Source organism: Lithobates pipiens, unplaced genomic scaffold (assembly GCF_037356315.1).
Source record: "Lithobates pipiens isolate NorthernLeopardFrog02 unplaced genomic scaffold, aLitPip1_a1.2 Scaffold_25, whole genome shotgun sequence".
Classification (NCBI taxonomy): Eukaryota; Metazoa; Chordata; class Amphibia; order Anura; family Ranidae; genus Lithobates; species Lithobates pipiens.
The window spans coordinates 169871282-170159639 of record NW_027507787.1 but is presented as its reverse complement, the minus strand read 5'-3'; the positions used below and the strand labels follow the sequence as shown (position 1 = coordinate 170159639).

Below are 288358 nucleotides of genomic sequence, written 5' to 3'. Positions count from 1 at the left end.
GACTCTGTTCTCAATTTTACAGAATAAAAAAATAAATCTCCCATGTTCATCCATCTTAGCCTGCATAGAAGTATAAGTCTTTCAAATAAGTCTTTAAACCATTTTTCCAAAAATATAGTGGGATCTGATCCCTCACTACATTCCGGGACTCCCACTATCCTCACATTATTCCTTTGCATCCTGTTCTCCATTTCGTCGATCTTTATCTGGTAGTTAGGCATTTGTTCCCTTATAGTCTTCATTTCCCGTTTAAGAGGGTTCAAGTTATCCTCTAATAGGCTAATCTGCCCCTCGAGGGCAGTGGTCCTTTCATGCACTTTTTGCATATCATGCCTAACGAGGGACAGTTATTCCCAAATGGTTTGAAGCTGGATAGACATTTCATTTATGGAAGTTTTACAGGCGTTAATTGCATTCAGTACTACCCTCAATGATGGTTCCACCTCCCCGAAAGCTAGCGTTTTAGATGGTGATGATGACCGCTTTTGCTAGTAAAAGTGTATTCCTGTGCTACCATGTAATCAACAAATTGATATAAGAACTGCTGCATACACCGAAATGGATCAAACCGTATTCGCTATACATATAAATGAAAAATATTGGTGTTGCGCTATTCTATCACTGAATCATCAATATGGGCAATATATTTCTATGTCCCACCTCTAGCACCAATGATCATAAATGTAAACATACACAGAATAAGAGGTAGAGAATTGTGCAAAAAATATAAATAAAAATCTAATACTTATTAGACGGGCTTCGTGACCAGAATATTAAACAAATAATGGCATGAGTATGCTGTAAACAATAATACTTCAATCAGGATCCATAAAGTGCAAAGTGACCCAATATTAAACAAATAATGGCATGAGTATGCTGTAAACAATAATACTTATATCAGCATCCATAAAGTGCCAAGTGGCCCAATATTAAACAAATAATGGCATGAGTATGCTGTAAACAATAATACTTCTATCAGCATCCATATGGATCCAATGGCATATCTTGACTTTGGTCTCATGCACATTTCAAGCACCCATAAAACAGACTTATGACTGTCGGGAAGAGCAGATGGAAAAGGCTTTTTTGCCTCCCATTTTTTGTTTGAATCTTCAAAATTGTGGAAATAATAAAAATATAGGACCCTACAGTCATAACAGAGGGTACAAAACCAACCAATGAGCCTATTCCAAGTATCCCTGTCTCTAATTTGAGGATATTGGTGCAAGAGAGCTTAATAAGAGCCTTCAAGTCACAGAATAAATGGTTAATTTGATTTATAGAATGTGAAAGAGGATATGAAGACAACAAAGAGAACACCTTCGAGAACACCCAAAATCCAAGATATTCAAACCATGCAGGTGCACACTCTGATGCCCTGTACACACGGTGAGACTTTCAGATGGAAAATGTGCGATCTGATTGAGTTGTCAGAAATTCCCATTGTATGTGGGCTCCATCTGACTTTTTCTGTCAGAATTTCCAACACACAAAAATTGAGATCTGGATCTAAAATTTTCCGACGACAAAATCCGATCGTTTAAATTCTGATCATGTGTAGACAATTTTGGCGAACAAAGTGCTATGCATGCTCAGAATAAATTATGAGACAAAAGCTATTGGTTACTGGCCTCTTTATAGTCCCATCGAACTTGTTGTATGTCACCTTGTTCTGAACTATCGGATTTTCCGACAACTTTGTGCGACCATGTGTATGGAAGAGAAGTTTGGGCCAAAATCCATTGGAAAAAATCCAACGGATTTTGTCGTCGGAATGTTCGACCGTGTGTACAGGGCATAAGACTCATGAAATACGAGTATCGTAAAGGGACACAAATTACCATGTATAAATCGTAAGCCATGGATTCCAAGATAAAGTATTCTGCTACAATAAGCACTACAAAGAAATATACTTGCAAAATGCATCCATCATAAGATATATTGTGATTTCTGGTTAGGCAGATGTCCATCAACTTAGGTTGTACCATTGTAGGACAAAATCAGTCACTGTCAGATTTCTTGCGGCCATTTAGAAGAGACAACACCAAGCTGCATTTCAGGTTGTGCAACAATGTTTTGAAACTGTGAGGTTTGCAGTCTAATCTATATTATTATTATTTTTATTATTATTATTATTATTATAATACACGATTTATATAGCACCAACAGGTTACGCAGCGCTTTACAATGTATATATTATTTATTGGATGCATGGGTGCTCCAGAGATTTGATTCCAGGGAAAACATCCCAGGTGTTTGTGGCACATAATTGGAACTCATATCTTTTATTGTACCTCATGAGATTTAGTCTGTTTTCATAATTAAACTGTTAACTGGATTTAATCAAATTAGATGGATTAGATAGAACTTGAAAAACATGGTGAAAAGATTTCAAGTTGCTTATAAACATAGATTAAATTTTGGTTGTGTTGGCACTGTTAAATTAAAATCTCTTTTTTAATGTTAAAGTGCAGTAAACCCTCCCATCATCTTCAGTCAAGGAAGCTGCCATCTTGACCACCATTTAATCTTCACCTGCCATGGTGCTGCACATGTGACCAGTTATGACACCAGCCATTTGATGGCCTGACAGCTTGGTTGAGAGCACAACCAATGTGACAGTTACATTTCCATCACATCCCAGGAATGTAACTGTTTTTTTAAACCGTTTAATCGATGGGTTTACTTCCACTGTAACTGTTAACTCTTTCATTAAAGCATGTGCCAAAACTATCGATATTAACGTATTTTGCAATCCAGCAGTAAGGAGATTTAAAGGGTAGTGCCGCGTAGACACGTAGCCTACTATCTGGCGGACTTCCCGCCGGACTGTCCGTCCGACTTTCCGAACGGTCTACTTGCCCACACACGGCACTTTTTCAGCGGACTAATACGGCGTACTAAGTCCGCCGTACTATCCGCCGTACTTTTGAAATGAACGGACTCGCCCACACACACGGAGGAAAGTCCGCTCATTTTGAGCGCGTCTCCCGGTAGGCGGGGCCCGCGAAGGAGACGTCGCTGGCCCCGCCACCTGGTATGGACTTAAAGGGGAACCCCAATGCCGGAAAAAAATCGGCGTGGGGGTCCCCCCAAGGTCACACATCAGACCCTTGTCTGAGCACGCTACCCGGCCGGCCAGGAAAGAGGAGGACGAGCGAGCGCCCCCCCCTCCTGAGCCGTACCAGGCTGCGTGCCCTCAACATGGGGGATGCCTTGGGGAAGGGGGGGCCGTGTGGCCCCCCCACCCCAAAGCACCTCATCCCCATTTTGATGAGGACAAGGGCCTCTTCCCGACAACCCTGGCCGTTGGTTGTCGGGGTCTGCGGGCGGGGGGCTTATCGGAATCCAGGAGCCCCCTTTAAAAAGGGGGCCCCCGGATACAGGCCCCCCACCCTATGTGAATAAGTATGGGGAACAATGTACCCATACCCATTCACCTGTGAAAAAAAGTACAAAAAAAAAACACAACACAGGGTAAAAATAGTTTATTGCACAGCTCCGGGGGTCTTCCGTCTTCGGGGGTCTTCTCGCCAGACTCCTCTGCTATCTTCTGCTAGCTCTTTTACTAGCGGAGGAGCCCGGCTTTCTTCCTCGTCGCTGGCCTCCTCTTCCGACTTCGGGGGTCTTGTCCCCCTCTTCGGTTCTTCTGCCGGGCCACCGCGCCTTCTTATAGCTCTTTTACAGGCGGTGGCCCGGTCTTCTGTCGCCGCTGTCGTCGTCGTCGTCGCCGCCGCCTTCTGTTCTTCTCTTCAGATGTTGACTCGTCGCTCCCTCCGCTCACAATGATGGGGACCAGGCGTGCGGCGACTTATATAGGGACATCGCCAGATGATGTCCCCACCCATTATGATGTCACAGTCCCAGCATCCTCTGGGACTGTGACACCATAATGGGCGGGGACATCATCCGGTGATGTCCCTATATAAGTCGCCCCGCGTTGCGTCGGAGCCACTGTGAGCGGAGGATGCGACAAGTCAACATCTGAAGAGAAGAAGAGAAGAACAGAACAGAAGGCGGCGACGATAGAGGCGACAGAAGACCGGGCCACCGCCTGTAAAAGAGCTATAAGAAGGCGCGGTGGCCCGGCAGAAGAACCGAAGAGGGGGACAAGACCCCCGAAGTCGGAAGAAGAGGCCGGCGGCAAGGAAGAAAGCCGGGCTCCTCCGCTAGTAAAAGAGCTAGCAGAAGATAGAGGAGGAGTCAGACGAGAAGACCCCCGAAGACGGAAGACCCCCGGAGCTGTGCAATAAACTATTTCTACCCTGTGTTGTGGTTTTTTTTGTACTTTTTTTCACAGGTGAATGGGTAGGGGTACATTGTACCCCATACTCATTCACATAGGGTGGGGGGGCCAGTAATAAGGGGGCCCCCGGATTCCGATAAGCCCCCCCGCCCGCAGACCCCGACAACCAACGACCAGGGTTGTCGGGAAGAGGCCCTTGTCCTCATCAACATGGGGACAAGGTTCTTTGGGGTGGGGGGGCGCACGGCCCCCCTTCCCCAAGGCACCCCCCATGTTGAGGGCACGCGGCCTGGTACGGCTCAGGAGGGGGGGCGCTCGCTCGTCCCCCCCTTTCCTGGCCGGCCGGGTAGCGTGCTTGGACAAGGGTCTGATGTGGACCTTGGGGGGACCCCCACGCTGATTTTTTTCGGCGTTGGGGTTCCCCTTTAAGTTCATACCAGGTGGCGGGGTCAGCGATGTCTCCTTCGCGAGCCCCGCCTACCTGGAGACCCGCTCAAGATGAGCGGACTTTTCTCCGGGCGGGAAAAGTCCATTCATTTCAAAAGTACGGCGGACTGTCATACGCACGGCCGGATTGTCCGCCGAAATGCTAGTCCGGCGGGAAGATTGGAGTGAAAAACTACTTTCTAAGTCTGCTGTACTTTCGGGTCAAAAAAGTCTGCCGGAGGCTACACACGGGGGGATTGTCCGGCGGACTTGAGTTTGCTGGACTTTTCCACCCGATTGTTTGATCGTGTGTACGTGGCATTAGTTCACCTTAACAATCAAATTGGCTATGTGCTGCAGCATCACAAGTACATTAAAAAAACATTGCTTAGGTCTGATAAATGAAATTTCTTCTCAATGGCTTACCCTTCAGCTTATTCTCAGACTGTCCCAAAAACTCCCAGATAGACGATAGAGATAGCCGCTCAATCTTTTCTATATGACAAGACAGGCTGACCGCTGCAAGCACATGCTCAGCACCATGAATATGAGGGCTGAGGCTTGTGTGAATCCTGTATATGCCCATTGCACTAGTAACACTTGGCCCATCTTGAAGAAATCACATGTGTTGTGAAGAAATGCGTTGGAAGGAGCCGGTTGACGTCACTTCTGTGTCACGGCCAAGACCAGAAGTCTACATACTGCACTCAGCGCTTATACCCATCTAAGGGTGTTTTTACCAAAACGTGAGTGTATTACAGTTGTTAAAGCAGGTTAGGGAGTCTCAAAACAAGACATTCAGATGAGATAGTAGATCTAGATCTTAAGATAATATCACTAGATGCTTTATTGTATACACTGCAGTGGAGAGACACAACACATACCGATATTCAGCACTACCAGGCCGAATAGAGAAGGAAGTGTCTCTGACTTAAAAACATCAAGTTTAACAATATATACTTTAGGAATATGCATAAACACTAGGCATGTTATAGGTGTGATCGTATAGTTTAGTCCAATCAGCATTAATTTCTTCTTAGTAGCAAGAGACAGTTAAATGGGTGTATACATCATGTGATTTGCAAAAAAAAGACATTTCAGCAATATTTGGTTGATTCAAACTGGTTTTGATAAGGAAGTCATTTTGAGCAGCTTTCTGGATTCTTATCAGTAGTTTGTGTCATCACATATAGTAGTTTCGATTTCCCAGGAATTGAAACACAAGTGAAGGAAAAAAAAGAGAGAACGTCTAGAAAAGAAAGAAGTTAAAAAGTGTATTACCAATTCTTAAAGTGATATTATATATATATATATATATATATATATATATATATATATATATATATATATATATATATACAGTGGGGATCGAAAGTTTGGGCACCCCAGGTAAAAATGTGTATTAATGTGCATAACAAAGCCAAGGAAAGATGGAAAAATCTCCAAATGGCATCAAATTACAGATTAGGCATTCTTATAATATGTCAAAAAAAAGTTAGATTTTATTTCCATCATTTACACTTTCAAAATTACAGAAAACAAAAAAATGGCATCTGCAAAAGTTTGGGCACACTGCAGAGTTAATATCTTGTACTGCCCCCTTTGGCAAGTATCACAGCTTGTAAATGCTTTTTGTGGCCAGCCAAGAGTCTTTCAATTCTTGTTTGAGGTATCTTTGCCCATTCTTCCTTACAAAAGTGTTCCAGTTCTTTAAGATTTCTGGGCTGTCTGTCACGCACTGCTTTTTTAAGGTCTATCCATAGATTTTCAATAATGTTGAGGTCAGGAGATTGTGAAGGCCATGGCAAAACCTTCAGTTTACGCCTCTTGATGTAATCCCGCTTGGATTTTGAGGTGTGTTTAGGATCATTATCCATTTCTAGAAGCCATCCTCTCTTTAACTTTAACAGCTTTTTCACAGATGGCATCAAGTTACCATCCAAAATTTGCAAATAAATGATAATTTACCATTTCTAAACAAAGTGTAATCTGGGTTTGTCATATTCCCTATCATAATGTCACATTGTTTACCGCTTTCCCTTACTAAACAAGAGGAAATGGCCCCAAGGGCCTTAAGTTATATTTAGCATAAAATGTATTTTCCCAACAATAAAACATATGTGGTGTTTCTAGACATACTGGTATATTAGACAGATTTGCATGGCTTAAACTCAAAATGAAAGTAAATGGGTACTCATTTCCCTCCTCTTGACCCCTATTGTGGGGTCACTTCCATATCTTCCCTACCTAGTATGATACCAGAGTGTTCACAGTTCTACTTCACATCTATGTGGAGCAAAGTTATTCCTAGGGTGTATGTGGATACATATCTTTACTCATTCGTATCACCCATCTTGGCATCATACAAATCTGCTAATTTGACTATCTGATAACACTCTATCTCTTCCTTGGTGTCATCTCCCTCAGTTCTAACTGTCATTGTAGTAATCCTTTGTATTCCACATTTAGCACACCTGAAAAAAAACAAATAAACAAGCAATCCTATAACGATGATTCCTATGAGGACAACAAAAATATCTTTTGAATCCATGATAATTTACATTTCTAAACAAAGTGTAATCTGGGTTTGTCATATTTCCTATCATAATGTCACAGTGTATATCTCTTGTATTTTCCCAATAATAGAACACATGTGGTATTTCTAGACATTTTGGTATTTTGGGCAGCTTTGTATGACTTAAACTCAAAATGAAAGTAAATGGGTACAGGTGTGTGCCTTTTTTTGAACTGTCTAGCCTGTGTGAACAGATCTATTAAGTACTCAAATTACTCTTTATGTCTGTTAGGATGTGTAATTTGTACAGGTGATTTTCCTCTATAGCCTTGACTGCTAAGATCAAGAAAAGGCATAACAGTAGTTTATAAATGGTAAGTGATATAATGAGACAGTTCAAAACGGAGAGATGGTTCTGAGTGTAGACTCCAAGGTATAGACAGAAAGTGCACCTGTCACCGAGATGTAAATACAGTCCACCGCATGCTGCACACTCCTCCAGAGGGTTAAACTCACCAGACTCCTCTGGGTAAATAGGCATTCAAGACAACCAGCTGTCACAGAATAATGCTCTATTTAGTCTAATAGATATATTTTTTGATCATTTTATTCTTATGGGGTAGGGGTAGGGACTTTTGATTTGAGTTTTCCCTACCTGCTCTTCCCCATTTTTGTGGTCTGGTTGTCCTGTTCTCTCCTCCTATGAATAATCTGCCCCTTCTTTTTAACTATGTTATTATGGCTTCCATTTTAAAATGAATATCTTTAAATAAATACATGTCTCAGTGTGCTTTAAGTTTTAAAAAAAAAAATTTTATATGATTATTTATATCTGAGAATTAGCACCTTATTATTGTGTACTGCTGCAGTCGCACCGTTCCGTTTTTTTACTATGCAGTCTGAGATATCCACTGGGTCTGTAAGGGTTGCAGAATTATGGATGTTGGTAGAGGATGGTAAACACTCACCTCTTCCCTAACCGTGCCTAATGCTCAGCGAGGTAATTTTGTGCTACACTCCATCCATGAATTTACATGGATGGGATGGCAACACAATTAAAGCTGCCTTCATTTATATATGTCTAAACTCTCCTTTACTCCGATTTATTATATGTATTGGGAATTACGTATATCATTGATCTTTATTTACCTGTGATTTTAGATTGACTGGATGTATTCTCATCCCCAGTATATGAAGATGTGTATGCTCCGATTGTCCCATTAGGAATTGAATAATTAATGTAACCCAAAAAAAGAACCGCGCTGTCCTAAGAGTGAGCTTAGGGTGTGTGCTTCCCCTAAGAGGAATGTGAACATATAAAAATTAAAATACAATATCATCAAATGAATTATATCAGTACCCCATACCTAGAGAAAAATTTCAGTGTTGCAATCACAAACATAAATATGCATTAACAACAATAACACATCTTCAAATATGTTATAAATGCTGCAAAATTACAACATCTACACCCTTATCACAATGTGTGCAAAACAGTGATTTAACTGCATAGAAAAATTAGCTAAAAAAACTCTCAATAATAAGGTGTCCACTTTTCAAATTGAAGTGTCCAATTTTTTCAATTAAAGAAAAGTCCATAAAAAACTCTAGAACCACCACGTGTCAAGTGTAAAATATATCAACTCTCCGTATCCTGTTCGAAGTCTTGGCATATATTATAGTGCACCACCACCATAAAGTGAGGAGTGGCTCCTTACCAAATATCTCTAAACAATACGCTCTATAAGATCAGGCCAAGTTGCGTGCATCCCTCACTCGTCCACAGATTCCACCCACAAGCCAAATCACATTTCAGTCAGGCTCCAATGATTTTGCAATGCATGGTCCACCATAAGAAGGAGGAGAGAAAAACGCTCCAAATAGTGTAAAAACGTTTATTTAAAAATAAAATAAAATAAGAAATGCACTTACAAAAGTACTGCAAAGTTAGGCATATCACAGTGGGAGGCGCCGGCCGAACGCAATTCTCCACGACAATACCCTTTCACCAGCTGGTCTATTCAGAGGCAATAAATGGCGTGTCTCGCCGCCCGACGCGTTTCGTGAAATGTCACGTCGTCTCAGGGCTCGCGAGGAATATTTTTACTAATGTTTTGACTTTTTTTGATCTTTTAAACAGCTGCTTAATCTTTTTTAAATATTCCGATATTTTTTAAGATTTATTTTTGTGTTTCTTCCGCTGCTGATTTGTTTGAGGACTGAACTGGCAAGTTGGTGTTTTGTATAGGCCTTTTAATACACCTTTGCTTTTGGATAACAGTAGTTTACTGGCTAGCATGTATTCACATCAATATACAGCTGTAGCAGTTGTCAGGAGCAGTTGGTAGGGTCCTTCAAACTTTGGTCCCAAAGGTACTTTTACGTGCTCTTTTAATAGGACCCCATCACCTGGCTGTAAATCATGTGTTCCAGTTACTTGATCTGGATCTGGAATTGAATCAAAAACAAACTTGTGCATCGCAGTTAGTTGCTTGTATTAGACAATTACATAACAAAACAAAATCATTATACATTACAGCAGTCTGATGTGAAAAATACAACTCTGTCTTAGGTGGGTCCCCAAACAAAATCTCATAAGGGCTCAAGTCATCTGACCTATAAGTAGGGGTAGTCAGGTTCTGGTCATTGTTTCTTTACTGACCCATCTTCCCGTTTCCTGCATTGATTTAGCTTGGAAAGGAGCTTCTTTGCTGTTGTCTTGGCATCTGCCTTAGTCACCAGGCAGACTTCTATTCAGCTTGAAAACATGTCTATGCACATCAAAATATATTGACATTGGCCTGACTTGGGCAATTGGATTTAATCAATCTGAAGTCATTGTAAAAGGAAAAGTGGCTTGGCCAAATGTCTTTGTGTTACTCTGGTATGTTTTCCTGGGTTGTTTTTAGCACAGATTATGCATCCCTCAACAAAGACTTGACATGAATTTCTGAAGTATTGAATAAATCATCCAGCCTTTCTTATGTTTCTCTCCATTGTCTTAGGGCCTACATGACTCGGGCGATGGGTTGGTTGGTTGCAACATCTTCTCTGTTTAAGGTGGGACACATATTCCATTTTCCTTGCATAAAAGTCCATCTTGATCCTTCTTTTCTCTGTTCCTTTACATGTTTGTATTCGAATAATCAGGTGCAGATTCTTGCAATTACTTAATCAGTTCCTTTGCTTTCTGTATTTGTTCTCTTCCTTTTCTTCAATCTGTTATGGGCTTCTTCTTATTCCTTTGCAAAAATCAGTAATTAGGGTCATGATTGCTTCCATTGTTGCTTCAGCAGTCTTCCTGGCAGAATGATCAGACAACTGGTTTCCTTTTTCTTTCATGGGTTGTCCTCCAGTATGTGCCTTGACCTTCAGGATGGCTACTCTCCTTGGGAGGGTGACTGATTCAAAATGTTCTTGAACAAATTTCCAGTTTTGAATTAGTTCTTCTGCAGCAGTTGTGAATCTTCTGTTCTTCCTTATGGGTTCATAATCATGGACTACTGGCTATCAGTGTAGATGTTGGCTGTTTGATCCTTTGCAGCCTCACAGACTCTGTGATACCACTTTGGCAACCTGCACTGAAAGTGATGAAGGGAGTAGCTGGGTCTCAATCACTTCCCCCAATGTTGTCAACACATATGCCATTCTTGGGTACTCCATCTTTGTACAGGCATGAACACTGTGAAAACAGGATCAGAATTTTCAAGAGGAGTGGCCTTTACTGGGGAGAATTGCTGCATTTCTTTTTTCATACGTTTTAAGCAGATGTAGTCACCCTCCTCTTCGAGGTCTTCTCTCTCTCTAGGAGAAAGCTGGCAGAATTGATTGTAGTACATCTTTTTACTTCTATTTTTCCTAATTCAAGCAGTATTGCTTCATACTTGCTCAGCCTTGCTGCTGACAAATGTTTTGTCCTTGATCTTTTCAAGATTTTATTTGCATATTTCTTCATAACATCCGTTCTAAAACATATCTTCTCTTTTGTACAGCACCACTGGCATAGGTTGCAGCTGCAGTTTTTTCTTTTTGTGTTCTTGCCACAACATGGATTTTGGTGCATTCACTAACTGGATCTATTTTATACATGGTTTATACATGGTTTAAAGGGGTTTGCTATGGGGTTAAGATCTGGAGACTGGCTAGGCCACTCCAGGAGCTTGAAATGCTTCTTACAAAGCCACTCCTTCATTGCCCGTGCGGTGTGTTTGGGATCATTGTCATGCTGAAAGACCCAGCCACGTTTCATCTTCAATGCCCTTGCTGATGGGAGGAGGTTTGCACTCAAAATCTCACGATACATGGCCCCATTCATTCTTTCATGTGCACGGATCAGTCGTCCTGTTCTCTTTGCAGAGAAACAGCCCCAAAGCATGATGTTGCCAGCCCCATGCTTCGCAGTAGGTATGGTGTTCTTTGGTTGTAACTCAACATTCTCAATCCTCCAAACACGATGAGTTGTGTTTCTACCAAACAGTTCTACTTTGATTTCATCTGACCATATGACATTCTCCCAGTCCTCTTCTGGATCATCCAAATGCTCTCTAGCAAACCTCAGTTGGGCCCGGGCATGTACTGGCTTAAGCAGGGGGACATGCCTGGTACTGAAGGATCTGAGTCCCTGGCGGCGTAGTGTGTTACTGATGATAGCCTTTGTTATGTTGGTCGCAGCTCTCTGCAGGTCATTCACTAGGTCCCCCCGTGTGGTTCTGGGATTTTTTCTCACGGATCTTGTGAACATTTTGACCCCACGGGGTGAGATCTTGCATGGAGCCCCAGATCGAGGGAGATTATCAGTGGTCTTTTATGTCTTCCATTTTCTAATTATTGCTCCCACAGTAGATTTCTTCACACCAAGCTGCTTGCCTATTGCAGATTCAGTCTTCCCAGCCTGGTACAGGTCTACAATTTTGTTTCTGGTGTCCTTTGACAGCTCTTTGGTCTTCACCATAGTGGAGTGTGACTGTTTGAGGTTGTGGACAGGTGTCTTTTATACTGATAACAAGTTCAAACAGGTGCCATCAATACAGGTAATGAGTGGAGGAAAGAGGAGCCTCTTAAAGAAGATACAGGTCTGTGAGAGACAGAAATCTTGCTTGTTTGTAGGTGATCAAATACTTATTTTCCACCATAATTTGCAAATAAATTCTTTCAAAAATCAGACAATGTGATTGTCTGGATTTGTTTCCACATTTTGTCTCTCATAGTTGAGGTATACCTATGATGACAATTATAGGCCTCTCTCATCTTTTTAAGTGGAAGAAATTGGTAGCTGACTAAATACTTTTTTGCTCCACTGTATATTTTTTTATTCCTCCGGGCTATACACAGTAGCCGTCAAATTGCACTTATTACACTTGGCCAAACAGGCCTCTACACTTGCCACATAGGCATTACTCGCCACACAGGCTCACTACTATAGTCCTCTGGTCAGACCTTCTCACAAGTCTCATAAATCTATTGACACCCCAAGCATAGAAACAAAACATCAACATTGATAATTATTATCGGCTCTATTATTTCTGTAACAGATAAAGTAAAGGAGTTATTTGGGTCAAACTGTGTAAAATAAACATTACTCTAGTTCACACTTAATTTTACGTTAATCACACCATCACATCAACAGCATAAGGCCCCTTTCACATGAGCGGATCCCTATCCAGCCACCCGCTTGCTCAGCAGGGAATCGCTCCGTTGATCCCCACTGATCCAGTGGATAACAAGTCAGTCTCTGCACACTGTGCAGAAATGGACCTGTCAGATCTCCGCTCTCCTCTATGGGGGGATCGGATGAAAATAGACCGTCTGCCGTTTTCATCCGAACCGATCCACCAAATGGATGGAAAATAGGGTTTGCAGATCGGATCAGATGTTAGACATGTCACCGCTGACATCCGTTGCTCCATAGAGATGTATGGAGTGACTGTTCAAGTCCGCTGAAAAAACTGACGGGCGGATCTGAATGGTTGAATGAATAGATGAGAAAGTAGATCCAGATCTTAAGATAATAAAAGTAGGTGCTTCATTGTATACACTGCAGTGGAGAGACACAACACACAACGATATTCAGCACTACCAGGCTGAATGAATAACGAAGTGTCTCTGACTTAAAAACATCAAGTTTAACAATATATACTTTATGAATATGCATAAAAGCACTAGGCATGTTATAGGTGTGATTGTATAGTTTAGTCCAATCAGCATTCATATCTTCTTAGTAGCAAGGGAACAGTTAAATGGATGTATACATCATGTGAATCGAAAAAAAGACAGTAATATTTGGTCGGTTCAGACTGGTTTTGATAAGGAAGTCATTTTGAGCAGCTTTCTGGATTCTTATCAGTAGTTTGTGTTATCACATATCTAGTAGTTTTGATTTCCCAGTGAAGGAAAAAAAAAGAAGGTCTAGAAAAGAAAGAAAAAAAAGTGTATTACCAATTCTTAAAGTGACATTCTATATATATATATATATATATATATATATATATATATATATATATATATATATATATATATATATATATATATCAACATTATCAGACCCCTATAATTCTACTTACTGTTGTTTTTAATAAAATAATTTGTTCACCTTTAATCTGAGCTGACCTCTGCAGTACCTTTTCTTGGTGTTTGTACTGCCCCATTCCCTGAGCATGGCATCCTGTAGAAACAGTTTATCGATGATGTCATCACATTAATGCTGCTCTCTGTACTACCTTGACAAGAAAAGAACCCAGCTTTAACCTTTTGCTGATGTCTTTTGGCCACATGACTGGCCAAAGGATATCATAAAAAGGTAAGCAAAAACAACTACTGCTTGGGATGAGGGAGATACCTGAGAGACAGTATTCATTTTGACATCACATTTCAATCTAGTGTTAGTTTGACTTAAATGTTATTTTAGTCATCTGAATTGTTTTTGTTTTAGTCGTATTTTAGTTTTCCAGTACATTTTAATTGGCTAAAATCAAATGGGTTTATTTAAATTGTTATGCATTATTTAAGCATTTCTCCAGAGTTGACAAACTCATTATATACTCCTGGAGTGAAAATCTAATGTTATTTTTTATGTTATTATTTATGGTATTATTTATGGTATTAAGGTTTGAACATGCACTACAGACACAGATTTGGCTGCTGTGATTTAGAATGTCTTTATAAATAAAACCAAGTTTCATAAACAAACAAAAATATAGTTTTTTGACAAACTGAAGTGCAACTTTAAAATAAAAAAAAAACAAAAAAAAAAATGTAAACTCTATTGGCTGTAATGCCAATGCACATATTACCTGAATACAGTGGCAGCCCATCCATTAGGGGTGCCCCCTAATCCATGCATCCAACCCCTAATCTACATGCAGGGCACCGGAAACATGGATTTCACAAGCCCACCAACTTGTGTGATGGGTGCAGCGGTAGCTGGAGCGGATAAGCAGCGGAGAGGAGGAGTGGAGGAGCAGAGGAGGAGCTGGCGGCAGCCAATGAGTGTGCAGTCTCCAGAGGTGACGTGCAGAGGCAGAGTTGCCATGTACCACCCTGACAGAGAAGAGCGAGTGCTGTACACAGGAGAACATGGAGGAGTCCAGGAAGCCATGCCTGCATGAGAGGGGGCTGCTGCTGGCCGGGGTTCTGCTACTGAAGATGGTGATAAGGATCCTGCAGGTGCTGATGTGATGTCTGGCTGGTGGAAGAGAGATCTCACCCGGTATGGGCTCTGGGCAGGTAAGTGGAAGGGGGGGGAGGGGAGCACTGTGTTCTGACCCACCCTGCACCCATGGATGAGCTGTCCCTAGCTAACAGTCGGGACGCTCGGTGGGGGCAGTTACAGGCACCTATCTCCGTGTATACCTTTCAATCAAGCAGCTGACAGCCACAGGAGGGAGAGGAGGAGAAGCTCCTCCTCTCCACTTCTCATCATCTCTTTCCTGTGGCTGTCAGCTGCTTTATTGAAAGGTATACAGGGAGATCAGTGCCGGTAACTGCCCCCACCGATCATCCCGACTGTCCCCCTGTGTCCTTCTTTGGTCCACCCTCTTCCCCCGCAGCAAACTGTCAGGATAGAGTGCAGAGGAAGGGGCCAATAAACATGTAATTTACCTGCCCCTTCCTTTTCTGAATGCAGAGTCAGTAATCACTGACTGTCCATTCATAACGGAAGCATAGTGAACTGTGTTTATGATGCTTCCTTTTATAAATGAATAGGAGCCTCTGTCTCCAGCCAGGGAAGTCTCATGTCCTTCTATAATGCCATGTGTAATCAATGGACTGCAACGACCGTGGATGGGGAAATTGTGGACCCGGTGGGGGGGGGGGTGTTTGCCGCCAACCCCAAAAAAATGGAACATCAGCCGCCACTGCCTGAATATATTACTAACATTAAATATTAAGGAATAAAAAAAAAAAAAACCTTTTTCTTATTTTTTTTATTTCTTTCAGCAGCTTAGTAGACGTCCCATACTTATTCTTATGTGGTAGTGCAATATATGCTATTATTATAGGCTGGGGATGGAATTTAGTTGCCGATTTAGAAAAGGCCATCAGAGGGCAACCAAAGGAGGAGTGTGAATCAGTGTTAATTTTGGAGTCAAATTTTAATTTTGTTTTAGGCATAGTCTTTTGACTAAAATTCCATTTCAGTTTTAGTCGTATTTTAGTCATCTAAATTGTTTTTGTTTTAGTCGTATTTTAGTCAACTAAAATCTCCAGTACCAGTGTTAATTTCATTGATGAAATGATTTTCATTAACAAAATTACCACTGCTGAGGTCCTTTGGAGGTAAAGAGCATAATAACTAAAACAAGCCCTCATTGACCTTTGTAGCTGAAGGCACTGTGAAATAATCCTAAAATATCACAGAAGATACGCTAAAGTTGGGTTTCAGGTGGGTACTAATACTGTGCCGTTATGCATTTATAATAGCCTAGCAGGTTGGTAACTTCTTTTTGCCACAGAAAAAGATGAAAGAGGAGCTGTGATTTCAGTACCTCTGTTGCAACTGATGATTCATGAATCCCTCCACAATGCCTTCAGATAAAAATACTGGGATGTCCATAGTCTGGGCACAGCTGCACTTTAACATGCAGGCTTTAACTAAGTATGCACTGAGCAGGGATTGTGCAGAGACTGCTGGAGCTAACCTTATTTTCGGGAACCAATAGCGTTTGCCAAGATAAGCCAGCCTAGAAGAAGAGCTATTTATCTGAAAATAAGTATGGTAGCCATATACACTATATTGTCAAAAGTATTGGGACACATGTATTTACACGCACATGAACTTTAATGGCATCCCAGTTGTAGTCCGTAGGGTTCAATATTGAGTTGACCCACCCTTTGCAGATGTAACAGCTTCAACTCTTCTGGGAAGGCTGTCCACAAGGTTTAGGAGTGTGTCTGTGGGAATTTTTGACCATTCTACCAGAAGCACATTTGTGAGGTCAGGCACTGATGTTGGAAGAGAAGGCCTGGCTCACAGTCTCCGCTCTAATTCATCCCAAAGGTGTTCTATTGGATTGAGGTTAGGACTCTGTGCAGGCCAGTCAAGTTCCTCCACTCCAAACTCTCTCACCCATGTCTTTCATTGTTCCAGTGTTTCACAGTCCTCACTTATAACCTACTTTAATTTTGAAGTCTTCTCTTCAACCACTTTTGTCCCTAATTTCGACACTCCTTTTCTACACATGTTGCCTGCCATTGTATCTTGCACATCCTTCTCCTGCACATGATGCCAGTTATTTTACCCTCTGCTCTTCTATCTTGCACATACTGCCCTTTATCATATTCTGCATAATCCTCTCCTGCACATACTGCCCCCCCTCCCTTTATACCCTCCACACTTCTCTCCCGCACATACTGCCCACAGTTAGATTCTTCATATTCTTCTCCTACACATACTGTGCACTGCCATACCCTCCATACTCCTTTCCTGCACATACTACCCACCATGGTACCATCCACACTCATCTCCTGCACATACTGCCCAAGTTATACCATCCACAGGCTTCCCCACAATTCTGCCCACCATCATACCCTCCATACTCCTCTCCTGAACATACTGCCCACTGTCATACCCTCCATACTCCTCTCCTGCACATACTGCCCACCATCATACCCTCCATACTCCTCTCCTGCACATACTGCCCAAAATCATAACCTCCACATGCCTCTTCTGCACATACTGCCCCCCATAATACCCACCGCCATACCCTCCACACTCCACTCTTGCACACACTGCCCACTGTCATACCCTCCTCTCACCTCTTCGACACGTACTGTCCACTGTTATACCCACCATACTCCTCTTCTGCACATACTGCCCACCATCATGCCCTCTACACTTCACTCCTGCTGGCAGGTTAATTGGCTCATGTCTAAATTGGTTCTAGTTTGTGTATGTATGAATGTGAGATGGGAACCTCAGGTTGTAAGCCCCTTGAGGGCAGGGATTGATGTAAATGTACAACATGCAAAGCACTGCTGGGGAAATTGCTGGTGCTATATAGATATCCTTAATAAATAAACAACCAAATAAATGTTTTATTTGAGAAAAAAAAATAGTTGCCAAGTCATTGAGATAATTATGAGTAACCTACAACTAAACAACATGTTTCAATTATATACTTATTTCCTCCATCAGACATTTTCAATTGCAATGTATATACATTTCAGTTACACATATATATGCCTCTTATTCTAGAAAGAGCCATCTTGACCTCTCCATTCTTTAAGCTGTAGATTAGTGGATTGATCATTGGAATGATTCCAGCATAGAAAATGGCAAGAATTTTATCTTGGTCTATGGCATAACTTGATTTTGGTCTCATGTACATTCCAAGCACCGTCCCATAAAACAGAGTTATGACTGTCAGGTGGGAAGAGCAGGTGGAGAAGGCTTTTTGCCTCCCATTTTTAGTCCGAATTTTCAAGATTGTTAAAATGATACGCATATAGGACCCTAGAGTCATAGCAGAGGGTACAAAACCAATAACTGCACCAAGCCCAAGTATTGTAGTCTCTATTGTGAGGGTATTGGTGCAAGAGAGCTTAATAATCGGCTTCAGATCACAGAATACGTGATTAATTTGATTTGATCTGCAAAATCTGAAAGATGACATCAGGATAACATAGAGGACCCCCTCAAGAACACCTACAATCCAGGAGATCCACACCATGAAAATACACACCTTGCGACTCATAAAATACAAGTAACGTAAAGGATAACAAATTGCCATGTAGCGATCGTAAGCCATAGCTGCTAAAATAAAGTATTCCGTTACAATAAGAACAACAAGAAAAATACTTGCGAAATGCATCCATCATAGGAAATTATGTGATTGCCAGTGAGGCAGACATCTAGCAACTTAGGCAGGATCATTGTGGTGAAGGACACATCTAAGATGGACATATTACATAAGAGGATGTACATGGGGCTATGAAGATGATGGTCAAAGCAAATTAAGCTGATGGTTAGCAAATTTCCAAAAATGGTTGTTATATAGATTACCAAAAATACTAAAAAGAGAAGCAATTGCAATCTTGGATGTTCATAAAAACCGAGGAGGACAAAATCAGTCGCTGAGAGGTTTGTTGTGCCCATTTATGAAGAAAAATGCTACTCCAAGTAACATCTCTCATGAGGCAGATATCTAGAACTTTGGCAGGACCATTGTGGTGAAGGCTACATCTAAGATGGACATATTACATAAGAGGATGTACATGGGACTATGTAGCTGATGGTCCAGGAAAATCAAGCTAATTGTCAACATTAAAAAAAAAAATGGTTGCTGTAAAGTTTACCAAAAATACTAAAAAGACAAGCAATTGCAAGAAGTATATTGCAAGATACACATATTACATAAAATGATGTACATGGGGCTATGATAAGATGATGGTCCAAACAAATGAAGCTGATGGTCAACAACAAACAAGGTCCAAAAATCTGTCTTGGAAAAAGTGACCTACACAATCTAATCTGTATTATTTATTAGAAGCGTGTGCTCCAGAGATTTGATTCTACATGGCAAAGGGAAACCACAATGGGGATTTGTGATATATAATTGCAAATTCAAATCTTTTATTATACCGTTGATGATTTATTCTCAGTTTGCAAATGTAAGTTATTCGCTGGATTCGACAGAGCCAAATACAACTTCAAAAACACCAGATAAAAGCCAGATGTTGAGGCAAAATAAAATTACTGACTAAAAATAAAAATAATAATAAAATATATATATATCTATATATAGATATAGATCTATATAGATATATATATATATACATCATTTTGAAGTGGAAGAAAAATGATAAATGTTTTTCAAACTTTTTTACAAATAATAAAAAAAATAAAAAAAAATAAAAGTGTGGCGTGCATTTGTATTCAGCCCCTTACTCTGATACCCCTAACTAAAATATAGTGGAACCAATCGCCTTCAGAAGTCCCCTAATTAGTAAAGAGAGTCCACCTGTGTGTAATGTAATCTCAGTATAAATACAGCTGTTCTGTGAAGCCCTCAGAGGTGTGTTAGATAACCTTAGTGAACCTAATGCCGCGTACACACGATCGAATTGTCCGGCAGACTTAGTCCGGCAAACAATCCGCCGGACTTTCTAACGAACGGACTTGGCCACACACGGACACGTCCAGCGATTTCTAACACGATGACGTACAACACGTACAACGGGACTAGAAAAAGGAAGTTCAATAGCCAGTAGCCAATAGCTTCCTTCTCGTACTTGCTTCTGAGCATGCATCATTCTTAGTCCGCCGGACTAGCTCACTGATGAACGGATTGTCCGCTGAAAGCCAAGACCGGTGGACAAATTGTGAGTCAAAACTACTTTCTAAGTCTGCTGGACTTTACGATGCAAAAGTCTGCTGGAGCCCACACATGATCGAATTGTCCAGCGTCATGCGGTCCGGCGGACAATTCGATCATGTGTACGCGCCATTAGTGAACACAGCATCATGAAGGCCAAGGAACACACCAGACAGGCCAGGGATAAAGTTGTGGTTAGGTTATAAAAAAATATCCCAAGCTTTGAACATCTCCTGGAGTACTGTTCAATCCATTTTCCAAAAATAGAAAGAGTATGGCACAACTGCAAACCTACCAAGACATGGCTGTCCACCTACACTGACAGGCCAGGCAAGGAGACCATTAATCAGAGAAGCAGCCCATGGTCACTCTGGAGGAGCTGCAGAGATCCACAGCACAGGTGGGAGAATCTGTCCACAGGACAACTATTTGTCATGCACTCTACAAATCTGGCCTTTATGGAAGAGTGGCAAGAAGAAAGCCATAGTTAAAAGAAAGCCAAAAGAAGTCCCGTTTGCAGGCGGAAAACTAACACTGCATATCACCCTTAACACACCATCCCCACCTTGAAACATGGTGGTGGTAGCATCATATTATTGGGATGCTTTTCTTCAGCAGGGACAGGGAAGTTGATCAGAGTTGATTGGAAGATGGATGGAGCCAAATACAGGGCAATGTTAAAAGAAAACCTATTAGACTCTGCAAAAGATAAGGCTTTTGACACTCCTGAATGTCCCTTTCTGTGGGAAGTGCTCTGCAGAATGGGCTTTCCTATGGTATTTATAAAATGGTTGAAGGTCCTGTATAGACATCCCACAGCTGCAGTAAAAATGGGGGTAGGATTGTCAGTCTAATTTTTGTTATTCTGGGGGAACTCGGCACGGCTGCCCTCTGTCTCCAACCCTCTTCGCTATTGCTGTGGAACCTGTGGCGAACTTTGCCCAATATTAGGGGGTTGAGGATTGGTTGGTTGGAGGAGAGGGTAGCACTCTATGCAGATGATCTTTTATTATTTTTGAATGATGCTGGACCCTTTCTTCAAGGAGCTTTACAGATATTGGATTCTTTTTCAACCGTCACTGGGCTGAAGGTAAATTGGGCTAAGTCCTTGCTGTTGCCAATAGATATTGAGGCCTGTAGTATGGCTTTAAATGATATTCCATTGCAGTGGGTGGAGAACTTCAAGTACTTAGGAGTGATAATCTCTCGCCAAGCCTCTGAATTTATTTCCTTGAATTTGGCTGCGATCCTAGGAGATATAGGGTTAAAGGTGAAAGTGTGGAAGTCTCTACCATAATCCTTATTGGGACGTATTAACCTTTTAAAAATGAAAATTATACCAAAACTTATGTACCCTTTTAGACACTCTCCTCTGTGGCTCACTGGCTCCCTTTTCACAAGATTAAATCAACTTTTTTCATCCTTTATATGGGGATCAGAAAACCCCAGATATAAATTAGCCACCCTGATGCGACCTTGTGATCATGGTAGGTTAGCGTTTCAGGATCTACATAAATATTTTTTGGTCACTCAGCTGGTTACGGCCACATGGTGGTTGAGTGTGGATTTAACCAACTCCTCCACTCTGCTGGAAGCAGCGGTGGTGGGCTCTATAGAGCCTCTTTAACCACTTGCCGCCCGCCCTATAGGGAATTGACGGTGGCAAAGTGGTTGCATAATCCTGATCGGACGTCATATGAGCCCCGGGGGCGCGCATCGCGGGGATCGTTGTTGCGGGGTGTCAGTCTGACACCCGGCAACTACGATCTCGGTAAAGAGTCTCCGACGGAGACTCTTTACCACGTGATCAGCCGTGTCCAATCACGGTTGATCACAGTGTAAATAGGAAGAGCCGGTGATTGGCTTTTCCTCACTCGCGTCTGTCAGACGCGAGTAGAGGAGAGCCGATCGGCTGCTCCTCTGACAGGGGGGGTCTGTGCTGATCGATTATCAGCACAGCCCCCCCGAGGATGCCCACACTGGACCACCAGGGATGCCACTAGACCACCAGGGATGTCCAACAAAAGGTAATCCTCCCTAGACCACCAGGGATGCCAGTCAGTGCCACAATGGATGCCAATCAGTGCCCATAATGGATGCCAATCAGTGCCCACAATGGGCATCACTGATTGGCATGCATTATTGTTTGGCACTGATTGGCATCCATTAGTACAGTATAACAATACAATGCCGCCTATGAGTGCCCACCTATGCCGCCTATGAGTGCCCACCTGTGCCGCCTATCAGTGCCCACCTGTGCCGCCTATTAGTGCCCATCCGTGCCGCCTATCAGTGCCCACACATGCCCATCTGTGCCGCCTATCCATGCCCATCTGTGCCGCCCATCCATGCCAATCCGTGCCAGCTATCAGTGCCAATTTGTGCCACCTATCAGTGCCCATCCATGTCGCCCATCAGTGCCGCCTGTCAGTGCCCCCTATCAGTGCCACCTATCAGTGCCACCTATCAGTGTCCATCAATGCCACCTCATCAGTGCCACTTCATTGGTGCCCATCAGTGCCGCCTTATCAGTGCCCATCAGTGTAGCCCCATCAGTGCCCATCAGTGAAGGAGATAACATACTTATTTACAAAGTTTTGAAACTGAAACAAAAAAAAAAATTTTTTTTTTAAAAAAATTGGTATTTTTCTATTTGTAGCGCAAAAAATAAAAACCGTAGAGGTGATCAAATACCACCAAAAGAAAGCTCTATTTGTGGGAAAAAAAATATAAAAATTTCATTTGGGTACCGTGTAGCATGACCGCGCAATTGTCATTCAAAGTGCGACAGTGCTGAAAGCTCAAAATTGGTCTCGGCAGGAAGGTGTTTAAGTGCCTGGTATTGAAGTGGTTAAGTACTTGTATCTAGGGGGCATAGGGCATATGGTATCTAGGGGGCATAGGGCACCCTACCAGTTGACTGCTTCAATGCTCTACATTATTCAGGCTTGGAAGGCTGGCCTTAGATGTGAACTACTTTCTCAGGTCATTACTGATCAGAAAATATCCCCTCTCTATACATTTGCCTCAACTTTTAGCTTGTCTCGTTCTCAGTTAATTAGATATCTTCAGCTTTCTCATGCATTTTATGCCCAGTTTCCACAAGATAGTTTAATGGCTACACAATCCACTCTAGAATTAGTGCATAGGTCTGAATGCATGGAGAAGTCCACCTTCAGGTTGTATTCCCATCTTAATCTAATTTCCTTATTGCCATTGGAGGGTCTTAGGGGTAAGTGGCTGCAAGACATACCAGATCTGGACATGGAAGATTGGAGGAGTGTGTGGGATTTTTCCCTTGCAATCTTTGGTGTCTTTGAGTGACCGTATGATCCAATTTAAATTGGTACATAGAGCTTATCTTACACCATCCAGACTCCAGAAGATAAATCCTGAGTGCTCTTCTGAGTGTTGGTGATGTGGAGTGGTTCAGGGTGATTTCTCACATATCTTTTGGACCTGTCCACATATAGCTATCTTTTGGAAAGAAGTGGTAGATTTGTTAAATTCTATTGCCTCTGCTGCCTTGCCGGTTTCAATGTCTGTATATCTGCTGGGTCTGGAGGAGGCTATTCTTCCTACAGTGTCAGAGCGAGAGTTTGCTAATGTTACATTATTTTATGTGAGAAAAGCTATTGCTTTGTATTGGAATAAACCTTCTCCTATGCTCTTATACTCTCCCATTGTATAGAGATACCTACAGGAATAGGGGTTGCCCTAGTAAGTTTGATAAAGTCTGAGCAAAGTGGCTGGATAAGCCATATACGGCATCTAATGCGTATGGGGGAGACTTAAGATTATTGTTGAATGGTTAATTTGATAAATGGTATAGTTTAGATCTGAGCCAATATATATATATATATATATATATATATATATATATATATATTGTGAGAGTGAGAGCCCCTCCTGTCTCTGTGAAAATTAGTGTAAAATGGACATAGGACTCTCAAAAAAGCAGTTTGAGAGGTTCCAGCAGAAGATTGGTAAGCAGAGAAAACTATGCTTTGGGTCTTCTCTGGATTTTGTAAGTTTGGATTGGAGCTGGAAAGTTGAAGACTTCAAAGAGCTTTGGGAGGGATGCACACACTCATTATAAGGCAGATCTGAGCATAGCTCAGGGGAGTTGGTGTTGGAGCAGTTGCTGCAGCCCAGAGGGAGGTTTGCTACCGTTTAACCAGTTGCCGACCAGCACACGCCGATGTACGTCGGCAGAATGGCACGGGCAGGCAAATGGGCGTACCTGTACGTCCCTTTAAATTTGCCGCCCTGCTATTGGGAGCGCGCCGCCGGAGCTGGTCGGGACCCCCGTGAGTCCGGTCGCGGGACCCGCGGACTCGATCGCCGCGGGCATACCCGCGATCGTCTCACAGAGCGGCCAAATGAAGAAATGCCGTTGTAAACAGCATTTCTCCATTCTGCCTAGCAACTAGTGACGCTGATCTCTGCTCCATGTGATTCGAGCAGAGATCAGTGTTCACTAAATTAAAGCCCAGTCCCCAACAGTTAGTAACACACCCCTAGGAACACTTAACCCCTACACTGCCACACACTGGTTAACCCCTTCACTGCCTGTGTCATTTACACAGGAATCACTGCATTTATATAGCAGTGATTGCGGTATAAATGACAATGGTCCCAAAAATGTGTCAAAAATGTCCGATATGTCCGCCATAATGTCGCAGTCACAATAAAAATCGCTGATCGCCGCCATTACTAGTAAAAAATTTTTTTTATAAAAATGCCATAAAACTATCCCCTTATTTTGTAAACGCTATAACTTTTGCGCAAACCAATCAATAATCGCTTATTGCGATTTTTTTTACCAAAAATATGTAGAAGAATACGTATTGGCCTAAACTGAGGGAAAAAAATGTTTTTTTATATATTTTTGGGGGATATTTATTATAACATAAAGTAAAAAATAATGCGTTTTTTTCAAAATTGTCGCTCTATTTTTGTTTATAGCGCAAAAAATAAAAACGCAGAGGTGATCAAATACCACCAAAAGAAAGCTCTATTTGTGGGGAAAAAAGGACGTCAATTTTGTTTGGGAGCCACGTCGCACGACCGCGCAATTGTCAGTTAAATCTACGCATTCCCGAATCGCAAAAAGTGGTCTGGTCTTTGACCAGCAAAATGGTCCGGTCTGTAAGTGGTTAAGAACCCAGGCGATATCCTTGAGACAGCTCTCCATGTGGGAGAGGTTCCAGGTCAGTGGACTGAAAGAGTTGGGCCAGCTGAAAGAGTCAGGGAGACCATAGCTGAGACAACTGGAAGAGAGAGTCCTGGGGACCAGAGGGGACTGTGAGTCTTGGAGGAGTGTGAAAGCCTGGAGTGTCAGGAGAGCCCCCTCCTAGAGGCCAGGAGTGGCCTGTGCAGCAAGGTACTGCGCCCAAGGCTGAGTTAGCCTTAAGAGCCAGGTGGATTGGCATTTTTCATTTAGTGTATTTCTGCTGGAGAAGAACCCCTGTGGGGGCAATCCATGCATGTATGAACTTTTATTTTTTGGTACTTTCAATAAAAGTGGACTCTACGCCCTTAAATTTAAGTTCCTGTTGGCTGGGAACTCACTGAAAACGCATCTACCACTGAGCTAGACATCCCCCAATATCACAAGTGGTGGAGAATGCGGGCATACAAATGGTGAAATCCAGGTCTCTGCTCCAGCAGGGAGTTTGTCAAGGAACTGTCAGTGGCTGTGCGTAGAAGTGCAACCAGGCAATGAGCATTGTGTGCAGGTAGTGCACCTGTAAGATTTTTTTTTTTACTGCTGTGAACTGTGTAACAATCTGCTGTGCATGTGGCTGCAAGGATGAAGCAGTCAAAACACAAGAAGTTCACGTTAAATCAAGTTAAAAGGAAAGTGCCGGCTGTTGTTCTGCATCCTTTGTCCCTGGCTGCAGAGTGGGAAGTTGACATAGTGGTGTCTATGTTCATACGGCCAATACTGCCTACAGAGGAGGCTGAAGGTTTCCTAATGGAGTTTGAAAGAGTTGCAACATGGAGGGCATGGCCTAGAGACCGATGGCAATAATTGCTGCAACCCTTGCTGCTGAATCGGTTATGGATATCCTTCCAGCAGATAGGTCCAACCGAGATGATTATGACCAGTATAAAGCTGAGATTCTGCTTGGGGAAATGTTCCGGTGTGAATGGGAACACTAGCAATGCTCCAGCAAAGGGAAGTCATCACAAGTTGCAATGGGAGCGGCATCACTGGGACAACAAAGCACCAGTCAAGCAATGGCTCAGGAGAGCATGCGTGTGCATCAGTGTATCAGCCCTGGGTTTTCTGCAAGCGTATAGGTTGTCACTCCTGGCAACAGTGGCAAGAAGACTGTGTGGCCAGCAGGAGGTATAGCAACCATCTTTGGCATGCTGGTCTGCAGTTACCCCTAGCAACAGGGATCCTGTGTTGCCTGCTGGGAGTGTCGGTGGGTCTGGCAAGGCTGCAGTGTTGCTCCATGACCACATGAAAGAGTCAGCCTGTGGAGACACTACAGATGAGAGACAACGCACTCAAATGAAGGTTATGACACTAACTACAGTAATTTGTAAGACTGTTGCAGTTTATAGGACAGAACCTAATGAAGTGGAAGTGTGTCCAGCGGGGAGAACCGCAGTACAGGTGGACTTGTGGCAGTGTGCTACAGTACCCGGGGTAGTGGGGAGCCACAGGGTAAAGCCCAACTGGCAGCAGGACTAAAAAGAATATGGGGACTCTGTATGTACCTCTGCCTTGTGTAACAAAGCATTGTCCCAATGTGACATACTGTAAGTAAACTTTGTACAATGTGATGCGTATAGCGATGCCAAATGTACAGTATTGGTTAATGAGTTCCGGGTTCCTTTGGGGCCTCTTGGAACAGGTGATGAAGCGCTGCAGAATGCCTGCCAGGTAAGCACTACAGACTGGGAAGCATGGTGCAAGGAGGCAGTCGCAACAATAAACAAAGTGACCATGAGTTAGAAAGCTATGATGTGTAACAAAGATTGGACATAACACCTGCTGTGCCCAATGGAGGGATTGCAGGGCAGCCAGTGCCAAGGGTGCGTTGGCCCTGGCAGAAATTGGTCTCCTCCAGTCAGAAGGACTGGTTAAGGGAGCACACATGGCAGTTGTGTTATCCACAGCCCAACTGCTGGAAAATAGTGAGTGCAAAAATGGCAATGTGACTTATGACCTGCAGCGGCTCACTGATGCTGTGGCAGAAGGGATAAATGTGAGACGAACATCTGACAGCGCTCCAGTTGAACAACAGGCTGTGTAGGAAGTTACCCCTAGTGAGGTGGAGGTCGCTGTAAATGTCTCTACCTTTCCAACTTCAGCGGATGAGCCCCTCCACGTCTTTGATGATGGAAAAGTCCCTCATCAAGGACGTGGAAAGAAAGGACGTGAAAGAAAGGTCTTGTATGTAGATGTGGATAGCATTAAGATGACTAATGTATTGTTGAAAATGCTTGAACTCCAAAAAGCACTTTTGCTGTACATTTGGGTGTCTCCACCGTGGTTGGACAAGGTGGTACTGCATAGTACCAATAGGTGGAACCAAGTAGTACAAGCTATGCTTGATGATGTTAATCACAAGGGGAACTGGTTGGTACCATATTTATTAGCAGAGTGGCAAATGGCCTCAAGGGTTTCTGAGAGGGTGCTTCCAGTTACCAGTTTGGATGAAAGGCGCTCAGAAGAACATGTGAAAACATCAGAGGTCTCTCCGCCTGATGCAGTGACTAAGAAAACTTCTGCTGGTGAGGTCCAAGGTGCAGCTGAGCAGTGATTATTAGAGGGTCCAATATAGATCCTTGTAGTCTCCATAGCTTTGTCATCGAGCGTGAGCAGACCCTAGCTACGCGCTGGGTCAGCCACGACATGCCCCTTTCTGGTCCAGGGGCGACCGGTGAGTTATATGCTCCGGCGGACACATATGACCGGGCTACTGCTGTCTGTGTCACAGTGTACCGTGGCCGACAGCCACCCTGTACTGCTCAGGTGATGGGTCTGTGGTGGAATGCGTTCAGCAGTCCCGACAGGAGGGGTAAGTACGGCTCCACCTGCTTCAGTAGGATGGACCAGCTGGGTATTCCCTGGGAGGTCGACTAGGGGGTCTCTCACCCTTTCTTCTCTCCCTGTCCCTCATTCCCTCCTCCCCATGCTGGGGTCGCTGTGTGACTGGGCATGAGGTGCGGTGCATGTACCTGGCCGGGGGTCCTCCGGGGGGGCTCCGAGCCTTGGTGGGGGGGCTGAGCTGGCTGTCAGGGTCCACTCCTTCTTTCCCTGTTTTTTCTGGCCACAGTGAGGTGTTCCGGCTGTTTGCCATGAGGGGAGGCCGCCGCGTGGTCCACGGCAATTTTTCTGAGGCAGCGGCCATTTTCTTGTAGCCTTAGTCAGTGTATTACTGTCAGCAATTTTCTAGAAGGTTCGTTAGCCATTTTCTCTGAGGTTTTTTTGGTACAACGGCCGGAGGGTATTTTCTTGTAGCCCCAGCATGGTTTACCTCTAGTGCTGGTGACTGTATGCTTCCAGAACAGCGTGTTTTTTACTCAGAACACCTTGTGACTGACACAGGGGAGAGTGGATGGTGGCAGCAGAGCGCAGTACCTGGGTCAGAGTGGAGTCCTGCAGGGGGCCCCTCAGTATGCGAGCAGCTAGGAGGGCGGGATTTTGTGTACCTTGCCTTAAGTCTCTGAGTAGTGACAGGCGAGGAGGGTCAGCATGGCGTCAGAAGCTGGCGCTTCTTCCCCAGACATACCTGTTGTTGCAAACCCCTCACCTTCACAAAATGTGGTGCCTATGGACGCTTTGTCAGCGGTTCTGGAGTCCTTTGTTGCCATGGTGGAGGCGGCATGGGGGTGCAAGGGGGTAAAAATGCCCCCTACCCCCATTTTCTGGGGAAAGCTCAGGCTGCTGTGACAGGCGGCCCCTGTTCTGATGTGTCAGAGGATGCGGACCAGGACCGTTCGGACAGTGAGGATGACTCTGTGTCTGGGTTAGCACAGGAAAAAGCACTAGTAGGAGCACTTATCACGGCGGTGTGGGATACCCTGGAGATACGGGATATAGCAAACCGGCCCACGCGCCTAAGGTGTTTCTGTATTTAACTTATTTTGATAAGTTAATTTACAAGGAATGGGGAAGCCTGCAATGGGCCTTTTCAGTCCCGGGAAGAATGGCGGTGCGGTGCGTTACCCTTTTAAGGAGAGCCTCCTGAAAAAATGGGCATCTCCTCCGGTCGTTGACCCCCAGGTATCCAGGTTGAATAAAGTAACCACGATTCCGGTAGAAGGGACTCCTGCCTTCAAGGACCCTGCCGACAGGAGGGCCGAGGCAGTGGTAAATGGTAAATGGTCCATGTTTACGGTGGTGGGGTCAACGTTACAACCTGTGTTGGCCACGGCCTTGGTGTCGCAGATGCTTACTGAATGGGCAAAGTTGTTGCACCGTGAATTGGAGAAGCAACAGACTTCCCCGGTCTGCGTAGAACTGCCAGATCAGTTGGTGCATGGCCTTAAGTATGTCTGGCATTAGATACGGCCCCCTTGCTCTCTAGAGCATCAGTATCAGCAGTGGTGCTACGGCGCCTGATTTGGATGAAATGCTGGTCTGCAGACCAGGCATCTAAAAAAGCACTGGCGGATTTGCCCTTCCAAGGTGAGAGGCTATTTGGAGCCTCGCTGGATGACATTATTAAGAATGTTACCAATGGGAAGAGTACATTGCTCCCACAGTCCAGGAAGGGTAAGGAGCCACGGCGTAGGCAAGGGCCCTCTTTTTCCGCTCAGAAACGGCTTTTTCACCTGCCCGGGTCAGCGCCCCTGGTTTCACAAGCCAAACAAGTCTGCGAGCAAAAATGTTACCGCATGAAGGTTTGCCCCCGCCCGACTCTCAGGTGGGGGGTCGCCTTCAGCAGTTTGCGGATCAGTGGACCTCCCTACTGACCAATGGGTCTGCAAACTAGTGTCATCGGGATACAAGATAGATTTTCTTTCTTGTCCACCAAACAGATTCTTTCCCTCCAACCTTCATCTGCTTCCGGCTCATCGGGAGATCTTGTTTGGGGCAGTACAAGACCTGCTACTGTGTGGGGTGATAGTACCTGTACCGACGCTGAAAAGGTTTCAGGGATTCTACTCCAATCTGTTTGTAGTCCCAAAGAAGGAAGGGGTCTGTCCAGTCCTGGACCTCAACAGCTTTGTGAAAGTGCAAAGGTTCAGGATGGAATCAATTCGTTCCGTGGTGATTGCACTCCATCAGGGGGACTTCTCGGCGTCCTTGGACGCAAACGTACATGTACCCATATGCCTCAGGCATCAGAGGTTTCTGCAATTTGTAGTCGGGGAAGAGCACTACCAATTTGTGACACTCTCTTTTGGCCTGGTGTCAGCACCCCGGGTCTTCACCAAGGTGTTAGCCCCAATTCTGGTGGTTAAGGCAACGTAAGATCACAATCGTGGGTTACCTAGGCGACCTACTTCTGAAAGCAGCTTCCGCTTCAGAATTGAGGAAGGATGTGGCGATCACCATGAAAACTCTTTGGGAGTTTGGTTGGGTACTGAACCTAAAAAAGTCGGTGCTGGTGCCGACTCAACACCTGGAGTACCTGGGCTTACTGCTGGACTCCTCAGAAGCGAGAGTCTTTCTCCCTTCGGACAAGCTGCAGACTCTTCAAGCTGTGGTGAGGTTATTGGTGAACCACAGGTGGTTGTCGCTGCGTTTCTGCATGCCAATCCTGGGTCTTATGGTAGCCACTTTTGAGGCGGTACCGTATGCTCAATTTCACACTCGAGTCTTGCAGAAAGAGATTTTGTCAAAAATCGGACAAATCTCTGTTATCCATGGATTGTCAAATTTGGGTGAGCCAGTTAGTCAGGGATTCCCTGCTCTGGTGGCTGCAGTCTCCAGCCCTTCGGTCCAGGAAATTGTTCCTTCCTCTCCATTGGACGCCAGCCTGACCAGTTGGGAAGGAGTTTTGGGCATACCTTCGGCCCAGGGCCCTTGGACACGGGAGGAATCCCACCTGCTCCCGCTTCGGGCGATTAGACGGTGCATCTCCCCATGGTCAAAGAGGCTGCAGGGGCGTCCGGTCAGGATGCAGTCGGACAACACCATGGTGGTGGCGTAGGTCAACCATAAAGGAGGAACAAGGAGCTTGGCTGCAGCATGGGAGGTTGCTCGCATCCTACAGTGGGCAGAGCGGCACGTGCCGGCCCTGTCGACCATATACATTCCGTGTGTAGAAAACTGGCAGACGGACTACCTAAGTCATCAGATGATAGACCAAGGGGAATGGTCTTTGCATCCGGATGTATTCCAGCTCATTTGCCTAAGGTGGCGCACACCAGATGTGGACCTCTTTGCCTCACGGCTTAATCAAAAGGTGCAGAGGATTGTGTCCAGGACAAGAGACCCCTGGGCGGACGCGACAGACACGTTGGTGGCTCCATGGGGGCAATATCGGCGGATTTATGCCTTCCCCCCACTAAAACTCCTGCAACACCTGCTACGCAGAGTGGAGGCCGTGGGGATTCCGGTGATTCTGATTGCCCCAGATTGGCCTCGGCATCCTTGGTACGCCGACCTAGTATGACTGGTGGCGGATGTTCCCTGGCGGCTGCTGATGGGAGAGGACCTTCTATCGCAAGGTCCAATACTTCATCCCGCTTTACCATCACTGGTTTTAACAGCATGGCTGTTGAAAGCCAGGTGTTAAGGGACCGGGGTCTGTCAGACTCAGTAATTTGCACTATGCTGAGTCACCTTTGTGGAAAATGGATCATCGTACATGAAAGGCCTACAGCTCCATGTGTGAGGAAATGGGGTGGCGTCCGCGCACATACTCAGTTTCCAGTATCCTGCTGTTTTTGCAGTGAGGAGTGGATCAGAAACTTGCTTTAAGCACCATCAAGTGGCAAATATCAGCCTTGGCTGTCTTCTTTTAACATTCCTTGGCGACTCACTCATTGGTGAGTACATTTGTGCACAGGGATCGACACGTAGCCCCTCTGGTTCAACCACCGCTGCCTCCGTGGGATCTGAATCTGGTGCTATCTGTTCTTCAAAAACAGCCGTTTGAGGGAGACTCGCTTGTTGACTCTTGTCGCTACGTCCACAGCCCTCTTTTCTTCCAAAGGTGGTTTTGGCTTTTCAAATGAGGACATCGTGCTACCATCCCTATGTCCTAAGCCAACACATCCGAAAGAAGTTGCTTTACATTCCCTGGACATGGTCCAGGCTCTACGGGTGTATCTGTCTGTTACGGAGGTCAGACTGTTTGTTTCGGTTGCTGGTCCGAAAAAAAGGTCTGGCGGTCTCGTCGACGGTGGATCAGACAGATCGTGGTTCAGGCTTATGCCTTAAAGGGGTGGGTGCCCCCCTTTCCTGTCACGGCACATTCCACCAGGGCAATTGGAACCCCTTGGGCTTTCCGACATCAAGCATTTGTCTCCCAGGTGTGTAAGGCAGCGACTTTGTAGTACGTTCACACTTTCACTAAATTTTACAAAGTTGACGTGAGCGCATCTTTGGATGCTTGCTTTGGCTGCAAGGTTTTGCAGGTGGCTGTGTAAGGTTGTAATTCACACTTTCATTTAAGTTACAAGGTAGTTGTGAACACATCTTTGGATGCATACATTGGCTGTAGGTTTTGATGGCGGCCGTTTTTAGGTAACAACTCCTCTTGTTGTGGGTGAGGTTATTTCTTGCTGTTTCCACCCCTCGTTTTTTTACACTGTTTGGGGACATCCCTAAGGTCAAAATTTAAAGGAGCTGTGGCCATCAATGAACAAAAGAGAAAATAGGATTTTTATACTTATCGTAAAATCCTTTTCTCTGAAGTTCATTGATGGACACAGCACCCACCCCTCCTTTTTATGTTTGTACTACTTTTTGACAAACTGAGCTGCAGGAAGCAGAGTGAGGGGCTATAGCCAGTGGGACCACCCCCTGGGCGGTGCTGTGCAGTTTTGCTGTTTTTACATGTTCTGCCTAGTCCTCTCCTGAAGGTGGCGATATAGCCCTGAGGTCAAGATTTAAAGGAGCTGTGTCCGTCAATGAACTTCAGAGAAAAGGATTTTACGGTGAGTACAAAAATGTAATTTCTTCTTTAATTCAGGCCAATACGTATTCTGCTAGATCTTTTTGGTAATAACTATGGGATATTTTTCTATTTTTTTTTTTTTTTAACTAGCAATGGAAAGTGAATAGCAACTTATAGCAGCACTGTGATATTGGGGTGGACGAATCAAACACCTAACTGACACTTTTTTGGGACCAGTGACACTAATACAGTAATCAGTGCTAAAAAAAATATGCACGGTTACTGTACATATGACGCTGGCAAGGGAGGGGTTAACATGGGGTGATAAAGGGTTAAACGTGTGCCTAGGGAGTGCTTGCTAACTGTGGGGGGTGTGCTTTGATTGGGGAAAGGTAAAGATCAGTGTTCCTGCTTAGCAGAAACACAGGATCAGTACATTCCCCTCTCACAGAACGATGATCTGCCTTGTTTACATAGGCCTTTCTGCCTGTCTCCTGAACATTTAGCTAGTCCCAGCGGACCTGCTCATTGGCTTCTGCTGTGTCCAATCACAGCGGGAGTGGGTCACCAGCAGTGCGCGTGCACGCATCCCAGACCCCGAAGTATCAGAGCACAGAGCGGCCACCCTGCTGAAGTATATGTGCGTGGGGTGGGCCGCAAGAGGTTAATTTTTATTATTTAAAGAAAATTCCATCCATCCATGTTTCCATGATTTATTTTGATGAAAAATCACTCTGAAAAACACACCCCCGAAGTATTCCTGACAGTGGCCATCTTGAGAAAGGGCAGATGATTCATTTGGATTGACTTCCTGGAATCTATCTGCCCCTAGCTCAGGCATGCAAGCAGGAGGGTGTGCTTAGCTGGGAAAACTCCTCCTCCCCTCCTGAACACTCCTGGAACGTATCATCATTTGCCTAGGCATGACACCAGGAAGTAACTAAAAAAAAAAAAAATTTGATTAAAACAAGTAAGTATATTATATCTTCCTATTTACTAATATAATATAAGGATTAAAAATAGTCAATGCTGATCGAGAGAGTGAAATTCCACTTGAATAATAAAATATATTTCAGAAAATAATTTTTTTCCTACCATGTGGGATTAAGCCTCATTAGAAATCTCAATGGAGTTATTTTCTACTGAGAAATTCAAATTATTAGTGTAACCGATCCAGTAAGGAATTCTCAGATGACCCATTACATGTATTACCCTGAGAATCCAGTTATAATTACATTAGTCTTGCAGCATTCAGCACCAAACATTATTATTATTACAGGAAGGTTTATTAAATCTGACCTCCGGCCTTCCCGTTAGTCTTGCACAGTAGTACCAACACCTCTCCTGTACTGAAAAAAAAAAATCCTGGAAGCGGATTGGTTTCTTTACAGAGCTGAACCAGATTTGGCAATCTTTCGTTTTAGTAAATCAACCCTTGTGAGCCTCTAGATCAGTGTTTCTCAACTCCAGTCCTCAAGGTGCCCCAACAGGTCATGTTTTCAGGATTTCCCTCAGATAAGATGGCTGTGGTAATTACTAAGGCAGTGAAACTGATCAAATCCCCTGTGCAAAGTAATGGATAGCCTGAAAACATGACCTGTTGAGGCGCCTTGAGGCATGGAGTTGAGAAACACTGATCTAGCGTCTCATACTATGCCCTAACTCAGCTAGAGTTGACCTAATTTTCTTGCTGGAGGATGTCCAGCATCATCTAGTGCTTTCCTCTTCTGCCATCGCCCTCATTCTTTGGATTTGAGCCAAGGGGGTACAGCATCATATGTGGACACTACCAAGTGCAGTCGGCGTGTAAATGAAAACGGACACCCACCTGTCAAGACATTTTGATATTTGTATAACCCTTTGCATTGCTCCTCCCACTGCTTGCATCAGGACTGAAATCTCTTGAAAGGAGCACTGAGGCAAGGTGCTGTGATGTTTTCAGAAAGCTATGTACCGCACAGTGGTGGCTGGCAGTTTCTTTTTTTGGGGGGGGGGGGGCAAACAACCACCCACCCCCTGTTTGACAGTCAATCCGACACTTACCCCATCGTGGCGGGTGGCAGACAGCTGCTCAGCTCCGAGTCCTCTCCTCCATGGTAGCTTCCAGCTCCGAGTCCTCTCCTCCATGGTAGCTTCCAGCTCCGAGTCCTCTCCTCCATGGTAGCTTCCAGCTCCTCCCCCTAGGTGTTTAATGGGATCGCCTGTCCATTCAGCCAATCGGGAAACCGGTGTCAAAACCGGCTTCCTGATTGGCTGGGAGGAGGATCAGTGTTACGACAGTGAATATTCATTCGCTGACGTAACACACCTTGGTGGGCTGAGAGCGCACACACTCTGTGACCTTAGCCCAACCTATATTGAAGCCTAGTAAAGCCTCTTGCTCTAATCGGTGCTTCAGATAAACAGCCCCTCCCAGTTGGAATTCATACGCCAATGTCCTGAAAGGGGCCGGTGCCCGTCATGGATGTATCGCACTCCCTGTCAAACTCACCCACCGAGAACAATGGAGTTGCAACGCAACTGCAATCCAAACACAGTTTGAAGCAAGGTCTTTTTCAAAGGACAGCCAGCATTACCACAAGATTGGTACCACCGGTGGGCATTGATAGGTGGCACTGATTGCCGACACTATTATGTACTGATTGGTACTGGCAGGTGGCACAGAAAAAAAAAAAAAACATCACAGTGATTGAGTGGGAAATTTTCAAGTTGTGTGGGGAAAGTGGAACAGGCAGTGATGAGGTGACTGGAAATGTGAAAGTTGTGTGAATAAAACAGAAAATGATAGTGACAAGTAAAACATAAAAGGAACGCCTTGTTATCTCTTCTTGGTTTCAGTGACAAGTGTGGACTCTCATAATTCCCTTTTTCAGCAGTGTGAGTGTTCACCTGGCTGTTGGCATGAGGGGTTCCATGTCAGGTTCCTGCCAAGCAGTCTGGATCCTTGAATGATGCTTCAAGGCATACATCCTACTGCTGTCAGTGGTAATTATATATACTACTTGTGAATCCATGTGTTACGATATATACATTGTTTAATATACTTACTTATACACTATCTTTTAAAAATCTGTAATGCATTTCCCCTGAAGAAGACCAACACTACATATGGTCAAAACGTGTTGAGGCTCTCCTACATGGTTTCTCTGATAGATTATGTAATATTTTAATGTACACCGTTTAGCAGCATTTTCTATGTATGCCAAACTTCATTACAGAGCTTATATTTGAATTTGAAACCCCACAGGGAAATCTCCTCCATTTGCTGTATTTGTATTGTATTTGCATCAGGACATGGAGCTACTCTAACTCATTCTAGGCACCACCTTCCTTTTTTTTTTTTTGCAGGAGCCAAATAACTTAACTTGATAATAAATGTAAATAAATGTTTTCATATGATCACTATACTTAAATAAAAGACAGTTTTTTGGCATGATCAGTCAGATTTCCAATGCCAACTATTTTGCGATTTCTGCCAGGGTATACAAACTTGAGCACAAACGTAATTGAATAGAATTTTTGGCACATTACCCTAAAAGTCCCCTATAACACAGCAGAGACCTTCACTTAACCGCTTCAGCCCCAGAACATTGGACCCCCTTCTTGACCAGAGTACTTTTTGTGATTTGGCACTGTGACGCTTTAACGGGACGTACTAAAAGGAATGACAGAATGGAATGCCCATAGACTTTAACAGGGAGATGAAATGCCCATAGAGAATAATGGAACAAAGTGGAATGCCCATAGAGAATAATGGAAAAAAAATTCAGTTTGTGACAGACTCTTTTGACATATAAATGTTTTTTGTTTTTTTTTTAAAGACCTACTTTTAAATATCAGTGGCCATGTTTAATATTGAGATTAGATGGGATTAATGTTTTTTATGGCATAACAAAGGTAAATGACAGAGTGGAATGCCCATAGAGTATAATGGGAAGTCAAATATAATCTCATTTGTAGACAAATCTGAGTGACATAGCAATTTATCCTTTACCACAGCTGTTCATGTAGAGTAGCAGATTGTAAGATTGAGATTATTTGGGATTACAGCTGTTTTATATTGAATTACAAACATATGACAGGGTGGAATGCCCATAGAGTATAATGGGAAGCAAGGTGTGACCTGGAGTCAAAACCATTGGTCATATCAGATCATTCTTTAGCAAACATACTCTCTATGTCCAGTGGTGATGTCCAAAATTCACATTAAGTTGGATTATTATTGGTTTCTATGGAATGACAGATAAATAATAGAAAGGAATGCCCATAGAGTATAATGGGAAGCAAGATGTGTCCTGGAGTCAAAACGATTGGTCCTATCAGATCAATCTTTAGCAGACATATTCTCTATGTCCAGTGGTGATGCCCAAAATTCACATTAAGTGGGATTATTATTGGTTTCTATGGAATGACATACATATGACAGAGTGGAATGCCCATAGAGAATAATGGGAAGCAAGATGTGACCTGGAGTCAGAACCATTGGTCATACCAGATCAGTCTTTAGCAGACATACTCTCTATGTCCAGTGGTGATGTCCAAAATTCAGATTAAGTGGGATTATTATTGGTTTCTATGGAATGACAGATAAATAATAGAAAGGAATGCCCATAGAGTATAATGGGAAGAAAGATGTGTCATGGAGTCAAAACGATTGGTCCTATCAGATCAATCTTTAGCAGACATATTCTCTATGTCCAGTGGTGATGCCCAAAATTCACATTAAGTGGGATTATTATTGGTTTCTATGGAATGACATACATATGACAGAGTGGAATGCCCATAGAGAATAATGGGAAGCAAGATGTGACCTGGAGTCAGAACCATTGGTCATATCAGATCAGTCTTTAGCAGACATACTCTCTATGTCCAGTGGTGATGTCCAAAATTCAGATTAAGTGGGATTATTATTGGTTTCTATGGAATGACAGATAAATAATAGAAAGGAATGCCCATAGAGTGTCATGGGGAGCAAGATGTGACCTGGAGTCAAAACCATTGGTCATATCAGATCAGTCTTTAGCAGACATACTCTCTATGTCCAGTGGTGATGTCCAAAATTCACATTAAGTGGAATTATTATTGGTTTCTATGGAATGACATACATATGACAGAGTGGAATGCCCATAGAGTATAATGGGAAGCAAGGTGTGACCTGGAGTCAGAACCATTGGTCATATCAGATCAATCTTTAGCAGAAATATTCTATATGTTTGTTAGTGATGTCCAAAATTCACATTAAGTGAGATTATTATTGTTTTCTATATAATGACAGATAAATAATAAAAAGGAATGCCCATAGAGTATCATGGGGAGCAAGATGTGACCTGGAGTCAAAACCATTGGTCATATCAGATCAATCTTTAGCAGACATACTCTCTATGTCCAGTGGTGATGTCCAAAATTCAGATTAAGTGGGATTATTATTGGTTTCTATGGAATGACATACATATGACAGAGTGGAATGCCCATAGAGTATAATGGGAAGCAAGGTGTGACCTGGAGTCAGAACCATTGGTCATATCACATCAATTTTTAGCAGACATACCCTCTATGTCCAGTGGTGATGTCCAAAATTCAGATTAAGTGGGATTATTATTGGTTTCTATGGAATGACATACATATGACAGAGTGGAATGCCCATAGAGTATAATGGGAAGCAAGATGTGTCCTGGAGTCAGAACCATTAGTCATATCAGATCAATCATACCCTCTATGTCCAGTGGTGATGTCCAAAATTCACATACTCTCTATGTTTGTAAGTGATGTCCAAATTAGACATTAAGTGGGATTTTTTTTTTCTATGGAATGACAGATAACTAATAAAAAGGAATGCCCATAGAGTATCATGGGGAGCAAGATGTGACCTGGAGTCAAAACCATTGGTCATATCAGATCAGTCTTTAGCAGACATACCCTCTATGTCCAGTGGTGATGTCCAAAATTCACATTAAGTGGGATTATTATTGGTTTCTATGGAATGACAGATAAATAATAGAAAGGAATGCCCATAGAGTATAATGGGAAGCAAGATGTGTCCTGGAGTCAAAACTATTTACTTCCCATTATATTCTATGGGCATTCCACTCTGTCATATGTCTTGTCATTCCATATAAAACAAAAATAATCCAATTTAATTTCAAATTTGGACATCACTGCTGCAAATAGAGAGAATGTCTGCTAAAGAATGATCTGATATGACCAATGGTTTTGACTCCAGGTCACATCTTGCTTCCCATTATACTCTATGGGCATTCCACCCTGTGATATGTATGTCATTCCATAGAAACCAATAATAATCCCACATAATGTCTAATTTGGACATCCCTAACAAACATATAGAATATGTCTGCTAAAGATTGATCTGATATGACCAATGGTTCTGACTCCAGGTCACACCTTGCTTCCCATTATACTCTATGGGCATTCCACTCTGTCATATGTATGTCATTCCATAGAAACCAATAATAATCCCATTTAATGTAAATTTTGGACATCACCACTGGACATAGAGAGTATTTCTGCTAAAGACTGATCTGATATGACCAATGGTTTTGACTCCAGGTCACATCTTGCTCCCCATGATACTCTATGGGCATTCCTTTCTATTATTTATCTGTCATTCCATAGAAACCAATAATAATCCCACTTAATGTGAATTTTGGACATCACCACTGGACATAGAGGGTATGTCTGCTAAAGATTGATCTGATATGACCAATGGTTTTGACTCCAGGTCACATCTTGCTCCCCATGATACTCTATGGGCATTCCACTCTGTCATATGTATGTCATTCCATAGAAACCAATAATAATCCCACTTAATCTAAATTTTGGACATCACCACTGGACATAGAGGGTATGTCTGCTAAAGATTGATCTGATATGACCAATGGTTCTGACTCCAGGTCACACCTTGCTTCCCATTATACTCTATGGGCATTCTACTCTGTCATATGTATGTCATTCCATAGAAACCAATAATAATCCCACTTAAGCCGCGTACACACGGGCGGACTGTCTGTTAAACTTAGTCCGCCGAAACACATTTCAGCGGACAGTCCGCTCGTGTGTGGGCTTCAGCGGACTTTTTCAGCGTGCAGTCTGGCGGACTAAGTATTTCGGAATTTCCGTAATATTGTCCGTCCAACTTTGGTTTCAGCGGACAGTCCGCTCGTGAGTAGGCTAGTTGGACAGACTAAGTATGGCGCATGCTCAGAAAGGATTTACACGGCGGAAGGTTGCATTGCTGTGTATTGGACGTCCTATTTCTAGTCCCATCGTACATGCTGTACACGTCATCGCGCAAGCTTTCAACGGACTGTTTGTTCATCGTGTGTGGTCAAGTCCGTTCATTCGAAAGTAGGACGGACTGTCTGTCGGATTGTCTGACAGACTTAGTTGGCCAGACAGTCCGCCCGTGTGTACGCGGCTTTAGTGTTAATTTTGGACATCACCACTGGACATAGAGAGTATGTCTGCTAAAGACTGATCTGATATGACCAATGGTTTTGACTCCAGGTCACATCATTCTCCCCATTATACTCTATGGGCATTCCTTTCTATTATTTATCTGTCATTCCATAGAAACCAATAATAATCCAACTTAACCACTTGAGATCCGTGCTATAGTCAAATGACGGCTACAGTGCGGATCTCAATTTCCGGGACTACGTCTATTGACGTCGTCCCCTTTAAGAGCTCCCCGCACGCTCCCGGGAGCGCGCATCGGGGAAAATCTGTGTTGGCCGTGTCCCCTGGACACAGCCAATCACAGATCGCTGTAAACGGCCAATCACAGCGGCCGTTTACAGAGCGATCGCCGCCTCCAATGGGTGATCTCAAATGTAAACAAATGAGATCATCACCCATTGCCGAATGTGTCTCCTCACACAGCGATATCGTGTGAGGAGACAGATAGAGCGAGTGAGTGTTCTCTAGTAGTGTAAACGTGCCAGTGCCAATATAAACCCTGCCAGTGCCCAGATCTACCCCGCCAGTGCCCAGATCTACCCCACCTGTGCCCAGATCTACCCCACCTGTGTCCAAATCTACCCCACCTGTGCCCACCTGTGCACCGCCAGTGCCCACCTGTGCACCACCAGTGCTCCATCTATGCACCACCAGTGCCCGCCAGTGCCCATCTGTGCACCGCCAGTGCCCGCCAGTGCCCATCTGTACCAATCGGTGCCCATCTGTGCCTCAGCAGTGCCCATCTGTGCCGCTTCAGCAGTGCCCATCTGCTGCCTTATCAGTGCACATCCGTGCAATAAATCAGTGCACATCTGTGCCGACCCATCAGTGCCCATCTGCCGACCCATCAGTGCCCATCTGCCGACTCAGCAGTGCCCATCTGTGCCGTCTCAGCAGTGCCCATCTGTGCCGACTCAGCAGTGCCCATCTGCTGCCTCAGCAGTTCCCATCTGCCGCCTCATCAGTGCACATCCGTGCAATAAATCAGTGCACATCTGTGCCGACCCATCAGTGCCCATCTGTGCCGCCTCAGCAGTGCCCATCTGCCGCCTCATCAGTGCACATCCGTGCAATAAATCAGTGCACATCTGTGCAATAAATCAGTGCCCATCTGTGCCGCCTCAGCAGTGCCCATCTGCCGCCTCAGCAGTGCCCATCTGCCGCCTCAGCAGTGCACATCCGTGCAATAAATCTGCACATCTGTGCAATAAATCAGTGCACATCTGTGCCGACCCATCAGTGCCCATTTGTGCCACCTCAAAAGCGCCCATCTGTGCCACCTCAAAAGCGCCCATCTGTGCCACCTCATCAGTGCCCATCAGTGCTACCATGGCTAAACGTGTCTTTTCCGCTGAGGAGGCGTACCAAATTATTTCCACGGCCGACGAGAGCAACGGGGAGCTCTCCTCTTCAGATTCCTTTTCGGATTCGGATTCTGAAGCCGACGTAAATTATGAGCCAGTCCTCAGCAGTGAAACACTGACTGAATCCGAGGAGGAAGATATCCGGCCCATCAAGCGAAGGCGTTCTAGTGAGGCAGTGCCGTCCACCAGCACCGCAGTGCCGTCCACCAGCACCGCAGTGCCCCAGCAAGAAAGGCCAAGTACCAGTGGGGTGTTATCTCAGCCCCAAAGGGTTAGGAGCCATGCTGGCCTTCCCTATGACCTTCAGAACCCCTTGTGGCTTCCTCATAATTCAGGAGAGGCCAATGTTCCCCCTTTCACCGCCCAGCCAGTAGTCCAGGTGGACACGGAGAATTTTAGCCCTATAGATTTTTCTAATTTAATTTTTACGGAGGACATGTTGGCGTCAATTGTGGCTCAGTGCAACCTGTATGCACAACAATTTATTTTTCAAAATCCGACCTCCTATTATGCCCGTCCCTACGAATGGAGAGACCTAACGGTGGAGGAGTTCAAGCTTTTTTTAGGCCTCACATTTAATATGGGACTCAACAAAAAAAATCAATTACGTACCTACTGGTCAACCCACCCCCTCCACCACTCACCGCTCTTCTCCGCGGTAATGCCCAGAACCAGATATCAGATCATCCTGAGGTTCTTACATTTCAGTGACAATTCCCAGTGCCTTCCACGAAATGATCCAAATTATGACCGCCTTTACAAAATTCGACCAATACTAAATTATTTTTCAGAAATATTCCCCAAATTGTTTACCCCGGACCAACACATATGTGTGGATGAGTCCCTTATTAAATTTAGTGGCAGGCTTAGAATGAAGCAATTTATGCCCAGCAAAAGGGCCCGCTATGGGGTGAAGGTCTACAAATTATGTGACCGAGCCACAGGGTACACATATTCATTCAAGGTGTACGAAGGGAAGGACATCCAGCTACAGCCCCCTAATTGTCCGGACTACTTGGGATCCAGCGGAAAAATTGTTTGGGACCTCATATACCCCCTACTGGATAAAGGCTACCACCTCTATGTAGATAACTTCTACACATCTCTGCCCCTGTTCCACAACCTTCACCGGAAGAAGACGCCAGCATGTGGCACTGTAAAAAAGAATCGGAAGGGCTTTCCTCAAAGTCTGGTGAACAAGAAGCTGCGGAAAGGAGAAACCACAAGTCTAAGAAACAAGGAGGTTCTGGCAGTGAAGTGGAGGGACAGAAGGGATGTATACATGTTATCTTCTATCCACAACGATACCTTCGTGGAAATCCCCAGAAGGAATGGCCCCGTAAAGAAACCCAAATGCATTTCCGAATATAATTTGTTCATGGGAGGAGTCGACTTCAACGACTAAATGATGGAACCATATCTGGTCACAAGACGGACATACCATTGGTACAAAAAAGTAGCAATTTATTTTTTTCAATTGGCCATTTATAATTCATATGTCATTTACCGCAACGCCACCCAAAACCCCAAACGTTTCTTTGGCTACCAGGAGGAAGTTTTCACTGCCCTTATTTTCCCAAACGGCCCACCAGAAAATATCAGATCAGACGTTGTTAGTCGACTCTCCGAGCGCCACTTTCCGGATAAAATCCCCCCCAAACCAACAGGCAAAAGACGCCAAAAAAGATGTAAGGTGTGTACCAGAGCAGGAGTCAGAAGAGACACATCTTATTATTGTGCACAATGTCCTTCCCAACCAGGCCTCTGTATAGGCGACTGTTTTCGGCGTTACCATACTTCAATAAATTTTTAGTGAAGTATGGTAAACATAATCCTCAGTTCCTGCCTTCATACACCTTCACACCCCTTATGCCACTGCCTGCTCTGTAACTGACCCTGGCTTGTTATTTGACCACTCTTATGCCTGCCGATTCTGTACATACCGCTGCCTGATCTGGAACTGACCCTGGACTGTTATTCGACCATGCTTCTGCCTAACGATTCTGTACATACCTCTGCCTGATCTGGAACTGACCCTGGACTGTTATTCGACCATGCTTCTGTCTAACGATTCTGTACATATCTCTGCCTGATCTGGAACTGACCTTGGACTGTTTGACCACGATATTTGCCTGCCTCTTGGACTGATCTTGTATTCTGCAACTGGACTAGTGGGATTCAACACGGGGTCTCACATATGTGAGGGGCTCCAGTATAGTTTTTCTGGAAGAAGAAAACAATTTTCTTTGTTTTCTTATTCCTAGATTAGGGTCTGGAGACTCGGAGGCTTCAAAGAGATTTGGGAGGGAGAAGCCTCTACCCCTATCCCCATTCTGTCCTGAACAAGGCTCTACTTCTGTCTGCTGCCTGTAGGACTTACTGCCATCATGCCGCACTGACCACACCACAAGGACCTGCCTACTACCAGGACCAATATTTTTGGCACTGCTGACATCTCTGCACTGACCCTGGACTGTAATATGCACAGTATCCCTGCCTGCTGCCTAAAAAACGGTGTTCGCTGTTGCTGACCAAGTCCCTGCCTGCTGCCTGGACCAGTGATATCCTCCTGTGGACAACTGCGCTTCTAAAACCACAGGTAATCTTTTCTTTACCCTTTGCTCAGCATAATGTATTTGGGGGTGTAATTCTTGGCATGTGCAGGCTATGTGTCCCTGGAACGCCGACGGTGTTTCTTGCATGTTGCGCCTCTGTATGTGGTCAGGCTGTGTAAACGTCTCACACATGTGGTATTGCCATACTCAGGAGGAGTAGTAGAATGTATTTTGGGGTGTTATTTTTGCTATGTAAATGCTATGCTCTTATAAACGGACAACTTTGTGTAAAAAAAAATGCGTTTTCATTTTTTTCCACATTTTCCAAAAACTTCTGGAAAAAAATGAGCCATTGAAAAGACTCATTATGCCTCATAGATTATACGTTGGGGTGTTAGCTTTCCAAAATGGGGTCATTTTCTGGACGTTTCCATTGCCCTGGTGTTCCAGGGCCTTCAAAACTGTAATAGGTGGTTGAGAAATGAAATGTGTAATTTATGCTCCTAGAATGCCTGAAGGTGCTACTTCAAAATTAGGCCTCTGTATGTGGTCAGGCTGTGTAAAAGTCTCACATATGTGGTATCGTTATACTCAGGAGGAGTAGGGGAATGTATTTTGGGGTGTTATTTGTGGTATGCACATTCCGTGTGGGAGAAATAAGCTATTACAACGAAAATTTTGTGGGAAAAAAAAAAAAAATATTTAATTTTGCAAAGAATTGTGGGGAAAAAATGACAACTTAAAATAACTAACCATGCCTCTTACTAAATACATTGGAATGTCTACTTTCCAAAAAGGGGTCATTTGGGGGGCATTTGTACTTTCCTGGCTTGTTAGGGTCTCAAGAATGGAGATAGGCCTTAGTACATCAGATGTGATCTTTTTTTGCAAATCTTTATGATTTGCACCATAGCTTGTAGACTCTATAAATTTCACACAGATCATATAATATGCAAAAATTTGGGTTATTTTTACTAAATATGTGTAGTAGTATAAATTGTGGCCAAAATTTATAAAGAAAAATTGCTAATTTGCTAAATTTTGTCACAGAAACGAAGAAAAATTCATTTTTTTTCAAAATTTTCGGTCTTTTTTCATTTATAGTGCAGAAAATAAAAAACCGAGAGGTGATCAAATACCACCAAAAGAAAGCTCTATTGGTATGAAGAAAAGGACAAAAAAATCATTTGGTTACAGTGTTGCATGACTGAGTAATTGTCATTCAAAATGTGAGAGCACTGAAAGCTGAAAATTGGTCTGGGACTGAGGGGGGTTTAAGTGCCCAGTAAGCAAGTGGTTAATGTGAATTTTGGACATCACCACTGGACATAGAGAGTATGTCTGCTAAAGACTGATCTGATATGACCAATGGTTTTGACTCCAGGTCACATCTTGCTTCCCATGATACTCTATGGGCATTCCTTTTTATTATTTATCTGTCATTCCATAGAAAAAAATAATAATCCCACTTAATGTCTAATTTGGACATCACTTACAAATATAAAGAGTATGTCTGCTAAAGATTGATCTGATATGACCAATGGTTCTGACTCCAGGTCACATCTTGCTTCCCATTCTCTATGGGCATTCCACTCTGTCATATGTATGTCATTCCATAGAAACCAATAATAATTCCACTTAATGTGAATTTTGGACATCACCACTGGACATAGAGAGTGTGTCTGCTAAAGACTGATCTGATATGACCAATGGTTTTGACTCCAGGTCAAATCTTGCTTCCCATTATACTCCATGGGCATTTCTTTCTATTATTTATCTGTCATTCCATAGAAAACAGCTGTAATCCCAAATAATCTCAACCTTACAATCTGCTACTCTACTTGAGGAACAGCTGTGGTAAAGGATAAATTGCTATGTCACTCAGATTTGCCTGAAAATGAGTTTAGATTTTATTTCCCATTATACTCTATGGGCATTCCATTCTGTCATATGTCTTGTCATTCCATATAAAACAACAATAATAATCCCGTTTAATTTGAAATTTGGACATCACTGCTGAACATAGAGAGTATGTCTGCTAAAGATTGATCTGATATGACCAATGGTTTTGACTCCAGGACACATCTTGCTTCCCATTATACTCTATAGGCATTCCACCCTGTCATATGTTTGTAATTCAATATAAAACAGCTGTAATCCCAAATAATCTCAATCTTACAATCTGCTACTCTACATGAGGAACAGCTGTGGTAAAAGGATAAATTGCTATGCCACTCAGATTTGCCTGCAAATGAGATTATATTTTACTTCATTATACTCTATGGGCATTCCACTCTGTCATTTACCTTTGTTATGCCATAAAAAACAACATTAATCCCATCTAATCTCAATATTATACATGGCCACTGATATTTAAAAGTAGGTCTTTAAAAAAAAAAAAAAAAACATTTATATGTCAAAAGAGTCTGTCACAAACTGAATTTTTTTTCCATTATTCTCTATGGGCATTCCATCTCCCTGTTAAAGTCTATGGGCATTTCATTCTGTCATTCCTTTTAGTATGTCCCCGCTTTAACTGACTTTTTTTTTTTTATATCAACAAAAGTAGTTATGCTTAAAAGGAATAAGGTAGACTAGCACACATCTGGAAAACATTTAGAAGCCCTTTATTGTACAGAGCAGGTTTGGCAATATTACATCAAATTGTTGTAGATGAAAAATATATTCGTACCATTCTGAAAAATTACATTACCATCACAATTGCTGCTGGAGTTTATCCCATCAAATACCTCCAATTAAAAATATTCTTTACAAAAAGAAATCAAAAAACTCGAAATTTTGAAGCAGCAATTACATTGAAAGTAAAAAATATACTATCTAAAATAGTGTTATCAGAAAATTGACAATTGTTACACGATCCATCACACATTGTTAGAAAAAGTTTCCTTTCCCTTCTAATGTTCAGCTGCTAGAATTTTAATAAAACTTTCACAATTTATTTTATTTTTTGTTAGTGTGTGCGTTTCTAAATATCGGGGCGGCACTTGGTGTCCTGGCCACCCAGGCGAAGACCTCACTGGGCAATTCCCACTGACTACTGGGATATTGGGCATACTCTATCCCGGGAGTCTTTGGGAAGCCTAATGCCGGGTTCACATATGTGAATTGGAAGTGGCTTTCTCCACATTACAGGAGTGTGAGACTGGCTCTCAATGAAGCCGGTTCACACAGCTCCGGGGCAGCCACGCTCTACATTGAAGGGTCCTGGGCATCTTCTGGTCCGATTCAGGTGTGAATTCAGGCAAAAATTTGTACCCAATTCACACCTAAAAAAAAAAAAAAAAAAAAAAAAAAAAAAATATTCAGTGAACAGGGACGCACCAGATCCCATGCTGTGAGCCGCGGCATATGTGAACGGAGCCCACGACCCCTTTCAAACCGAGGCGTTTTTTTCCAGGTGCTACATCGCTAAAAATAGCACCTGTAAAGTGCCTCAACTACAAACCCAGTGTGAAAGCACGAGTGCTTTCACACTGGGGTGCTACTCTGGCAGGGCGTCACAAAAAGTCCTGCCAGCAGCTTCTTTGCAGCGGTGAATACACCGCTCCTCCCCACTGAAAGCAATGGGGCAGCGCTGCTATACCGCCGGCAAAGCAGCAGCATTTTACGGGCGGATTTAACCCCTTTTTGCCCACTAGCGGGGGGTTAAAACTACCCCGCTAGCAGTCGAATAGTGCTGCTAAAACTTCGGTAAAATGGCGCTAAAAATAGCTTAACCGATGACGCCCACGGCGGCTCAGTGTGAAAGGGGTCTTAAAATTAAATCTTGCAGTATTTGGAAATGAGGCAATCAAGAGTTAGGCACCTTCAGGGTTGCCATACAAACAGGGCAGGAACTTTCACCTGTAATGAAAAAACGGCCCCATGCAGCGTCGTTACTGCACAGACGCAAGATTGGGAGGTGAATGATGGGTAGACAGCTGCATCTAATCCCAGAAATAAACAGGAGCGCCCGTCAGATGCCCACATCCTTGATGGTGGCTGCCTGCTTCCCAGATCAGGTAAAATATTAAAGATTTAAAAGTAACAAGCATAAAGACAGTTCTAACAGTGTCCAAATAAAAACTTACAATAATCAGAGGAGCTTTTATAACAAAAAAAAAAAAAAAAGAAACCAATTATGGGGACTGAGCTTCACTTTAAGTTCAATACAGATCAACTACTTCAGCCCTAATGAAGGAGGCATTTTTCCCCCCCGATACCCTTTGTCAAATAAAAATTTGGATTAAAAACTCTTAAGTGTTACAAACGTTTATACTGGGTACCCCTTAACACCACCCTAAAACTTTGATCTCTACTACAAGTCCACTTTTGAGACCATCAGAGTGATAGCAGCCCAGGACCGAAACAAGGTCAACTTCTACACAGCACAGACCCTTTGATGGAACCCAAAAGCACCAATATCCCACTTCCATTAGATCCCAAGCTATCACACACACGCACAAGTTATTACCCTGTGTAAGCTCTGATATGTAAGCTTACTCTCCGCGCGCTTGTTGGCGAGTGGGGCAACAGGGAATTTGTCAAACCAAAGCTAAGGCACCCTATCAAGAGAATGTGTCACTTTGTGCTGATTGGGCATGGTCACCATTTTCATCAACCATGAGGCCAATATATATAAAAAAAAAAAAAAGCAAAGAAATGTGTCTTTGTGTCCACAGCAGCCAATCAGAATCCATCTGTCCAAATAGTAACTGAGCACCAACCTCTAGAATGTCCAGAATCTTCTATTCAGGTTTTTGGCCATCACAGCAAGAGCTTTGGGGGGCCATTCCGGTATATTTGGAGAACAAACCACAGCAAAAGTCACAACTCAGTGCAAAAAGCCTAACTAACCAACACACTACTCTACCATTACAATATGATGCAAGACATTCTACATATGTAAACAGTACAAAATTTTTTTTTCAAATTTCAAGTACAAAAATATATTTGGCACTGCAAAAAAAGGCACTCGGATACCTATAGATCCATCTATAGATATAGGAATAGTTTTACAAGCCATTACCAACTGGTAATTTAGTTATGGTAGGACAGAGAAGGGCTGAATCCAATCACCAGCTTTATAGAGGTCTTGCAACAGGGTGCTGAAACCTTTCTTCCCACCTCCACAAATGGTCTTTAATTGCCCTCACGGCTGGATTCTAAAGTAAGGAGTCAGGGACTTGAGATTTTGCTGCATAACTCCCAGAGAGATATAAGAAACTGGTGGAGAGCTCAGCCCACCATTGTCCATCCATAACTGAAAAACGAAGAGACTCTTTACACCTTCTATCCACATACAATTCTTGGATTTACATATATTATACAAAATATCCACATCAGTATGGTTGATTTACTAAAGGAGTATATCCAAGTTCATTTTGCAAAGTGAATGAAAATCAATCATGTGCAAGGGAAGTTAAAAATAGGATTTTATTGGCAGATGATTGAAGTCAGCAGAGCTTCATTTAGCAAAGTGAAAGTTCCCATTGGAACTGAACATGATCTACTCCTTTGAAAATTAACCTCAGTGTAGGTCAGAATACACAGACTGCAGGGAATCATTTTCTCAGTTTCTTGTTGGCTGGTTTTATGGGAGTTAAATCCTCCTCCTCTTCATCTTCATCTGAGTCATCTTCATCCTCCTCCTCCTTGGAATCCAAGTCCAGCGGTACTGCAAGGGGAGTGAAAAGTAAAACTTAACTAGTTAAAAAGAACATAAAAAATAAAATCTAAATCTCCCTCATCCCAGGCCCCTCCTAGCTCCCATAGTGCCACCCAAACTCCCACAGGGCCTCGCCGTGGCCCCTCAACCTCCCACAGGACCTCCCAACTCCCTAGTGACCCACTGTGCCCCTCAAATTCTCACCGAGCCTCCAAGCAACCATAGTGCCTCCCAACCTCCCATAGTGACCCAATTTGCCCCACAACCTCCCACAGTGGTCCATTGTACCCCTCAACCTTCCACAAAGCCTCCCATAGTGGCCCACCATGCCCTTCATCCTCCCACAGAACCTCTCATAGTAGCTTACTGTGCCCCTCAACTCTAAACAGAGTTGCCCAATCTCCCATAGTGACCTACTGTGTCCCTCAACCTCTCACAGAGCCTCCTAGCAACCATAGTGACCACCGTGCCCCTCAACCTTCCAGTGGTCCACTGCACCCCTCACCTCTCACAAAGCCCCCAAGATACCATAATGGCCCACCATGCCCTCTTCAATCTCCCACAGAGCCTCTTCGTTCCCAAAGTGCCTCCCAACCTCCAACAGTAACCTACCGTACCCCTCAACCTGCCATGAAGGCCCACTGTGCCCATAAACCTCAAAGTAACCATAGTACCTCCCATAGCGGTGCACTGTGCCCCTCAATCTCCCGCAGAGCCTCCCATAGTGGCCCACTAGGCCCCTTAACTCCCACAGAGCTGCCCAGCTGCCATACTGCTTACCAACATCCCATAGTGGCTCACCGTTATCCTCAACCTCCCACATGCCATACTGCCTCATAACTTCTCATAATGGCCCATTATTCCCCCCGACCCCACCAATGTCATCAAACCTTCCCCCAGTAACCTCAGGCCTCCTGAGAGCCCTCAGCCCCCAAAGTTTACTGGCTAGTCCCAATAAGTTTTAGAAATACTGTTCTAAAAGCGGTGGGGCATTTATAGTTCCCACAAGCCTCTGAAAGGCCTTGCCACTTCTGAAACATGAACAGAGGGGCCTCCCTTGACTCTGACCTCAGTACTTCATCCAACATATCTCAATGAACTTATCTATCCATATATTCCTATCGAGCTGAAGTGAGGTCTGAATCCAGTTCAGAAGATCCCATGGTAAGCCCTTTAAGAGCTATGGGCGTTTTGATGCCGCTTCCGCCCTGCAATGATATAGAGACCGGTGGGGGCCATCTTCCCCTCACTTGTCTCCATGTCAAGCCAGGAGAAGGATCCAATCGCCTCTGCCAACGGCTCCGGTAAGCGGCACCAGAGCACAGTGGGAGGGAATCCGCCGCAAAGACCACTTATCTAAAAGTGAACCGCTCATTGAAGAAGAGGATACCGGGATTATGGCAGCTAGCTGCTGCCAAAATAACAATATTCCTCTTCAAAGTCCGTAAGTGGTTAAACAATGAAAGTAAACAAACATTCTATTTTTTAGAGACAAAAACTTTCACTTGTAAATGCCTTACCAACAATCACTTCCCCAGAAAGAAGGACAGGTCCGGAGCCAGACTTCAGGCGAAACGTCACCGGCGGCTCAATCACAAAGTTGTTCAAGTTCACCTGAAAGGGCCAATAATTTAATAAAAAAAAAAGGAAAAAACAAAAAACAAACAAAAACACCACCTTTGGGAATCCGAACACACCCCATGCAGCTGTCAATTACCATATTACCTGTCCAGTGAAAATGCCCATAGTATTTCATGCCAATTAAAATTAAAGGTGACTCTGCATGAAATCGCAAGGTCAGCTAATTAGCTAGCCTCCTACCTCAAATAAAAAACACCAGGATGAAAGGAAAAAAATAAATAAATAAAATCAGAAGTAAAAAATACTCAGATAGTTCTTATTAAAGAATTCACAGAGTAAATAGCTCAGCACCTGTCACAAAAAAATCCTTGTAAAATGTCCAATGTTTAAATTATAATCATCAGTAGTGCCATCTAGTGGCTACGGCGCAATACTGCGAAACGTGTAGAAGCTGTGGAGACATTTTTTCTTTAACCACTTGGGATCCGCGCTATTGCCAAATGACGGCATTAGCGCGGACCTACATTTCCGGGACTACGTCTATTGACGTCGTCCCGTGTACGAGCGGCCTGCGCGCCCCCTGAGGGGCACACGCGGCGCGCTCTGTGATCGGCGAGTCCATGAGACTCGCCTGATCACCGATCCGTGCAAGGGGTCGATCCCGACCCCTTATCACGTGATCAGCTGTCAGCCAATGACAGCTGATCATGTGATAGAACGGAGCCGGTAATCGGCTATTATTCCTCCTCGCGCTGACAGCGCGTGGAGAAAAAAAAAAAGCCGATCACGGCCAGCAATACAAGCAACCACCTGCCAGTGCCCACCTGCCTCCCGCAGTGCCATCCTGAATAAAAGTAAGTGCCCCCCGTCAGTGCCACCCACAGTGCCCACAATCTGCCTCAAAGGTGCTGCACCCCAGTGCCGCCCTATCAGTGCCCCCCTATCAGTGCCCCCCTATCAGTGCCCCCCTATCAGTGCCCCCCTATCAGTGCCCCCCTATCAGTGCCCCCTATCAGTGGTACCCATCCGTGCCCATCCGTGCCACTTATCCGTGCCCATCTGTGCCCATCCGTGCCACTTATCTGTGCCCATCTTTGCCCATCCGTGCCACTTATCCGTGCCGCCTTATCTGTGCCCATCTTTGCCCATCAGTGCCCATCAGTGCCGCCTTATCTGTGCCCACCAGTGCCGCCCACCAGTGCCGCCTAATCAGCGCACTTCAATGAAGGAGAAAAATGACCCGTTTGCAAAATTTTATAAAAAACTATTAAAACATGATATTTTTTTTTTTTTGCATCTTTTTTTGTTTGTTTAGCAAAAAATAAAACTCCGAGCTGTAACTAAATACCACCAAAAGAAAGCTCTATTTGTGGGAAAAAAATGATAAAAATTTCATTTGGGTACAGTGTTGTATGCCCGCGCAATTGTCATTCAAAGTGCATCAGCGCTGAAAGCTGAAAATTGGTCTGGGACTGAGGGGGGTTTAAGTGCCCAGTAAGCAAGTGGTTAAAGGAATAGCCAGGAACAGGTTGGCCAAGTGAAGGGAGGAGAGTACCACCTGCGGAAGACCTTTGGCTTGCCCGTTTTCATGCTGTTTTTATGGCTGGATAAGCTTGGTGTCGGCATATAGACACACTGAAATGTGAGTGCAAAATTTTTTTTAAAGATTTTCTTAAATTAAAAGAAAAACGGTTTTACACTATGTCGGTTTCATTTACCGTATATACTCGAGTATAAGCCGAGATTTTCAGCCTCTTTTTTGAGGCTGAAAGTGCCCCCCTCGGCTTATACTCGAGTCATCGCCGTCTGTCTGCCCGAACAGCGTGTCGAGCAGACAGACAGCGGCCATTCTAACTTTCAAAAGCCGCGCCTCCCTGTCTGTGATAGGCGGAACACAATTTCCCAGCAGTCTGTGTTCCGCCTATCACGGACATCCGCTCATCATCATACTACGGACGAGGATAAGAGGATGTCCGTGATAGGCGGAACACAGACTGCTGGGAAATTGTGTTCCGCCTATCACAGACAGGGAGGCGCGGCATTTGAACAGGGGAATGGGCGCCGACGAAGAGCGGTGATCCTGGGACGGGACCAGACGGAGGCTCGGCTCGGGACGGGACCGGACGGAGGCTCGGCTCGGGACGGGACGGGACCGGACGGAGGCTCGGGACGGGACGGGACCGGACGGAGGCTCGGGACGGGACGGGACCGGACGGAGGCTCGGGACACAGGTAGGCTGGACACACAAGGCCACACACACACATTATGTGCCATCTGCATACTTTGATCACTACCACACCTGTTTGGCAAGTGCTGCTGACATTCCTACTTCCTCCAGTTCCACAGTCCACTGCCTTAATGTCCCAGGAACTCTCAACTTCATGCATCCTCCCCCTATGCAATGCTTTATTTGCATGTTCTCTCTTTTAGGGAATGTAGAAAATGTACACACACACACACACACACACACATGGATGGACACACACACACACAGGGATGGATGGATGGACACACACACAGGGATGGATGGATGGACACACACACACACAGGGATGGATGGATGGATGGACACACACACACACACACAGGGATGGATGGATGGATGGACACACACACACACACAGGGATGGATGGATGGATGGACACACACACACAGGGATGGACAGGCATATCTCACCCTCGGCTTATACACGAGTCAATAGGTTTCCCAGTTTTTTGGGGGTAAATTGGGGGCCTCGGCTTATACTCGGGTCGGCCTATACTCGAGTATATACGGTACCTTTGTATGATCTCACGGAAATTGAGGAATTGCCAATAGGAGAGTTGATTGAGGATTGGTTATCCGTTGAATGAACCGAAGGCTCTATATATGGTAAAGTCTGGGGAGTGGCCATTCTTTAAGGTGGTGGTGGCACGAGTTTGTTTTTCTTTGGTGACACTTGTGGAGGATACACCAGAAGAGACACGGGAACTGATTTGAGAGCGCGGAATCTGACTGAAATTATCATTGCATTATAAGGACTATGATTTAATATTATATAATGGTTTATATTATGTAGAACTTTTTTTGGACTTTAGTAGGATGTCATTTTGTGTGATGATTTTTTATTGAAAGCACTGAGTGATTATTTATAAGTGAGTAAGCATTAAAATGTTTCACTTAGGAGGGAATACCATAAGGAGGCGCAAACCCCAAATATTTATAGTACACTGATTTTTAACCCACAAGGTGGGGAGATCCATTTGGGTTTGCAGCGCACCTAAAAATAAAAGTGGGGGGGGGGGGGGGGGGGGGAAATAAAGTATAAAGGTACAATTGTAGTATTTTTTTATATTTTCACGATTTAGGTATGTCAGAAAAATACTGCAATATGGCCACTAGGTGGAGAGGACGATCATGGGAAATAAACATATTGGGCAATGTACAGGGATTTCTCAAGGGGACTATGCAAATGCTGAGCCATTCATCCAAAAAAATGTTTTAAAACATAATGACTACCATGACCACAAAAAACACAAATTGATCCTCACACATGGCATCCTGCCACCCAGTCCACGTGTTACCGGCTTCAAGGCTCTCCCGCGGCGCTGGGGAAGAGCCGTGGAGCTGATAATGTGTGGACTGGGTGGCACGATGCCGGGAGTAAACGGAAAGACTAGGAGGTAGCCAGTCACCATCTGTATTATAAAACATGCCCAGCAGGGACCGCCAGTGCCCAGTTATTGTCACATGTTGGCTCTGGACTGACCTTTGCAGGCAGCAAGATCGATCCCTTAAGAGTACCCAGCATGTGAAGTGGGTGCAAACAGCTGGAAGGTGGATCCTCAGAAAAATATTATAATATTATATTTAAATATTATAGCGCATTGGGCATATATTATAGGTCATAATTTAGGGTGGGCAGGCACTGCACCTAAAGCTGGCATGTCGGTGTACTTTGTTCGGCACTGAAGCACACTTATGCTCTATGGGATCACCATTGATGATTGCACTGCATGCCACTAGGTGGAGACAGATCTATTTTATGGACATTTTGAGTTATTTGTCTTGCTGGGAACACATCGTATTATTATTAATATTAATATTTATGGCATTTAAAACACTGGAAGGCATTATTTTTCATTAGTTTCTATACATTTTGGTAATGTGTTATTACTTTGTATGTGTATTTAGTACACACATTATTGTTTTATTCACATCCTAACTACCTCCCACCCGCAGTATAGACAAATGACAGCAGGCGGGATCCTCTCGTTCTTGAGTGACGTCACCCCAGTCTCGGTGCGCCGCAACACCGATCTCGGTAAAGAGCCAATGACATGGCTCTTTACCCATGTGATCAGTTGTGTCCAATCACAAGTAATGTACTGACAGTGAGAGGAGAGCTGATCGGTATCAACACATTAACCCCTTCAATACCGGGCACTTTTACCCCCTTCCTGCCTAGACCAATTTTCAGCTTTCACACTTTGAATAATTGCGCGGTCATACAACACCGTACACATAGGAAATTTTTTTGGAGACAAATAGAGCTTTCTTTTGGTGGTATTTAACCACTGGTTTTTTTTTTTTGGGCTAAATGAAATAAGACCGAACACACACACAAAAAAAAAAAAAAAAAGGAATCTTAGTTTCTGTTATTTCGTTTTTATTTCCAAAATTTGAAATTTTTCTTCGGCACTGATGTGGTCGCACTGATGGGCACCAATGTGGCCGCACCGATGGTTTGTGATCAGCTGTTGGAGGAACAGATGTGTTCCCCCAACACTTCAGGCCTGGGCTGTAGCCATTTATCAGCTATTGCGCGGACGGGAAGTAGTTAAAAACACATATGCTTTTTTGATGCATTTTCATTGCGTTTCAGATGCATTTTCGGGGTGCCTGACTCCCAGCATGCACCTGTGAACCATGGACATGCGACTGCATTATTGGTGCAGTTTTAAAAAGCACACCATAGATGCAGCATTCAGGACTTTATGAAACGCATCGCACATGCAGTGCAGAGTCCCATAGGATTTCAAGGGAAATATTTTTATTGTGTTTTCAGCAAAGTAGCAAAAACACATCACTGTGAGAGCAGCTTTACTCTCTCTCAGTATAGGTTACAGAAGGGGGGAGGATAATGTCGGCTTTCTAGCTGTTGCAGGACTACAAGTCTCAACATGCCTCTGGGAGCCATCCTTGTAGCTGTCCTGCAGTTCCCCATGGGATTTCAGAAAAACTGGAGGGCTGAAGTTTGCCTATCCTTGCGTTATGGCTGGGGGAAGAAAAAAAAAAAAAAAAACACTTGTATAGATATCAGCCTGTTGGTCTGCCGTTTCCCTAGTTGGTGCTTCTGAACCCCAGAGCCTGGTGCTTCCAGGCCACCCTACTACCCATTTCATTAATATAACCCTTACCATAGTCTGGCAGGAGAGCTTCAGCGTGGCGATGGGCACCGTGATGTCCTCATTGGTATGATTGCGGGCTGTCACTTCTACAACATTGTATTCATCCCGGACTCCCTCCCCGAGGCTGATCTGAGAAAAACACCAAACCACCATCACATCCATGCATATCAAGTGTATAGAATACCTTCCTTTGTCCCAATCAACGTGCAATTACAGTTTTGCAATCAAATGATTTTATTTTAATGAAATATCACATGAGACCCAGTGATGCCCTCACCGCGTCTGTCTGCTGGTCTTGGGTGAGATTGGCCAGCAGGCTCCAGTAAACACCACAGCACCCTGTCTTTGATGGTCTTTCAAGATAAAAAACAAAAAAAAAAAACATGTCCAGCGTCCCTTTAGACTTGCATGCTCTTCCCTGCACGCCACTGACTGCCTATTAGTTACTTGAGTATGCACATCTAGAGGGATGCGTTTTCATGTATTGTTCAGAAATGTCCCTATTGATTCAGGGAACATCTGGTTGCCTTAGAGGAATGGGAAAAAAAAAAATTAAGGGAAAAGACAGAAAAAGACAGGGAGGGTAAAAGAAAAAAAAAAAAAGAAAAAAAGGAAAGGGTCGCTCACCAGCCACCTGGGAGCTAGAGAGAAATCTTGAGGTGAAATACCTTATGAAATTGACCCCCATCCAGTGCACAATGCTTCCTCCCATCTGTCCCTATGTTCTGAACCTTATATAGTATTTGGGGGCGGAGTCAGTGGAAGGATCCATTAGGCACAGTGGGGGAGGTGCTCTGTACTGCAGTTATTTCTTTTTTTGCAAAATTATTTGGGAGACATTTCTCCGCCAGTTCCCGGGACAGCTGGTGCAGTTGTATCAACCAATCACTGAAGGCCATGGGAAGGAAATCACATGGTCCACTCTACGGAGGATGAACGTCTCCATCACTCAGATACATAATAGAAAAGGGTGGGAGGTCATCAGGGGAGAGGAGAGAAGGTTGTGGAATGTGGGACTTACGGAGCAGAGGGACAGGTTGTGCTCACAGTCATCGTCCTCCTCGCCCCGGAAGGTGTAATGGGAGATCTTTGATGACAATTCACAGCCTGGAAGATACAAAATGTTAGAGACCGATCCACCAATAGCTGATCACCACCCACAGCACATGTCACCCCTCCCCCACCATGTGACCATCAATATGGAATGCTGAGCCTTGTAGTCCTATAGAAGACCCCCCCATGTGGCCATCAATAGGGAATACTGAGCCTTGTAGTCCTATAGGATACATCAATATGGAATGCTGAACCCTGTAGTCCTATAGGAGACCCCCCATGTGACCATCAATGTGGAATGCTGAACCCTGTAGTCCTTTAGGAGACCCCCCCCATGTGACCATCAATGTGGAATGCTGAACCCTGTAGTCCTATAGGAGACCCCCCCCCCCCCCATGTGACCATCAATGTGGAATGCTGAACCCTGTAGTCCTATAGGAGACCCCCCCCCATGTGACCATCAATGTGGAATGCTGAACCCTGTAGTCCTATAGGAGACCCCCCCCCCCATGTGACCATCAATGTGGAATGCTGAACCCTGTAGTCCTATAGGAGACCCCCCCCCATGTGACCATCAATGTGGAATGCTGAACCCTGTAGTCCTATAGAAGACCCACCCCCCCATGTGACCATCAATGTGGAATGCTGAACCCTGTAGTCCTATAGAAGACCCACCCCCCCATGTGACCATCAATGTGGAATGCTGAACCCTGTAGTCCTATAGAAGACCCCCCCCCCCCCATGTGACCATCAATGTGGAATGCTGAACCCTGTAGTCCTATAGAAGACCAATGTGAAATGCTGAACCCTGTAGTCCTATAGAAGACACCCCCCCCCCATGTGACCATCAATGTGGAATGCTGAAGCCTGTAGTCCTATAGGAGACCCCCCCATGTGACCATCAATGTGGAATGCTGAACCCTGTAGTCCTAGAGACCCCCCCTATGTGACCATCAATGTGGAATGCTGAACCCTGTAGTCCTATAGGAGACCGCCCCATGTGACCATCAATGTGGAATGCTGAACCCTGTAGTCCTATAGGAGACCCCCCCATGTGACCATCAATGTGGAATGCTGAACCCTGTAGTCCTATAGAAGACCCCCCCCCCCCCCTATGTGACCATCAATGTGGAATGCTGAACCCTGTAGTCCTACAGAAGACCCCCCCCCCCATATGACCATCAATGTGGAATGCTGAACCCTGTAGTCCTATAGAAGACCATCAATGTGGAATGCTGAACCCTGTAGTCCTATAGAAGACCCCCCCCCCCCCCATGTGACCATCAATGTGGAATGCTGAAGCCTGTAGTCCTATAGGAGACCCCCCCCCCATGTGACCATCAATGTGGAATGCTGAACCCTGTAGTCCTAGAGACCCCCCCATGTGACCATCAATGTGGAATGCTGAACCCTGTAGTCCTATAGGAGACCCCCCCCCCATGTGACCATCAATGTGGAATGCTGAACCCTGTAGTCCTATAGAAGACCCCCCCCCCTATGTGACCATCAATGTGGAATGCTGAACCCTGTAGTCCTACAGAAGACCCCCCCCCCCCATATGACCATCAATGTGGAATGCTGAACCCTGTAGTCCTATAGAAGACCATCAATGTGGAATGCTGAACCCTGTAGTCCTATAGAAGACCCCCCCCCCATGTGGCCATCAATGTGGAATGCTGAAGCCTGTAGTCCTATAGGAGACCCCCCCATGTGACCATCAATGTGGAATGCTGAACCCTGTAGTCCTAGAGACCCCCCCATGTGACCATCAATGTGGAATGCTGAACCCTGTAGTCCTATAGGAGACCCCCCCCCCATGTGACCATCAATGTGGAATGCTGAACCCTGTAGTCCTATAGGAGACCCCCCCCCCCCATGTGACCATCAATGTGGAATGCTCAACCCTGTAATCCTATAGGAGACCCCCCCCCCATGTGACCATCAATGTGGAATGCTGAACCCTGTAGTCCTATAGAAGACCCCCCCCCCCATGTGACCATCAATGTGGAATGCTGAACCCTGTAGTCCTATAGAAGACCCCCCCCCCCATGTGACCATCAATGTGGAATGCTGAACCCTGTAGTCCTACAGAAGACCCCCCCCCCCATATGACCATCAATGTGGAATGCTGAACCCTGTAGTCCTATAGAAGACCCCCCCCCCCCATGTGACCATCAATGTGGAATGCTGAAGCCTGTAGTCCTATAGGAGACCCCCCCATGTGACCATCAATGTGGAATGCTGAACCCTGTAGTCCTAGAGACCCCCCATGTGACCATCAATGTGGAATGCTGAACCCTGTAGTCCTATAGGAGACCCCCCCTATGTGACCATCAATGTGGAATGCTGAACCCTGTAGTCCTATAGAAGACCCCCCCCCCCCCATGTGACCATCAATGTGGAATGCTGAACCCTGTAGTCCTATAGAAGACCATCAATGTGGAATGCTGAACCCTGTAGTCCTATAGAAGACCATCAATGTGGAATGCTGAACCCTGTAGTCCTATAGAAGACCATCAATGTGGAATGCTGAACCCTGTAGTCCTATAGAAGACCATCAATGTGGAATGCTGAACCCTATAGTCCTAGAGACCCCCCCCCCATGTGACCATCAATGTGGAATGCTGAACCCTGTAGTCCTAGAGACCCCCCCCCCATGTGACCATCAATGTGGAATGCTGAACCCTGTAGTCCTAGAGACCCCCCCCCCCATGTGACCATCAATGTGGAATGCTGAACCCTGTAGTCCTATAGAAGACCCCCCCCATGTGACCATCAATGTGGAATGCTGAACCCTGTAGTCCTACAGAAGACCCCCCCCCCCCCATGTGACCATCAATGTGGAATGCTGAACCCTGTAGTCCTATAGAAGACCATCAATGTGGAATGCTGAACCCTGTAGTCCTATAGAAGACCCCCCCCCATGTGACCATCAATGTGGAATGCTGAAGACTGTAGTCCTATAGGAGACCCCCCCATGTGACCATCAATGTGGAATGCTGAACCCTGTAGTCCTAGAGACCCCCCCCCCCATGTGACCATCAATGTGGAATGCTGAACCCTGTAGTCCTATAGGAGACCCCCCCATGTGACCATCAATGTGGAATGCTGAACCCTGTAGTCCTATAGGAGACCCCCCCATGTGACCATCAATGTGGAATGCTGAACCCTGTAGTCCTATAGGAGACCCCCCCCATGTGACCATCAATGTGGAATGCTGAACCCTGTAGTCCTATAGGAGACCCCCCCCATGTGACCATCAATGTGGAATGCTGAACCCTGTAGTCCTATAGAAGACCCCCCCCCCCCCATGTGACCATCAATGTGGAATGCTGAACCCTGTAGTCCTATAGAAGACCCCCCCCCCCATGTGACCATCAATGTGGAATGCTGAACCCTGTAGTCCTATAGAAGACCCCCCCCCCCCATGTGACCATCAATGTGGAATGCTGAACCCTGTAGTCCTATAGAAGACCCCCCCCCATGTGACCATCAATGTGGAATGCTGAACCCTGTAGTCCTATAGGAGACCCCCCCATGTGACCATCAATGTGGAATGCTGAACCCTGTAGTCCTATAGGAGACCCCCCCATGTGACCATCAATGTGGAATGCTGAACCCTGTAGTCCTATAGAAGACCCCCCCCCCCATGTGACCATCAATGTGGAATGCTGAACCCTGTAGTCCTATAGGAGACCCCCCCATGTGACCATCAATGTGGAATGCTGAACCCTGTAGTCCTATAGGAGACCCCCCCATGTGACCATCAATGTGGAATGCTGAACCCTGTAGTCCTATAGAAGACCCCCCCCCCCATGTGACCATCAATGTGGAATGCTGAACCCTGTAGTCCTATAGAAGACCCCCCCCCCATGTGACCATCAATGTGGAATGCTGAGCCTTGTAGCAGACTTGCAGCCAGTGCCACCCGCCCCCCATATCCCAGCTGGTCCCATGTGCCTACCAGCAGTGCATGCTGAGTCTTGTAGTTCCATAAGATGGCCACTCCTCACCCACCACGTGATCATCTATAGGGCATGCTGACCCTTGTAGACCTATAGAAGACCCCCCATGTGACCATCATCAATATGGATTGCTGAGCCTTGTAGTCATATAGAAGACACCCCCCCCCCCATGTGACCATCATCGATATGGATTGCTGAGAGTTGTAGTCTACCAGCAGTACATGCTGACTCTTGTAGCCCCATAGGAGACTATTCCCCCTCCACCATATGAGCATCACTTGGACATGCTGAGTCTTGTAATCCCCCCCCAGTACACAGTCTGAGGTCAATCCCCGGACATCTCACCGAACATATAACTCTGCATCGGCCTGTCCCGGACGTCCTCCGACTCATCGTGCGCGAAACTCATCCCGATCAGTAGAGCGAACACCGGGAACACAAAACACACACACACGTGGGTACACAGTGACTACCGGGCCCGGGCAGGAAGAGGAGGGGATTACAACCCTACCACACCGCCACCTAATGTCCACATAGAGAACTGTAGGCGCCGCTCTCACACCCACCATCTGATATACCTGGAAAGACTATATATAATATATACTACACTAATATACTATGTATACTACACTAATCTACAACATCCACTTGAAGACCAGGCCTTCTCTGGCCCTTTTTGTTTACAAGTTTAAATCAGTATATTTTGCTAGAAAATTACGTATATCCCCCAAACATTATATATAGGGATATTTTTTTTTTTTTTAGCAGAGACCCTTAAGAATAAAATAGCCATCATTGCAGTTTTTGCATTTGTGCAGAGGTTTTTCAAATGCACTTTTTTGGGTCAATTTCATACCGGGCCAATTCTGACACTCTGCTCCTACATGTAGAACCACCAAACGTTATAAGTGTTTTTTTTAAAGCAGAGACATTAGGGCGTAAAATGGTGGTCGTTGCAACCTTTTATCTCGCACGGGATGCATAACGTGTAAGATGATGTTACGCCGAGTAAATAGATACCTAACAGGTCACGCTTTAAAATTGCGCACACTTGTGGAATGGCGTCAATCTTCAGATACATTAAAATCTCCATAGGAGACACTTTAAAAATGTTTACAGGTTACATGTTTAGAGTTACAGAGAAGGTCTTGGGCTAGAATTATTGCTCTTGCTCTAATGTTTGTGGCAATATCTCACATGTGTGGTTTGAACGCCGTTTACATATGTGGGTGCAACCTATGCATGCATATTTTATTTTCCTATTTAATCACTTTTATTCCTATTACAAGGAATGGAAACATCCCTTGTAATAAGAATAGGGCATAACAGGTCCACTTTATGGAGAGATGTGGGGTCTATAAGTCTCCACATATCTCCTCTAGGCTGGAAAGCCTAAAATAAAAATAAAAAAATGATCTCGGCTTCCCAGCCGAGGAAACGGCAGTGTTTCCAACTGCCAAGGCCGGGTGTAATGTCATAACGCCGCACTTGGCCTCTGAAGGTCGTAAAGACAGCCAGGGACCATGTGGCCCATGGTATTTTCTATGGTGATGGCGGATTCCTTCTCCAGCTCGCTGATTGCACGGGCAAACCAGAAAAAGCACTGGAGGGGGGGTACCCCTTCCGCCGCCTGTAAAAACAATCAAGTGGCTGAACAGGGAATCACCTGCTGTAAAAAATGATATCTGAATGATACCTGTAACTGCACCCATCGTTCAGATATCCCCACTTAAAGTCTGTTACGTCATATAATGTCACTGGGCGGGAAGTGGTTAATGCTAAAAAAAAAAAAAAAAAAAAATAGTTACTCCAATTTTTTGGTAAATTATAAAAGATGAAGTTATGCCGAGTAAATTGATACCTAACATATGATTTAAAATTGCGCATGGTCGTGGAATGGAGCCAAACTATGATACTTAAAAAATCTTAATATGCAAAGCTTTACATTTTTTTAGAGGTTACCAGTCTAGAGTTACAGAGGAGGTCTAGTGCTAGAATTATTATAAAATAACTCACATTTGTGGTGCGAACATTGTTTTCATATGCTCATGCGACTTATGTTTGCGTTCAACCTCTGTGCGCAAGCTATAGAAAAATGGGAAGGTGGGGATGAGGCTATACTCAAACTCTTTCTATATACTCTGTGCGCAAGAACTGAGGGATGGAGTGCTTTAAAATTTAAAATTTTATTACATTTTTTATTTTTACACTGTCCCTATCATTTTTTTTTTTTTTATCATTTTTATTTCTAGTACAGGGAATGTAAACATCCCTTGTAATAGAAATAAAGGATGACAGGTCTTCGTTATGGAGAGATCTGGAATCTAAATAGGGTTGCCACCTCATCCCTTTAAATGTGAACACATATGAATTACACGGGTTCTGAGGCTGATTTAATGCAGATAAGGCACCAAGTGAGTTTCATCACCACCTTAATCCGCCAGAGAACCTGTGTAATTAATGTGTAGATCTGTAAGACCCCACATCTCTCCTCTACCAGTGAAAACAAAAGATCAAATATACATTTAAAAAAAAAATTGTTTACTTCTGCCCTAGACCAGAAGTGACATTGCTCCAGTCCTCCTAGATCATAAAGGTGTTTAGAGACAATCTGGTCTCGTGCACCTCTGTGACCAGCCGCGCAAACATCCAAATCAGTTCCTGGGTGCATTGGTAAGAACAGTAATGCCGTGTACACACAACCAGAATTTTCGACGGACACCAAAGTCCGACAGATTCGAACGTGATGATGTACGACTGGACTAGATTAAGTTAGTTCATAGTCAGTAGCCAATAGCTGCCCTAGCGTCAGTTTTCATCCGTCGGACTAGCATACACACGAACGGATGCTAGTGAGGAGGAGGCGGGGCTTTGTTACAGTGGATGGCCGCTGAACAGTTAAGACTGCAGCTACATGACACAGTGGGAGACACCCCCAGTAACAGGGCCCTGGACAGCTGCCCCATTTGTCCTGCGGTAAAGACGGTCCTGCTTGTGCAGGCCACAACTCAGCCTCCGCACAGAGCCCCTGCTTGCAGATCCAGGCCGGCATCCGAAGAGAGAGATCTAGGCCTAGCCCAGTCTTTTTATAAGCTCTCCCGGAAATCTGTTCTTCTCGGCCAGCCAGCTGGTAGTTGTAGTTCCCCAGCAGTTAAATAGAATGTGGAGCCCTGGGACTACAATTCCCTGTATGCTTTGTTCCCTGGTGGTAATCACCCTGCTGGCAGGATGTGATGACACAGAGTCTTAGCTGGCACTAGAGGGAAATAGTCTCACTGCAGCAATGTTGTAGAGTGTCTTCTGATATTGCAGGTAGGAGAGTCAACTCCCTGCTATATATTGATTGCTGGGAAAGATCCATTGTTATTGGAGGGATCTACTATTGATGGGAAGGTCTCAGGTTTCTGGGGAAGATCCATTGTTATTTTTGGGATCTATTATTTTTGGGAGGGTCTATGGTTGCTGAGGCAGATCCATTGTTGCTGTGGGGATCTATTGTTGCTGGGAGAGTCTATGATTACTGGGGAAGATCCATTGTTACTGGGGGATCTATTGTTGCCAGGAGGGTCTCTGGTTGCTGGGAAAGATCCATTGTTATTTTGGGGAGCTATTGTTGCTGGAAGGATCTGTGATTGCTGGGGAAGAGCCATTGTTACTGGGGGATCTATTATTGCTGGGAGGGTCTGTGGTTGCTGGAGAAGAACCATTGTTACTGTGGGGATCTGTTGTTGCTGGGAGGATCTATGGTGTCTTCGGAAGATCCATTGTTACCGCGGGGGGGGGGTCTATTGTTGCTGGGAGGGTCTCTGGTTGCTAGGGAAGATCAATTGTTACTGGTGGGATCTATTGTTGCTAGGGGTCCGTAGGCAGGTTGCCTATTTTAGCACGGTGGTTCTGTGTGTTTAAAAAAAAGGGACAGGGGTCCTGATCCCAGAGAGTTCTAAAGTTTCTGACTACTGATGCCATTGCCACAGTCCGTTCTGCCAGCCTGCTGTAACATGCCGAGTCCAGTGTGCCTATTAGCATAACCTTCTACATCTTAGGGGAATGCTGGGACCTGCAGTCCTCCCTGAAGATACCAACCCTTAATATTTCTACATTGGACTGCCAAAAATGGACTCAATCCTGTGCAGGTATGCTGAGACAGCCACAAGCCTGAGTTAGGGATTGACTGTCATGCCAAGTTATATAAGCAGTGGTGGCCCGTCCATGCAGGGTGCAGGGGTACCGCCCCTGTTATCCATGCGTCTGTCCCCTAATCTACATGCAGGGCACAGGAGTGCATGGACTTCAATGTTTTTTTTGAAGCACATGATTAAAGCCAGAGGCTCTAATTGGTTTAAAAAAAGGGTTGGCTCGGGCGCGCTGATTAATATTCGCTATTGTCTTCCTGATTCTCCTCCTGGTCAATCAGGAAGCCCCGATTGGCCAGGGTGTCTTAGGATTGGTTGGGAGACTCCTGGACTGTTCGGACAGGAGGAGAATGTCTCTCTATGTGCTGCATCATATAGGGACAATATTTTTGAAGTCCAGCAGGGAAAAGCCTTCAGAGTGGCCTCGCTCTTCCTTCCCCCTGCCTCCTAAAGTAAGGCATCCCATTTCCGCATTCACGTCTGTCTCCCATGGGGGGAGGATTGCCGCCTCCCATCTCGGCGCCGTCCATCTCCCACGCGGTGGAAAAGTGGGGAGGTTGGGCTGATCGCCGCCGTCTGTATCCTTGTTCTGGAATCACTGCTGTCCGTTTCCTGTGGGGGGAGTCTGTAATCACTGCCGTCCGTCTTTTGCAGTGTGGGGTGATCGCTGCTGCCCATCTCTCATGGGGGGAAATCGCCGCCGTCTGTCTCCCACGCGGTGGGAAAGTGGGGAGGTTGGGCTGATCGCCACCATCTGTCTCCTTGTTCCGGAATCACATCTGTCCGTTTCCTGTGGGGGGAGTCTGTAATCACTGCCGTGCGGTGTGGGGTGATCGCTGCTGCCCATCTCCCACACAGGGGGCAGGTTGGGTTGATCGCGGTTGTCCGTCTACCTTTTCCGGAATCACCATCGTCTGTCTCCCATGGAATTGGTGATCACCGCCGACCATCTCCCGCAGGGGGTGGAGAGTTTGCCGCCCCCCCCCCCCCCCCAAAATATTAAGCACCAGCTGCCACTGTATTTATGTTAAGCTTTTGAAACTTTGCCTTTGCCTGTTCTGAAGCACTCTTTTAAAGGGTGTATGAAGACACAAGTGGTTACCAAGGGTAACGGAGGGCAGCCTGTCATAAGCTTGTACAAGTGACAGGTGGGACAGTTGTTGTCGGCACTCTCTACGTGACCGGTCTGTATCCCATAACAAGAGGAGCAGATCAGCACCGCAGAGGTCCTTAGCCTGTACACCACAGGTACGGAAGAGGAAAAGTTAAGTGAAGTGCATGCATGGAGTCCACAGTAGGCGCATGACAGGACCCCATTCCGTTTCTGGGAGTGAGGTAGCAGAGGCACAATGGACAGGTGAGGAGAGGTTATTGGCTCTGCGTGTCACTCCTAAATGCTACAGTGACAGTAGAGGTGTATATTAACATGAAGAAAGTCAACTTGAGTTCAGTTGTCTGTTCAACCAAAGGTACCCCATGTGTAAGATAGTGACCCAGTTAGTGACCCAGTTCAAGGTGACTAGAGTAGCCCAAAAGGCCTCCTATGTGACCCACACTTGGCACCCAACGAGGAGGGGAACATGGAGGAGGTGCCACCCGCCTACCCCATGCATGACTATTGTTGGGAGGATCTACTGTTACTGAGGATCTATTGTTGCTGGGAAATCTATTGTTGCTGTGGCAGTCTATTGTTGCTGGGGGATCTATTGTTGTTGGAATGGTCTATTGTTGCTGGAGGATCTATTTTTGCTGGGGGGGGGGGGGGTCCATTGTTGCATCCACCACTACCACAGTAGTATTTTCTGTCGTTCGCCCCACTGCATACATTAGTGTCCTCTTCCTCCCCATAGCAGTGTTTTTTCACAGAGCAGCCCAGATCCTCCTCTTTGCGGGTCCCGACTATCTTGGCCCCTCCTTCCTTCAGAGTGACTCACAGCAAGCAGCTTGCTATGGGGGCACCCGAGCCGAGCCACTGTTCTGTGTGTCCATTCAGCTGCTCCTCGACTCTGCCCCCTCTATCTCCTCATTGGCTCTCTGACTTTGATTGACAGCAGTGGGCGCTAGATGAGGTTCAGGTAAGTATTAGGGGGGCTGAGGGGGGCTGCTGCATACAGAAAGTTTTTTTTATCTTTAATGCATAGAATGCATTAAGATTAAGAAAAAAAAACCTTCTGCTTTTAGATCCACTTTAAACCTTAAACCTTAGACATTAGAGACCTTAGACCTTAGCGAGCTTAGACCTTAGAGCTTAAACCTTAGAGAGCTTAGACCTTAAATCTTAGACCTTAGAGAGCTTAGACCACCTTAGAGCTTAGATCATAGACTTTACAGGGCTTAGACCTTAAAACTTAGGTCTTATAGCTTAGACCTTATAGAACTTAGACCTTAGAGTTTAGAGCATAGAGCTTAGACTTTAGACACTGCAGAGCCTATAGCGTCGGCGGTCAGGCACTTCAAGGCAAAGAACTCTCTGAAGATCTGAAAAAAAGAATTGTTGCTCTACATAAAGATGCCTACTGTGATATACTGAAGTAGAGCATTATCCTCTCCCCTCAGAGTAATCCAACATGATAATGACCCCAAACACACTTCCAAGAGGACCACTGCCTTGCTAAAGAAGCCGAGGGTAAAGGTGATGGCCTGGCCAAAAATGTCTTCAGACCAAAACGCTATTGAGCATCTGTGGGGCATCCTCAAATGGAAGGTGGAGGAGCTCAAGGTCTCTAACATCCACCAGCTCGGTGATGTCATCATGGAGGAGTGGAAGAGGACTCCAGTGGCAACCTTTGAAGCTCTGGTGAACTCCATGCCCAAGAGGGTTAAGGCAGTGCTGGAAAATAATGGTGGCCACAAAAAATATTGACACTTTAGGCCCAATTTAGACATTTTCACTTAGGGGTGTATTCACTTTTGTTGCCAACGGTTTAGACATTAATGCCTGTGTGTTGAGTTATTTTGAGGGGACAGAAAATTTACACTGTTATACAAGCTGTACACTCACAACATTACATTGTAGCAAAGTGTAATTTCTTCAGCGTTGTCACATGAAAACATAGAATAAAATATTTACAAAAAATGTGAGGGGTGTACTCACATTTGTGAGATACTGTATCTTTTGTGGCCCCAACGAATCCCCAAGCGCCGCTCAGGACTTAGGATGAGCTTGGGCGTGTTATTTGGATATACTGTATTTATCGGCATATAACACACACAGGCGTATAACACGCACCTTTGCCCCACCTTTGCCATGAATGCAGCCTCTCCATTGCCATGAATACAGCCTCACCATTGCCATGAATGGAACCTCATCATTGCCATCAGTGCAGCCTAATCAATGCTGATCTTTAGCCTCGGAGGGGGCGGTTATGAGCACCAAGAAATTACATACAGGAGAATCTCCTGTTTACCCTGCAGCCTCTTTAATACAAAGTCCCGCCTTATATGATAGACAGAACAGTCATCCAATGGCAGCCCAGGAGAGGGGGCTCCCTATTACAGATGCCGCAAAGTAAACAGAAGATTCTCTTGTATGTAATCTGACCGGGCTCATCCCGCCCCCTTCTTGCCCCCTATGAGGCAGCCCCAATAAATACAGTATATATACATCCAAATTACATGGAGGGGCACATTAAACTGAAATGCGGGCCGCAATTGGCCCACGGGCCGGTCTTTGGACATGCCTGCCTTAGACCTTAGAGAGCTTAGACCTTAGACTTCAGAGAGCTTGGACCTTAGAGAGCAGTAGCACGCTGAAATATTTCATTTCGGAATTTCGGTTTCAAATCCAAAAAATACATTTATTTACTTACTCCCGAAATTCGTTTTTATTTATTTTGTTTAATAAAAAAAATGCATTCGTACAAAAATCCAAATTAATTAAGGTCGAATCTGTCAATTGAAGGCTAATGGTGTCTGTCAGATGTTCTAAGAAGATTCGATGAAGCAGCTAAACTGTTCAACGCCGCGATCGTACATTTCCAGTTGAGTCCTCCACCCACAAGCTATACAGGCTATTCAAACACTAACAAGAGCTTAGCTTAGACCTTGGAGCTTAGATCTTAGAGATTAGACCTTAAAGAGCTTGGAGCTTAGAGTTTAGACCTTAGAACTTAGAGCTTAGATTTTAGAGCTTAGATCTTAGACCTTAGAGAACTTAGACCTTAGAGCTTAGATTTTAGACCTTAGACCTTACAGAGCTTAGACCTTAGATCTTAGAGAGCTTAGACTTTAGAGAGATGAGATCTTAGGCCTCGGAGTGCTTGGACCTTAGAGAGCAGAGAGGTTAGACCTTTTAGCTTAGAGCTTAGATCTTAGACCTTAGAGAACTTAGACCTTGAAGCTTAGACTTTAGAGCTTAGACCTTACAGTTTAGACCTTAGAGCTTAGATTTTAGAGCTTAGATCTCAGACGTTAGATAGTTTAGACCTTAGACAGCTTGAACCTCAGCGCTTAAACCCATCTAAGGCCGCGTACACACGCGCGGACTGTTCGCCCAACTTTGTCCGTCCAACAGTTTCGGCAAACAGTCCACTCAAACTTAGCATGGACGGACATGCCCACACACGACGAACGAACAGTTTGCTGAAACCGTGCGCGATGACGTGAACGGCACGTACGACGGGACGAAAAATACGACGTCCTATACACTGCATTATAGCTTTCGGCGTGAAAATCCTTTCTGAGCATGCGCGCAACTTTGTTTGACGAACAAGCCTACACACGGGCGGACTGTTCGCTCAAACAAGGTTTCAGCGGACAGTTTTTCGGAATTTCCGAAAAACCTTGTCCGTCCAACTGTCCGCTGAAACTGTCCGCTGAAAGCCCACACACGAGCGGACTGTCCGCCCAAACACTGTTCAGCGGACAAAGTTGGGCGAACAGTCCGCCCGTGTGTACGCGGCCTTAGAGAGCTTTCCCACCTCTCTTCCACTTAGGGTTCTCCCACCTCTCCTCTTATTTCTTTTTTCCAGTGGCTACCTTTGAGGTTTGTTTCTTTCGACACATCACTCTGAAGACCACCAACCCACAGACTCTTTTCAGTGGGGAGGAAAGAGGTCTGCCACAAGTTTAAATCTACCTTTGGTGACAGATGTCTCTGTACAGGAAATAAGTATGTAAACAATTTATCAAATCTGAAGAAGAGATTTATATAGAACAACAAAGGGAAGTAAATAGACTGGCCTCAACTCCCAGGAATGACTCAGAACCGACCTCCTCTACAGATGGTTATCACTGATGCCTCATATCAGGACGGGTGATAATGATGATAATGAGTGTGTGGGTCACAGGTGGATTCTCACAGCTTTCAGGCAAACAAGTTTTTACATGTGACGGATGCCTTTGTTCTGCCATCTGTTCTAAACACTATAGTCCCAAACCAGGACAGGTCATTATATTGCTACATCCTATTGTTTTTGGTATGTTTTTTTTTTATTGATGAAAATGTTGAACTGAAGCTGGAAATGTAAATTTAGAAGGACTTTAATTAGGAGCTCACTCACACTTGCAGTAGCCCTTGCCACCTCTCTGAAAATGAATCAACAGTGAATCACTTTTCAGAGGGCAGTTAAATGGTGGCTGGGAGGAAATATCATGAAAGCTTACTGTCATCCACCTTTCTAACTGATCTGCTGTTGCTGCCCCTCTGTGCCAATCCCTGCACTGGATTTTACTCTCCTAACATATAAAATTTAAAATATGAACAACCTACAAAGCCATCTACCCCCTGCTACATTAGCAACCTCGTACTAAAATATCATCCACACCATCTTCCCAAAAGCTCCCTACATCCTCCCAAGAGCTCCATAAGAGGAGGTGACATCATCACCTCCTCTTATGATCGCCTCCAGGACTTCTCCAAGTTCTCTCCCATCCTCCAGAACTTCCTACCCCAATCTATCCGCCTATCTCCTACTCTGTCCAGTGATTTCTGAAAACTCATCTTTTGAAACACTTCCCCCTCTGTATTAGATTGTAACCTCCCACAAGCAGGGCCCACCTAATCATCATGTACCAAACTGCATTGTTACGGTATTATATCTCTTTATATTGTAAAGCACCATAAAAACAGTACTATATAAATCCTGTAGAATAATAAGTGTTTGTTCCTATGTGCTTGATCTCTGATGAGAGAGCTGCTTTTAATCCCTCTTCAGAGAGCATTTGACAGGCAGAGAGGGAGCTTTTATCACCTCCTTACTGCCTGTTTTAACCTCCTGATCCCTGCACGAACACATTGCAACCGCATGCATTGCACATGGTTGTGGGCCACTTGCAGAGTGGCCCCATTCATTTGAAGCAACACAATATAATTCTTGCTGCAGCATGGGTACACCCCCAGCCAGGGGCATATCTAGCATGAGACAAACAAGGTGTTTGCCCTGGGCAACATTTTTCAGGGGGGTAGAGTTGCCCCCAGGCAAAAGGAATAGTACAAGGACTGCAGAGAAGCAGTGACATTGCTACGAGGGTGGGGGGTGCGAACTGCACCCTGCTGACACCCGCCAGAACCTTTCAGTGACAGGGGAGAAAAGTATAAGCTCTCTCTCCCCCCACACATTTCTCCCCTCCCTCTCTCTCTCTCTCTATGTATCCCAGGCTCCTCAGGGTTCTCGGAGGACCCCTGCTCAAAATGACTATATCTATATACCTACAACTCATGATACATCAGTGCAGGGCTCGTCAAACCCTTATTGCTAGGTGGCAATGGTAACAAGATGCCTGGGCTGCTGCCCTGAATGCTCCACACTACCCCCCGCTATGTATCCCAGGCTCCAGTTGCCCATCTACAGGCCTGGGACTGACATAGCAGATAGACAGGAGGGAGGAGAGCTCCTCCCTTTCTTGTTGTTGACTTGGAAGTGACGTGGGATGTCACTTCCAAGTCCCTGTTGACAGTTTCCATGGCCATCAAGGCTGGGAAAGAATGTAATGCAGTGCGATGTGCATTGCATTACATTCAGTGTAGCAAAGAGGAGACAAGTTAGAGTCTTTTAGACCCCAGTCTTTTAGGCACCATCTCTCATAAGAGAGAACCTGTCACCAAAAAAATCATCACATAGTGGGATTTTTTTAAGGCGACAATGCTAATCTTTGTTTTGTATAATGTGTGTGGGCTACATACACCTACGAAAAGATTTAACATACTAAGAGAAATCAAGCAACTTATGGTAGAGGTTGTCTACTTGCAGGAGACACATTTCTCCCATGAAACAAATCTAAAATGAACCTCAAAAGACTTCCCAAAATGGTTCTATGGTGATTCTACAACTAAACAGGCAATGGGAGTAGTCATAGGATTTGCCAGAGGTGTAAGGAGGAGAGATGGGCGGACCCGGATGGGGGCTATCTTCCTGAGGGGAAGACTATGTGAGGCTGATTGCACCTTGTATAGACCGCACTTCAATGTGGGCTGCTATCAAGCCCCAACAGACAAAGTGCAGAGAACCAAAGCTGTATTGTTGACCAGAAACGACCCAACGTCAATTCCGGTTAAACCGGAAGTTGACGCGCCTCAAGTCTCTCTTTGAATGGATGCTATCGTCACTTTCGGATGAAAACCTTAAGTGGAATCGCCTCAAGGCTCAATCGTTTTAGAAATGAAGAGCCGTCAAACGGCAAGACGGAATGTGATATCATCACACGCATCAGCCATTACAGTGACCCAAAGGCATATAAGACTGGAAATGGACAAAATATAGAGGGATGGGGAACCAACCACGATATGTCCATAAAGGCGTGATGGAACGTGATATCATCACGCACGTCAGCCAGTACAGTGGCCCGAAGGCATGTGATAGCAGAAATGGGCAAAATATAGAGGACTGAGGTGCCGGCCACAATGTCTCCATAGAGACCAATTCAAACTGAAGCCACATCTAAAATATCATTATAGGAAAAACGATAACTCGACAGAGAGATCGCCCATAAATAACTAAAAACATGAAAATGTTAAGATAGTGCCAAGTGTACATAGCTATTAAAACATATACAACTATGGGCTTATATTACACAGATTAGGTAAAACATACATATCTGAAATATAATAAGGAAGGGTACAGTAATAGGCTCACATGGAAAAATCTCACATAGGTAATCCACTATGAACATATAAATATCATGCTTTATTGATAAAGGCATTAATGTCCCACTCCACATTCATACCAAATGGGGAATGGGAATGTAACTGGTATATCAAGAAGGTCTCCAATCTAGAGACACCCCTAGTAGATGCATCCCCTCTCCATGTAGGAATAAATCTGTCAATAATCATAAATTGCTCGGCATAGAAGACATCCTCCTCCCACTTGGCCAATAGATGACATCCTCCTCCCACTTGGCCAGAGATGACATCCTCCTCTCACTTTTCCGAGTGTGAAGGGCTTAGACCTCAGCTCATTTTGTGGTCTAGGTACATTGACGACATCCTCCTCCTATGGGATGGTACCCCAAAATCTCGGTCTGAATTTTTCTCGTCCCTCAGTAGGAACAATAGATATATTGTTTTATCATATGAGTTCAGCCAGGCCAAGATACACTTTTTGGACTTAGAAATAGAATTATGTGCACACCAATTCAAGTTTAATATATACTTTAAACCTACGGATCGCAATGGATTTATTCCAAATGACAGTTGCCATCACAAATCCTGGTTGCATTCAGTCCCTAAAAGTCAATTCCTGCACTTACGCAGGAATTGTTCAGATATCGATACTTTCAAGAATCAAGCTAACATATTAAAACAGAGGTTTCTTGATAAGGGTTATAGGATTAAGTAGATTCAGACTTTCAACAAGTTCTAATCATTGGTCGTGCATCTTTGTTGGATGTCAAGCCTCCAAAAGATCGAGATGATTCTTTCAAATGGTCACTATTGACATCCTTTTCAATACTATTGACATTCTTTTTAAATAAAATCTATTGTCGATCACCATTGGGGTGTGTTGAAGAGTGATCACATTTTGGGATCTTTGATTAGTGTGATGGTCATAGACTCGCTGATCACAGAGCGTGCCGTGTGCGCCCTGCAGGGGACGCGCAGGCCACTCGAGCACGGGAGGACATCTATGGACATTGGAGGTCTACCACCATTCCCCATAATGTTGAATTCTGCCTCTTTATGAGAATAGAAGAACTTTCCTCAGTGATACTCAGAATAAATACACAGCTTTGTGAAACCCCTTGGTACTCTATATCGGCACGTAGACAACATCCTGTTTTCCTGAATAGGCATATGCCCCAAAACCTGCCACGGCTTCATATGGGATTATGATGAGGAAAATGTCACACTGCATCATACACAGGTCCATTTCTAGTGCTTCTCCCCTTTACTTGTTCTATTAGCTCGCTTCTCTGCTTCTCATGGTACAAGGTTGGTAGTTGACCCCTTCTGCATCCTCATCATATTGGCCTAGACTGAAGTTCACCATCATGTGTAAAGGGAATATTCTTCAGCTTTCACTAATACCCAGAAACATGTAAGCAATGCCTGCCTCTTTTACCATAACCATTCTTTTTTATTATATAATTCAATAAAACTTGCACATGCACACTATGAGCATAAAAAATGAAGGAACCTCTGGCAGAAAAAGCAGCAGAAACAATGCTCATAGTAGCTTATATTGCACAAGAGATTAGAAGAGTTTAACCACTTGACCTCCGAAAGGTTTACCCCCCTTCATGACCAGGCCATTGTTTGCAATATGGCACTGCATTATTTTGACTGACAATTGCGTGGACATGCAATGCTGTACCCAAATAAAATTGATGTAATTTTTCCCTACAAATAGAGATCTCTTTTGGTGGTATTTGATCACCTCTGTATTTTTTATTTGTTGCACTATAAACAAAAAAGACAGTCGATTTTGAAAAAAAACTATATTTTTTATTTTCTGCTATAAAACAATAAAAAAATTACAAAGATCTCTTTGATCAATTTAGGCCAATATGTATTCTGCTACATTTTTTTGGTAAAAGAAATCCCAATAAGCGTGTATTGATTGGTTTACACAAATGTTATAGCGTCTACAAACTATGGGACATATAATAGAATTTGTGTTTATTTAATTCTTAATACTTTTATACTAGCAATGGCGGCTGTCAGAGACTTATTGTGGGAGTGGGGTATTGCGGTAGACAATCAGACACTAACTGAAACTTTTGACACTTTGCAGGAACTAGTAAGACTAATACAATGATCAGTGCATATGCACTGTCACTGTACTAATGATACTGTCTGGGAAGGGGTTAACATCAGGGGTGATCAAAGGGTTTACTGTGTGCCTAGCCAGTGTTTGTGTTTACTGTGTGTGCTGCTTTTACCGGGGGAAGAAATTAATTATTGTCGCTGCTTTGCAGGTACACAAAATCCACCCCCTTCCCCCCCTGTCAGAACGGAACTCTGCCTTGTTTTAATTGGCAGAGCTCCATTCTGAGTCTCAGCGGACATCAAGTGCCCGACACCCGCAGTTTGGCTTCTGCCGTGAATATTCACAGCAAAAGTAGCGTTCGCGCCCCCTGCAGGCGGAAGGGCAGAATCAGTTAGGTATATGTGATTCAGCACACAGCTCCCGCCCTGTAGCAGTAAAAGTGCTATAGGGCGGTCAGCAAGTGGTTGACAGAGTTTATGGGCGTTTATAAGCGTTTTTTCCCAACAATTTCCACTTTGCTCATTTTTCAAAGTACACGTAAACACGTTGAACGCTCCTAAATGCAAGTTTATGAACGTTTAGCATTTTTTTCTGTCTGAAAACTCCTCTTAAAGCGGACCTCCACCCTAAAGTGGAAGTTCCGCTCATCGGAACTCCCCCTTCCGGTGGCACAATTGGCACCTTTCAGGGGGGTGCAGATACCTGTATAATCCAGGTATCTGCACCCACTTCTGGGAATAGCTAGTCGCAGATGCCCCCCCCCCCCCATTGTGTTCTGGAAAACATACAGTTCCCAGGACACAACGGGGACCAGTGAAGACACGCAGCGCGACTTGCGCATGCGCAGTAGGGAACCGAGCAGTGAGTACAGCCGAGAGACGATCGATTGCTCGTCATATGCCGACATCGCTGGACCCTGGAACAGGTAAGTGTCCATTTATTAAAAGTCAGCAGCTGCAGTATTTGTAGCTGCTGACTTTTAATATATTTTTTTAAGGTGGCCCTACTCTTTAACTACCAACCGCCCATCATATAGACAAATGATAGTGGGTGGGGTGCTCCCTTGTTCTGGAACAACATCATATGTGATGTTGCCCCAGTCTGCTGGGGGCACAGCGCGACCCTGATCTTGGTAAAGAGCTGATGACGTGGCTCTTTACCCATGTGATCAGCAGTGTCCAGTCACAGCTGATCACATGTAAACAAGGAAATGGCGGTTATTGGTTTTCCTCTCCTCACACCGACAAAGTGTGAGGAGAGGAGAGCCGATGAGCCTCATTTTCTCACAGGGGAGATCTGTACAGATAATCAGGGCATTGGTCATCAGTGCAGCCCCAGCAGTGCCCAGCAGTGATTCCAGCCAGTGCTTAGAAGTGATGCCAATCTTTGCCCATCAGTGATGACAATCTGTACCCATCAGGGATGACAATTTGTGCCCATCAGTGATGACAATTTGTGCCCATCAGTGATGACAACCTGTGCCCATCAGTGATGGCAATTTGTGCCCATCAGTGATGACAATATGAGCCTATCAGTGATGACAATCTGTGCCCACCAGTGATGACAATTTGTGCCCATCAGTGATGACAATCTGAGCCCATCAGTGATGACAATCTGAGTCTATCAGTGATGACAATCTGTGCCCATCAGTGATGACAATTAGGGATGAGCTTCGTGTTCGAGTCGAACGTACGTTCGACTCGAACATTGGCTGTTCGGCCGTTCAGCGAATTCCGAACGTTTGGGCCGTTCGCGTCAAAATTCGAGTGGCGTGCGCGGACCACAATGCACTGCGGTGGCGCAGTGCATTGCTGGCTCATGATTGGCCAAGCATGCACTGTGACCCCGCATGCTTGGCCAATCGTAGCGCCAGCAGCGAGGAGAGCCATGATTGGCCACAGGCATCCTGCCTGTGGCCAATCATAGCTCAGGCTGTGTAGTGCATGCCCCACACTATATAAGGCCGCCTTTGAGGCGGCCTCGTGTAGTGTGTTAGCATCTGAAGCAGTGGGTGTTCTGTGTACCTTCAACACAGTTACACACCAATCGTTTTTGGCTGATTTCCTATCCTATCTACTGCTGTGTAGTGGTTGTTGTCTGTGCCCTGACCGCAGTATACACCACTATATTCACCTCACCTATATAGCTAGTGATCTAGCTTTAACCACTTAACAACTGCCCATTGCCGATTAACGGCTTCAGGGCGGTTGTTTAACTCTGAGAGGCCGTTAATTAACAGCCTCCCAGAATCCTGCTCTCGCACGCCCCCTGGGGCGCGCACTCGAGAGCATCCGTGACCGCCGGGTCCACAGGACCCGGCGCATCACGGTAAACGGCCGCTCGTCGCGGCCGTTTACCACGTGATCGCTCCGTCAAATGACGGAGTGATCACTTGTAAACAAACCGGCATCATGTTATGACGCCGGTTCCTCCCTCCCCTCTCTGTACCGATCGGTACAGCGGAGGGGAAAGAGATCGGTGTCAGCAGCGATGTGGGCTGCATCTGCAGTGCCCACATCGCTGCTCACCGAATTTAACCCCTCAATTCCCTGCCAATACTCTGCAATACCAGTGCATACTCTGCAGTACCCTGCCATTACTCTGCAGTACCCCGCCATTACTCTGCAGTACCCCGCCATTACTCTGCAGTACCCCGCCATTACTCTGCAGTGCAGTACCCTGCCATTACTCTGCAGTACCCCCCATTACTCTGCAGTACCCTGCCATTACTCTGCAGTACCCCCCATTACTCTGCAGTACCCCCCAATACTCTGCAGTACCCCCCAATACTCTGCAGTACCCGCCATTACTCTGCAGTACCCCGCCATTACTCTGCAGTGCAGTACCCTGCCATTACTCTGCAGTACCCCCCATTACTCTGCAGTAACCCCCATTACTCTGCAGTACCCTGCCATTACTCTGGAGTACCCCCCAATACTCTGCAGTACCCTGCTATTACTCTGTAGTACCCCGCCAATACCCCGCCAATACTCTGCAATACCCTGCCATAAATTGCCATACCCAGCCATACTCAGAGATATCCAGCCATACTCGGTGATACCCTGAAATACCCAGCCATAGACGCCCCCCACCCCTCACCGCCCTCCGGTGCTTCTACCAACTCGCCAGTACGATCAAAGCCAGAATCTTTTTTTTTATTTTTTATTTCAGGCTTCCCAGCCTAGAGGTGAGATGTGGGGTCATATTGACCCCCAGATTTCACTGTAAAGAGGACCTGTCACCCCATATTCCTATTATAAGGGATGTTTACATTCCTTGTAATAGGAATAAAAGTGATCAAAAATATATTTTTGGGGAAAAAAATGTCAAACTAAAATAAATAAAGTAAAATGAACAATAAAAAAAAAAAAAATATTTTTTAAAGCGCCCATGTCCCCATGTGCTCGCATGCAGAAGCGAACGCATGCGTAAGCCCCGCCCACATATGAAAATGGTGTTCAAACCACACATGTGAGGTATCGCCGAGAACGTTAGAGCGAGAGCAATAATTCTAGTCCTAGACCTCCTCTGCAACTCAAAACATGTAACCAGTAAAAAAAAATTTAAAGTGTCGCCTATGGGGATTTTTTAAGTAGCGACGTTTGGTGCCATTCCACGGGCATGTGCAATTTTGAAGAGTGACATGTTTGATATCTATTTACTCAGCATAACTTCATCTTTCACTTTATGCTAACAGTGGGCTAACTTTACTGTTTTTTTTGTTTGTTTTTTAAGCACAAAACTGTTTTTTCCCCCCAAAAAACGCGTTTGAAAAATCGCTGTGCAAATACCGTGTGAGATAAAAATTTGCAACGACCACCATTGTATTCTCCAGGGTCTTTGCTAAAAAAAAATATATATATAATGTTTTGGGGTTCTCTGTAATTTTCTAGCAAATAAATGATGATTTTTACATGTAGGAGAGAAATGTCAGAATTGGCCTGGGTGCTCCAGAACGCCTGATGGCGCTCCCTGCATGTTGGGCCTCTGTATGTCGCCACGCTGTGTAAAAGTCTCACACATGTGGTATCGCCGTACTCGGGAGTAATAGCAGAATGTGTTTTGGGGTGTAATTTGTGGTATGCATATGCTGTGTGTGTGAAATAACCTGATAATATGACAATTTTGTGGAAAAAAAAAAAAAAAAGGAAATAGGCCGTCAGTACTTCAGGTGTGATCAATTTTCAGATATTGGCACCATAGCTTGTGGACAGTGGCGGAACTACCGCCCTAGCGACACACGCGGCCGCTATGGGGCCCGCAGCTGAGAGGGGCCCGTGGGAAGAATGAGGAATGCATACTGGGGGGGGGGCGAGCACCGCCCGCACGGTCCCCCAGACAGCGGAAGTGAGGAGAGGAAGAGGCAAGCTGTCTGTACGAGCAGTGAGCTGTAATAGCTTTCATTTGAATGTCCTGTGTTCCCGGGGCTCACCGTCACATAGCCCCACCTCTTGGCCCGGTACCTTTGATAGACAGAACATCGGTCCAATGCGGGACATGTGACGTCATCAAAGGCTCCGGGCCAAGAGGTGGGGCTATGTGACGGTGAGCCCCGGGAACACAGGACATTCAAATGAAAGCTATTACAGCTCACTGCTCGTACAGACAGCTTGCCTCTTCCTCTCCTCACTTCCCCTGGCTGGGGAACTGTGCGGGCGGTGCTCGCCCCCCCCCCCACCCTGAGGCAGCCCCACGCTTGCCAGCAGCCATTTGAGGGCTCCAGTATGCATTGGCTCGCCTCTTCCTCTGCTCAGGTGAGGCTGCATTGTGACTGCACATTCATTCAGCATTTCTCTAGTTTCTAAATTCTAACATTAGTCATTGGTTATATAAAGGAAAATTACCAGATCATTTAGATCTTTACAAATGCTGATCTTTTAATTCGTGCTATATGGTAATTTTTTGAATTGGCAAAGAAACCAATGTTTGAAAAAATGTTATGTCTAAAGAACATGTAATGTATAGTGCATTTTTGCATGTAGGAAATATCTTCACTACATATTTCAGATTTTTTTTTTTTTTTTTACAGCTATAAAAGGTAGCAGTATTAGTGTTTGCGTTTTTAAACGATAACTTAACCATTTGCAGACCGGACCAATTTGCTGGTCAAAGACCAGACCCCTTTTTGCGATTCGGCACTGCTTCGCTTTAACTGACAATTGCGCGGTCGTGCGACGTGGCTCCCAAACAAAATTGACGTCCTTTTTTCCCACAAATAGAGCTTTCTTTTGGTGGTATTTGATCACCCCTGCGGTTTTTATTTTTTGCGCTATAACCAAAAATAGAGCGACAATTTTGAAAAAAACACATTATTTTTTACTTTTTGTTATAATAAATATCCCCCAAAAATATATAAAAAAACATTTTTTTCCCTCAGTTTAGGCCAATACGTATTCTTCTGCATATTTTTGGTAAAAAAAATCGCAATAAGCGATTATTGATTGGTTTGCACAAAAGTTATAGCGTTTACAAAATAGGGATAGTTTTATAGCATTTTTATTAATAATTTTTTATTATTTTTTTACTAGTAATGGCGGCGATCAGAGATTTTTATTGTGACTGCGACATTGTGGGGGACCCATTGGACATTTTTGACACATTTTTGGGACCATTGTCATTTATACAGTAATCACTGCTATATAAATGCAGTGATTCCCGTGTAAATGACACTGGCAGTGAAGGGGTTAACCAGTGGATGGCAGTGTAGGGGTTAAGTGTTCCTAGTGGTGTGTTACTAACTGTGCTTTCATTTAGTGAACACTGATCTCTGCTCCAATCACATGGAGCAGAGATCAGCGTCACTAGTTGCTAGGCAGAATGGAGAAATGTTGTTTACACAGCATTTCCTCCATTCGGCCGCTCCGTGAGACGATCGCGGGGATGCGATCGGGACCGGACTCACGGGGGTCCCGACCAGCGCCGGCGGCGCGCTCCCGATGGCAGGGCGGCATTGAATATTGGACATACCTGTACGCCAATATGCCTGCCCGTGCCATTCTGTCGACGTACATCGTCGTGCGCTGGTCGGGAAGTGGTTAAAGCGGGAGTTCGCGGTTTTTTTTTTGTTTTTGTTTTTTAAAGCCAACAGCTACAAATACTGCAGCTGCTGGCTTTTAAAATAATGACACTTACCCGCCCAGCACGACCGCGATGTCGGCACCCGAAGACGATCTCTCGATCGTCTCTCGGGTGCTGCCGCCGCCATCTTGGGTATGGGAATCAGGAAGTGGAGCCTTGCGGCTTCATTTCCCGGTTCCCTACTGTGCATGCGCGAGTCGCGCTGCGCAATAAGGATGGTCCCCGCTGTTCCTGGGATCCGTGTGTTTCCCAGCAGACAGTGGGGGACCTTCGGAAAGGGGCGTAGATTCTGCGGAAAGGGGCGTAGCTTCTGCAGATATCTATGCTGGAAGTGGGTGCAGATACCTGTACTGTACAGGTACCTGCACCCCCCTCCCCCCTGAAAGGTGCCAATTGTGGCGCCAGAGGGGGGAAGGGTTCCAATGAGCGGAAGCTCCACTTTAGGGTGGAGCTCCGCTTTAATTTTTCACTTAGAATGAAAATGAGGGAAAGAAAAAAAATCGCTGGGTTGATTGGTTGAAAAGGGACAGTTGGTAGATTCAACCCTATAATGAAAATTCTCACTTTTATTCTATCCAAGTAAAGGTATAAACCTCTGCCAAATACAATGGGGCTGATTTACTAAATGAGTAGAGAATGTTTACTCTCAAAAGTGGTTATGCTAAGCCAGCCTTTCTCAGCCTTTTCAACACAAAGGAACCCCTCAAATAACTTTTCAGTTTCAGAGAACCCCTGCTAGAAAATGACTATATCTACAACTCATGATATACTAGTATGATGGTCAGTGGGATGAATGCTCCTTACACTTGTGGTCATTGGGAAGAATTCCCACCTTACAGATAGCTAAAAAGATCAATGGTGTCAGTGGGAACTTATCTGAGGCAGAAATTAATCAAGGAACCCATAGCAACCTCTGGAGAAACCCTAGTTGATAAACCCTGTGCTAGGCTACGGTTTAGTAATTCCTTTATTAATATTATAGTGTAGCACCCTCTACCTTAGGTAGGCACGTGCTAGGTGTAGGTTTTGTGTAAGCTGCCAGCGCAGGTAAATTTAAGAAGGCCTATGCTGTGAGCTAGGTCTGTTTGTTTTGATCTGGGGGCAGGGGAGTGGTTTAGTATAGCAGCAGGTGACTGATATGTGCCTCAGTTCTTGGGTGCCTCCTCTGTTTCCAGGGAGAAGGTTCTGGAAAAGGGGCATGGCAGAGAGCTGGAGTGCCATGAGGTGCATGTGGGAGCTCTGACCAATCCCCAACTAGGACTCCTTCATATACCCATGGTCAACCTGCTGTGGGAGGAGTTGTCAGCTGGATAAACTGGATGATGGAGTGTTAGACTGTTGTGTCTGAGGGAACCCCCTTTCTTGGGGGGGGGGGGGGTGTACCTCAGGCAGGGTGCTCGGGGCTGGGAGGGAGCCTCTCCTTACATGGTTATGGAGAGGTGTCTGGGAACAGGAGCCAGAAAGGACAGCTGGTCAGCACGTCCTGAGTAAAGTCATTCAGGAGGGATCCAGGCCAGGTATCGGTGAGTGGAAATCACAGTGGAAAGCTCTGGAAGAGACATGCCAGAAGTTGGATGTAGAGCCAGAGCCCCCCACTCTGAGGCAGTCCCACGCTTGCCAGCAGCCATTTGAGGGCTCCAGTATACATTCCTCATCCTCCCCGGTAGTTCCGCCTCTGGCTCGCCTCTTCCTCTGCACAGGTGAGGCTGCATTGGGCACCGGTCACGCTGCATTGGGCACCGGTCACGCTGCATTGGGCACAGGTGGGCACAAGTGAGACTGCATTGGGCACAGGTGAGGCTGCAATGGGCACAGGTGGGCACAGGTGAGGCTGTATTGGGCATGGATCACTATGCATTGGGCACAGGTGGGCACAGGTGAGGCTGTATTGGGCACGGGCAGGCCATGCTGCATTGGGCACAGGTGAGATCACATTGGGCACAGGTGAGGCTGCATTGGGCATGAGACATTCTGCATTGGGCACAGACAGGTCATGCTGCATTGGGCACAGGTGAGGCTGCATTGGGCACAGGTCACGTTACAATGGGCACAGGTGATGCTGCATTGGGCACAGGCCACACTGCATTGGGCACAGGTGAGGCTGTATTGGGCACTGGACACGCTGCATTGGGCAGTATTGGGCACAGGTGAGGCAGTATTGGGCACAGGTGAGGCAGTATTGGGCACGGGCAGGCCACGCTGCATTGGGAACAGGCAGGCCACATTGGGTACAGGTGAGGATTATTGAAGCGCTAACACCAGCTGTTTGGAGTATCTTTATCTGTTGATTGTTAAACTTTCTGGAATACGTATATTGCTATTGTGGTGTAGGATCTGGGCCTGTTGTCCCTCCATCCCTTTTCTTTGCTTCCTTCCTTCCTTCCTCATTCATCTCAGACTCGAACCACACCCCCTTTGAGCCACGCATTTTAAACCACGCCCACTATTTAATTTAAGCCCCACCATTTTTTGTGGGGGTGGGCCCCATACAACATTTTGCTATGGGGCCCTGTGATTTCTAGTTACGCCCCTGCTTGTGGACTCTATAACTTTCACAAAGACCAAATAATATCCACCAATTTGTACTTATTTTTACCAAAGATATGTAGTAGTATGAATTTTGGCCAAAATTTATGAAGAAAAAATTACTAATCTGCTAAATTTTATAACAGAAACGAAGAAAAATTCATTTTTTCGCAGAATTTTCGGTCTTTTTTCTTTTATAGCACAAAAAATAAAAAACTGAGAGGTGATTAAATACCACCAAAAGAAAGCTCTATTTGTGTGAAAAAAAGGACAAACATTTCCTATAGGTCCAGTGTTGCATGACTGAGTAATTGTCATTCAAAATGTGAGGGCACCGAAAGCTGAAAATTGGTCTGGTTATTAAGGGTGTTTAAGTGCCCAGTGGTCAAGTGGTTAATAATAGAGCTTGCAGTCAGTAGTGTTAGGAGATAGTGCGTGCTGTCTGCGTGCTCTGTACCCAGTACATACCGCTATAATATAGGGCAGGCCCCTACTTTCAAACATCCAACTTACAAACATCTCCTACTTGCAAACGCAAGGAGACAGCAGCAAGTGAGATACCTGTACCCAGTACATACCGCTATAATATAGGGCAGGCCCCTACTTTCAAACATCCAACTTACAAACATCTCCTACTTGCAAACGCAAGGAGACAGCAGCAAGTGAGATGAAAAAAGATGGACGACAAAACAAATTATACAGGGGTGATAACCCTTCCCTATGTTTTCCAAAAAGCTTAAAAATCGTTTTTTTGACTGGAGCTACACTTTAAAAATGTACCGGTTGAAAATTACAAACAGATTCAACTTAACACAACAAACCTACACAGTCCCTGTCTTGTTTGCACCGCCTGTATACTGCTGTTCTGAGTATATAGGGCCTGGGGGCCACACGCATTTCCTTTTTTTAATATGGGTACGGGGTTCCCCTTAATATGCGTACAAGACCCAAATAGGCTGGTAATGGGCAGGGAGGGCTACCCATGCCATTTTTCTGAATGATTTTCAACCATATTGCAGGAACCAGATATAACATTAAAACCGCAAGCAGTTTTAAATGGTGTTATTTCCGTTTAATGTCATTTTGTGCAGGGACTGTTCTAAACACGGGAAACACGTGGCACTTCACAGGCATACTACAGACACCCCCCAGGCACCATATTTAAAGGAATATTTCACTTTTTTTTTCACTTTAATCGTCATTAAAATCAGTGCTCCCGCCAAAACTGCCGTTTTTAAAACCTTTTTTTGCATTGACCCATGTCCCCTGAGGCAGGAGTCAGGTCCCCAAACCCTTTTTAGGATAGTATCTTGCATATTAGCCATTAAAATTAGCACTTTCCATTTCGAACGTTCGAGTCCCATAGACTTCAATGGGGTTCTAACGTTCGTTTCGAACGCGGGGTCCGTTCGAAAGTTCTGGTGCGAACCGAACCGGGGGGTGTTCGGCTCATCCCTAATGACAATCTGTGCCCATCAGTGATGACAATTTGAGCCTATCAGTCATGACAATTTGTGCCCATCAGTGATGACAATCTGTGCCCATCAGTGATGACAATCTGAGCCTATCAGTGATGACATGCATACTAGCTCATTTTGCCTTTGTCCTGCAGGGTTTTTTTTTTTCTTTAATTAGAAAGGGTTTACTTTTTCTTTAACCCCAGTGTGCATGGACCCAAAGAGTCGGTTCACACCAGAATGGCACAGGAATGCGGTCTGCAGTGTGATTTTCAGCCATTCATTTGAATGGGCTGAAATTGCACCAGATTGCAAAAAAAAAAAAAAGCATGTGCACTACTTTTGAAAAATGTGTCGTGGGGCGTGACCGGAAATGCTAGGGAGAGGTCGCATCTCCGCTGAGCTCCGCCGGCCGAGAACGAATCCTCAGCCATCTGCCGCTATTAGGCAGGATTCTGGCCGGCGGGCACCTTAGCCTGTTCCCCGTTAGTCCTCGGAACACATCTGGTGCCGTTTTGCGGCTCCGGGCGGCCGCGTGATCCCGCGATCGGGCCCAAGGCCTACAGCACTCAGTGAACGTCGGCCGCCATCTTGCGGCCTACAACAACACCGAGGCCTCCGCGCTCGCGTACCGCGCGCCGCGCGGATAGCGGCGACACACACACATCCATCGTGTGTCGGAGGTGCCCCCCTGAGGCCTGGGGCAGGATTCAACAGAGGAGACCGGAGTTTACAGGCCATGCGCTGCAGTAAAGGACTAACTATATGCTGAGGTAACCGGTGGCCATCTTGGTACACCCGGTCCACATTTGCAGGCCCCTCGCACTCCCAAAGGCAGATCCTGTTCCCCCCCTATACTACATACCACCCACCCTGTATACAGTGGCCCTGGAGGGCCAAAAGATGGACATGTAATTACATAAAACTTGACTGAGGGTGCATACGCGGTCGCAGGGAAAATGGCAGCATAATTCCCTAGCACCGCGCCGTCGGAACTTTCCACTTGGCAGATAAGGCATATCCAGCTCTCTTCTCACATCTACCCCAACCACTGCATGCGATATTGAGCAACCGGCGGGTATGTATAATACGCCCCGGAATCGTCCCCGCAACAGATCACAACAGAAATCCTCTCCGATCCGGGGGAAGGCGAAGGGGAAGGGCAAGATGGCGCCAGAACCGCCGGAACCTGATGACTCCACACAGCATTCTGACGATAGCCTGTCACAGTTTCCCTCTAACCTAGCAAGCCCTATGGATGCTAACTCTGAAGCTTTGCTACAGAAATTCCGTACCATAGTAAGGGACGAGATCACCGTAGCCTCTCGCAAACTGTCTGCTGAACTGGTGAAGGGTCTTAAAGAACTAGGCCACCGCACTAATCAGTTGGAGGAACGGATGGACCTGACAACCACGGTACTGGAGGGTCATGAGGAAGAGGTGGAGAAATTGAATGCGGAACTTACAACTCTTCACGACAAACTTGAGGACTCAGAAAATAGGGCTCGTAGAGGTAATTTGCGTATACGCGGCCTCCCGGAGTCCATCACAGACCTCCAGGGCACAGCTACAGCGTTCTTCCAGGAGCTTGCACCCGATATTCCGACGGAACGCCTGGAATTTGACCGTATACACAGGTCCCTTGCTCCCAAGCCAATTGAGGGCCCCCCTAGAGATGTGATCATAAAATTTCACTTCTACAGAACCAAGGAACGTCTTCTCCAAGCGGCCAGAGAGCTGCCGGACATTACATTCCCTCCAATTGTTTGCAGACCTTTCCCCGGTCACTATCGCTAAAAGGCGGAATATGAAGCCCTATCTGCAAATCCTGCAAGCCAAAAACATCCGCTATCGGTGGGGGTTCCCCTTTAAACTCTCCTTTTATCATGTGGGACGTCAGTTTCATGCCTCATCTTTGCCGGATCTGAGGCGACAATTCCAGGAGCTGCAGTTTGACCTCCCTCCTTCTCAACCCGAAGTAGCATTGGCCCGCCCGGGTCCCTCCCGGGCCCTACCGAGATCCTCACAATCCTCACAGCATGGATCCCAAGCCCTCCGCTCTCTCAAGGCTCAGAGGTTTCAAGAAGTTTCTACGGACGGGCATCGTTAGAAAAGTGACTGCCGCATCCCCCCCCCCCCCCCGATTACGTAAGCTTTTTCGATTCCTCACTTCCTTTTTGCCTTTTTTAAATATTTCCTTTTTTCTCATGGTGTGAGTTAAGAGTGGGTACATGCACCTTGGACTTGGCCCCCGCCTACTATTGACCGGATGGGGTGAGGCCTTATGCCCATCCCGCGGTTAAAGGGCACACCTGTTTTTGGGTTCCACTCAGATGACGCTGGGTTCATGCTGTTTATTCATGGACAGGGGGTCACCACATGCTCTGCCTGTTTTTGGGGGGGGGGGTGGGGGAGGGGGCAGATGGTGAAATTTTTTTCTTTTTTCCTTTCAGTTTTTCACTTGTTCTTGGGGTTTGCATCTATATGCCATTGTTGACATGTTCTTTTATATTCTTGGTTAATGTTTTAATTAAGCCAAGTGGTCTCCGACGGACCACTGCACCCTCACGTTGGGGTACTTGATCTGAACCGACGTTCGAGTCAACACCCGACCAGGTAGTGGGATGTTCAACCCACGACCCAAAGCAATCTTACGGTTACAGAGTTATATGTTCGCAGCATTGCATGATTCTACTACCTTTTCAGATGTGATACATTACTTCTCTCTTACTTCTCTCTTCTTTCTCCCTCTTCACTGCCTCTATCCCTTTCTTTCCCCTCTGGGTTCGCAGGGTGTGTACTCTGGTTCAAGGTTGATGGCCGCCCAGTGCTGTCCCAATGACAATTAACTGGTTGTCTCTGAATGTTCAGGGCATGAACTCTCCCCATAAAAGGGTGAAGGTCTTTAAATATCTGCACAAACGACATGTTGACAATGCTTGTTTACAGGAGGCGCATTTTTCTGAGACCTCCCATCCTAGATACTTCGATGCTCAGTTCCCTCAGGTATTTTTTGCAAATGCTTCAACTAAACAAAGGGGGGTTCTCGTGGCTTTTCGCAAATCTTATGTCCCACTGCAAGGGCACCCTCCTTCTTGCGGGTGACTCTAATCTTATATTAAATCCCATACTAGATAAGCAGCCGCCCGAGAGAAACGGACAGTCGGCGGGGGCCAAAAAATTCATGTCCTCTTTGCAAACGCTTGACTTGGTTGATCTGTGGAGGGAGTGTCATCCTCAGGGTAGGGACTACACCCATTACTCTCATCCCCATCAGGTTCACTCAAGGATAGATCATATGTTTATGCTCAGGCGTCACCTTCCGTTAGTGGTATCGGCCTCAATCTTGGCTGTTCCTTGGTCAGATCACGATCCTGTGCTAGTTGTCTGTCACTCTATTCTAGATAGACCTCGATTTTCTCCCTGGGTGATGAATGATTCCCTTGGGAATTTGGGCTCGGTGCAGTCTCCGGTGGTCCTTTGGGAGGCTTATAAAGCGGTGTTACGGGGTCGGATAATTGGTCTGGCTTCGGCCCGTAAGAGGGCTAGAGAGATAAAACAGAAAGAGCTTGAGTCCCGATTGGAGTCACTATCTGAGAAGTTTAAACAAATTCCCACCCCGGGCAACCGTAAGTTACTGGAACTAGCCAGATCGGAGCTTGATCTATGTCTCACTGAAGGTGCTGAGCATATACTACGCTGGTCCCGCCAGCGGTGGTATGTGAGAGCTAATAAGCCAAACCGTATGTTAGCTAACAGACTTCGAACCTTTGCCCCTAAACTGAATCCGATAAACCTGCGAGACCGGAACAATGTCCTATCAGGGAACCCGAAGCATGTTCTGGAGGAATTTGGGTTTCGCCTTGCGAAGCTATACGCGGCTCCGGAGGGAAATGCGGCTCAAGGCACGGCAGACTTCCTGGAAAGTCTCTCGCTCCCGTCCTTAACGGGGGCCCACGTTACCCTCATGGATGGGAATATTCGGCTTTCCGAAGTTCTACAAGCAATAAAAGAACTTAAGGTTGGAAAACGTCCTGGGCCTGATGGGTACACCACGCTCTATTATAGGAAACTGGCACCGGTAGTAGCTCCCCACTTGGTGGCAATGTACAATTCGGTGAAAAATGGCTACCCTCTCTCCCAAGATCTTCTGACAGCAAATGTGGTGATGATTCCTAAACCGGACCGTGACCACTCCTCTTGGGCCAATTTCAGGCCTATCTCGCTCATAAATGTAGACATGAAACTCTTGACAAAAATTTTGGCGACCCGACTAAACTCTTTTCTCCCCCGTTTAATAAAAAAAGACCAGGTTGGCTTCGTACCACAGAGACAGGTGGGAGATGCAATTAGACGTATAGTTCAACTCCAACATATAGCCCAGGCTCGCTCTCTGGAATCCATGCTTCTCTCCCTTGATATAAATAAGGCCTTTGACTCCTTATCTTGGCCCTATCTCATGTCTGTCCTACGGCATTATGGCTTCGGGACTTCTTTTATGACTTGGATGTCTGCCCTATATGATTCCCCCCGAGCAAAAGTTAAGTATTACGGATTTGAATCCCCCATTTTTAATATCCGCAGGGGAACCCGCCAGGGGTGTCCGCTGTCACCCCTTCTCTTTGTGTTGGCACTGGAACCTCTGGCGGAGGCAATAAGAGCTCATCCAGATATCAGGGGCATAGAAATAGCAGGTTGCCCCCATAAGATTTCCTTATTCGCTGATGACATTCTTCTTTCTGTCACCTCTCCTAGAACTTCCCTGACAAACTTGCACACACTGTTGCAATCCTTTGCAGCTCTCTCAGGACTCCAGATTAACTCATCTAAGTCAAAGGCATTGTCGACTAACCTCTCTGAGGAGTTACTGGGGGACTTGCAGTCGGCCTTTCCTTACCAGTGGGTTTCCTCTTTGCCTTATTTGGGTATCCGTCTCACATCGACATATCAGGCATTATATCAGGCGAATTATCCTCCACTATTCAAACAATTAACGGATATGTTGTCGGCGTGGTCCTCCTTACCTCTTTCATGGTTCGGGAGAATAACGGCCATCAAAATGGCATATCTCCCAAAATTACTTTACTATTTTAGGGTTCTCCCCATCCCAATTCCCTCCCACGTCCTCAGTACCCATCAGCGTAGGATCCTGCAATTTATCTGGGGATCGTCTCGCCCTTGTATTAATAAACAAGTCCTGTTCGCCAACAAAAGTGATGGGGGCCTCTCGGTCCCGAATATAAGGGACTACTACGTGGCTGCTGCCATTGCTCCGCACTCTCACCTCCACGAGACATATCAACTCCCGCTCTGGGCGACTATTGATCTGCTAGAGACTGACTCCGTCCCAATCTCTTCATTACCGTGGCTCCACCTATACATCGCCCTAAGATTACAGGGCCTTGTCTGATTCATACGCTACGTGTGTGGGACTCGGTGAAGTACTCGGCGGGGCTGGCTTCTCTCCATCTTCCGCTGTTGCGACTTTTACGTTGTCCACTTTTCCCTCCGGGCCTTGATGACCCCGGGCGCAATTCAAGTGGTGGACCATGAATGGCTTCAGCGACGTACACTCCTTGCTTACTCCCACTAAGATCTTACCGTATGATGTTTTGCGCTCATCACATGACATACCTCTAAGGCCGCGTACACACGCGGGGACTGTTCGCTCAACTTTGTCCGTCAAACAGTTTCAGCGGACAGTCCGCTCAAAATTAGCATGGACGGACTTGGCCACACACGACGAACGAACAGTCCGCTGAAACCGTGCGCGATGACGTGAACGGCACGTACGACGGGACTAGAAAACGACGTCCTATACACTGCAATGCAAACTTCGGCGTGTAAATCCTTTCTGAGCATGCGCGGAACTTAGTTTGACGAACAAGCCTACACACGAGGGGACTGTTCGCTGAAACAAAGTTTCAGCGGACAGTTTTTCGGAATTTCCGTAAAACTTTGTTCAGCAGACTGTCCGCTGAAACTGTCCGCTGAAAGCCCACACACGAGCGGACTGTCCGCCGAAACACTGTTCAACGGACAAAGTTGAGCGAACAGTCCCCGCGTGTGTACGCGGCCTTAGAGAACATTTCAGGTATCTACAGATCCGTCATTTTCTCCAGAGTCTCCTTAAATCTCAGGACGCCCCATACAGGTTGATGCCGTTTGAGAGCATCTGCAGATCCAGACCCCACTCTCCTGGCCTGATATCTATGATATACTCAGCTCTAATATCTAAGAGAAGGCCCCCAGTGCGATCTTATCATTTGCAGTGGGAGAGAGAGTTGGGGCAGAAGCTGGATCCGGAGGATTGGCAGGCAATGACCCTAGCCTTATCCAACTGCTCGCGCAACGTAGTGATTCTGGAAAATGCTTATAAGGTGTTATACCGGTGGTATTATACCCCGACGCGCCTGGCTCGCTTTGTCCCTACCTGTTCCCCTCTTTGTTTTAGGGAATGTGCCCAAGAGGGCACTATGGCCCATATTTGGTGGACGTGCCCTCGGGTGTGCAGACTATGGGTCAGGGTGTATGCATTGCTCCGTAGCCTACTTAGAGTAAATCTTAAAAAAGACCCATTTGAGGCACTCCTTGGCAAACCAATTACTGCGCTGTTACGCCCGGAGTGCCAATTGGCGCAACATCTCTTTACTGCAACTAAGTTGACAATAGCCAGAGCATGGAGAACCCCAGCCCTGAGTTTCGAGGCAGTCAAGAACCGACTGAATGATGTTATGGTCAATGAAAAATTGTCTTCTGTTCTTACTGACACTCATACTAAGTTCCTACGTGTCTGGCAGCCCTGGATCGCATATCATTATTCTCCTAGATTTGATGTCGCTCTATTGTCCATGTAAGGACCGGTGGTGCACACCCTGCGAACCTATTCTCTTCCCCCCATCCCCTCTCTCTTCTTCATCCCCCTTTCCTCCCCCCCCTTTTTTTTTTTTTGACCCTCACTACTTCTCCCCTGCTTCTCATTCTTCAACCTCTCTTAATCTACTCTTGATTCTTAGTATATCTTCCTCTCTTCTTCTTTCTTTTGTCTTACCATTTAACAGTGGATGATTACCATGGGCTGTCAATGCATTATACGACACGCTTCTGTTGCAGTCATGTGAACACCCGGGTTCACCCGGACACAGTATATGTTGGCATCACTTGGGCAACAGCCTGCTTTACTCATTATTATATTGTAACACACCTGAACTGTAATTTGTATAAAGCCTATTGTATTGGAATGTAAACTTGTTAATTAATAATAATAAAAACTTTTGTAAAAGAAAAATGTGTCGCAACGTATCACATGGTATTGGAGTACCATGAAATTTGGTGCCCAGAAATGCACTGTATTTGCAATCTGCATTTGGGGTGCCATTAACCATGTATTGCCACCCACAGCACATCGCAAAGGCAGTGCATTTTAAACAAGGTGCAGAAAAAGTGCCTTTCATACACTACATTCTTCTATATGGCCCCTTTTTCTTTAAAAAAAAAAAGTGTTTTTGAGACATCAGCACAAGTTTATTTGCTATTAAGATGCTTTTGCTCACTTTTATAGCCAACATAATTTTTTTTTTAAAAGCTGGGAAACTAGTAAATTATAATAGACACAAACCAGGGTTAAAATATTGTTATATTTATTTATATGGGTTATATGTACAATGGATAATTTTCTGCAAATTGTAACCAAACAATGTGAAAAAAAGGAAAATATATACAGAAGGAAGTTGAGGATGACAGAAAAGAATATTAGAGAGAACACATTGGGGGGTATTTACTAAAACTGGAGAGTGCAAAATTTGGTGCAGCTGTACATGGTAGCCAATTGGCTTCTAAATCCAGCTTGCATAATTAAGATTTGGCAATAAAACCTGGAAGCTGGTTTCTATGCAGAGCTGCACCAGATTTTGCACTCTCCAGTTTTAGTAAATCAACCCCTTGATGGCAGCCTTTAGGGTTGTAACTGTTATGTTGCAATATGGCATGGCAATGAACAAAATTTACATTGGTGTGCTTTTATATAATTCGAGACATATTGGGAGTTGATTTACTAAAGGCAAATAGACTGTGCACTCTACAAGTGCAGTTGCACTCATTTTCCTTAGTAAATGTAAAGTGGTGAAATGTCACTTTGTATAGAATGCCCAGTCAGGTGCAAAGAAGAAAAACATTTTTTTGCTTGCACGTGGTTGGACGATGGAAATCAACAGAGCTTTACCCCAATCACTAAGCTATGGGGAAAATGAGTGGCACAGTCTGACTTTAGTAAACCAACCACAATGAGTGTTAACATGCAGATGTGAATCCAGCTTTAAGGATGAAGTCAACCAATAAAAAAAAAATCATAAATGCACCTGCAGTGGTAAAAGAAAACAATGTGCATTTATTAAAGTGTTACTAAACCCACAACAGTAAAATCAGTCTGTATATGCTGTTTGATCCTGTCTTCTCTGCCCCCCCTTTTTTTCCACTGCCCCCAATCCATCTCCTGATAGTACAGAGCCCTAGGAGGCACTCTGCACATGCTCAGTTGTATGCGTATTGCTAGAGAGTTTTTTCTTGTTTTCTTTTTTGGAGGGTGCATGTGATCGGCACATGGCCAGTCAGCACTGTCCAGACAGAGGGTCAGGCATCCTGCAGTCTCATAGGACAGTCAGAGGAAAATAAAATCTCTTCCTACAAACTTTAACCAGACACTGATAAAAGTCACAAGACTGCTATACACTGCTGATGAGAAAAGGTATTTAGCAGTTTATATTTACTAAAATAATTGCATTGCCATGTTCTGTACACTGTGGGAGATCAGATATAGTGACTGCAGAGTCCTGGGTTTAGTGGTCAGTGCAACGCACAGGCTTCTGCAGGCTCTTACCCTAGTCCTAGGTCCATACCAAGGTAAGGGCCTACCGTTATGGGACTGGAGGAAGTGATCAATGGACTACAAGGACAGCAACATCCCTACACTTGTGCTCCATTGAGCCGTGGCAGATGGGACTTTTAGTCTTCCATTCCCTGCGAATGGTTCTGTGAATAAATGATGGAAACAGAGCCATGGCACATTCAAGATAAAACAGAATTCTGCAAGGAGAAGAACCCTGGGGTTCAAGGTAAGTGTGGGGCTGGTTAAAAGGCGGGGGTTGGGGAATGTGGCCATGTTTATTCTTACACCCTAAACATGAGTGGAACACGTAAACATGGTCACAAAGGTTGACTGATCCTTTGAGCTCTGAGCACACAGACTTGAGACAAACACAGCCACGTGGGAACATGCTTTTATGTATATTGATGGAGAAGTGGGTTGCTTGGCGATGCGTTCCCCATGCATTCTTATACATGTGCCTGTTTCTCCCCTGGTGTCATGTCTTTGCTCATATTTCAATGATAAACCCCATGGAGGTTTACATATTATTTTCAGATTCCATTTCTTGGCAAACATGGCTGCCAGCTTATTTCTGATTGGCTGCTGTGAGTGACGACACATGTACACCATTAAAGAAAATAAATATACCACACTAAGTGCCAAAAATATTAAATAAATATCACATTTGAAACCGGTGCGACTTTGAAAAAAATTGCTAAAAAGTCCCATGCAGATAATTAGTTGCAAACATCAATGACCCTGAAGTGATAAAAATTCCAAATCCCAAGTAAAGTTCTCGTGCTCTACAAAGTGGATACGAATCCGTGCTTGATAAGTGCTTGACATGTGCTCACAAGACGGCGCCCTCACATAGATGTGATCTCACCCCTCAAAATGGACCAACTATTTCTAGTTTGGTCAAACACGCATGTGGGGCAGTCCCTGTGAATTTTCTGTGGGCTGATGTGGTTTAAAATAGTTGTTTCCTCATATGACTGGACGTATTAAAGTGTCCCTTATTCCTCTATGTACTAGCGTTGTTTGGGGTAGATGTTCCTCATAAAAAAGACAGAAAAAGCCTCATTGAGCAGCAACGTTTAAAACATTTATTCCAGATAAAAAAAAACACCTAAAAGCCTGGCACCCGGTGTGAACAGCAGGTAAGTTCCCAGGAAATCTTCCCATAAGCAGTGGTAAGCTGCCGACACGGTATACTGGTTTATTTCTGAGACCGGAAGTGTGTCACAATGACGCGATAAAGCGGGGCCAACCTCTACGCGTTTCAGCCAATCAGACAGGCCGTCTTCAGGAAGTTGGAAGAAGGAACTTCCTGAAGACGGCCCAAGCACTTATCAAGAATGGATTCGTATCCACTATGTACAGCACGAGCACTTTACTTGGGATTTGGAATTTTTGTTGCTTCAAGGTCATTGATGATTTCAACCAATTATCTGCGTGGGACTTTTTACCTTTTTTTTCAAAGTTGCACTGGTTTCAAATGTGAGATTTATTTAATATTTTTGGCACTTAGCTCAGTGTATTTATTTTCATTATCAGTACCATTTTGCACTTGCAAAGTTTTATTCACTGCAGCTGTCAATTGTTAATTTTCATGTTATCACCTACTCATATCAATATTTAGATTCCTTTGGCACTTTGATTTTTTTTTATTTTTTTTTATTTTTTTTACATGTACAACATTGATTTCTATCTGCAGGCAGCCAAAGGTGGGGATGTGGAACAGCAGGTCAGATGAAGACATGAAATTGCAGACTGATAAATAATGAAGCTATGTACATTTTATAATGCTACATTAGGATACTAGGAAGCAGATCCTAGATGTACAATGTATAAAAAAACAATAAAGATGATAGATACTCATATAAAAAAGAGCTCTGTTCTCTGTCCCTCCTCAAGGACCCCTGTGCATGTGGCTCTGCATTTAGCAAATGTTTTGCTCCCTGCTGAACTACAGGTCTGACACAGCAGGGAGGGTGGTGGACCAGTGCAGAGAAGCCACTGCTTCCATATAGAGAGCAAAGGTCCTTCTATGCAACATGCTGGCAGGGGAAATGTTATTTTAATCAGTTTGTGGCCGCTTACTATGGAAAACCAACTTTATTGTAAGATTTTGTAAGATTTTGCATCTTGAATGTTGGTTTAATGCACCTGGAATGTATTTACTTCAGCCTCTCTCCAAATTTTTTCCCCCGGAGAAATCCCTGAAATAGGACTCAGGAAACTCCTGCTAAAATCAGTTTACTGGGGGACAGTGGGCCAAATGGCCCTTACTTTGGTGGTCATTTGGAAGAATGCTCCTTATATTGGTGGTCAGTGGGAAATTCCCTTATATTGTGGTCAATGGGAAGAATGCCCTTACATTCGTGGTCAATAAGAATGCCCTTAATTTGGAGGTAAATGGGAAGAATGCCCTTACTTTGGGGGTCAATGGGAAGAATGCCCTTACTTTGGAGTTCAACGGGAAGAATGCCCTTACTTTGGAGTTCAACGGGAAGAATGCCCTTACTTTGGAGGTCAACTGGAAGAATGCTCTTACTTTGAAGGTCAATGGGAAGAATGCTCTTTCACTGGTGGTAACTGGTAAAATACCTCTTACATTGGAGGTCAGTGGGAAGAATGTCCCCTACATTGGTGGTCAGTGGGAAGAATATCCCTTACCTTGGAGGTTATTGGGAGTAATGGTCTTACATTGGTGGTCATTTGGAAAAATTACCCTTACACTGGTGGCCACTAGTAAAATTCCCTTTACATTGGTGGTCATTGGGAAGAGTGATCTTTAGATTGGTTACCAGTGGGAAAAATACTCCTTACATTTGTGATCAGTGAAAAGAATTCTCCTTACACTGGTGATCAGTAGGACAAATGCCCACCTTACAGTGATAATAAGAAGCTAAAAAGATCATTAGGGGCATTTAGTTGAGTCTACCAAGTGGTATTGGACATGGAATTATTTAGATGAGTTCATGGAATTTCATCAGATGAGAGGTCAATCAGACACAGCTCAAGCAACCCCTTGCAAAATTAGGAGGAACCCCAGAACTCCACTGAACACTGGCTAAGTATAGTTCATTTGGGCTTGAAAAAAATCCTCATCCTTAAGTCAAGTTTGAGAATCAAAAGGTAAATCTTTGATCTCTACATAAGCACTAACTAAAAAACATTTCTATAATACTGTTACACTGTATTTATATATAAAATGGTTGCAGACTTCATTCACCCAGGAGCTTCTCCAGACTGGATTACAGTGGAAGAGCAAGCATGGGAAGAGTGGAGCTTCTATTTGCTACGCAGGGTGCCTAAACCAGAAGGGTGGCAGACAGGCTAGATATCTGGCTATTATAACAAACATGCAGTCTGAACTCCTGAGTGCCATGATTGCTGAAAAGCAAACGGCATTAAAAGTGCTGGATTTGTATGGCAGCCAGGGGACCAGCAGTTTTCAAAGGAGGTAGCTGCCATCTTTCTTTAGAGAGGGATAGAAAATCAGGAATACTCACCCGCCATATATGCAAATGATTTGAGAATTAAACATTCTTACTTTATCTGTACTGACTGAAATCCCTGAGCAATATAAGAAACTAGTATGTGGTCCAGCTTGTCAGCTGCCATGCAAAACCAAAATAGCTATTTTGGTTGGACTTGGCATTTAAGACCAACTGAATGCTGTCTCTACACTTCCCCATTCTTGGTAAAAAAGGAGACATGTGAAAGAGATGAAGTGCAGGTTGGCCCCACACAGAGAACTGTACATTAAACTGAGATTGTTCCCAACACTGATCCTGTGTTAAAGGACATCAAGGTTGTATGAGAGAAGAAGACACCATGGTGGTCCAGTCATGTGAGCAGAGCCTAAGTCACATCTTTTACCTTCCTCAGAGTGAGTTTTAGGTGTGCACCTTGCAGTGTATAGGTTAAGGTCTCAGGTTTGAGGAAACCTCATTGACCACTGCAATGCTTCCTACAGTCCCAGAAGGTCAAAGGCTTCATGCAGATCTTCCATATCGTAGGGAGGCTGTGAATAGACAAAATGAAGCACAATGTGAACAAGACAAGAAAATGATTCACCATAAAAGTCTTATTTACTATAAGGGCTAGTGTGGACCAGCTTTGGGCTTTTGTGGGTGGCATCACCATGGCATAATTTTGAGATGCCTCTGAGATTATTTTTTTAACTCATTGGCAGGTGAATTTGACTTACAGTTGACCTTGTTCTGACCTGCATTTGACCTACTTCAAGACAGTTTTGCATTGCCATAGACTTGTATTGGAATTCAAAACTCAAACAAAAGCCCATCAACACAAGAAAGGGATCAACCTAACAGTGGTGACCCCACTGAAAGAAAGCAGGAGAAATAATGGTTGGTTATATCTATCTATCTATCTATCTATTAATTGCAGTTAAACCCTTGTGTTCAATTCCAAAATGATTCTTGGTAGCCATAGACTTGTGTTGGCATACAAAACTCGAACAAAAGTCCATCAAGGCAAGAATAAGATCAGCCTAATGGTAACCCCACTGGAAGAAAGTAAGATAAATAATTGACTATCTTTCTATCTATCCATCTATCATCAATCTATCTTTTGGCAGTTTAAACCTTGTGTTCAGTTCCAAAATGACTCATGATCAAATACAATATCTTTATTTTCAAGCACTGTTTTTTTAATCTGCTTACACGCACCTCTAGAATACGCTTCAATTTTCTTGACAATCGGACAGAGTTCTCATGCAGTCCATCCCAAGCCTCGAATCTCCGCTCTCGGTTCTCTACGAAAGTGTTCCAACAATAGAAATAATCTGTGAAAGAAATATACATTCATATTCTTGTTATTTCCTTTGTGCAAGTATAATTTGATTAATTATGGTATTTGCCTAAGGCATGACACTGAAGAATAATCATGCTACTCACTAAGAAGTGGTTGGGCAGCACACTGCTTAAGAAGATGACCTCTAAGCCCTTGTACACACGGTCGGAAATTCCGACGGAAAATGTCCGATCGGACAGTGTTGTCGGATAATCCGACCGTGTGTGGGCTTCATCAGACTTTTTCCGCCGGAATGTCCGACCAACAAAGTTTGAGAGCTGGATATAAAATTTTTCCGACAACATGATCTGATCGAACTTTGTCTGATCATTTGTAGAGAATTCCGATCGGACAAAGTGCCACGCATGCTCAGATCAAATTCCGACCATGTGTACAAGGGCAAACACAAGTAGAATTGTACCTACTGGATCTTCCGGGATTTACAGGATTCCCAGGACCTCCAGTACTCACAGAATCCCTGCCAGGTCTTATAGGATTCCTAGGATATCCAGTACTCACAGAATTCCTGCCAGGTCTTCCAGGATTCCTAGGATCTCTAGTACTCACAGGATCCATGCCAGGTCTTCCAGGATTCTTAGGAGTTATAGTACTCACATAATCCCTGCCAGGTCTTCCAGGATTCCTAGGATATCTAGTACTCACAGAATCCCTGCCAGGTCTTTCAGGATTCCTAGGATTTCCAGTACTCACAGAATCCCTGCCAGGTCTTCAAGTATTCCCAGGATCTTAAGCACTCAAACACTCCCTACTAGGTCTTCCAGGATTCCTAGGATCTCCAGTACTTACAGAATCTCTGCCAGGTCTTTCAGGATTCCTAGGATCCCTAGAACTCACAGATACCCTGCCAGGTCTTCCAGGATTCCTAGTAGCTTCATCACTCACATAATCCCTGCCAGGTCTTCCAGGATTCCTAGGATATCTAGTACTCACAGAATCCCTGCCAGGTCTTCCAGGATTCCTAGGATTTCCAGTACTCACAGAATCCCTGCCAGGTCTTCAAGTATTCCCAGGATCTTAAGCACTCAAACACTCCCTACTAGGTCTTCCAGGATTCCTAGGATCTCCAGTACTTACAGAATCTCTGCCAGGTCTTTCAGGATTCCTAGGATCCCTAGAACTCACAGATACCCTGCCAGGTCTTCCAGGATTCCTAGTAGCTTCATCACTCACAGAATCCCTGCCAGGTCTTCCAGGATTCCTAGGGTCTCTAGTACCTACAGAATCCCTGCCAGGTCTTCCAGGATTCCTAGGATTTCCAGTACTCACAGAATCCCTGCCAGGTCTTCCAGTATTCCCAGCATCGTAAGCACCAAACACTCCCTACTAGGTCTTCCAGGATTCCTAGGATCTCCAGTACTTACAGAATCTCTGCCAGGTCTTTCAGGATTCCTAGGATCCCTAGCACTCACAGATACCCTGCCAGGTCTTCCAGGATTCCTAGTAGCTTCATCACTCACAGAATCCCTGTCAGATCTTCCAGGATTCCTAGGATCTCCAGTACTCACAGAATCCCTGCCAGGTCTTCCAGAATTCCCAGGATCTTAGGCACTCAAACACTCCCTACTAGGTCTTCCAGGATTCCTAGGATCTCCAGTACTTACAGAATCTCTGCCAGGTCTTTCAGGATTCCTAGGATCCCTAGCACTCACAGATACCCTGCCAGATCTTCCAGGATTCCTAGTAGCTTCATCACTCACAGAATCCCTGCCAGGTCCTCCAGGGTTCCCAGGATCTCTAGTACCTACAGAATCCCTGCCAGGTCTTTCAGTATCCCCAGGCTCTCCAGTACTCTCAGGATTTGGGTTTTCCAGGACTTTAAGGATTGTACAGACCTCCACTACCTCTAGAACTTCCAGAAGGGTATTTAGGCTTCAGCCATTGAAGTGGCTGGTACTGTTTTGTAAACTGATGGGTAAAGCACAATACTTGCCTGTCAGTTGCCTGACTGTTGCTGACCCAGATTGACCCAACAACTCTCTTGCTTGCTACCTGCCAAGACTCCTGCCTGAACCTGACTACTCTCTTGCTTATTGCCTGTGTTGACCTCCACTTGGACCTTACTATTCTCTTGCCTGCTGCCTGCCAAGCCCACTCTGTCTGCAGCCCTGTGAAAAATATCTGCACCATGGCCTTTCCCTTCCAGGCATGGTGGGGAGATTCTAGGAAAAATGGGACCACTAGGGTTCCCATCTCCATTTTCAGGAGCTCTGGTGAAGCCCAACTGCCTCTGCCAGAAAACTCAACATGATTTGAAAATTGTAATTGTTATAGATACATCTTGTATTATATTGTCATTAGTAAAATAAAGATTTTAAAGTGATTCAAAAAATATATAAAACGGCAAAAAAAGGGAAGTGAAATGAACGAACTACAATTGTACTTTTTTCAGTCCATTACCTTTATAGCTCATGACTGCCAGTCGCACCCCAGCCTGCTGCAGTTTCCGCAGTGCTTCTGGTTCCGCATTTTGTTCTTCGCAGAAGTAAAGTCTTGCTGAGAAGATGCGCAGACTCAGGTTGGGATGGTTAAGTAGGAAGTTGGCGATGCGCCGAGCGCAGTCACAGCAGGGGCTCCACGAACTGAACCAGGTGACTCTGAACAGCCTGTTTGGGTCATGCCCCAACCAGATCGCCAGGTAGCGCAGAAACAGGATCTCTGCATGGCAACCGCTCCGATTACGAAGGTAGCCAAAATCCATGGCGGTGGACACGGAGCTGTATCGCCTTTTGACTAAGTAGCACAGATACGTTTCATGGCGGCCTCGTGCCCAGCGCAGATTCTTATAATTGTACAGGAACTTATTACGCTTGAGGAAGACGCTGTAGGGAAACAAGTGAAAGAGTCAGTTACCAAAAAATGTAGAAACATATCTAGAGACAAATTTGGTTTAATTAAATTCTGGATTTTGGTCTGGATTGAGGAAGTGTGGAGTTTTGGGGTGTTGATGTGATATGATATCTATTAGCTTTCCGGTGAGTGTATGGTGGTGGAGGATTTACATAGCAGGCACATTGTAGTGCCTACTGCACTGAGAATCACTATTATTGGAAGCCTTAAGTGGATACCTTTGATTTTTGGGACCTTTATTGGACTTTCTGTATGTTTAATAGCACTGGCACTTTATGGTTACTTTAGTGTCGCTTTTATACGTTTTTCCATATAGATTTATGTATTTTTTTACTCTTTATGTATATATACACTAAATATACACAATATTGCCAAAAGTATTGGCACACATGCCTGTACACACACATGAACTTTAAGGACATCCCAGTCTTAGTCCGTAGGGTTCAATGTTGAGTTGGTCCACCCTTTGCAGCTATAACAGCTTCAACTCCTCTGAAAGGGTTGTCCACAAGGTTTAGGAGTGTGTCTATAGGAATGTTTGACCATTCTTCCAGAAGTCAATTTGTGAGACTAGGCACTGATGTTGGACGAGAAGGCCTGGCTCACAGTCTCCACTCTAATTGATCCCAAAGGTGTTCTGTCAGATTGAGGTCAGGACTTTGTGCAGACTAGTCATGTTCCTCCACCCCAAACTCTCTTATTCATGCTATATAGCCAAAAGTATTGGGCCACCCCTTCAAATCACAGGGGGGATTATGGTGTGGGGTTGTTTTTCAGGGGTTAAACTTGGCTCCAGTGAAGGGAACTCTTAAGGCATTAGCATCCCAAGACATTCTGGACAATTTAATTCTCCCAACTTTGTGGGAACAGTTTCCAACATGACAGTGCACACCAGTGCACAAGGCAAGGTCCATAAAGACATGGAGGAGCCAGTTTGGGGTGGAGAAACTTGACTGGCCTACACAGAGTCCTGACCTCAAATCAATAGAACACCTTTGGGTTGAATTAGAATGGAGATTGTGAGTCAGGCCTTCTTGTCCAACATCAGTACCTGACCTCACAAATGCACTTCTGGAAGAATGGTCAAACGTTCCCATAGACACACTCCTAATCCTTGTAGGCAGCCTTCCCAGAAGAGTTGAAGCTGTTATAGCTGCACAAAGGGTGGGTCAATTCAATATTGAACCCTATGGACGAAGACTGGGATGCCATTAAAGTTCATGTGTTTTGCAAAGACAGGCATCACAATATTTATTGCAATATAGTGTATATTTATGCGCTGTTGATTGTATGTATCCTTGATGCACTTTATGTTTATAATCTTATAAACATACGTGTGTGCAGGGGGTGTGCCTGAGCACACCCTAATCACTAAGTTCAGTGCTGATTCCCCCTACTGACCACTCCCCCCTTTGTTGGCCCCTCCACCCTGCAGTGCAGCTGGCTTCCCTCCTTCCCCCACCCCCTCGGTTGCTGCGGGGGATGTTTCACAACGGAGAGCAGAAGGGGCTAGTAAATATGTAATTTACTGGCTCCTTCCTTTTCTAAATGAACACCCTCACTCACTGTGCCCATTCATAACTGAAGCATACTAAACTGATTACTATGCTTCAGTTTGTAAATCAACATTCCCAGCATATTCATTCACTGTCCAGTGTAGCTGAGGCTAAAGCAAAAGGCATGTGTGTTTGAGGTTTGGGGTGCACACCCTAATGCAATAGGCTGCATACACCTATGCTTCAAATGATGCGCTTTTTTTAAGCTCTGTACTTTTTTCGGTTTATTTTGATTATTAAGCTGGTCACCCTTTTTTGTGTAAGCTGCTTTCTTTCTCTTATCGCTCACTGTGTATTGTTTTTGAGGTTTAATTCCATTCTGTTAAAATTTAGCCTCTGTGCTTCTCTATGCAATGCAGGTAGATCATGGCTACTGGGAGGGGTCAGCAGGATGTACAAAGCTTCCTAAAAAACATCCCAGCACCCTTCCTCAGTACTCCTCTCAATTGCCCTCAGTCCTGATGCAAGCAGTAGGTGGCTCTTGGGAGGAGTTATGCAAATAACAAAATGCCTTGATGGGCAGAGGTCAGTCTGGAGGAATGGGTATAGGCAGGTTGTATTTGGATACAGACCACCGTAGGCAACACTTATATTACAACATGGATTACTGAGCCTCTATCATTGAAAGATCTGAAATCTGATGAAGGAAAGGGGCGGGCCAGGGGAAGTTAGGTGGAAAAGGCAAGATCAGGGGTAGGTAACCTATTGAGCACAGTGTGCCGAAAAATGTTTTCAAAAAATTGAGAGTGCGGATTTTATAACAAAAAAATGTCAACTTCGTACACTCAATCACAAAAAGGATTTTTTATTTTTTCTGTTTCACCATTGTAACCCCCTGCACATCTGCCCCACGTCTGTACCCCCTGCACATCTGCCCCACCACTGTATCCCCTGCACTTTTGCCCCCCCCCGTACATCGGCCCCGCCACCGTACCCCCTGCACATCTGCCCCACCACCGTACCCCCTGCACATCTGCCCCATCACTGTAACCCCCTGCACATCTGCCCCAGCACCGTACCCCCTGCACATCTGCCCCACCACCGTACCCCCTGCACATCTGCCCCACCACCGTACCCCCTGCACATCTGCCCCATCACTGTAACCCCCTGCACATCTGCCCCATCATTGTGACCCCCTGCACATCTGCCTCTTCACTGTAACCCCCTGCCCATCTGCCCCGCCACTGTAAATCCCTGCACATCTGCCCCACCACTGTAATCCCCTGCACATCTGTCCCGCCAATGTATCCCCCTGCACATCTGTCCCTGCCAATGTACCCCCCTGCACATCTGCCCTGCCAATATACCCCCCTGCACATCTGCCCCACCACTGTAACCCCCTGCACATCTGCCCCACCACTGTAACCCCCTGCACATCTGCCCCATCTCTTTACCCCCTGCTTATCTGCCCCACCACTGTAATCCCCTGCACATCTGCCCCACCAATGTTCCCCCTTCTCTTCTGCCCCACCATTGTAACTCCCTGCTCATGTGTTCCAACAATGTTCCTCCTTTCTCCTATGCACATCTGTCCCACCAATGTACTGCCTTTCTCCTCTGCCCTGCCACTGTACTCCCCTGTACATCTGCCCAACCTCTGTACCCCCCTGCTCTTCTGCCCAGCCACTGTAACCCCCTGCTCATCTGTCCCACCAATGCACCTCCTTTCACATCTGCCCCACTGCTGTAACCCCTTGTCTTCTGTCCCACCACTGAACCCCCTTCTCATCTGCCCCAACACTGAACCCCCCTGCTCATCTTTCCCACCACTGTAACCCCCTGTACATCTGCCCCAGCACTGTACCACCCTGCTCTTCTGTCCCACCACTGTAACAACCCGGGTCATCTGCCCCATCAATGTACCCCCCTACTTTTCTGTCTCACCACTCCCTGCACATCTGTTCCACTGCCATGTGCCCATGCTCTTCTGTCTCACTACTGAATCACCTTCTCATCTGTCCTAACACTGAACCCATCTACTCATCTGCCACACCACTGTAACCCGCTTTCTCATCTGCCCCACCACTGTAGCCCGCTTTCTCATCTGTCCCACCAATGTACCTCCTGCACATCTATCTCACCGCTGTACCCCCTTGCTCTCCTGCCCCACCACTGTAACCCCCTGCTTATCTGTCCCACCAATACACCTCCTTTTTACTTCTACCCCACTGCTCTAACCCCCCCTGATTTTCTGTCCCACCACTGAACCCTCTTCTCATCTGCCCTAACACTGTACCCCCCTGCTCTTCTGTCCCACTGCGAACACCTTTCTCATCTCTTCCACCACTGTACCTCCCTGCACATCTGCCCCACTGCTTGTAGGGAATTTCAGCTTCTAGGACCCTCCAGGTAGGATTAGGTAATGCAGGAAGAATGCTCTTCTGTCCCATCTCTGAACCCCTCCTGCTCATTTTCCCCACTGCTGTACCAGGGGCGTTGCTAGGTACCACTGGGCATATGGGGTTGTGTGGAGGAGGGGGTACCTGACCCACACTGACCTACCTGACATATATTGACCTACCTGACACACACACACTGACCTACCTGACACACACTGACCTACTTGACCCACACTGACCTACCTGACACACACTGACCTACCTGACACACAATGACTATTACACTGACCTACCTGACACACACACACTGACCTACCTGACACAGACTGACCTACTTGACCCACACTGACCTACCTAACACACAATGACCTACCTATAAAACACAATGACCATTACACTGACCTGCCTGAAATACACACACTGATTTACCTGACACACACTGATCTACTTGACCCACACTGACCTACCTGACACACAATGACCTACCTGACACACAATGACCATTACACTGACCTACCTGACCAACACTGACCTACCTGACACACACTGACCTACCTAACATGCACTGACCTACCTGACATGCATTGACCTACCTGACCAGACTTCAGATGACCTCCTCCTGCCGCTCAGCCATAGTGTGCGGCATGCCCATCACAATAGACAGCAGGCAGCCAGAGCCAGAAGAGGAGAGCCGCCCGTCCGATCGCTGAGTGGGGATCTTCTCATAGTGATGCAGACGCATTGTAATTCCCACCTTCTGGAGCCTGCAGCGCCTCTGATGGACATCACACGTCCCACGGTCCCAGCATTGGACCAGTGGGACGTCCATCATAGGCGCTGCAGGTTCCAGAAGGTGGGACCTGCTATGTCACTCGGCTGCACTCTGAGTCAGATCGGTCCCCACTCGGGCTTGGAGCTAATAATAGAGTTGTGAATGCCTGAGACCCGGGGCTTTTTGAGGGCCCGCTCAGGGCTTCAGCCCCCCTCCCGACGCCACTGCGCTGTATCCTCCTGCTCATCTGCTCCACCTCTGTACCCTCTTCTCATCTATGATATATGTGATATGAAGAGTGGTGAAAGGAAGCAGAGATGAGACACGTCTACCTGTCCTTGCACACTCATCCTGCTGATCCACCCCTCACATCCAACCCACGTGCTTGTATATGATGTATGTGATGTATGTTATGTATGTGATGTATGTTATATCACATACAAGCATCTGGAATGGATGAGCTCAGGTCAGGGGCATTTTCTGAAAGCAGTGGGCCTGTGTGCAGGATCATAAGTTGGGCCCCCACAGCTGAGAAAAAGTGCAAGGCAGTGCAAACGTTGGGTGTGATTTTCATTGCTCTGAATACTGGCTGTGGCTTAAAGGGACACAGAGTGCCGGGGTTCAGTAATAAGTGACACAAAGGATCAGGAATAATTTCAACAAAGTTCTTAGAAGCTCAACAGTAATTCCACAAACTGTGACATGATTGTGGTTTTCTCAATCAGTGAAATCCATTATTTCTGAGATTGGTAGTGCCAACCAAGCGAGTCATCTTCCTCCAGATGGTGGGTGGGGCTAGCAGGACTGTGATTGGCTTTAACAGTGGCCAATGACAGTCCTCCTCCTGGAAACAGGGACCGCCCCCTAGCAGAATTACACCCAATCTCTTCCCTATCACAAAAGCTGACAATCGCAGCTAACAGCTGACACTTCCCTGCACTGCTCTGCTGATGGGGGAGGGAGTCCAGTGCCGGCAAAAGAGGCTTTGTGGCACCTGTGTCGGGGGTTGCCTACCCCTGGGCTAGATGATGATGGATGTCCTTCAGCCAGGAAATGAGGCTGGCTCTATCTCACTTGTTGCAGCTTCCATTTTGAGAAGCTCACAGTGTGCAGTGAAATCAGAGTAAGCCATTTCAGTCCTGGAGAGGAGCCGGTACAAATGTGCAAGACTGAAGGGAAGGCTGGAGTTCAGGAGCCAGGCTTAAGTTCCCTCTATTTAGAAGGTGAGCAATCACTGCTTTAAAGGCTTTACGTGCACAGAGAAACTGGTTTCAGAATTACATAAAAAATCCATACCCACCACCTGCAAATAATGGAAATTCTTTATTAGCAAACTTTTTACGGAGAGGAAATAAAATAATGATACAGCATTTCCTGTATAACATCTGATACACCACAGGAACGTGATTGGGCTCCCTCGGGGGGAACCAAAATTACATGAATAGTAGTAAATTACTGTACTGTACATCCACAACCCCTTCAATATATATCGTATTTTATATTAATTATATATCTATTATTTATTATAAATACTGTATATTAGTAATGTAATCTATTCATCATATAATATATTTATGTAATAATGTATAATATAATAAGTTATATACATTAATTGAAATTACATTTTATATTAAATGGAGATTATTTTATAATAATTCTATATCTATTATAAATACATATATTAGTAGTGTAATGTATTAATTATATTAAGTTCATATAATATATAATCATTTAATATATTGTTATCATAATTTATATATTAATATAAAATAATATTTATATTAAATGTATATTTTGTAATAGTTATATTTACTTTCTGTAATCATTATGCTCAGGAGTAAAAAAACACTTTTAAAAAGTATTTTAGGCAGGTACCGTGTTTCCCCCGAAAGTAAGACCTACCCTGAAAATAAGACCTAACCTGATTTGCAGTCCCAGGAGGGCTGCAATATAAGCCCTATCCCGAAAATAAGCCCTAGTTTAAAGTGGTAAACTGCTAGAATCATCTCTGTTACAGTATTATATGTAAAAGGTGTGTGTTTCTGTAATCCAATTGAGTACAATACCTTCTTAAAGCGTCGCTCGGCGCTCAGCCAACCTCCTGCTGCTCTCCTCCTCTTCTTCCAGCTGTCAGGCCCCCCTCCCCCCCCCCCCCCCCCCCCCCTGCAAAGCTCAGAGCAGGTAAGAGAGCTCAGGCGGGCCAAGGAAGAGTCCAGGTGTGCTCAGCTGATCCCCGCTGCTCTTCTTTTCTGCCAGGTGTCAGTGGGTTATCTCCGGCCCCCCTCCCTCTGCAGTGCTTGGGCTGGAGAAGACCAATCAGGTGGGTCACAGAGGCGCTGAGTGGTGCTATAAAATGGTATGTGACACAGTTACAGAAACACATACCTTTTACATTATATTCTACTGTAATAGCGAGGGTTCTAGCACTTTTACTCTGTTCACACTGGGCATTAAATAGCAAGCCCTACCCCGAAAATAAGCCCTTCTGTGTTTTTGGTTGCCAAAATTAATATAAGACCCAGGCTTATTTTCGGGGAAACGTGGTATATGTAGCATTGCATATAAATATTTCACTTATTTCCAGCCAGAATATGAAGTTACTGGCCCCTTTTAGATTTTTTATTGTCTATTCTTAACCCCCCCAAACAAAAACTCTGTGTACAGAGTTCCATCATTCAAGCTCTGATCCACACACTACTGAATGACTCCTGACTGTGGGATTCCTTCTACTTCCCATTCTTCCTGCCTCCTTTCTGTTTGTATGGAGACTCAATAGGAGACAGACAGTCTGAAAGAAAACAATTTTGAGTGTGCTCTCCCTTCAGATAACCCAAAATGTATTTATATATATAGTAGAAAAAGGCAAAACATCAGTAACAAAAACCATAATAGTTTGCCTTTAATATAGGAGGTGTAATATACTTATAATGCCACATAGATATACATGTGGAATGTACAAAGTTTCAAAAGAACACAAAAATGATGGAAGATACACAAGTGACACCAGCTGTACTTGTATACGGAAAACCTTCAGCATGAATGGTGTGACGGCGTTTGTAGAATCTTGCGGTATGTAAATGAGGAGTTTTATGTTTGTGCAGAGTACAGGAGAGTTATACACTGTCTATCTATCTATCTATCTATCTATCTATCTATCTATCTATCTATCTATCTATCTATCTATCTATCTATCTATCTATCTATCTATCTATCTCATGTTGGTCTGTTAATATCTATCTATTTATCTATCAATAATCTTTCTGTAACTATATATCAATCTATGGGACATTTGTCTACCTAATAAAATAGTTATTAGAAACAAGAAACTAAATCACTTTCTATCTTTCTCTCTTTCTTTCTTTTCCCTTTCTTTTTACCTTTTTATCTTTCTTTCTTTCTCCCTTTTATTTCTTTGCTTTTCCCTTTCCGTCTTTCTTTCTACCTATCACCCTTTCTCCCTTTTCTTTCTTTTTTCTTTCTTCCTTCCTTTTCCATCTTTCTTTCTTCTTCCCTTTCTGTCTTTCTTTCTGTCTTTCTTTCTTTCTTTCTTTCTTTCTTTCTTTCTTTCTTTCTTTCTTTCTTTCTTTCTTTCTTCCTTTCTCCCTTTCTTTCTTTCTTTATTTCTTTCTCCCTTTCTTTCTTTCTTTCTTAATTTCTTTCTTTCTTTTTTCTTTCTTTCTCCCTTTCTTTCTTTCTTTTTTTCCTTTCCATCTTTCTATCTCCCTTTATTTCTTTCTCCTTTTCCGTCTTTCTTTCTTTCTTTCTTTCTTTCTTTCTTTCTTTCTTTCTTTCTTTCTTCCTTTCTCTCTTTCTTTCTTCCTTTCTTTCTCCCTTTCTTCCTTTCCATCTTTCTTTCTTTCTTTCTTTCTTTCTTTCTTTCTCCTTTTCCGTCTTTCTTTCTTTCTCTCTTTCTTTCTTTCTTTCTTTTTGTCTTACAATAATCTATCTTTCTTTCTCCTCCTCCATCTTTCTTTCTTTCTTTCTTTCTTTCTTTCTTTCTTTCTTTCTTTCTTTCTTTCTTTCTTTCTTTCTTTCTTTCTTTCTTTCTTTCTTTCTCCCTTTCTTTCTTTCTTTTTTTCCTTTCCATCTTTCTATCTCCCTTTCTTTCTTTCTCCTTTTCCGTCTTTCTTTCTTTCTTTCTTTCTTTCTTTCTTTCTTTCTTTCTTTCTTTCTCCCTTTCTTTCTTTCTTCCTTTCTCTCTTTCTTTCTTTCTTTCTTTCTTTCTCTCTTTCTTTCTTTCTGTCTTTCTTTCTTTCTTTCTTTCTTTCTTTCTTTCTTTCTTTCTTTCTTTCTTTCTTCCTTTCTTTCTTTCTTTCTTTCTTTCTTTCTTCCTTTCTCTCTTTCTTTCTTCCTTTCTTTCTCCCTTTCTTCCTTTCCATCTTTCTTTCTTTCTTTCTTTCTTTCTTTCTTTCTTTCTTTCTTTCTTTCTTTCTTTCTCCTTTTCCGTCTTTCTTTCTTTCTCTCTTTCTTTCTTTCTTTCTTTCTTTCTTTCTGTCTTACAATAATCTATCTTTCTTTCTCCTCCTCCATCTTTCTTTCTTTCTTTCTTTCTTTCTTTCTTTTTTTCTTTCTTTATTTCTTTCTTTCTTTCTCCCATTCTACCTTTTCAGCTTTCTTTCGGTCTATCTTTCTTTCATTCTTTCTTTCTATTTCTTTTTCCCTTTCCGTCTTTCTTTCTCCCTTTCTCTCTTAATTTCTTTTTTCTCCCTTTCTTTCTTCCTTCCTTTCTTTCTTCCTTTCATCTCCATCATACCTTATTGAATAAACTCCAAATGATACATTATGTTGAGCAATGTGCAAACATACAATAATCTATCTATCTATCTATCTATCTGTTCTGACCTGCATTTGACCTACTTCAAGACAGTTTTGCATTGCCATAGACTTGTATTGGAATTCAAAACTCAAACAAAAGCCCATCAACACAAGAAAGGGATCAACCTAACAGTGGTGACCCCACTGAAAGAAAGCAGGAGAAATAATGGTTGGTTATATCTATCTATCTATCTATCTATCTATCTATCTATCTATCTATCTATCTATTTATCAATCTATCTATCCGTCTCATCTCTATCCGTGTCTCCCTATCATTCTGTCAGGCTACTTTCTTTCTTTCATTGATTCTTTCTATAACATGACATTGGCACAGACTATTACTCACTTTCCCTCTCTCTGATGCGGTTTTATGTTACTATGACTCTAATTAGCATAGACATTTGCATAGCAGATTTCAAGATTTAAAAAAAATGTAAACCACAATTGGAAAAAAAGCAAATTAAAAATGAAAAAAAAACTATTAAAAAAGCTGTCTTTGCCGGCAGATCTCAGTCTATTCCCTGGCATATGAATACACCCTCAGACGTCTTACAAGAATAAATCATGTATATTTTTATAATCAGAGGATAAAATCATTTTGCAACTATGAAAAAAAATTCTACACCTTTTAACATATGAAGAAAATTCCCTCTAGAAATCAGCAGCCCCACATTGTGCAATGATCTGTAAATCTTGGGTTTGAGTCAGTAATGAAATGACTGCGGAGGACCATTCATATAGAATCTACACAATTCGCTCTATTTTGGTGGAGGGTTCTGTACAGTAAAGGCTGATTAAAAACAAGAGACACCCACAAGGTAAGTCCTCACCTGTCCATTTTGCTGGCTTCTCGTTCTGCTTCTGAGCCAAAACTTCGCCTGCAGCATCATTAAAATACCCCCTATGACGTCACCCCCCCTCCCCCCCTTTTGCGTGTTGTCACGGTCAACGGTTGTCCAAATTCAAATCTATACACAGTATACTGATGACTGTTTACTAACCCTCAGTTCCTCAACCAGCATCATTGTAATTCTGAGAAAAACAACACACTTACAAAGATGAAAAAAAAAATCAGTTTATCTAAAAATCTGACCTTTTTTTTAAAGCTGAACTTCGGGCACAAATTCTCTTATTTTAACATATTCTTCAATATCCACAAAGGATATAAATCCACGTATTGAGCACCAAATGCCTTTGCAACCCTGATATTACCTTGTAAAAGTAGCAGTGACATCATCACTGTGCTGTACATAGCCTGTGCAGAGAGCAGAGCTGTAGGAAGGATCCAGCAGGCTCCGACCCAAAACAGTTTGCCTGTAGAAATCTACAGGAAGGGGCGGAGACAAAACCAGTCACCAGAGCAGGACTTAGGGTGGTGGGGGCCCCTGGGCTTTAGTCACTTTCGGGCCCTACCTTCTATACATTATTGTATTTATCGGCGTATAACACGCACCCCAAGTTTAGAAGGGAATTTTAAGGACAAAAACTTTTAGGAGGGAAGTTTAAGGGAAAAAAAATGTCCATCTGCAGCCTTGCCCATCCATTTGCAGCCTTGTCAGTGTCATTTGCAGCCTTGTCAGTGTAGCCTTGTCATTGCACTCTTGAATTTTAAAAATGGCGCGGGGTCCTCTCGGCAGCTCTTGGGTCCTCTCGCAGTTCCGAGCGGAGCCAAGAGTAGCCGTGTGTACTCGGTTGGGCTCACGGTCACGCCCAGTCCCTGTGTTATATCCATCATAGGGCGGGACTGGCCGCGACTGTGAGCGGAGCGGAGCCGAGTTCACTTGGCTATGTATCTTGGCGGGGCCCCCTATTGGGTGGGGCCCATGGGCTTGAGCCCAGCCAAGCCCAGTGGTAAGTCCTGCCCTGCCAGTCACCCTCACAAGGGGAGAGAGCTGCCATGGCCTGTCTTTAATACAGGAAGCTCCTGTACAAAGACTGTTGGGGGTTATTTACTAAAGGCAAATAGACAGTGAACTTTGCAAGTGCAGCTGTGCCAGAGCTTAGTAAATGAGGTGAAGCTTCACTTTGCAAAGAATACCCAATCACATGCTATACATTTAAAAAAAAAAACCTGAAGTTTTTGCCTGCACGATTGGATGATGGAAGTCAGCAGAGATCCTCTTATGCCGCGTACACACGACCGGACTTTTTTTCGACGGACTAGGTCCAACGGAATAAATTATATTATGATCGTGTATGGGCTTCAACTGACTTTTTTTTCTCAAAAGTCAGATGGACCTAGAAATAAAGCACGTTTCAAATATTTCTGATGGACTCGAGTTAGGTCGAAAAATCAGTTTGTCTGTATGCTAGCCGACGGACAAAAACTGACACTAATGCAGCTATTGGCTACTGGCTATGAACTTCCTTATTCTAGTCCGGTTGTACGTCATCACGTTCAAATCCATCGGACTTTGGTGTGATAGTGTGCGGCCAAGTCCATTCATTCAGAAAGTCCGTCCGAACTCCGCTGAAAGTCCGTCGGGAAGACCGTCGGACCTAGTCCGTCGAAAAGTCCGGTTGTGTGTATGCGGCATTAGACGTGCATCTGAGCCCATCCGTTCCCACACCGGAGACGCACACACCCTCTCTGGCCAGGGTCTCGGCTCTTGATTGGATAGATTGCCGGACTCGGCGCCGGGGGGGCCGAGTCTGGCATTCTGTGTCTATGGACGCAAATGCTGGACTCAGGAGCGTGCCGCACGGTAACCCCCAGGGAGAGAGCTTCTCCTATGGGATTTCCTGATGCAGGGAGGAGCCGCGAGCGCCATTGGGGGACCCCAGAAGATGAGGATCGGGGCCAAAACTAACTGCACAGTGGGGGTAAGTATAATATGTTTGTTATTTAAAAGAAAAGAAAAAGAGGGTTTACTAAAAAAAACTTCTGTGTGTAGCAGCCCCGTCGGCACCCCCTAATTACTTACCTGAGCCCCCTCTTTCTCCATCAATGTCCACGAATGTCTAAGCTGTCCAGGACACTCCTCCTGATTGGATGAGACACAGCAGCGGCGCCATTGACTCCTGCGACTGTCAATCAAAGTCAGTCAGCCAATCAGGGTAGACAGGGGGCGAGGAGCTGGGTTGGGGCTCTGTTTTTGAATGGACACATGAAGCTCTGACTCAGCTCCAGTGCCCCCATAGGAAGCTGCTGGCTATGGGGGCACTTGATAGGAGGGAGGGGCTAGGAGCAGCAAAGAGGGACCCGAGAAGAGGAGAATCCAGGCTGCTCTGTGCAAAATCAACCGCACAGAGGAGGTAAGTATAACATAGTTGTTATTTTAAAAAGAAAAAAAACAAACCTTTCCAATCACTTTAATTTAGTTATTTAGTTTAGTTAAATTCAGTTGATTCATTCAATTCGTATTCAAAAAATGTTTTATGTCTCGTTTCAAATTTTCTTCAAATTTACATATTTTTTTTTCCGATTCAAAATTATCAAATCGATACATTTTAAATCGGTCGAATCAAAACTTTTTTAATGTGGCAAAGTGAACAACAAAAGAAAAATCTTCATCAAAGGATTACAATTGCTCTTTGACCGAGCCTATTTTTCAAATCATTTTCTTTTTTGCTAGAAAATGACTTAGAACCCCCAAACATGATATATTTTTTCTAACACCCTAGAGAATAAAATGGCAGTCATTGCAATACTTTTTGTCACACCGTATTTGCGCAGCGGTCTTATGCCCTGTACACACGGTCGGACTTTCCGACGGAAAATGTGCGATCGGATCATGTTGTCGGAAAATCCGATCGTGTGTGGGCTCCATCTGACTTTTTCCGTCGGATTTTCTGACGCACAAAGATTGAGAGCAGGATCTAAAATTTGATCGCATAAGTTCCGATCGTGTGTAGACAATTCCGACCGACAAAGTGCCACGTATGCTCAGAATAAACTAAGAGACGAAAGCTATTGGCTACTGGTCCATTTATAGTCTCGACATACATGTTTGACGTCACCTCGTTCAGAATGATGGGATTTTCTGACAACTTTGTGCGACTGTGTGTATGCAACACAAGTTTTGGGCAAAGTCCCTCAGAAAAAATCAGACAGATTTTGTGGTCGGAATGTCCGACCGTGTGTACAGGGCATAACAAGCGCACTTTTTTTGGAAAAAATTCACTTTTTGAAATGAAAAAATAATTCCGCGTACACACGACCGGATTTCCCATCAGAATAAACTCTGAAGGTTTTTCCGACGGAGTTCCGTCAGAGTTCTGCTGAAACTGTTGTGCGCACACACAATCACACCAAAGTCCGATCATTAAGAACGCGCTGACGTACAGCATGTACGAATGGACTAGAAAAAGGAAGTTCAATAGCCAGTAGCCATTAGATTCTGTCTCGTACTTACTTTTGGTCTGTCGGAACAGCATACAGACGAACGGTTTTCCCGATAGGAACTGATTCCGTCGTAAATATTTAAAACATTATATTTCTAGGTTATATTTCTAGGTCCGTCAGAATTTTCGTAAAAAAATGTCCGATGAGGCATACACACGATCGAAATCTACGATGGAAAGCTTCCGTCTGACTTTTTCTGTCAGACATTCCGCTCGTGTGTACACGGCATAAGACAACAGGGTTGTCCCAAGTTAGCCCAATTTTTTTTATATTGTGAAAGATGATGTTATGCCGAGTAAATTGATGCCCAACATGTCACGCTTCAAAGTTGCACCTGCTTGTGGAATGGCGACAAACTTTTACCTTTACAAATCTTCATATGCGATGTTTTGAGTTACGGAGGAGTTCTAGAGCTAGAATTATTGCTCTCACTCTACCGATCGCAGCAATGCTTCACATGTGTGGGTTGAACACCGGTTTCATATGCGAGCGCTACTCACGTGTGCATTCGCTTCTGGACAGGGTGCGTTTAAAAAAAAAATTTTTTCTTTTCTTATTTATTTTACCTTTTATTTTTAAATTTTACACCGCTCTTTAAAAAAAAAAAATTGTGTCACTTTTATTCCTATTACAAGGAATGTAAACATCCCTTATAATAGAAAAAAAAAGCATGACAGGGCCTCTTAAATATGAGATCTGGGGTCAAAAAGACCTCCGATCTCATATTTAGACTAAAATGCAATAAAAAAATAAATAAATAATTAACTGTCATTGGAAAAGAAAAAAAAGTTGCTTTAAGAGCTATGGACGGAAGTTACGTTTTGACGTTGCTTCCACCCTGCAATGATATGGAGACGGGTGGGGGCCATCTTCCCCTCACTCGTCTTCATACCTAACAGGGAGACAGGACACGATCGCCCGCACCGCTTCCGGCGGCTCCGGTAAGCGACCAAGGGCACCGGCAGCCGCCCCTCCCGCCGCCGATAAAAGTGATCTGGTGGCAAATCTGTCCCAGAGACCACTTTTATCTGAAAGCGGACTGCCCGATGAAGAGGAGGATACTGGGGATATGGCAGCTAGCTGCTGCCATAACAACAATATCCCTCTTCAAAGAGTCGACATATAGCGACCTGGATTGGTTAAATCACCTTTGGTTTAACAAAAACAGCATTTTTTTAATAAAATTGGAGAATGCAAAATCTGGTGCAGTTCTGCACAGAAACCAATCAGGTTTCAGGTTTTATTGTCAAAGCTTAATTGAACAAGCCAAAGTAAGAAGCTGATTGGCTACCATGCACAACTGCACCAGATTTTACTAAATCTACCCAACGGTCTTTGATTTCAGCAATATGTGTACAGTTAGAATTCTATGTAAAATTAAATTCGAATTTCAGCCCGAATTTCCGAAATTCTGATGAGTTCGGTTTTGTTATCTTCACTATGGGCATCCAGCTGTGGCAACTTGTGGCTTCACAGCCAGGTGCCCACTGTGCTCTGTGATTGGTCCCAAGGTCTTCTGGGACCTCTCATGCGTCCCAAAAGACTTCTGGAGGGAGGGGGGAAGGAGGAGAACTTTGCTGATCGTCTAATGCCATTGAAGCAGAAGTACCTGTCAAAATTAGGTACTCAAACCCCCCCCCAGGAGCTGGGAGGAGGCCTTAAAGCTGAGCTTCCCCTTTTGGGTGGAACTCTGCTTTAAGTTTTAGATTGGGGAAGGGTTAGAACCTCTGTCAAGTTTTGTTGCGATGCACATCTGTCAACAAGCATAGATCATGCTTAGTTAGCTGCTTCCCTACCTGTTACTGCCAAGGAATGACAGTTCTGAAACTGGAAGGGACACAATCCTTGTTGCTTCCAGGTTATTCATCATAGAGGATATAGGGGAATGGATGTTCCTCCATCTCTTGCCTATGGGAAGCTGTCTTGGGTGCTCAGCACTGCCCTTGGCTTCCCGGAGGAAGGGAAGGGCGGCTGTGGGAGCAGGGATGACCCTCCACAACCCTGCAAAACAGGTAATCACTGGCTAACAAAAATGGTACGAAGATCATGGCTGCAGCTAATCTTGGTATAACCACTTGCTAACAGGACGTTTTTTATATGCATACCCCCCAACTTTTTGAGATGAGAACGAGGGACACCTATTAACATTAGTATGTAGGCATAGGACCTACCCCCTGACACGCCCCTTTAACCACTTCAGCCCCGGAAGATTTGGCTTACACACACACGATCGGCCATGAGCATCGGCACCACCCCACAGTGCAGCGGGCGCGTCTGCGTGCTTCCGGTGGATTGCGGCGCCTGCTATCCCGATCCCACGAGCCGATGTATAGCTAAGATGGCTGGCGGGATCATGCCAACCTGGTACAGTATAATGATGGTGGCTGGTTGGTAAGCGGTTAATGGCGAATTATAAAAAAATAAAAAATAAATAGTTAAAACCCACAAATGTTTTTTTTTACCACTACTCTTCCTTTATATTGGCTTTTGAAATTTATAAATGCAGAAATATAGAATTTAGATGAAAGGTTTAACGTTGGGAAATACTTTTTGAAAGATAAAAAGTGCATTTTATATACAACTATATATATCAGACCAAAATGGGGGACAACTGAGGAGCAAAGAGTGACAGAGGGACATTGTTCCAAATCGGGGACAGTCCCTCAAAATGAGGGACAGTTGGGAGCTATGTATATGTACATTGGTTAGCAAGTGGTTAAAAGATTTTCTGCATCTAAAGAGAAATGCATAAAAAGCACAAACCTAACCTAAATCATCATGCACGGTCCAAACTACCCAAGCTAAAAAAACAAAGCTTTCTGATTGGTTGCTAAGAGCAGCTGCAATTTAAATGCTAACATTGGTCCCTGTGTTCATTTGTAAATAAGCCTGAACATACTTCCTTTAGATAAGAAGTATGGGGTGTCTGTATTTATTTAAATGTGGCAAGCCACGGTGTATACACAGAAGCCCGCACTCAGCGGGGTGCAGAATACAGAGCTCATGGTTTGTGGGTCTGGTTTCCCGTCACAGAGTTTGTATATCGCGCCCGGTGTTCTCATTGGTGGAAAACCTCCCCCCCCCCATTACCCCCTTCTCTCCGCAGAAACATGCTCACTTTCTCTCTGAACTAAAAATAGGAAGCCACAAACAACAGCCGGGTTCTGAGTGCAGCGACGGGGAGCAGAGCATGGCTCCCTACTGTCCATCACATAGAGAGACTTTCCATCGCTCCTTCTTCCTTCCTCAGTTGTCCCTCTTTTTGTTCTAATGAAGGAACCTCTATAGCAAAGTAAACTTTGGGATGGATTTACTAAAGGCAAATAAACTGTGCACTTTGCAAAATGAAGTTACTCCAGAGCTTAGTAAATGAGGGGAAGCTTCACTTTGCAAAGAATAACCAATCGCATGCAAGGAGAATTGAAAAAACAGCATTTGTGCTTAATTCTGATTGGATGCTGAAAGGTAGCAGAGCTTCTGCTCATTTACTAAGCTCTGGAGCAACTGCAGTAAATATACCCCCATATATAATTACCAAAAAGTGACATGTCATCCATCCTCCAAATGATCATATACCACGTGCTATTTTAAAAAGTCATTATAAAGGAAAAGTAGTGGTGAAAATGCAAATGAGGGTGTAGACAGGGCTGGCCCAAGACATTGTGCTGCCTGGGCCCAAGAATTAAATGCTGCCCCCCCCCCCCCAAAAAAAAACAACTACACCCAACAAAAGCCCCCACATACATTATTTTATATTATGAAAATTAAAACCAAAAAACGAAAATTGTATTAGGCAGTTAAATTTACATGCAACAGTGGTGGTGGTTGGGGGGTTCCATCCAATGCAGCTGTGGTGATGGTTGGGGGTTCAGTCAGAGGCAGCAGTGGTGGTGGTGGTAGTGGGGGGGGGGGTCAGACAGAGGCAGTGGTGATGGTGGTGGTGGGGGATTCAGTTAGAGGCAGATGTGGTGGGGGGTTCAATCAGAGGCAGCAGTAGTGGTGGGGGGTTCAGTCAGAGGCAGCAGTGATGATGGAGGTGGGGGGTTCAGACAGAAGCAGGGGGGTCAGGAGGGCACACCCCAGGGAAGGGTCAGAAGGGTATACACCAGGGTGGGTCAGAAGGGTATACACCAAGGATGGCCAGGAGGGTACTAGGGAGGGTCAGGAGGGCACACACCAGGGAGGGGCCAGAATGGTACTAGGAAGGGTCAGGAGAGTATACACCATGGAAGGGTCAGGAGAGTATACACCATGGAGGGGTCAGGAGGGTATACACCAGGGAGGGTCAGGAGGGTATACACCAGGGAGGGTCAGGAGGGTATACACCAGGGTGGGTCAGAAGGGTATACACCAGGGATGGTCAGGATGGTACTAGGGAGGGTCAGGAGGGCACACACCAGGAAGGGTCCAGAAGGGTACTAGGAAAGGTCAGGAGTGTACACACCATGAAGGGGTCAGGAGGGTATACACCAGGGAGGGGTCAGGAGACTATACACCATGGAGGGGTCAGGAGGGTATACACCATGGAGGGGTCAGGAGGGTATACACCAGGGAGGGGTCAGGAGGGTATACACCAGGGAGGGGTCAGGAGGGTATACACCAGGGAGGGGTCAGAAGGGTATACACCAGGGAGGGGTCAGGAGACTATACACCATGGAGGGGTCAGGAGGGTATACACCAGGGAGGGGTCAGGAGGGTATACACCAGGGGGCAGTGAAAATCTAGAGACAGTGACTATCATTTAGCTAAATTTTCAGCTAACAGGCAGCACTTCCATGCTAAACTGCAGTAATCCAGCAGATTTAGCATAGAGGACAAGCTATCCAAGGCCCACTCAAACAGCAGAGGCCAGGAGGCTCCAGCTCAGGGATGTCACGGTACTCCTGCACTACAGTGGCTGTGCCTCAAAAAAATGCTGGAGGAGCGAGGTGGTGGGGAGGTACAGGGGGTAGAAATTCCAGTCCCCATCTACAGCTATGTGATTAGCAATAAAAGTAGTGGCTGTAATCTGTCCCGGGCCGCTCCTGTTACCTCTAACAGCAGTAGTTCCGGGCTCCTTCACTGTGGAATAAGCAGTGGATGGGTTAGCTTGTGGGCCGCACTTTGCCGCCCACTGAAAGTGCTGCTCGGGACCCATGATACCACTGGGTCCCATGGTAGGGCTGGCCCTGGGTGTAGCCAATCATTTTTAGCACATTAGTCAGTGGCAGCGGGTAGGGTAGTCATTGGCAGTGCTTTGGCTGCATTCACGCTTGAATGTAGAGTCTTTGAGCGCTTTTCCGGCATTTTGTCACGCAATTTTTGTCAGAATTTGCAGTTTGTATGCAGAATTTTTGGGCTTTAAAGTTTTTTTATAAGGCCAATAGAGAAAACTGTTATCTGTTGCATCATTTGTTGCTAGGTATTTCAGCTTTTTTAGCTTTTTCATTAGCTTTTATTTATTCTTTTAGTATTATTCATTTATTTTAATGTTTTTCGTTACGGTAAGGGGTTCGAGTTCAGTTTAGGTTAGGGTTAGAATTAGGAGTTTGGGGTTAGAGTTATTTATTATTATTTTATTTTATTTTATTTATTTATTATTATACGAAGAATAATAAATTCATAAATGTATTTAAAATAAATACACAAATAAATAAAAATCATAAATAAATAAAAAAAATTCTATAAATGAATACTAAGTAACAATAAATCAATAATTAACTCTTACCCCTTAAAAATAATAATAATAATAATAAATAACTAAACACCCTAACACAAAATAAATTATTATTATTATTATTATTATTATTATTATTATTATTATTATTATTATTAATAATAAAGTATTTTTTTGCTCAAGTCTAGGTTTTTTTTTTAATTATTATTATTATTATTATTATTATTATTATTAATAATAATAATAATAATAATAATAATAATAATCATAAAAATTAAAATAATGTATTTAATATGTTTTAAGGTTAGAGGTTAATTTTTATTTATTAATGTCTTATTACATGTTATTCATTTATTTTACTTATTTATGATAATTTTTATTTATTTATGTATTTCTTTTACATTTATTTATTCATATATTATTACTATTTTTTTTCACTTGAGCAGAAAATCGTGCAAAAACGTGTGCAGAAACGCAGAAAAACTGCCAAAATTGCCCTAATGGAGGCACCAGGAAAAGCTTCAGAACTTGTCTGAGCTTCAGGCGTTTTGGAGTGGAGATGTGAACCATCTCCATAGAGAATCATTGATTTTTTCCCCCACCAGCATTTTGGAGCTTTTTTGGCATTTTGAGTTACAAAACGCTCAGGTGTGAATGCAGCCTTCCTGCGGGGTGCTGGCTTTATCCTGCGTCTTCTTACTCCTGGGCTTCACAACGACTTCCCCTGCATCTCCTCCCTCCTCATCCTCGGCAGCCAATAGGATCACTTCTCCTGTTGGCCAATCAGGTGACGGGTCTCAGGAACTGCTTCCTGACTGGTCAGAAGAAGAATCATTGAGACAATAGCGACTATTAATTCGCTATTATCACACAACTGGGTGGGCTCAGGACACAGTGCTCTGCGCCCCTGAGCCCACCCTTTTTTGAAGCCAATTAGAGGCTCTGGCTCCAATCATGTGGCCTCCATGCATCTGGCTGTTGAAATGGCTATTAAAGGTAACCATCCTCACCTGTGATCTGTTTGCTTGTAATTAGTGTGTGTGTATAAAAGGTCAATGAGTTCCTGGACTCCTGACAGACCCTTGCATCTTTCATCCAGTGCTGCACTGACGTTTCTGGATTCTGAGTCATGGGGAAAATAAAAGAATTGTCAAAGGATTTGCAGGGAAAGGTAGTTGAACTGTATAAAACAGGAAAGGGATATAAAAAGATATCCAAGGAATTGAGAGTGCCAATCAGCAGTGTTCAAACTTTAATCAGGACATGGAAAATGAGGGTTGAAACCAAACCACGGTCAGGTAGACCAACTAAAATTTTAGCCACAACTGCCAGGAAAATTGTTCGGGATGCAAAGAATACCCACAAATAACTTCAAATGAAATACAGGACTCTCTGAAAACATGTGGTGTAGCTGTTTCAATATGTACAATGAGGCGGCACTGGTCAAGTCGCCAGAAGAAAGCAAGTACTACACAAATGCCACAAAGTATCCTGCTTACAATACGTCAAACAACACAGAGAGAAGCCTCAAACCTTCTGGCACAAAGTCATTTGGAGTCACAAGACCAAAATGTAGCTTTTTGGCCAAAACCATAAACGCTTAATTTAACATGGCCTATGATGAAAGGTTCGCCATTCCTACTGTGGAACACAGAGATGGATCGCTGATGTTTTGAGGATGTGTGAGCTACAAAGGTACAAGAAATTTGGTCAAAATTGATGGCAGGATGAATGTTATCAAAAAATAGTGTAGGAACATTTGCATTCATCAGCCAGGAAGCTGGACCTGGGAGGTACTTGGACATTCCAACATGTCAATGACCCGAAACACAAGGCCAAGTTGACCTGTCATTGGCTACAGCAGAATAAAGTGAAGGTTCTGGAGTGACCATCTCAGTCTCCTGACCTCAATATCATTGAGCCACTCATTCATGCAAGACAGCCCAAGAATTTACAGGAACTGGAGGTTTTTTGTAAAGATGAATGGGCAGCTTTACCATCTGAGAAGATAAAGAGCCTCATCCACAAATACCAGGCTGTCATTGATGGTAAAGGGGCAATACATGATATTAAGAGCTGGGGTATGTAAACTTTTGATCGGGGTCAAATGGTTTCAGCCAAACACTAACCATGAGTGAAAGAAAAGTTTTTGTGTTATCATTCATATTCTCTGAAATCATAAATTCTGCCAAGGTATGTAAACTTATGAGCACAACTGTACATTGGAAATTCGCTCGAGCACATATTTTTTAGTTCACGTAAGACTGGCTAATATTTTAGGCAATTGCACGAGTGATATATGTTTTTTGAGGCAGCGCTGCACTATTAGAATAATTGCTTATTGTTTGGTGTTGTGATTCACTGGGAGTATTACAGCAGCTTTGGATAATTAGTTAATCATATAACTTTGCACTAGAATATTTATTTATTTATTAGCAATTTATTTATAGGAATTGGTGACGCTGATTGTTACACATATTTATTTAAAGGGGTTGTAAACCCTCGTGTTTTTTCACCTTAATGCATCCTATACATTATTAACATAGAGATTTACATCGAGAGACACTATTTTTAATTTTTATTTTAATTAAGGACTTGTCAAAAACAATTCTTGTGGTTTTTATCTTTTGACACTTTTTTGGTGAATGGGTAGGGGTACGATGTACCCGATACCCATTCACATAGGGGGGCCAGGATCTGGGGGGCCCCTTGTTAAATACTTGCCGACCAGTGCACGACAATGTACGTTGGCACAATGGCACGGCTGGGCAAATGGGTGTACCTGCACGTCCCCTTTAAGATGCAGCTTAGTGGGCACGAGTGCGTACTCCGTGAGCATGCCCATGGGTCCTGCAGACTCGATGTCTGCTGGGGGCCTGCAATTATGGCACAGAGCGGCAGAACAGGGAGATGCCTATGTAAACAAGGCATTTCCCTGTTCTGTCTAATAAACCTGACAGGGATCTACTGATTCCTGTCATAGGGAGCAGTGATCTCTGTCATTTTGTAGTGAGCCCATCCCCCCACAGGTAGAATCACTCCCTAGGATACACTTAGCCCCTCTTTTACAGAGATCGGGGTCGAGCCGTGTCCTAGCAACAGTTCTGGGACACCGTCATATGACGGTGTCCCAGAACTGGAGCAGCACAGCCCCGTCATCAACTAGTTAAAGTTTGAAGGACTGTAAACTGGCCCTTTGTTTAGAAAGTTTAGAGACCCCTGGTCTGGGGAATGTATTTTCTAGCAGAGCATTACATAAATGAACTAATTGCAGCTTTTGGTTTTTAACCCAGCGGGTAAGTCCATTAATAACGAAAAACAGCAAATTTTTTATTCCAGTTATCAATATTTTATACATAGTTACATTGGTCTTGGACCAACCATGCAATAGACACCACTACCCCAGTTATCTCCATTTGCTTCTGGGTCCCATGCTGAGTGGCTGCCCTGCTGCATTGTGAACCTAGGAAGTTGACTGGTGGGCATGGGTGCCATTCAGAGAATGCTTTGCATTTTCTCAATGAATGCAAAGCATTCTTGGAGTGGATGAGGTGGAAAGCGTGACATCAACGTCCCACCGTTACACCTTGTTCAATCAGAGAATGCTTTATATTCTTTCTGAAAGGTGCCTGTGGGACAGGGCAGGACAGCAAAGTGAACACAGGAGGCAGGCAATCATAGTTGTAATAGACACCTGTCAAAAATAGGTGGAAGAAAATGTGTAACCCGTGGAGTCCAAATCTGATCAAAACTGGTCATTCTATCCAACAGCTTTGCCGTCATTTTCTTGTAGACTTCTTGACAAGGCTCTTGAGTCTCCTTGACATGGCTCTTGACTCCATGAAAATTTTGGGTGTTGAACTTCCAACATTTGTAGTAGACTTGTTTGGTCACAGTGAAGATGAAAGATTTAAGTTTGAACTGGGTCATAGTGATGGCATCTGTTTTTTTATCAAGTAGTGCAGGGGTCTGTAAACTTTTAAACAAAGGGCCAGTTTATTGTCCTTTAGACTTTAGGAGGGCTGGATTGTAATGAGAGGAAGTAGAAAATGTCCTGGCATTAGCGCAGGAAACAATGTCCCATCTTTAATGTAATTAGGAGGAATAGTGCCCCATCGTTGGTATCAAAGGAAAGAGTTGTGCCCCATCATTGGTGTCCTGCTCCCAACAATGAGGCACAATTCCTTTCTTTGACCTTTGTTCATTCGTGTAAGTGGGTGGAATATTTATGGGGTCAGTGACAGGAATTATGTCTTGTTCCTGATGTCAGTGGATAGAACAGTGCCCCAGTGCCAGATAAAGACAAGTAAAGGGCCACATCCGGGGCCGCAGTTCAGAGGCCACTGAATTAGTACATTGCAGGGGCAGGAGGAAAACAGATGGCTCAAGGATATAGCTAAGAGTCAGTATCCATTGGGCCAGGGAGGGTGTGCTTTTTAAGCAATGCCACCAAAAGTGCTGGGTTCTGGTTAGCCTTGGAAGCATGAGGGACAATATCCTGGGCAAAATATAGCAATTCTTGCTGGACTAGATAGGAAGCACAACCAAGTCTTGAGAGCAGGATTTGATCATGGACCATATCTGCACCCATGTTCCACCGCCCAGAGAGAAAACTAAGTATGTTTCCCATTTTGTGACATATGTTGGGGTAGTATAACAATAGAAAAGAATGTATGCAAATGAGGCCTGGACAGTGTGGGTCATCATTAAACATACTTTATGTATGTACGGGTGGAGTGTTGGATATCACCAATTGTTGAGGAAAAAACTTTGCAAAGACTTTTATAAACTTTTATAAACTTTGCAGCAGATTTCCTCAATTTTTCTGTTCTGAGGGAAAAAAAATCTGTTCTATGTCCTCTCCATACTGATTCCTGAATGGGAGGGTCTGCACTCATTATAATTACCTGATGCATTTTCACTGTTCTAATGAGGAAAGGTGCAGTGTCTGAATCCCTTTAGAAGTAGTTAACCCTTAGGGGACAATCTGACCAAAAATTAGAGCTCCTATTGCAGGGAATGCCTAAAATGTTACTTTTATCTTAGAGACACACATTGCGTTTCTGTGGGCATTCCTCAGGGCTGTTTTTACCGCAAAGCAAACAGGGCATCTGGCCAAGGCCCGCCATTGTTGAGGGGCCCAAAGCAGCTGCCCCTGGAGCCTGTGCTGCCCGCCTGCTTTTTTTCAGCCCAGTTCCTCCACCTCCGGGATTTGGCGCTGGTTGGTGAGCTGCCGCTATTGTCACTTGTGGTGTGCAGGCAGTGAGGAGATGATGTGCTGTAACCTTCAGCAACCAATCAGTGAGCAGTATTGATGTGCTGTGACCTCTAGCAACTAATAATTAAGTGGTAATGATGAACAGTAACCTCTAGCAACCAATCAGTGAGTGGTAACATGTAACCTCTAGCAACCAACGAGTGAGCGGTAAACATGTAACTAGCAACCAGTGAGCGGTGAGGACTGTCCCCATTAGAGTCCCCATTTTCATCAAATGTCCACATTAGCTTGCCCCCTTACAAAAAATGTCCCCATCAGACTGGCTCATGGATCAGTGTATGTACTCTCATAGACCCTGGGGAGCGCAACTAAAATCTGCGAGGACGCAACTTATCTCAGCACCCCATGAGATCCAGGCCTGAGTTCCTGCCTTGTGTGTGCATCCATGTGCTTTACAATTGGGCCCCATGCATCTGTATGGAAGGCAGGCTTGCAGCCAGTTGGGTTGATCAGTGGTGCTGCAGTGCAATACATTGGTGGGACTTGTGATACTGGTATGGCACCTGTTGCTGATTCAGTGGCCTGTTTGTGTCCCAAAGGTGTCTGGATACTCTCAGATCCATGCTAGCCAATGCAGACTATGTGATCCAATCCAAACATAGACCCACCCTGACTGACTCTGATACCGGACCTGCGGGGCGTTCTTTCTCTTCATTGAATTTCCTCTTTTAAAGAAAAACATTTCTAAGAGAAAGATGTCCCTTTCAGATCGGACCAGTTGTACAGTAAAATCTTCTCTTTTTTTTTTGCGTGTCAGTTTCGATTTTTATCATCCTTCTGTTATTTTTTGCTTTTTCGTTATTTTTACTGCTATTTATTGAAAAGCAGTTTTCACATGTGAAAGAAAGAATCACTTTATTAAAGTGTATCTCAACCTAAGGCCTGGTTCACATCTATGCAGGTTGCAGTTTGCATATTCCAGGTGCATTTTGCTTTTTTCAATACACATTTTTGATCCATTGAAGTCTATGGAAACAAAAAACAGAAAAAAGTCCCAGGCCCTTTCCATAAAATGCACAGAAAACCATGTTAACTGCTTGCCGACCAGCCGCCACAGTTTTACTGTGGCAGAATGGCACGGCTGGGTGAAACAACGTTACCTTACATTGATTCGCCTTTTGGCCACTAGGGGCGCGTGCGCATGCCCGCAGTGTGTGTCTGGAGCCGATGCTCCCGCCGGGCACCCACGAACACAGAGCGAGAACCAGGATCTGTGTGTAAACAAATCCCAGTTCTATCAGGGGAGTAAAGACAGATCGTGTGTTCATACTAAATATAACATCGATCTCTCTCTCCTCCTAGACAGTCCCATCCTACAGTTAGAACACACATAGGGAACACAGTTAACCCCTTGATTGCCCCCTAGTGTTAACCCCTTCCCTGCCAGTGACATTTATACAGTAATCAGACCCCACCAATCTTAACAACTTAAGACCCATCTCTTTACTCCCTTTTGCCTCCAAACTCCTTGAACGTTTAGTCTATAACCGACTGAGCAACCACCTCATTGAAAATAACCTTCTTGATCCTTTTCAGTCTGGATTTCGCCCACAGCACTCCACAGAAACTGCCCTTCTAAAACTCACTAACGACTTACTAACAGCCAAAATCAAAGGTCATTATTCCATACTCTTACTTTTGGACCTTTCTGCTGCCTTTGATACAGTTGACCACCCCCTCCTCCTCAAAAAACTCAATTTGCTTGGTCTCCATGGCTGCACTCTCCGTTGGTTTGAATCTTACCTATCTCATCACACATTCAGTGTCACTTACAACTCCACTTCCTCTTCTCCAACTCCTCTTACCGTTGGGGTCCCCCAAGGTTCTGTCCTTGGACCCCTACTATTCTCGATCTACACGTCCTCCCTGGGTCAGCTGATAGCCTCCCATGGCTTTCACTACCATTTATATGCTGATGACACCCAAATCTATCTCTCTACCCCTCAGCTCACCCCATCAATCTCCTCACGCATCGCTGATCTACTAACAGACATATCAGCCTGGATGTCACACCACTTCCTCAAACGTAATCTATCTAAAACCGAGCTCTTAATATTTCCTCCCCCACGTACCCCTTCGCCTGACTTCTCTGTCAAGATCAATGGCACATCTATCAGTCCATCCCCACATGCCAGAGTGCTAGGGGTAACCTTAGACTCCGAACTGTCCTTTTAGGTGCACATACAAGCCCTGTCCAAATCATGCCGCCTTAGCCTCCGCAACATTTACAGAATACGCCCCTTTTTAACTAATGACACCACCAAGCTTCTAATTCACTCCCTGGTCATCTCTCGCCTCGACTACTGCAACTCCCTCCTCGTTGGATTACCTTTACACAGACTATCCCCCCTCCAGTCCATAATGAATGCCGCTGCCAGACTCATCCACCTTACCAACCATTCAGTGTCCTCCACCCCTCTCTGCCAATCTCTGCACTGGCTTCCACTCACCCAACGAATAAAATTCAAAGTACTAACAATAATTTACAAAGCCATCCATAACTCTACCCCCAGCTACATCACTGACCTAGTCCCAAAATACCAACCAAACCGCCCTCTACGGTCATCCCAAGACCTCCTGCTCTCTAGCTCCCTTGTCACCTCCTCCCATGCTCGTCTCCAGGATTTCTCCAGAGCTTCCCCCATCCTTTGGAACTCCCTACCCCAATCTGTCCGACTGTCCCCTAATCTATCCATCTTTAGACGATCCCTGAAAACCCTTCTCTTCAAAGAAGCCTATCCTGCTTCTAACTAACACTATTTTACTTCCTCCATCAGCTCATCCCCCACAGCTATTACCTTTTGTATCAATTGCCCCTTCCTTTTTAGATTGTAAGCTCTAACGAGCAGGGCCCTCTGATTCCTCTTGTACAAAATTGTAATGTAAATGTAATGTCAGCCCTCATGTTGTAAAGCGCTGAGCAAACTGTTGGCGCTATATAAAACCTGTATAATAATAATAATAATAATCAGTGCATTTTATAGCCCTGATCGCTGTATAATTGTCAATGGTCCCAAAAATGTGTCAAAAGTGTCCAATTTGTCTGTCTGTCTGTCAATCTGTCAGTCCCAATAAAACTGAGGAAAACTGGGATATTTATTATAGCAAAAGTAAAAGATATTATGTTTTTTTTCAATTGTCGCTCTTCTTTTGTCTATAGCGCAAAAATTTAAAAAATGCAGAGGTGATTAAATACCACCAAAAGAAAATACCATTTGTGGGAAAAAAGGACATCTCACCAGGCCTCAGCCCAGGGGAAGGGAGGAAGAACATGGCCTGTCCCAAATATTTATATCCTCCCCCATCATGCACTAGCAACCAAAACCTCCTGATGGATTGGCTAAAGGAAATATAAACCAAACACCAAAGGATATGTCTAGCAAAAATTGAATACAGTTCACCATCCAAATAACACCATTCCTTCAGTAAGTCATGGAGGTAGTAATATCCTGTTATAGGTGTGGTAATATCCTATTATGGAGGTGTTTCCCTGCAGCAGGGACTGGAGCATTTGTTAGGATAGAAGAAAAATGGATGGGGCAAAATACCATCAAATTATTGAGGAAAATCTGCTGCCCTCTGCCAAAGCACACAGCAAACGTGACCACACAGTGTGTTTCTAAAAAAAAGAATTTCTTTTATTATTACATTTTATTTATAAAAAATAAATTTCTCGCTCTGTCACCGTCCCGGGTCACCACCACACCAGTTATATGATGCCGCTGCACTGCGTATGTACAAAAACGAATTGTGAAAAATGTTTTTTTAATTTCTTAATTTTCCAAAAAATTATGACAAAAAATTACAACTTTAAAAAACCTGCCATGCCTCTTACTAAATACCTTGGACTGTCTACTTTCTGAAAAGGGGTCATTTGGGGGGTATGTGTACTGTCCTGGAATTTTAGGGCCTCAAAAATTAAGATAGGCCGTCAGTACATCAGGACTGATCATCTTTCAGATATATACCATAGTTTGTAGACTCTATAATTTTCACCCAGTCTAAATAATATACACAGATTTTTGGGTTATTTTCAACAAAGAAATGTAGCAGAATACATTTGGGCTGAATTGATGAAGAACAATTATTTATTTGCAAAATTTTATAGCAAATTCAAATTGTTTTTTTTCACAATTATCAAAGATCTTTTTTCATTTATTTAGCAAAGAATAAAAAAAACAGTAGTGATTAAATACCACCAAAAGAAAGCTCTATTTGTGTGAACAAAATTATAAAAAAGATTTAAGTTGGGTACAGTGTTGCATGATTGTGCAATTGTCAAAGTGCAACAGCACCGAAAGCTGCAAATTGGCCTGAGCAGGAAGGGGGTAAAACTGCCCGGTATTGAAGTGGTTAAAGGGAAGTGATTCTTTCCTATTCCTACTGTATATGTTACACCAGCAAGAACGGGTTAATAATAAGAGATGTGGTGCCTCCTATACCTCTCTATGTGATGGGGTGTTCAGGCAGCTGTGTGTGGGGGCGGCTGGTTCAGGCTGCACAAACACATAGCAGGTGCACGGATGTGTGCACGGTGTTGACATTGTTGTGTGCACAGACCTCGTCTGGGGGATGTGAAAGTAGGCTGGGGTGGGCTGTTTTGCACTTTCATCAGATTCTCAGGAATAGAGATCGTACTTAGTCATTGTTCGATTTCATTCACAAAGAGGGATTTCACTTGCGAATCTGTAAAGGAATTCTTTTTACCAGAGCCATTTTTTTATGCTATAAGTGAAGAAACCCAAGGCTGAGTTCTGCATAGCTCATTCAACACGACAAATGATTCATTCATGGATTTCTGAATGTAACTATTGGCAAAATAACAAAATTACATAAAAAGGTGCAATCTGTCATTAACATTACATTAAAAAAATAGCACAAGCATTTGCCCAGCTGTAAGGAATTTTGGCCATTTTTTTGTCTAATATGATTATTCCCAGCTCCGCCTAGTGGTCATAATGTAGTATTTTTTCCGATTGAGATATTTCAGGATAATGCCACATTATGACCACTAGATGGAGCTGACAAATCTGGTACCTGCTAGGCTTGTGACATTTGTCCATAGAATTTATTTTTTATATAAAGATAAGATATACGTTTTTGGTTGTTCAGAGTTTCCCCTGAAATACAGTTTTATTACCAGCTGGTCCTGGGAATAGATTGCTTATTTTTCCACTTCCTGTAATAGGGTGAGAATGCAACTCATTCTAAAGTAAGGTCAGTAGCATTGTCACCTTGTGGACAGGGTAGCTTTTACACTTGCTTCAAAATGTGGCATTGGACACGCTTTTTTAAGACCCCTTTCACACCACACCGCCCTTTGCGTCAGCGGTAAAATGCCGCTATTTTTAGCGGTGTTTTACCGCCGGATTTGTGGCGCATTTAGGCCGCTAGCGGGGCGCTTTTACCCCCCGCTAGCGGCCGCGAAAGGGTTAAAACCGCCAGCAATACACCACAATAGCGGCGTTTTGCTGGTGGCATTACAGCGATGCCCCATTGATTTCAATGGGGAGCAGCGGTGGAGGAGCGGTAAACACACCGCTCCTTCACCGCTCCAAAGAAGCTGCTGGCAGGACTTTTTTCTGAGGTCCTGCCAGCGCACAGCTGTAGTGTGAAAGCCCTCGGGGCTTTCACACTACACACAATGGTGCAGCTTCTTTAGGGCGGATTGCAGGCGCTATTTCTAACGCTATAGCGCCTGCAAAACGCCCTGGTGTGAAAGGGGTGTAAACCACTCTGAATGCCAATCAAAGACCCTGCCACTCAATAAAATGGTCACCTTAAAGTCCTGTTTACATGTTGTGTCTTTTTTCACCTCAAAAATGATACCCCATGTCACTTTGTTGGTGTTTTAAAGTGTCTCCAAAGCCTCCATAGAAGTCTGTCAGAATGCTCACTAACGGCGCCTAAAGATTTTGAAGGACTCTTATTCAGAGATAGTTTTGTTTTGGAGATATTGCAGGCATGAGATATCCCAGGATGCACTGAAAAACCAACAACCGGAAGGAAGTCATCAGCAGTCACTTCTGGTTCATGTGTATATTTTGTGGGAGTGTCTGGTGCAGACATCACATCTGGTGTGCAGTGTGGTTGCAGCGGGAAGGTAAGAGGGGTCCAGACTGGAACAGAGCAACTAGCAGAAGGCACACATGGTCTGCGGAGTGAGCTGGGACTGGAGTGAGAGGTCCAAGCAGCAGAGGATCAGCAGAGCTGGGGAACCGGAGCAGCAGAAACTAGCAATGTCACACATGGTGCACATTTTAGTAGGTAAAGCCTGTTGTTCTGGGTCAGCCCTTGACTTTTTATATGTCTTGGAAACTCAAACGGTGAGATCACCAGACCATAATTTACACCTCTGCTCTTGTCCACTTGGGAAATGGCGGCGTTCCAGCTCCCCCACTTATCCCCTTAACTCGCAAGTGGAATAAAAGTTTACATTTCCCTAAAATTTGGGGGACAAAAATCAGTATATTTCGGTAAAAATTTGCCATTTTACTAAAGTAGGGATGGCAAAACGAAAGTGCGTTTAAAGGATACAAGTGACTTTTACTTACTCCCAATTGTTGCGAAAGCTGCTTTTAAGGATCCTGGACCTATTCTTCTGCCAAAACAAAAAAAAAAAACAGTAGGGGCGCATATCTGGGAACTCAGAAAAGGGATGCTGCTGGGATTCCCTCATAATGGGTACAGCAGGTGTGCAGAGCTAGGAACTCAGCACAGGGAAGGCAGGAGCCCCTCATAATGGGCAGTGAAGGAGTATAGACCAGGAAACTCATTGCAGGGATGCTGGGAGAGGGAGCCCCTCATAGTGGCCACATCAGGTTTAACGACCCAGGAACTCAACACAGGAATGGTGGAAGCCCATCATAATGGGCATAGTAGACCCAGGAAGCCAACATGGAGCTGGTAAGAACCCCTCATAATGTTCACAGCAGATGTCCAGATGTCCGGACCCAGGAACTCACCATGGGGTTCTCACCAATAAAGTCTCTAAGCAACAAAATACACTCTCAAGGGGTATACCTCTCTAGCGTCTACCAAACAGTGGGTGGATTGACCCTTTAACAGTACTTGACCTTCCAAATGCTATGAATAGGTACAAATTCCTACAGACACCCTCCAAAATCTGGTGGAAAGACTCAGAATTGTGGAGGAGTGTTATAGCCAGAAAGGAGAGTCAACTTCAGCCAATGGCCATGATCTGAGAATGAGATGTCCATCAAGCTCCTATGATGGTCAAGGGGTTCATCAACCTTTGGCCACTGAATGTAGTTGGTACATTGTGCCATAAGGCTATCTGCCCAAGATTGCAGTGATTGCAGTTGATAATACTGTAATGGTGGATATGAGTCAGAGTTGCAGCAGAAACAAGTAAAATATAGAGGCTGTATGCTTTAAGATAATAGCATGCTGAATAGAATACATTTCTAAGCACATAAAGAGACATGACAGCATTGGTTTTATTTTATGTCTTTATGTGATAACTGTAGCATTGTTACGTATATTGGGATACAGAGGAACAAACACAGCGACAGGGAAATATCAAGTTCCATCTACTGCAACTCAGCCATTGCTTAAAGGGTACCTGTCATACATACACAGTGGAGGATATTTTGCAGGTGCGGTACATTATTTATCGATAGTTTTAAGCACAGAGCTCCTAGTGCCAAGAACAAGCGTAAATGTAAAGCACCCCCTAATACTTCACTCTCCCCATGCCTGAACCTTTGACACAACCTGAACTTTGGTCCCCCAATATGTTCACCCTGCCCCTCCTCTTCCATGCCACAATTTTATATTATCTTGTGTCAGGTCTTGCAGAGACAGCAGAATAATGGCTGACCTCAACACTCCTCAACACCTTTAGAGTTAACTTGGAACAATTCTGAGCGAGGTATTCTTGCTCAACATCAGTACCTGATCTCACAAACGTTCATCTAGTGGAACAGACATAAATTTCCACAGACCACCTCCAAAATGTTTGCTTTCCTGCATAACACTGGTATCTGGAACCTTTATCCTCATGGCATCTGCGCACATGCATGGGAAACTGTTGCAGCTGTGCAGTCTCTGTTAGATCCCGAGGACCTGTGGCATATATGCACATGTGCAATGGGGGTTGGGGGTGGCTACATCATCTAGAAACCTTAAAAAAAAAAGTAATTATGGGGTTGGGAGGGGGAGGAACAAGGAGGTCAGAAGTAGTTTTATTGGGTGAAGGTCCCCTTTCAAACTTCCACTACTCCCTATAGTTGCAGGGAGTGAAGAAACTACTGAGTACTTCTAGGCATGAAGGAGCATGCAACATTGTTGGTACTTATTGAAAGGATCAGTGATGCCACATACAGACACAACAGACACACATCCCAACCGTGTGGTACCAGTTGGGTGAAGATTCTTTTCTGCTCCATGATGACTATGTGCAGAGCCATCTCCATAAAGAAATGGTTTGTTGACTTTGGCATGGAGGAATGGCTAACCTCATCTCTACTGAGCACATTTGAGTTAAATTTGTGCACCGATTTTGAGCCAGGTCCTCTCACCCAACATTGATACCTGACCTCACAAATATTCTTCTGGCAAAATGAACACACATTCCCATAGACACACTTCAACATTTTGTGCCTTTCCAGAGGAGTGGAGTCAGTTATGGCCACATAGGGGGCACCAGCTCCATATTAATGACCATGGTTTTGGAATAGGATGTCCAACAAGCTTATATGTGAGGGTCAGGTGTCCACATGCTTTTTCCCACATTGTGTATGTACTGGTGGGAAAGGGGGCCTTAAAGTAAACCTGTTGCTTTACCTTGCATTATAAATCTAAACAAAAGTCTGGATGAATACATCACTGACTTGTTACAATATATGTCAAACATATAATACATATATAAAAAGCTTTACTGTTATCTTTACAAAAAACATTTTGAGCCCCAACCCAGAGTGTTCAAGCAGAGCATAAAACCTTAGGGAATCATGCCATGAGTCTGTTGCAGACAGGTGAAAAAATGTCCTCAGTTTCCACTCCCCAGTGATCATTCTGACTGTACAAGGTAATCTTGTAACACTGATCAGCACAACAGCAAGGGAGCTAGCATTTTAAGAAGGAGGTCAGTAATGGAAGCTTACACATTTCAGAAGGTGGGCATACCCTGCAATCAAAAAATCCCCATAGGCCTCTCATAACAGGTTCCCACTGTGTGTGAATGATCAAGTACCAGTCAGCAGTACTGTTGGTACTATCGGTCATGATTGAACGTGACTCCATAAAGAAGGCTTTTGATGAAAGGAGTTGCAGGATAATGGTCTACTCCATTGTCAACCCCATATTGCCACTGGTTGTCACTCAATGCCAGGCTGGCCACAGTAAATAATCCACAACATCGGCTTAATACCACTACTAGGAACAAGGGAGTGTAAGGATATAAAAGTGGCATTCTTTAATCTAAAGTCAGTGCTCTTTAAACTGGGGCACAGGGTTGGGCTTTATAATACTGGGTGGGGTTATAATTGAGGTTCATTGCAGTTTTAGTTTGCTTAATTTCCATCCACGGTCTCTTCCTCTGGTGGCGGGAGGCGCCGTGGCGGAAGTCCGGCTAGCTGGCGACACTTTTCATCTATGTTGAAAAAAAACAAAAAAGACAGGCAGTGAGGTGTTGATCAAAACTGGTGGTAATGCACCCCACCAGCAGACCATTCATGGTGATGCAGACTGCTCCTCATGGGCTGTACATGCTCCTCCTCAGTCAGATGCATAGCTACTCATACCTCACACGTTGAAAAACATGTTTCTACATTTTATCAATGTCATCATATAAAAGAATTTAGTCCAGGTACAGTATAAGCAGTAATTCAGGCTGCAGGAGGTGCTCGATAACAAATTAATACACACAATAAATTGTTACCAACCAAACCTAAGCTCCTGGGGCCCTATTAGAGGAGAACACAGAGAGGAAGGAGTGGATGACCAAAGACAAAGGAGGCTTTCTCTTTCATCCATTATCATCTATAAAAAAATCGACCATAAACTACTGGTTGTAACAAACAAACAGCACTTACCTTGTATAACTTCGTCCTCCTTACACATAATCCGCTTACAGATCTCTTTGTTCACCATGTATACACGACGTACACTGCCAAAAGAAAACAGAAAAGTCAGTGTTGATACAATCATTGATAATTGGTCCCTAATCTACATAATATTTAAAAATGAACTCAACACTCCTACTAAAAACACAAATGATGGCAGTTCTGAATTTATTAATAGATCTTTTAATAGAGTGCTCATGTGCTAACAATTCCGGGGGGGGGGGTGGGGGGACAGCGCTGGACTTGTGCGGCTGGAGACTGCCTGGAGACAGGATTCTATGTGAAGGGTATAGAGGGAATTGCTTCCAGTGGGTTGTATCCCAACTGTAGCTGATCGACTCTATTGGGGTCTAGGGCTGCTACCTTTTTGATAATGGCAATGTGGCTGTTACTGCTTGGAACACTTGGGTGATTAACCGCTTGCCGACTGCGTCATGCAGATATACTGTGGCAGAAGGGCTTGTACAGGCAAACTAACGTACCTGTACGTTGCCCTTTAAAAGGCAACCTGTGGGCACGCCCGCGGCAAGCTCCGCGAGTCGGGTCGCGGGTCCCGTGGACTCGATGTCTGTGGGGATACCCGTGATCGTCTGACGGAGAGGAAGAAAGGGGAGATGCTAATGTAAACAAGCATCTCCCCATTCTGCCTAGTGACAGTGTCACTGATCCCTGCTCCCTGTGATTGGGGGCTATGGTCAGTGATGTGTCACATGTAGCCACGCCCCCCACAGTTAGAATCACTCCCCAGGACATACTTAAAGTGGTTGTAAACCCTTAAAAACCACTTTGACCTACAGGTAAGCCTAGATTAAGGATTACCTGTAGGTCCAAGAAATATATCCTAAACCTACACGGTTTAGGGGATATTTACTAAAAGACAGTCACAGCTGTCTACGGTGCATGCGCCGTTAGTGGCATGCCGCTGCTAATGGCGATATGCCGTTAGTTGCGGCTCCCATGCCCATGCGCGGGAGTGATGGCATCGCTGCTCCGGCGCTGTGAGTGGTCAGAGCAGCGATACCCGGAAGGAAGATGGACGCTCTGGACTACAGGGGACAGCGGTGACATCGCTGGCTCCTGTCTCAGGTAAGTGACACATAATGGGCTACTATGCGATGCATAGTAGCCCATTATGCTTTACCTGTGCAGGGAGACAAAGAGGAAGTAAACCCATCAGGGTTTACTTCCTCTTTAAACCCTACACTGCCCCGTAGTGGTTAACCCCTTCACTGCCAGTGTCATTCACACAGTAATCAGTGCATTTGTATAGCACTGATTGCTGTATAAATGACAATGGTCTCAAAAATTTGTCAAAAATGTCCGATGTATCCACAATAATGTTGCAGTCACGATAAAAATCGCTGATCGCCGTCATTACTAGTAAAAAAATTATTAATAAAAATGCCATAAAACTATCCCCTATATTGTAAATGCTATAACTTTTGCACAAACCAATCAATAAACGCTTACTGTAAAAAAAATTTACCAAAAATATGTAGAAGAATGTAAAAATTTCAAAATTGTTGCCCTTTTTTTGTTTATAGAGCAAAAAATAAAAACCCATCAAATACCACCAAAAGAAAGCTCTATTTGTGGGAAAAAAAGGACCAATTTTGTTTGGGAGACACGTCGCACGGCCGCGCAATTGTCAGTTAAAGCGACGCAGTGCCGAATTGCAAAAAGTGCTCTGGTGTTTGGCCAGCAAAATGGTCCAGGGCTTAAGTGGTTAAATAAGAGCACCCTGTATCCAGAAAAATGGCTCACTTGGTGATTTATTATAATTGTTTATTTAGGATAAAAGAATACAAGTAGAAGCAACGCGTTTCAGGGGAACTGCCTCCTGCTTCTTCATGGCTATATTTGATCGAGAGCGGTTAGGCTCTGAGAGGGTAAAATAAATTTGATTAGCGAATCTACAGCATGCTGGCGTGTTGTGGAGCAGAGGCCCTGAAGAAGGGGAAGGCAAGTCTCTCGAAACGCGTTGGTTCTACTTGTAAAGGTTCTGCACTGTATATAAGGACATCACGGGTTCTTCCGGGGCTGCAGTGGGACTGGAGGATAACACCGGCTGCTGGGGAAGTGAGATCAAGTTAAATATTTATGTTCTCTTTCTGTTTTATCCCCCTTATATTAAAGTGGAACTTCACTCTCTCAATCAACATTGACTATAGTTAATCCTTATGCTGCTAGCATTAGTAAGGAAGGTATATCATATTTACTAGTTTTAAACAAATTTTTAAACACATTTTTTATGTTTTTTTCAGTTTTTTCCTGGTTTCTTGCCTAGGCAATTTATGTCATACATCCTTGGATTCTTCGGGAGGGGAGGATGGGTTTCTCAGCTAAGCACACCCTCTCCTGCTTGTATGCCTGAGCTAAGGGCAGATGGATTCCAGGAAGTAAATGCTACATGAATCATCTACCCTTACTCAAGATGGCCACAGCCAGAAATGCCAGGGCAGTGGCGGAACTACCGCCATAGCAACCCACGCGGTCGCTATGGGGCCCGCAGTCACTATAGGGCCCGCAGCCTAGTGGGGACCGCTGCCGAATGGGGCCCTCAGCCAGAACCCGCTGCCGAGTAGTCCGGGGCTCGGCATTGGCAAGCTTCTGTCCTGCCTAGAACACCGGCGTCAGCCCCGTCCCAGCGTCGTGACGTCACTCGGCCGGAGGCTCGATGGGCGGAGCTACTGAGCTATGCTATGCTGAGCTACTGCAGCCTGCATACAAGAGGAGCCAGGCAGCACCGCCGAGGAGGAACCAGTCAATGCCCTCACTTAATTGCAGAATTTGCAGACTACAGTTCCAGAGGTACCGTACAAACTAAATTAAGCTGATGCAGTGATGGGGCCAGACTGCATTCTGAACTGTCTGTGAGTTTGACTGATTTTTCTAATATACAGCATGGCGGGGGGGGGGGGGGAGGGGGTAAATGTCCTACACTGGTCACTAGGGATGAGCCGAACACCCCCCGGTTCGGTTCGCACCAGAACTTGCGAACGACCCCCGCGTTCGGTACGAACGTTAGAACCCCATTGAAGTCTATGGGACTCGAACGTTCGAATTGGAAAGTGCTCATTTTAACGGCTAATATGCAAGATAGTGTCCTAAAAAGGGTTTGGCGACCTGCCTCCTGCCTCAGGGGACATGGGTCACTGCAAAAAAAAGTTTTAAAAACTACCGTTTTGGCGGGAGCACTGATTTTAATGACGATTAAAGTGAAAAAAAAAAAGTGAAATATTCCTTTAAATATGGTGCCTGGGGGGTGTCTATAGTATGCCTGTGAAGTGCCACGTGTTTCCCGTGTTTAGAACAGTCCCTGCACAAAATGACATTAAACGGAAATAACACCATTTAAAACTGCTTGCGGTTTTAATGTTATATCTGGTTCCTGCAATATGGTTGAAAATCATTGAGAAACATGGCATGGGTAGCCCTCCCTGCCCATTACCAGCCTATTTGGGTCTTGTACGCATATTAAGGGGAACCCCGTACCCATATTAAAAAAAGGAAATGCGTGTGGCCCCCAGGCCCTATATACTCAGAACAGCAGTATACAGGCGGTGCAAACAAGACAGGGACTGTGTAGGTTTGTTGTGTTAAGTTGAATCTGTTTGTCATTTTCAACCGGTACATTTTTAAAGTGTAGCTCCAGTCAAAAAAACTATCTTTAAGCTTTTTGGAAAACATAGGGAAGGGTTATCACCCCTGTATAATTTGTTTTGTCGTCCATCTTTTTTCATCTCACTTGCTGCTGTCTCCTTGCGTTTGCAAGTAGGAGATGTTTGTAAGTTGGATGTTTGAAAGTAGGGGCCTGCCCTATATTATAGCGGTATGTACTGGGTACAGAGCACGCAGACAGCACGCACTATCTCCTAACACTACTGACTGCAAGCTCTATTATTAACCACTTGTTAGCCCAATGTTTGCATAAAGTGAAAGATGAAGTTATGCTGAGTAAATAGATATCAAACATGTCACTCTTCAAAATTGCACATGCCCGTGGAATGGCGCCAAATGTCGCTACTTAAAAAATCCCCATAGGCGACGCTTTAAATATTTTTTTACTGGTTACATGTTTTGAGTTGCAGAGGAGGTCTAGGACTAGAATTATTGCTCTCGCTCTAACATTCTCGGCGATACCTCACATGTGTGGCACATGCGAGCACATGGGGACATGGGCGCTTTAATTTTTATTTTATTTTTTTATTGTTCATTTTACTTTATTTATTTTAGTTTGACATTTTTTTTCCCAAAAATATATTTTTGATCACTTTTATTCCTATTACAAGAAATGTAAACATCCCTTGTAATAGGAATATGGGGTGACAGGTCCTCTTTACAGTGAAATCTGGGGGGTCAATATGACCCCACATCTCACCTCTAGGCTGGGAAGCCTGAAATAAAAAATAAAAAAAAGATTCTGGCTTTGATCGTACTGGCGAGTTGGTAGAAGCACCGGAGGGCGGTGAGGGGTGGGGGGCGTCTATGGCTGGGTATTTCAGGGTATCACCGAGTATGGCTGGGTATCTCTGAGTATGGCTGGGTATGGCAATTTATGGCAGGGTATTACAGAGTATTGGCGGGGTATTGGCGGGGTACTACAGAGTAATAGCAGGGTACTGCACTGCAGAGTAATGGCAGGGTACTGCACTGCAGAGTAATGGCGGGGTACTGCACTGCAGAGTAATGGCGGGGTACTGCACTGCAGAGTAATGGCGGGGTACTGCAGAGTAATGGCGGGGTACTGCACTGCAGAGTAATGGCAGGGTACTGCACTGCAGAGTAATGGCGGGGTACTGCACTGCAGAGTAATGGCGGGGTACTACAGAGTAATGGCAGGGTACTGCACTGCAGAGTAATGGCAGGGTACTGCACTGCAGAGTAATGGCGGGGTACTGCACTGCAGAGTAATGGCGGGGTACTGCAGAGTAATGGCGGGGTACTGCAGAGTAATGGCAGGGTACTGCAGAGTATGCACTGGTATTGCAGAGTATTGGCAGGGAATTGAGGGGTTAAATTCGGTGAGCAGCGATGTGGGCACTGCAGATGCAGCCCACATCGCTGCTGACACCGATCTCTTTCCCCTCCGCTGTACCGATCGGTACAGAAAGGGGAGGTAGGAACAGGCGTCATAACATGACGCCGGTTTGTTTCCAAGTGATCACTCCGTCATTTGACGGAGCAATCACGTGGTAAACGGCCGCTATGAGCGGCCGTTTACCGTGATGCGCCGGGTCCTATGGACCCGGCGGTCACGGATGCTCTCGAGTGCGCACACCTCGGGGCACGCGAGAGCAGAATTCTGGGAGGCCGTTAATTAACGGCCTCTCTGAGTTAAACAACCCCCCTGAAGCCGTTAATCAGCAATGGGCAGTTGTTAAGTGGTTAAAGCTAGATCACTAGCTATATAGGTGAGGTGAATATAGTGGTGTATACTGCAGTCAGGGCACAGACAACAACCACTACACAGCAGCAAGATAGGAAATCAGCCAAAAACGATTGGTGTGTAACTGTGTTGAAGGTACACAGAACACCCACTGCTTCAGATGCAAAGTAACACACTACAGGAGGCCGCCTTAAAGGCGGCCTTATATAGTGTGGGGCGTGCACTACACAGCCTGAGCTATGATTGGCCACAGGCAGGATGCCTGTGGCCAATCATGGCTCTCCTCGCTGCCGGCGCTGCGATTGGCCAAGCATGCGGGGTCACAGTGCATGCTTGGCCAATCATCGGGCAGCAATGCACTGCGCCAACGCAGTGCATTGTGGTCCGCGCGCGCGTCACTCGAATTTTGACGCGAACGGCCAAAACGTTCGGAATTCGCCGAACGGCCGAACGGCCAATGTTCGAGTCGAACGTACGTTCGACTCGAACACGAAGCTCATCCCTACTGGTCACAGTAATTTTTGTATTAATGTCCTGCACTGGTCACTGTCACTGATGAATGAATTTACTGGTCACGGTCACTGATGAATGAATTTCCTGGTCACGGTCATTGAAGAATGAATTTCCTGGTCACGGTCACTGATGAATGAATTTCCTGGTCACGGTCATTGATGAATGAATTTCCTGGTCATGGTCACTGATGAATGAATTTACTGGTCACGGTCACTGATGAATGAATTTACTGGTCACGGTCACTGATGAATGAATTTCCTGGTCACGGTCACTGATGAATGAATTTCCTGGTCACGGTCAATGATGAAAGAATTTCCTGGTCACGGTCAATGATGAATGAATTTCCTGGTCACGGTCATTGATGAATGAATTTCCTGGTCACGGTCACTGATGAATGAATTTCCTGGTCACGGTCACTGATGAATGAATTTCCTGGTCACGGTCAATGATGAATGAATTTCCTGGTCACGGTCATTGATGAATGAATTTCCTGGTCACGGTAACTGATGAATGAATTTCCTGGTCACGGTCATTGATGAATGAATTTCCTGGTCATGGTCACTGATGAATGAATTTACTGGTCACGGTCACTGATGAATGAATTTACTGGTCACGGTCACTGATGAATGAATTTCCTGGTCACGGTCACTGATGAATGAATTTCCTGGTCACGGTCATTGATGAATGAATTTCCTGGTCACGGTCACTGATGAATGAATTTCCTGGTCATGGTCATTGATGAATGAATTTCCTGGTCATGGTCATTGATGAATGAATTTCCTGGTCACGGTCACTGATGAATGAATTTCCTGGTCACGGTCATTGATGAATGAATTTCCTGGTCATGGTCACTGATGAATGAATTTACTGGTCATGGTCACTGATGAATGAATTTCCTGGTCACGGTCACTGATGAATGAATTTCCTGGTCACGGTCACTGATGAATGAATTTCCTGGTCACGGTCAATGATGAATGAATTTCCTGGTCACGGTCATTGATGAATGAATTTCCTGGTCACGGTAACTGATGAATGAATTTCCTGGTCACGGTCATTGATGAATGAATTTCCTGGTCATGGTCACTGATGAATGAATTTACTGGTCACGGTCACTGATGAATGAATTTCCTGGTCACGGTCACTGATGAATGAATTTCCTGGTCACGGTCACTGATGAATGAATTTCCTGGTCACGGTCATTGATGAATGAATTTCCTGGTCACGGTCACTGATGAATGAATTTCCTGGTCATGGTCATTGATGAATGAATTTCCTGGTCATGGTCATTGATGAATGAATTTCCTGGTCACGGTCACTGATGAATGAATTTCCTGGTCATGGTCATTGATGAATGAATTTCCTGGTCACGGTCACTGATGAATGAATTTCCTGGTCACGATCATTGATGAATGAATTTCCTGGTCATGGTCACTGATGAATGAATTTACTGGTCACGGTCACTGATGAATGAATTTACTGGTTACGGTCACTGATGAATGAATTTCCTGGTCACGGTCACTGAGGAATGAATTTCCTGGTCACGGTCACTGATGAATGAATTTCCTGGTCATGGTCACTGATGAATGAATTTACTGGTCATGGTCACTGATGAATGAATTTCCTGGTCACGGTCACTGATGGATGAATTTACTGGTCACGGTCACTGATGAATGAATTTACTGGTCATGGTCACTGATGAATGAATTTACTGGTCATGGTCACTGATGAATGAATTTACTGGTCATGGTCACTGATGAATGAATTTACTGGTCATGGTCACTGATGTATGAATTTACTGGTCAGTCACTAATGAATGAATTTACTGGTCAGTCACTAATGAATGAATTTACTGGTCACGGTCACTGATAAATGAATTTACTGGTCAGTCACTGATGAATGAATTTACTGGTCATGGTCAAATGATTTTACTGGTCACGGTCACTGATAAATTAATTTACTGGTCACTGATGAATTAATTTACTGGTCACGGTCATTGATGAATGAATTTACTGGCCACTGTCACTGATAAATGAATTTACTGGTCACGGTCATTGATGAATGAATTTACTGGTCACTGTCACTGATGAATGAATTTACTGGTCACTGTCACTGATAAATGAATTTACTGGTCACTGATGAATGGATTTACTGGTCACGGTCATTGATGAATGAATTTCCTGGTCATGGTCAAATGATTTTACTGGTCACTGATGAATGAATTTACTGGTCAGTCACTGATGAATGAATTTACTGGTCAGTCACTGATGAATGAATTTACTGGTCACGGTCACTGATAAATGAATTTACTGGTCAGTCACTGATGAATGAATTTACTGGTCACGGTCAAATGATTTTACTGGTCACGGTCACTGATAAATTAATTTACTGGTCACTGATGAATGAATTTACTGGTCACTGTCATTGATGAATGAATTTACTGGTCACTGTCACTGATAAATGAATTTACTGGTCACTGATGAATGAATTTACTGGTCAGTCACTAATGAATGAATTTACTGGTCATGGTCACTGATAAATGAATTTACTGGTCACTGATGAATGAATTTACTGGTCACGGTCGAATGATTTTACTGGTCACGGTCGAATGATTTTACTGGTCATGGTCACTGATAAATGAATTTACTGGTCACTGATGAATGAATTTACTGGTCACGGCCATTGATGAATGAATTTACTGGTCACTGTCATTGATGAATGAATTTACTGGTCACTGTCACTGATAAATTAATTTACTGGTCACTGTCACTGATAAATTAATTTACTGGTCACTGATGAATGAATTTACTGGTCACGGTCGAATGATTTTACTGGTCGCGGTCACTGATAAATGAATTTACTGGTCACTGATGAATGAATTTACTGGTCACGGTCATTGATGAATGAATTTACTGGTCACTGTCATTGATGAATGAATTTACTGGTCACGGTCATTGATGAATGAATTTACTGGTCACGGTCATTGATGAATGAATTTACTGGTCACTGTCATTGATGAATGAATTTACTGGTCACGGTCATTGATGAATGAATTTACTGGTCACGGTCATTGATGAATGAATTTACTGGTCACTGTCATTGATGAATGAATTTACTGGTCACGGTCATTGATGAATGAATTTACTGGTCACGGTCATTGATGAATGAATTTACTGGTCACTGTCATTGATGAATGAATTTACTGGTCACGGTCATTGATGAATGAATTCACTGGTCACTGTCATTGATGAATGAATTTACTGGTCACGGTCATTGATGAATGAATTTACTGGTCACGGTCATTGATGAATGAATTTACTGGTCACAGTCAAATGATTTTACTGGTCATGGTCACTGATAAATGATCTTACTGGTCATGGTCAAATTCATTTACTGGCCTGGGTACTGTGCCACATGAGTATGGTAATCTGTTTTTTAATGGAATTAGTTAATTTTTTTTGTGGGGGGGGGCTGTTTGCAGGGGGGCCCCATACAACATTTTGCTATGGGGCCCTGTGATTTCTAGTTACGCTCCTGTGCCAGGGGGTGGTTTTTCAAGGTGATTTCTCAGCAAAATAAAGCATAGAGACATGGATGGATGGGGGAGTCTGTTTTGAATATTAAAAATGAATTAAACAGCATTTTTGCTTTGTGGTGCTCAGATGCTGTGAAGGTCCACTTTAAGCAAGCATCAGATCTCTTACTATATGGGGGGGAAGGGAATAAACCATCAAAAGGGAAATTTTTATCAGCTGGCCAGCATTCAATTTTAAGCCTGGGGTCTTTACAAATCTAGAAGCAATTGCTTGTTCTCCTAGCAGAACTGGATTTAAAGGGTTTGGTCGTACCTGGTGACACACAAGTAGCTGATGCATTGCTTGACCGGCTTCTGTACAGAGTACACCCGAGTGCAGGGATACTCCACCTCCTTACAGTCTGCCAGAAAAAAAAAGAGAGGATGAAGATCGGGGGGTGGAACCTGACGAATAGTACAGACCCCCCTCAGCTTGTGAGTCCCATTCAAACATGGCAGCAAAAAAAGAAATAAATAAAAATAGTACTTGAAAATGTTTTCAAACAATTGCGAAACCCTCCAATTAATATATTGGCTGCCATTGCTATTCTCCCAGTGAAAAAGATAACATTTCTGTAATATTCTTTTCTCAAGGGACACCACTTTGATTAGAACCAGAGGATTATAGTACCATCTGCATGGGGGGACACTAGGCAAAAAGTGACCAAGGGGATGGCTCCATCTGGTGGCCCAACCCCACAACTGCAGACAGAGTCAGCAGCAAGCATTGTAGAGGAGTGAACTTTCTTGATATGGGAGCCTCTAGCGTGGCCCCCATTATCACCAAAGGGTCACATGTTAAAATTAAGTAAATATTAATTGTCAGAGACAGCGGACACCTAACAGGATATAGTCAAAGACAATGAACGTTATTTACGAAAGGAAAATCCACTTTGCACTGCAAGTGCAGTCACTCTAAATCTAAGGGGAAGATCTGAAATGAGGGGAAGCTCTGCTGATTTTATCATCCAATCATGTGCAAGCTAAAATGCTGTTGTTTATTTTCCTTGCATGTCCCCCTTGGATCTACAGCGACCTTGCTTCCTAGTACACTTGCAGTGCAAAGTGGATTTTCCTTTAGTAAATAACCCCCAAAGTGTATAATACAATATGGTCAGAGACTGTGGACATGATACTATAGCTGGTCAGAAAGTGCAGACATGATACAAGAAATGGTCAGAGAGTGCAGATATGATACAATAGCTTGTCAGAGAGTAAAGACGTGATACAAAAGATGGTCAGAGACTGCAGATATGATACAATAGCTGGTCAGAGAGTGCAGACATGATACAAGAGATGGTCAGAGACTGCAGATATGATACAATAGCTGGTCAGACAGTGCAGACATGATACCCAAGATAGTCAGAGAAAGCAGACATGATACAATAGCTGGTCAGAGAGTGCAGACATGCTATGTGAGTTGTTGGAGACTTGAGACATACTTCAGGAGACAGTTATAATGCCTGAGGCCAATAGGCTCCAATGATTGGCTGCACAGTGCCGATGTCATCAGCAGTAAGGATGGGCGAATGGTTCGTCCTGAGCATAAGTTCAGGGCGAGCATAAGTTTAGGCCGGGTCATTTGACCGTTTGTTTGGCCCCCTAAACTGACCACAATGCATTGTGGCACTAATCAGGGCACTGAGCACTGTCAGAGTCATGATTGGAGACTGTCATCACGACTTTATCCAATCATGGCTCATTCCCGCCCCACAGTATAAAATATTCTTTGAATGACAGCCATTTTCAGTGTGATTTCTACATGGAGACATATAGAACAGGGCTCTGTTCAGAGCTATTAGTTAGTTAGTGTGCTATACTGTGCTAGTATATTAGTTTAGTGTCAGTCTAGGGATAGTGTGAGTGTAGTGAGGAGGACCATCATTCAGCTTTGCACAGTGTGCAGCTAGAGTAGGGACAGCTCAGATAGCGTCAGTGTAGTGATAGTTGAACAACATTACTTCTGTGTGCGTTACTGCCAGGGATACGATAATGGTTTTGCATAAATAAATAAAGGCTGGACAGGTGTGAAGCAGCCCCCTCTTTGAGATGATCTGAAAATCAGGCATAACCTGTCGTGTCACGCTGCCAGGAGATATGTGATGCAGCAGATTTCAGATAGACAATCACTGAGCATCTGCAGAAAGTGGAGCCACAATTAAGGGAGCCGGGGCGGGGCCACCTGCGGCTTGTGAGCTGATGCTTGAGGTCTGGATGACTTATATCAGCAAAAGCATCGAGAAAACAAAGGTTAGCTTCAGAAACGAATCACATTCTGTGTTCTTATTTCCCTCTTGGGACAATACTCAATGAATTTACATAAATGCCAAGAAATGGCTGCAAACTTCAAGGGACCTTTCACATCTGTACGATGCATTGCAGGACACATTGCATGGCACCTTATTGGTCACCTTGCATGACCCCTCACATCACACCTCACATGTCACCTTGCATGACGCCTTACATGTCACTTTGCATGACACCTTGCATGCCACCTTACATGTCACTTTGTATGACACATTACATGTCACTTTGCATGACACCTTATATGTCACTTTGCATGACACCTTGCATGTCATCTTGCATGACACCTTGCATGACACCTTACATGTCACTTTGCATGACACCTTATATGTCACCTTACATGACACCTTGCATGTCACCTTGCATGACGCCTTACATGTCACTTTGCATGACACCTTGCATGTCACTTTGCATGACACCTTATATGTCACCTTACATGTCACCTTGCATGACACCTTGCATGTCACCTTGCATGACACCTTGTATGACACCTTATATGTCACCTTACATGACACCTTGCATGTCATCTTGCATGACACCTTACATGTCACTTTGAATGACACCTTACATGACACCTTACATGTCACTTTGCATGACACTTTATATGTCACCTTACATGTCACTTTGCATGTCACCTTACATGTCACTTTGCATGTCACCTTGCATGACACCTTACATTTCACCTTGCATGACAACTTACATGTCACTTTGCATGACACCTTATATGTCACATTACATGTCACTTTGCATGTCACCTTACATGTCACTTTGCATGACTCCTTGTATGTCACTTTGCATGACACCTTGCGTGTTACCTTGCATGACGTGTTACATCTCACTTTGCATTACACCTTACATGTCACTTTGCATGACACCTTGCATGTCACCTTACATGTCACTTTGCATGACATCTTACATGTCACCATGCATGTCACCTTACATGTCACCTTGCATCTCACTTTGCATGACACCTTACATGTCACTTTGCATGACACCTTACATGTCACCTTGCATGACACCTTACATATCACTTTGCATTATACCTTATATGTCACTTTGCATGACCCCTTACATGACACCTTTCATGACACCTTAAATGTGACTTTGCATGACACCTTATATGTGACTTTGCATGACACCTTGCATGACACCTTGCATGACACCCTGCATGACACCTTACATGTAACCTTGCATTACACCATACATGACATTGCACGACACCTTCTATGGTGAGGTTTCCCGCACCTCCCAAATCATTAAATCAAACCTTTCTTATACAGCAGCTTATCAATTCCTAGATGTGATGGCTTCATTAATTTTCCTTTTTAGGCTTTCTTTCATCTGGTGATCCAGCCAGTAAATTTGTTAATAAGCTTTCCAGCAGAATGTATCAGTTTACAGGGATGAGACAAACCATTTACCACTGACAGGGGTGCTTATGATCAGCTTCTTTTTTTTTAAATTATGTAAAATCTTTATCCCAAAAGGAAAGAAAACCTGTTTGCTGCAACTGATTATAAAGTATTAGCTGAAGTTTGGTTTTAATTTTTTAGTGCATCTAAATCTGCTAGCTAGCCCATCTAACACTGCATTCCCCCCAGACTGACAGTGCTGCTGTCCAAAGGTGCCCCTTGTGCTTTTTCATGCAGAGTGGGGGCGCTCTAACACAGGAGGAGTGTTACTGTCCAGATCACCAGGGGAAAACAGAGGGAAAAAAAAAGAAAGAAAACAAAGGCAGCTACCACATGTTCCTCACAACACAGCAGAAATCTGCAACAAAGTTTGTGAAAAATCACAGCAATGTACATATATTACCCAGAGGGAAATGTTTTTTTCTCAACAAAAGTGGAGTTACTCTTTAATGCAACACAGTTTAACGTTTCAGCGTTGCCATCCTTTTGTAAATGTAATCTGCAATAGAATGCTTTTTAGAGGAATTTGACCAGCGATAAGGTTAGGTCTACTCCCCTTTTAACCTAAAAAAGCGAACCCACTGCGTCACATCTACATGGTTGCAGTGCAGCTCATTTACTTGAATAGGCCGTGATCAGCCTGCCAAATGTGACCTATCATTTGATTTTCGCAGCCACAAGCAAAGCATCCCCAAAGCATGTGTACATCCTCAAGCAGCCGCATTCCCCGGTTCAGGCAGGCTGGAAGGGTGAACAAGCCCTGGAGAGGGTTTCTGAATGGCTACCATGTACTGTTCTTTAAACATCAATTCTGTAGTTTGCGCTAATTTATGTGATATGCATCACGCTGCAGATGTTCTTTCTACAATCAATATATTTGTTATTTTTGCTTACCAGTCGTTGGTGTAACTTTAACCGCAGAGTCATCTGGAAGACAGACAGGTTATATTACACTTCCTAAACAACTCCAACCAAGATTTTAACCAACCAACCCACCAAGATTATGACCAGAAAACTCCCCTAGATTATGACCAACCAACCCACCAAGATTATAACCAACCAACCAAAACACCAAAATTATTACCAACCAACTAAAATTTTGACCAACTAACCCACCAAGATTATGACCAACTAAACCACCAAGATTATTACTGACCAAGCAACCAATTTATATTAAGACTAACCAACCCACCAAGATTATGACCAACCAACTCACCAAGATTATTGCTAACCAACCAACCAAGATTATGACCAACCAAAACAACAAGATTATTACTGACCAACCAATCGAGATTATGACCGGCCGACCAACCAACCAAGATTATGGCCAACCATACAAACAAGTGCCCACTAGCCCCACCTATAACTGTTCTTTGCAGTAAGGAGTGCTGGAAGGGGAACATATGTCAAATAAAAAGATTTCCAAGCTCAAACTTACCAACCAGCCAGTTAACAACCAAATTGACCTGTCTAACAATATGCTTTAAGAACAGCGGTTTAGTCTGCACACATTTGCAAATACATGCATAAGCTATGGGCCCCATCAAGGCCCCCTGATTTCTGTAATCCCTGATTCTAACTTCTGAGTCTCCACAATGGGAGCACATGCATTTTTGGTTGGTAAGTTTGAGCTTGGGAATCTCTTTGTATTTGTTTGACATACGTCTCCCTTCCAGTGCTCCTTGCTGCAAAGACCAGTTATAGGTGGGGCAGTGGCCACTTGTTTGTATTTTTGATTATATTGGTCAGGCAATGCTTTCCTGCCATAGTGCTATGTGCTGGGTGTTTAGTGTTCCCCTGTACCGTTAAGGAGGGATGGGCTCCTTCCAGGCTCACCTGACCTTTGACTAACCATTAAAATGCATGTGCTCCCATTGTGCCGATTCAGAAGTTAGAGTAAGGGACTAGAAAAAACAGAGTGCCTTGAAGGGGTCTGTAGTTTATGCATGTATTTGCAAATGTGTGCAGACTAAACCCCTGTTCTTGACGCATATTGTTAGGCAGGTCAATTTGGTTGGTCGCTGGCTGGTTGATAAATTTGAGCTTGGAAATCTTTGTATTTGTTTTACATTATGATCAACCAACCCACCCACCAAGATTATGACCAACCAACTAAAATTTTGACCAACTAACCCACCAAGATTATTCCTGACCAACCCACCATGATTATGACCAACCAACCCACCACCAAGATTATGGTCGACCGACCAACCAGCCAACCAAGATTATGACCATGCATGAACAAATTGACTTAAAATTGGTACAATGAGGACACCCCGTGGCCGTGTGCGAATCTTAGCACATAGGGGTAGGATGGCTGAAAAATGTGCCCCTTGCAGGAACTGCCTTCCTTCCTTCCCTCTGCATAAAAAGCCATTTATTCACTTTCTCCTCATGTACAAGTGCATCTCAAAAAATTAGAATATCATCAAAAAGTTAATTTATTTCAGTAATTCAATTCAAAAAGTGAAACTTACCATATTTATTGGCAAATAAAAACACACATTTTTTTTCTCTTAAAATCAGGGGAAAATCATGGGTGCGTGTTATACGCTGATCAACGCCGATCCCCCGCTGATTGTGAGCGGCTCCTCTCGGCTCCACTCGCAGTCCCGCCCAGTCCCATCATTGGACTGTGTTATGTCCATCATAGGACAGGACTGGGCAGGACTGTGAGAGGAGCCAAGAGTAGTCGAGAGGGGCCGAGCCTAGCCGAGTACACTCGACTTTGTGTATGTTGGCGGCGCTTACCTCCTCTCCTCTTGCAATCAGCGGAAATCGGCGCCAAATTTAAATAACAAGGCTGCAATGACACCTGGCTGCAATGACACATAGCTGCAATGATACAAGGCTGCAAAGACACTGGGCAAGGCTGCAGATGGACACTGATGAGGCTACATTGATGGGCATTTAAATGTAAGTTTTTTCCTTAAAGCGGAGGTCCACCCTAAAGTGGACCTTACGCTCATTGGAACCCTCCCCCCCTCCGGCGCCACAATTGGCACCTTTCAGGGGGGAGGGGGGTGCAGGTACCTGTACAGTACAGGTATCTGCACCCACTTCCGGCGTAGATTCTGCAGACGGTACGCCCCTTTCTGCAGAATCTACGCCCCTTTCTGAAAGTCCCCCGCTGCTTGCTGGGAAACACACGGATCCCAGAGACAGCGGGGACCATCCTTATTGCGCAGCGCGACTCGCGCATGCGCAGTAGGGAACCGGGAAATTAAGCCGAAAGGCTCCACTTCCTGATTCCCATACCCAAGATGGCAGCGGCAGCACCCGAGAGACGATCGAGAGATCGGCTTCGGGTGCCGTCATCGCGGGCGCGCTGGGCGGGTAAGTGTCACTATTTTTAAAGTCAGCAGCTGCAGTATTTGTAGCTGCTGGCTTTAAAAAAAAAAAAAAAAAAGACTCCCGGCGGACTCCCGGCGGACTCCCGCTTTAAACGTCCCTCCTAAAAGCTTTTTCCTTAAAATTTCCTCCTAAACTTGGGGTGCTTGTATACGCCGATAAATACGGTATATAGATCCATTGCACTTCGAGTGATATATTTCAAGCATTTCTTTCTTTTAATTTTGATGATTATAGCATACAGCTAGTGAAAACCCAAAATTCAGCATCTCAGAAAAGTAAAATGATGTGAAAACGTTCAATATTGTAGGCTCATGGTGTCACACTAATCAGATAATTAACTCAAAACATCTGTAAGGCTGGGTTCACACTAGAGATTGCAGCAGCACACAGCAATAGTCCGGTGCGTCTCCATTCACAGTTTCAGATCCGGATTTCAGTCCAAATTGGGACCTGAAGCGGACCAAAAGACGCACAGGCTCCTGTGCAATTCATAGAGAGCCCATCACAATCTCCTGCTATGAAAATTGGATGTGGAGAAACCCACATCCAATTCGTAATAGTGTAAACCCAGCCTAAAGGTTTCCTGAGCCTTTAAATGGTCTCTCAGTCTCGTTCAGTAGGTTACACAATCACGAGGAAGACTGCTGACTTGACAGTTGTCCAGAAGACAGTCATTGACACCAACATCCATAAGGACGGTAAGTAACAAAAGGTCATTGCTAAAGAAGCTTGCTGTTCACAGAGTGCTGTATCCAAGCATATTAAAGGAAAGTTAAGTGGAAGGGAAAGGTGTGGTAGAATAAGGTGCACAAGGAAGAGGGATAACGGCAGCCTTAAGAGGAAGGCCAATGGCAAAGGCCATTTGAGAATTTGCAGGAGACTCACAAGGAGTGGACTACGGCTGGTGTCAGTGCTTCAAGAGCCACCACACACAGACATATGCAGGACATTGGCTACAACTTTCGTATTCCTTGTGTCAAGCCACTACTAAACCAGAGACAATATCAGAAGCGTCTTATCTGGGCTAAGGAGAAAAGGACTGGACTGTTGTTCAGTGGTCCAAAGTCATCTTTTCGGATGAAAGTAAATTTTGCATTTCATTTGGAAATCAAGATCCCAGAGTCTGGAGGAAGAGTGGAGAGGCACAGAATCAAAGTTGCAGTAGGTCCAGTGTGAAGTTTCCATAGTCAGTGATGATTTGGGGACCAATGTCAGATGCTGGGGTTGGTTCACTGTGTTTTATCAAGTCTAAAGTCAGCGCTGCCCTTTAGCAGGAAATTCTAGAGAACTTCATGCTTCCCTCTGCTGACCATCTTTATGGAGAGGCTGATTTCATTTTCCAGCAGGACTTGGCACCTGCCCACACTGCCAAAAGTACCAATACTTGGTTTAATGATCATAGTATCACTGTGTGTGATTGGCCAGCAAACTCACCCTACCTAAACCCCATAGAGAATCTGGGGGGTATTGTCAAGAGGAAGATGAGACACCAGACAATGCAGAAACCTGGGCTTCCATAATACCTCAGCAGTGCCACAGGCTGATCTCCTCCATGCGACGCCGCATTGATGCAGTAATTCATGCAAAAGGAGCCCCATACTTGAGTGCATACTATACTGTACATAGACATTTTTTTCTGTATTAAAAATCCTTTTTTGTATTGATCTTATGTAATATTTTCTGAGATACTGAATTTGGGGTTTTCACTAGCTGTAAGCCAAAATCCTCAAAACTAAAAGAAATAAATGCTTGAAATATATCACTCTGTAATGAATCTATATGAGTTTTGTTTTTTTAATTGACTCACTGAAATGAATTAACTTTTGATGATATTCAATTTTTTGAGATGCACCTGTAATACAAGGTGGTGCTGATTTTTACACCTACAGACAAAGGTCCAATACAAAGATAAGAGCGCCAATGTTTTCAGTCCAGTGATTCCACAAACACTGATGGGTGCAGCTCCACAGGGGCCCAACTCGCCCAACTGTGTAGATAACAAACAGAAGATATTAGCGCATAATGAAGCTGCCAGATTCTAAAGCCCCGTACACACGAGCGGACTTTTCAACATCCAAAGTCCGACGGACTGAGTCCGTCAGACTATTCGATCGTGTGTGGGCTGCAACGGACTTTTGACTCGCCAAAGTCCGAAGGACTTTAGAATATAGAACATGCTTCAAATTTTTCCAAAGGAACTCCGCCGGACCCGGTCCCTTCGAAAAATTTGCTCGTGTGTATGCTACTCCGACGGACTAAAACCGACGCTAGGGCAGCTATTGGCTACTGGCTATGAACTTCCTTATTCGAATCCAGTCGTACGTCATCACGTTCGAATCCGTCGGAGTTTAGTGTGATTGTGTGTGGCCAAGTCCGCTCAGCCGAAAAGTCAGTCAGAACTCCGTCGGAACTCCGGCAGAACTCCGACGGAACTCCTTCGGAAGTCTGTCGGACATAAGTCCTCTCGTGTGTACGGGGCTATAGACTTCAGAAACAGGCTTCATCTTTTCCTTTACCCAGACCACACCCTCTGTAGTGGGTAAAACACATTAGCACAGTGGTTCTCAACCTTGGTCCTCAAGTACCCCCAAAAGGTCATGTTTTGGGAATTTATCTTAGATAAAATAGCTGTCCAAAATACCAAACCATTGACTCCGATTTAAAGCACCTGTGCAAGATAAAGGAAAACCCACAACTATGGCCTGTTGGGGGGCACCTGAGGACTGAGGTTGAGAACCACTGCATTAGAGAGTGTGTGGTCAGGGCGGTAGAAAAGCTGAAGCCTGTTTCGAAGTCTTAATCCTTGTACACACTGTGGGAAAGTTTTTTTTTTCTCTTTAAAACACACTGTATATAGCTGGTTGCTGAGATATCAGCGGTAAAAAAATAAAAAAATAAAAGAAAAAAAAATTTGGGTCCCTCCAAATGCATACCAGGCCCTTCGGGTGGTATGGATTTCACCCTCCAATCCATACCAGACCTGAAGGGCTGGTATGGACACGCAGTTTTGTTTTTTTCCTGATTTTTTTGCTATTTTTTTATTTTTTTACATATAGCTGTCAGCAAGGGCAATAAAGTGGGGAGTTGGGACTTTAGGTGAGGCACTTCATGTGATGTGCAAGGAACCCCGCTGACAGCTGATGACTCATGGGTTGTTAAGGACGCGGCAGCCAGCTTCCCGAAGCTCCATAGCAACCAGCTATACACAGTGTGTTAAAGTGAAAAGAAAATTGTAAAAAATGCAAAAAAGAATCAAAAACGAAACACTGACAATTTCGGTGCGACTCCATTGAAGTCTATTACATGCAAAACACAATCTGCTGTTGGAACAAAAATCCTTGGCCCTTTCCAAAAAGACACAGGCTGAAAAACACACATGTGCCATAGGAAAATAATGTTAAATGGACTGTAGTGCATTTCTGCAAACTGCACAAAAAAATGCATAGGAGTGAACGTAGGCTTAAAGTGATTGTAAAACCTCATTTAATTTCATTTACAAATAACTTGTCATACTTACCTGCTCTGTGCAGTGGTTTTGCACAGAGCAGCCCAGATCGTTTTCTTGTGTCCCTTTCCAGTGCTCCTGGCCCCTTTCTCCTGCCGAGTGCTACCACAGCATGCAGCTTGTTATGGGGGCACCCAAGCCGAGCCACTGCTCTGTGTGTCCATTCAGACAAGGAGCCGTGGTTCGGCCCCGCCCCCCTCTCTCTCCTAAATGGCTCACTGACTTTGATTGCCAACGGCACCCGGATGCTGTCTCAGCCAATGAAGAGGGAGAGTCCCGGGAAGCCAAGTCTCTCTTGCAAAATCGCTGGATGGAGACGGGCTCAGGTAAGTATTAGGAGGGCTAAGGGGGGCCGCTGTGCATCTTAAATGCATTAAGATAAAAAAACCTTCTGAATTTACAACTACTTTAACTTCTGAAAAAAATAAATTCTAGCGTGCGCCTTCCTTTTTTATTCATCAAAATCGCCTAAAGCACTATAGTGATGAACGAATAAATCGACCAATTGTTCCTCTTATGGAAATTTTTGTCTACTTTTATTATAGTGTGTACTAGCCTTTAGAATGGGGCATCTTCGGTGTGCGCTCCTATCTTCTGCATGTTGTACAGCCAAGGGTGACTATCAGCACAGCAGACTGTAGTGCTATAGAGCCCCGAAGTACAGGGGGGCCACAGCTGTCTGGCTACATCGGGAAATGTACAGGATCCATGGCATCCCGCAAATACATTTGGAAACAGATATATAAAGGTCTGCTTACCTGCATCAGGGGCTGGAGTAGCTGTAGCGCCGTCGTCTACAACAAAAAATAGAACTGTTATATTTGTTACAGAGTCATTTCCCAACGCCTAATGCAGAAAAATATTAATTATTCCAGAAGGTAGTGAAAAAAATGACTTATTATTTTCTGTAATGTCTTCATACACTTTTCATCTTCATGCACACAGCCATGAAGGGGCCGTACAGCACACAAAACCTTCATAGAGACATCCCCAGAGCCCTGCATTGGAAGAGGCGGCTGTATGCGGTCCTGCACCAGGGGTTGCACAAAGCACCCGCATGCGCACATGATGCAGATAGTGAGCATACATCTTCATGCATGCAGGTGCTTTACACAAACCCCCAGGCGCATGACCTCAATGCATCTCAATGGGTGGCTGTACACCGCGGGCCCCAGGTAGACATGTGCAGAACGAAAAAATTTGTTTTGATTCGTTATTTACATAAATTAGTTTGGTTAAATTTGTTTAATTCGTTATCGAAATTAGAGTTTGATTTGATTCTAAATCCAATTTATTCTATTCGAAGTTCAAATTTTGGAAGATGGTTACATTCTTTCTATTGCATTCTATTCTATTGTTTTTCCTATTATACTATATTCTTTTCTATTCTAATCTTTTACTTTGTATTCTAATATTTTCTATTCTATTATGCCCCATACACACGGTCGGACATTCCGACCACAAAATCCTTTGGGTTTTGGCTGAAACTTGTCTAGCATACACACGGTCGCACAAAGTTGTCAGAAAATCCGATTGTTCGGAATGAGGTGACGTTATACACGTACGACGGGACTATGTAGAGGCCAGTAGCCAATAGCTTTCATCTCCAAATTTTTTCTGAGCATGCGTGGAACTTTGTGCGTCGGAATTCTCTACACACAATCTGTGTGTTATTCCATTTTCAATTCTATTATTTTCAATTCTATTCATGTTCTATTCTCATCTTCTCCATTCTATTTGAAATTCAAATTTTGAAAGATGGTTATATTCTATTGTTTTTTTTCTATTTCTTCTATTCGAATTCAAAATTATTTTATTCAAAATTGGCATTCAGGAAGATAGTTACATTCTGTCTATTTTATTCTTTTCTATTCTATTATTTTCTATTAAATGCTAATCTATTCTTTTCTATTCTATATCAAATGTATTCTATTCAAAAATTCAAATTTCAGATGAAGGTTATATTCTTGCTAGTTTATTTTATTTATTCTATTTTTTTTTCAATTCTTTTCTTTTCTATTCTATTCCTTTTTTTTTCTATTTGAATTCAAATGCATTCTATTTGAAATTTGAATTTTAGAAGATAGTTATATTCTTTCTATTTTATTCTATTCTTTTATTTTCTATTCCATTTCATTCTGTTTTAATCTAGTATTTTCTATTCTATTCTTTTTTTCTATCACTTCGATTTCTATTCTATTTTATCCATTCTTTTATTTTCTATTCTGTTTTGTTTTACTCTATTATATTCTATTCTTTTTTTTTTTTATTTATTTATTTTTTTAAATGATATTCTTTTCTATTCTATGCCTTTTTTTTTTCTATTTTATTCTCTTCCAAAATTTGAATTTGTTTCGAAAAGTATTTAAATTTGATTCTGCACACAGTACAGCTGTGTGAATTAAGAAGCCTAAGCCCTTGTACACATGGTCGGAGATTCCGTTGGAATGTGTCCTATCGGACCGTTTTGACGCATATTCCGACTGTGTGTGGTCTGCATCGGACTGTTTCCGTCAGAATATCCGTCGGACCAAATTTTCCAACTTGCTGGAAATATTTTCCGACAAACTGCTCCAAAGGGACATACTCCGATCATGTGTAGAGAATTCCGATCGGACAAAGTGCCACGCATGCTCAGATCAAATTCCTACATCAAAGCTATTGGCTACTAGCCTGAACGTAGTCCCATCGTAACGAAATTATGTCATCACATTCTGAACGATCAGATTTGTCCGACCGTGTGTATGCAACAGTTTCGGACAAGATCCGTTGGACAAAATCTGACGGATTTGGTTGTCGGAATCTCCGACCGTGTGTACGGGGGCTTAGACTTTTAAAAACAAGCTCTTATAGACGCCATATCTCTCCATAAAGAGTACTGGTCACATGCCTATTGTGTGACAAGGGATGTTTACATTCCTTGTGACAGCAAAAAAAATTTAAGCGACAGTGTAAAAATAAAAATGAATAAATAAATAAATAATTTTAAAAAAAATGTTTTAAAGTGCCCCCATCCCCCAATGTTTGCACGCAATGGTGAATGCATGCATGTTCTGCATGCATGCAAACAGTAACCATCCCATGTGAGATATTACCGCAAACGTTAGATCAAGGGCAGTAATTCTAGCACCAGACTCCCTCTGTAAATCTCAAGTGGTAACCTGTAAAGGCTTTTAAAGAGTCACTGATGGATAGAAAATTAACGTTTGTCACCGTTGCATGAGCAATTTTAATGCATGACATGTTTGGTATCTATTTTCTTGGCGTAAAATCAGCTTTTAAATTTTACAAAATTAGGTTAGGTGTTGTTTTTTTTTTTGCATTAAAATTCATTTAAAAAAATTGCATTTGAAAAAACATTAAATGCACAAAATGCACAAATACAGTGTGACATAAAAAAAATTGCAGAACCAACCAAGTAATTATATAGGGTCTCTGATATTCTGTGGATCTGGTACTACAATTCAGTAGCTGTGTACTGCCATCTAGTGGACATTTAGCATTTTTTTTTATTATTATTCAGTAAACTGAACTAAAAGGTGCACCATACAGCACATTTACACCTACAGTATGTAAGTGTGTAGAACCCGTGTGGTGGTGCACATGTGTAGATATGATAGGGACATAATAGTTTACCTTTAAAATGAACTAAAAACACATTGAGCTACAGCAACATGGAAAAGAATGGGAGTTCTAGATGAATTGTGTGAATAGTTCTGTAAGGATTATAAATGACAATAATTTAAATATAAAATAAGTGATATTTATTTTAAAGCGATATTAAACCTACCTCCAAAAACAAATATTAAAAAAATAAGAAAAAATATAGTTGCATATCTTTGTACCCCGTTGCCCCCTATCCCTTATTTTGTGCAGACATTCCAACTTCACCAGCCTCTGAAATTACAGTGTGATGTTTCTGCCTGGAGGGTGCCTTGGCCTCCAGTCTGTCCTTGGTGTCTTCCTGGATGCGCATGTTCCCATTGCCTTATATGTTATCTGGATGCACAGTAGGGGGGCCACTAGCGCTGTCCTGCTGGCAATTGCGAGGATTGGGGGGGCTTTTCTGTGTAGCTGGTATGTGTGTGGGTGCATTACGAGGCTGCTAGTGCTGCCCCACTGAATTAGCAACCAGAATCAGCCACACCTTTGAATTTTTTCTTAGTGTACCTATTTATGTATTATATACAGTATATATACACTCACTGATCACTTTATTATTAGGTAAACTTTGCTAGTGTCAGGTTAGACCCCCTTTTGCCTTCAGAACTGCCTTCATTCTTCATGGCATAGATTCAACAAGATGTTGGAAACATTCCTCAGAGATTTTGGTCCATAGTGACATGATAGCATTGCGTAGTTGCTGCAGATTTGTCGGCTGCACATCCATGATGCTCCCCCACATCCCAAAGGTGCTCTACTGGATGAGATCTGGTGACTGTGGAGGCCATTGGAGTGCAGTGACCTCATTGTTATGTTCAAGAGACCAGTGGTGAGATGATTGAAGCTTTGTGACACGGTGCATTATCCTGCTGGAAGGAGCCATCAGAAGATTGGTAATAAGGGGCCCAAAGTGTGCCAAGAAAATATCCCCCACACCATTACACTACCACCACCAGCCTGAACCGTTGATACAAGGCAGGATGGATCCATACTTTCATGTTGTTCATGCCAAATTCTGACCCTACTATCTGAGTGTTGCAGCTGAAATCGAGACTCATCAGACCAGGCAACGTTTTTCCAATCTTCTATTGTCCGATTTTGGTAAGCCTGTGCGAATTGTAACCTCAGTTTCCTGTTCTTAGCTTACAGGAGTGGCACTTAGTTTGGTCTTCTGCTGCTGTAGCCCATCTGCTTCAAGGTTCGATGTGTTGTGTGTTCAGAGATGGTATTCTGCATACCTTAGATGTAACGAGTGGTTATTTGTGTTACTATTGCCTTTCTATTATCTCAAACCAACAAGGCATTTTCATCCACACAACTTCCGCTCACTTGATATTTTCTCTTTTTCGGACCATTCTCTGTAAACCCGAGAGATGCTTGTATGTGAGAATCCCAGTAGATCAACAGTTTTTGAAATACTCAGACCAGTCCATCTAGCACCAACAACCATGCCATGTTCAAAGTCACTAAAATCCCCTTTCCCCATTCTGATGCTCAGTTTGAACTTCAGCGAGTTGTCTTCTCCACGTCTAGATGCCTAAATGCATTGAGTTGCTGCAATGTGATTGGCTGATTAGCAATTTGTGTTACCCAGCAATTGAGCAGGTGTACAATATATTAACATAAGAGTATTCAGTTTGATCACTGTATAAGTCCCATGTTATAACAGCGCTTATGTCAGTCCATCAAATCCCATCTGACATACATATGTTATTCAAAGCATATAACACGATGTGATGACTATTAATATATTCAGCTTCCGAAGATAGTAGGTGATTCAAAGTAGTAGTTAAAAGCATTCACCAAACACAGATTGAACAGGTGTACCTAATAAAGTGGTCAGTGAGTGTATATATACTGTATATCACTTTCATCTTCTCTCCCTGAAACTATTGACTTAACCCCCCTGGCGGTATTCCCGAGTCTGGCTCAGGGTGGAAGTTTTATACCAAAAGCGGTAACTCCGAGTCAGACTCGGGACTGCATCGCTGTATGCAGGAGGAGGTTTACTTACCTTCTCCCCTGGATCCAGCGATGTCCCCTCCGCTGTGCGAGCGAGCTATCCTCCGCTCAATTCATCACGGAGCCGATCTCCGTTCCCTGCGAGCGTTGCGACGCACGGGGACGGAGATCGGCACCAAATTCAAAAAGTGAAACACACACATTACATACAGTATAAAGTAATCTTACAAATTACATTGCTGTATGTAAGAATTTCACATCCCCTTTGTCCCTAGTGGTCTGCCCAGTGCTCTGCATGCAGTTTTATAACATAAAAACTGTTCTTTATGCCTGGAAACTGGAGATTGTCCATAGCAACTGTCACTTTACATCAAAAATTATTTTCGACCAGCTAGAAAACAGCGATAATAAATTGTAATCACTTGCAGAATTGAGGGATAGTGATTTGTGGGGAGATCCGTCATCAAATACTGAAAAGTAATGACAGTGACAATTCTGCAACTGAGCAAATTTCAGTGTTTTTGATTTGATTACATTATTGAATAATTTTTATTATTGTTATATTATTATTTGGTATCATTATTTATAGTTATTTATTATATTATAATTTATGATTTCATTTTTCAAACTTTATCATATCCGGGATGTCTGCTAGACTCTGGTTTGGACAGATTTAAGTGAGTTATTCCTAAGAATTACAGGACTACAATATAAAACGCCAAATTGTCATGCAAAATAATTGTACTGCTTTCAGCACCTAAAATCTGAAATAATCGTACCGCCAGAGAGGTTAAACAAAAATGTTTTTTTTTAAAGAAAACGTGTTTTTTTTCTGCCATCACTCTTTTATAATATATAGCACAGACAGCAGAGCTCCTGCAGGGATTCCCTTATCGCATTATGGATACCATTATTTTTCCTGGGTTGACCCTCCAGCATGGCGTTATCTTACATGCAGGGTATTCAGACTTACCAACGTCCCTACGGTTAATCACAGTCCCCCGCACCGGCAGCACTGCAAAACATACACGAGATATAAATACATCAAGAGAAAAGTTGATCATGAACATTACTTCCGATGAGACGCTCATAAATGTGCAGATTACAGTCATTTTACACCTTCCATACAATAACTGGCTGTAGATAATCTGCCACCAACGTTCCAGGCTACCCCTGCCTTGATATCAAATGTCCAGGATGTGATGGGTGATAAGGTGGATTGCTTCTGTTGGATAGGGATGAGCTTCGTGTTCGAGTCGAACATATGTTCGACTCGAACATCGGCTGTTCGCCCGTTCGGCGAATTCCGAACGTTATGGGCCGTTCGCGCCAAATTCGTGTGGTGCTCACGGCCCACAATGCACTGCGATGGCGCAGTGCATTGCTGGCTCATGATTGGCCAAGCATGCACTGTGACCCCGCATGCTTGGCCAATCACAGCGCCGGCAGCGAGGAGAGCCATGATTGGCCACAGGCAGGATGCCTGTGGCCAATCATAGCTCAGGCTGTGTAGTACACGCCCCACACTATATAAGGCCACCAGCGTGGCGGCCTTGTGTAGTGTGTTGGCGGCTGAAGCAGTTAGTGGGTGTTCTGTGTACCTTCAACACAGTATACACCAATCGTTATCGGCCGATTTTTCATTCTTGCTCTTCTGTAGTGGTTGTTGTCTGCGTGCCCTGACCGCAGTATACACCGCTATATTCACCTATATAGTTAGCGATATATCTATCATTTATAATAGAGCTTGCAGTCAGTGTTAGGAGCTTGTGCGTGCTGTCTGCGTGCTCTGAACGCAGTATACACCGCTATATCCACCTATATAGCAAACCAGGCATGTACTGGCCATTGGGACTACCGGGAGTTTCCCGGTGGGCTGATGGCTCAGTGGGCCACTCTGATGTAAGGGGGCTGGTGATGGGACACTCTGATGTAAGGGGGCTGGTGATGAGACACTCTGATGTAAGGGGGCTGGTGATGGGACACTCTGATCTGAGGGGGCTGGTGATGGGACACTCTGATGTAAAGGGGCTGCTGATGGGACACTCTGATGTAAGGGGGCTGCTGATGGGACACTCTGATGTAAGGGGGCTGCTGATGGGACACTCTGATGTAAGGGGGCTGGTGATGGGACACTCTGATGTAATGGGGTGCTGATGGGACACTCTGATGTAAGGGGGCTGGTGATGGGACACTTTGATGTAAGGGGGCTGCTGATGGGACACTCTGATGTAAGGGGCTGGTGATGGGACACTCTGATGTAAGGGGGTTGGTGATGGGACACTCTGATGTAAGGGGGTGCTGATGGGACACTCTGACGTAAGGGGGCTGCTGATGGGAGACTCTGATGTAAGGGGGCTGGTGATGGGACACTGTGATCTAAGGGGGCTGGTGATGGGACACTCTGATGTAAGGGGGTTGGTGATGGAACACTCTGATGTAAGGGGGCTGGTGATGGGACACTGTGATCTAAGGGGGCTGGTGATGGGACACTCTGATGTAAGGGGGCTGCTGATGGGACACTCTGATGTAAGGGGGCTGGTGATGGGACACTCTGATGTAAGGGGGCTGCTGATGGGACACTCTGATGTAAGGGGGCTGCTGATGGGACACTCTGATGTAAGGGGGCTGGTGATGGGACACTCTGATGTAAGGGGGTTGGTGATGGGACACTCTGATGTAAGGGGGCTGGTGATGGGACACTGTGATCTAAGGGGGCTGGTGATGGGACACTCTGATGTAAGGGGGCTGCTGATGGGACACTCTGATGTAAGGGGGCTGGTGATGGGACACTCTGATGTAAGGGGGCTGCTGATGGGACACTCTGATGTAAGGGGGTGCTGATGGGACACTCTGATGTAAGGGGGATGCTGATGGGACACTCTGATGTAAGGGGGTGCTGATGGGACACTGATGTAAGGGGGCTGGTAATGGGACACTCTCATGTAAGGTGGTGCTGATGGGACACACTTCTGCCAAATTTCTGTCCCAGTCCAGCCCTGTAGCAAACTATCTTGCTCGTTTTAAATAGAGCCTGCAGTCAGCGGTAGGAGTTTGTGCGTGCTGTCTGCGTGCTCTGAACCCAGTATACACCGCTATATCCACCTATATAGCAAACTATCTTGCTCGTTTTCAATAGAGCTTGCAGTCAGCGGAAGGAGCTTGTGCGTGCTTTCTGCGTGCTCTGAACCCAGTATACACCACTATATCCACCTATATAGCAAACTATCTTGCTCGTTTTAAATAGAGCTTGCAGTCAGCGGTAGGAGCTTGTGCGTGCTGTCTGCGTGCTCTGAACCCAGTATACACCGCTATATCCACCTATATAGCAAACTATCTTGCTCGTTTTAAATAGAGCTTTCAGTCAGTGTTAGGAGCTTGTGCTTGCTGGCTGCGTGCTCTGATCTCTGAGGACTTCCAGAGAGGTGGAGAAAGAGAGGGAGCTGATGACTTCAGTCAGCCCAGGCCAGGTGCCTGTTTCTCAGCCTAATGAAGGACGTGGAGCCCCTAAGCTCCTGGAGCTCGTCAAGGAGGAGAGGTTGTTTTTGGAGAACCAGCTGGATCTTGCAGATTGGTCTCTGAGACAGCCAGGAGAGGATGTGGAGAAATCTGCAGACAGAAGAAAGAAAGCTAAAAGCTTAATTGTAAAGGCTTCCCGCAGCTACTGCGAGAAAATGAAGGTCCTGGCGGAGCTAAGGAACCGGAGAGACAGATCAGGCGTTGTAAAGAGACAGGAGTATAAGACGGTGATAGACGGATTGAAGAAGCAGTGCAACATATTGGGTGAGCTGTTATCCAACCTGATTGACAGTGCTTCTGGTGAGAAAGACTTTCTATCTAACGTGGACAAAGCGATGAGAATTGCGTGTGACGAGGGGACCCAGGCAGGGAGACGCCGTAGACTGTATCCAGCCCCGAACACAACGCAGGAGGAGGAAATGGCGGGTCCCTCTGTGGAAGCCAGCCATGAAGAAAAGGAAAGTGCGGTGGAAAGAAAGGTGGCCAGTGACAAACCAGAGGGAAAGACTGTGGTGGAAAGAAAGCCAGCGGTGTGTAAAGAAACAGTTTTGGAGAGAGAGAGTGCTGTGAAGGCTGAAAATGTGAAGAGCATTCCTGGTGAAAAGACTGCTAGCCCTGCTAACTCCACTAATCCTGCAGAGGGGTCAGGTAAGCCTAAGGGTTGCCAGCCTATGAATGAGGCTGTGTCCCCAGAGGGCAGGTTAGACCCCGGTGAAGTGGGAAGGAGGCAGCAAAAGGACATTAAAGACAGGAGTGTTGTTAAGAAGATACCAGTGGTGCAGCTTGCTAGGATAGTAAGCAAAGGAAAAATGGACTTACCTGTACAGTCCCCAGTGATCCCAGCCGGTGGTTGCAAGCAGGGCACGCCGTCAGTTGCGTTGTCGGCTGCCACTGCTGCAAGCCGGTCTCAGGGTAAGGGGACTAGGGTATATGAGAGTCAAGCCAGCTTGGCTGCCGCTGTGGGCAGCGGTGCAGTGTCGGCCGGCGGCATGGCATCTGACAGTTCGGGAATGGCGGCCGTGAATAAGAGAACGCCGTCTTCCCGCGGGAGGAGGGGTGGTGCTACTGACCGCGAGGCCAATAGTAGCGCGGGAAGGGGTGATGACGCACTTCCGGTGCGCGAGCTGGTTCATGGCGAGAATAGCCCGCGGCCTGAAGTGACGGTGGCGGGTCCGGAAGTTGACCCCGAGGGTCGTTTTCAAAGGACTTCCGGTCTGCTTTCTGGTCAAGAGAGTGTAAACAGTAACAGTAACAGTAATGTTGAAATGTCTAATTGTATAGTGCCAGAACAAGCTACGGCCTGGGGTGACTGCCCAATGGGTGAGCTTGATGGTGAGAACCCTGCAATGACGTTCATTCGCGGCTTGGAGGGTTCTCAATCAGGGCCGAGCCAAGTGTCAGTGGATTCCTGCGGGGCCCATATGGAGGTGGAGTGGCAGGAAGCCTGGGAGGCTTTGCTTTATAGCTCTGAGGATGAGACCTATCCTAAAGTTCAGGCTGGGGTAAACGATGTGGGGAGTGTGACTTCCCATGCCGTGAGTGGGGGGGCTGCTTCTCATGTTGTACCCCCAGTGTCTGTGGCAGAGGCTCCTCCTCCGGGACCCGTACTAAGGGGGACACCGGAGGTAAAGTTGCTGACGGCACTTGGTGAAAGGCGTTCCTACGCCAATGTGGCTGGGTCCAGTGTGCCTCTGGACCACCTGTACCACCAGTTTGGGGCCAGTAACTTTCGGGTACCCCCGGCTGGTCAGACCCCTGGGGCCAGTACTTGGTCTAGGGGGACAGGTGGTCCGGAGCGCAAGCGTAGGAATGTGGTCCAGCTGAGATGGGAGGGTGAAGGTCAGTGCCCCACGAGGGGCCAAGTGGTTGACATGGTCCTGGCGTTGGGGTTCAGGGTGGCTGAGCTATTTGCTGTGATCCACCCAGCTGGCACCCCTGACTTTGATGTCAGTTTCACCAACGCTGTGACTATGGAGCGTTTTATAACCGCTTTTGGGTTGGTTAAAGGGGCTGATCCCTGGAAAGGGTTCCGCCTGATTCCTTTGAGTAGGCAGGAGGAGATTAAAAACCTGACGGTGTTAGTAAGGAACGAGAGCCTGCCCCCGGAGGACATAGCAACTTGGCTGGGGAGACACGGCCAGTTGCAGTGTCCTCTAAATAAATGCTTAGACGAGCGTGGGGTATGGACTGGAGCATGGAACACCAGGATTCGTTTGAGAAGATCTGGCAACACGGTTGCACATGTCCCAGGAAGTGCTTTCCTGGGACGAGATAGAATCCTGGTGTTCTACCCAGGCCAGCCCCGTAGGTGTTTCAGGTGTGGGTGTCCAACCCACATGAGTGCAGATTGCACAGTTGTGCGCTGCACTAAGTGCAATAAGTTTGGACACTCAGGTGACACGTGTGGGTTGATCTGCTGCAACCTTTGCGGTCAAATGGGGCATCCCTTTAGCAGATGCCCCAGAGCCTACAGGGGTGAAGCTGCAGCAGGTGGTGGGCCAGGAGGGGATAGTGCACCTCCTCCTGCTGGGCAGAGTTCTGGAGGGGAAAGGCAGGGAAGCGCTCCTACGGCGGAGCCACAGGGTGCACCTCGAACCCAAAAGGCAAGTAGGGTCCCTCAAAGAGAAAAGGGGGTACGGCATGCAGATGTTGCCCAGGCCCCTGTCACTGAAGTTCAGGTGCCCGGTCCAGATATTGGTCAGGTGGAGGTAGTTGGGCCTCCCTTTTTGGATAAGGGGGGGGCACAGGGTTCTGTTTCCCAGGTTACTGCTCCCACTCCCCTTCCTCGGAGATGTAGGCCGGGCAGACGTCTGGTCACTGTCTCCTCATCCGATTCTTCGGCTGGGGATGACAGGTCTGGGGAGGAGGAGATGGAAGTCTCGGTTAAGGGGGCTCAGAAACGCCCAAAAGAAGTATCGGATGAGGAAGGTGAAGTGGCTTGGGTCACGATTAGGAAAAAGCAGGGGAAGAAGAAGAAAAAAAGGGCCCCGTTACCTGAGGTGGATCCTGGGCCACCAGAAGGGCCTAGCAGTAGGGGTGATGCTCTACTTATAAATTTTTCTTCTGGGGAGGAGGAGGGGGAAGATGACATGTAAGTTGTTTTTTCCCTTTTGTTTGTATAGTTTATTATCTGTTAAATTGCAAAGTGTATGTTAACTGATATTTGATTTGTAATGAAAAATTTGTATGTTCGGTAGCAGATAACCATTAAAAAAAATATCCACCTATATAGCAAACTATCTTGCTCGTTTTCAATAGAGCTTGCAGTCAGCGGAAGGAGCTTGTGCGTGCTTTCTGCGTGCTCTGAACCCAGTATACACCACTATATCCACCTATATAGCAAACTATCTTGCTCGTTTTAAATAGAGCTTGCAGTCAGCGGTAGGAGCTTGTGCGTGCTGTCTGCGTGCTCTGAACCCAGTATACACCGCTATATCCACCTATATAGCAAACTATCTTGCTCGTTTTAAATAGAGCTTGCAGTCAGCGGTAGGAGCTTGTGCGTGCTGTCTGCGTGCTCTGAACCCAGTATACACCGCTATATCCACCTATATAGCAAACTATCTTGCTCGTTTTAAATAGAGCTTGCAGTCAGCGGTAGGAGCTTGTGCGTGCTGTCTGCGTGCTCTGAACCCAGTATACACCGCTATATCCACCTATATAGCAAACTATCTTGCTCGTTTTAAATAGAGCTTGCAGACAGCGGAAGGAGCTTGTGCGTGCTGTCTGCGTGCTCTGAACCCAGTATACACCACCATATCCACCTATATAGCAAACTATCTTGCTCGTTTTAAATAGAGCTTGCAGTCAGCGGTAGGAGCTTGTGCGTGCTGTCTGCGTGCTCTGAACCCAGTATACACCGCTATATCCACCTATATAGCAAACTATCTTGCTCGTTTTAAATAGAGCTTGCAGTCAGCGGTAGGAGCTTGTGCGTGCTGTCTGCGTGCTCTGAACCCAGTATACACTGCTATATCCACCTACATAGCTCTTCTCTATTTGAGCCATCTGCCATCTGCAGGAGTTAGTGGAAGTTGTGTGTGCCTCCAGCACAATATACACTACCCAATTGCTGGTTTTCCCAACTCCCTTCAGGCCATTACCATGTCTGGAAGGCCAGCAAGGAGAGGCAGACAGGCGCGAGCCGATAAAAGAGGGCAAGCAGGCTCTGTGTCTAGAGACAACAGTGCTGGTCGTGGATGCGGTGCATCGTCATCATCAGCACGTGGCCATGGGACACGCTTGTCCTTCTTTTCGGCAGCTGGACATGTTGAGCCGCAACATGCCAACTACTTGGTAGTGTGGATGACCAAGCCCACTTCATCCTCCTCATCCTCTCTCACCCAGTCTCAGGGTACTAGCAAAGCAGCTGCCAACGCATTGTCTTCCCTCCTCTCAATGTCATCATCAGTGACTCCTTCCCTAGACCCACCACGTCCTCCTGAGGAGTCTCCTGAGCTCTTTGAGCACAGTGTTGGGTACATGCTCCAGGAGGATGCCCAGTGTTTTGTAGGCTCTGATGATGATACTCAGCTAGAGGAAGGAAGTAGCGTGAATGCAGAGAGAGTCATGTTCCACAAGCTGCAGCATACTGCCAGGTTTGCTCCAGCGATGAAGAGGGAGGGGATGATGAGGGCACTGACTCCACCTGGGTGCCTGGTAGGAGAGAGGAGGAGGAGGAGGAGGAGGCACATGTCCAACGAGGCAGGATGCCCTCCGGGGGCCAGCTTAGGGGCAGCACACCGACTGAATCACACCGCAGAGCTCCGCCTGTGCAGGGCGCTGCCTCTGCGCGTTATTCTAAAAGTTCTTTGGTGTGGGCCTTTTTTGAGACGAGTGCATCAGATCGCACCGCTGCTATTTGCAACATATGTCTCAAGCGTATCTCGCATGGCCAAAACATCAGCCGCTTGGGCACCACATGCTTGACCAGACATATGTTGACCTGCCATGCAGCTCGTTGGCAAGCGTACCTCAAAGACCCACACCAAAGAACAAAGCGGACCTCTCCTTGCTCCTCATTAGCTGGGATCTCCAACCCCACTAGACCTTCAGTCCTCTCTGAAACCTGCTCTGAGAGGAATGAAGGTGTAGAATTAGGTGTGTCACAGCCAAATGCTTCCGGGCACTCTGCTAGCAGTACACCCACGTCCGATTATAGCAGGCAAATGTCCCTGCCCCAGCTGCTGGACCGGCAAAAGAAGTTTACTCCCAGCCATCCACATGCCCAGCGGTTGAATGCTAGCTTGGCTAAATTGCTAGCACTTCAACTGCTGCCTTTTCAGTTGGTAGACTCGGCCCCCTTCCGTGAGTTTGTACAATGTACAGTTCCTCAGTTGCAGGTCCCCAAACGCCACTTTTTCTCACAGAAGGCGATTCCAGCTCTCTACCGGCATGTGGAAGGCAATGTCCTTGCCTCGCTGGACAGGGCGGTCAGAGGTAAGGTGCATATTACCGCTGACTCATGGTCCAGCAGGCATGGACAGGGACGTTACCTGTCTTTCACGGCCCATTGGGTCACTCTTCTGGCAGCTGGGAAGGATGCAGGACAAGGTGCAGTAGTGTTGGAGATTGTTCCGCCACCACGCCTCCAAAATGCTACTATTGGTTGTGACACACCTCTCTCCTCCACCCCCTCCACTTCTTCTTCCTCCATGGCCTCTTCCAGTGCTCTGTCCTCAGAACCAGCGGTGCTCCGTAGGCGTTGCAGGGGCTACGCAAGTACGCAGGCAAAACGATGCCATGCCGTGCTTGCGCTGGTTTGTTTGGGGGACAGGAGCCACACTGGGGCGGATGTTTTGTCAGCTCTGCAGGGGCAGGCCGAGAGGTGGTTGACGCCATGCCAGCTTAAGCCAGGAATGGTGGTTTGCAACAATGGCACCAACCTCCTCTCCGCCCTCTGACAGTAGCTCACGTCCTTAACCTGGTGGTGCAGCGGTTCTTGGTCAGGTACCCGGGCTTACAGGATGTCCTGAAGCAGGCCAGGAAAGTCTGTGTGCATTTCCGCCGATCATTTAATGCCTGTGCTCGGCTGGCTGAGCTCCAAAAGGAGTTGAACCTGCCCAAGAACCGCCTTATATGTGACATGCCCACCAGGTGCAACTCAACGTTGGCCATGCTGCAGCGGCTGCACACGCAGCAGAGGGCCATCAATGAGTACCTGTGCGACTACGGCACCAGGACAGGGTCAGGGGAGCTCGGTTTTTTCTCACCACGCCAGTGGGGCATGATCAGGGATGCATGCACTGTCCTGTCACCGTTTGAGGAGGCCACAAGGATGGTGAGCAGTGACAGTGCATGCATCAGTGACACTGTACCTCTTGTCCACCTCTTGGAGCATACGCTGCGTGGAATAATGGACAGGGCACTTGAGGCAGAACAGAGGCAGGAAGAGGAGGACTTCCTTGCCTCTCAAGACCCCCTTTATCCAGACAGTGTTCCTGCTGTGCCACCCATCACACAGGAAGTGGATGAGGAGGAGGAGGAGGATGATTGTGTCAGCATGGAGGTGGAGGCTGGCACTCAGCAGCAGCAGCAGTCTTGTAGGGATGATTTACAGTCCCAAGAAACCCGTGGTCTTGTACGTGGCTGGGAGGAGGTAGCTGCGGATCATGTTGTCCTTAGTGACCCAGAGGACTCTGGACTGAATGCCTCAGCTAACCTACGCTAAATGGCCTCCCTGATCCTGCAAAGCCTGCGGAAGTATCCTCGTATTCTTCGGATCAAGGAGAGGGACCATTACTGGCTGGCCACTCTCCTTGATCCACGGTACAAGGGTAAGGTTGCCGACCTTATCTTGCCATTGCAGAGGGAGCAGAGGATGAGACATCTCCGGGAGGCCTTGCAGAAAGGTCTGTGCAACGTGTTCCCAGAGACTGGGAGGTTACAAACTCCTGGTCCTGGACAAGGTGTTGCTGAGGCATCGGTCAGAAGGAGCGGTGGAGAAGGGGGCCGTCTGACCGATGCTTTGAGACAATTTTTTAGTCCGCAGCCCCAAGGTATGATCGGTTCCAGCAACCATCGCCAGCGTCTGATTTACATGGTGCAGGAATACCTAGGGACAAGGTCAGACTTGGACACCTTTCCCACCGAAAATCCTCTGGCTTACTGGGTTTTGAGGATGGATCACTGGCCAGAGCTTGCACAGTATGCAATTGAGCTACTGGCCTGTCCTGCATCCAGCGTTCTTTCAGAACGCACCTTCCGTGCTGCTGGTGGCTTTGTTACCGATCACAGGGTGCGCCTGTCCACCGAATCAGTTGATCGACTGACCTTCATCAAGATGAATCAGTCTTGGATCACCCACAGCTACCAAGCACCTGAAGCTGATGTAACCGAATAATTATTTTTGAAATACCACATCCCTTCAAGACTGCCTATGCTGATGCTGAGTGACTGTCCTGTTATGTTGAGTGTCTATCCTCTTCCTCCTCCGCTGATATGTTGGAAGAACATTTCTGGTTCTGGGTGATGCCATCAGCCCAATTTTTCTGCCCCTGTTTAACAGGGGTGTTTAATTACAATTTTTGATGCAATGCTTTGCAGCAGGGCTAATTCCTGCACTACAACTAGAGTATATGGGAGAGGTTGCAGTGTGGTGGCACCAGCACCAGTGCCTAAGGCCCAATTTTTCTGCTCCTGTTTAACAGGGGCATTTAATTACAATTTTTGATGCAATGCTTTGCAGCAGGGCTAATTCCTGCACTAAAACTAAAGTATATGGGAGAGGATGCAGTGTGGTGGCACCAGCGCCTAAGGCCCAATTTTTCTGCCCCTGTTTAACAGGGGCGTTTAATTACAATTTTTGATGCAATGCTTTGCAGCAGGGCTAATTCCTGCACTAAAACTAGAATATATGGGAGAGGTTGCAGTGTCGTGGCACCAGCACCAGTGCCTAAGGCCCAATTTTCTGAACCTGTTTAACAGGGGCGTTTAATTACAATTTTTGATGCAATGCTTTGCAGCAGGGCTAATTCCTGCACTAAAACTAGAGTATATGGGAGAGGTTGCAGTGTCGTGGCACCAGCAGCAGTAAGGCCCAATTTTTCTGCCCCTGTTTAACAGGGACATGTAATTACAATTCTTGATATAATATTTCACAGGAGGGCCCGTTCCTGTGCCCACGCAGAGTAACTGTGAGGACTTATAGTGTTGTGGCACCAGCACCACAACTACCAAAGGTCAATTTTTCTACCACTGTTCAACAATGGCATGTAATTACAATTTTTGATATAATCGTTCACAGCAGGGCGCTCCAGCGCCCACCAAGAGTCACTTTGAGGGCTTACAATGTTGTGGCAAAACCAACACCTTGTTCCGCCATTTCTGCAGAGCATATAGGGCTGGCCCCTACTTTCAAACATCCAACTTACAAACATCTCCTACTTGCAAACGGAAGGAGACAACAGCAAGTGAGATGAAAAAAGACGGACGGCAAAACAAATTATACAGGGGTGATAACCCTTCCCTATGTTTTCCAAAGAGCTACACTTTAAAAATGTACCAGTTGGGGGGGCGTAACCGGATGTGAGCGGCGGCGGACGTTCTCTGTGAGAGCTCCGGGCATCCTACACAGAATCCACCACCATCCTGCCCAGCCTGACCAGATAGGAGCTTCAAAATACAGTGGCCTGATCCCTGGGGTGCCCTGAGGCGATCGGTGCCAAAATTTTTCCTGCTCACCCCTCCTGTCAGCTGTGGGATCGCCGCCGGGAGGCTCGCGGCCGCCATCTTGCCGCTCCAGAGGCCCGAAGATTCTGGATGAAATAGGCCGCATCGGGAGGTAGGGGGTCCCCATCCACCATCCACCTCTGTTGGGCTTCCCCCCTGAGTGCTCCGGTGGTGTGTTTGGGCCTTGGGGGCGAACGGGGGGGCCGCGGACCGCTCCGGCCTAGTGCGGCCTAGTGAGGCCTGTGAATCCCCAGTCTTTCCTGCGGCGGCCGGCCGCGGAGGACCATCGCGGCCGAGCCGCTCCTCGCCTGGGGGTCCGAGCCCACCCTTGCCTGCCTCCCCATCGCATGCTGACCTAGCCAGGGCTGCCAAAGCAGGGGCAGAGTCCCATTGAGGTGCCTCAGGCCTAGGGGACTTTCTGCCTGCCCTCACCTCTCCTCTATATCCAGCCCTGCTGTTGTTGTTGCTGTCTGGACTCAGCTGCCACGTAGTGTGACCCCGGCCTCCCCTGCTCCCTTCAGCCTTTTTCTCCCATCCTACTGCTGCAACTGCTGGTCTGAGATTGCTGCTGCTAAGTGCTGCTGCTGCTGCTGCTCTGCTGCTTATCTGGTCACCCGACTGCCTCTGTCCATTTGGAACTTTGTCACCTGAGAGAGACTTGGTCTTACACTCCGGTACGTCAGCGACTGCTTTCTTGCCCTTCTCTCCTTCCTCCATGCCGGCGAAGCACAAAACCGCTACCCCGCATTCCAGCAAAAAGCAACAGCTGGCGCAAGCCGAGCGCCCTGCCACTGCCTCGACTGACCGCCTCCACAGTTTGTTAGCTGATTTAAACATGGAGTCGGGGCAGGGGGGCCCTTCTGCCCCAGAGGTCCCAACCTCTGGCGACACGGCGGTGATCCTACTTGCCATTGAAAACAGTAGATCCTCGCTACTGACCCGTATTGACAAGCTCGCAGAGGAATGTAACTGCATACGGCGGACCTCGATAAGTTTAGAGGCCGCCTCACGGAATCTGAATCACGCATATCAGCCGCAGAAGACCTGACCGCTAATCATGACCGTCGCATCGAGGCGCTGGAGGGCACAGTTAAAATGCTGGTGGCTAAATCCGATGATGCCGAGAACCGCCTGAGGAGGAACAATGTGCGGGTACTTGGATTGCCAGAAGGTTCCGAGGGAGATCGCCCTGTGGACTTTGCTGAAGCCTTCTTTAAAGGCATCCTGGACTTGACTCCGGTCTCACCGACCTACGTGGTGGAACGGGCACATAGGGTTCCGACTGGTCGTCGCCCACCTGGGGCTCCACCTAGACCGTTCCTGGTAAGGTTCCTTAACTATCGGGATCGGGACCGCATCCTAAGTGAAGCCAGGAAACATCCTAACCTCAAGTATGAAAACGCCGAAATACATCTGTATCCAGACTTCTCAGCGGATCTACAGAAGAAGAGGAAAACCTTCCAGGACATCCGTCGGCGCCTCAGGGAGAAGGGCCTTCCTTACAGTATGCTATATCCGAGCCGGCTACCTGTGGTGCATGCGGGTGCTACAAAGTTCTTTGATTCCCCAGAGGAGGCGGACTCCTGGTTCTCTGCCCTGCGGTAGGGAGTCCATGTCTGCGATGGTTCCGGGTGCCGAGCTGATGCATGTTTCTGTCCTACGACGGCCTTACTCCTCTACGGTATTACCTCCTATGCTCCTGTTTCGTCCTTTTGGTGTTTTTTTTTTACATCCTGCAATAACCGGAGCAATAACATTTGGAAGACGGTTACACTAGGGGACGCTGTCCCCCTCCTCCTCTCCTATTTGTTTTTTGACTTTCGATTGTTTTTTTTTTTGTTCTCTTTTTCTTTTGTTCGAGTGTGTCAGTAGACATTTGGCCCTACGCAGGTGGTGGGTGAGGCAGTCCTTTCATGCCACATATTCTAATTATGCCAGAGGTGTGTCCATTCTCCTAAATAGATCACTAAATTGCCAGGTTGAACATGTTATCTCGGACCCGGGGGGTCGGTTTGTCATATTGCTGCTGTCTATTGAAGCCCAGTTGATTGCGATTGTGAACATCTATGTTCCACCCCCTTTTTCGACATCTGTGCTTCACACGATGTATGACAGGCTGGCTCCTCATATGGTAACGAGACTTCTAATAGCGGGTGATTTTAATGGTATTCTGGATAGGACTCTGGATACTTCCAATCCAACCAGACTTCCGTATACGGATTTGGAGCAATGGGCTACGGCCCTGCAGCTCACGGAGGTTTGGAGATGGAAGAATCCACAGGATAAGCGCTTCTCCCACCTGTCTGCGGTCCACCGCTCGGGCTCCAGAATAGACCTGGCCTTTTGCTCTCCTACTATGCTTCCATTTATAGCCTCGGCAGCATACTTGCCGGCGGGAATCTCAGATCATTCCCCTCTGGAGGTCATTCTGCAGCTTGGGGGGGAGAGGGGCAGGGGTGGCTGGAGACTAGCGACTTGCTGGCTGCGAGATGAGCGGGTGGAGGAGAATATGCAAGGGAAGATTGCTCAATATTGGGACTGTAATGATAATGTGTCCACCCCACAGATCACCTGGGATGCCTTCAAGGCAACTATACGAGGGGATTACATATCGGCCATAAAGGCTGCCAGGGTGGACTGTGCCTCAGAGACTAAGGACCTGGAGTCCACTGTGTGTATGGCAGAGGGGGAGTTTGCGTCGGATCCTTCTCCTGGGGCATATTCCTCCCTGGCACGGGCCCGGAGGGAGCTGTCTCTACACCTATCTGATAAGACGACCTCCTCGGAGTGGTCACTTAGAGCCAGGATATTTGAGTCCGGGGACAAGAATGGGAGGCTTTTGGCCGGTCTGGTGGCTGACCCCAAATTTCAAACGGTTGTACCCATGATACATACTGCGACAGGGGGTGTGACTTCTAACCCAGCTGATATCCTTAATGAATTTCAAATGTATTTTTCCTCATTGTATGGATCCACCACTGAGCAGTTGTCCCCTGAGCACCTCATTTCTTCAGGGTATCTCACTGACGGGTTTGACGGGGGAGGACGTGGCCTTACTAGAAGCAGACATTTCAATCACTGAAATAGAGGCAGCAATCCGCTCCCTACCTCCTAATAAGACGCCGGGCCCTGATGGACTTCCGGGTGACTGGTACAAAATGTACATGGCTGATTTAGTCCCACGACTCCATAAATTATATGCCCTTTGTTTAGAGACCGGATCTCTACCTGACTCGATGACACAGGCCCACATAGTTCTGGTACATAAGCCGGGGAAGGATGCCTCCTATTGTTCGGCATACCGTCCTATATCCCTTCTCAATTATAATTTGAAGATATTAACAAAAGTGTTAGCCGCCAGGCTGATGGGAATCCTCCCGCTTTTGGTAAACATAGAGCAGACTGGTTTCATGCCAGGGAAGTCAACGGATATCAATATCCGTAGAGTTTTCACTCATTTGCAAATCCCTTCTACGGACCAGGACACCAGGGTTCTTGTGGCCTTAGATCTTGAAAAGGCATTTGACTCAGTGTCCTGGGCCTACATGGAGGAGGTACTCAGATTATATGGCTTTGGCCCCATCTATAGGAAGTGGATTCGACTGTTATACCAGAAACCAAATGCACAAATTAAACTGGGAGGTGTGCTGTCCTCTCCGTTTCTGGTGGAGAGGGGCACCCGCCAGGGGTGTCCTCTATCCCCGGCCCTTTTTTCCTTGATGGTAGAACCCTTAGCAGTTGCGCTGCGATCCTCGGGCGACGTTCGGGGGGTGCGGGTGGGATCCTTGGAGGAAAAGATTGCACTGTACGCTGATGATATTATTCTCTTCCTCCGGGATCCCGGCCCGTCCCTCCGGGCGGCGTTGGAGCTTTTGTTGCGCTTTGCGGATGTGTCAGGCCTGAGGGTTAACTGGGACAAGTCCCAGATCCTGCCAGTGGACCCGGGTGCTGGGAGGCCTCACTTCCGCTACAGTGGGCGGAACAAATTAAGTATCTTGGTGTCATCATTTCTCCCAGGGTACAGGATTTTTGTAAACTGAATCTTCTTCCCATCCTACAAACCACACAGAATAGGCTCAAAGTGTGGGCCAACCTCCCCCTTACGTTAATAGGTCGAATTAATTTAATTAAAATGAAATTGCTTCCCCCTCTCCTATACGTAATGCGCCATTCTCCAACGTGGATACCCAAAATTATTTTTCGGCAACTAGACTCACACATCTCCAGTTTCTTGTGGGGCGCCACGCCTCCCCGATTCCGCTTGTCCATACTACAGCGACCTTGGACGCAGGGGGGCCTGGCGTGCCCTAATTTTTTTCTCTACTTCATGGCAGCGATGCTCACGCATGCCCATGGCTGGCTTACCTCGGATGCCACCAACGCAGCTGTTGCCTTGGAGGCCTCCATTGTGGGCTCATTCGAGGCACTGCGGAACGTTTTATTTAGGGGCCCTCGAGCTCCGCATCCTCTCACAGTCTCGATGAGGACGGTGCTGAGGGCGTGGTCTGGGGTGTGTGGCCACCGGCCGACTGGGCCCCGGGTGCTCTCTCCTAATACTCCATTGTGGCTCAATCCCTCCCTGCCTGAATTCTACTCTATTCCGGATCCGATTGTGTGGGCGTCGAGGGGCGTTCGGTGTCTACACCACGTTTGTGAGAATGGTGCTTTGCTGACATTTGACCAGCTTAAATCTAGGTTTGATTTGCCCAATTTGCCCAATTCCTGCAGCTTCGTCATGCCTTTGGGACTCAGTTTGGCGGTTCGCCCCTGACCTTATACCAGTCTGGTATGGAGTCGCTTCTACGTCAGGAGTCGCTGCTTAAACCATTGTCCATGATTTACAAGGCTTTGCAGCCCTCGGTTCATAGTGGATTGGAAAAACGTAGGGAATTTTGGGTGGCGGAGCTGCCGGGATTGGATGGGGAGGACTGGGAGGATATTTGGGACTCCCCCTTTAGACATTTGATTTCCTCAAGAGATCGGCTAATTCAATTTAAAATACTACATAAATTTTATTACACCCCATGTAGACTTCATAGGATTTACCCTGACTCTTCGTCACAGTGCTGGCGCTGTGGAGCGGATTTGGCGGGGTACATTCATATGATTTGGGCTTGCCCCGTGGTACAATGTTATTGGTCAAGAATACTCTCTTTTATTACTGAGCTGACAACGATACCTATACCTCAAACGGCGGAGATGTGTCTGCTTGGGTTGGTGGATGCTTTGGTTCCCTCGCGGGCAGTCCACACATTGCTGGGGCTGCTACTCTTTTATGCAAGGAAACTTGTTGTGCTTCGGTGGAGGGCCCCTACAGCGACCCTCACCCTGAGTGCATGGAAATCATTAGTTAACTTTGCAATACCACTATACAAAGAAGCATATTTCATCCGGGGTTGCCCTCAGAAGTTTCAGAAGGTTTGGAATATCTGGTTGGAGTCTGAGACAACGATTGAGGAGCGGGACAGCCCTGTTAGGTTATCAACCTAATCTATCCAGTAGACAACTCCTCTGGTAAGCTCTCTCTAGGGTAGCGTTTGGGATGCCTGAGTATCCGGTTGACGCCCACTTGTAGATCTCTGTTGGTAGTCTGCTTATAGTGCATCACTATGCTTAATGTTACTTACTGGGACTTACATTACTCCTGTCAATTTTAGCAGCAAGCTATGGGGTTTGGTTGTTGTATGTTCTTTGGGTTAGGCTGATAGTGTTTTAGGTGTTCTGCCTTACCTGTTGTGTTGTATTGTTTGAGCCGGGGAATGCCCCAAGGCTATGTTCTGTACTTTTTTCTTTTAAAACAAATAAAAAGAATAAAAAAAAAAAAAAATGTACCAGTTGAAAATTACAAACAGATTCAACTTAACACAACAAACCTACACAGTCCCTGTCTTGTTTGCACCGCCTGTATACTGCTGTTCTGAGTATATATTGCCTGGGGGCCGCACACATTTCCTTTTTTTAATATGGGTACAGGGTTCCCCTTAATATGCGTACAAGACCCAAAGGGGCTGGTAATGGGCAGGGAGGGTTACCCATGCCATTTTTCTCAATGATTTTCAACCATATTGCAGGAACCAGATATAACATTAAAACCACAAGCAGTTTTAAATGATGTTATTTCCGTTAAATGTCATTTTGTGCAGGGACTGTTCTAAACACTGGAAACACGTGGCACTTCACAGGCATACTACAGACACCCCCCAGACATGATATTTAAAGGAATATTTCACTTTTTTCTTCACTTTAATCGTCATTAAAATCAGTGCTCCCGCCAAAACAGCCATTTTTAAAAACATTTTAGGCATTGACCCATGTCCCCTGGGCAGGAGCCAGGTCCCCAAACCCTTTTTAGGACAGCATCTTGCATATTAGCCGTTAAAATTAGCACTTTTAATTTCGAACGTTCGGGTCCCATAGAATTCAATGGGGTTCTAAAGTTCGTACGAATTTGGGGTCCATTCGAAAGTTCTGGTGCGAAGCGAACCGGGGGGTGTTCGGCTCATCCCTACTGTTGGATATAAAGGGTAAATCTACCTTAATACCACTTTACACCCATATTTAGGGTGGTTGGTAACATGGTGCCAGTGCCACCCAGATGGCATATGCCTGTTAGATTTAAAGCCTAAAGCCCCATATGGACACACTATCAGATTTTCTGCTGATTTTTTCCTTCAGAATTACCAAAACCATGTACTGCAAGGAGCTGCCTGATTGCATACAAATTGAAACTTCTAAGGTTTGACCTCATATTATATAGTTTTGGTAAATCTGAAGGAAAAAATCAGCAGAAAATCTGATTGTGTGTATGGGGCTTAAGTTTAGGTAAAGATGAAAGAAAAATTGATCAGCAAAAGGGAGGGTACTTCCAATTGTCCCTTGTGCTGGTGCTTACTGTCCTAGCTGAAATCCTCTATTCTCCTCTTCCCATACCCCCATAGAGGTAATCTTTCAAGTGTTGCAGGGGTTAATATGACCAACCACTGGAACCTCTAATCAAGAGTGCTGACTATGCAAGCCCCTTCCACCCCTCCTCCATTCATAGAAGCTGTACTATAGCTTCCATCAATGAAAAACGATCTATGAATGGAGGATGGGAAGATGAATGAGAGGTCCACCTACTCCATTCATAGGGCACTCTTCAATGATAGAAGCTATAGTACAGATTCTTGGAATGGAGGAGGTGCATAGTCGGGTCCTGTGTTAACCCACGCAGCACCAGAATATTACAGCTGTGGGGGTTAAGGGTGGGGGCAGAGGTCTTTGGATTCTAACTAGGACAAAAACAAAAACAAAGGTTTACAACCCCTTTAAGTTTCACAGTGAGTATAAGGAGCATGCTTTACTGCATATATGCACTGATTTTACTGTTGTGGGTTTAGTAACACTTTAAAGTGGTTGTAAACCCATGGGGGGGGGGGGGGGAGCAACCTGCAAGGCAAAGGCATAATGAGCTAGTATGCATAGCATACTAGCTCATTATGAATAACTTACCTGAGAACGAAGCCCCCAAAGCGGTCCTCCGTCTTCATGTCTGCCGCTGCCATGGATCCCGGAGTGACTTCCGGGTCTCACTGCTCCGGCGCTGTGATTCGCCAGAGCAGCAATGGTGTCACTCCCGCGCATGTGCACGGGAGCCAACACTCGTGGCATATCGCCATGATCTGCGGCCTGCCCAGTGCGCCTGCGCGTCGCTGTCTACGACACATGCGCCGTAGACATCGGTGGCTGTCTTTTTGGATATATCTCCTAAACCGTATAGGTTTAGGAGATATTACTTGGACCTACAGGTAAGCCTTAATCTAGGCTTACCTGTAGGTCAAAGTGGTTTGTAAGGGTTTACAACCACTTTAAGCTTTAATCACCTCTGTGGATGAGATTTGTAAAGAAACTCCAAATAAGCAACAGGTAAACAGTACAGAAATAACTTAAAGTGGAACTAAACTGCATCTGAGCACCACAAACCGAAAATGGTGTTTAATTCATTTTTAATATTCAAAAGCAAACTCCCCCATCCATCCATGTCTTCATGCTTTATTTTACTGAGAAATCACTTTGAAACCCCCTCCCCATACCATTTCTATCTGTGGCCATCTTGAGTAAGGGCAGATGATTCATGTAGCATTTACTTCCCGGAATCCATCTGCCCTTACATCAGGCATGCAGACAGGAGGGCGTAATTAGCTGAAAAAGCCCCTCCTCCCAAGAAGACTCCTGGGAGGAATGACAAAATTTTGGCCTAGGCCAAAAACCAACTGAAGAAATGTAAAAGTTTAAAACAAGTAAATATAATACATCTTCCTGATTACTAAGGTTAGCAGCATAAGAATTAAAAATAGTTCATATTGGTAGAAAGAGTTTAGTTCTGCTTTACCATTTGCACTCACTGAACACACACTGTACTTTTCCTTTAAAGGCCCAGGCAACATAGAAAAATCTATAATTTATAGTCTTGGGAATAAAAACATAAAGTTCACATCCAAACACTCACCAATTGCCAAAACAGTGAGGAGCAGCAAACACAGATAATTGCTGTTCATTCTTGATATGTCTATGGTGAAAAAATAAAATGTTAGAATATAAGAACAAAGTCTTGGATGTTAGAAGCAGGAACATGATTGACATCTATAAAGAAAGCCTTTCTTACCCTTCAACTTTCTCAGAGGAACAAAATACATGCCAAATCACATTCCCAAATTAACACTGAATTTCAGGAATTCAGCTCCTTTGTAAAAAGTTTAGGCAAACTATAAGTTAAGTCTAGAAAGGGGCATGATATATCCTGAACTTATCGCTATCATTTACATCTGTCGGTTTTATTGCTCTCCCAGAAGACAGCTGTCGCTGTATTTCCTGGAGCCCAGAGCTGACTGTTGACTGCTATGCCTGCCCCTCCTCCTGCCTATTCACAGATGCCTTTGTATTTTGTAAATTAGTTAAAAGAAATACAAAGGCTTCTCTAAATGGGCAGTAGAGGGAAGAAGTGGGCATAGCTGCTCTGTGTGCCTCTCTTCTCTTTTACAGTGTCAGTGTATGCTCTGGCAGAGCCATAAACCCGTCAGATATAAATAGAGATAAATCCAGAAGATATCATGCACCTCCTTGCACTTAACTCATAGTATACTTTCACTTTTTTCAAAGTGGCTGGATTCCTGGAATTTGGCTTTAAAGTTACCCTGTCACCAATTGACTATTTCCTAAACAATTTGTATCTGTACAGAAGTAAGGGAATACTTACCTTTCCCACTGCCTGCACCAACAGAATGCCAATCCTGTCAGGAGAAAGACCTTCCCTTAATTCCACTGGGAAACCAACACTTGATGTCACTAATGGTTGTTAGTCTCAGTCAACTGTACTTGTTCTTTAATGCTGAAGATGTTTCTTAATTTGAACGAACCACTTCAGTTCTAATAAGTTTCAGAAAGATACCCCAACATTTATATTTACCATACATAGATAGTGCTGATACCCTAATCCAATCACCATGGAAAAGCAGATGTTGATTATCCAAGAACAGGATGAGATGTGTGTATGTGATGGAACCACCATGTTTTAGTTAAACAAACCTATCCTTTTTGTCAGGAGACTTTATAGGTGGTAATCCTTTGATTTACATTGATAAATGGTACAATTTGTTGTCAAAACTCCAGGGTGGAGATTCTAAAATGGCATTAAAAGTGGAAGATGGAGTCAAAGGCCCCTATCTGCCTCTTGCGAACCAGTTGTCCAAAATATGCACCACGCTGTCCTCCAAAGAATGTCCCTTATCCTTAAAGCGGATTTTCGCATTCAAATTAAAAGTCCATCCTACCTACCCCTCCTCCACTCTTCTTTATTGGGAAAAATCATGCATGCTCAAATTCAACTACGAGACAGAAGCTATTGGCTACTGGTTATTGAACTTCCTTTTTCTAGTCACGTCATATGTGTTGTACGTCACCGTGTTCTAAACAATCGGAATTTGTTGTGACCGTGTGTAGGCAAGACAGCTTGAATGGAATTCCATCTAAATTACATCGGGAAAACCATCAGAGCTTCTTCCGACGAGAATTCCGATTGGGTGTACGAGGCATTAGCAAACTCTGGAGGAACCCTAGAGTTCTATGCAACTCTTGTTGAGAAACCCTGTTCTAAACCTTCAACGTCTATTAGCAACAAACCTAGCAAGCTCCTGTTGTCTCTGGGGTATGTTAAACAATTTAGTTTGACATGGTTGCTCTTTATAAGAGCACTGCTGTCAGACAAAAGATACTACTTCCTTATGAGGTCATTGCTATTAAATGGGGCAGGGATTTTGGCCATAAGCTCCAGTGCTTCTCAAAGTGGGACCCCTACTGTGTAACCAGTCCCTTGGAATTTTGAGGTCGTTCTCAGCATCTCAGTGAACAAATAAGCATCAACACAACTGCTTTTTACTAACTATTGTACTTGGAAAAGTGAAACTAATAATGGGGTCTACTCCACTGAATCACAAAAGTACATTTTCTATTGTTTGTTCACCTCTGTTCACTTATGGATCTGCTATTAAATTATCTTCCTCTATTGAAGATGATTAGTTACTCACAGTGGGTGACCTAGAAAACTTCTTCTTTTTTTTTTAGCAATAACAGTGACATGACACTATTGTCCCAGGAGATATGGTAAAAATACATTTCCTCGTGGACCAAGCCACGCTTTGGAATAATTTTACCTCAATTACCTTTTTCTCAGGAGGATCCATGCAATTCTTTTCAGAAAGGCCCAGAACATGCAATTTTCCTATATAACTAACAACAACGTTGGGTAAAGGATTTCATAAAATGCTGACGAAAATCAACAGTGCTCCCTGAAAAGTTCACCTGCACTAGGAAGAAACTTCTATATCATAGAGAAGATAACGTATCACAGTATTCTGGAACAGTATTTTGTTGGTTATCAGCATGTCAGAGCTTATTAACCACTTCAGCCCCGGACCAATAAACAGCCTAAGGACCAGAGGTCTTTTTACAATTTCGCACTGCACTGCTTTAACTGGTAATTGCGGGTCATGCAATGTTGTACCCAAACGAAATTTGCCTCAATAAGCGTATATTTATTGGTTTGCGCAAAATTTATAGCGTCTACAAACTACACATCTGTGTATTGATGTGTATGCTAAATCACTTATCCAAGGTATTATATGATTATTACATTTTACTTCTGTCATATATTTGATGTATTACTAGCCGTCATCCACTTACCTGTATATACACTTTTAACCATTTACTATACCCACCCTCAATGGTTTTACTAGAATCTTATCTATACAAGTTTACACAATACACAACTATTGTAAATTTACATATCCTCTAGTACAGCGCACCACTATTCTTGTATCAATCTTTCTCTTCGGGTTCAGATATTTCCCTCCAGTGATGCAGCAGTACCCCATTCCACCAATAATATTTTTTTTCCCATTTTGGTGCAGGAATATCCTTTTTTTCTAATTTTAAATACAGGATTCTTTGATTTCAACTCTTTGGCCACATAATTATTTTGCTTGCACAGATTTTCTTTAACGATAAAAATAAAGGCCTAAAAAAAATTGATGCAGGGGTACCTTGAGATTCTTTTTAATAGTTTGTACTTTAAATGGAAACTAAGAAAACGCACACAAATATCTCAGTAATAATGGGATGAATGTGTTAGTGATTTATCTTATTGCATATTGGTCAGGGTAAGGCAGCTCATATATTAGTAATTTTTTTTATTATTATTATTCAACTAGTGGGTTGAACGAGAAAAAATAACTTAATTCCCCCACTCACACACTCAATGTGGATAGGGGAATCCTCCCGCTGAACTATTGTATTCTGACAGTGGGGAGGTTTCCCCACCATCACAATATTTTGATCAGCAGTGGCAGCTATAGCCTGGGGTGCTGATCAAATCGATAAAATCTGACAAGCTGGTTGTACAGAAGTCCATTGGTAGATTGAAATGCCACAAATGCCCCACAACCGCCTGCAATGCATGCGATTATAGCGCTTTTTTGGTAAAAATGGGGTTAAAACAGGGGATGAGGAAGTGTCACATTGCCTCCCCACTGCCTGCCAGTTGCCTTTGAAAAATGATGCGAACACAGGATTGGAACAGCGGTGTTAAAGGCATGCTTGTGAAAAGGGGTTTCACCTTGAAACACGTTGCTTAGATCAGTGATTTTCAAACTTTTTGAGACCAGGACCTGCTAAATTCATCCAAGACCTTCAAAGCCCCAACAGTAAAATAAAAAAAAATGTTTATACTCACACAATAGAAGTATGGTAATGCCAGATATGCATTGAGCTGCTCGAAGGCTCTGGATGGGGGCTCTAAAGGGGGGTTGGACTCTCAAGCATACTTGGTGGCCCTATAGGTTATGAGGCTTGTTGGGGGGAAAATGTGAGGCATGGAGTCTCTCGAGGGGGCTGGAGGTTTCTCCAGATGACTGGGGACTTTGCAGGGACACTGTGAAAGACTGGAGGGCACTGTAGGGACTAGGGGGACACTGGAGGAAACAGTTGAAAGGCCTGGTTTTGGTATCTGGCCAAGGTGGCAACTATATGCATAAATCCACTTATATATGCGTACGGCTGCCGATGCCTGCCATTGATTTGTACTGTCTGACTGGTGGTGGCTGTAAACTGTCCTATTTTATGCTCTACAGCCATTAGAGGCCATGCGCATGAAACCAAACTGTATATCACAGAGCATATCACAATGGTGTTGTAGTAACTGTGTTTTAATTTTCCTGCTCCATACAGATGAATGTTAATCATAGTAAGCTGGTTAAATTCAGAATTCTGGGATTTCCTGGACCTCCGAGTTTGCAATACGTTTTCTTTTCCCTCCTGCTTATAACATATCTAATAACTCTCCTGAGTAACTCTGTGATCATCACTATTACGCTGATAGAAAGGCGCCTGCACACTCCTATGTACTATTATCTCCGCAAGCTCTCTTTTCTAGAAATCTGCTACGTCTCTGTGACTGTCCCCAAAATTCTGAGCACCGTTACACCACATGGGAGATCCATTTCATTGTGTGGCTGCATGACGCAGATGTTTTTTTTCTTTGCGTTGGGATCCACCGAATGCTTCCTATTCAGCCTAATGGCCTATGACCGATACCTAGCCATCTGCCATCCCCTGAGATACACAACCCTGATGAATTGTACTATGTGCCGAGGAGGCAGCCTGTGTGCCGTCATTGGAGGCTTGATCACCACCTTCCCCCAAAACGTCTTAATCTCCCGACTTCCCTTTTGTGGAAGTGATATTAACCATTTCTACTGTGACTCACCTCCCCTTTTGCAGTTGTCCTGTACCAACACTTATCTCATAGACATGATGGAGTTTTTCAATGCTTCCTTAGCGATTCTGACTTCTCTGCTGGTGACTTTGATTTCATATGTGTATATTATTGTCACCATCATTAAAATACCTACAACTACCGGTCGAAAAAAAGCCGCTTCAACGTGTTTTGCCCATCTAATAGTTGTGTTTATTTATTATAGTACTATTACATTTATGTACGTGAGACCAAAACTCAGTTTTAGTTTTTCCCTTAATCGAGTTGTGGCAGTTTTTTATACAGTGATAACGCCTATTCTTAATCCTATCATTTACTGCCTGAGAAATAAAGAGGTAAAAGAAGCCATCAAAAAGCACATAGGTTTGGGAATAAATAAAGTAGGGGTAGGCAACCTTTGAGAGATGGTTGTGCAGCGGGTAGCGTGCCAGGACAAGTCTGATCATTGGAGGAAAGTACATACAGTTCCCAGATCTGACCACATGGTGTTCTCCTGCTTAGTGTGGTCAGTTTTTAATAGGAAAGCAAGAGAACTACCAGGGATCTCACATAAGACAACACTGAAGAGATCAAAAATACCAGGGGTGCAGCACCCCCCTTTTTTTTAAATAAATTAACTAGCAAGCCCCCCCAAAAAAGTAAAGACAGCAATAAAAACCTAGAAAAATCTACTAAAACTAATGTCACTGTAAAAATATAAACTTAGCTTACCTTAAAGCGGGAGTCCGCCGGGACTCCGCGTTTTTTTTTTTTTTTTAAAGTCAGCAGCTACAAATACTGCAGCTGCTGACTTTTAAAATAGTGACACTTACCTGTCCAGCGCGCCCGCGATGTCGGCACCCGAAGCCGATCTCTAGATCGACACTCGAGTGCTGCCGCCGCCATCTTGGGTATGGGAATCAGGAAATGGAGCCTTTCGGCTTCATTTCCCGGTTCCCTACTGCGCATGCCCGAGCCGCGCTGCGCAATGAGGATGGTCCCCGCTGCCTCTGGGATCTGTGTGTTTCCCAGCAGGCAGCGGGGCACTTGCGGAAGGGGGCGGGCACTTGCGGAAAGGGGCGTAATGTACGCCCCTTTCCGCAGAGAGCTAGCCCGGAAGTGGGTGCAGTTACCTGGATTATCCAGGTAACTGCACCCCCCTCCCCCCTGAAAGGTGCCAATTGTGGCGCCGGAGGGGGGGAGGAATCCGATGAGCGGAAGGTCCATTTTAGGGTGGACCTCCGCTTTAAGACTGCTTTCACACTGAGGCGCTTTACAAGTGCTACAGCGCTAAAACAAAAGTGCCTGTAAAGAGCCTGTAAAGAGCCTCTCCTGTCTCTCCAGTGTGAAAGCCTGAGTACTTTCACACTGGAGCGGTGCACTTGCAGGACTGTAAAAAAAGTCCTGCAAGCAGTATCTTTGCAGCACTGTAGCTGCGGTGTATACACCGCTCCTAAACAGTGGAGGCCCGTCCATAGGGGGCGCCCGGGCGCCGCCCCCCCCCCCTCCCATGTAGTAAAAAAAAAAACGTGTCCCTTTTAAGATTTTTTTTTTTTCAAATTTCCCTCCTCATGTGCACTGGCGCTGGGCGCAGTGCAATATACGAAGCGCCACGTCTATGCAATCACAAGATTGCAGATGAGGCGCTTCATTTGCCCAAAAAAACAGCGCTCTGTGGCGCAGCCGATCGCGCCACAGCTTCCGGTGCGATCGGCTGGCCGAGCAAGTGCATAGACTTGCACTTGACTGAGCGGTGGGCGGTGATTCCGACGTCACTCAAAGAAGTGACGTTGGCACGGCACTTCTCTATTCTGCCCGCCTGAGAGGATCAGGTAAGGGGCTGCCGCATGGCAGCTTAAAAAATCTTGATCGTTTATTCCGCCCAGCCGCCGGTACCCCCTCCACATCGATCTTATGGTGGTCGCACTCGGCAGCATACCCCAACCCCCCCCCCACCCCCTGCTAAACAAGACTTAAAAAAATAGTCATCAGTGACCGGCAGCATACACCCCCCCAAAGAAGCTTTAAAAAAAAAAAAAGGTTATTAATAATAAGGGGGGGGGGGTGTATGCTGCTGACCACCGATAATAACCTTTTTTTTAAATCTTGCTTGAGGGGGCAGGTATGGGGGTTAATGCTGCCGACCACCGATAATAACCCTTTTTTTTTAATCTTGTTTCGGGGGGTATGCTGCCGACCACCGCAGCATACCCCCCAAACAAGATTTAAAAAAAAAGGGTTATTATCGGTGGTCGGCAGCATTAACCCTCATACCTGCCCCCCCAAACAAGATTTACAGGTTGTAGATATGTGCGATTTGCATGTTGTAGATATGTGCAATTTACAGGTTGTAGATATGTGCGATTTACAGGTTGTTGATATGTGCGATTTATAGGTTGTAGATATGTGTGATTCATAGGTTGTAGATATGTGCGATTTGCATGTTGTAGATATGTGCAATTTACAGGTTATTGATACGTGTGATTTATAGGATGTAGATATGTGCGATTTATAGGTTGTAGATATGTGCGCTTTGCATGTTCTAGATATGTGCAATTTACAGGTTGTAGATATGTGCGATTTACAGGTTGTAGATATGTGCGTTTTGCATGTTGTAGATATGTGCGATTTACATGTTGTAGATATGTGCAATTTACAGGTTGTAGATATGTGCGATTTGCATGTTGTAGATGGGGTAGCGCCGCTGCAGCTGTGCTTTGCGAGCGGTTTTATCCCTTTTCCGGGCACTAGCGGGGGTTAAAAGCCTGCTATCGGCTGAATAACACTGCTAAAACTACGGTAAAGTGCCACTAAAAATATCGGTGCTTTACCGCCAAGACCGCCCATGCCTCGGTGTGAAAGCACACTAAAAGTTAGCTTCAGTGAAAAACTCGGGATTCACTTTCATTCACATTTTTTTTCCATGCCTGGGGAGTAATTGGTCACCCCCACAAGTCTGATGCCTGAATTCATCATGAACATCTGGTATTGCAGGCTGATTTTCTTGAGTTTGGCCAGTGGCGAGGGACGCGCAATAGCACTATGAAGCGCTGGGGCATGTTCGGAGAAGAGCATGAACCCACCCAAGCTATTCCGGAGGTTTTCCCCACCCCGAAGCCACAAGTATGCAAGGGCCAGGGACTGCCTTTGCAGCCTGGATTGTGGAAGCGTGCACATGCACCGCTCTAGAGCAAGAAACAGGTCGCAACTGCGGGACGTCTTTGCGGTCTACCTGTCCTGGATACCTGGGACAGAGAGGGACACAGTGCAATGAGGACAGAGAGGGATGCTGGGGACAGAGCAGGATGCCGGGGACAGAGAGTGACACAGTAGGGACAGAGAGGGATGCCGGGGACAGAGAGGGACGCTGGGGACAGAGAGGGAACACTGGGGACAGAGAGGGATGCCGGGGACAGACAGAGGGACGCAGTAGGGACAGAGAGGGATGCCCGGGACACCGGGGACAGTGAGAGACACGGGGGACAGGCAGAGGAACGCAGTGTGATGAGGACTGAGAGGGATGCAGTGTCGACAGGGCTGGGGATTCAGGAGAGTATCATGGGGCCTCGTGCGGTTCTGTTGGGGCACAGACCCCCTACATCTGTACTGGCTGCCCCCCCAGATGGTGGCGGCCCTGGTGTCTCTAGACTCCTGTAAAAAATAAAGTACACAGTCTCACCCGGTGCCTGTAATAATAAGACCTCTCACGGCACGCTTCTCCCCGCTGGCCCCTCCTCTTTTCGTCTATCTAAGGTGATATCATGTACAAGCACCTGGGGTGGATGGGAAGGAAGGAGGGGTTGGCGGGGAGCAGCGCGCTGTGAGAGGTCTTATTACAGTCGCTAACCATGCTACAATCTGTTGCAGTCATGCAGAACCTCTAATGGGGCCCCCCTATCGGCCCCAGGCCCGCAGACAGTGACCGAGTGCCCGATGGGTCAGTCCGCCCCTGCTCATTAAGCAGTCCACTTCAGTGAAAGTTCATGTACTGAAAAGTTTGCAGTACATGAACTTTCACTGAATGTGGACTGTTCAATGAGCTTTTTGCACAAATCACAATATGATCTGCTGCATATTCTTTTAATTCATATTATTGAGCATTGCCACTACTATATTTGGATGCTTGGCACACATACACGATGACAGTAACAGTACCTTTTATCCTGGCTGCTGTCTGGGAAATCCCTTCAGCCTCCTCTTTCTCCCCTTCTCCTGATATCACAAACCACTCTCTGGGCTGGGGAGTAGGTGCAGTCTTTAATGCCATGCATGGGAGGGTAGGCGGAGCATCAGGCTTTGCCTCCGCCAGTTAGCTTATGTGTACCTGGTCTGGCTAGTCATCGGCTGTCTTATGGGGGCGCCTTCTCAGGCCTCCAGTTGCGAAACCACCGACTCTGAGAAAACTAGTAGGTACCTCAGACGAGTCCCTACACCATGCCTTTTTATGTGCCCATATAACCTAAAAGGATCTTGTACCCCGCCACCACCACTCAAACCTGACACCTTAGGTTTGAGTGGACCTCCACACCCTCAGGGCCCTCTGTATACCCTCTTCCAAACCCAGACACCACATGTCAATCCCAATGACATTCAAATGAAAGCAGTCCCCACGCAAGTATCTCCAAGGTCCAACCTCCAGCTCATGGTGTGGCACCACCAAACCCCCGGTGCACATCAGAAATCTGGCCGCCCCTTGCCTTGTTAATGTCTGCCACCGACCTGGCCCACCTCCATTGCATACGGGCTACCATATCCGACCATACTATTATCAAGTCCGGGTAATCTATTCAAAGCCGCAGGAAGTCAAATTTGACATCCCATATGAGCTCCCTCATGGACCGCAGTCCTATATCTTTCCCCCCAGGATGCACCACCAACACATCAGGGGATCTGTACAGCCAAGCATAGCGCTCAAACCCAGGAACTACTCTGCTCCACAACAGAGCGGGCACCCCGATCCAGTGAACCACTGCCTCCTCCCTGGGAATACCCAGTTGATGTCTGTCACGCCAAACATCAGCTCTCTTTGCTCCCCAGTGGACATAAGAGTGGCCCAATATCCAGATCAAGCAGGAGCCAGTCTCTGAAAAGAAAAAACAATATCACACACATGGAAGCAAAAGCACCAAGCCAACCTCCCCCTTTAACAAAACAGATGGGACATACAGGACAGCACACATGCACAAACCCCACATAAATTAACTTACTCATAGCAACTGAGGATGCACATACAGGCGGTAACGCTGAGATTCCCACCTGCCAATTCTCCGCAAGGCCTCCCTCACTCAGACCCCACTGTGCTGCCTCCATTTAAGCCCCAATATGAAAGTAGTGAGAAGCAATTTTTGACGGACAAAATCCCAACAACCCCAAATACCTCCAAAACACTGCCCTGAGTTAATACCAAGATAAAGCCAAACCATCCGCATGCAATAGCAGGGGTCCAGCCCTGATTGGACATGACTGCAGGAAATGCGAAACAACCAGTACCGGACCAGCCAGCGACCCTCTAACACCAAACAATTCCAACTGAACCCCCTGCAGTTTCCATTCACCACTTGCCGCAGCAAAAAATTATTCGTGCAATACCTGCGACCCAACAACTTGAACAAAGAGGCCAACCCCGCCAACTTACTATTCAATACCAACACCAAAACTCCCATCTCCAAATTCCGACCTTTGAAATACATAACCAAGAGCCCTTGATCACCTTCCACTACCGCCTAAACCAAACCATGGACCAGCCTAAACCACTGCTCCCAGGTTTTTGAATAAACTGACCAGGTGGCCTCACTCACTGACCGCTGAATTAGCGTCGCAGTCACTCTAAGGCAATCAAGCTCAGCTGTACAGGACAAGACTTCAAATTGTCTGCAGGTTAAGCCTACATGGAATACGAAAGACCTCTGTGAATCCCGAAGCCAGCAGTTGCGCCACCTCCCGCCATGGATACCTACCTAAGAACGGAAGCATGCTTGCTATGCTCCCCGGAGTCCTCGCTTTTTCCTGCAAGATCCCCCATTCTGCCCTTGCCCTATTGTGAGGGAATGGGAGCCCCCCGTAGCCGAAGCACTCATTTGAATTTTCACGTTGTTTCAAACTTGTAATTCCCTTCAATAAACGACCAACAACACCCCTTACGTTTGTTGGCCGTGTGTCCAGTGGAAGAAGAGCCGTTAGCCCCTGACTGAAAAAACGACGTCCCAGCCCGCGCCGAGGTCATAAGCCGCATCCAAAGACTAATGTCTTTGTGGTCCCAGCTCAAAGGCGGGCGTACTGCTTTGCGCTGAGGGAACTGCTCATCGTACCTGAGCCAGGTCAAACCCCCGTAAACTCGATAAGCTTCCCCGATCGCATCCAGGTAGCAAAAGAGAGTGGAGCAATTCTCCGGCGCCTTTTCCCCTATAACACTCGCTAAAATAGCAAATGCCTGAAGCCAATTTGTAAACGACGAGGAACGAGCCTGTATCCCTCTTCTCCTCCTCCTCTGTCTTGCTATTGTCCAACCTACCTCTGTTCATATTAAATTTTTCTAAAGAAAAAAGGGAAAATTTTTTGACATACTCACCCCTCCAAATTTTGGCCCCTACTTCCTGCTTGAGGTGTGCTCCCAGTGGCCCTTCTAAACAAATGTATCGCATTTTACCAAGTACGCCAAACAAACCCGATCCACCTCCTTATTTAGAGTCTTACCTTGTCCACTGCACCATCCTCCCTTGTTACAGGCACTTGCGCCACCTCCGCTCCCGAGGCAGCTGGCGCCCCTGGAGCACCTTGCGGCGGACCGGACGCCATCCCAGTCCCCGCTGTTAACGTGCTGCTGGCCACCGCCAGAGGCCCCATTACACTGGTGCCCACATCACGATGGGGAACCCAAGCAAGAAAGAAAGAAACAAACACACACACAATTGTGGTTGAATGCCTGAACACAGTTTTGCAATGTGGATTTTTTTTTTTTAAACTGTACATATCATTGTAACTGCTTAATGTATCCAGGGGAATTATACCTTGTTTTTTTCACCAGGATGAATTGGGGTTGAATTGTAAAAAAATAAATAAAAATAAAACATTTTTTATGTAGCTGCATTTTTGCTATTACCCTAACCTACCACCAAAAACAACACAAAATAAAATGTCCTGCTCCCGATGATTACAGCAGGGACGTGCAACCATGAACAGAATAAAAATAAAATTGTGCAGTCTGTCAGAAGCTACATACAGAGCGGCCACTTTAAATACAAGCTGGCACACTCTGTTTGCAGCAGACTGAGAGGTTGTGCTCACAGTGCCTCTTACTTGTCAGAGGCACTGAGCTCAATGAACAGCTTGGAGTCTTGGACCAATGGTAAAGTACCATTAGCCCCAGCTGTCCAATACAAATGCTGCAGTGGAGGCAAAACTTTCACTGCAGTGTCATAGAAGGGGCATTTGTCTAAAAGACCAATGCTCCCTTCCAGCCCTCTTAACTACAAGGAAAAAAAAACGTGTTTATGAGTATAAGATTTACCCACAATCCCATGTTTTTCTCACACAGTTAAGAGGGAGAAACTGATTCTGTTGAGAAGGTACTGTTATATTCAAGCTAAATCATATATTTATATGCTATATCATAATAAGTTATTATTTATCTATTTACTGTGAAATTACTGGTTGGAAGTTATAACTTCAAACTTCAGTAATTTGTCCATTAAGCCATCTGTTTTAGTACAGATTTTGAAAATATAGTAAATTACCTTAAAAACAATATATAATAATTATTTGTATATTACTTACTTATGGTAATTAACCCCTTGCCACCCAGGCCAATTCTGATGCCGCGTACACACGATCGGAATTCTCGTTGGAAAAAGCTATGATGGTTTTTCGAACAGAATTCCACTCAAACTTGTCTTGCATACACACGGTCACACAAAAGTTTGCTGTACTTTCGACCGCCAAGATCACGGTGACATACAACACTACGACGAGCCGAGAAAATTAAGTTCAATGCTTCCGAGCATGCGTCGAATTGTTTCAGAGCATGCGTAGGAATTTTGTGCGTCGGAATTGCTACAGACGATCAGGATTTCCGATCGAAACTTTTTCCGTTGGAAAAATTGAGAACCTGCTCTCAATCTTTTGCTGGTGGAAATTCAGCCAACAAAATTTCCGATGGAGCATACACATACACATCGCATTTTCTGATGAAAAGTTCTCATCTGTCTTTTGCTGGCCGAATTTCCGATCTTGTGTACGTGGCATGACACTTCTCTCCTACATGTAAAAATCATAATTTTTTTGCTATAAAATTACTCCAAACCCCCAAACATTATCTATCTATCGTTTTAGCAGACACCCTAGGGAATAAAATGGTGGTTGTTGCAACTTTTTATGTCAACACAATATTTGCACAGCAGTTTTTTTTTTTGCGCTTTTTTGGGGGGAAAAAACTGTTATTTTATCCATTTAAAAAAACAAACGTTAGCCCGATTTTTCTGTATAATGTGAAAGATTATGTTACGCCAAGGAGATGCCCAACATATCACACTTTAAAATTGTGCCAAACTTCAGTACTTATAAATCTCCATAGGTGACGCTTTAAAATGTTTTACAGTTTACATGTTTAGAGTTACAGAGGAGGTCTAGTGCTAGAATTATTGCTCTCTCGCAGGGCCATTTTTAAGGCAGGGAAAAAGAGGCAGCTGCCTTGGGCCCTGTTATTGTTGTGGGGCCCAAAGCAGCTGCCTCATACTTGCCAACTATCCTGGTTTAAATTCCCTCACCCCTCGAGGTTTTAGTCCTGTGCTGTGTCCCGATATCGCAGTGTGAAGTGCTGAAACTAATGCTGTCCCGCTCTGCCCTATTGTTGTGTAAAGATGACCCACCTGCAGACCCTGTGTTTACATGTAAATTATCGGCATTCATATGTAAATAGCGACAGCATTCATATGTAAATAGGGGATATCATGCCCCCCCCTCAGGGGGGCATAATATGTATATCATGACCCCCTGAGGTCATATCCACAGTAATCTCTAGCAATCAATCAACAAGCAGAAATCCTGTGCTGTAACCTCTAGCAACTAATTAGTGAGCCATAATGTGTTCTGTAATCTCTAGCAACCAGTTAGTGAGTGGTAATGATACACTGTAACCTGTGGCAACCAATCGCAATAGCTGCCTGATCTGATTCAGTAAACTGATTTTGAGTCTAGCTGCTTTTTATTGTATGTCTCAGAGCAGGTGGAGAGAAAAAGAGAAAAACTGCGTGGGGGGGACCCAAGAAAAGTTTTGCCCAGGGTCCAATCAATATTAAAGACGGCCCTGCTCTCGCGCCAACGATCGTGGCGTATGTAACATGTGTGCATCTGGCTCTGATACTAGCCAGTGCCTCACCAGCCACTGACCTCACCACATGTCCCAGCGTTACAGTGATACCACAGATGTGTACATTTTTTATTTTTTCAACCCATAGAAGGACCCAGAAACAGTAGTGCGCTTTACGCTTCTTTAATCCTACCTAAAGCACACTGACTATAACTGACACAGATATGAATTGAAAAAAAAATATTTTTTTGTAATCCTACCTAAAATATACTAACCCTGATCTTTAACCTTAACCTTTGACTCTGGTCATGACCTTTGACCCTGACATTGACCCTAACTTTAACTCTGACACTGTCTTTAATCAAAATAAAACTTAAAAAAGCTGCGCTAAATAAAGTCTCAGCGAATGAGTCCACAAAAACTAAAATAAAACAAGGAAATTAATTCAAATTCACTGGAAAACTTGATGTCACCGCAGTCTGCACACACAAGCAAGGAAAGAGCCCAACCATCGTAGCTGTAGATTCTGCTTACCGGATGGCAAGCATAAAGGGCGAATTGGCTTTAGCCCAGCCTAGGCCTTTAGCTTGCAGGTGGTCACAGTGTAAATGATAAACCAAATAAATTCAGCTGGATAATTGCTCCCTCTATCTCGCTGGGATATATTGACGCACAATGCTTAGATGTGAACCAGATCTCCAAGTTATAAGAGCTCATGAACAGTATGAGATTGCAGAACTTCCTGCAGGAACACGGAGAAAGACAGCCAAAGAAGAGCGTCTTTTTTTTTTTTTTTGCAGATAACCGGCGGCGAGAAAGAAGACAGCTCGGGGTAGAAGACAGCACCGGGAAGAGACAGCAGTGGGAGAAGATGGTGGTGGGAGAAGACGGCACCGGGAGAGATGACGATGGGAGAAGACAGATTAGACCAGCCATTCTCAACCAGGGTTCCGTGGAACCCTGGGGTTCCTCCAGAGCTTGCTAGGGATACCTTGAGCTGTGGCTGATGAACCACCTTTTTGATGGTGCGTACAGGGTTCAAGGTTCAGCATCACTTAGCAAAGCCAGCAGCATGACACAAAATATATTTTTAGCTGTCTTTAAGGGTGGCATCCCAATCAACATTTTAATGGGACCATTCTTCCTATTGACCACCAGTATAAGGGGCATTGTTCTATTGACCCCTGATGAATTGGTTTTAGTAAGGGTTTCTCAAGACTTGAAAATCATGTTTGGGGTTCCTCTAGGGTTAAAAGGTTGAGAAAGCCTGGATTAGACATTTATTTTAATAAAGGACTTGTCAAAATTAGCTCTTTGTTTTTTTTTACATTTCATGCTTCTTGAGGTGAATGGGTAAGGGTACAATATACTTGATACCCATTCACATGGGGGGGGGGGAGAATCTAGGGGCACATGTTGAGGGCATGTGGCCTGGTATGGTTCAGGAGGGGGGGGGGACGCTCGCTCCTCCCCTGCCTGTCCTGATCATGCCAGTTTATATATTTTTTTCACAATTTTTTTTTGCTGGCAATTTTTTTTTATTACATTCAGCTATCAGCGGGGAACCTCACTGACAGCTGACGACTCATCGCTTTTTAAGGATGCAGCGGCCCCCTGCTTAGCAACCAGCATTAGCATAAAAAAACTCAAAACACATAAAAAATCGCATCACATACACAACACTGGTGCAGTTCCATTGAATTTTATTACATGCAAAGCGCAACCTTTTCCAAAAACGCATGGGACACAAAACGCATAGATGGGAACTTGTACCATAGGAAACCATGTTAAATGGACTGTAGTGTGTTTATGGTAAGAATTAGAAGAGCACAGAGCAGACAGCAGTGTAAAATTGGCCAGCAGCAGTACATTATTGGAGAAGGAGAGGAAACATTTTCCAAAATATACTAGAGACGAAAGGTACAGCTTGGGGATTTAGAAACCACAGAGTATACAGCATTGTAAAACTTAGCAGAAGCAGCAGTTTTATTTAGGGATAATAGGCCTTATTGTTGTATGCCTAACTTAAATATATCTAAGATGATAGGGGGTACAGTGAATGTGACTAATATAATTTGAGGTGGTTTAGGTACACCCTGTTCTTTGCACTTTTTTTCTTTGAAATTATGTGGCAGTGTGCTGTAAACAAAAAGACACATTTAAAAAGGAAAAACTTGCAGCAAAAAAGCAACTTAACATGAAAAGATCAATTAGAAACGGGAAGAAGTTCTGGACAGCCTCACTCCAAAAAAGTTTTTGCCTTTCATTTAAAAATTGTGAACAAAAATACAAGCCACGGCAAGAAAGGACAAGAGGATGTTTTTAATCTTAATTTTAGTCAGAGCTATGACTAAGCACTGTATTTAAGTGTGAAACACGTGCATAGGTGTGCACACGGGCCCCACCCCATACATGGACAGGAGAGGTGGCTTGATTTCCTCTTGCTCCTTCTGCCCTCACCCCTCTGTCTGCCCACCCACACTCCAATCCCCAGCAATCAATGCTCGGGAAAGGGATGCGTGGGCTGGAAATTTGAAGCCCAGGAGCCGGCAGATACATTGTGGATGAAATGTGTGAATCAATGCTTGAGCCTCCGTCATTGGGTGAGTGCGCTCACCATCCAATTTCTGAAGTCTCCCCCCTTCCTTCTCTCTCCTGCCTTTGAGTGAGTGTGTACACCAAGATAAGAGGGACTCGGATAAAAGGGGTGCCCGGTAAACTCTGATGTAACCCCTTGGGTGCCCTGATTTAGGGGAAATGCTGGAAACTCTAAACTAAGTGGTAGTTTTGGTGAGCAAAAACCCCCTTACATCTGAAATCAGAGTTCCTCTTTACACCAGAGTCCACAGTGTTCCCCCTTAAAATGATTTTCTGTAGCCTGCTAAAGTGTTTGGATTGAAGAAAAGGTGGCAACCCTAATGCTGTAGTATGTTTAATGTGAACAAGTCCTTATCCAAAAGTTTTCTTTTTGGTCTTTCTAAGTCTACTGGCCATAGTTCAAAGGTCACGCAGTACATTAAAATTAAAAAAAAATTGTCTGTGTAAATCTGAACATAAATTTACAAGGATTACAAATTGAGGAACATGTAGGTTTACCTCTAACTCATGGTTGTGATGAGACTCGAACCTCATCTCAACCACAAGCACATACTGCCGCAATCCTCCCTTGATCATGTGCACATCTGTACTAAGCTGGAATACCCTTTTGCAAAATAAAAATATATACAGTGGGTAAAATAAGTATTAAACAGGGCACCATTTTCTAAGTAAATATATTTATAAAAAGGTGCTAATGACAGGACATTTTCACCATGTCGGTAACAATCCATATATACAAAGACACCAAAACAAATAAGTTCAGAAATTGGGTTATGTGTAATAAAATGGAATGACACATGGAAACAGTATTGAACATGCCAACTAAAATTTAATTCAAAATCCTTTGTTGGTAATGACGGCTTCAAGATGCCTCCTGTAAGCCCTTGTACACGCGGTCGGACATTCCGGTAACCAAATCCGTCGGATAAATTCCGAAGGATTTCGTCCGGAAGAGGTCCGGAAGTGATGTCGCATACACGCGGTCGGACTAAGTTGTCGGAATTTCCGGTTGCCAAGAACGAGGTGACGTAAGCCGCGTACGACGGGACTAGAAAAGGGAAGTTCAGCACCACGTGCGGTACCCTTTGGGCTCCTGCTGCTGATCTCGTGTTTATGGCATGTTAGTAGAAGTTTGGTGAGAGACGATTCGCGCTTTTCAGATTTGTGCTTCAGTTCGTTACTGCTCTTCAGTTTGTGCTTGTCGGTGCGTATCTGATTATCCGTGTGCGTAGTCAGTAAGCATTTGTTGTTCATTGTGGACTATATCTTGGTATAGTACGCTTTGATTTGCATTGCTTATTGTCTGCTTGTTTCTGCTTTTCAGTTCGTTCTTTCAGGCCTTGCTGTTTATCGGTGCTTTCTGTTGTCCGTTCTGACCAGCTGACCGTTTTAAACCATGTTTCGTATACGTACTTGTCATAGAGTTTGTGCTGTGCAGGGGCTTGGTGTTGGGCTTTTAGCTTTGACACAAGCCCGGTCCATGAACAGGGCGAGGAGGAGTTTGTGGACCAAGAATTGGTTGCACCAGCGTGACCAGTTCTCGCACATGCCTTTGCTCTGTGAGATCCGAGAGAATAATCCTGATGATTTCAGAAAATCTCTGGATGACGGACCCCGTTTTTCACCGTCTGCTGGCTTTGCTGTCCCCTTATATCACCAGGCAGGATACCTGCATGCAGCAAGCCATCAATCCGGAGCAGAGGCTCATCGCCATGTTGCGCTACTTGGCGAAAGGGATAAGCCTTCAGGACCTCAAGTTCTCCACAGGCATCTCCCCCAGGCTCTGGGGATCATTATTCCAGAGACCTGTTCTGCCATCATTCAGGTCCTGCAGAAGGACTATATGAAGGTAAGTTTTATCCTTTAACATCACATTCTATGTATTTAATGATTGCTAATGTCTTGTATTTCTTTCCTCATTCCCTAATTACCATGATTGCAATATGCTCTAATTGATATGCTGTGCCCCTTTGTCCTCATGCATGCTGGAAGCTTTTCAAGTTCCCTTTTTGTCCTTCATGCATATTTGCCTTCACTAACTTCCCTACCATGCTCTTCTGGGCCCATAAACCTATAGTCTAGTCACTTAGCAATGTCTTTTGTCAGCTCCATAGTATTGCTTTCCCCTAAACACCCCCTAAAATGTCAACAAATGTTATGTGTATGCTTAAATTCATGCAGAGTGACATTTTTTTTTTTGGTTGGGCCAAACTCATTATGAGCCCCCTCCCCCAACTGCTAGGTCAGCTGATAGCAATCCTTTATCTGCTGACTTTGCCAAACCCAATACACACTCTACCTACCTTTTTTCTGGTCAGATTTATGGACAAATTCACCAAAGCATGTAGTGCAAGGGCCTGCCTCAATACTTTCAAATGCTACATTTTCTTGTTTTTTCTGCTATTACTATCTTGATAGGTATTAGCAGAATGTCAAAATGTGCTTCCATTTTTTTTTCTTTTTTTTTTTGTATTATGACACTTCTTACCTGTCCGGTGGGCTGCCAATAGTGTAAGTAAGGAGGGGCTGCCCAAAGTATCACACATTATTTATGCATTCAGCTCTCAATCAAGTGGAGAGGGTTACCTGTCCAAAACATCTCCCCCCCTCATTTGTTGCAAGGGCCCATCAGATGGGGGGGGGGGGGGGTGGGGGGGTGATGACTCTGATAAGGGGACCTTATACTTTAGGCTTTAAATACTCATTTCCCAAAATGTTATACTGATCTTGGCCAAAAATGTTTGTGTCTAATCTGCTTGCAATGTTGATGTGCCAAATTACTATTTTTTTTTTCTTGTTTCACTCCACAGTTTCCTTCAACGCCACAGGAATGGCAGACTGTGGCCTCCCACTTTGCCAGCCATTGGGACTTTCCCAATTGTGGAGGTGCAATTGATGGGAAACACGTCTGCATCATCCCACCCCCCAACTCGGGGTCCTACTATTATAATTACAAAGGGTTTATTAGTATTGTGATGTTGGTGGTGGTGTCAGCGACCTATGACTTCCTTTATGTGGACGTGGGGCAAAATTGCCGGCTGTCGGATGGTGGAGTGTTCGCACGGACGGAATTCTACTGGCGTCTCCAGAGTGGCAGTCTGGGCTTGCCACCTCCAGAGGAGAATCTTGAAGGACTCCCGTTCATTTTCGTAGCAGATGAGGCGTTTGCTCTGTCAAACCATCTGATGCGACCTTTCCCTATGAGGACCCTCACCCCAGATCAGAGGATTTTTAATTTCAGGTTCTGCCTATTTCTGGCGCCAATCCACATGGCAGAATATAAACTAAATCACATTGTGCTCGCCTGCTGCGTTCTGCACAATTTTTTTGAAAAGACATTCAGCTAACTATGTGGTCTCAGTTGGCCCAGATGCAGACTTGCCGGAAAATGTCAATCTCATGGCCCTTGAAGCTGCTCGTCCTGGCTTGCCCCCCCCCCAAAATTCCCGCGAGGTCAGAAACCAATACATGGAGTACTTTGCGGGTAGGGGGGCCATTGATATGCCAGACAATGTCTGAGAGGCATTTTTTTAATAAATTTCTCTTTGAAACTACAATAATCTTTGTTTTCATTTACTGCTTGGCTGTGTTTTCGGTGTCTCCTAGGTATTTTTGCTGTTTTTTTGGGCCTTTTTCTACAACAGTGCAAACCCAAGTTCTGAGCGAGATGAGGTGACAGTCTCTTCTTCGGATAATCTTATTATGTTGTGGGTCTGCTACACACACACCTTGTTTTTGTTGCTAATGTATGTATTGCATTACTGACAAAAATATTGCTCTTTTTTAGCACCATGGCAGAAATATGTGGGGTCAGGAAAATGGCGTGATTGGGGAAATGTAAACATCACTGTGGGTGTTATTTACTAAAGGCACATCCATTATGCACTACAAGTGCACTGCAAAAGTGCACCTGAAACTGCACTTGGAGTGCAAAGTGGATTTGCCTTTAGTAAATAACTCCCATTGCTACAGAAAACAACAACTTTACTCCAAATACTGCTTTTGCACATTGAAAAAGGAAGCTACACATTGTTGATAATTTCACTTTTTAATCCAAGCACATTCACATGTGCGTTTAGAAAAGGGTTTTACAACAAACCAATAAATTTGGGGTATAGAAAACATTATTTTCGGTAACATTTTTGTAACTTAGCATTTTTGAGTAAAGAGGCATGTATCAAAGCGATAACATACAGAACACAGGAACTTACAAAGTTCAACTTTGAAAAGTGAAGACAATATCAGACATGAGTATGTACAAACTGGGCTGATATTGCCTTCATCACATGTGTCACCCTTGGAAAAGCCAAATTTGGAAGATGCACACAGTGTGTCAACATGTGCTATCTCCCATCATGGGGGATCAATGTACATGTTTTGGGGGTGCAACCCCTTCATCTCAGCCACTTTCCAAAAAAACACATACATAAAATGTGATTCTTCTTCCACATCACCTAAAAAAATAAAAAGAAACACACCATGTATTATAAATATGCTGACATACATTGATTAGCTTACCGTAAGCTGTGGTCTCCGACACTCACCTGTTGTGGTGACAATTTGTCCACCTTCAACAATCTCTCCTTCCTCCTCCTCCTCCTCTGCTTCTGGTGTTGGCATTTCCCCTTCTTTGGGAGGTGTGGGGTCCCTGGTGTCCTCAGACGTCCCGAGTCTTCTCTCCCCTATGAGAATGTAAAAAAGGAATACTTAGCACACAGAGGGCAGAAATAGGAATATGAAACATTGCTTGGAAGTATCGCACAATTGTGTTTTTTGGCCGAGTTCAAAGGTGAGAACATTATTTTGGACACATTCTAAAGCTGGAATACTTACCTGCAGTGTGAAGAAATGTAGTGAAGTGTAATTTGGGAAAACATCGTTTTGGGAGTGGGCTAACGAACAATGTTTATTACGAACGAATGAACCCATGAACTTGAAAGTGGCCATTTTAAACTGTACAACATTAAATCAAAGCACATGGAGCAGTATGCAAGCAATAACAATAATATGAACACACGACAACTACTTACTTTTTTGAGGAACTCGCTTGATCCTTCTGTACTGATCGTGCTCTCTCAGTTTCAGGTCTGACCAGTGTTTTCTCAGTTGATCCTTGGATCGTCATACCCCAAAATTCTTCTGAAGACTCTTCACATCTTTAGTCATGATCTTGGCCTTTCTGATATTTGGGTTTGGGTAAGATCCATACTTTCCATCATAGTCGTTCCTCTTCAATATGTCCACCATCTCCAACATCTCTCCAAAATACATATTTGAGGCCTTAAATCTTTTCCTCCAGGATCGGGACTTTTCAGGCTCCGGGCTTTCCTCGCCCTCCTCCTTGTTAGTGGAACTCTGATTGCGCACCTGCGTTCTCTCCGCCATGTGCTCTCCCCACTGCGCCGAAAGAGAAGGGGTGGGAATAGTCTAGAAAGAACGTCAGGGGCGGCCGGAGTTTTACGCATGCGCACTGTATATAAAACACAACACGCGTGTGTCGTATGTACGATCTGTGAGTAGAGGAAGGAGGAACTGAAACTCAAATCGTTCAAACGAAGGTACAATTTTAACTTGGTACATCGCTAGCTTATACTGCTATACTGCTTCTAGATTGAGGCCTATATTGGCACAAGATTATAGAGAGTTTAGCCTGAAATTATTAGGTTTTGTCTTGTGTTGTGTCTTGCAGACAAGATGGATCCCTTCAAGGAACCTCATTTTATAGAAATAATCATTGATATGCTCAGGGAGCTGTTCTGTCTGTGGCAAATGAAAAACCCCCTTTCTAAGGACCGAAGAAAGAGGAAGGCAGCGCTGGAGAAAGTGCTTGGTTTGGTTAAGATCATGCTTCCCACGGCAGACACGACCTATGTGATGGCCAAAATTGGTGCCCTAAGGAGTACTTATCTCAGGGAGCACAAGAAGTTCCAGGATTTCCTGAGATCAGGAGATCCAGATGCCATTTATATCCCCAGGATGTTGTACTACGAGAGGCTGCATTTTCTGGCAGACCAGGGGGAACCCAGGCCACCACTCTCCAGTTTTCCTTCACCCCCAGCTGAGGCTTCCGATGTCCAACCTGGGCCTTCCAAGCAACATGTGGAGGGGCCCAGCTTGAGACAGGTATAGTAATGTTAACTAGATGTTATTATTGATTAGTAAGTTGTGATTTAACAAAGTGGTTTACATCTCAATAGACAGTAGTGACCAAAAATGATTGGGACAAGAATGAAAAATGTTGGGCTCAGAATGATAGTCTGTTCTATTTGGTAACATTCAATTTGCAACAGTCATAAGCACAAAATTGTGGGATTGATGACCAAAAAACTAAAACTATGTCCCATTTTCATACACAGGAAGACCTCAGCCGGGAGGAGGCTGTGGCAAGTGGCAGCCGGGAGGAGGCTGTGGCAAGTGGCAGCCGGGACATCCACCATCGCCATCCTCTTCCTGTCACAACTATAGGAGCCAAGCCACAGCCTGGAAGGAAGCCTGGTGGGAAGTGCCTAAGGAGGACTAGAGAGTGATGGCCTGGGTTCAGTCTGGTCTGACAGAAGATGCAGCCTCTTGTAGGACAACAGCCTGGGGGCATAGATGGCATCTGCTCTTCCTGATCTCTAGGACTTCTGGACCAGACTGCTCTCCCTGAGATATGTACTGCTCAGGCCACCAATTTTTCATTTTCTAATTAGTTCATGTCTGCCCTGGGGGCCAAAGGCTTCGCCAAATTTACCATTTTCTCCAGCGTTGCCTTCCTGTTTATTTGTTTGACACCTAAATAAATTTTTTTTTTGGTTGAAGAAATACTTGCGTATGTGTTTTCTTCAAAAAGGACAGTTTATTTGTGAGCAGGCAGGTACATTTCAAAAATACAAAGTGAAATGAATAACAAGGGGCGCCAACACCAAACAACCTCCTGTAGATTAAAAAAGAAAAACAAAATTAAAAAGATAATAATGGTGTTGTGGTAAGTTGACACACAAAACACACCCAAAAAAATACAAAGATGAGCAAACTGTCAAAAAAGGAGATGCTGGAGATGCTGATTAAAAAACCAACCACAAAATTAAAACAAAAAAAAAGATTGGGTAGATGTGACAAATTAAAATATTGTATTGCTGAAATGAATAAAAAGAATAAAGAAATACGTTTGGGAGAAGTGTGTGTGAATAGGAGCATCAAAACAACTTAATTCTTGCAGCATTGTAAAGAAAAAGAGAATGCGCTGGATGAAAGAATTTTTAACATTGCAGCGTGATGAATGTGCTATATCGATTACGACCGGTAGTTTTACCTGAGCGAGCGCTTCTGTCTCCGAATTTGATTGTGAGCATGCGTGGCACCTTGTCCGTCGGAGTAGGCTACACATGCTCGGACTAAGTCCGATCAGAGCATCTTGTCGGAAAATTTTATAGCCAAGCTGGAAAACTTGGTCCGTCGGATACTCTGATGGAAACAGTCCGATGGAGCCCACACACTGTCGGATTATCCGACAACACGGTCCTATCGGACATTGTCCATCGGAATATCCGACCGTGTGTACAAGGGCTAAGAGAAACAAGTCGCATGGATTGCTCAGGTGTGATTTTGGCGCATTCTTCCACAAAGCCTTCAAATCTTGAAGGTTCCATGGGCCTGTTCTATGAACTCTGATCTTTAGTTCTTTCCATAGATTTTCTATTGGATTGAAGTCAGGTGATTGGCTGGGCCATTCTAGCAGCTTTATTTTCTTTCTTTTAAACCAGTTGAGAGTTTCCTTGGCTTTGTGTTTGGGATCAGTGTCTTGCTGAAATGTTCACCATCGTATCATCTTCATCATCCTGGTAGATGGCAGCAAATTTTATCAAAAATGTCTTGGTACATTTTTCCATTAATCCTTCCTTCAATGATCTGAAGTTTGCCAGTACCGTATATTGAAAAACAGCCCCATACCAAGATGTTTCCACCTCCAAACTTCACTGTTAATATGGGGGTGTTTTTGGGGTGATGTGCAGTGCCATTTGACTCCAAATATGGTGTATTATGGTATCCAAAGAGTTCAATTTTGGTCTCATCTGACCAGACTATATTCTTTCAGTATTTCACAGGCGCATACACGGCACATACTGTATGTGACTGGCTGCACATACACAGCACATACTGTATGTGACTGGCTGCACATACACCATACATACTGTATGAGACTGGCTGCACATACACGGCACATACTGCATGTGACTGGCTGCACATACACGGCACATACTGTATGTGACTGGCTGCACATACACCACACATACTGTATGTGACTGGCTGCACATACACGGCACATACTGTATGTGACTGGCTGCACATACACCACACATACTGTATGTGACTGGCTGCACATACACTGCACATACTGTATGAGACTGGCTGCACATACACGGCACATACTGCATGTGACTGGCTGCACATACACCACACATACTGTATGTGACTGGCTGCACATACACGGCACATACTGTATGTGACTGGCTGCACATACACCACACATACTCTATGTGACTGGCTGCACATACACCGTACATACTGTATGACACTGGCTGCACATACACTGCACATACTGCATGTGACTGGCTGCACATACACGGCACATACTGCATGTGACTGGCTGCACATACACGGCACATACTCTATGTGACTGGCTGCACATACACCGCACATACTGTATGTGACTGGCTGCGCATTTACCACACATACTCTGTGACTGGCTGCACATACACCACACATACTCTATGTGACTGGCTGCGCATATACCACACATACTCTATGTGACTGGCTGCACATACTGTATGTGACTGGCTGCACATACACAGCACATACTGTATGTGACTGGCTGCACATACACCACACATACTCTATGTGACTGGCTGCACATACACGGCACATACTGTATGTGACTGGCTGCACATACACCGCACATACTGTATGTGACTGGCTGCACATACTGTATGTGACTGGCTGCACATACTCTATGTGACTGGCTGCACATACACCGCACATACTGTATGTGACTGGCTGCGCATATACCACACATACTGTATGTGACTGGCTACACATACTGTATGTGACTGGCTGCACATACATGGCACATACTGTATGTGACTGGCTGCACATACACAGCACATACTGTATGTGACTGGCTGCACATACTGTATGTGACTGGCTGCACATACATGGCACATACTGTATGTGACTGGCTTCACATACACCGCACTTACTCTATGTGACTGGCTGCACATACACCGCACTTACTCTATGTGACTGGCTGCACATACACCGCACATACTGTATGTGACTGGCTGCACATACACGGCACATAATGTATGTGACTGGCTGCACATACACCACACATACTGTATGTGACTGGCTGCACATACACGGCACATACTGTATGTGACTGGCTGCACATACACGGCACTTACTCTATGTGACTGGCTGCACAAACACCACACATACTGTATGTGACTGGCTGCACATACACGGCACATACTGTATGTGACTGGCTGCACATACACGGCACATACTGTATGTGACTGGCTGCACATACACCACACATACTCTATGTGACTGGCTGCACATACACGGCACATACTGTATGTGCAGGGGCGTAACTAGAAATCACAGGGCCCCATAGCAAAATGTTGTATGGGCCCCCCCCCCCCCCCCCCCCATCAAAAAAAAAAAAAAAAAATGAACTAATGCCATTGAACAACAGACTACCACACCCATGTGGCACAGTACCCAGGCAACAGCTTATATTAATTTTGAACAACAAAGTATGCACTATACTCTATGCAGCCCCTGAAGGGAACACATTGCAGACCTCCAGGCCTTCTAACCAATTTCTGTTCTGTTATATAAAATGAAATAGTTCAACTCACCATAATGCAAAATCAGTGGGATCCCTGAGCGTGTCACTTGCCATCATCGCCTGCCACCAGATGCAGATTGTAACTTGTCACAGGTTGCGGAATGTCACCTACCACATGTTGCAGATTGTCCACTTGCCACATCCCAGATTGTCACTTGCCAAGATAGATAAGTCACACATTATGCCACACATTATGGATTGTCACTTGCCACGTCCTGGATTGTCACTTGCCACGTCACTTGCTAAACATTATGGATTGTCACTTGCCACGTCCTGGATTGTCACTTGCCACATCACTTGCCACACATTATGGATTGTCACTTGCCACGTCCTGGATTGTCACTTGCCACACATTATGGATTGTCACTTGCCACGTCCTGGATTGTCACTTGCCACATCACTTGCCACACATTATGGATTGTCACTTGCCACGTCCTGGATTGTCACTTGCCACGCATTAAGGATTGTCACTTGTCACATCACCTGCTACATGTTGCGGATTGTCCACTTGCCACATCGCCTGCCACCAGATGCAGATTGTCACTTGTCACACGTTGCAGAATGTCACCTGCCACATGTTGTGGATTGTCCACTTGCCACATCCCGGATTGTCACTTGCCACGTTACCTGCCACACATTACGGATTGTCACTTGCCACGTCCTAGATTGTCACTTGCCACGTCCTGGGTTGTCACTTGCCACGTCACCTGCCACACATTACGGATTGTCACTTGCCACATCACCTGCCACACATTACGGAATGTCACTTGCCACGTCACGGATTTTCACTTGCTACGTCCCCTGCCACATGTTACGGATTGTCACTTGCCACATCCAGGTTGTCACTTGCCACATCACCTGCCACACATTACGGATTGTCACTTGCCACGTCATTACAGATTGTCACTTGCCACATCCTAGATTGTCACTTGCCATACATTATGGATTGTCACTTGCACGTCCCGGGTTGTCACTTGCCACGTCACCTGCCACACATTACGGATTGACACTTGTCACGTCACGGATTTTCACTTGCCACGTCACCTGCCACATGTTATGGATTGTCACTTGCCACATCCAGGTTGTCACTTGCCATGTCACCTGCCACACGTTATGGATTGTCACTTGCCACGTCCCGGGTTGTCACTTGCCACGTCGCCTGCCACACATTATGGATTGTCATTTGCCACGTCATGGATTTTCACTTGCCACGTCACCTGCCACACGTTACGGATTGTCACTTGCCACGTCGCCTGCCACACATTATGGATTGTCATTTGCCACGTCATGGATTTTCACTTGCCACGTCACCTGCCACACATTATGGATTGTCACTTGCTCTGCCACTTTCCTGCTGTGTCACTGAGTCAGGCAGCAGATTATCAGTCAGACAGCAGAGAGATAATGTCAGCTCTCTGCTTCCTGGCTGCCTGCCCAGTGAGGGGGTAACTGCACTGCAGGGATGCAGGGCGGCCAGAGATGATGTCATCTCTATGCTCCCCGCCTGTCAGCTCCCTGATTGGCCAGCCCACTCTCTCACCAGCGAACTGGCCACTCTCATCCGCCTCCCACGGATCCTCTGACCGCCCGCTCTCACTCACTGAGCCGCCTGTGGACCACCCGCGGAGCCGCGGACTACCCGCGGAGCCGCCCGCGGACCACCCGCGGAGCCGCGGACTACCCGCGGAGCCGCCCGCGGACTACCCGCGGAGCCGCCCGCGGACTACCCGCGGAGCCGCCCGCGGACCACCCGCGGACTACCCGCGGAGCCGCCCGCGGACCACCCGCGGACTACCCGCGGACCTCCCGCGGAGCCGCCGGCTATCTCCCGCGGAGCCGTGGCGCCTGTCCTCACCGGGCCCCACTTGACTGCGGGCCCCATAGCGCCCGCATGTGTTGCTATGGCGGTAGTTCCGCCACTGTGTATGTGACTGGCTGCACATACACGGCACATACAGTATGTGACTGGCTGCACATACACCACACTTACTCTATGTGACTGGCTGCACATACACGGCACATACTGTATGTGACTGGCTGCACATACACCGCACTTACTCTATGTGACTGGCTGCACATACACTGCACATACTCTATGTGACTGGCTGCGCATTTACCACACATACTCTATGTGACTAGCTGCGCATATACCACACATACTCTATGTGACTGGCTACACATACTGTATGTGACTGGCTGCACATACACGGCACATACTGTATGTGACTGGCTGCACATACACCACACATACTGTATGTGACTGGCTGCACATACACGGCACATACTGTATGTGACTGGCTGCACATACACCGCACTTACTCTATGTGACTGGCTGCACAAACACGACACATACTGTATGTGACTGGCTGCACATACACACCACATACTGTATGTGACTGGCTGCACATACACCACACATACTCTATGTGACTGGCTGCACATACACGGCACATACTGTATGTGACTGGCTGCACACACACGGCACATACTGTATGTGACTGGCTGCACATACACGGCACATACTGTATGTGACTGGCTGCACATACACGGCACATACTGTATGTGACTGGCTGCACATACACTGCACATACTGTATGTGACTGGCTGCACATACACCGCACATACTGTATGTGACTGGCTGCACATACACCGCACTTACTCTATGTGACTGGCTGCACATACACCGCACATACTGTATGTGACTGGCTGCACATACACCACACTTACTTTATGTGACTGGCTGCACATACACCACACTTACTCTATGTGACTGGCTGCACATACACCGCACATACTCTATGTGACTGGCTGCACAGTCACCTCCCCAGCAACAATAAGCCGCCACACATAAATATATCCCCATCCAGCAATAATCGATCCCGAGCAGCCAGCATCAGTAAACCCTCCAGCACACCCCAACATTCATTCAGCGCCGGAGGTACTGTAAACTGTAAATATATTAAAACTTTTCATAAAATTAGCATATCTGAAGTTTTCTTCAAACATCTCATCAATGACTTCCACCCAGGAGATGCAAAAGTTAAACTCCTTCAGGACCGATTAATGAGTTGTAAGAATGTTTGTATAATTAAAGTTTCTGTTCTCCGGGGATCCATGCAATGCTTTTCTCAAAGCTTCAGAAGGCAACGTTTTGTGAGGATAGCAACATTGTCTATATTATTATTATATAATAAGAGGCGAAGAAAAATACAATATCATTGTTATATGATGGAGAAGAAGAACAGAAATATCTCCAGGAATATCAATCATCTCATCTCCTGTGGAAATCCAATAAGGGCTTATTATGTACGGCCATAGAATCTGAACACTGCAATGTTTGTGATTTAGACTTTACTTTGTCTTTTTTTTTGTTTTTGTTTAGCACTTATGGATCTCTCACCAGCCAACATAACATAAAAAATAAATAAATGCGATGAGAACGATTCTTCTTATTGGCTATACAGCAAGGTACAGCAATACAGCAGCCATGATGTGTTTTCTGAGGGTTTACTGTAAGATCTCAGCTTGATTGATTCATAAAGTCTTCCTGACTGCTGCTATAATGCACTTTTCCAGCCAGAAATTACAATAAAAAATGAATGGCCCAATAAAAATAATATATAATACCAGCTGCAATATTCATCTTCAATCGAAGTACTTCTTCCTGCCACTGGATGTCCTCGGTCAGATGACTAGCATCATTCATCCCACTTCCTTTGAGCCCAGATTGTGGACCTGCCCCCAGCCTGTAAGGCTCACTTCACACAATGTGTTTAAAGAGGAAGTAAAGGCAATATAAAAAAAAAAAAAAACACCCTGTAAGGCAAAGGCATAATGAGCTAGTATGCATAGCATACTAGCTCATTATGAATAACTTACCTGAGACCGAAGCCCCCGTAGCGGTCCTCCGTCTTCATCTTCGCCGCTGCCATGTATCCCGGAGTGACTTCCAGGTCTCGCTGCTCTGGCACTGTGATTCGCTGGAGCCGCGATGATGTCACTCCCGCACACGTGCACAGGAGCTGACACGAGCGGCATATCGCAGTGATCTGCGGCCTGCTCAGCGCTCATGCGCCGTAGACAGTGGTGCCTGTCTTTTGGTAAATATCTCCTAAACCATATAGGTTTAGGAGATATTTCTTGGACCTACAGGTAAGCCTTAATCTAGGCTTACCTGTAGGTCAAAGTGGTTTGTAAGGGTTTACAACCACTTTAATGCTTTTTGCAGTAACCCAGGACATTATTTTAACGTAGGTAGACTTTTTTCCCGCAGCATCCAACATTTTGCATGTAATAGACTTCAATAGTACCGTATTAAAAATGTGTGTCTAAAAATGTGGAAAGCACTGCAGAAACCAGGGGCAGCCCATCCATTAAGGGCGCCACCCCCCCCCCCCCCCCATCCATGCACCCAGCCCCAATGCAGGAGGCCGGATGCATGGATTCTAACGGGGGAGGTGTTTTTTTGAAGCACCTCATTAGAGCCAGAGTTTCTAATTGGCTTCACAATAGGGTGGGAACAGGAAATGTGAACAGAGCCTACCCAGGTGTGTTACAATAGGGAATTAACATTTGCTATTGAAACACTGATCCTGCTTCCAGCCAACCAGGAAGCAGGTCCTGAGACCCGTCACTGATTGGCTGAATGGACAGGTGATCGGATTGAATGTCTAGGAGGAAGGAGGAAGGGAGAAGATGCACGGCGTGATGCAGAGGAGGAGGAGAAACGATGAAAGCCACAAGCCGCCGCCCGCCTGCAACCTAGATGGGGTAAGTGCGAGGCTGGATGACCGGCCGACACCGCCCACGTTGGTGGGTAGTGCGGGTGACCCGACCGACTGACTGTAGGGAGCGGTGGTTGTTTGTCGCCCCCTCAAAAAAAAAAAGAAAAAAAAAATAGCCACCACTGGCAGAAACACTGAAAAGCAACATGCATAGATGTGAATCGGGTCGAACTGGACAGTGAAAGGAGAAGTAGCACAATGAGTTTTTCTTTCCATCACTCTGCTCTCTCTTCCTATCAGCATGCTTCTTGTCAGCACATGAACTGAGTGGATCTTTGTACTGCTTTTTCCTCTTCCAATCTGGCCCTGCTGTATAGGCACTGTAAGAGGGTGGCACCAGGTCACTTATGCTCGCCATACACTATACGAAAAATCGACCGAAATTCGGTCATTTAGACAGTTTGTTTGTTTTTCGGCCAGTTAATGGGCACAAAATCGATAATCTTTGGGATGTTTTTGAGCCGAAAAAAATAAGGACAAGTTTGTGAATTTTATGCCGAATGAACGATAAATTGAAAGGTTAATTTGTTTCCCATCCAAACTGTTTGCACTAGGTATATGTAAAAAAACAAAAACAAAAAATGCAATCATTATGTCCGCTGAATGATTTATCGGTCATTACATGATGGCACTATCGTTTGCGCTTTTTGTATAGTGTATGGCCAGCATTACACTGCTTGTATTAAAAAAAATATATATATATGTAAGAAAAACATTTAGCATTGAGATGGAAAAGTAGCAGCATAGCAGTATTTTTGGGAGAAAATTGCAATTTTGTGTGACGCACAGGGGGAGATTTACTAAAACTGGTGCAGCTGCGCATGGTAGCCAATCAGCTTCTAACTTCAGCTTGTGCAATCAAACTTTGACAATAAGCCCCCGTTCATGGGAAAACAAAGAAGATACCAAATAGATATCAACAGGTCGGACTTTTAAGGCATGGAAGCAAATAGGAAAGTAGAAAAAAATGTATTTTATTGAAAAATACAATATCATAACAGTGTTCAAAACAATGTAAAAATCATATGAAATGATATAATTTGTACATTGAGCCCTTGTGCGTCGCATCTAGGCGTTTCACCGTAAAGGCTTCCTCAGGACACGGAAAAAGGTTCAAAGATGTAGCAAGAGAGAGCAACAATAACTCTCACTATGTTCAAATGGCATTGGGCTGTCTCCCAGGGGTATGCCTTCATTGTCTCCACAAAAATACTTTTACCTTTAGTTTCTATATGCTGTTTGGCCATACTATGTGTCACCAGCATCTACTAAGCTTAATGTGGATAGGATTATGTCCTCTATTGGCCAACCCCATTGATGGTAATATACTGACTGAGACTTCTTTCCTGCCCCTGCTATAAGCAACTATCAATTTCTGTTTGTACTCATCAGACTGTGCCATTTGCTGTCTACTCTATCACAGCATGGTTGACCGCTCCATATATTTGAATCTGTCTTGGTTGCTATGACATTTGTACAGCACAGCCCATTTGAAAATAGCAAGATTTGTTGTTGCTCTCTCTTGCTACGTTTTTGAACCTTTTTCCGTGTCCTGAGGAAGCCTTTACGGTGAAACGCGTAGACGCGACGCACAAGGGCTCAAGGTACAAATTATATCATTTCATATGATTTTTATATTGTTTTAAACACTGTTATGATATTGTATTTTTCAATAAAATAAATATTTTTTTCTACTTTCCTATTTGCTTCCATGCCTTAAAAGTCCGACCTGTTGATATCTATTTGGTATTTTCTTTGTTTTCCTGTGATATATTACGGATGTGACATTGAGGGTGCTCCCTCCTTCCTATTTCTCAAGCCCCCGTTCACATCAGTGTGGTTTGACAGGTCAAATCACATGACAAATCGCAGCCTATTGCCGCCACCGTCCAGACTTTGCGTCTCCCCTCTGAAAATGCCCTATCCTGCACAAATCCTGCACTACTTTTGGTGACTTTGGGGGCGATTTCAATAGACATTTGTGCAGGAACCCACACAGATGTCTTTCAAGTCGCCTCCGAAGTCAGGCTGAAATGTAAAGTTAAGTTAAGGGCTAAAACCTGGGAGTTGATTGGTTACAATGCACAACTGCACCAGATTCTGAGTGCACCACTTTTAGTAAACCCCCCCCCCACAGTGCTTCAGCACAACAACATATATCACCTGTTGATCCTGCCATTGTATCTGTCTTGGGTGTCATTTACGGTCATCTTGTGACTGGAAATTAATTAATGCTCCGCAGAGTTGGTGAGCATTGCCAGAAATCATTTTTTTCAATTTAAAACGGTATTAAACCCAAAACCAAAAATGTAATATATTGCATCTTCCCAATCATTAGATGTGGTGGCTGCATTTATTTTCTTATTTTTAGGCTTTTTCCCCTCTGTTGATCTGAACAGTAACACACCTCCAATCTGGATGAAGGAGTACAGGGGGCACATTTGCACAAAAGCATTGTCAGTCTGGAGGAGGGGAGTGGTATATGAACTAACAGATTTAGTGACACTAACAAACTTAAGCTAAACACCAGCTAATACACAGTAAAGAGGTTTTTTTTTTTCCTTTTGGGATAAAGGTTTTACATAAATAAAGTTTGATTATTGTAAGCACCCTTGCCAGTTTTAAATGGTTTGTCTTATTCCTGTAACTGATACATTCTGCTAGAGATCTTGTTCTTTTGAAAACCATTCAGGTCCACCTGTCAGTTTTTTAGGCGGACCTGAACAGACTCTCCATAGACCTCTATGGAGCGTCGGATGTCAGCGGTGACAAGTCCGCTCACAACCAACCCGCTCCGATACGAAAAAGTGGAAAAACCAATTTTTCCATCCGTAATCGGATCGGGTGACGACAGACTCTGCGATCTGTCCTCATCCGATCCCCCATAGGGGATAGGGGCGCTCTGACAGGTCCGTCCCCTCGCAGTGTGCAAAGACAGACCTGTCATCTTCCTGCTTAGCGGGGATCAACAGAGCGATTGGCAGAGCGGGCACTGTACACGGACACGTCCATGTGAAGGAGCCCTTACTGGCTGGATCACCAGATGAAAATAGAAGGAAAGCCTAAAAAAGAAAACAAATTCAGATGTGGCATTTAAGAATTGGTAAGCTGTAATATAATGCAGGTTTGCTTTTTATACTTGATTTAATACTGCTTTAATCACCTGCTTGGGAACTACTGAAAAAATGTATTAACCACTTCAATACAGGGAACTCCCCCCCCCCCCCCTTCCTGCCCAGGCCAATTTTCCATTTTCATTGCTGTCACACTTTGAATGATGGTTCTGCGGTCATACAACACTGTACCCATATGACATTTTTATCCTTTTTTTTGGAGACTAATAGAACTTTATTTTAGTGGTATTGAATCGCCACTGGGGTTGTTTATTTTTTGCTAGACAAACAAAAGACAGAATAAAAAAAATATAATAACAACTTTTCTTAATTTCTGTTAAAAAGAATGCAAATAAATACATTTTTCTTCACTGATGGGCACTGATGAGGCGGCACAGATGGGTGGTACTGATAAGGCGGCACTGATAGACACTGATGAGGAGACACTGATAGGCAGCCCTGATGGCACTGATAGGCAGCACTGATGGGTACTGATAAGCTGCACTGATGGGCACTGATGAGGCGGCACTGATAGGCAGTAGTGATGAGGCAGCACTGATAGACACTGATGAGGTGGCATTGATAGGCAGCACTGATGGGCAGCACTGATGGGAACTGATAGGCAGCAATGATGGGTACTGATAGGCACTGATACAGCGCAGGAGGAAAGGATTTCTGATAACCAGCACATTTGTTTACATGTGATCTGCTTTGATTGGACACAGCTGATCACATGGTAAAGGGTCGATGTGATTGACCCTGTACCCCAATCTATCATTATCTGTGCCTGAAGAACACAGTGGTCACAGAGAGCACCAGATACGTACTCCAAGGGGTGCACGGGCGGGCATGGTTCTGGGAGGATATTCTGCCAGCACTGGATGACCACGCTGTAGCCATCTTATGTCTATAGCATGGTCAAGAAGTAATTAATTAAATTTAATAGATCACCTTTTACTTTTTATAGTTTGTTATAGCCGTATTATTTTTTTGTAGAAAATTTAACTTTTTGTTTTATCAGGATATAGACTAATAGGAGTAAGAGACAAAATTAGATGAAATCATTGTCAAGGGGAGTACTGTGATCTCTGTGAGAGATAATGAATACCCGGGGGTGTTACACGGAGATATCACGCTGTGTGCATACACCTAATATGAAAAAAAGATATATGTCATTTTAGGCTTACTTTACCATTTTGTTTCTCTTCCTGTTCCATACAGTTGAATGCTGACCAAATCTCAATGACTTTACACACTGCAATATTTTCTTTGTTTGGGCATGCTTACAGGTGAGGAGAGTAGAGAGATGACCTCCTGAGTAAGCATTCTGCTCCTTTGTTTCCGGTACAGGGCTCCTGGATAGAGGAGTTAACAAAGAAGCACTGCCAGATCAGGAATGTGCAGATGTGTGAGCAAACCTTACATAGTCCCAATCCAACAGCCATTGGTGTCGCTAGCAGCAGTCACCTAGGACATGTGTCCCGTATACCCTGCAGGGTGCCCCAGGTCCCCGCCACTGCATCTGCCTTTCAAAAATAGTTACCTGGGGACACAATAGGAGAAGGGGAAGTAACAAACATCTGTGCTGGGGATGAGAGGATTTGTGCTAGGAGGGGGGATTTTGGAGGGGAAGAAAAGAGTATTGGTGCTAGGAGGGGGAATTTGGAAGGGGAGAAGAAGATTTTTGCTAGGAGGGGGGATTTGGGAGATGAGGGGTGGAGATGATTTGTACTAGGAGGGGGGATTTGTGCTAGGAGGGGTTTAGAGAGGATTTGTGATAGTAGGGGGAATTGGAGGGGAGGATCTGTTCTAGGAGGGGGGATTGGAGGGGAGGATCTGTTCTGGGAGGGGGAATTGGAGGGGAGGATCTGTTCTAGGAGGGGGGATTGGAGGGGAGGATCTGTTCTAGGAGGGGGGATTGGAGGGGAGGATCTCTTCTAGGAGGGGGGATTGGAGGGGAGGATCTGTTCAGGAGTTGGGATTGGAGGGGAGGATCTGTTCTAGGAGGGGGGGTTGGAGGGGAGGATCTGTTCTAGGAGGGGGAATTGGAGGGGAGGATCTGTTCTAGGAGGGGGGATTGGAGGGGAGGATCTGTTCTAGGAGGGGGGATTGGAGGGGAAGATCTGTTCTAGGAGTTGGGATTGAAGGGGAGGATCTGTTCTAGGAGGGGGGTTGGAGGGGAGGATCTGTTCTAGGAGGGGGGATTGGAGGGGAGGATCTGTTCTAGGACGGGGGATTGGAGGGGAGGATCATTTCTAGGAGGGGGAGATTGGAGGGGAGGATCTGTTCTAGGAGGGGGGATTGGAGGGGAGGATCTGTTCTAGAAGGGGGAATTGGAGGAGAGGATCTGTTTTAGGAGGGGGAATTGGAGGGGAGGATCTGTTCTAGGAGGGGAGGATCTGTTCTAGGACGGGGGTTTGGAGGGGAGGATCATTTCTAGGAGGGGGGATTGGAGGGGAGGATCTGTTCTAGGAGGGGGAATTGGAGGAGAGGATCTGTTTTAGGAGGGGGAATTGGAAGGGAGGATCTGTTTTAGGAGGGGGAATTGGAGGAGAGGATCTGTTCTAGGAGGAGGGATTTGAGGGGAGGATCTGTTCTAGGAGGTGGGATTGGAGGTGAGTATCTGTTTTAGGAGGGGGAATTGGAGGGGAGGATCTGTTCTAGAACAGGGGATTGGAGTGGAGGATCTTTTCTAGGAGGGGGGATTGGAGTGGAGGATCTGTTCTAGGAGGGGGGGTTGGAGGAGAGGATCATTTCTAGGAGGGGGGATTGGAGGGGAGGATCTGTTCTAGGAGGGGGAATTGGAGGAGAGGGTCGGTTTTAGGAGGGGGGATTGGAGGGGAGGATCTCTTCTAGGAGGGGGGATTGGAGGGGAGTATCTGTTTTAGGAGGGGGAATTTGAGGGGAGGATCTGTTCTAGGAGGGGGGATTGGAAGGGAGGATCTGTTCTAGGAGGGGGGTTGGAAGGAAGGATCTGTTCTAGGAGGGGGGGGGGGGTTGGAGGAGAGGATCTGTTCTAGGAGGGGGGATTGGAAGGGAGGATCTGTTCTAGGAGGGGGGTTGGAAGGGAGGATCTGTTCTAGGAGGGGGGGTTGGAGGAGAGGATCTGTTCTAGGAGGGGGGATTGGAAGAGAGGATCTGTTCTAGGAGGGGGGGGGGGGTTGGAGGAGAGGATCTGTTCTAGGAGGGGGAATTGGAGGGGAGGATCTGTTCTAGGAGGGGGGATTGGAGGGGAGGATCTGTTCTAGGAGGGGGGATTGGGTGGCAGGATCTGTTATAGGAGGGGGGATTGGAGGAGAGGATCTGTTCTAGGAGGGGGGATTGGAGGGGAGCTAGCTGGGGGGATGTGGGAAGAGGATTTGTGCTATTGAAGGGATTGGGCAGTGTCCTAATAGAGGGAATTGGGGGGAGAAGCTATGTGCTAGGAAAGGGGAATGGAGACAATATGTGCTGGGGGGGGTGGTGATTTGGGGGACTTTATGCTGAAAGAAAGGTCAGGTGGCAATGATTTGGAAGGTGGATATTAGCAGGGGTGGGTTAGTACCTGCATTTGTGTTTGGGGAGAATTTTGACTTGTAAAGAGGGGTGAGCATGCTGATTAATGCTGGATGTTTTTTGGGGGGAATGGGGGCAATGTGACATCTTCACCCTGAGGTGGGGCTAGATGACCTTTTCCTGGCACTGACTGCAAATATGCAATAAACTGTGGAGGAGATTTACTAAAACTGGAGCACTATGGTTACTATGCAAAGCTGCACCAAATTCAATTAGGTTCTATCTTCAGCTTGTTCAATTAAGCTTTGACAATACAACCTGGAAGCCGACTGGTTTCCATGCAGAGCTGCACCAGATTTTCCAGTTTTAGTAAATCCCCCCCTATATATCATACTGTTAGTAACTGTTCTACTCATCTTACTTCTCCATACAGATGGATGTTAATGGTAGTAAGCTGGTTGAATTCAGAATTCTGGGATTTCCTGGACCTGCAAGTTTGCAGTACATTTTCTTCCTCCTCCTGATGACTACTTACCTAATAACTCTCTTGAGTAACTCTGTGATCATCACTATTACGCTGAGAGAAAGACACCTGCACACTCCTATGTACTATTATCTCCGCAATCTCTCTTTTCTAGAAATCTGTTACGTCTCTGTGACTGTCCCCAAAATTCTGAGCACCATCACACCACATGGGAGATCCATCTCTCTCTACGGTTGCATGACTCAGTTTCTCGCGTTCTTCTCTTTGGGATCCACCGAATGCCTCCTTTTTGCCATTATGGCCTATGACCGTTACCTAGCCATCTGCAAACCTCTACATTACACAAGACTGATGAGACCCACCATGTGCCACGTTCTTAGCCTATGCGCTTTCATTGGTGGCTTTCTAACCACTTCCCCCCAAATAGTCTTACTTTTCCGACTTCCATTCTGTGGAAGCGATATCAACCATTTCTTCTGTGATGCCCCTCCGCTGCTGCAGCTGTGTTGCGGAGATACCTCTCTTATCAATTTGATGGACTTTTTTAATGCTTCCTTTGTGATTGTGACTTCATTAATGGTGACTTTGGTTTCGTATGTCTATATTATTACCACCATCCTAAAGATACCGACTACTACCGGACGAAGGAGAACCTTCTCCACCTGCTTTTCCCATTTAATTGTCGTCTCTATTTATTACAGCACCATTACATTTATGTACGTGAGACCCAGACTGAGTAGCTCTTTCAGCCTGAATCGAGTGGTGGGAGTTTTTTACACAGTGATAACGCCAATTTTCAACCCTTTAATTTATTGTTTAAGAAATAAAGAAGTGATAGGAGCCATAAAAAAACATATGTTAAAGCAGAACTCCAGACAAGAGTTACAAAAAACACAAATTATTAAAAGGAACTGGAACATACTTTTCCTTGGCGATTCTGCTACCTTTCTTGTGAGTTCTCAGTACAAAGATCAGAGCTCAGGTCTAAGTGATCAACCGAGACCATGAGTGATCAACCCGGACCATGAGTGATCAATCCGTAACATGTGCTGGTGGCATATTGTGACTCTCAGCCCTGTGTACCTGCTCACAGCATATGTGAATTCCAGGCCTGATCGGCTTCTTAGAGCAAGGGACTCCAAAGTTTTTTGTATGGGGGCCACATTGTATATATTACAAATACTTGCAAGTTAAAAAAGCAATACGTTTTATAAAATTAGTTAATAAATCTCCCCTTACATCCAGGAGTTCCCAGCAGAGTATCCCTCCCCTTCAATCAGGAGTGCTTGGCTGATTTCGCCCTTCACATCCAGAAATTCTAAGCACGGTCTCCCCCTTATATATCCAGGAATGCCCAGAAAAGCCCCCCCCCCCACATCCAAGAGTTCACTGCAAAGCCCCCCCCTTCAATCAGGAATGCCCAACAGAGTCCTACCCCTTACATTCAGGAGTGCTTGGCAGAGTCCCTCCTTTACATCCATTCTCAGCAGAGTCTTCCCTTACATCTTGGAGGGCTCAGCATAATCCCCCCCCCCTTTATATCCAGGAATGCCCATAAAAGCCCCCTCCCTTTTCTTACATCCAAGAGTGCAAAACAGAGCCCCCCCCCCCTTACACTCAGGCGTGCCTGGCAGAGTCCGTCCCCCCCTTACATCCAGTAGTGCTTGGCAGAGTTACCCCTTTATATCCAGAAATTGTCCCTAACAACTGGTGCTTAGTGGGAAGCAGATAGCTAGGGCCCCTCTATATTGGGTGTGAGGGGAGAAGGACCCTCTTAATATAGTGGTCAGTGGAGAAAGGCCTCCTTATGTTGGTGGTCAGTGAGAGAAGGAACTTGCTACATTGGTGATCATAAGGAAATAGGCCCCTTCACACTGGAGATCAGAGGGAGTATTGTCCCTAACCACTGGTGCTTAATGGGAAGAATGCCCCCTTACAGATAGGCCCCCCTATATTGTGAGTCTATGACCGCGGACCCCTTTATATTGGTGGTCAGTGGCAAAGGGCCCCCTTATATTGGTGGTCAGTAAGAAAAGGACCTTCCTACATTGGTGATCATTAGGAGATGGACCCCCTTTACACTGGTGGTCAGAGAGAGGATTATCCCCAACCACTGGTGCTTAGTGGGAAAAATGCTCCTTCCAGATTGTGAAAAACATAACTGGTGTTAGTGGTCGCGTATCTGATAGGCAGTAATTGTTAACTGCTCAAGGAACCCTAGAAACCTGGTCAAGAAAGGCTGCGCTATGCTGTCAAACTGCTCTCCCCTATAGTCTAAACTATTTTTCTCCAAACTGTGGCCTGAGGACTAAATTTGGTGCTTAGCTTGCCCTTGCTTTATGTGGCCCCTGGGGCACTATTCCTTTCACTGATACATGGTAGACATGTGCAATTTGTTCCAGTTCGAATACAAATTCAGACACATTTTTTGTTATTCGGATGTATCCGAAGCTCCAAACGAAATAGTAACAATTAGTAACGGATTTAATTGAAATCCGTTAAAACTCGTTTTGTTTTTCATTTTTGAATTTATGGACTGATAGTCTTAATCCTGTATGCTTAAAACATCTTAAATGTCATATCATGTTTTACACCATTGTTGAAAAACAGGCAAATGACATACTAATTTTGTTGGTATTATTGCCCACTACAATTAGACCGCTATGTACATGGGTTGTGTGTATGTTTTGTGCTTACTGCTCTTATTTAAAAAAAAATGTAATTTCATGCAAATGTAATTTTTTGCTGCAGTTCTATACATGCTACAGATGCACCACTTTACAGGCAGACTAAGGAGATTCCCCAGGCACTATATTTAAAGGAATTTTTCAATACTGTTTCATTTAATGTGGCGTTCCCACAGTAAACAGTGAAACAATAAAATTAAAAATTCCTTTAAATATAGTGCCTGGGAGGTCCCCTTAGTCACCTGTAAAGCAGCACATCTGTAGCATGTACAGAACATGCTGCAGCAAAAATTAAATTTCTAAAGAAAAAAATTTGTCAAATCACATTTAAGTGGACTTGTGGTGGAAATTGCTGCCCCGGCTATTTTAAAAAAATAAGAAAAAGATGGCGTGGGGTCCCCCCGGTCTATACCATGCCCCTATCCGAGCATGCAGCCTGGCAGGTCAGAAAAGGGGAAGGACAAGTAAGCACCTGGACCATACCAGGCCACATGCCCTCAACATGGGGGGGTGGGCACTTTTTGGCGGGGGGCCTCTGCCACCCCCGGCCCAAAAGCATCTTGACCTATGTTGATGGGGACAAGGGTCTCATCTCCACAACCATGGCTGGTGGTTGTGGAGGTTTGCAGGCAGGGGGCTTATCGGAATCTGGACAAGGGGGCCCCCAGATTCCGCGCACCCATCTGAATGAGTATAGGATTTGTCAAAAATTGTCTGTGTTTTTATTACTTTTTGACACTTTTGGTGAATAGGTACTATGTACCAGATACTCATTCACAAAGAGGGTGGGTGGGATCTGGGGGCACCCCTTGTTAAAGGGGGCTTCCAGATTCCAATAAGCTCCCTGCCCGCAGACCCCCACAACCATCGGCCACGGTTGCAGGGATGAGGCTCTTGTCCTCGTCAACATGGGGACAAGGTGCTTTGGAGTTAATGGGGGCCCCCCTGTCCCATGCATCCACCCCCTCCATGTTGAGGGCTTGTGTCCTGATATGGTTCGGGAGCAGGGGTGCTTGCTCGTCCACCTTCTTGACTTGCTGGGCAGCATGCTCAGAGAAGGGTCTGGTATGGATTTTGGGGGACCCCGTTTTTTTAAATTTTGGCATGGGGTTCCCCCTAAAATCCATACCAGACCCGAAGGGCCTAGTATGCACTGGGGGGGACTCCACGCCATTTTTAATTTTTATTTTACATTTTTCTATTGCTGGGCAATGCCGGTGTTCTGGCGTATAGAGTCCGGGCATCACATAGTGTCCACTCCGTACTGCGCATGCGCAGTCCGGAGCAGACGAAGCTTCGGAAAATCTCCGAAGCTGAACGGCGCCTGCGCCGTGAGTGGAGGTGGTAGCCCCACCATCCAAGCGGACATAGGGTTGTGAATTTTAGAGGTCCCCTCGAGGGCGAGCTTCGCTCGCCACGCTTCGGGCTCGGCCTCGCTGCGCTCTATGTCCACTTGGATAGTGGGGATAGAACCTGGACTCACGGCGCAGGCGCCGTTCATCCTCTGCAATTTTCGGAATCTATGTTCCTGTGTACTGCGCATGCACAGTACGCAGGGGACACTATCTGATGGAGGGCACTATTTGACAAGACACCGGCATTCTTTACATTTATCTGTCAGTGGGAAAGCCAGCTGACAGATGAGTCATCGGATGTTAAGGACATGGGTGGCCGGCCTCCCGGCCCATTGCTTAACAACCAGCTATTTTTTCCACACAGAATTCGGATCATCCTGAAAAGTTGGAAATCATTAGACAATTAAAAAACAAAAGGAATTTTAACAAAAACTAAAACGAAATTTAACGGAAAAAAAATTAACAAATTCTGAAACCATACTAAATGAATTCCATAACAAAACAAAATTAGTAACATTGTAGCACTATTCCTTCAACTGATACCAACAATGGGACACCATTTCTTCCACTGGCACCAATGATAGGGCACTATTTCTTCCACTGGAACCAATGATGGGGCACAATTTCTTCCACTGGAACCAATGATGGGGCACAATTTCTTCCACTGGCACCAATGATGGGGCACTATTTCTCCCACTGACACCAATGATGGGGCACTATTTCTCCCACTGACACCAATGATGGGGCACTATTTCTACCAGTAATGGGACAATATTGCTCCTCCATCTGATCACAGATGCTATTCAATTTGTTTTACTCCCACTCACCACCGAGGCATTGTTTACTGCCATTGACCCTAGGGCATTTTCTCTTCCCGATGGCTACAATCTGCCCACCTAAAGTCTGAAGCACAATGTTCTGGCCTGTTTAGAAAGTTTGGAGAACCCTGGTCTACACCATCGTCTCTGACATCTTTAACTCCACTGTCCACTTTGGCAGCTGCAATTGCCCACTTCCCCTCCTCCACATCTAAGTTCTCCAGCAGTTCCCTTTCACCCATCCAAACTATGTTCTCCATCAGTTCTCCCCCTACCATCCACGCTACATTCTCTAGTAGATCTTCTCCCACTGTCTAAACTATGTTTCCCCTCACTGTCTGGAGTATCTTCTTGTGCAGGCCTCATCCAACTGTCTTCTCTGGAGCTTGAATTTGCCTGTGCTAGTTCATTCTGATCTCTCTCAACAATGCCATTTGCTGAATTAAGTATTACACACTCTCTGCTCTATATTGATTTATTTTAGGTTCCTCAACCTTGAGCATCCTGCTGTGTTTCAATGTCTCTAGTATTCTGCGCTCCTTATTCTCCACAATGTTCTTCTGCCTCTGGTATGTAACCTTTGAGAACTGTTCCCTGGGGGTATTCTCAACCCCTAAATAACCTTCTAGCAAATACCCATGGTCAAGATCCAACACCACCCGTCTGTATGGCTTAGGGACCACCAACTCTTCAACAATTTCATCATTCTTTTTACATGCACGATACATACACTGTGGGACAATCCCACAGTTCCCAAAACTTAGGGAAGTCCCTACCATTGATGGCTTTGTGTACCAAATGGGGCACAAGTCCGACCGGATGGGTCACTGCAGTTTTAAAGTTAACAGTGGCTATAGGATTCCCAGGTATCCCCATGTACACAGATCACAGCAACTTTTTTAGCCTGAAAATTCACAGTTTTAACCATCTCAACTTTAACTAAAGTCACTAGACTTAAAGAGTCCAGCAATGCCATAATAGGCTTATCCTTCACAGTCATTTGGCACGTGTTTTTTCCTACACTTGGCGCTGCAGTGCATGAAACAGCAGCAAACAGACTGCCTTCTATAAGATACATCACACTGCATGGGTTCATCTGTCAATGGACAGTTTGCAGCAACGGAAACACCTGATGTTGCCCCAGTTTGGTTTGCTGACAGGCAGTGGCTTCCCTTGTTTGGGACACCAAACTTCAATCCTGGCACCAAAAATCCTCCCCCCTATCTCCTTGCCATGCTTACCACCCACTTCCCCTGGAACAGTCTTACTGGTTGCCTGGGGAGACTGTGGTTTTGGGTGGAAAGTCTGTGCGGCTGTAGGGGTGGTGAACAGGCTTTCTGCAGCAAAGTATTTCTCCACGAGCTCCACCAGGTTGTTTTCCGACTTGGGGTCTCCTTGATCACTTGGTCACTTCTGCAGGGGAACTGGTAGTGATCTCAGAAATTGGTCCATGACCACACGCTCCGCTATGTGTAGCCCAGACAGGGAGTCCAGCTGTAGCCATTTCCGCACCAGGTGGATTAGGCCGAACATCTGTGATCTTGGGGGCCTCCCGTCTTGGAGGAACCAGCTGTGCTCGAACTGCCAAGGTGACACCGAGTTGCGCCAAGATTTCCTGCTTGACCTTTTCATAGTCTCCTGCTTCTGCCGACTCCAGGTCATAGTAGGCCTTCTGCGAATCTCCAGAAAGCAAGGGGGTGATCAGTCCTGCCCACTGGGTTTTAGGCCAATTTTCCCTCTCAGTGGTGCGTTCAAACGTTAGCAGAAAGGCCTCTGGATCATCATCTGCAGTCATCTTGGAAAGAAATCGATCCACATGGATGACTGAGGGCTTGTCTCCAACATCATTCATTTTAGCAGGTGACCACTGTGCTAGCGTCTCCACAACATTAGTGAAGGTTTTCCTATCCGCTTTTGCCTCGGTGGGTAGCTGTTCAAACAGCCTCTGCGATTTCTCTTGTATAATAGCGTCAGTTGTTGGATAACACCATTTGTTTGAGGATTTCCTCCAGGTTTAGTCACTTTAGGTACTGGCCTTTGAAGTAGTAACTTACTACTGCTAGTCACAGCCTCCACCACGTGTAACCTGGGGGAGAGGTAGCAGGTGCAAAGCTACCTGGGATGAGCAGTCTTTCAGGCACAGATACCAAATCCAGTGAAGTAGTGACTAATAGTACGGTGTTTATTTGTGATATTATACAAGTCTATAAATAGGTGCTGTACAGTGTTCCAAAAACCATTAGGAACAAAAATAACCAAACAAAAACCTAGCCATGTCTCGGCACTAACTATACAATATTTATAGATCCTAACTACCAGGCTACACCTACAGCTTGTCTGCTTCCACATACATGGCTTTTACCAACCTTTTACTCTCCTAGACAGAAGTTGTCTGAGGTTCCCAGAGCACTGGCTGTCTGTCTCAGGTGAGTTTAAATTGGCCTGGGGGAGAAGAGCAAGATCCGAACTGAACCATAGATCAGAGATCCCTGAATGTGTATTAAGGCCCGTACACACGGTCGGACTTTTTGACAACAAACATGCAAATTAGCTGTTTTGGAGCAACATCCGACTGTGTGTACGCTCCATCGGACAAACTTTTTCTGTTTTCATCGGACTTTTGTTGGCTCTGCGAACGGACAAACTTTTTGACAACTGAAGTCCGATGGAGCAAAGTCCGACCGTGTGTATGCAAAAGCATCGGACTTTTGTACAAGGTACAAACACGCATGCTCAGAACCATTGCAAACGATCAGACTACAATACAGAAGTTGACCAAAGGTGGCGCTGGAGTCATTGAACGTCCTCTTTTGAAGCGGCGTCAGTACGTTGTGACGTCATTACGTTCGTGTTTGTTGTCAAAAAGTCCGACCGTGTGTATGCAATACAAACTTGTGGACAACACACTTTGTACAAAAGTCCACGGAAAAGTTTGTACAAGTCCGACCGTGTGTATGGGGCTTAAGAGGAGCCTGGGAGACGTGTAAACCCCAAGCAGGACTTTTCCAGGCTCTCTCTGGAACGCCCTGCTACACTATACATAAAATTTGTATATCCAAACTTTTCTAAAGTTTTCTTCAAACATCTAGTCAATGACTCCCACCCAGGAGATCCAAAAGTTAAACTCCTTTAGGACTGATTAATAAATTGTAAGAATGTTTCTATAATTAATGTTTCTGTTCTCCGGGGATCCATGCAATGCTTTACTCGAAGCTTCAGAAACTCAAAGTTTTGCAAATATAGCAACATTGTCTATATTATTATTAGTGATGGACGAACTTCCGACGGGACGTTTCGCGAACGCGAAATGCGAACGGACCCAAACGTTCGCGAAACAGAACGTTCGCCGCGGGCCCCATTGACTTCAATGGGAGGCGAACTTTGCAAACCTTCATGTCGAATTTGCGGCCACGTGGTAATTATTAGGGGGTAAAACGTAGTCCCACCATCTGGACAATGACATAATACATGTATGAGGTGAATTTGGGATCGATAACTACAAGCATTTTTATTTTATTTGGGAAATTGTTCTAACAATTCAGGACTATGGAGCTAATGAAGGCAATGGAGGAGAGGGAAGGTCAGGGACCAGGGTAGGCAAAGAAGAGGGTGCAGGAGATGATCACCAGCAGCGTGACATACCGGAATGACACATGCACCGTGATAGAGGCATCTGACAGCAGCACCGTAATACAGAGCACTGACAGCAGCACCGTGACATACAGCGCTGACAGCAGCACCGTGACATACAGCGCTGACAGCAGCACCGTGACATACAGCGCTGACAGCAGCACCGTGACATACAGCGCTGACAGCAGCACCGTGACATACAGCGCTGACAGCAGCACCGTGACATACAGCGCTGACAGCAGCACCGTGACATACAGCGCTGACAGCAGCACCGTGACATACAGCGCTGACAGCAGCACCGTGACATACAGCGCTGACAGCAGCACCGTGACATACAGCGCTGACAGCAGCACCGTGACATACAGCGCTGACAGCAGCACCGTGACATACAGCGCTGACAGCAGCACCGTGACATACAGCACTGACAGCAGCACCGTAAGCAGCCCCAGGAGGAAGTCAGCACAGCACAGGGATGGTGTGATCCCCTCATAATAAGAACCCCCAGGAGGAAGTCAGCACAGCACAGGGATAGTGTGATCCCTTCATAATAAGAACCCCCAGGAGGAAGTCAGCACAGCACAGGGATATCATAAGCAGCCCCAGTAGAAATATGACACCGCTCAACCTCTTCAAAGAGGAGGGTAGGGGCATATAGTACGGTGTGCTTTTTTGGGTCAAGGAAGTGAGCCAAATGAATTAAGAAGGTCTGTGTGCTTGATTAAAAAAATAGTTTATAGACATATACATGGTCTACTGGTCACATGTGTTGAATTCCTCCGAGATCCATGCCTCATTCATTTTTAGAAATGTGAGGTAGTTAACACTGTGGTGAGCTAGGCGAGTACGCTTATCGGTCACAATCCCCCCTGCTGCGCTGAACGTCCTTTCGGACAGGACACTGGATGAGGGGCAAGCCAACAGTTCGATTGCAAATTGGGCAAGCTCTGGCCAGAGGTCAAGCCTGCCCACCCAGTAGTCTAGGGGTTCATCACTCCTCAGAGCGTCCACATCGGCCGTTAACCCAATGTAGTCGGACACCTGACGGTCTAGGCGTTCCCTGATGCTGGATCCGGATGACACCTGTCGATGGGTCGGCTGAAAGAATGACCTCATATCCGAAGTCACCAACACATCTTCAAACCGGCCTCTTCTTGCAGGCGCTGTTGGATTGGTACCCGCAAATCCTTCTCTGGGAGTGGGAATTGCTCCTCTGCCAGCGCACGCAAAAGCAGAATGCAGCATTTCTCGAAGCAAGGCCTGGAAGTGCTGCATTCTGACAGCCCTCTGCGACGGCGGTAACATTTCCGCCATTTTGTGTTTGTACCGGGGGTCTAAGTACGTTGCCACCCAGTACTGGTCCTTGACCCTCATGCTTTTTATACGGGGGTCCCTATTAAAACACTGGAGCATGAAGGCCCCCATTTGCACTAAAGTGGAAGCGGTGTGGTGGCCTGGCTCCTGCTCATCATCCAGGATAATGTCGTCCTCTTCATTCTCCTCTCCCCATCCACGCACAACAGGGATCCCAGAAAGGTTTAAAGCATGCTCTTCTTGCTCCTGCTCATCCGCCCCGGCACCATCCTCCTCTGACTCCTCATCAGACTCCTGTTGTTGACTTGTCTCAGATAGAGTAGCCCCCCCTGGGAATTCATCCAGCATTGCGACTTCCTCATCTTCCCGCTCCTGCTCCTCCACAGCCTGATCAATGACACGACGCAATGCACGCTCCAGAAAGAAGGCATAAGGTACCATGTCACTGATGGCGCCATGGCTGCGACTGACCAGTTTGGTGATCTCCTCAAATGGCCGCAGAAGTCTGCATGTGTCGCGCATGAGCAGCCACTGGCGCGGTGAAAAAAAACCCAGCTCCCCAGAACCGTTTCTTTCGCAGAGTTCATACAGGTAGACGTTAACTGCACGTTTCTGCTGGAGCAGCCTATCAAGCATATAGAAGGTTGAGTTCCATCGCGTCGGGCAATCGCAAATAAGACGTCTGACCGGCAGATGGTGTCGCCGCTGAATGTCAGCAAGGCGAGCCATGGCCGTGTAAGATCTTCTGAAATGGGCCGAGATTTTCCTTGCCTGCCGCAAGATGTCCTGGACCCCAGGGTATTTGACAAGGAATCGCTGCACGACCAAGTTTAAGACGTGTGCCATGCACGGCACGTGCGTGATTTTGCCCTGTTTCAATGCGCTAAGCAGATTGGCACCGTTGTCACACACCACTTTACCAACTGTCAAATTGAGCGGTGTTAGCCACTCATCTGCCTGTGAACGCAAAGCTGAAAGGAGTGCCGGGCCAGTGTGGCTCTTTGCTTCCAGGCACAACAGACGCAGCACGGCATGGCAACGTCTCACCTGGCATGTGGAATAGGTTCTGGGGAGCTTGGGCGGTGCAGTGGAAGAGACGCTAGCAGCGGAAAAGGAGGAGGCAGCTGAGGAGGAGAGGGAGGAGGATGGAGTAGGAGGAGGAGAAGAAGAGTCAGGCCTGCATGCAATCCGTGGCGGTAAAACCAAATCTACACGGGTGCCACGGGTTACATGCTTGACGGCCGTCAGAAGGTTCACCCAGTGGGCAGTAAAACTGATATACCTTCCCTGCCCGTGTTTGCTAGACCACGTGTCTGTGGTCAGATGTATCTTGGCACCGACACTGTGTGCCAGAGATACATTCACTTGCCGCTGAACATGGCCATATAGCTCTGGGATGCCCTTCTCTGAGAAATACTTCCTTCCTGGGACCTTCCATTGTGGTGTTCCAATGGCCACAAATTTGCGAAAGGCCTCCGAGTCCACCAGTTTATATGGCAGTAGTTGGCGGGCTATGAGTTCTGACAAGCCAGCCGCCAACCGTTGGGCAAGAGGGTTATCCGGCATCATCATTTTTTTACGCTCAAACATTAGGCCCACGGAAGCCTGCCTTTTTGCAGAAAAATGTGAGCTTGGCGTGATGGAAGGTGGAGTGGAGGACAATTGTGAGGAGAGAGGAGAAGGAGAAGTAGAAGACGAGGCTGGACGGTGAGAGCCTGCAGTGTGGCTTTGTGTGTTCCGTTGCTCCCACTGGGCTCGGTGATGGCTGCTCATGTGCCTTCTTAAGGCGGTCGTCCCTAGGTGAGTATTGGGCTTACCGCGACTAACGCGTTGACTGCAAAGATTGCAGATGGCAACGCTATTGTCAGCAGCGGACACGTTAAAAAAAGCCCACACTGCGGAGCCATGTGCCGGTGTCCTGGGAGCGCCAGATGTGACCGTACATGGTCGATGACTCGCTCCTGATACATTTGCAGTCTGCTTTGTCCCTGCTGTGCAATGTAAGTCATTGCTGCTTCTCCTCCCTATCTGCTGGTCCATATCTCCCTCTGAACTCCCCTCCTCTTCCTCTCTTGTGGGCACCCACGTGACATCACTAGACACGTCATCATCAACGTCACCTTCCCCACCGCTATAAGTAGAGATCTCGGAGTAGGCAGCAACACCGGGGACCAACCTCCTCCTTGGGCTGATCTGGGTACTGGCGTCAGACTGCTGAGTAGCGCTTGTTGCTACCTCCTCTTCCTGATCCAATACCAAGAGTGGCTGCGCATCAGAAATGTCCTCTTGATATGGATCGGAAAATAATTCCAGTGACTCAAGCGGAAGGTATGTGGTGGTGGTGGTGGTGGTCGTGTTGTTGGTGGTAGTGTCTTTGGGGGTGCACATAGCAGAGAGTGAAGAAGAGGGTGCAGATCGAGAGGATGAGGAGGGTGCAGAAGAGTAAGGCTGAGCGAGCCACTCAACCAAGTCTGGTGCATCCTTTAAAGTAATTGAACGCACCTTCTGCAACTTCCCACTTTGGCTCAAGCCTGTTGCTCCTGCCCTACCCCTACCACCCCTGCGGAAGGGCCTGCCTCTTCCTCTGCATGTCATTTTTTAAATGACCCTGTGACAAAACTCTTAGTCCCTATACCGCTGAAGGACTGCTGCAGTATAGGTGAGCGGTCAGCAGTGGTGCACGTCAACCCTATCTATTGTGGACCTATAGCGGTCCTTACAGAACAGCAGACTGTACCGCACTCAAGCCTATGTACCGTAGCACCCTATACCAAGTTACCAGTCCTTATAAGAACTTTTGTGGACCAAGCAGGTTGTGTATTAGTGTTTAGCAGACTGTACGTCAGTCCCTATACCGCTGAAGGACTGCTGCAGTATAGGGCAGCGGTCAGCAGTGGTGCACGTCAACCCTATCTATTGTGGACCGATAGCGGTCCTTACAGAACAGCAGACTGTACCGCACTCAAGCCTATGTACCGTAGCACCCTATACCAAGTTACCAGTCCTTATAAGAACTTTTGTGGAACAAGCAGGTTGTGTGTTAGTGATTAGCAGACTGTACGTCAGTCCCTATACCGCTGAAGGACTGCTGCAGTATAGGGCAGCGGTCAGCAGTGGTGCACGTCAACCCTATCTATTGTGGACCGATAGCGGTCCTTACAGAACAGCAGACTGTACCGCACTCAAGCCTATGTACCGTAGCACCCTATACCAAGTTACCAGTCCTTATAAGAACTTTTGTGGAACAAGCAGGTTGTGTGTTAGTGATTAGCAGACTGTACGTCAGTCCCTATACCGCTGAAGGACTGCTGCAGTATAGGTGAGCGGTCAGCAGTGGTGCACGTCAACCCTATCTATTGTGGACCGATAGCGGTCCTTACAGAACAGCAGACTGTACCGCACTCAAGCCTATGTACCGTAGCACCCTATACCAAGTTACCAGTCCTTATAAGAACTTTTGTGGACCAAGCAGGTTGTGTATTAGTGTTTAGCAGACTGTACGTCAGTCCCTATACCGCTGAAGGACTGCTGCAGTATAGGGCAGCGGTCAGCAGTGGTGCACGTCAACCCTATCTATTGTGGACCGATAGCGGTCCTTACAGAACAGCAGACTGTACCGCACTCAAGCCTATGTACCGTAGCACCCTATACCAAGTTACCAGTCCTTATAAGAACTTTTGTGGAACAAGCAGGTTGTGTGTTAGTGATTAGCAGACTGTACGTCAGTCCCTATACCGCTGAAGGACTGCTGCAGTATAGGGCAGCGGTCAGCAGTGGTGCACGTCAACCCTATCTATTGTGGACCGATAGCGGTCCTTACAGAACAGCAGACTGTACCGCACTCAAGCCTATGTACCGTAGCACCCTATACCAAGTTACCAGTCCTTATAAGAACTTTTGTGGAACAAGCAGGTTGTGTGTTAGTGATTAGCAGACTGTACGTCAGTCCCTATACCGCTGAAGGACTGCTGCAGTATAGGTGAGCGGTCAGCAGTGGTGCACGTCAACCCTATCTATTGTGGACCGATAGCGGTCCTTACAGAACAGCAGACTGTACCGCACTCAAGCCTATGTACCGTAGCACCCTATACCAAGTTACCAGTCCTTATAAGAACTTTTGTGGACCAAGCAGGTTGTGTATTAGTGTTTAGCAGACTGTACGTCAGTCCCTATACCGCTGAAGGACTGCTGCAGTATAGGGCAGCGGTCAGCAGTGGTGCACGTCAACCCTATCTATTGTGGACCGATAGCGGTCCTTACAGAACAGCAGACTGTACCGCACTCAAGCCTATGTACCGTAGCACCCTATACCAAGTTACCAGTCCTTATAAGAACTTTTGTGGAACAAGCAGGTTGTGTGTTAGTGATTAGCAGACTGTACGTCAGTCCCTATACCGCTGAAGGACTGCTGCAGTATAGGGCAGCGGTCAGCAGTGGTGCACGTCAACCCTATCTATTGTGGACCGATAGCGGTCCTTACAGAACAGCAGACTGTACCGCACTCAAGCCTATGTACCGTAGCACCCTATACCAAGTTACCAGTCCTTATAAGAACTTTTGTGGAACAAGCAGGTTGTGTGTTAGTGATTAGCAGACTGTACGTCAGTCCCTATACCGCTGAAGGACTGCTGCAGTATAGGTGAGCGGTCAGCAGTGGTGCACGTCAACCCTATCTATTGTGGACCGATAGCGGTCCTTACAGAACAGCAGACTGTACCGCACTCAAGCCTATGTACCGTAGCACCCTATACCAAGTTACCAGTCCTTATAAGAACTTTTGTGGAACAAGCAGGTTGTGTGTTAGTGATTAGCAGACTGTACGTCAGTCCCTATACCGCTGAAGGACTGCTGCAGTATAGGGCAGCGGTCAGCAGTGGTGCACGTCAACCCTATCTATTGTGGACCGATAGCGGTCCTTACAGAACAGCAGACTGTACCGCACTCAAGCCTATGTACCGTAGCACCCTATACCAAGTTACCAGTCCTTATAAGAACTTTTGTGGAACAAGCAGGTTGTGTGTTAGTGATTAGCAGACTGTACGTCAGTCCCTATACCGCTGAAGGACTGCTGCAGTATAGGTGAGCGGTCAGCAGTGGTGCACGTCAACCCTATCTATTGTGGACCTATAGCGGTCCTTACAGAACAGCAGACTGTACCGCACTCAAGCCTATGTACCGTAGCACCCTATACCAAGTTACCAGTCCTTATAAGAACTTTTGTGGACCAAGCAGGTTGTGTATTAGTGTTTAGCAGACTGTACGTCAGTCCCTATACCGCTGAAGGACTGCTGCAGTATAGGGCAGCGGTCAGCAGTGGTGCACGTCAACCCTATCTATTGTGGACCGATAGCGGTCCTTACAGAACAGCAGACTGTACCGCACTCAAGCCTATGTACCGTAGCACCCTATACCAAGTTACCAGTCCTTATAAGAACTTTTGTGGAACAAGTGAGTTGTGAATGTTTAGCAGACTGCAGCAGAAGGGCAGCAGTCAAGTATAATATCCTTTCTATATTTGGAAGAAAGAATATTATACATGTACAAGCCTATTACTGTACCACTGATACCAGTCCTGAAAAGAACCTTTGTGGAACTAATAATAACAGCAAGTCTTTAAAATTACCCTCACTGCCTGACAACACTGCTTCCTTCCTGTCCCTATACAAATTGGCAAAAAAAGAGAACGATTAGTGGTTACTGGAACAGCTCTTTTGTGGACCTTGATAGTAACAGCTAATGATGATGATGATGATGATGATGATGAAAGACTAATCTGGCTGTCCCTGTAGCATACACCGTCCTTTCCCTTTCTCTAAACTAACAAAAGACACTCAGGCTGCTGCAAGAATCAGCAGCACAGCAAACCTATCAACACCTAACACCTATACCAGTCCTGAAAAGAACTTTTGTGTACCAAATAGCTAGTGGTTTATCTCTCCCTACTCCACACAGGAACCTGTCCCTATCGTAACAGAAGAAAGAATGTAAAATGGCCACCGGATCGGGTGTATTTATAGGTTAGGGGGAATGTACAAGTGTCCATGTGCTGTCATGTCTCAATTGGCTGTCCTGTATCACATGATAAACGTGTCACCAAAGGTTAAAGTTCTTGTATACATTAAACACGTAAGTCCGCCGCGGCGAACGACGGAAAAAGGCGTTCGAACGTGCGGACCGCGAATGTCGGAAATTCGCCGCGAAACGACCGCCGGGCGAACCGTTCGGCCATCACTAATTATTATATTATATAATTATATAAAAGAAAAGAAGAAACAAAGAAAAATGCAACATTATTGTTATATAATGGAGAAGAAGGACAGAAATATCTCCAGGAATATCAATCATCTCATCTCCTGTGGAAATCCAGTAAGGGCTTATTATGTACGGCCATAGAATCTGAACACTGCAATGTTTGTGATTTAGACCGCTTTTTCCTTTTTTATCATTTATAATGGATCTCTCACCAGCCTACATTAAATACAAATAAATAAATACAATGAGAAAGATTTCTTATATTTGATTTATAACAATGCATTGCAATACAGCAGCCTTGGTGTGTTTTCTGAGGGTTCCTGAGTGATCTCAGCTTGACTGACTTTTAAACTCTTAAAGTCTTTCTGAATGTTGCCTTAACCTCCCTGGCAGTATGATTATTTTCAGATTTTAGGTGCTGAAAGCGGTACCATTATTTTGCATGGAAATTTGGCGTTTTATATTGTAGGCCTGTAATTCTTAGAAATAATTCACTTAAATCCATCCAAACAAGAGTCTAATAAGCATCCCGGGTATGATAAAATTTGAAATACTAATTCATAAATTATAATAATATATATATATATATATATATATATATATAGTATAATATAATAAATAATTATAAAAAATAATGATATAATAATAATTATAATTATTCAATAATGTAATCAAATCAAAAATACTGAAATATGCTGAGTTGCAGAATTGTTGCTGTCATTACTTTTAGTGTTTGATGACGAATTTCCCCACGAATTATTGTTGCTCAATTGTGCAAGTGATTCTAATTTTTTTTCCGCTGTTTTCTAGCTGGTCTATAACCACTTTTGATGTAAACTGAAATTTTTTGCTATGGACAATCTCCAGTTTCCTGGCATAAACAATAGTATTTATAATATAAAACTGCATGCAGGACACTGGACAAACCACTAGGGAAAAAAGGGGATGTGTAATTATTTGATACAGTACTGTAATCTGTACGATTACAATATACTGTATCTATACTGTGTTTTTTACTTTTTGAATTTGGAGCCGAACTTCGTCCCCGTGTGTCGCAACTCTCGCAGGGAATGGAGCTCTGCGCTGTCACAGATCGAGCGAGACACGGCAAGTAGCTGATCACAGCGGGGAGACATCGCTGGATTGAGGGGACAAGGTAAGTAACCCCCTCCATGGATCCTGTGATGGGATCCCGAGTCTGGCTTGGGAATACCGCTTATGGTACTGAAATCTCACCCCGAGCCAGACTCGGGAATACCGCCAGGGAGGCTACAGCTTTAGTACAGCCAAAGCTAACAAGATAAACATGAACAGCCCATTAACAGAGGAAATAACAAAACCAGCTCTTTTCTGCACTAATCAGCTTCACTTCAGAGATTTCTCCTGCAGTGCTCTTTTCTGCCACTAGATGTCATAAATCTGGTGGCCAGCATCATTCAACTCATCTAAACTCAAGGTATCCTGGACCAGCCTGGACAGTGAAAGGAGAATCAGCGCAGTAATCAGCACATCTTTCCGTCACTCAGATTTCATTTCTTGTTAGCACATGAACTGAAAGGATCCTTACACTGCTTCTTCCTCTCTCACTCCAGCCCTACTGTACAAGGACTGCAAAAGGCACATTCGGGTACTTATACTGCTTGCATAATTTAAGAATACATTTAATGATGTATGAATGATTCTGTTTTATAAAGAGGTATATTAACAAGAGCAAGAAGACTCTGATTTATGCCTGAAGACAGATGGCTCCATCTTTCTGAAGAGAAAAGTAGATGAAGGCATTGCCATGGGGGGCACTGTGATCTCTGTGAGAGGTAATATATACCTGAAAGTTTTACACTGACACATTACTTAGCCTGCATACACCTAACATGAATATAGATATACAGTGCCTTGAAAAAGTATTCATACCACTTGAAATTTTCCCCATTTTGTCATGTTACAACCAAAAACTTAAATGTATTTTATTGGGATTTTATGTGATAGACCAACACAAAGTGGCACATAATTGTGAAGTGAAAGGAAAATGATAAATGGTTTTCACATTTTTTTACAAATAAATATGTGAAAAGTGTGGCGTGCATTTGTATTCGGCCCCCCTGAATCAATACTTTGTAGAACCACTTTTCGCTGCAATTACAGCTGCAAGTCTTTTTGAGGATGTCTCTACCAGCTTTGAACATCTAGAGAGTGACATTTTTGCCTATTCTTCTATGCAAAAGAGCTCAATCTCTGTCAAACTGGATGGAGAGCATATGTGAACAGCAATTTTCAAGTCTTGCCACAGATTCTCAATTGGATTGAGGTCTAGAATTTGACTGGGCCATTCTAACACATGAATATGCTTTGACCTAAAGCATTCCATTGTAGCTCTGGCTGTATGTTTAGGGTCGTTGTCCTGCTGGAAGGTGAACCTCCACTCCAGTCTCAAGTCTTTTGCAGATTCTGACAGGTTTTCTTCTAAGATTGCCCTGTATTTGGCTCCATCCATCTTCCCATCAACTCTGACTAGCTTCCCTGTCCCTGCTGAAGAAAAGCATCCCCACAACACGATGCTGCCACCATGTTTCATGGTGGGGATAGTGTGTTCAGGGTGATGGGCAGTGTTAGTTTTCCGCCACACATAGCGTTTTGTTTTTAGGCTAAAAAGTAAAATTTTAGTCTCATCTGACCAGAGCACCTTCTTCCACATGATTGCTGTGTCCCCCACATGGCTTCTCGCAAACTGTAAAAAACTTGTGGATTTCTTTCAATGATGGCTTTCTTTTTGCCACTCTTCCATAAAGGCCAGATTTGTGGAGTGCACGACTAATAGTTGTCCTCTGGACAAAATCTCCTACCTGAGATGTGGATCTTTGCAGCTCCTCCAGAGTTACCATGGACCTCTCTGATTAATGCTCTCCTTGCCCGGCCTGTCAGTTTAAGTGGACAGCAATGTCTTGATAGGTTTGCAGTTGTGTCATACTCATTCCATTTTAGGATGATGGATTGAACATTGCTCCGTGAGATGTTCAAAGCTTGGGATATTTTTTTATAACCTAACCCTGCTTTAAACTTCTCCAAAACATTCTCCCTGACCTGCCTGGTGTGTTCCTTCTCTAACAAACCTATGAGGGCTTCACAGAACAGCTGTATTTTTACTGAAATTTAATTACACACATCTGGACTCTATTTACTAATTAGGTGATGTCTGAAGGCAATTGGTATCATTAAATTTTAGTTAGGGGTATCAAAATAAAGGAGGCTGAATACAAATGTACGCCACATTTTTACACATTGTTTTGTAAAAAAAAATTGAAAACCAGTTATCATTTTCCTTCCACTTTAAAATTCTGTTCCATTTTGTGTTGGTCTATCAATATATATATATATATATATATATATATATATACACATACACATACACATATACCAATCAAGACTCAATGGCATTACCCACTGCAGTAATTCTAATGCTCTGGGCATGCTTACAGGGGACAGGGGAGAGCAAAGGGATGACCTTGTGATTAACCTTCTGCTTCCTGGTTGTCCATACAGCAGGCTAGAATGTGCCTTGAACCAGGCCCTATCATTTAACAGCAGTGTAGCTTGCAGAGACTTTCCAAGACCTGACTGTCTGGCAGGGGTGCCTAAATCATAAACGGTGAACAGAATAAGCTGGTAGCTCTCACATTTCCAGCTGCATATTCCAGGAGCTTCCTTTGACGTAATTGCAAATGTGCTTTAAACTGTATATGATAGACCTTTTTAAATCTTCCTGCTTCATACAGATGGATATTAATGGTAGTAAGCTGGTTGAATTCAGAATTTTGGGATTTCCTGGACCTCCAAGTTTGCAGTACATTTTCTTTCTCCTTCTGCTAACTACCTACCTAATAACTCTCTTGAGTAACTCTGTGATCATCACTATTACGCTGAGAGAAAGGCGCCTGCACACTCCTATGTACTATTATCTCCGCACTCTCTCTTTTCTAGAAATATGTTACATCTCTGTGACTGTCCCCAAAGTTCTGAGCACCATCACACCACATGCGAGATCCATTTCATTCTACGGTTGCATGACTCAGGTGCTCTTGTTCTTTTCTATGTTATCCACTGAATGCCTCCTGTTTGGCATTATGGCCTATGACCGCTACCTAGCCATCTGTAAACCTCTACATTACACAAGGCTGATGAGTCCCACCATGTGCCGTGTTCTTAGCCTATGCGCTTTCATTGGTGGCTTTCTAACCACTTCCCCCCAAATAGTCTTACTCTTCCGAATTCCGTTCTGTGGAAGCGATATCAACCATTTCTTCTGTGATGCCCCTCCGCTGCTGCAGCTGTGTTGCGGAGATACCTCTCTTATCAATTTGATGGACTTTTTTAATGCTTCCTTCGTGATTCTGACTTCATTAACGATGACTTTGGTTTCGTATGTCTATATTATTACCACCATCTTAAAGATACCGACTACTACCGGGCGAAGGAGAACCTTCTCCACCTGCTTTTCCCATTTAATTGTCATCTTCATTTATTACAGCACCATTACATTTATGTACGTGAGACCCAGACTGAGTAGCTCTTTCAGCCTGAATCGAGTGGTGGGAGTTTTTTACACAGTGATAACGCCAATTCTCAATCCTTTAATTTATTGTTTAAGAAATAAAGAAATGAAAGAAGCCATTAAAAATCAACTGTTTAAGCAGAACTCCAGACAAGTATTACAATAAACACAAATTGCTTCAGTTATGTATCCTACCCCCATCAACATCAGTGGTTTCCAAACTGTGGCCTGTGGGTCTGATGCAGCTTGCTTTTATCCAGCCCATGGGGCACTATTCCTTCCATTGACAACACCAATGAGGCACCATGCCTTCCACTGACACCAACATTGGGGCATAGTTCCACCCATTGATATAAACCATGGAACACTATTCCTCCCACTGACACCAATGATGGGGCACTATTCCTACCACTAATTCCAGTGACAGTGCACTATTCCTCCCACTATTACCAATGATGGGGAACTATTCCTCCCACTGACATCAAGGATGGGGCACTATTCTTCCCACTGACACCAATGATGGGACACTATTCCTTGCACTGACGCCAATGATAGGACGCTATTTCTCCCAATGACACCAATGATGGGCCACTATTCCTTTGACACCAATGACAGGGCACTATTCCCCCCATTAATACCAATGATTGAGCACTATTCCTCCCACTGATACCAATTATGAGGCACTATTCCTCCCACTGACACCAATGATGTGGCACTATTCTTTCCACTAATGCCAGTGTTGGGGCACAATTCCTTCCACTGACACCAATGATGGGGCACTATTCCTCTTCCTACTGATCATAGGTACTATGTAGTTTTTCTACTTCCACTGACCACCAAGACTGAGGAATTGTTTACTCCCACTGGCCACAGTTCAGCCCCCTAAAAAGTGTGAAGAATTGTAAACCGACCCTTTGTTTAGGGACGCCTGTTCTATATTATTATAAAGGGGCTGATACTTCCAATTTCCCTCTGTGGTTTTGCCACATTTCTTGTGAGCACTCAGTACAAGTAGAGTCCATCTCTGAATGAGCCCTGGCCAGGTGCAAGCAACATATTGTGACTCTCAGCCCTGTGTAGCTAACAAGTGAGTGTTAATCCTTCCTCTATGTAGTAAATATGAAGATTATAACTTTTGTATTCACTGTTGGAAGATTCTGCCACCAGCAGGGCTACCATTAGAAATCATGGGGCCCCATATAGCTTGGATCAGAGGGTCCCCCATGTTATATACACTCATGCAATGCAGCATTATGTTGCAGAAACGCAGGCATTCTGAATGGTTCCCCAACCTCCATTGCAACAAACGTACATTGCGTTTCAAAAAAAAAAATCCATTCTTCGGCAGTGCAAGGCACATCTGTCACAAGGTGCATGAATGAAAATGAACCTCCACTAACAAGGTCTGCAAAAGACTCCTAATGAGGCCTTGTCATAAATGGTCCAGCCATAAACAGTCTGAGTAAAAATTTGAGCAATACGTCACTGTAAAACTTGTGTAAGTGATCTGTTTATGACCTAAAACTGAACTTCCAGAGCCAAACTTTATACATAATCCAGAACTCCTGCTGGAATGGAACTACCTTTACTAAAAGTTGTTACACACATGTATAAGACAATATCAAATGTCTATATTATAAGGTCCAAATAAAAATAATGGATTCTGTTCTCTTAAAGCATGTTATATAGCACAGTGCTTGTGCTGTGTAATTTGGCCCCTTGTATCACCTGAAATACCTGGCTGATCCGGCCTGGCTATACCCTCGCCTCTGAAAACTGACCACGATATATCATGGCTGTTGAGCCCTGACACTGTGGTCAGTTTATGTGGCTCCATCATCCACAGCCTTGCTCTGTCCTTCTCTGATCTCCCACCCACCCCTTCCCTCCCTGCCTGTCTGTCTGCTCGTACCAGTGTCCACCTCTCCCTTCCAGCTGGTATCATAACTTAGTTTTGTTGCTACAATCCCCTCTGTTACAATAAATGATGTGCCACAGTGTATGCGTTTTGTAAAAAATCTACCGCTAAATACCTTATTTTATAGTGCTGCTCAGCGCTCACATGACTGGCTGTCTCTCTTTTCCTCCTGGCTGATGTCAGCGGGGGGTTTTTCTCGACCTCCCTGCTGTAGCTGTCCGTTCCAGAGCGGAGAGAGGCGGCCGGTCACATTAGTCCCGAGCAGCAAGATAAAATAAGGTATTTAGCAGCAGTTTTTTACAAAACACATACAGTGGGGCAAAGCATTTATTATAACAGAGGGGATTGTAGCAACAATAATAAGTGGCTTAACAACCACTTTAAGACACATTGGACCGCCTAAAAGAAATAAGCGTAAGATCATTTTCATATTTTATCTCTCATTGTAATTTCATTCTGTTAAATAATATGTCAGTTGTTGGATTATGAAACCTTTATTGAAAATATTTAGGCTAGTTGGCATCAGTGCCGGGACAAGGTAATCTAGTGTCCAGTGTGGACATGCCAAATTGCACCCCCCCCCCCAAGATGTATGAGCATTATGTGCCAGCAAACCCCCCCCCCCCCAAAGAAAAATTGAGCACGCTTACCCCCAAGCATAAATTCCCCCAGAACAAATCTGCCCCCCTACTGAAATCCCCCCTTCCAGCACAAAACTTTGTCCCCAATCCCCCAACACAAATTCCCCTCCCCCAAAAAAGTCACCCCCTCCTAGCAAAAATCCTCTACCTCTCAAATTTCCTGAGTACAAATCCTCTCCCTCCACTCCAAATCCCCCCCCTGCACAAATCCACCCCCAAAATTCCCCTCTTCACCATATCACCTCTTCTAGCACAACCCCCACATATCCCCTTTCCTAGAACAAATCCTCTCCTCCCATCCCCCTCCCAACACCAATCCCCCTAAATCACCACTCCTAGCAATTCTTACACCCTGCTGCCCCCCCCCCCCCAAATCGACCACCCTGACACAAATCCCTTCCCCCTTCTCGCAGCACCCCAACCTCACATGAGACCACAGTACTAAGAAGACAGCAAATTTACACTGTTATACAAGCTGTACACTCACTGCTTTACATTGTAGCAAAGTGTCATTTCTTCAGTGTTTAATAAAATATGAGGGGTGTACTCACTTTTGTGAGATACTGTATATAGATCAGACCAAAATGAGGTACAAATGAGGAGGAAAGTGGGACAGAGGGGCATTGTTCTAAATCAGGGACATATACAGAAGGATATATATATGACAAGGCTCAGGTTCATGTTAATCTGAGTAGTGAAAAAAGTGCCACATCCCTGTTAAGAATCAATAAAGAAGAAAGGGGACAAATTGTGAACAAAGGGACTGGAGGGTAACCAACCCCCGGGACTTTATCAACGGCACTAAATATAATCAATCAATATTTAAAATCAATTGTAAATTTTATTCAATGTACAAAAAAACATTATTTGAGACAAGTGACTTTCGTCTATTTTACATATATAATATAAAATGCGGATATACAGAAATAGGTATATGAGCCTTCAAGACTACATAGGTTACCACATTAATGTATAATTCAAACTGCATTGTTTCTTTCTACATGTTTCGCTCAGATAGAGCTTCCTCAGGACAATTGCAGTGTATAATATTCTCATAAGTCTGATAAATTAAAATGCTTTGGAGCCGTGGCAGTTTGTCTGATTATTAAAATACAGACCAGTTATCTCATTATATTCTGTCATCAAATGAGCGGATCACGGTGAGGGCATCATTAGGGATCTCCCAATCAACCCCTCTAGGGATCTGGTAGAAACCTGATGGTATTTATCAATAGAGTAGAACCAGTTCAACAAGCCCAATCTCAGCAATCAGCCTGTATTGTCAGACATAGATTAAATAGAGTGTAGTTCAGGCACAGAAGTTTTCACAGTGCTGATCTCTGATTAAATTGGGTAGTGTGTAGTCCAAGAGGTAAAAGTACTTCTCCACTCGTTCAGCGGCTCCCCACGTCAGCTCCCATCGCTAGTTCCAGGAACTAGCGATGGGAGCTGACGTGGGGAGCCGCTGAACGAGTGGAGAAGTACTTTTACCTCTTGGACTACACACTACCCAATTTAATCAGAGATCAGCACTGTGAAAACTTCTGTGCCTGAACTACACTCTATTTAATCTATGTCTGACAATACAGGCTGATTGCTGAGATTGGGCTTGTTGAACTGGTTCTACTCTATTGATAAATACCATCAGGTTTCTACCAGATCCCTAGAGGGGTTGATTGGGAGATCCCTAATGATGCCCTCACCGTGATCCGCTCATTTGATGACAGAATATAATGAGATAACTGGTCTGTATTTTAATAATCAGACAAACTGCCACGGCTCCAAAGCATTTTAATTTATCAGACTTATGAGAATATTATACACTGCAATTGTCCTGAGGAAGCTCTATCTGAGCGAAACATGTAGAAAGAAACAATGCAGTTTGAATTATACATTAATGTGGTAACCTATGTAGTCTTGAAGGCTCATATACCTATTTCTGTATATCCGCATTTTATATTATATATGTAAAATAGACGAAAGTCACTTGTCTCAAATAATGTTTTTTTGTACATTGAATAAAATTTACAATTGATTTTAAATATTGATTGATTATATTTAGTGCCGTTGATAAAGTCCCGGGGGTTGGTTACCCTCCAGTCCCTTTGTTCACAATTTGTCCCCTTTCTTCTTTACTAAATCAGGGACAGTTGTGAGCTATATCCGACACCCCTACATCACAGTCCTCAGGCCCTTTGATTGGGTAGAGTTAGTTCTACGACACCCTCTTTATGAACAACAAAAAGTTGTTGCATTTGGCAGCTGCAGCTCTCATTTTAGTCATTTACTATGAGGGCCAGTGACTCTGCAGATCAGCAGCTATTCAATCATTTCGTAGGTGTAGGACAACAGACATAAATGAAAAAATATTTGAAACAAAAAGAAAAAAAAATTTAAATCAGGGAATAAATCAGGAAAGAGTCTGCTAGGTCTAGGAGGGAGGACATGTCTGTCTCATAACCGTGGAAAGCCTTAATAAAAGCTTATGCCGCGTACACATGATCGGAATTATTAATTAATTGCTACAGACGATCTTAATTTCAGATGGAAAAAATGAGAACAGGCTCTCAAATTTTTGCTGGCGGGAACTCAGCCAGCTAAATTCCGATGAAGCATACACACAGTCGCATTTTCCGATGAAAAGCTCTCATCGGCCTTTTGCTGGCTGAAATTCCGATCGTGTGTACGCGGCATTAGAGGCAGTTTTTGGCAAATCGCCTAAGCCAGTAAATTTAAAGCTGAACTGTATGCAAGCAATGTAACTATTTGAATTTGACCCAGTATCAGCTTCCTACAATCTCTGTGCAGCAGAGCTCAGACTGGAAGATGAAGAAGCAGTACAAGGAGGCAATAAGTTCATGTGCTGACAAGCAGCATGCTGATAGGGGAAGAAAGCAGGATGACAGAGAGCTCATCACTGTGCTGTTTCTTCTTTTCTCATTCTGTCCACTCTCACGCTGGTGGAAGGAAGTGAGTTAAATTATTCTGGCCATCAGACTGGGGGCATTTAGTGCCCAAAAAAAGTACAGTGAAGAACATCTCTTGTAAGAACCTGAATATTATAGCAAAATCTGGTGTTATCTTTTAATGGGCTATTCTTTTGTATCTTGTAATCTTTTGCATGGTGTTGTTCTGCTTTAATAAACCAGGTTGAAGACCCAAAAAGTGGTGGCCTAGAGACTGTTTGCATTCAATGAAGAAAAAAAGCATCCAAGAGGTATTGGGACTTTGATGTGAGTTCATACAAAGTAGCGAGAGGACAAATACATTCGGAAAGCTCACTTTCATTCATGCACCCTTTATTTCCCTGACTGCGTCTTAGTTTTCTTTGTATTAAGTGATACCAGATGGATAGAAAGAATCACAGCATTTTCCAATTAGGTAAATTTCCTCATATCTGCATAATCCAATGTACATTATCACAGCCAGGAAATGTTTTTCCTCTCTCCCCCATCTCTTTCTCCCTCTCTCTCCCCTCTCTCCCCTCTCTCCCCTCTCTCCCCTCTCTCCCCTCTCTGTACCCCTCCCCTTTTCTCCCTCTCTCTCCCCTCTCTCTACTTCTCTGTACCCCTCCCCTTTTCTCCCTCTCTCTACTTTTCTGTACCCCCCCTTTTCTCCCTCTCTCTCCCCTCTCTCTACTTCTCTGTACCCCTCCCCTTTTATCCCTCTCTCTCCCCTCTCTCTACTTCTCTGAACCCCTCCCCTTTTCTCCTTCTCTTCCCCTTTCTCTTCTTCCCTGTACCCCTCCCCTTTTCTCCTTCTCTTCCCCTCTCTCTTCTTCTCTGTACCCATCCCCTGTTCTCCTTCTTTCCCCCCTCTCCCCCCCCCCACTTTCTCCCACTCTTACTCCCTCTCTATTTCTCTGTCCTTCTCCCCCCCTCTATCTCCCTCCCTCTCTTTCTTTTTCTCCCTCTCCCTCTCTCTGAACCTCTCTCTACCTCTTTCTTCTTCCTTCTCTCTTTCTCCCCATCTCTATCTCTTGCTCCCTCTAGCTTTCTCCCTCTCTTTCCTCCCACTCTCTCTATTTCTCTGCCCCCTCTCCCATTTTTCCTGTCTTCTTTCTCTCTTCTTTTATCTCCCCAATTCTCTGTCTTTCGTTTCCATTCTCTTTATTTTTCTTGCTCTGCCTTTCTCTCCTTAACCTTCTTTCTTCCAGTCTCTCTCTCAAGCTCTCTCCATTTCCCTCTTCTTCCCACTTAACCCAAGTAGTGTTTATAAAACATTTGCATAGCTGTCCCTCCTTCAACAGTTCATGTAAATTTGTTCTGGGCAAAATTAGATGTTCTCCGGCTATACTCTCACCACTAGATGGCGCTAACTATCATTGGAAATAAGTGTGCTCTTTTGCGCCATCTAGTGGCCATAATGTGGTATTTTCCACATTCACACTTTGAAATTGAAGTGTATAAACCACAAGAACATTTGGTTTTGCTCTATTCGCACAGTACGAACTTGCATGCATTTTGGATGGAGCAACAGCTATTCCATTTTTTTTTTTAATATGTGTCCTTTTCCTATCTTCTATGAATAATATGAAGGAGGATGAGGGGTGAGTCCACGGACTTTATTAGTAGTAAGCACAGGGCTTTTTTTGAATGTATGCAGTGGCAAAGGGTAGTGCCGTGTGCTGAAGGGTCCAATAATGCCAGCCGCTGGGAGATCTATTATTGCTGTGGGAGGGCTCTATGGTTTCTGGGGGAGGTATTATGTTGCAAGTGAATCAATTGTTGCTGGAAGGGATCTACTGTTGAAGGAGGGGTCTATTGTTGCTAGCTTCTGGAGGGTCTATAAATGCTGGCAGTTGGGGATCCATTCTTGCTGGGGGATCTATTGTTGATGGAGGGGTCTATTGTTCCTGAGGTTGATCTGTTGTTGTTATGCGGTATTTTGTTGCAAGCAGTCTATTGCAGCTGGGGGGGGGGCTGTTATTATCGGGGGATCTATTTTTGCTTTGGGGGGGGGGGGGGGCTATTGTTGCTGCCTGCATGTGATCCATTTTACTACCTTTCTTATTATAATATATATATATATATATATATATATATATATATATATATATATATATATATATATATATATATATATAAAATATAAAAGGTACATGGTGGGTGGAACGGGGGTGAGTCTGTGGACATTATCAGGTAAAATTGATAATTTAAAGGATGTGTGATAAATCCAGGGGCATTTTTGGGGTAAGGGATAATATAAAGGGGTATGGGGGGGTGAGTCTGGGGACATCATCAGGTATAAGGGATAATTTAAAGGATGTGTGATAAGTCCAGGGGCATTTTTGGGGTAAGGGATAATATAAAAGAGTAATGGGGGGGGGGGTGAGTCTGGGGACATTATCAGGGGTAAGGGATCATATAAAGAAGGATAGGGGATAAGTTCGGAGACATTATCAAAAAGGTGAAGTATAATATAAACGAGGATGAGGAATGATTCTGGTAACATTAAGAATAATATAAAGGAGAATGGGGTCGATCCAAGGGACATTATCAGGGGTAAAGTATATTATAAAGGAGGATGGAGGGTGAGTCCGGGGACTTTATTAGGGGTAAGGGGTAATATAAAAAGTAGAATAGAGGGGAGTTTGGGGACATTATCAGGGGTAAGAGATAATCTAAAAGGGGATGGGGGATAAGTTCGGAAACATTATCAGAGGTAAAGTATAATATAAAGGAGGATAGGGGTGATTCTGGAAACTTTATCGGGGTAAGGGATAATATAAAGGAGGATAGGGTTGAGCCCAGGGACATTATCAGGGGTAAGGGATAATATTAGGAGGATGGGGGATAAGTTTGGAGACATTATCAGGGGTAAGGGAGGGATAAGGGATAATATAAAGTATAGGGAATATGTTTGGGGACATTGTCTGGGGTAAGGGATAAGAGGAGGTGAGTCCAGGGGATTTCTCGTTCTCTCAGTCTGTCATTCCTGCTTCTTTCCACCCAATCTAAGTGCTCTTTACCCACCTCCTCACTCTCTCCTTCTATAGTCAAATAGTCTCTATCTCTCCCCTTCTATAGTACAATTTCTCTCTCTCTTTCCTTTCCCCCCTTCTCTTGTTCTCAGTTTTGTATCCCATTTTCTCTATCTCTCACCTTCTACTTTCCCATATGGTCACTCTCTTTTTCTCTCTCGTTCTTCCCCCCACCCAGTCACTATCTTACCCTCCATCCTTCCTCCCTTCTTATGGGGTATCCTCCAGGTAATAATGGCACTTACTTCTCTCCTGCCCGAGTCTCTGGGTCTGGTCCTGTGTCTCTGCTGGTCCCTCTGTACAGTTCTCTCCTCTGTCCCCTTCTCTACTCCCCTTTTCTTCCCCTCATTTTTGTCTTTTATCCAGTCTTTCTGAATTAAAGGCCGCACCCAAAGACGTAAAATATTTGAGCAGCTGGGCAGCTGTTTGGCCCTCACACAGTGTCTGCTCATGCTCACTATGATATGTCTCAATATATAGGGAAACAATATCTCAGTGTACATTGAGCCGTGACACCTGCAGGATATCAGTGGTCATCTAGCACATTATAGAACCGGAGGGTGAGGACAGTGGAGGCTGCGCATTAGAATGTGGTCATTAACGCAGATGTATTGCATCTCAGATTCACCCACACACAGTGATGGTCTTGAATTCATATACTTTCAAACTAGTAAATTCTTTGGCAGTTCATGCAGCTCTCTGAGATCTGGGTTAAGCTGACCCAATTTAAATGGATGCAAAAAGATCTTTTTGATAAATGTTAGCAAAATAATTGTTTGTCAACTTCACAAAACTTAAAATTACTTTGCATCAAATTGTTGCCAGTAGTTTGTTCTTTTCTTTTAATACTGAGAATTTTGTAATGTGAGCTTTTTGACATCTCATGCCCCACCTGTTTTATATAAATCCACCAATACACAGAGAGGATTTTTGCATGCAAGGTTGCCAGATGTTCTCTGCTTTTACTTCAGAAGCTTCACCCATCCACCCTTCCCCAACATGGCACCCTATGACGTGCAATACCAACCATCTCTTACATTCCTACTGTTTCAGCACTCCTAGTTGACTTATAATATCTTTTTAAACTACTCTATTGGATTCAGATTGATTTGTGCCTAACTACTACTAGATTTACCATGAATTGGATAAATGAGAACCTTCACAGGCATAGTCTTCAGCACGGTTTCTCAACTAGGGTTTCTCAGAGTGGTTCCAAGGGGTTACTCGGGCAGTAAGCGATTTCTGCCTCTCAGTTGAGTAACCGCTGACACCAATAATCATTTCAGCTATCTTTAAGGGGGGATTCTTCCCAATGACCTCAAATGTAAGCACATTCTTCACATGACAAGCACACTAATATGGGCGGCACAGTGGTGTAGTGGTTAGCACTTTCACCTGGCAGCAAAAAGGGTCACTGGTTAAAATCCTGAACATAACACCATCTGCCTGGAGTTTGCATGTTCTCCCTGTGCCTGTGTGGGTTTCCTCCAGGTACTCCAGTTTCCTCCAACACTCTAAAGTCATGCTGGTAGGTTAATCAGATCCTGTCTAAATTGGCCCTAGTATATGTATGAATGTGTGTTAGGGACCTTAGGTTGTAAGCTCCATGAGGGTAGGGACTGATGTGAATGTAAAATGTACATGTAAAGTGCTGCATAAATTGACGGCGCTATATAAGTACCTGAAATAAATATACTGTGAGCTGTAAATATAATATTTCCCTGAAGCCAAGAAGTTATTTCAAGGGTTCCTCCATTTTCAAAAGCTTGATCCCTGATTAGGGTAAGGATCAGTGTGAACTAGCTAGGCTGGTAGAGAGTACTAAGAACGAACAATAATAGTGAAGAAACTATCTAGAGGTTTATCCTGAAGGTCCTCGCCACATCCCAGAAAAATATTTGGAAATGGGAGAATTTATACTTTTTTGTATTTTTCTGACTATCCTGTTCATGGTCTCTTGCCCATATTATCCCTTGGGGCATTCTCCTATTTCCAGAGATGGAAATTCTCCTATTTCCTGGATATACTGGACCATAACCCCTCTAATGTGTTGGCATCCTACAGTAGAAACTGCCAAGTAGTGCTCCTTGGAATGGCCTATCTAGTGGAAAACAGTAACTAGATACACTGAAGTGGAGTACCAGTCATTAGCCATGTCCATGGTTGTCCTTAATGAAGAGAGGGTCTCATAGTGGAAATTGTTATTCTTTAATGGTTTCCAAGAGACATATTTGAATCCTGGTTTCTAGATGATGGTTAGGGTGGTGTTAACTAGCCAGGCTTGTGGAGGTTGCTTAAAAACACAAGGATGAACATAGACTATTGCCAAAGCTGCAGGGTTTGGAAGTACTGCACCATAGCCCCACTTGATGTGTTGGCATCCTACAACAGAAATAGTGCTATTTGAAATGGCATCTCTAGTGGAAACCAGTATATAGATACACTGAAATGGAGTCATCAGTCATGTCTATTGTTCTCCTTAAAGAGGAAGTAAACCCTGATGAGTTTACTTACTCTTTGATTCCCTGCAAAGGTAAAGCATAATGGACTACTATGCATTGCATAGTAGTCCATTATGTGTCACTTACCTGACACAGGAGCCAACGAAGTTACCGCTGTCCCCTGTAGTCCGGAGCATCCATCTTCTCGGTGGGTCTCGCTGCTCCGCCGCTGTCATTCGGCGAAGCCGCGATAACGTCACTCCTGCGCATGTGCGTGGGAGCCGCCACTCGCGGCGTATCGCCGTTGACAGTGGCTCGCTCAGTGCGGTGCCTGTCTTTCGGCAAATATCTCCTAAACCGTGTAGGTTTAGGAGATATTTCTTGGACCTACAGGTAAGCCTTAATCTAGGCTTACCTGTAGGTCAAAGTTGGTTGTAAGGGTTTACAACCACTTTAACTAAGGGACTATCTTATTAAAGGTGGATAATTATATAATTCAATGGTTTCTAAGAGAATTATACTTGATCCCTGATTAGGGTAAGGATCAGTGTAAACTAGCTATGCTGGTAGAGGTTACTTAGAACTGCCAGAAGGACAAAGATAAGCTCTTACCAAAGGTGACGTATTTGGAAGTACTGGACCCTAGTGCTCCTTGAAATGGTGTCGCTAGTGCAAACCAGTATCTAGATACACTGAAATGGACTACCAGTCATCAGTCATGTCTATCGTACTTCTGGAAAAGGATATTCTTTAGTGGTTTCCAAGAGAAACATTTGGATCCTTGATGAGAATTAGCATCAGTGTAAACTAATTAGGCTGACAGAGGTTGCTCACAACCACAAGAGGGGTGAAGATAGGCGCTCTGTTGGTATCCTACAGTAGAAACTGCCAAGGAGTGCTCCTTGAAATGGCCTTTCTAGTGGAAAAACCTACACAAATGATATCCAGGCTTGTGGGATAGATCACCCAAGCTTTGCAAGTGGACAAGAGGCCTTAGCCCACGTACACATGGTCGGAGATTTTGCCAACCAAATCCGTCGGATTTTGTCCGCCGGATTTAGTCTGATGGATTGTGTCTGAAACTGTTGCATACACACGGTCGGGCCAAGTTGTCTGATTTAGAGGTTGCCAAGAACGCAGTGACGTAAGCCATGTACGGCGGGACTAGAAAAAGGGAAGTTCAGCACCACGTCCGGTACCCTTTGGACTCCTTCTGCTGATCTCGTGTTTTAGTAGAAGTTTAGTGAGAGACGATTCGCGCTTTTCAGATTAGTGATTCAGATTGCTACCGCTCTTCAGTTTGTGCTTGTCTTTGCGTATCTGAGAATCAGTGCGTGCAGTCATTAAGTATTTGCTTCTCATTGTGGACTATATCTTGTTATAGTACGCTTTGAAAGGCATTTTTTATTGTCTGCTTGCTTCTGCTATTCAGGTCGTCCTTTCAGGCCTTGCTGTTTATCGGTGCTTTCTGGTGTCCGTTCTGACCAGCCGACCGTTTTCCAAACATGTTTAGTCTACGTACTCATCGTACAGTTTGTGCTGTGCAGGGGCTTTGTGTTGGGGTTCTTACTTTGACTTTGACACAAGCCCGGTCCATGAACAGGGAGGGGAGGCGTTTGTGGACCAAGAATTGGTCCACATGCCTTTGCTCCGTGAGATCCGCGAGAATAATCCTGATCATTTCTGGATTTTTCTCAGGATGACGGACCCCTTTTTCACTGTCTGCTGGCTTTGCTGACCCCTTATGTCACCAGGCAGGATACCTGCATGCGGCAAGCCATCACTCCAGAGCAGAGGCTCATCGCCACGTTGCGCTACTTGGCGACAGGGAGAAGCCTTCAGGACCTCAAGTTCTCTACAGGCATCTCCCCCCAGGCTCTGGGGATCATTATTCCAGAGACCTGTTCTGCCATCATTCAGCTCCTGCAGAAGGACTATATTATGCTAAGTTTTATCCTTAAACATCATATTCTATGTATTTCATGATTGCTAATGTCTTGCATTTCTTTCCTCATTCCCTAATTACCATCATTGCAATATGCTCTAATTCATATGCTCTGCCCCTTTGTCCTCATGCAGATTTGCCTCACTAACTTCCCCACCATGCTCTTCTTGGCCCCTAAAACTATAGTCTAGTCACTTAACAATGTCTTTTGGCAGCTCCATAGTATTGCTTTCCCCTAAACACCCCCTAAAATCTCTAAAAATGTGATGTGTGTGCTTCAATTCATGCAAAGTGACCTTTTTTTGTTTTTTGGAGTTGTGCCAAACTCATTAGTAACCCCCCTCTCCCCAACTGCTACCTCAGCTGATAGCAATCTTCTATCTGATGACTTGACCCAACCCAATACACACTCTAAATACCTTTATCATGATCACATTTATGGACGAATTCACCAAAGCATGTAGTGTAAGGGCCTGCCTCAATACTTTCAAATGCTATTTTTATTTTTTTAACACATTAATTTTCTTGCTATGTAATAGCAGAATGTCAAAATGTCCTTCCATTTTGTTATTATGACACTTCTTACCTGTCCGGTGGGCTGCCAATAGTGTAACTAAGGAGGGGCTTCCCAAAGTATCACACATTATTTAGGCATTCAGCTCTCAATCAAGTGGAGAGCGTTACCTGTCCTAAACATCCCCCCTCATTTTTTAGCAAGGGCCCATCAGATGGGGGGGGGGGGGGGTGATGACTCTCATAAGGGGACCTTATACTTTAGGCTTTAAATACTCCTTTAAAAAAATGTCATACTAATTTTGTAAAAAAAATGTGGGTGTCTAATCTGCATGCAATGTTGATTTGTCAAATTACTCGTTTTTGTTCTTGTTTCACTACACCGTGTCCTTCAACGCCACAGGAATGGCAGACTGTGGCCTCCCACTTTGCCATTTTTATTAAAGTTGTGCCTTTTTCACCAACAGTGCAAACCCAAGTTCAGAGCGAGATGAGGGGACAGTCTCTTCTTCAGATAATCTTATTATGTTGTGGGTCTGCTACACACACACCTTGTTTTTGTAATTAATGTATGTAGTGAATTACTGACCAAAATCATGCTCATTTTCAGCACCATGGCAGGAAAATGGCATGATTGTCCAAATTTACACATCACTGTGGGTGCTTTTTACTAAAGGCACATCCACTATGCACTACAAGTGCACTGCAAAAGTGCACCTGAAACTGCACTTGGAGTGCAAAGTGGAGTTGCCTTTAGTAAATCGCACTCCTTCTCAGCACAAACTCAAATTTGACTACAAATACATTTTAAGCCCAATGAAAAAGGAAGCCACACTGAAGTAACTGATCAATTCAATCAATTATTATTATTATCAGTTATGTATTCCTTTGTCTAGTCCCTATAGTTTAGCTATCAATCAATACGCCAAGCACATGTTTTCGTTAATATCACAATACTACCACCATTGGCTATGAAATCAATACACGGTCTAAGGTCAATTAAATCTCATTTATTTCCCAAGGAAATAAGAAAACGTGCATCAAGTATCAGTAGAAGTTACAATAATACATAGCATACAATCAAAGTGCAATATAAGCCTTATACTTATCGATCCTCGTGACTGGGTCTCCTGATGGAATAAAGAGGAGGCCGAACGCATGGTTGCAACCCTTTTTGTTAAACATACCTCAGCCATACCACACCCCATAGCACATCCTACTTTTCCTGTAGACCAATCAGCGCCTCTGGGGCGTTTCCACCCCCAGGCTAACAGTCCTGCCATACTTGGCCTCTGGGGGGCAGTGTTTGCCCATGAATTGCAACTGCTCCGACTGGATTGCCATCTTGTGGCTCGATCTCGGACTCCCCACCAGCTGTCCTTTGTTCTTTCAGACAAGTCGGCACCATATTGTCTTTGAAGTTCAGTACATTCCAGGTGGGCTGAATAGAACTCATTCTGCTATTCAAATTGTGTCACATTCCTTGCTTTTAAACATGTGAGACTGCCTGGCATCAATATGGCTGAGTTCGGCTGTACAAACAGCTGTGTATGATACTAATTCCTGTCTGATTCCAACATATGCCGCTTTGCGCCTAAAAGGCGCATACCACTCTTCTTCAGACACGGCTCCTTTTGAACAGTCCATAACTGTCTTCCAGTACCTGTGGCACAGTCCTTAGCTTGTGTAACGCGTGGTTGTTTCCAACGAGCGCTCCAGAGACATCTCTTATGGAACAGTACACAAGTGTCTTACCACGCTGTGTTTTCAACGTGTGCAGAAACAGGTCCTATGGAGCCGTCCATAATTGTTTTACCATGTGATGTTTCCCAACACGTGCCACTTTGCCACTGAGTGACACATCTCCACCATTCTTCAGCGACAGCTTCCATGTCACCATTCTGCATCTTGGGTATCTTCAGGACGGCAGTACAGGCAAGGGGTGCCCATTCATTCACCATTCACCAGCACCCATTCAGAGCAACATATCACCCAGCTTTCAGACCCAGAGTCTTGAGGAGGGCCTTTCTTGCCCATATTACTAGCCTACAATACCCCTAGGTCACACTCTACGACAAACATAAATCAACTTATTACCATAATATATACATATATATGTATTACGCACCCCGCTCCCAACCTCCTATAACCTTTTACTGTAAATACGGGTCGGGATTAGGCAGGCTTGCTCGCAGCGGCATTGCAGGGCTCTGACTTGGCAGCAACGTCTCCAATTTGTACACAGAGAGCTCACCGTCAAATCGTCCCTCAACTTGCATAGACAAATGGGAGACCCTTCTAGATAAATATCGCTTACCTACACATATACGTTTACAACAATTATCAAACCCACACAATTCCACCCCAGCGCCTGGATTTCAGAGATCATGCCCATTGTATACCATGCACCTCTACCTACGGTTAGGTTCAAGGAACCCTCTAGTTCCATGACTAACACTACACCGGTATTCTTTAGGACAACGAAATAAACTCGCCTATGTCCTAAATAATACCTGGGTGCCTTCTTCCCAGCAATGATCTCTCCATCCAGAATACAGAGAGAAATAACTTCCCAACATTATTCGTTCATCCCCATGTATTGACCTGGCCTACAAAGGACATCATGGTCATGCTTCCGACAAAGGGAAATATCAACCTGCCTCCAGCGTTCATCTTCTCTGATCACATGTGTGATATAGCCTTAAATGCAACAAGATAGAGTCCCCAGTCAGTAAGCCCATTGATGCCACCAAATATACAGACCAAGTCTGCACTTCTGTATATGAGAACATACAGCATAACACCTTTCACAATCCAACTTAGTACCACCCATACAGGCATTCGACCACTACTTTGGATTAGTGTAAGCAACGTGTTTTGGCAAAATCTTACTGAGCGGTGATGCTAACTCATCAGGCCACTGCCCCTCATACAGAGACAGTACAATCAGCTTGATGTTGGCTGATATTTCCACCTGCCACAGAGTGCGCGCCAGAGCCAATGACAGGTTTCTGTCCTCCCTACCAACCTCTCAACATGGTTGACAAAATCCGGAGCCACTCTAACCTGAGTGTTTCTGTGACTTCATTGAATGTTATCAAGAATACCACCAATCTCCCGGGGTAACAAAGTCACGCTCCTTCTCTGAAGCTATGGCTGTGAGTTTGTTCCTCAGGAGGCTGATGTCCACTCCATTAACAACACCCATCCCAGCTATTGTTCCCCCCCCCCCCAATATAGTGCTGAATACATCCCTCCTCTTTCAGGTTAATCCTCAGAAATAAGCATCCTGCATGGACTTGATCGCATCTCTGGGAGTAAGTCACTGGTACAATAACCGCACTTGATTCAGTGTATACTCAGCACCTATAGGGTGATAGGTTTTTGTCAACCACCGTGAGATGCTGCAGCACCATGTGGTGAAGTCCTACGGTACCCTGGTAGCCAGCGTTTGTTCCCTTTATTTTAACAGAGCATGCTCCTGTGTGTATTCACTGGCATTATCTGTGCAGGGTTTCAACCTCTCAGGTGAGACACCAACCGGGCGTATCTTCCTCATGTCTAGTTCTGGTGTCCCGCATGTCCTGTAACCGAAAGCTTCTCTCTAGGACCGCTAGGATTGAGACACCACCCCTACGAGGAAGTTTTCACCCCATTGATGTGTCATCTGGCACCCATTTAGTCTGGCCAACAGCTAACTTATTATGCATAAGTGCCAGCCTGCCTCCTGGGTACCTGCACCATATTGTCTCCGTTACATCAATACATGTAATACATTAAAACCTTTCTTCTTTCAATTCCTCCTTCCAACAAAAAAAAACACATATTTTACATTTTCATGTTTTGACGGATTGGATTTGTCATAATTCTTCCCCAACCTCCAACCCATTGCACATGTATAAATAACATGTGAGCATTCATCAGGAGAGACTTCAGCAAAAATATTTCACAAGTTCTCTTGCTAGGCACAGTCTTTCAGATTCCATATTAGCACCAAATTGTCCATACGAAAAAAAAAAACAAGTATAATCTGAATCTTTCAAGTTTTTCCTTTTTTCCTCTCCTGATGTTTATCAGAACAAATTTGCGGCATGGTGTGGCACAGACAAACTGCCAACCAGATGATCATCTGTCATCCATGTTCCAGAAGCCTCTCCAATTCTCGCTCGACTTGGATTCTGGAAGTGAAAAACAAGAGCAGTATCAAATTCTTATCCACAATATCTGCCCGCTTACCATGTTTACTTATAGTTCCCTCCTTGGAGCCCAGGACCTCAGTATTCCTGGCTTCTGCAACTCTGACCAAACTATCCAAACAACCATGACCTCTTTAGGCTACACCCACTGTAAAATGGATCCCCATGGTATGATCAAAAAACGTTTAAAACTGAACGTCAGTGTTGCTTCTCAAAAACTTAAAATTTTACAAACTAAAAAAACAATGCATCTATCTGTATCTTTACGATGTATGCACTACCCCTTTTCAGGTGACTGGTCCTAACTGAGGGCATTGTCAATTCCCCCCCTTTCAGGTGGATTAGACCTACTACTTTTCCACCTGAATAAAAATATAACTAACAGAGGACTAAACCAATATCCCCAAAAAAATTTTTTAGAAGAGAAAAAAAAAAATAAAAAAAAAAATGTAAAAACTTAAAAATCTGGCCATGATCACACAAATAACATGACAAGACAACCATCATACGACAAGACAACCATCATACAACAATGACAAACACTCAACTTTTAGTTGATAACATCCATGGACTTTTCTCCTGCAAAGAGTGCTTATTCCAATCTGAAATACAATTAGTTAAAGCGGGATTCCACTGTCTTGATCGTTTTTTTTTTTTTTTGCATACTGACAATCATTATTATAATTAAATCTAACACTTACTTTTTCGTTTTTTCCATCCAGCAGCATGCTTTTTTGTCATTAAAAAAGATTTTATAAAACCGTCTCCTGACGGTTGTCATTTTGCCTGTGGGCATGTGAAGCCCACAGGCATCCTCTTCCGGGAGAGTGCGCTGATAAAAGACCAGCATGCACCACCCGTTCGATTAGATCTCGCGCATGCGCAGTCAGCGCTATATCGAGCGCCGTTGTAGTGTCATATTTTGCTGCCTGTTGGAACGCACGGCGCGAGTGTTTAGAACGCATCGCACATTTTAGCTTCATTTGTAACTCTTTTTAGTACTATTTATTTTTCATTGTTTGCAAACAATTACTAACTAATGAGCTCAAGGTACCATGTGATAATCGATTATGCATTTACAATAACCTAACCCATGTTCTGCTATATTTTACCACTGTTGTTTTCACTTTGACAGACCTGCAAACAAATGCAAATGTTAGTATCTAAAGCCATTTAACTTCTTCCATGGTCTGTGGAAAAAAAAACACAACGACAGTGATTACACACAATTATCATGACAATTGACTTTTTAAGTCCCCAAAGCCTTTCCCATTAATGCAATATAGTTGCCATACCTTTCTATACTACGCAGTGGTATCGGAAATCTTTGCCATATTACCCAAGAAAAATGTCAAATGCCATTTGTGTCCAATTACATACAAGCCAAAATGGTAGATTAGCCCAGGGCGCAAGTATTGGAATGTTCATGCAGTCTTGTTGCTGGCTGTGCTTAGGGTGTGAACTGTCATTCCTTATCTCTCCTTCAGAACTGTGTAATCTGTCCTGGCTGCTATCTTTTCATAACTGACCTACCAAAGGTCCTCTATCATTCTGAACCTGAAACTTACATCAAACCTTTTTCATAGCCGGGAAACATTGACCAGAATATTCTTACCATGCTTGCAGCTCACTAAGTTCTGCTAGCATTGTTTCCCCCAGTGCTATATTTGAGTAACCATGCGTCTATCTCCATTTTGACTCTAAGCAACTGTCCTACATATTGCTTTTTAGTTTCTAGACCCCGTATTTTCGTTTTACACGGGAAATGGGTTTGATTACTATGGGTTCCGTGCTGTGGATGGCTACCCCACCTGGCTGAATAACACACATGAAGCCTTGGGGTCGTTTTCGGGTATAATTTCCTTTCGATATCATTATTCGCCGCCCGACAATATTTTGAAGTGTGACCCCCCCTTTTACACAAAAAACATTTTAGTTCTGGTTTCCCTGCATAGGCCATTTTTTTAGCATATGGCGCTGGAAACCCACATTGCTGTATAATATTACTGCGATTGGAATGCACAGACTTTACACTTTTGTTGTCTGAGGAGTCATCCGAAGTATCAACTCCTGAGTCAATTTCAAGTGCAGTTATCCCACCTTTATTTGCTTCTTCCACATCGATTCCCATCACAGTACTATCATTTGCAGTGATAATAGCATACGGGTTTTCTTCATATTTCACTTCTATCTTTTCTATACACTGAGCATGTGTGGAGGGTACCTCCACTATTGCACACTTGGAGGATAACTCCATTATGGCTGCTTGTGCCTTAAGCATTGTGATTACCTGCAAATTCTCAGCCTCCCTTTGATTCAAAGAGGCAATGCAACTTTCTCTTAATTTACACGTTTGTTCTAATTCATCTAATCTCTGTTGCAATACACATTTCTCAGTCACTAATTGTTTAATCCGACTATGAGCAACTGCATCAGCCTTTTCAATCCCCATTGCTATATCACTTACCTGTTCCATCACTTTTCCTCTATCAGCAAACCATTCTAATTCTTTTTGTTCCGCAATTTCTTTCATTCTCATTAACATGCATAAGGCATTGGCCATTCTCTGTTTCCTGCCTTTTTTTGATTTATTACTTATGAGACTGTTATGTGTATTACATTGTTTTAAAAGTTCATTGAACTGATATGTTAATTTACTTTCGTGAGTAAGTTGAAATCTAATCCCACCATGCTTGCTAATGAAACCTTCAATGGCTTCCATTGATATGCTAATTAGCCTATCCACACTAAGTTGCTCCACCAGTTGCTTAGACAATAGACAAACAGCTAGATAACCCCCACAAAGACAGATTCCTACCAACAAATGAAAAAAAAAAAAAAAAAATAGATACGAACCGTTTAAATTTCCAGTGACTTGTGGTTCTACAGCAGTGATGGCGAACCTTGGCACCCCAGATGTTTTGAAACTACATTTCCCATGATGCTCATGCACTCGGCAGTGTAGACGAGCATCATGGGAAATGTAGTTCCAGAACATCTGGGGTGCCAAGGTTTGCCATCACTGTTCTACAGCATACAAGACACAAGGCACACTCTTAATCAATGCCTTGGTCTTCTATTGGACCAGAGCAATACACTAAACAAATAGATACCAAACACACAAAGACACAGATGAAGCTGTTTAGAAGCTAGCTTTGACCTGTAGTCCCACTCCAAATACAAAAAAAAAAAAAAAATGCAAAAAGCCAAAAAAAACAACAAAAAACAAATACAAATCCGTTTACCCACGAATTTCTTTAGGAGAACACACTCTTATTCAATGCCCTCCTATCCGATAGCAGGTCATAGGGAATTTCTATTGGGACAGAAAGTTTTTTTTTCACAATCACGTGGATATTTCCACTTTTCCCTCAAAATTGTATGGTTTATCCTGTCAATCTGCGGTTATATCACATAACCAGGGATGATCAGTCCCTTATCTCGCCAGTGCGCCAATTTGCCCTCTGGTTACAAGTTTCTGCAGCAAACACAACAATAATGTACATATATATATATATATATATATATATATATATATATATATATCAGTCACAATTCTCACCAGGTTTTACGCGTGCGTTTATACCAGTGAAATATCTCACAGAATTTTCCTACTCATCCAAGCGTGGTTTCAGAATTCGCGAGCCAGCGCCAATCTTGTCCACACTAGAGATGACTTTCAGTTCTGGGTGTCTGAGCATCTGTGCTTACAGGGACTCAAACAAAAATACCTTAGATTTTTGTGGATTCTGTGTAAAAATACGTTTTACACGCCTTCTGGGGTGCCAAATGAAGTAACTGATCAATTCAGTCTAGTACTATTATTATCAGTTATGTATTCCTTTGTTTAGTCCCTATAGTTCAGCTAAGCCTCAAATACGCCAAGCACATGTTATTGTTAATACCACAATACTATCACCCTTGGCTATGAAATCAATACACGGTCTAAGATCAATCAAATCTCATTTATTTCCCAAGGAAATAATACAGCGTGCATAAGGTATCAATAGAAGTTACAATAATACATAGCATACAATCAAAGTACAATATAAGCCATACTTATCCGACCTTCGCAGCTACGCCTCATGATGGAAGTGAGAGGAGGCCGAACTCATGGTTGCAACCCTTTTTGTTAAACATACCTCAGCCATACCACACCCCATAGCCCATCCTACTTTTCCCGTAGACCAATCAGCGCCTCTGGGGCGTTTCCTCCCCCAGGCTAACAGTCCTGCCATACTTGGCCTCTGGGGGGCAGTGTTTGCCCATGAATTGCAACTGCTCCGACTGGATTGCCATCTTGTGGCTCGATCTCGGACGCCCCACCAGCTGTCCTTTGTTCTTTCAGACAAGTCGGCACCATATTGTCTTTGAAGTTCAGTACATTCCAGGTGGGCTGAATAGAACTCATTCTGCTATTCAAATTTTGTCACATTCCTTGCTTTTAAACATGTGAGACTGCCTGGCATCAATATGGCTGAGTTCGGCTGTACAAACAGCTGTGTAGATGTATGATACTAATTCCTGTCTGATTCCAACACACACATTGTTGAGAATTCAACTTTTTAATACAAGCACATTCATATGTGTGTTTATTAAAGGTTTTTACAACAAACCAAGAGATTTTGGGTATCCAAAACAGAGTTTAATCATATTTTTTTTTACTTGTTTTTTTTGTGTAAACAGGTATGTACCAAACCGTAAAATACAGAACACAGAAACTTACAAAGTTCAACTTGGAAAAGTGAAGACAATATCAGACCTGAGTATGTACAAACTGGGCTGATATTGCCTTCATCACATGGGGTGTGACCCCTGAAAAATCCAAATTTGGAAGATGCACACAGTGTGTCAACATGTGCTATCACCCATCATGGGGGATCAATGTACATGCTTTGGGGCTGCAACCCCTTCATCTCAGACACTTTCCACAAAACATGTACATTGATCCCCCATGATGGGAGATAGCGCATGTTTACACACTCTGTGCATCTTCCAAATTTTTAATTATGCAAAATACCACATTTTTATGTTAAAAAGCAAAAATAAAACCCTATCTAGTTTTTTAGTTTTCACACTCTCCCCAAAACATCAATGATGTTCTTCATTTTATTTTTAACATCATTGATGTTTTGTTGTACAATTTCCAAATCCCTATTGCACCCCATTATCTCTCCGATCAAGATCTGGGCACTTTCACTGGTAAAACGGGAATCTTCCTCCACATCACCTAGAAAACAAAGCAAACAAACACACCATGTAATCCAAATATGGTGATATACATTGATGAGCTTACCGTAAGCTGTGTTCTCCGACACTCACCTGTTGTGGTGACAATTTGTCCAACCTCCACGATCTCTCCTCCCTCCTCCTCCTCCTGCTCATGCTCCTGCTCCTCTGTTTCTGCTTTTGGAAGTTGCCCTTCTTTGGGAGAGGTGTGGTCCCTGGTGTCCTCATACTTGCCGAGTCTTCTCTCCCCTATGAGAATGTAAACAAAGATTAATTAGCACACAGAGGGCAGAAATAGGAATCTGAAACATTGCTTGGAAGTGTTGTACAATTGTGTTTTTGGGCCGAGTTACAAGGTGAGAACATTATTGGGGACACTTTGTTAAGCTGGAATACTTCCCTGCAGAACAATGTTTCATACGAACGAACGAAACCATGACCTTGAAAGTGGCCATTTTAAAATGCACAACATGAAATCAAAGCACATGGAGCATGTATGCAAGCAAGAATAATCATATGAACACACGACAACTACTTACTTTTTTTAAGAACACGCTTGATCCTTAGGTACTGCTCGTGCTCCCTCAGTTTCAGGTCTGACCAGCGTTTTCTCAGTTGATCCTTGGATCGGTGTACCCCAAAATTCTTCAGAAGACTCTTTACAACTTTATTCATGATCTTGGCCTTTCTGATATTTGAGTTTGGGTAAGGTCCATACTTCCCATCCTAGTCGGTCCTGTTCAATATGTCCACCATCTCCAACATCTCTCCAAAAGACATATTTGAGGCCTTAAATCTTGTCTTCCTGGATCGGGACGTTTCAGGCTCCGGGCTTTCCTCACCCTCCTCCTCGTTAGTGGAACTATTAGTGCGCACCTGCGTTCTCTCCGCCATGTGCTTTCCCCACTGCGCGGGAATCGAAGGGGCGGGGAATAGTCTGGAAAGAACGTCAGGGGCGGGCGGAGTTTCACGGATGCGCACTGTATATAAAACGCAACATGTGTATCGTCCGTACGATCTGGGAGGAGAGTGTGAGGCACGGACGCGGCGAACGTGGAAACAAAGGTAACATTTTTAACTTGGTGCTTCACTAGACTAGACTGCTTGTATCTAGGCCGATGTTGGGACAAAATTAGGAGGGATTTTAATTGCATTATTAGTATTTGAGGGTTTGTCTTGTGTTTTGTCTTGCAGACAAAATGGATCCATTCACCAATGCCAACTTTATGGGGCTATTCATAGAACTGTACATGGAGATGCCCTGCCTGTGGCAGTTCCACAACAAGTTTTATAATGACAGATCAATGAGGAATGCAGCACTGGAGAAACTGCTTGCTTTGTTGCAGATCATGGTCCCCACGGCAGACATGACCTATCTGAATCGCAAAATTGTGGCCATGAAGCTTACATATTTCAGGGAGAGAAAGAAGCACCTGGAGTCCTTGAGAGCAGGAGATACAGATGCTGTTTATTACCCCAGGATGGTGCACTTTGACAGGCTGCATTTTCGGGTAGACCAAGGGGTACCCAGGCCACCACTCAGGCCACCACTCTCCAGGCTTCCTCCAAGGCATCCTTCACCCCCAGCTGAGGCTTCTGATGTCCAACCTGGGCCTTCCAGGCAGCACCATGTGGTGGGGCCCAGCTTGAGACAGGTATTGCATTGTTGAACATATTTCTTGTGTTACATTCAATGATGTTAACTAGATGTTCTTATTGATCAGTAAGTTGAGATTTCTCCAAGTGGTTTACATCTCAATAGACAGTAGTGACCAAAAATGATTAGGACGGGAAAGAAAAATGCTGGTGTCAGAATGATAGTCTGTTCTATTTGGTAACATTCAATTAGCAAAAGCCAGGAGCACAAAATGGTGTGATTGATGATCAAAAAACTAAAACTATGTCCCCTTTTCATACACAGGATGACCTCAGTCGGGGGGAGGCTGTGGCAAGTGTCAGCCAGGAGGTTGACCAACGCCCTCCTCCTCCTGCCCCAGCTACAGGAGCCCAGCCACAGCCTGGAAGGATGCCTGGTGGGAAGTCCCAAAGGAAGACCAGGGAGTGATGGCCTGGGTTGAGTCTGGTGTGCCAGAAGATGCAGCCTCTTGAAGATCCACATCCTGGGGACAGAAATGGCATCTGAATTTCCTGCTCTCTAGGACTTCGGGACCAGACTTCTCTCCCTGAGATATCTACTCCTCAGGCCACCAATTGTTTAATATCTCATTTAGTCATGTCTGCCCTGGGGGCCAAAGGCTGCACCAAAGTTAAGAAGTTTCTCCAGTGCTGCGTTCCTATTTTTAGTTTCTAGCGAACAAAATACATTTTTTTTTTCTTTGATGAAATACTTGTGTAATGTGTTTTCCTTCAAAAAGTACAGTTTATTTGTGAGCAGGCAGGTACATTTCCAAAATACAAAGTGAACTAAATAACAAGGGGTACCAACACTGAACAACCTCCTGTAGATTAAAAAAGAAAAAGAAAAGATAAAAAAATACAATAATATTGTTGTTGTAAGTTTACACACAAAATAAATAAATAAGGAGAAATGAGCAAAGTGTCTTTAACCACTTGCCGACCGCCGCACGACGATATACGACAGAATGGCACGGGCAGGCATATGGGCGTATATATACGTCCCTGCCTTCCCGCGGGTGGGGGGCCTGATCGGGCCCCCCCGGTGCCTGCGGCGGTCGGTATTCATTCGGGAGCGATCCGGGATGAGGGGGCGGCCATTCATTCATGGCCACCCCCTCGCGATCGCACCCGACGAATGGAAATGCTCCGTGACATCACTTCCTCTCCTGTAATGTAAACACAGGCAGAGGAAGTGATGTAATCTCTCCTCCGTGTCGGTATTTTTCGTTCCGGCACCGAGGAGAGAGGATCGGTGAGTTGCACCAACACGACACTACACAGTAGAACATGCCAGGCACACTCACACCCCCCCCTTCACCCCCCGATCACCCCCCCCAATTACCCCTGCCCCCCCCAGTCACAGTGACACCAATTGCATTTTTTTTTTTTTTTGCATTGGTGTCATTTGTGACTGTAATAACTGTTAGGGCAGTTAGGGTTAGCCCCCTTTAGTTCTAAGGTACCCCCCTAACCCCCCCAATAAAGGTTTAACCCCGTGATCACCCCCCGTCGCCAGTGTCACTAAGGCTGGGTTCACATTGCAGCGGTTTATGAGAACGGATGTGATTCGCACCGCACTGCAGTGCAAATCACATCCGATCTCTGTGCGATTCGAGTTCAGCCATACAGATAGTATGGCTGAATTTGCGTCGCACATTCGCACGGGACCCTTTTTTTGGTCCGCAGCAGAATCGGATCGCATGGGTGTTCACACCATGCGATCCGAGTTTGCAGATCGCACTGCGATATGCGAACTGATCTGGGGGTGTCATTAACATTTCACTGACACTCCCAGCAGTTCGCATAGGGCAGTGTGAACTGCTGCCGGGAGGCATGCGATGCGGGAACCCGCCGCGGATTCGTGGCGTTCCCGCATCGCTCCAGTGTGAACCCAGCCTAATAAGCGATCGATTTTCTGATCGCTGTATTAGTGTCACAGGTGACGCTAGTTAGGCAGGTAGGTATTTAGGTTTGCCGCAGCTTTTTATAGTGCCAGGGACCCCCATATACTACCGCATAAAGCCCCCTGATTGCCCCCTAGTTAACCCTTTCACCAGTGATCACCATATAACTGTTACAGGTGACGCTGGTTGGTTAGTTATTTTTTTATAGTTTCAGGGCACTCGCCATTTATTACCTAATAAAGGTTTAACCCACTGATCACCCGGCGGGTGATATAAGTTTGAGGGTCAGATAAGGTCTGCGTTGCCCCAGGCAGCGTCAGGTTAGTGCCAGTACCGCTAACACCCACGCACAAAGCATACACCTCCCTTAGTAATATAGTATTTGATCAGATCTATATTAGCGTCGCCAGCAGTTTAGGTTTCCCAAAACGCATTGTTAGCGGGATCAGCCCAGATACCTGCTAGCACCTGCGTTTAGCCCCTCCGCCAAGCCCAGACCAGCCCACCCAAGTGCAGTATCGATCGATCACTGTCACTTACAAAACACAACACGCATAACTGCAGCGTTCGCAGAGTCAGGCCTAAACCCTGCGATCGCTAACAGTTTTTCTTGTAGCGTTTTGATACAGTCGCTGACAGCCTAGGTGCTTTTTTACCTGTGAGTCTCACTAGTGTACCCCTAAATTAAGGGGTGTCTACTTTCCAAAATGGGGTCATTTGGGGGGGGGGTTTGTGCCATCTTGGCATTTTATGGCCTTCAAAACTGTAATAGGTAGTGAGGAGTGAAGTCAAAAATTTACGCCCTTAGAAAGCCTGAAGGCGGTGCTTGGTTTTCGGGGCCCCGTACGCGGCTAGGCTCCCAAAAAGTCCCACATATGTGGTATCCCCGTACTCAGGAGAAGCAGCAGAACTTATTTTGGGGTGTCATTTCACATATGCCCATAGCATGTGTGAGCAATATATCATTTAGTGACAACTTTGTGAAAAAAAAATTAAAAAAAATTAAAGTTTGCAATTTTCCCGCAACTTGTGGCAAAATATTAAATATTCCATGGACTCAACATGCCTCTCAGCAAATAGCTTGGGGTGTCTACTTTCTAAAATGGGGTCATTTGTGGGGGTTTTGTGCCATCTTGGCATTTTATGGCCTTCAAAACTGTAATAGGTAGTGAGAAGTGAAATCAAAAATTTACGCCCTTAGAAAGCCTGAAGGCGGTGCTTGGTTTTCGGGGCCCCGTACGCGGCTAGGCTCCCACAAAGTCCCACATATGTGGTATCCCCGTACTCAGGAGAAGCAGCAGAATTTATTTTGGGGTGTCATTTCACATATGCCCATAGCATGTGTGAACAATATATCATTTAGTGACAACTTTGTGTAAAAATCGCTTGAGGCAAAAAAATAAAATATTCAATGGGCTCAACATGCCTCTTATCAATTTCCTTAGGGGGTCTACTTTCCAAAATTGGGTCATTTGGGGGGGGTTTGTACTGCCCTGCCATTTTAACACCTCAAGAAATGAGATAGGCAGTCGTAAACTAAAAGCTGCGTAAATTCCAGAAAACGTACCTTAGTTTGTAGATGTGACAACTTTTGCGCAAACCAATAAATATACAGTTATTGACTTTTTTTTTACCAAAGACATGTGGCTGAATACATTTTGGCCTAAATGTATGACTAAAATTTTATTTTTTATTGGATGTTTCTAATAACAAAAAGTAGAAAATATCATTTTTTTTCAAACTTTGCGGTCTTTTTACGTTTATATCGCAAAAAATAAAAATCGCAGAGGCAATCAAATACCATCAAAAGAAAGCTCTATTTGTGGGAAGAAAAGGACGCAAATTTTGTTTGGGTACAACATTGCATGACCGCGCAATTACCAGTTAAAGCAGCGCAGTGCCAAATTGTAAAAAGACCTCTGGTCATTGACCAGCAAAATGGTCCGGTCTGAAAGTGGTTAAAGGAGATTTTTAGTGAATTCCCCCCCCCCCCCCCCCCAAACATCCAAAAAATAAAAAACCAAATCAAAAATTGTGTAGATGTGACGCAAACTAAAATTGTATTGCTGAAATGGTTAAAAAAAGAGTAGTGAAATCCGTTCGGGAGAAGTGTGTGTGACTATGAGCATCAAAAGAAGTTCGTTCTTGCAGCATTGTTAAAGAACAAGAGAATGCGCTTGATGAATGATTTTTTAACATTGCAGCGTGACCAATGTGCTATATCGCTTACGAGCAGTAGTTTTACCTGAACGAGCACTTCCGTGTCGGAATTTGAATGTAAGCATGCGTGGCACTTGGTCCGATCAAAATGCTCTACACATGATCGGATTAGGTCCGACCGGCCCAGTTGGTCGGGAAATATTTCCAACATGTTGGAAAAGACGGAATCAGTCCGATGCATACCACACACAGTTGGCTTATCCGACGACACGGTCCGATAGGACACATTCCGACGGATTCTCCGACCATGTGTACAAGGCTTAAGAGCATAAAAGGAATGCTGAGGCCATGTTGTTGATTAAACTGTATTGCGGGATGGGAAGCTGAAGAGCAGCAAATTCCTGCAGCTGCTCTAAAGAAAACCTCAGCGAAGAGAGTCAAAAACATGAACACAGTAAGGCTGATGCACAGCTTAGGAAGCTGCTTAAATATTTGGATCCTCCTGCCATTGCCAGTGATGACCCATCCATTTCCTGGGCGCAACAATCACTGACCTACCAGTAATGAAGCAAACAGAAATGTTAGGGACAGAACAAGTGTTATATCCATTGGCCAATCATGTTTTTTCTTCATCCAGTTGGTGGAGGTGAGCTTAAGTTTTGGGCCACAGTTATGGCTTATCAAAGTCCTATTTCTCCTTTCCTGTCCTTATGTTGTGTCAGTCACCGGTAGGGAGGGGAATATGGGGAATATGTGTTGTGGCAGGGTGCAATGTTCAGACAAATGGCTTAAAGGTGCTGCAAGCCTAAAGCCAACAGCCCGGCACCCAATTGTGCTCCAGTAGCCAGTTGTGAAAAGAAAACTTCCCCAGGCTAGTATTGCATTTTTTATTATGCAGCATTTCACTGATTTTGGCTTATTTGACCAGTCTACTGCTTTTCACTATGTATCTGGCAATGAAACCTTCAGCTTTTGAAAACCAGTTAACAATTTTGTGGTGAAATAGGACAAAGTGCAAATAAATATCTTTTGAAATAGATTTCTATGTGTGTGACAGGATTGGTATACTCATGACACATCACAGGAAGCGCCCTCATGGCTAACAGAAGACAGAATTAGAAATAGACTTGGGAAAGTTAACATTAATAAATTACTGGGACCAAATGGCTTGCACAAGGGTACTTAGGGAACTCAGTCAAGTAATTGCCAGACCATTGTTCCTAATTTTGACTGCCCATCTACTGACTGGAATGGTAACAGCTGATTGGAGAAAAGCCAATGTAGCACCAATATTTAAAAAAGGGCCAAAATACATCCCTGGGGATTACAGACCAGTTAGCCTAACATCAATAGTATGCAAGCTCTTGGAGGGGATGATAATGGACTATATACAAAATTTTAGTAATGAAAACTGTATCATTAGCAGTAATCACCATGGATTCATGAAGAATCGTTCTTGCCAAACCAATCTATTAACCTTCTATGAGGAGGTGACCTGCCATCTAGATAAAGGAAGGCCCATAGACATGGTGTATCTAGATCTTGCAAAAGCATTTGACACAGTTCCCCATAAACGTCTACTGTACAACGTAAGGTTCATTGGCATGGACTATAGGATGAGTACATGGATTGAAAACTGCCTATAAGGGCAAGTTCAGGGGTTTTTGATAAATGGGGAGTACTCGGAATGGTCAAGGGTGGGAATTGGGGTTCCCCAGGGTTCTGTGCTGGGACCAATCCTATTTAATTTGTTCATAAGCTAACCTGGAAGATGGGGTAAACAGTTCAATCTCTGTATTTGCGGACAATACTAAGCTAAGCAGGGCAATAACTTCTCCGCAGGATGTGGAAACCTTGCAAGAAGATCTGAATAAATTAATGGGTTGGGTAACTACATGGCAAATGAGGTTTAATGTAGAAAAATGTAAAATAATGCATTTGGGTGGCAAAAAGATGAATGCAATCTACTCACTAGGGGAGAACCTCTGGGGGCATCTAGGATGGAAAAGGACCTGGAGGTCCTAGTGGATGATAGGCTCAGCAATGGCAATAAGCAATAAGCTGCAATGGCAATAAGCTGCTGCCAAAAAAGCGAACAGAACATTGGCATGCATTAAAAATGGGATTAACTCCAGAGATAAAGCAATAATTCTTCCACTCTACAAGACTCTGGTCCAGCCTCATCTGGATTATGCTGTCCAGTTCTGGGCACAAGTCCTCAGGAAGGATGCACTGGAAATGGAACGAGTACAAAGAAGGGCAAAAAGGCTAATAAAGAGTCTGGAGGATATCAGCTATGAAGAAAGGTTGCGAGCACTGAACTTATTCTCTCTGGAGAAGAGACGCTTGAGAGAGGATATGATTTCAATTTACAAATACCATACTGGTGATCCCACAATAGCGATAAAACTTTTGCGGAAGGGAGTGTTATAAGACATGTGGCCACTCATTAAAATTAGAAGAAAAGAGGTTTAACCTTAAACTGCCTATAGAGTTCTTTACTGTAAAAGCGGCAAGGATGTGGAATTCCCTTGTGTGTGTGCCATACATTTACATATACAAGTGTTTTACCTGCCAAAGGATTTGTAGTTCTGTCCATCCAGAGTGGAGATTTACAGAGCTCTGCCAAACAACAGGGTCCTGTCTGGCAGGGGATTGGACCTCATCTTTCTCTGCTGCAGTTTTACTTTTAATTACAGATTTCTTTCTCTATAACTGGATAGGGAAAGGAAAAGCATCATACTGATGAGCTCATCCTGCTTTCACTCTGCTTTTTCCTCCTATCAGCATGCTCATTTCACTGCAACACAATTGAATTGCTCATTGTGCTGCTTCACTTTTCCCCTGTCTGAGCTCTTCTGTACAGGAACTGCATGAGGCTGCTACCAGGTCAGATTCCGATACTTACCCTGCTTGTATTTAAAAAGTAAGTTCAATGATCATAGATGCATTAAATTGTGCCTTTTTATCTGCCCAGAGTTCAACTTTCAAGGAACCTATCATGGGAGCCATGTGTATGCTGTCACCACTGATCTCTCCTAAATGGCAGTTGCCTGGCTGTCATACTGATCCAGTGGCTTCAATACTTTCTACGTCATTGATCTGGAACATGTATGAAAATAAGGAATGCTGACCTTTCTTTTTGCTGTCTTTTTTACTTTAATTTGCTCAGGCTAGTTCCAAATGTTTGACATAGAGGTATTGAAGCCAAACACAGATAGAAGACTAATGTTTGCAAAAGAAAGTCAGCAAACAAACTTCACATAAACAAACTTCACATATTTCTCTAATGGCATGCTTATGTCATTTTTAAATAAAACTTTTCCATTTTCATTACATATTTTAAGAACCAGTGACATCACTAGATCTTTGTGCTTCTCTATGCAAAATAGGTAGACCATGGCTGGTGAGAGGCTAGCAGAGCGCTGTACATAGCTTCCTGAAAACATCAGGGCATTCCTAGGCATTCTTCACTGGCATGCAGACCATCTTAGGTAATGCCTACAGGTGGTGCTGGGAGGAAAGATTGTTCTTGACATAACTGTAAGGGTTAACAAGCGCGACCAAGAAGACAGTTTGTATCATTTTCCGAGGGAGTAAAACCTGAAAACCGATAGGTCGTTATTGGCAAGGTTCACCCTAGTAAAAATTTTATTCCTCCAGTGTGTATGAACACGCTGCCAGTTTTCCTCTCTCCGCATCTCCATGACTTGTCTCCTCTCCCGTGATTGGCTTCTTCCCAACTCACTTCTCACTGCTTTGGAATTCATGGAAAACGATCAGCTCCATTGTGTCAGCTGCCGCCCTTCCCTCCTTCTCCGCTACAGCCTGTCCCTGATCAATTAAATTCACACCAGTACAGTGCAGGGAGATCCTCCGTTATGGGCTGTAGGAGTCAGAATGAAGCTACAGGCACTTGAAAGCTGAATGATCCGTAAAGCTGAAGCTTAATCTGTGTATATATTGCCTTCCCTGGTCCTCTACACCTCCCCAATCAACATGCTAATGGAATAATTGAAGGAAACCTGTTTTCATTACATGCCTTGTTTTTTTTAAACTAGTAATGTCATCACTGGGTCTCTGTGCTTCTCTATGCAAGGCAAGCAGATCATGGCTAATGGGAGGTGCCAGCAGGGTACAATACATATATTCCTAGAAACATCCCAGGATGCTGCCTGGGTACTCCTCTCAAGAGCCCTCAGCCCTGATGCCAGCAGTGGTTTCAAAATGCCTTGATGGGTGGATACCAGTCTTGAGGAGTGGGAGCTTCTAATTAAATGCGTAGCTACCAGCTGTCCCTGATTTCAAGGGATTGTCTCTCATTCAAAACAAAGTCCCCCTGTCCTCCTCATTTGTCACTCATTTTTCTCTGATGTACAGCGGTGAAAATTATTATTTGATTCCCTGCAGAGATTGTAAGTTTGCCCACTTACAAAGAAATGAAGGGTCTATAATTTTCATCATAGGTGTATTTTACAATGATAGAGACAGAAATTCCTGTCAATTTAGGAAGGTGCTCCTAATGACAACTTGTTATGTGTAAAAAGGACATCTGTCCACAGAATCTCTTCCATTCAAACCTCACCATCATGGGAAGACCAAAGAGCTGTCAAAGGACGTCAGGGACAAGATTGTAGACCTATATAAGGTTGGAATGGGCTACAGGACCATCAGCAAGAAGCTTGGTGAGACAAGTGGAGTGATTATTCGCAAATGGAAGACATACAAAATAACCAATCATCCCCAGTCTGGAGCTCCATGCAAGATTTCACCTCATTGACGTCTTCACTGCCGCCCTGTGACATGGATCTGGCTGACTTGTTCCCTAATTGCAAAGTCCTGGTTTTTGAGGATGAAAGCTCAGTTGGCAGGGGCCTGAGGGAATAAGGTCCAACCTGGTGTAGGATGGAACTACCTGAACTAGACTGACCTAGAGGAGAAATGACAGACGGACAACAGAGAGTGGCTTTATGCCATTAGAAGGTGAATGAGTGGCCGGGTCGTGTGACTTTGAGATGCGTTTATCTTCTAGATCAAAGATCAGACCTTGGCACCCCAGATGTTTTGGAACTACATTTCCCATGATGCTCAACTACAATGCAGAGTGCATGAGCATCATGGGAAATGTAGTTCCAAAACATCTGGGGTGCCAAGGTTCGCCATCACTGTTCTAGATTGTAAGCTCTAACGAGCAGGGCCCTCTAGTCCCTCCTGTATTGATTTGTAGTGTAAGTGTACTGTCTGCCCTCATGTTGTAAAGCGCTGCGCAAACTGTTGGCGCTATATAAATCCTGTATAATAATAACAATAATAGCGACTGCAAAGGAAACCTTATCGGGAGGTGAATAATGGTTAAAGAACAAATTTGAAACCATGAATGGAATTGGAAGGAAAACGGCTTTGAGAACAGTTGGCCTGAAGCTATGTGGGCCGATGTACCTTGTTGCGACTGAAATCGAACTGTACCGTAGGGTGAGCCGTACTGAGGGGTGTCTGTCAATGACGTGACAAATCATACAGAGATCTGAATTTAAAAGTGAACCATTACATCGCTGAAGCGACCGACCTCAAACAACAGTAGAGCGTGTGATGGGATAAAAGAAACAAAAATGCATGACCCGACACAAAGCAACTGTCAGACCCAAGAAGGACATGACAGAAAACATATGAAATAAGACCACTGAATGACTGAAGTGATGGTGACAGGAATGGGGGTACCGTAACTGTGACTTAACAGTAACCGAACTATGGAAAATGGGATGAAATGAGGACGAAGTGAAATGAGCGAAATGAAGCCGACACGAATCGGAGTGCTGCTAAAGCGACTGGACTCGGATCGGCGTGTGGGGTATATGAAATGAAATGACTGAAATGTTTGCCATGACAGAGGCACGAATCGGTGTGTCGCGATAGCGACTGACAGCAAACCTGTCTATGGAATAGGAAATAACAGTGGCTAATACGAGTCGACGTGAATTAGTGCATCACAGATGCCACTGAATTTGAATCCTAGTGAAGGGTATACGAAATGAACGAATAAAATGTTTTCCATGACTGTGGCATGAATCGGCGTGCCGCGATTTGCGACCGGACTGAGGAACATGGATTGCATGAGACAAAATGACTAGCACGGTTCGACGCGAAGCGGTGTGTCGCAAATTCTACTGGAATCGAATCAGAGTGAAGGGTATGCGAAATGTAACAAATGAAATGTTTGTCACACACAGTTCTGGGTTCTCTGTGTCTCCGCGGGGATCGCGGGAGCCCGGCGGTGATTGCGCACGCCCTCTAGTGGCCACAGGGCGAAGCGATGTTACATAACGTTTTTTCGCTCAGCCATGCCATTCTGCCGCAGTGCAACTGCGGCGGCTGGTCGGCATGTAGTTAAATACCCCCCGGGCTCACACACACACACACACACACACACACACACACACACACACACACACACACACACATACATGAGACTGTATGTATATATATATATATATATATGTATATATTTATTTTTTTGTGAGATTGGGGTGATTAAACTCAAGTAGCAGGTGCATTTACAATGAGCTGCGCCAGTCCAAACTGTAGTTTTAGGGCGTGGCAGCCCACTTTTATTGAGTAAAGGAAAAGTTCACTTATATACCAGTTGCCCATGCAGGGGTTTCTTACACAAAACATGAATTAACGAAAACACCAAGCCACCTGGCTTACATATTGGCAGCACTGCTGCTCCTCTTACCAGTCCTTTGACTGCGTCAATCAAGGAAGTCGGCACTGCACAGCGCTAATCACAAGCTGTGAGACATTTCCGATCTCTGCAGCTGCACATCAGGACAATGTCTCATAGCTTGTGATTAGCTCTGTGCAGTGCCGACTTCCTGGCGGGCTCTGCACGTGCTGTTTTTCTCATCCTTAGTGCCAATCAGCTCTCTCACACATTTGGCTCTCTAACCTTCAGTTGCAGTGTCCTGCTGCTTGGCCCACCTCTGGTCTAGGGATTGGTGTTCTTCTGACTAGGCATTAACTTCGGCGTGTTCGCACACTCCACGTGCAGAGCCCGCCAGGAAGTCGGCACTGCGCTGCACTAATCACAGGCAGTGAGACATTGTCCCCATGCATGGCTGCAGAGATCGTCAGCAATCATAAATGGTAAAAAAAAAAGTGCTGATCACTTCAACAAGGTTAGTACAGTGTTACTATGGTAACGCTGTATTCCTCTGGTCACGGTGTGTTAGACAAAAAATCAAAAAAAAAAAAAAAAAGTAATGAAAAAAGAAAAAAATTATTATTATTATTATTATTTTACCATAGTGTCACCAGTCTGTGTCCTTGGTCACCACCACACCAGTTATACGATGGCACTGTACTGCACTGGTGACAGTATGTAAAAATAACTATATATATTTTTTTACATTTTTTTCATGTACAAATCTTTACAAAGATATAAATAATTTTGACAAAATAACAACTTCAAAAAACTCACCATGCCTCTTGCTAAATACCTTGGACTTTCCAAAAAGGGGTAATTTGGGGGTGTTTGTACAGTCCTGGCATTTCCAGGGCATCAGTACATGAGGATTAATCCTCAGATATATCCCATAGTTTGTGGACTCTATAACTTTCCTACAGACTAAATAATATACACTGATTTGGATTTTTTTAACCAAATACATGTTGCAGAATATATTTTGACCTAAATTTATGAAGAAAGATTATTTATTTGCAACATTGTATAACAGAAGTTAGGAAAAAAAATTTTTTTCATTTATTTAGTAAAAAAATGAAAACCAAGTGTTGATTAAATACCACCAAAAAAAAAATGATTTGTGTGAAAAATTATAAAAATGTTGTTTGGGTACAGTGTAGCAGGACTGAGTAATTGTCATTCAAAGGTATTGAAGTGGTTGAAGACACAACACAATGCAAAGGGGTGATGGGCCCTCAGGCTCTATTGCATTGCCCAGTCTAAAAATAAATGAGGGCTGCCTGAAGCAGAGAACAGGGTGATGACCTTATCAAATGTGCCACTCCTTCAATGCCTAATCAGCCAGCTTAGAGGCAGTTGGTGACCAGTTTGTGTGGGAACAGTGGTAAGTGAAGTCACAGACCTGACTCTGCTATGTGGCAGGGGTGCCTGCAATCACAAAATTAGCCATACAGGATTGGAATTTTTTTGGCAGATAAAACAGTTCATTCTGTATTTGTACTGTGTGTTTAGCTGCGTGTGCGGCGTGTTGTGCTGATCTGTGTGGGAAACATGGGCAGGGATGCCAGTACATTGTGTATTTTGTGGCTGTTGGCAGCATTCAGCGCGCTCGCCAATCCATTTTTAACGTCTTTGGATTGGACGGCGTTCCTGAGCTGCTTGGAGATTTACTGATATCTGCCAACTCTTCCTCCACGGAGGCGTTGTGATATATTTGGCAGATAATAACCATGGAAAAAGCTGATACAATGAGGAGATATATGACCCAATATGACACATAGCATGCAGGCTGTCACTAGCATTAAAGCTGAAATAATGAGACAAGGGGGACCTGTCATCACTGGAGGACACATAACAAGTATGGGGTCTATTTATAAGAAAAAAAACGAAATTGTGTGGCTATTTATATGGTGAAACTGGCATGTACAGTACATTCGTTATGTGTGTGGGGGGTAAACTGAATGTACTTAGGCTGTTTCTTATACTGTACATGGTGAATGTTTCCAATTCATGAAGAATGAGTGCGCCCATTATGGCCACTAGATGGCACTGAAGATTATAGTAATGATGATTATTCTTATTATTTTGTTACTACTACTAATAAGAATAATAATTTGTTGCTGTTATTAATAATAATGTATTGGTATATAATTATTATTATTATTATTATTACTTCTACTTTAATTAATAATAATAATGTGTTTAATATCAATATTATTATTGTTATTATTATTAATATACACATACATTATTAATAACAACAACAAATTATCATTACCATGAATATTATTATTATTAATACCATTAATAATGTGTTATATATATATATATATATATATAAATGATAATAATATACAAATGCATTATTAATATTAACAACTTATTATTATTATTATTATTATTATTATTATTATTATTATTATTCATAATAATATAAACACATTATTCTTAATAATAATTATAATAATATTATAATGAACATTATTATTATTACTATTATTGTTATTATTATTAATATTATTATCATTTATAATAATGTGTTTTTATAATGTTATGAATAAAAAAATAATACTACTAATAATATTAGACAAATGGATTATTATTAATGATAACAACTTAATAATAATAATAATAATACGTTGTTAATAATAATGCATTTGTATATTATTATCAATATTATTATTATCATTATTAATAATAATAATAATAATAATAATAATAATAATAATAATAAGTTGTTATCATTATGATTAATGCATTTGTATATTATTAATATTCATAATATAAAAACACATTCTTATTAATGATGATGATGATGATGATGATGATAATAATAATATTATAAAAACACATTATTATTATGATAAATAGTAGTACTAATGTCCTTTTATACTATTATTATTACTACTAATAATATATTAAAAATAATACATTATAATTTATGACTGTTGACTATTCATGTTCTTGTTCCCACTACAAGTGAAAAACGAAAAAGGAACGACTGGAGTATTACGTATCAGCATTACCTGCAGCAAATGTTTATCCTCTCTGTTTATTTTCATTTTTTTTATTCTTTTACTGTATATCAAGCTGTAATACCCTATCTCCTATAAATAAAGATTGTTTAAAAAAAGCAAAAAAAAAATAAAATAAAAAAAAATAATACATTATTATCAATATTATTAACTACAGCAAAAAAATAATATTATTAATAATAATGTATTATTTTTAGTATATTTTTATTTATTTATTACAGGTATTTATATAGCATATTATTATTAAGCTATTTACAGCTTACAAACTGAAAAGGGCTTGTAAAGGTTGTAAAGGTGACCTGGCAGTCACCGCCCTTCCAGCCCCCCTGTTTTACTTAACTGAACCCCTTCATTCAGTCAACGGGGACACACTGTCTTTCGTTTTATGGGCTCCCACCACTTGACTGGATAGATTGATAGCAGCGCAGCCATTGACTCCCGCTGCTATCAATCAAATCCAATGATGTGGGTGCCGGGGGGCCTCTATGGACGCCGAATGCTGGACTCGGAAGCGAATCAGCAAGGTAATCCCCCGGGAGAGCACTTCTCCTAGGGGTTATCTGATGCAGGGAGGAGCCGGAAGAGCTGCCGAGGGACCCCAGAAGACCACGTTCAGGGCCACTCTGTGCAAAAAGATCTGCACAGTGGAGGTAAGTATGACATGTTCGTTATTTAAAAAAAAAAATTAAAATGACCCTTACAATCACTTGAATGTTTCCCATTCAAGAAAACCAAGTGTTCCCATTATGGCCACTAGATGGAGCTGAAGATCATAGTAAGTATTTATTTCCTATTATCATCAGTACCATCTAGTGGACATAAAGTGGTGTTCCAGGATATAACTAAATACTCTTTAAACTGCTGACACACCTACCTTCCTTCTAACTTGTATACTAATTTCCCCTTTGTTCTCAGGTTGCTCCAGTCAAGTGGCGTTATTCCCATTTGTCAGCCAGCGCCGGCTACAGAGGAGAGTAGAGAGAGCTTGACAATGGATGGAATGCCTGAGCAGTGACATCATTCATCTGCTTAATATGAACCATCTGTGTCAGCACTCCCTGCTCTCCCCTGAAGCCGCTGCTGGATCACAGAGGGGAGTCGAAGAAATGACCACACTGGAGTGGCTTGAAAATAGGCAATAAGTATCTGCATCTTTCTTCCATGGGATAGTTGGAATAGGTGTTAGAAGCGGGATGAGGGCAGTTGTAAGAGTAGTTAGTTCTACTTTTTTGAAACCGTGAGTTTTTCATGAATGGGAAACATTCACCCTGAAGAGGAAATAGCCTGAGAATATTCGATATTGGCCCCATTCACACAGCAGGAATAGCTAAGCGAATATCTTTTAAACAGCCCCCCCCCCCCCCCCCCTACTTTTTCGCATACCCTTCTCCAGTGATGACAGGTCCATTCCCCCTCGTTGCAGCGTTAGTAATAACGCATGTTGACACATACCTTCTGATGTATTTTCATTGAGTTCAATAAAAAACGCATAGGTGTGAATCAAGCCTAAAATATTCTAAACTGCCTCCAGACTTGAAAATCAGACACCTAGGGGCCCTTATATAAATGTTCACATTCCTTGTAGGGTGCTGCAGGACTGCCCCTCCTGGGTGTAACTGTTGGTCCATTATAACTAGTATTGGTACCTTTAGTGACCAATAGCAAGGCACGAGGTGTGTGAGTCTTGGTACCTCTCCCAATCACAGGGGCTGCTAGAAATCTTTATAACAGAAACACTTATCTGTCAAATATCCTCTGTTTGGTCACTAGATGGCAGCAATTGTCAGCTTCAGCCATTTGCGGTGTACCTTCACATAAATTAATAATAATAATAATAATAATAATAATAATAATAATAAATTTAAAAATACATTTTGATGATGATGATGAAAATAATAATACATTTTTTTTTCATACTTTATTTTATTATTATTAATATTGTTACACAGGATTTATATAGCGCTAACAGTGTGCACAGTGCTTTACAACATTCTGCAAACAGTACAGTTACAATACAATTCAATACAACAGCAATTAAAAGCCCGATCATTAGAGCTTATTATTATTATCATTATTATTATTATTATTATTTTTACCCCAAAAAAATTAAAATATATTATTACTGTTAGTAAAATAGGAATATATATATTTTTTTATTATATTATTATTATTAATAACAATATAAATAATAATATTTTAAAAATAATACATTATAATTATTACTGTTAGTAAAATAATAATAACAATGTATTGTTTTTAGTATTCTATATATTTTTTATTATTATTAATAATAATAATACCTGGTGTTTTAATAGTATATTATTATGAATAATGAAAATAAATTTATTAATAAAATAATAAATGTTGTTGTTGTTGTTATTATTATTATATCCAGAAGACATAAAACACCATTTTAATGATGACATCAGCACCGCTCTCCCACTACATTGCAAGTGCAGGACGCCATAGTGACAGTGGCACCATGACACCCTACACTCACAGTATAACCTCAATCTACTGGGCATCATTCAACTCACCACACTGAGAGTAATCTTCACAGGGGACAGCACTGGAAAAAAAGGTGAATATTGTAGTCTGAGCCTATTTATTATAGGTATTTATATTGCAGAATGAATTGGTGCAGGACTTTACAATCTAAAATTAATAAATGTTGTTGTTGTTGTTATTATTATTATATCCAGAAGACATAAAACACCATTTTAATGATGACATCAGCACCGCTCTCCCACTACATTGCAAGTGCAGGACGCCATAGTGACAGTGGCACCATGACACCCTACACTCACAGTATAACCTCAATCTACTGGGCATCATTCAACTCACCACACTGAGAGTAATCTTCACAGGGGACAGCACTGGAAAAAAAGGTGAATATTGTAGTCTGAGCCTATTTATTATAGGTATTTATATTGCAGAATGAATTGGTGCAGGACTTTACAATCTAATGCCGTGTACACACGATCCGAATTCTTGTCGGAAAAAATCTCTCATGGTTTTCCCGTCAGAATTCCACCGGAATTCTGCTCAAACTGTCTTGCCTACACACGGTCACACCAAATTCTGACTGCCAAGAACGCGGTGACATACAACACGTACGACGGGACTAGAAAAGGGAAGTTCAATACCCAGTAGCCAATAGCTTTCATCTCGTTGTTGAACCTGAGCATGCGTGAGTTTTTGCACGTCGGAATTGCATACACACGATCGTAATTTCCGATAGGAAGTTTTTCCATCGGAAAATTGAGAACATGCAATCAAATGTTTGCTGGCGGGAATTCGGCCAGTTAAATTCCAATGGAGCATACACACGGTTACATTTTCCGATGAAAATCTCTCATCAGTCTTTTGCTGGCCGAAATTCCGATCGTGTGTACGCGGCATTAGCCCTGTCTCGCACACACATAATGGGGCCGAGAATTTCAACTGAATGAGGCCCTGGCTGTTCTCCATAAAAAGAAGAGGCCTCGTTCAGTTGAAAACCTTAGACCCCGTCTTCTAGTTGCTATATAAATACCTGTAAATGTATAAGCTCAGACTGCAATACTCACCTTTAGTTCAGTGCTGCCCCTGTGATGCAATGTTCCCTCGGTGTAGTGAGTTAAATGAAGGATGCCATTCCATGCATCATCTTGCAGCTAAATACTTTGTAAAGTGTTTTTTTTCTTTGTTTCTTTGTTCTTTTATTTCTGTGATTAAACCTAGGTTCACACCGACACCAGGAATGAAATCGTCAAAATCGATGGCGCAACTATAAGCCCATCCCCACATGCCAAGGTCCTAGGTGTAGTCCTGGACTCTGAATTCTCCTTTAGGTCCCACGTCCAATCACTGTCCAAATCTTGCCACCTCAACCTCCGCAACATCTCCAAAATACGCCCCTTTCTAACCAATGACACAACAAAGCTCTTAATTCACTCCCTGATCATCTCCCGTCTTGACTACTGCAACTCCCTCCTCAATTGGCTTACCTCTACATAGTCTATCCCCCCTTCAATCCATCATAAATGCTGCTGCCAGACTCATCCACCTTTCCAAACACTCTGTCTCTGCTCCTCCTCTCTGTCAATCCCTCCAATGAATTCAATTCAAAATAACAACTACTTACAAAGCCATTCACAATTTAGCCCCCAGCTACATCATTAACCTACTCGTTCTCTTCGTTCCTCTCAAGAACTCCTGCTCTCTAGCTCCCTCATCACCTCCAGGACTTTTTCAGAGTCTCTCCAATCCTATGGAACTCCCTACCCCAATCTGTCCGATTATCTCCTACTCTATTAGCTTTTAGACGATCCTCCTCCTCAGAGAAGCCTTCCCTATCCTACCTACACCTAACAAATGTATTTTCATTTTCTCCATTAGTCCATCCCCCACAGCTATTACCTTTTGTTTCACTTGACCCTCCCTTCTAGATTGTAAGCTCTAACGAGCAGGGCCCTTTGATTCCTCCTGTATTGAATTGTATTGTCATTGTACTGTCTGCCCTCATCTGGTAAAGCTCTGCGCAAACTGTTGGCGCTATATAAATCCTGTATAATAATAATAAAGGGGCCCCATGAATATCTATTCCACTGTTTTAGTTAAGAACGACATTCCTGATCTAAATGCATGAAAGAGGAAAGCTGATCCTGTTTGCTCTGTTGTGTTGGGTAAGTTGCACGGCGCTCACACATTATTGGAAGAAGAGCTGCGGCTGTGTGCAGGGAGGGGAGCAGCTGCGAGCGTCGTCTGGGAATTGTCCACATTCCACGCAGCAGAGGTCAGACATCTCCTGTGGCTTCTGGGTTCTGAGCTCATTGAACTGGCTGACATAAGTGATCCACTCAGCTGTACCTCACCCACCTTCCCAGCTTGGCTCCGCTCTACGCTTATCGCTGTCTTCCTAATTCCTCTGGCGAGGTGTAATAGTTCATTAAAGGTACACTCCGATCCAAACTGAAGATTAAATCGCAGTATATAGATAAGTGATGCAGAAAAAGACAGAGTAGTCCATCGAGTCTGCCATTTTTTTTTTTGTTTTTTTTTATGGGGGTTTTTTTAGTCAACTTTATTGTCTGAGTATAGATCTATGTTTGTCCCAAGCATGTTAAAAAGCCATTTACTGTTGACTGTCTTACTGCCTCTCCTGGTAGTTTATTCCAAGCATCAACTACCCTTTCAGTAAAGTAATACTTTATATCAAGTCGCACGTCATGATATAATCAATGTAAGTGAATGAGAGCCGTCTTAATGCACACTACTGAAGTTGCTCAGACTTCAGAAAAGGTTCTTGTACTACTTCAATCTGACTTCTAGGCGACTTGTACCCATTGATTTCAATGGAAGTTGCCTCCAAGTTGGATCCCCTGTCTTAAAAAGTCTTAGGGGCAGCACAGTGGTGTAGTGGTTAGCACTCTCACCTAGCAGTAAGAAGGATCACTGGTTCAAATCCTAACCACAACACTACCTGCCTGGAGTGTGCATGTTCTCCTGATGCCTGTGTGGGTTTCCTCCAGGTACCCAGCTTCCTCCCACAATCCAAAGACATGCAGGTAGGTTAATTGGCTTCTGTCCAAAATTGGCCCTAGTATATGAATGGGGACCTTGGCTTGTGGGCTCATTGAGGGTAGGGACCAATGTGAGTGTGCAATGTACAGGGATAGGGACAATTGTAGACATTCACTCAGGATGGACTGGTGTCTTTATTCAACCTTACTAACTATGAAACTTTCCAGGAAGTAAAAATTGTTTTCTAGGCAAACCCCTCCCTCCCAACAGAGCTAATTATTATGTGATTGGCCACTGGCAAAGTCCCCTGTCCTGGAGGCAACTTCAAGTTGCATTGTGAGTTGCCCAAAGTCACGCTGTGATTCATACTCAAGTCGTGTTCAGGTTGCCTCCCAAAGTTACGCTGGAAGTCGTGTTGCCCCTGTGTGAATGGACTCCTATGCTGATGTCTGAAATGTATTACTCCGAATTGCTTCTTTAAGTAAAAGCACCCCCAAAATGAGGATTGGTCTTGAGGAAGATCCAGGCATATAAAATGTAGCAATCATCTTCTGATTATATGAGAGATACAAAAAAATTTCCTAACTGCTCTGGGTCCAGGAATTGCTGAAGTCACATTATAGATGTAGCAATGCAGACTACAGTTGCAAAGTACGTTAATCCTCCGGTGTCTTTATGCATTGCATGTCCCTCAGTGCCCATTACTATTGAATGACATCATATTTGTGAGTCCAGTCAAAGGAACTATGGGATGGGTAGTTTATCAGACTGATAACTGTTCTGCCTGTTCATGCATCTGGACCACATACCCCAGAAATCTTTACTGCCATCAGAGGGATTGTTGGGAGGAGCTATAAAAAAGTGAGAAATCTGCCCATCGCTCTCTTCCTCCTGGGCCTGACACCAGAAGGACCTCTCCATGTAGGGAGAGAGAGGTGGCGTCCTACCAGGTGGTCTAACATCTGCCCACGCCAGAAAGGCCTAGCTCTGCGGGTTGCCATCGGACGTCCTTACCACACCAATACAGTGACCAGCCAGTCAGTGTGTCAAGCTGCAAAAGGGAAGATCCAAGCGGCGGATTTGCTGTAGAAGCATCGTTAAACCAGAAGCTTTTCAGAAGACCTCACATCTGCCTGGTTGTTGGTGAGAAGGCCAATCGCCCATCTTTTCTCCGCACTCCTGTCACAGTATCACTGGGACGCTTTACATCAGACACATCCACTCCATGAACACTTTCCTGAATTTAGCTGAACAGAATGCTTAAACGTTTTAACTTTACTCTCTAGAAGGAACTTAGTA

The 288358-nt window shown here is 44.6% G+C and overlaps 6 protein-coding genes across 6 annotated transcripts; 3 read left to right on the top strand and 3 right to left on the bottom strand.

The window, feature by feature from the left end:
- Nucleotides 1-47037: 47037 nt before the first annotated feature.
- On the bottom strand, nucleotides 47038-62589 carry NPM3 (nucleophosmin/nucleoplasmin 3). Its single transcript, XM_077455157.1, has 5 exons — nucleotides 62435-62589; nucleotides 58093-58178; nucleotides 57081-57200; nucleotides 51620-51713; nucleotides 47038-50108 (listed from the first exon to the last, which is right to left on the bottom strand). Exons 1-5 carry the CDS (start codon nucleotides 62496-62498, stop codon nucleotides 49996-49998), a joined length of 477 nt encoding a protein of 158 aa, XP_077311283.1. The 5' UTR covers nucleotides 62499-62589; the 3' UTR covers nucleotides 47038-49995.
- A 36684-nt stretch (nucleotides 62590-99273) lies between these two features.
- Nucleotides 99274-102893, bottom strand: AICDA (activation induced cytidine deaminase). Its single transcript, XM_077453873.1, has 3 exons — nucleotides 102537-102893; nucleotides 99995-100110; nucleotides 99274-99327 (listed from the first exon to the last, which is right to left on the bottom strand). Exons 1-3 carry the CDS (start codon nucleotides 102835-102837, stop codon nucleotides 99274-99276), a joined length of 471 nt encoding a protein of 156 aa, XP_077309999.1. The 5' UTR covers nucleotides 102838-102893.
- A 32312-nt stretch (nucleotides 102894-135205) lies between these two features.
- MFAP5 (microfibril associated protein 5) lies at nucleotides 135206-252194 on the bottom strand. Its single transcript, XM_077455156.1, has 8 exons — nucleotides 252039-252194; nucleotides 184186-184245; nucleotides 164482-164523; nucleotides 158642-158677; nucleotides 151919-151951; nucleotides 147583-147670; nucleotides 137806-137879; nucleotides 135206-137363 (listed from the first exon to the last, which is right to left on the bottom strand). The coding sequence occupies exons 2-8, from the start codon at nucleotides 184232-184234 to the stop codon at nucleotides 137284-137286; spliced, it is 402 nt and encodes a 133-aa protein (XP_077311282.1). The 5' UTR covers nucleotides 184235-184245; nucleotides 252039-252194; the 3' UTR covers nucleotides 135206-137283.
- LOC143929952 (olfactory receptor 6N1-like) lies at nucleotides 186507-190040 on the top strand. The gene is made up of 2 exons (XM_077453872.1): nucleotides 186507-186846; nucleotides 188457-190040. Exons 1-2 carry the CDS (start codon nucleotides 186727-186729, stop codon nucleotides 189402-189404), a joined length of 1068 nt encoding a protein of 355 aa, XP_077309998.1. The 5' UTR covers nucleotides 186507-186726; the 3' UTR covers nucleotides 189405-190040.
- Nucleotides 222602-223660, top strand: LOC143929795 (olfactory receptor 6B1-like). The gene has a single exon (XM_077453772.1). The coding sequence runs from the start codon at nucleotides 222602-222604 to the stop codon at nucleotides 223658-223660; it is 1059 nt and encodes a 352-aa protein (XP_077309898.1).
- Nucleotides 242440-243633, top strand: LOC143929794 (olfactory receptor 6B9-like). The gene has a single exon (XM_077453771.1). The coding sequence runs from the start codon at nucleotides 242440-242442 to the stop codon at nucleotides 243415-243417; it is 978 nt and encodes a 325-aa protein (XP_077309897.1). The 3' UTR covers nucleotides 243418-243633.
- Nucleotides 252195-288358: the final 36164 nt, after the last annotated feature.

What these genes read in the sequence shown, in the direction of transcription:
- NPM3 (XM_077455157.1), bottom strand. Translation starts at nt 62,498, where the DNA reads ATGAGTTTCGCGCACGATGAGTCGGAGGACGTCCGGGACAGGCCGATG. An exon ending in AGCTCTCCTGCCAGACTATG is followed by an intron (nt 51,714 to 57,080) that starts GTAAGGGTTATA and finishes TGGCCCTTTCAG; the next exon opens with GTGAACTTGAACAACTTTGT. An exon ending in TTCTGGGGAAGTGATTGTTG is followed by an intron (nt 50,109 to 51,619) that starts GTAAGGCATTTA and finishes CTCCCCTTGCAG; the next exon opens with TACCGCTGGACTTGGATTCC.
- AICDA (XM_077453873.1), bottom strand. Translation starts at nt 102,837, where the DNA reads ATGGATTTTGGCTACCTTCGTAATCGGAGCGGTTGCCATGCAGAGATC. An exon ending in GGCAGTCATGAGCTATAAAG is followed by an intron (nt 100,111 to 102,536) that starts GTAATGGACTGA and finishes TTTCTTTCACAG; the next exon opens with ATTATTTCTATTGTTGGAAC. An exon ending in AATTGAAGCGTATTCTAGAG is followed by an intron (nt 99,328 to 99,994) that starts GTGCGTGTAAGC and finishes GTCTATTCACAG; the next exon opens with CCTCCCTACGATATGGAAGA.
- MFAP5 (XM_077455156.1), bottom strand. Translation starts at nt 184,234, where the DNA reads ATGAACAGCAATTATCTGTGTTTGCTGCTCCTCACTGTTTTGGCAATT. An exon ending in TACTCCAGCCCCTGATGCAG is followed by an intron (nt 151,952 to 158,641) that starts GTAAGCAGACCT and finishes TCTGTCTTCCAG; the next exon opens with ATGACTCTGCGGTTAAAGTT. An exon ending in GGAGGACGAAGTTATACAAG is followed by an intron (nt 137,364 to 137,805) that starts GTAAGTGCTGTT and finishes TTTTCAACATAG; the next exon opens with ATGAAAAGTGTCGCCAGCTA.
- LOC143929952 (XM_077453872.1), top strand. Translation starts at nt 186,727, where the DNA reads ATGTTGTACCCAAACGAAATTTGCCTCAATAAGCGTATATTTATTGGT. An exon ending in TGCTAAATCACTTATCCAAG is followed by an intron (nt 186,847 to 188,456) that starts GTATTATATGAT and finishes TGCTCCATACAG; the next exon opens with ATGAATGTTAATCATAGTAA.
- LOC143929795 (XM_077453772.1), top strand. Translation starts at nt 222,602, where the DNA reads ATGGATGTTAATGGTAGTAAGCTGGTTGAATTCAGAATTCTGGGATTT.
- LOC143929794 (XM_077453771.1), top strand. Translation starts at nt 242,440, where the DNA reads ATGATAGACCTTTTTAAATCTTCCTGCTTCATACAGATGGATATTAAT.